We start from the raw sequence: 288358 nt of genomic DNA on the forward strand, positions 1-288358 counted from the left end.
TGTCTAAAGATATGATGGCCAACTTGCAGTTGACGCCGAGAAGACAGCCGTCACATCCCGGTATTCTTCTAGCGCTTGCTGTATTGTCCTCCTTGGGACGGCACACGGCTGATATTGAGTGATGAGGCGGCCAGCAATGGCGAAGCAATACGCTAGCAACTCTCATGCAGTCAGCGTTTGGAGCGATATAGGAGGCATGGTTGTCAGGTCAGTCGTAGATGCACTTTTAGGAACCAACACTATAAGCCTTTCTCAAATTTAACAGGGAATAGTCGCGACCGTATGTAGTTCGTCGAGCACTCCAGTAATCGTACTACCGATTAAATTCCAGAACCTTAGCTAAAACTCCAAGGGCAACCCATCGGGTCCAGGGGATTTGTTCCTCGGGCTTCGTTTCAACGCTTCGTACAATTCTTCTGCAGTGATAGGAGCTTCCAGTTCTGCGTTTTCTGCGTCCGTCACAGTCGGGTCAACGCAGTTTAAAAAGGCCTCAGAAGTGTGATTGTCTCCAGTGTCCCCTTCGGCATACAGTCTCGTTAAATAATCATGGGCAAACGTTTTGATGTCCTGCTGCTTGATAAGTTGGATTTCGTCATCATTTCGGAGAGAACTTACGTACAGCCGGCGTCCTCTTTTGAATTCGGCCAGAAGGTGAAAGAGTACAGTTTTCTCATTCTCAATGCCGCTGTTGTCCCTCGATCTTATTTTAACCCCCTCTAGCTGCTGGCGTTTCACAGAGGTTATTTTGTCCTTTATCCGTTTTATTGTCATGGTATGACGTGATACATTTGTGGTATCAAGTGTACATTTCCCTTAGGCACTGGAATAAAAATTCCACTGTGTGTCTTTCCCACTGTCTCTTTTCAAAAGCGTAGCGTTAGAGTGAAGTTCGTATTTTAGGTTTTGCATGTGTTACCCACCATTCCATTTTAGTTCTGTAGCGCCGTATATTCCTTAAACACATTTCCCAACCTCGCGTTAACTCGTGCTCAAGTCCAGTATCCATCAAGTGTGAGATATTGAATTTCCAGACGCCCCTACCCTGAAGTGTCCTTTGCCCGGGCAAGTTAATCGTAGCCACAACTGCCAAATGGTCAGAAAAACTCAATGGAGAAGTTTCAACGCTGAGAACACCAGTTTTTAGGCCACGAGAGGTGTAGATTCGGTCTATTCTACTCACGAAATGTGTCACTGTCATTACCTACCTTTCCTGTTCCAGTCGCGTATGGTTCGCGGGAAGAGCGACTGCCGGAAAGCCTCCGTGCGCGCTCGAATCTCGGGAGGTATAAGTTGGGGGAAGCAATATATTCGATACCTCATCCAAAAACGCAGCCTCTCGAAAGCTGGACAGCAAGCTACACCGCGATGCAGAGCGCCTCTCATGCAGAGTCTGCCACTTGAGTTTGCTAAGCATCTCCGTAACGCTATCACGCTTACCAAATAACCCTGTGACGAAACGCGACACTCTTCTTTGAATCTTCTCTGTCTCCTCCGTCAACCCGATCTGGGACGGATCCCACACTGATGAGCAATACTCAGTTCTAGGTCGAACGAGTGTTTTGTAAGCCACCTCCTTTGTTGATGGACTACATTTTCTAAGGACTCTCCCAATGAATCTCAACCTGGTACCGCCTTACCTACAATTAATTTTATAATACGATCATTCCTCTTCAAATCGTTCCGCACGCATACTCCCAGATATTTTACAGAAGTAACTGCTACCAGTGTTTGTTCCACTATCGTATAATCATACAATGTAAAAATTTCGGCAGAATTTATCTCTGGTTTCAGCCAACTTTCCGTACCTATAACGATTTCAGCTTCGGTGCTTTCTATCAGCGCTTGAAGTTCCGGTACTTTACCAATGCAGCTTCGACAGTTTACAATTACAATACCGATTGCTGCTTGGTCCCCACATGTCCTGACTTTGCTCCGCACCCTTTGAGGCTGTTGCCCTTTCTGTACTTTTCCGAGGCCATCTAACCTAAAAAACCGCCCAGTCCACGCCACACAACCCCTGCTACCCATGTAGCCGCCTGCTGCGTGTAGTGGATTCCCGACCTATCCAGCGGAACCAGAAACCCCACCACCCTATGGCCAAGTCGAGGAATCTGCAGCCCTCACGGTCGCAGAACCGTCTCAGCCTCTGATTCAGACCCTCCTCTCGGCTCTGTACCAAAAGTCCGCAGTCAGTCCTATCGACGATGCTGCAGATGGCGAGCTCTGCTTTCATCCCACTAGCGAGACTGGCAGTCTTCACCAAATCACATAGCTACCGGAAGCCAGAGAGGATTTCCTCCGACGCATAGCGACACACATCATTGGTGCCGACATGAGCGACCACCTGCAGATGGGTGCACCCTGTACCCTTCATGGCATCCGGAAGGACCCTTTCCACATCTGGAATGACTCCCCCCGGTATGCACACGAACATTTGTTTTCTTCCCCTCTCTCTCAGCCATATCACTAAGGGGCCCCATTACGCCCCTGAAGTTGTAGCTCCCAACTACCAGTAAGCCCACCCTCTTTTTTTTAAACATCAATAAATTCTGAAAAAGTACTGATGACTACGTTTCCTGAAAGAAGGTAGATCGATCCAGTCTGGCTTGCGAACCGGACGGAGAGTAAATATTGATAAGCTGAGCTGCGTCTGTTTGGACAGAAATTCCTCTTCCACTCGCTAACTTTTTAACACCTTTAGGTATAATCCCGTCCTTCAGTAATGTGGCAGTGCCGCTTTCAGGTCCTCTACTGAGTATAGCCTTCTATACTGCGATATGTTCTGTTGTGGACTGGCAAGACAGCCAATCCACAGTGACGGGTAGCCGGAAGGCACGCGTTTAAGCTCACGCAGGCTGGCGTGAGGTCTGGAACAGTTAAAGGAGTTATACTAGCAAGAAAAGTACGTAGCTGCTGGAATACTTAACTTTAATCCATAATTGGTGAACATCGGTCTGACGGTACATGCATCACAAGATAAATAGCAATTGATAATGGCGCCTTGCTAGGTCGTAGCAAATGACGTAGCTGAAGGCTATGCTAACTATCGTCTCGGCAAATGAGAGCGTAATTTGTCAGTGAACCATCGCTAGCAAAGTCGGCTGTACAACTGGGGCGAGTGCTAGGACGTCTCTCTAGACCTGCCGTGTGGCGGCGCTCGGTCTGCAATCACTGATAGTGGCGACACGCGGGTCCGTCGTATACTAGCGGACCGCGGCCGATTTAAAGGCTACCACCTAGCAAGTGTGGTGTCTGGCGGTGACACCACATGTTCGACTCTGTCCGCACACACTTCTTGCAACATGACTACGTCTATATAGGAAGCATATATTAAATTACGTACGCATTCAATTTTTGTCAAACTAGTAATTCAATTAATGTTAACTGTAGCTATGCTATACGATTGCAGATCAGTGCTACTACGTATTTCTGTCAGGCTTCTATTCACATTTGTGTGTTAGTGGAAGTTATCTTCCATGTCTGCATCTGAGGCGCTACGAGTTTTCCCTGAAATTGAGAAAGGGCACGGTTTTTAACTTGAAATGTAGCTCACATACATATTTGGCAGATTTAGCCTCAAATACTATGTTGTTAATGTTGAATCTTCATTTGCTGCAGTGTTCGGAATACCTTGCTTATGTCTTCACAGACAGAATCGGGTCTTCCTTTTTCATGCTGGGTCACCAGCAGATAAATTTGGTTTAGGTTTTTCCCATAACACGGATTAAATCGTACAAGTCTACCAACCACTTTCGCCTAAGAGAACAGGGGTGAAGGGGCATGTAAGTTGGGGTTGGGTTGTTTTGGGGAAGAGACCAAACTGCGAGGTCATCGGTCTCATCGGTTTAGGGAAGGACGGGGAAGGAAGTCGGCCGCGCCCTTTCAAAGGAACCATCCCGGCATTTGCCTGGAGCGATTTAGGGAAATCACGGAAAACCTAAATCAGGATGGCCGGACGCGGGATTGAACCGTCGTCCTCCCGAATGCGAGTCCAGTGTGCTAACCACTGCGCCACCTCGCTCGGTGGCACGGAAGTATTTTCAGTGGAGGCGATGAAGTAAACACTACGGAAATTTTAGTTATTAGGTGAAAAAAAAAGAAAAAATGCATACCAGACCATGACTAACTGGCTGCGTAGATGAGATGACGACTGAAATACTGATTTTCCAATAAAAAGAGAAAGAGCTAATTAGAGGGCAAATTCAGGAGAAAGTTATCTCTGTGTAGAAGGCAAACTTCCAGAAGAAAATGGTACGAACATTCAGAGTTTAATTAGTTTAATCAACAGCTTGAAACAATGAGTAAGCAACTGTGTAATTCCTGGTTCTATTTGCTGCAAATAAGGAATGTCATAAATGTTTTGGGGCGTTTTCCATTTATGTGCTGGAACGAATCGTCTTCAACATACAAGATGATGTGTATGATTTTTATAGGGAAAATGCTAAGCTTCTTGTTGGCAAGAAAATTTGATTGTTTCTTAAGAACCCGAAAAGTTAGTTTGGAAAAAAGTGTATTTTTCGTGGTCCGATACGCCATCCCCTGTTTCCTTCTATGCTTGAACGGAGATGTAGGAAAAAAAAAGTCCCACAGTGGGGTCATTCTGCTCGTGACGTTGATGGATGCGAAATGCAGACGCTGGCGGAATATAGTGGGAGAGCTCGCAGGGCAGGTAATTAGGCACACCCGATAGATTAAGCTAATTAGGTCGCTGAAAGCTTTCTCAGGTGCCCGCTAATCAACGTTGATTGAACACGTTCGCACGTCTCTGACTAGCTGGATAGTTACGGGAGTTAAGCCACCCCGAGCCTCACTAGTCGCCGTGCTGTAACCGGGAGCAGGCAAGCCGCGGCCTCCGACAACGCAGCGGTAATCACATGCGATTCAGGCAAGCGCTCCTCGTCACTTACCTGGAACATCTGATTCACTGTCAGTGCGTCGCTACAGCTGGGCCATCTGCCCTGTTGCCAACACAAAGCCAGAACATATGACCGGAGTCTAAGATACAAGAGTTACGAAACTCCTACAGCTTTTCTGCAGCTTTACTACTGCAGCACTGCCATGCACGAACACACTGCGAAGTTAATGTTTATTGGAGTGGAGAACTACGTTCAAACTGCGAATGAGGTTTTATTTCGATGTTTATTGTTGCGCTATAAATTGTAGCAGCTTCAGTTGGATCTCGCATATGTGAAGAAGTGTTATTGTTGATCAAAGACAGAAAATCACCACAGTACTATTAATTGGTTGTACAGCAGCGGTAGCCTAAATTGAAGAGGAATTGCGTTTTGTGCTAAATGTAATGGAGCATGTGCTGACTATAGTTTAAAATACGCGTATAAAAAGGGAGAAAGCGTCACAGATGGACACACTGGACGGTTGAATGTTACAATCGGCAAAGGGGATCTTGAACAGATGCAAAAAAGCTAGACGTGATAGGTACACGGAAGGCAGAGAAGCAACGAGAAGGCCAAAAGGGTGTTTACAAGAACTACTAGCAGCTAGTCTCCAAGAACGCAAAAATCAGGTTAAAGGATTTTCTAGTACTGTGAACCATATGTATTACATTCCACTGAGACTTTATTATTTTGTGTTGACATTAACTGGAGACGGATTATTATTTTACTTATATATTCCTATCTATATTGGAAAAATCACCACCACGTTTAGTGACAGCGAAATAGGGAACTAACAGTAAATGAAAATCATTAGTTTTCTTTTGTTCTGCAGTATTACTTTTATTGTGTTAACCGTTTTTCGGTTTACAGCTTGTAACTTCTTTGATGTCAATACTAAGTAAATGTCTGAAGATGGCCTTGTAAGCGGAAAACTGTTTAACACATTAAAAGTAATACTGAAGATCAAAAGCAAACTAAAGCTTTTCATTTATTATAAATTTATTTTACCAAGAACTGACGGATGATTATATTACATCATTCGTCCCTGTAAAAGTGACGGCGCTCAGATTTGGCGCGCTATTTAACATAAATTAGTCAAAAATCAACTACAAGAGAGAAAAACATGAACATAGGTTATAGATTAAATAATATCAGACACTTGCTAACTTTACGACAAAATTATCACTTAGTACAGAACAAAGGCAGAGTAGAAATTACTATTGGATACCAAGGACTTACTGTTTACGCTGATTGACCATATAAAACACAAACATCCCAACACATTATCACAAATTCCTCTCTCAAGTTCATTAAAAAAAAAGAAGGATATGCACTTTTGCACACATACAGGCACACATTCAAAGAAGTGAAAGTAAAAACTGGGGAAGTTGGTTACACTTACAAAAGCAAATTACATTCTAGACACCGAAAGTGGAAGTCGAAATGATGAGTTACGAATCTACGGGGTGGAGGCTTTCAACCCTTTTTCCACATGAGGAAAAGCTGCATGGTTTTCACATGAGACGCATTGCTGTAACTACCTGTTCATTTTATTATAAAGAGGAACTTCCAATAACATTTTTAAAATCTAGAACCGATTTTTGACAACAAAAATACAACATTCCAAGGTATCCTCTGAAGATGCCTTGTTAAAAACGCGAAACGCGCCTAGGTAAACAAATAAAATAAACATTAAGGTGCAGCACTCGAAACAGCGTTATACTTGTTAAGTTATGCAACCTTGTATTCACATAAATACGGAATGAACACAGTAAGTTATCTAAACTAGTTAGATTTGTCTTCATAGAGTTGCCGGGATCGTTATTTACAAAAGAAGTTTCTTAATCCACTGTACAGATCGATTTCCGTTATTTCTACGTGACCGGTTTTGGACCAGCTGCCCATCTCCATATCAAATTATATGATGACAGGCAGCTGTCTCAAAACAGGTTATGTAGGAACGAAGGGAAAGAGCTCCGGGGACTGGGTTTGCACACTTTTTTACAGTAGGCTATGGCAGTGGTGGAACTGTGACGTCAGCGTCGCAGCCTGCAACTGTGCACACACCCCGCGATCCCCACCTTGTGTTCTGGCAACTGTGGGACAAGTTGCAGGTGTAGGTCAATTGAGATTGGGCTGTACAGAGGAAGTTTATTCCTTACGTTTAGCACGAAATATGATTAAACTGAAACATCGTTTTTAGAACGCAGCACTTTTCCTTTCACAGATCAGTTCTCGTTTTTTTACAGTTCTTAAAAAACCAAAATGCCGACGCAATAGCAGGAAAAGAGTTTCATATGTTTTTCTAAAAATATGTTCGTGAAACAAGCAAACATACAACATGGCATTCCTCAATTTTTCAAGATGCTCCGTTGCCTCTGAAATCTGGGCGATATTCTTGTTCTAACTCCTTGCAGACAGTCTTTTAGAAGAGCTTGGGTACGTACAGCATGTTCTAGATGATAGCAACAGAAGCTCGGTCGCCGTTGTTTCACTATGTCTGTACGAATTGTCTATACTGTGGTGTCACCGCCAGACACTACACTTGCTAGGTGGTAGCCTTTAAATCGGCCGCGGTCCGTTAGTATACGTCGGACCCGCGTTTCGCCACTATCAGTGATTGCAGACCGAGCGCCGCCACACGGCAGGTCTAGAGAGATTTCCTAGCACTCGCCCAGTTGTACAGCCGACTTTGCTAGCGATGGTTCACTGACAAATTACGCTCTCATTTGCCGAGACGATAGTTAGCATAGCCTTCAGCTACGTCATTTGCTACGACCTAGCAAGGCGCCATTATCATTTGCTATTTATCTTGTGATGCATGTACCGTCAAACCGATGTTCACCAATTATGGATTAAAGTTAAGTATTTCAGAAGCTACGTACCTTCTTTTGCTAGTATAATTACTTTACCTGTTCCAGACCTCACGCCAGCCTGCGTGAGCTTTAACGCGTGCCTTTCGGCTACCCGTCACAGTGGATTGGCTGTCTTGCCAGTCCACAACATATACAGTGGCTTTTGCTCACTCCAAATCCCGTCCTGTGGGGTAACGATTATAGAGCCCCTTTTATTTTGTTCTGGTAGGACACAGGCGACTGCTCCACAGTCTACCAAAAACAATTCGCCTGATTTTTAACTTTTGAAAACAAACGATATTGTACGACCAGTAACAATATTCGTGGCATAACATTCGGCAGCTTTTGTGTCTAACATTTCTCGTTTCCCAGATTTTATCATTCACAAGGTTGAGCACAGTTTTAAGGGCTGCAATCTGCACGAAAACGAAAACAGTAGCGACATTACTTCCACTACTGATTAATGCCTTTATCGGCTCCTCCTCCTGTTACGAGAACGTAGTCGTCTTTGAGTCCTGTTATCGTTCATCTGACTTTCTAGTTCGTCGTTTCGTGCGCGCAACACATGTAATTGCAACATGGAGTCTACAACTGACGCAAATTTCTGTAACGGAATTTACTGAATTAAACACACTGTTTGCATTCGATCTGCCATGAGAGCTGTTTCATCTACACTTTCAGTAATTAAAATGATTTGAATATAGATGGGAAGTATGTCCAAATACGGAGTTATCAACATCATTACGCTCACGTTCTTTCTTCCTTAACTTTACATTTTTCAGAATGATTGATACGGCTTTAGATCGCCTAACTGTTCACTACATAATCCATACTAGCGGGAATAATCGCAACACCAAGAAGGAGTTGTGTGACACAAACTAAAGTTGATAGGCGTGTTTCTACATACTAAAGATGATGTCTATTCAGATTTCGCGCCAGTCGCATAAGAACAGAGTTAGTACCGTCACCATGAGGATGCAAATCATGTTTGTCTTTATGGCGACAAACAACCAATTATAAGTACCTCTCTGAGATTGAACGACGTCACGTAAAAGATGTACGAGAAGCTGGATGTTCCTTCTGCGATACTACAGAAAGTCTTGGCAGGAATGTAGCTGTGGTGTCACCGCCAGACACCACACTTGCTAGGTGGTAGCCTTTAAATCGGCGGCGGTCCACTAGTATACGTCGGACCCGCGTGTCGCCACTGTCAGTGATCGCAGAAAGAGCGCCACCACACGGCAGGTCTAGTCTAGAGAGACTCACTAGCACTCGCCCCAGTTGTACAGCCGACTTTGCTAGGAAAGGTTCACTGACAAATACGCTTTCATTTGCCGAGACGATAGTTAGCATAGCCTTCAGCTAAGTCAATTGCTACGACCTAGCAAGGCGCCATAGCATTTGATAATTAATATTGTGAAGTTTGTATCGTAACGAGAGATGTTCACCAGTTGTGGATTAAAGTTAAGTATTCCAACAGCTACGTACTTTATTTGCTAGACTCAAATCCTTTAACTGTTCCAGACCTCACGCCAATCTGCGTGAGCTTAAAAGCGTGCATTTCGGCCTCCTCTAGCAACACAATGTTGGCTCTTCTGCCAACACTTCAGTAGCCACCTTACGTGACTGCTGGCTCGAGAATGTACGGTCGCAGGGACACTGAGCTCCGGACGGCCAACTGGAACTGCCGGCGTATGGCTCTGGTGCAGCGTACTGCGTATATAGCAGCAATTCAGGCAGCAGTTGGCACCACACAACGAACCGTTACAAATCGGTTACATCAAGGACAACTCGGAGCTTGGCGCCCTGTAGCGTGCATCCCACTGACCCCAAATCACCGCCTTTAGCGACTTTAGGTGTCAGGTCAGAGCTCGTCGGAGGGCGGGATGGAGATCCGTCGTGTTTTCTGATGTACGCTGGCTCTGCCTCGGTGCCAGTGATGGCCATGAATTGGTCTGTAGGAGCCCAGTTGCCGGCCTACAACCAAACTATTTGCATGCTAGACACACTGGCTCTACAACTGAAGTTATGGCCTGGCGTTTGATTTCGTGTGACAGCAGGGGCACCCTCGTGGTTATCCAGCGCACCCTAACTGCCAATTTGACGTCAGTCTGCAGATCCGACCTGTTGTGCTATCATTCATGATCAACGTTCCAGGGGGTGTTTTCCAACAGGATAACGCTGGAACACATACCACTGTTGTAACCCAACATGCTTTACAGAGGGTCGACATGTTGCGTTGGCCTGCTCGATCGCCAGATCTTTCTCCAGTCCAGCACATATGGAACATCATGGAGGACAACTCCAGCAGCAGCCACAAACAGCATTAACCGTCCCTGTACTGAGCGACCAAGTGCGACAGGCATGGAACTCCATCCCACAAGCTGACATCCGGCACCTGTACGACAAAAAGCATATACGTTTGCTTGCATGCGTTCAACATTCTGGTGGTTACGCCGGCTCTTAATGTACCAGCATTTCACATTTTGCAAAGGCTTATCTCGCACTTACCTTACCTCCTAAACCTGCGCTGTTAATCACTTAAATACGGTACCTAGACAAACGTATTCTCGGAATTTCATTACTCAACGTTAATGATTTTTTGGTGCTGCGTCAGTGTATTTATTTGATGCTCTATCTTTTCCGCAAACACATTCAAACACTCTCTTTACTTAAGGAATATTCATTTGGCTAGAAATTGGCGGTCAGCTATCAGATATTTTCATCAGTTCGTGGCACCAGTTGCGCCAATAAATAATACAGTTTTGCCGTAATTTCGCTTCAGCTTGGCATACCAAATATCGGGTTTTTCAACACAGAATGGTAGTAATTTCTCACTGAACTTTCCCACTTCATCTTTTCCTGAAACCTCAACATTTTCGTTGGTGGTGTCAATGGTTATTTATTTTTCTGTTGCAGCTCCTTGATCACATAGGTGTCATCACTTGTGGTAGGTTTTCCCTTGCGTTTCGTACAAAATCTAATTCAACCAAAACACCGTCTTAGATCGCAACACTTTATTTCAGAACTCTCATTTTTTTACAGTCTATCCTCTTGAATAACAAAATGTATACAGTAACAGGCGGAGAGTTTTATATATTATTTTGTTTTGGGTATTTGACTATAACAGCTACAAACTAAACAGGCTTACAGAAGAAAGTGAAACAAGTAAACAAACCTAATAAACGTAGGTTCGGAACTATGGTTTTCCCCTAGGCGGCTTATTTACAAGTGTGGTCAGGCCAAGATCACTGTTAAAGTATGAGGCAACCTCTAGGCGTACAGATTCACTGCTGGCACATCGCCATCGGTTGCGCAGTATTGTTTATGGTTTCAAGAATCTAAGTCTGCTCCAACAGTTCAAAGACAATTTGGGACTAAACACCATAAGCCAACAACTCAAAGACAAACTGTTACTAACCGGTACCATAGTTTCGCCGAAAGTGGCTGTATTACCGCATACGACGCCGGTTCAGAGCAAGACCACTTACACTGAGATGGCATTTGCACTCCCTGCGAACAGCATGATAGGAATACCAAGAGTGGTCATAACAAAAGCAGGCAACTCGTCCTGACTATGGGAATGCGCTATGCTGCACAGTTTAATTGTTTTATAATGTTTTTAACTTGGTTTACGAGATACACAGTGCCAATTTGTGTTAGTGAGAGACGATATTCCGTACAAATATTGTGTGTACGTGTGTAAGGGCAATTATCCTACATGCCCGTAGAAAAATGGAAGCGGGCTATCCCCTTGGAATATATAACAATTAGCAAAACTGCAGCAAGGGTAAGTCATTAAAGTTCCTTCATTATTATACTGTAGTATGAAGTAAATATCATGAGGTATAACCTTAATTTAACCATCCTACACCTTCTTTGTTAATGTTTTGACAGTGTGTTACTGATTTAGAGTATCGCATGTGTGGGATTTATTGCTATGCAAACCGAGCTGCTCTTAGAAATCCGAGAAAGCGTTGTGTTGAGCGTGTTTAGACATTTAGACCTGTTAGCTTTTCAGCATGTTTACCATATAGTTGGCTTCGTCCATTGAAGTTGTACAAGTATGCAGTTATCGTGATTTTAGATATTATAGTGCAACTGATACTGGTCTATAGCTTCTTGTATGTCTGTGTCATCGTTTTGTATCTTGTAAGTGTAACTGTACCCTTAAGGCAGGGAAAATACTGTCATCAATAATTTTATTTACAAGACGGAGCATCGCCATTCTGATTTCCATAATTATATATTTTAGAACGTAATTGTTGAGCCAAAAGCAGTCCCCTGTTGTGGAGCTGTTTAGTTTGTTTACAGAGTAGAGAAGGTCTGTGCAGTAATTCTTCTCAAAGTGTATCTTTTAGTTTTTTAAATCTGTGATTGCAAAAGGAAAGCCTCCCACAATGGATATGTCACGACTTTTTGATACAAGTGAGCTTTCAGAATTCACAAAATATTCGTTGAGAATTTTACAATTAACTGGGATAGCGATTTATGTCATTTCCCATGTTTATATCACTTTTTACTAAATTCTAAGCTGCTTCACATTTATTTTCAGGATTTCTAATGTACTCCCGCTGCTTTAATTGCTGCTTTAATTTCAGATATGCTGTTTCTTTTTTAAGTTTAAAGAGTTAATCGTGTCCTCACACCAGTCAGCAGTTATGTGTTTCAGCGTGAGTAAAGTTGTGTTGTGGTGTGTGCCGATTTTTGTATGTTGCGGTTTGAGACTATTGCCAGTGTTGCATCTCTGAGAAACAAGGAGTTAGTTACTGTGTACTGGTGTATCATGACGGAAAGGAACATGAAGAAGCATTCATTAATTTCCTTTTCACTGGTTAGTATATTGCACAACTCAACTAGTTTACAGTCATTTCTCGTTCTTTCAATGTCCTGTTCATTGAGAACTACGCATGTAGTTAACGTCTTGGAATTATTAGTAGGCAGGTTTCCAGTACTGAGCCATGTGCCATAATGGTCACATATTAATAATTTTATTCTGTCATATTCTACTTAATTTCTACACACATTGCTAACTGTCAAGGTGCACTTCCATCCTGGTTGATTTTTCAATTAAGCAATAGAAAATCTTTGAGCTTAACACATTTAGGAAACAAATCACATTGTTTCTTCTTTAGTATATTTCTGGGTTAATGTCTCGTACTATAAAAATTTTGTAGTGCCTGTATTTGGCAGTCATTAAAATTGAAGTGGAGAACCTTTTTGCCAATATTTCATCATCAGAAGCTGGCATTTAATAAACAAATGCAATAAGAAGTTGCTGAGTGCCACAGCAGATGCTTCAGGAACATAACTTGTATCCAGGGAATAACCAAATGGTACAAACAAGCTTATTTCTCTACTTTTATTCCAGTGTTCATTCTCACATAGAATGCTGCACATAATTTCATCCAGTTGGTATTGGAAATCAGTAACCTTACTACTTAAAGACTGCATATTCATATATACAAAAATTAGCTCATTTCTTCTGCAGGGAAGTACAGTGTTAACAGGGGATGTAGTTTGTTCATTTCTTTCTAGTGAGTATTTAGCGTTGTGTTCCAATGCTTTTTGTCATGACCAAGACCAATCTATCTCTGGCTTGATCAGGCTTGTACATTTCCTTATAAGGTTCTGGATGTTGGTCTTACTTGCTCAATTGCTAGGGCAGGTTAATTTATTATTTTACATGTTAAGCTATATTTTTCTGAGAAAGAGAATGTGATAATCACAGTGCTCAAGATACATCTAGAAAAGGGATAGAGATTTCAATATGCTTTTTGAATAATTTGACTTACGAAAGAACAAATAGCCTAATATTAATGGCTAAACACTGAGATGATTAAGATAACTTAACTAATAGTTCATAAATATCTACCAAATGTAATATTCAGCATTTACAGGTGAAGACTCTACAGAAAAATTGAATATATTCATTTCATTAAAAAATGAGTTGATGGAAAATTTGGATGGGCTGTCATGGTACCACAAGGCAGCTGAATTGACTTTCAAATAATGCAGTAAGGGATCGAGAAACAAAGAGTTTTATTTTTAGTGGTAATGGTAAGTACAATCTAGGTTGGTATTCTCACAGAAAGAATGGGCAAGTCCAAGGTTTGCATCAACTGTTTGCAATACACCAGTCAGATCAGTTGGGTTGCTGCTGTTAACATGATCAGTTGACTTTCTTACTCTGTGTTGTTTTTAACTACAGTAGCTCTTAGTTTGAAGTGTGGTAGTATAGTGGTCCTCTCAGGATTTTCAAAATATGTGGATCATCACAAGATGATGGTGAGATTCTACCTGGTAATCAGTCACCCAGAAAGAGAAAAGTTATGACAGAATGAGTAATGTTTGTAGGGTAATGTCTCACGAGCTAGGCAATGACTGCAAATGCTTATTACTTGCGTGTTTCAAGCAAATCAATCCCACAAAAGATGTCAGCTTATCAATTTGGTATGTGGCTTGATTAACAAATCTTCCTATCCAAGCAGCTTAATTTGGACGATATTAACTTCTAATAGAAGCCCTAGGCATGACGATCCCAATGCTGGAGATTGCTCTTTACGATACATCGTAAAAATCAAACAAAATGATACAGTGGGTGAAATTCTCGACTGCCAAAAGGTCGTCATTGCTTTGCATGCAATTATCGTTTTGCTGCTTCAGCATTCGCCAATTGTGAAATGCTTTATCTTGCATAGTTTATACTTACACTGAAGTTGTAAGGAATAAAGCAGCGAATAAAGTTATTATTTTATGCGCTATTATATGAGTGAAATCCAAAAGTAACAGTTCTTGAAAAATTCTGTGATTCATGCTCAGGATGGAATAAGAACTATAGGGTGTTTGTATATTGTAAGTACCTCGTTCAAACAGATAATACATTAGATAGTGTCAACATAGGATTTACAATAAGAGAACTCTCTAAAACCTAATGTGATAAAAACTTTGGTTCGATAAGCAAGAATTTTATTGCAGACTTACCAAAATGCTACTGAAATCGCTAAAGTGAATTCAGTGACTTACAAAATCATTCCTGTTCAAAATGAAAGTAAACGGGATAGAACGATCTCCTTAAAAGCACGTTACATACCTCTTTCAAGACACACTACTCAGAGAAACTCTGATTTTGGAGGAATAAAAGCTCTTCAAAGACAGATATACCTACAATGGAGCCTAAACACCAGCACATTTGGAACATTTGTTGGTCTACAAGCTGACGTCGGGCCTGAGTATCAACGGCAGACCCTGACAAATCCTCTCAGTTTCATTGAGCATGTAATGGTGTTCTGTAATTGAAACTTTCTGAGAGGCATATCATGACTGTTTCGCAGGTACCTAATTTTGAGGCTGTATTTTCAGAGCTCCTGTCAATATCTTACGAAAAATATGCAGACTTTCAAGAACTTAAACAGTTTTGTGGTCAAGACACAAGAAATTTCTGTTCCACGTTACCACACAACAAAGCAAAATCCAAGACTAACAAATAGAAGTTACTAGTGCTAAACAACACAAGGAAGGGACGAAAGTTTACCAAAAGTGATACACTTATGATGTTCTTTTTTGTGGCGGATATATACATCTTTTGCATATTTTGTGTTTTTTATCACACAGTTTCAGTTGTCATTGTTTCGAATGTACATTCTCTACAGCCATTATATTTGGCATTATAGTAGTGTTTGTTGCTCGTGATTGGAGTGTTTTAGGTATTTTTTGTAATCATGAAAATTTAAATCTCCTCTCCCGAGAAATTTACAAAATGTGACTTACCCCATTCTTTCTGTTGTATCTGCAATTATGACACTTTCTAATATACTATTTTAAACTATTCCTTGAAGAATATTAGTTCTCCTTTACCAAGATCATGGTAATCGGTTCTGCAAACTTTCCATCTGTGTTACTGGTTACAGGTGAGTGAACGCATTTTCGGCCTCTTGAAATTATTAGTATAATAATTATAATTATAATTATACTGGGTGATCAAATGGTCAGTATAAATTTGAAAACTTAATAAACCCTGGAATAATGTAGATAGAGATGTAAAATTGACAAACATGCTTGGAATGACAAGGGGTTTTATTAGAACCAAAAAGAAACAATGTTCACAAAATGTCCGACAGATGGCGCTGGACAGCAAAACTGCTACCGTGACGGATGAGAGGTTCGCCGATATGTTATAGAATCGCATCATCCCCAGCCTGGCTGATAAACACCTGCTGGAACGTACGATGTTTATGCAGGATGGCGCTCCACCCCATATTGCTAGACGCGTGAAAGATCTCTTGCGCGCGTCGTTTGGTGACGATCGTGTGCTCAGCCGCCACTTTCGTCATGCTTGGCCTCCCAGGTCTCCAGACCTCAGTCCGTGCGATTATTGGCTTTGAGGTTACCTGAAGTCGCAAGTGTATCGTGATCGACCAACATCTCTAGGGATGCTGAAAGACAACATCCGACGCCAATGCCTCACCATAACTCCAGACATGCTTTACAGTGCTGTTCACATTATTCCTCGACTACAGCTATTGTTGAAGAACGATGGTGGACATATTGAGCATTTCTTTTAAAGTACATCATCTTTGCTTTGCCTTACTTTGTTGTGCTAATTGTTGCTATTCTGATCAGATGAAGCGCCATCTGTCGGACTTTTTTTTAACTTTTGTATTTTTTTGATTCTAATAAAACCCCATGTCATTCCAAGCATGTGTGTCAATTTGTACCTCTCTATCTTCATTATTCAGTGATTTATTCAGTTTCCAAATTTATACTGACTTTTTGATCACCTGGTATATTGATATTATAAGAATGTCTCACGACACCTAAAGAAATGGTGAAGTTGCTCACTCCCTCACCAGACCCAGCATTTTCATCTGTTTTTCCAAATTGCTCTCACTGTTTGAGCAAACCTGGAAGCTAAAGGGTTGGTCCTGAGGTAAAGAGACAGAAACTTGAAGGGACTATATGAGAAAGGGAAATATATTTAAAAGTTCAGTCCATTGCATGACTGTGTGACTAAAAGGCCAAATTGACAATGTTCAAATTAATTGGTTTTTGTAGTATCATAAGAAAACCCACCTCTGTATTGTTTGCTAATGTTCAAAGAGTTCCTGCTGATGTGATAAAATATTCTGTTCTTGTTAGTGAAACCCTTGATGTATCAGTAGTTGTTTTGAACAAGCAAACAAACAAGTGGGGACGAGATTTAACTAGGGTTTCAAGCATTGTTTAATTAGGTTATCTGTTAGATTGTGTGGAAGAAGTTGATATGTTGTTGTTGTTGTTGTTGTGGTCTTCAGTCCTGAGACTGGTTTGATGCAGCTCTCCATGCTACTCGATCCTGTGCAAGCTGCTTCATCTCCCAGTACTTACTGCAACCTACATCCTTCTGAATCTGCTTAATGTATTCATCTCTTGGTCTCCCTCTACGATTTTTACCCTCCACGCTGCGCTGCCCCCCCCCCCCCCAATACTAAATTGGTGATCCTTTGATGCCTCACAACAAGTCCTACCAACTGATCCCTTCTTCTAGTCAAGTTGTGCCATAAGTTTCTCTAGTTATGTGATCTACCCATCTAATCTTCAGCATCCTTCTGTAACACCACATGTCGAAAGCTTCTATTATCTTCTTGTCCAAACTATTTATCGTCCATGTCTCATTTCCATACATGGCTACACTCCATACAAATACTTTCAGAAACGACTTCCTGACACTTAAATCTATACTCGATGTTAACAAATTTCTCTTCTTGAGAAACGCTTTCCTTGCCATTAGCAAATAATATTGAGTAGGATTTGAGTTTTGTGTGTGACATTCTGCAGACTCTTCAGTTATCTGAGTATGAAAAGGGGGAAACACATACACTTTATCACTGAATAACTGATATTACTATCATCAAAGAAGCCTTCATATACTCTTTCATTCATGATATTTTCTTGTTTATCTTACAGCATTTTTCCATGTGCTTATAGGTTAATAGCGGTTTTGATTTTTTTGTAGATTATCCTCCATTAACTGTTCAAAGAGAGTGTTCAAAAATGGTTCAAATGGCTCTGAGCACTATGGGACTTAACATCTATGGTCATCAGTCCCCTAGAACTTAGAACTACTTAAACGTAACTAACCTAAGGACAGCACACAACACCCAGCCATCACGAGGCAGAGAAAATCCCTGACCCCGCCGGGAATCGAACCCGGGAACCCGGGCGTGGGAAGCGAGAACGCTACCGCACGACCACGAGATGCGGGCAGAGAGTGTTCTGGCATTAACTTTGGTCCCCAGAAGAGCAATGTGAAAATCATTTTCTGTCATGTACAAGAGCCAGATGTAAATTTCTTAAACCACATGCATATCGTGTCATCCTTCTAATAGATGGAATACGCTTTAAAGCGTATTTTGACTATAAAGAAAAAGTTGTTCATATTTTACCAATCAAGAAATTAACAGGTGATAATTTGCATCAATCGATCAAAGGATTTACGTTTGGTCTTGAAGATACAGCATTAAAATCATCGCCTGTAATTTCAGGCAACAATACTGTTTATAGAAAGGCAATGTCATCATTTTTAAACCCCCCTTCAGTCTCTTGTGTATATAACCATCCTTAAGATTCAGCAAGAGCTTTCTTGCACACATTATGTAGTACATCCAACATAACTGATTAAAGCAAAAAAAAAAAAATTATTCCACGTTTCAGGAACAAGGATTCGTACACTCATTTCACCTGCTTTGACACCTTACTGAAGCTGTACATCCTTGAGCGTGAAAAACTGGCAACACATTGTTATTGTCTGTCATCGAAAAGCAATGAGAATGCTTAACTTTGAAAAGAATGCTATACTAGCTCTGCATATTTTCAGTATGTCACAGCTAATGTCCTTCAGACGCCTTACCTCACTATGTAGAAACAGCAAATGATTCAAATGTTTCAAAAGGATATGAGCACTATGGGACAACATCTTAGGTCATCAGTCCCCTAGAACTTGGAATTACTTAAACCTAACTAACCTAAGAAAATGACACACATCAATGCCCGAGGCAGGATTGGAACCTGCGACCGTAAAGGTCGCGCGGTTCCAGACTGAATCACCTAGAACCGCTCGGCAACACCGGCCAGCAAAAAGCAAATAACATTGCTATGTTTGTTGAATGGTGGAAAATAGATAAAGTGGGAACTAGTTAAATAATGAAAGTAGCTAAAGAGAAAGATTAAATGATGAATTCGTGAGCCATTTAAAGCAATGTACAATAGCTAATCCCAAGTATTCATGTATTAATAGAACGTTAAAATGGCTAAGCAGATGGCACAAAATAAACATTTGATATTCTGTGGGCTCACTAGCAAAAGTAGCATGTGCATCTTTAATGCAAGCAACACAAGGTTTTATGAAATTGTCTGAATATTTTATTAATGGGTGCAGTTTTCTTACTTTTGCCTGGAAAGTTACAGCCTGATTTGTTTTTAAGAGAGATTTGGAAAGTATTGGCAATTATGTAGACATCAGTACATCATCAGCATCAGGCAGTTGTACAAGGTAGAAAATAAACTTCACTTGTTGTCTGTAAGTAGGCTAAATTTAAAATATCTGTTTTTGATGACATAAGTATACAATTCATACTGGGTGCTTCTTCTGAGGTACCAAACACTGACAATGAGATTCCTTCCCTGTATTCTAAAATAGTAGTTCATTCATTAGAAATTACTGAAAACTGCATTGAAGATTTGCTCATACTGACGTACATACCAGGTTATTGTTGCTACTCTGTTTTGAAACACACAAAATGTTATTCTTGTACAGATATTGTGATGCTGGATGACATTTTATTGTCTAACACAGAATACGAGTAGAAGAATTCTTGCTCTGTTGCTCTCAAGTTATCACTGTGGGTGTCATTACTTACAGGACAATTACATTATTGTGTGATAAATTAGAAACTGCGTTTCTTAAAATACCTGAAAAACGAGAACTGGTTTCATACTTAACTTGGAATTCAGTTCTAATAAATGAAAGACAATGTTGTAGTCACCGCGCTCAAGATATTTCCAAAAGGATAACACTGATTTCAGCACATGTTTTCTTAACAATTTCACTAGCAAGAAAACTCAAAGCCGTATGAACTTCGCCATTCCTAGAAAGAAAACAGATTTAGCAGCTGTAAGTAAGGCTTGAATTGGGGTTTTCTTCCACAATTTATTTTTTTAAATCGAGTAGCTTCTTTCTCCAAACTGTTTCTAAACGAACGCGCAGTCAGCTTTGGTTCAGGAAGTCAACACTCCATTTTTTTTTACTTTTACTAGAAATGTGAACTTTGTCGTTAAACTGGTCAATCATTTCTGTTTATCATCACAGCCACATATTTTCTGATTTTCACCCATTTCTGCCAGAAAGGAGATTTCACTTAATTTCAATGTAATTATGTTGGCTTTATTCTTGCAGTATTTCTTCGAACTGATGCATTTCTTTATTACTGGAATTTTCCGTATCGCAGCCAAAGAGATGTTCAACAAATGCAAGCTCTCTTCAGCATCCACAAACCCAGGGTCACGAGATGTGCTACAACTCAGTTGTACCTTTCCATATGATTCTTTGCTTTCAGTTATCAGTAGTTCAGGTGTTATTCAATTGAATAAATTCTCTCTACATGAAGTAAAGATTTTCATTATTTCTTCAGTATCCAAGTTCAGGTCAGTTATCCAAGAAGCTACGTACCCAAGCTACTTACACAGCCAGTCTTGGTTTCTTTTTCAGGGATTGCAACAAGATTTTTACCATTTTTAATCCTTGATGTGTGTTCTTAAGAAGTCAAATAAAAATAAATCAAAAGCCTCAAAAAGATAAAAAATAATAAATTCATTAGTTTGAATTACATTAACGACTTAATTACGAAGAGTAAAAAAAGCAATAGTTCTTTTTGAAATATCATTACGCAGACCTAGTAATGCATTGATTTCACATGGAATGACCCTGATGTTTTTATTACTAAACATGTTAATTTGTGTGCGTTTAAAACCAGTTTTGCAGGCCCAATGAAGCTATCAGTCCCCGTGTAAGTTTCGTATTTCAGTTTCAAAACCGGTAAGTTTCATTGTATTACTGTATGAAAGACTAATTTTAGTAAAATATATGCCATTAGAAATAATATATTTAGTCAGGGTCGACCAGCAAACTCTGACGCAGCAACTGAACATTCATTCATAGTCTGGGTAAATGAATGAGACGTTCCAGTTTAGAATCGAATATCCCTAGTGTTAGAGTGTGTCGGGTATTATGGAAACGTCTGTCATTCAAACTATACAGACTGGAACTGCTACAATGTTTAACAGAAACTGATGAAGAAAAACGAGCTGAGTTTTGTGTGGAAATGTTCAACAAAATGCAGACTGAAGATTATTTTCTTAATGAAATTGTGTTCAGTGACGAAGCCAACGTCCATATCTGCGGCAAAAAATCAGCATAATCTTCTGATATGGGGCGGGCAGAAGCCACGCTTATTGCCTTAGGTAAACTCTTCTTACACTTAAGTTGTAACTATACTGAGAGTCCTTTGTTTTTTGCCAAGTAAACTGTAAATAAAACTTGAAAATATACTGTGTTTAGTTTATGTAAGTTATTTAAATTTTTTGTTTTTCAATAAAAGGTAACTTCTGTGTAACTAAGATATGAACACCATGTACGTTACTTTAACTGGTGTGAAGCTAAGAGTGACCTCGAAGGAATCATTACAGCTAAGTTAGCAGTCGTACCGGCTTTATGTGAGGAGTGACGCGACAGAATAGACACCGCCTTATTTTGTGGCAACCAGTTCCAAAGATTAACAGCCAACGCAGTGTGCTCATGTGCCATTTGGAACGGTTGCTATGGCTGACGTATACTTCGTGTACGAGCTTGCTAATGGCGCCGCAAGGGAAGCAGCACGCTTTTTCACGAAACGTATCGCCAGAGAAGTCAACCAGACGGAAGAATGTTGACTGAGCACCATAAGCGCCTTCGCGAGACCGTTTCATTTAAACGCAACGTGCAACAAGAAGACATAAATGTAAGAAGACCGTAATGTCGAGGAGCATATGTTAAGCACGTGTTACAAGTGGATGCAATGTCGGGGACATGTACCAGGACAGCTGCAATAGAAAGCGTTTCGCCCTCCACCTTGTGGGATATATTACATGAGGGAAAGCTGTACCCATATTACGTACAAAATATAGAAGTCCTGGCCACACCTGACTTTCCAGCGTGGGTTGTCTTGTGTCTATGGAACCTTACCCAAGGTGGGAATGATCCACAGTTCGTCTTGCACGTGTTACAAACTAAGCGTGCTTTATCCGAGATAGCCTAAAGATTATTCACAATACACATGTTTTGGCTTATGAGAACCCACATGCTACCCATAACATGGCGAATCCGCAATAGGTGTTTCGTTAACGTTTGGTCATGTACCATTTATTATCGGCTGATAGGGCCACATTTCTCTTCTGCCCGATGTAATGGAACTGTGTACTATAGTGAACTCGTGAAATTATTTTGTGATATCAGATACCACGAAAATTATCAATCAGGTCGCCCTACGTTCGGCGCCGAAAATGTAGTGAACTCGAGAAATTATTTTGTGACATCAGATACCATGAAAATTACCAACCAGGTGGCCCCACGCTGGCGCCACAAATGTAGTGAACTCGAGAAACTTTTCTCTCTGCTGTCGGACATGAAATGATGTGCAGATGACTAATGAGATTCCCCCACGCTGGGCATAAAAAAATGTAGTGATTCCGAGAAATTACATGAAATCAAACACGAAGGGTACAAAATGAAGGAGTTCATTTATGAACGTAAAAGATTGCTTGTACGATAAATACACGAAAGAAGTGTAATTATAAATGTCAGGGCCGATTTGGCTGGCCGTGGACACGACTCACATATTAAGGGGTGGGAGGAGGGGACGAATCGTCTCACCATTATTCGTTATCGTACGTCAGATACTGCTGTCATTAGCAATAGCGGCGTTGCGGCGTGTCCCTGGTACGCTCTCCGCCCTGTTTGACAGTTGTCGGTCGCGCGACCAAAGCTATGCTATCGGACGTTGGAAGGCGGATGTTCGCGCTGGGTGGAAGAGTGCCGATGTCCTCGCGCTTCGGCGATGTCTCCGCGACTCCGCTTCTCCTCCACCTCCGAGCTCAACTCCTCTTCGAAATATTCTTCCTTTCGGCGTTGTCATTGGAGGACGAAATTTTCAATGCAGCCCAATGACAGATCGCCGTTTCATCGCCACTCCTCTCCGTGTGGGGTGGAAATTTTCTATTTGGCGTGGGCTGGCGTGTGGCTCGTGAATCGACATCTTTCACAGTCATAAGATGTTTTCCTGCATTCCGAGGCTGTTTCGAGAGCAGCTACACAACGCATCTTTATAACTGCTCTCTCTGTGTGAGCCCTGGAAGACTCATGTTTGGGTTCCGTCACAAAATTTGCTGGCGTCCGTCATTTGCAAGGGATATCCTCACTGTCGAAAAAAGCATCTTCTTGAGAATGCTGGCTTCATTAACACGCCTCCCTGCGCCAGTTCCCCGCGCTTTTTGTACGCTTTTCTCTATGCCCGCGGGGTGCTGGAACTGTCGGCACATCCCTGCTTTCTAAGGCAGGTAAAGTGACTGCCGCCAGGCCAGAGGAACTCAGATGCTTTCGCGCGTACATTCTTGGCATTCCGTCCTAATGGCTGCAGGTGTCCATCAGCTCCCGGCTAGCTTCTCGTTGTCAGACGGGCCCTTCGCTTCTTGAGCGAGGCGAGGACACCGGCCTGCCTTCCCGAGGTGTGCTTGCAGAGTGACCTCAGTGTCCCTCTTCTTGGGGGCTCGCCCCAGGGGTCTGGCTTCCTCCTCCTTCTCGGCCGCTCGCGGCGCGTTGGTGAAAGTGGCTGCGGTCCGACGTATTACAGTACACTAGTTTCCTACAACATCACTCAAACGACTGTTTGGATGATGTTCCTTGTGGTTGAATATGTAGTACATACATGATGGTGCTCTGGCACAGATTGCTGTAGCTGTTCGGCAACACGTAGCACGAATCTTCGAGAGTAAATATATTAGTCGTCGCTCACCAGTACTACTTGTGGTCTTCAAGGTCCTCAGACTTCATCTATTTTTTGTGTGTGTGTGGGGATTGGAAACTGTTGATGTATTCCCGCTCTGCTGATGGTATCGAAGACCCCCAGGATCACATTGTGGATGGTTGTCAATGCGTAGAGAACATGCTTGAGGTTTTTGAACATGTGTGGACATAGATGAGAAGACTTACTGAAAGCTACACTTACACGAATGGTAGCCATGTAAAATATTTATAGTAATGTGCTTGTCCGGAAATGCAGATCTGCTGATGCTCAGTGGCTGTGTTATATGTGTTCTGGTATCCAGCCGAAATGCGTCATACTGACGCGGCTATTGGTTTCTGACATGTTTATTAGGATTCTAGTTGAATTTATAAGCAGCCAATGTCGCAAGATTCATTTCTTATTTAACTGATGACCAGTTGCGGCTTACTTAAACAAATCATAGAAGCATTCAGACAGACGAAACAGTATTTTCCGAAAAAGCATATAAACCATGTGAAAATCGTAAATATATACATAACAAAGTGAAGTTTGACCATGAACAGGGTCATAACAGACTCTCACCTTTGTTTGTACATACTACAGCCAAACAGTCTGTTAAAACATGCCCACTGTGTATGTAGTATCGTTAAGTTCTAATTATTGTTAATTGGCTCGTCGGTGGAGTGCTCTTTTGCCATGTATGACGAGCTTTTTGCAGCCTGCGACTGTGTCCTCTGAATGTCAAATCGTCTGAAGTCACATACACATTAACTGAATGTAGCCCCGTAGTCTGTCATCAAGAAACAGCGGAACGGAAAATTAACCAACAGACTTCACAACGACCGATCAGGCACTGAACTTTACCAAATACTTCCTTATTTCTTTCTGTTCCTTGCTACATAAGGCTATTGACAAGAAGGGGGGAATGCCATGCTGGGATGCACAATGGGGGAACGTTTACCGAACTAATTTTGGTCTAACTCGACTTTTATTCAAAAACATTTAACGTGTATCAAATCCTGTCACTATGGTTCTGTGAAGAGAAACTGTTGGTTATCATTATTAAGTGAGGAATAAAAGAACGCATAATGACTGCTCATTGATCACACAGAAAGTTTCAGACACCCACAATACAGTCGACGACAAGAGCCAGCGTTTATCCAGTAACGATTGAGTCATCGAATCTGGCTTCCGGCTCTCAGCTAAAAGATAATTGGAGTTTAAGGGTAATAATGCTCGAGGTGAATCATGACCGGACGTAGTGCAAAGTCAACCCCAAGTAAATCCAGTAAAACGAACAACATGATTGTCACTAGCGTGAGGTACGTACTGCTCCTAAAGACTGTCTTTAAAAACACAGGGCATCCTAAAGCGAAAAAACGGCAATATATACCATCCAAATCACAGTCTAAGTGCGCATAAAAGCGGCATATCGTTCTTACCTGACTGCAGAACGGCTACTGACTGCCACTGATTAACTCCGTACAAAATACATCATGCCTTGCTTCCGAACAGAGAGACGGTAAAATGTTGGAGGAGGCGAACTGACGATGTGGCATGACGAATTTTGCAGTGGTACCAGGGGTCTCATCCGATAAGAAGAACGGAAGGACGATGCTTGTTTCCCGTGCTCTAAATTCTCCATCGTTTCAACCACTAAAATTTCAACGAACAAGCGCCTTGTACTCGAGTCTGCAGGAACCAATTACAAAGCCACACCTCAAGAAGGCCCGCGCAGATAATGTTCCACCAGATCAGTGCCTCAAGCCTGCTCCTAAAGATAAACTGTGAGCTGCCGTTCCCATTACTTTACCACTAAACTGGACCAAGAAAGTCTACGTGAATTCGTCCATATACATATGTTTCCAATTACAACCTCACCTATACAATCCAGCAATCATCCATATTTATGGAAGGTGGTTAAACGTATATAGTGTGGTGAATATCTAATGTAATGAAAATGAAACTCTTTTTCGGTTCTGTGCGTGATGGCCTATTAAAATTACAACATAAACTGAGTGAAGACGCCTGGCAGAACTAGAGAAAACTATCAAAATCATATGAAAGGTGGGCTGATTGACACAAAAATTACATGAAAGATGGACTGACTGCCATCTTTCATTGCATATATGTAAACGAATGAACATGCTAATTGACACTACCTATAACAATTTATCTTTTTATAAGAATGTGTAATATATTTTCGGTCGGACATGCATTCGTGTCATTGATTCGCCTCGGGCAGTGAATCAACAACTTTCATTGCGCATGCACATTTACGTTCGACCTCCAACGGGAATCTAAAATTAGCGAGCACCGAGGAGATGGACGGGGACAGCGAATACGTGGCACTAGGTGGCAGTGTAACTCGACCAGAGAGAGTGTCGAGAAAGTCCACGCACGTGTGATGAACAAAGTCTCCGTGTGGTGCAGTGGTTAAAGTACCAGTCAAGTAAGCAGGAGATCGCGGCTTCGGGTCCCCTCCGGCACTCATTGATTCTGAATAAAGTCACGATGCAGCTGATATCATTAGTTCCTTCTCTTTCGTTCCACCGGGTGGGGTAGAGCAGTGGTTAGCACACTGGACTCGCACTCGGGAGGATGACGGTTTAAAGCCACATCTGGCCATCCAGCCTTTTGTAATCCGAGTTTGTGTTCCCTTTCTAATGACCTCGATCTTGATGTTCTCCCCATTCATCCTCAATTTGCATTATGAATAATTTACCTTTTAGTCATTATTTACATTTACTATATATCTTCACAGTGCAAAGTAGGTAAGGGGGGAAGGTTTCCGCGTGTCATAGGGTCCACACACGCGGCCACATGCCGACTAAATATATAAACTTTGTACCATCGCAACAATTATTTTTCAGTATGACACGATACCATACCGAGTTGGTATTGTGGTACAAGATTTCTTCTGCTGAGATACGAAGCGACCGCCCCGCCGCTCGCTCCCAAGTGTCCGCTGCGTCGGCCGCCAGCGCCGGCCGGGATTTATCGGCCCGCGGCCCCGCCCAACTCATCAGTAACCCTCTTAGCGGTCGCACATTCATCTCAGCCCGTCCCGCCGGCCACGCTCCAGCGGCACGCGATGGTATCCAGGGGCCGACGCGTCCCTTTTGTCACGTGTGTCGCCCACCTCCAGCGCCAGCAGAGGCACTGAAGCGTTCCCTGGCCAGTCCAGGACGAGAACACTATGGTGGGTGCTGTCTTCTAGAAAGGGCTTAGCGCACGGTCCGTTTCCTTCTGTCTGTTTTGACCCGTGACTTCATATTTAGAATAGACAGCATAGTTTACACCAGTTACTGAGACAGCTACAATGACGTTTAATAACAGGCCACTTTCGTCCTTCAACACGACGACCGCAATATAGACAATTACGGCCGCAGCAAACACAAAAACACAGAAAATATTTCCCTCACGTAATGAAAAGGAACTAACGGGTCAGGGGTTAGTGCGGGGACAAACTAAAAATACGATAGTAAGGCTAACAACATTCCAGGACAACGACGTAAATGAAAAATAGCACACACGAATTCCTCCAGAATAAATCCTACAATGAAATACAAAACGTCGAATATTTCGCTTGACCTATATATCTCAAACGGCGGCAGCGATACCAAACATCCTGCCCTCCCCCCACCCGAAACAAAACCATTGTAACAATTACCGTAAATTTAGCTTGACAACAACACGCCCCGTAAAAACACTCCATCTTAAACACACCGCACCTGCACGACGTCACACACGAAAAGGCAGCCACATGTTTGTAAGAGTTATGATTATAAACTCGATCATTACTCTTTTCTCTCGCAAGAGTTTAAGATGTGCTCTTAGATTACTACATAGTTTCACCCTCGGAAATCGTGCCACACACGGAAAGAAAGAACCAAAGTATTTGTGAGAACCTACATTATAAATCTGATAACTATTCGTTTCTGTAGCAAAAATTGAAACTAAAGTTTAAATAAATGAGCCCTCGGTCACAATACTTAGTCTTATTACATTTCAACACTTCTAAGAGCGCCTTCATCAGAATTTAAATGTCTAAAGTGGCCTATAACATAATTACAAATTTATGTGAAAAGAAAATTTTTTGTGTAGAAGTGTAAGTAGTGACTAACAAGACAGAAACAGTACTTACATGTCACGTATAAAATAAATAACAGGCCAGAAGGGCTTTAGTCACAATTCTTCTAAAAAAGAATGCATGAAGGCGAGCCATATGGGCTGCTCGCATGTGTCGTGCTTCAGACTGGTACGTCTGCGTTAACAGCTGTGGGCTGGTGAACATTGCACTGAGAGTGCCATCTAGTAGCCGCAAGTACAACTTGGCCACTTAACATTCAAATGTAGACAGTCGAATATTAAGATGAACATTATTCAGTACATGATGTAAAAGGCAACATTTTGTTTAACAGTGACAGATAAAGTTACATTTTGTCTACATCAGAGCTTAAAGTACAGTTTGACGTACAAAAACATCACTATGGAAAATACAAAATAGGCTGAATCACATATGCGAGCATCCTGTAGGGCTGATTAAAGTTCTTTCGTTTTATAGTGTAAGTACTGCTACTTTTGCACTGTTCATCAGTTTTCAGTTTACAAACTGTACTTCCATACTTTTACATAAGCAAAATGTTACCATGTCTGGTGTTGTCATATAAAACTTTTATTTTGAGTTAAAGTACTAAGTACCGTTCATTTTAACATTCAGCTATCTATATTTTAAATTTTAAGTAGCCTCCTTATATTTACGGCTACCAGATGGCACTCTTGTTCACCTGCCCGCACTTCTTAACGCGGGCGCCTCAGTCCGTAGCTATGTACTTTACAGATAGAGCAGCCCATAGTGGCTCGCCTTCATGCATTCTTTTCAAAAAATTTTGTGACTAAAGCCCTTCTGACCGGTTATTTATTTTATACGTGACACGTAAGTACTTTCTCTGTCTTGTATTTTTAGTCAGTACTTACACTTTTACGCAACAAAATTTTCTTTTTCCCGTAAATTTATAATTATGTTATAGGCCACTTTAAACACTTAAATTCTGATAAGGGCACTCTTAGAAGTGTTGAAACGTGGTTAATAAGACTAAAAAATTGTGACCGAGGGCTCATTTGTTTCAACTTTAATTTTTAAGCCTTCACTGAACCAAGCATCCATGTTCAAAACTTTGCGAAAAATTTAAAATGTCCTCTCGGGTTTTAGCCTAACCACACCTACGTAAATCACCACGTATTTGGTTCAAACAGCAAAGTTTACACCAGTTACTATGCGTAAGAGATCCACGGATAACATTTAATAACAGGCCGCTAACGTCCTTCAGATCGTAAATTTCCGACATTACGCACGATGTCACTGGTCAAAGCCGACGAGTGGAATCAGATCCTTCACTTGACCCTCTTGCAGGTTACGTTGTATCTACAACTATACTACACAGATCAGCTTAAGAAGTACATGAAAGAGTATTCGCAATTGCAAATGTAAACAAATATTAGCTGCATAGTGGGATGACGACAATGAAAACTTGTGCCGAACCGGGACTCGGCCCCGCATTTCCCGTTTGTCGCGAGCAGGCGCCTTACCATTGAGCTATCCGAGCGAGACTCGAAGCCAGACACAGACTTCCAAATGTTATCAACCATGTGTCTATAACCTGTACTCGTACATCCCCTACGTATGTTTCCGTACAGAGGAGACAGTTTACTTGAAAGTGTCAGTGGAAAAATACGATATTGCAGTACCTGTGTTATTCCCAGTTACGATGCAATGTCCCCTTGGACGTGCATGCTGGAATAAGAGAGGCATTGCTGTATCATATTTATCCGCCGACCTCGAGCTAACGACAATCAGGTAAAATGTCTCCCCTGTACGGGAATATTCACAATGGATTTAGGAGTACAGGGCATAGACACATGGTTGACGCCATATGGAAGTCTGAATGTAGCCGAGGGTCGCGTTCGGATAGCCTAATGGTAAGGCTCGCGAAAAGCGGGAAAACCGGATTCGAACCACGTTCCGGCACAAATAGTCATTGTCGTCAACCTGTTGTACAGCTGATGGTTGTCCATATTTGCAACTGCGAATACATTTCCTGTATTTCACAACGACTGTACTCGTGGCGCTGCCTGTTTATTTGGACATGCATGCATATCCAAAGCAACATTGCCTCGTAGTTCGGAATAACACAGGCACTTCAAAATCGTACCTTAATAAGTGTCGCGAACGCCACCTCTACTACATCTTCTTCCCCCTTCGCTGTTCCAATCGCGAATGGTGTGTGGGAAGAATAACTTCAGGTAACATCTGAGTGGGCTCTCCGATTTCATCTTCCTGTTGATTTCGCTTTTCGCAATCTGAAACAAGTATTCCCACCCTCATTCTCATCAGTAGTCTGGAGCTTGGGGTACTTTTAAACCAACACCGGTCGTGGTAATGAGAGTCTTATTGAATGTAACTTCCGATTAATTCAGTGCAAAAAAAAAAAAAAAAAAAAAAAAAAAATACGTTTCAGTATTTGTCGGAATTTCTACGAGCTTTCTTGAAGGACTGGTTTCTCCTCTGCACTGAATGAATCAAACTCTCACACAACATAAGCATGTTCTCATGGTACCAGACACGGTATATCATCTCTATCAGCGCAATTTTAGATGCGTAGCTTTTTCGACGTTGCCGACCAGATATTCTCAACATGTCCCGTGTCGGTGAAGTCTAATGGCTACCACACTTTGGAAACTCATTTCATTCAGACATTGCTGTGCAACCGTTTATCGCAGGCAAGTGCCATTTTTATCTTGAAAAATAAATGGGCCAATAATTACACTACTGAATTTGTCCCTGGCTACGTTTATTACTTCCTTTTGTATGATTTTGCAGTACGCAGTACCGTTGACTGTACCTCTACGTATTCAAAAATGGTTCAAATGGCTCTGAGCACTATGGGACTCAACTGCTGTGGTCATAAGTCCCCTAGAACTTAGAACTACTTAAACCTAACTAACCTAAGGACATCACGCACATCCATGCCCGAGGAAGGATTCGAACCTGCGACCGTAGCAGTCGCACGGTTCCGGCCTGCGCGCCTAGAACCGCGAGACCACCGCGGCCGGCCTCTACTTATTTTTATCCTTCCAAACCCTTTGAAACGAACGGCACCGCATATCGTAATACTTGGCGCGAAATTTTTGATTTGAATATCACACTCATTGTTTAGTTTTCTCCTTCCTCAGCCAAGAGTTTCAAGCCCTCATCACTTTGATACACATTCCCAAGTCGGCTAAACACGGTATAGCCAGGGCAAAAGCACCACAGTGGCAAAGATGCGAGCTGGTGCCACTGCCGTGGAGACTCGCCGCTTGCGCTAGTTCAACCAGCGCCACGGGTCGCGTTGAGATCGAAGATATCGACTTCGCCTCGGCCAATTGCCGGCCGAGTACACTCCGCCAATGACTGGACGACAAAGGAGAGCAGCCTTCTCGGAAGGTAGAGGAGCAGCTCTCGCCCACTTGGCTATAGATCATCCTCCGCGCCTTACTTAGACAGGGAACGTTGTTTAGTGAGCTCTTGGAAGTGAACAGACAGTTGTAAATTGCATTTGCTATGTACCGTTACGTTTACCTATGATTATTTGCACTTAGCCATAGAGGGTCATTTTTGTGTTATGTTACATATAGTGTTGCAGACTTCATTATCGAACAAGTCAACTCACTCATGTGATTTTTTTTACTAATTTGTTCGAGTGTTATAGAACCTGCGTTCTCCTACCCTATTACCCGGCCCTGGGGCATAGCTGTGTAATACTAGCGGGGAGGAATTATCTTAGCGGTGTACTGTACCAGAACCCGTTCCACGAACTCGGCCTATCGTAACAATAGTGCCAACTCGCCCTCCACAGGAGTAGCGACAAGGCCTTTACCAAACTGGCGACGACGGTTTACAAGACACATTAAACTTCTTTCCGTCAGAAAAAAGTACACTGCCCCAGCCTTACACGGTCCTGTCGTCATACATGTTCACCAAGTGAATCTCGTCTGTGACTTGTTTTCTTAGTCAGCACAAGTTTCTTCTTGGGAGTTTCCTTCCTAACATTTAGGCCGGCCAGTGTGGCCGTGCGGTTCTAGGCGCTTCAGTCTGGAACCGCGTGACCGCTACGGTCGCAGGTTCGAATCCTGCCTCGGGCATGGATGTGTATGAGTGTCCTTAGGTTAGTTAGGTTTAAGTAGTTCTAAGTTCTAGGGGACTGATGACCACAGATGTTAAGTCCCATAGTGCTCAGAGCCATTTGAACCATTTGAACCTAACATTTATCTCTGAAAGTGGTCTAAACATCGTTTTATGTGAAATACTCTTCTTAAAGTCTTGTTCAATTTTGGAAGTAACCTGGCGCGAGCTGATTTCGCTTTCCCTCATTGCTAGCGTTTTTACTGACCTTCGCAGTGTGGGACTTGCGTCCCTCTTACGACCACCTCTGTGTCGCAATTTTGATATTACAGTACATCTGTGCTTTCTTAAAACGTTTCGCACTGTTCTGTGCTCAACGGACAGATTCCTTGCAGTTTTTCTATTTGGATCTCCTGGATATTTTAGAGCTAACACAGTACCTTGCTCCCTAGATAAAATATCTTTCTGTATATACGAAGATGGTATCTGTTCTTTCGGACATGTCCGAAGGAACAGATACCATCTTAGTATATATATATAGCTAAGGCTCACCGGCCACTTGACCATCTTCTTCTTCTGTGGGGATGCACAAAGAGTGCCCGAACTCTTACGGGAATCGGCAACGCGCCGCGAGTAATGGGCGGGAGCACTACAAATGTAGTGCGGGACAATACGTTGAGAATGAGTGTCTCGCGGGAGGCGTGCCAGAGATAAATCCCTGCAGTCTCACTCTCCTCTGTGTCCCCGGTGGCTCAGATGGATGTAGCGTCTGCCATGTAAGCAGGAGATCCCGGGTTCGACTCCCGGTCGGTGCACACATTTTCATCTCTCCCCGTTGACATATGTCAACGTCTGTAAGCAGCTAAGGGTAGTGATTTCATAGGAAAATATCTTTCTTCCCATAATCTGAAACGAAAATGTTATGTCACATATTCCGCAGCGATCGTCTACAAATATTTAACATCACAGTAACGTCATTGCAATGGTGTTTAACACCACCGAACATACAAATTATCAAGTAGCATATTACTGTGACTTGTTTTCACGCCGGACATTTTCACACTTCAGCAGCTGTCACTAGGCACAAAATATTAGAAGAGGATACTGTTAAGACATATAGTGACACAGTGGTAAGTTATTGTCACACGTGCTCTTTTCAAATGATTTAGTCGTTGAATAGTAAAAAACCCATCAATAAGACTTTGCAGTCGGGTTAAGTCCACTTTATATCTACTTATAACTCTGGAAAATAAAATTCACTTTATGAAAGAACTATTTCAAATTACACGAAGAACGATCTGATTGCCGTAGGGTTCTAAAGACATCAACATTCAAATAAAAACGTGAGCTGAAACAAGAAAATCTGGCGATTCAACAATGTGGCGGTATTTTTCTGGGCCTCAGTGTAGAATATTGTCCCAGGAAGATACGCTCTCAGAATTTCAAAAGTGAACTCCGCGATGTTGAACGTCTCTCTTTTATTGTTTGCCATTGGAATAATTTGGAATATCTTCATAACGATCTGTCGCCTACTAAACGATTTTGTGACGAAACGCACCTTCCTTCGTTGGATCTTCTGTATCCGACTCATGAGCAACACTCAAGAATCAGCCAAACAAGTGTTTTGTAACGAATTTCTTTCATGGGTGGATTACATTTACGTTAGTCTCCTGTTGAATGTCAACCTGGCTTCTGTTTTTCACGCTATTCGTTTTACGTGGTCACTTTCGTTAGGTTGCTCTATTGGTATTTTATAGCAATTTCTGTTTTCAGCGTTCTGTTGCCAATATCATAATCGCACAATAGTGAATCATTCCCTTATTTATGAAGAATAGTTTACATTTCAATAATTTCAAGGTCCTCTGCAGGTCTTTTTGCATTTGGCTACAGTCTTCTCACATTACAACTTTACGTTAGAGCAGACGTTTCGGATCCATGGCTCCCTTCACCTGAGCATAAACACACGCGTCTCCTTTAGGACATGAAATTCGACTCTAAGTGTGGGGTAAATAAATTTAAGTTTCGAAAAAATGAATAATAGCAGTTATTTCTTTGTGAACTACTCACGTAACAAATTTTAATTAACGTTCAATGTCATTTCATATTATTCTTACAACGAAATCAACTGGAAGGATGAGACTGATGCTTCATCATCAGTTCTTCAAATCTCGGCTCGAGATTGGAAATGGCTACTCGCATCTCCTTCTCTACATTCATTCGCAATCTGTACTTCGTGCTGATGACTGCCAGTGTTGAAAAACCAGCCTGACACTTGAAGGATCCTGCAAAAGGTATCAAAACTGGTAGGACGTTGTTACCTGCTTGCGGATATTGCTGCTTCACCAAGCTCCAGAACTCAAGCAGTGATGAGGAAAAGAACTTGTATTTCATGTCCATTATATTTATCCGGGCTGTTATGCCGTGGTCGGTTGATGAATTTTATCTCAATTCCCAACGTTTCGTCTCCGACTGCGGGAGATATCTTCAAAGGGGTCCGTAGGTCGATGGAAGGTCCAACACACCCACTGGCTCGCTAGTCAATAGCAAGCCAGTGGGTGTGTTGGACCTTCCATCGACCTACGGACCTCCTTGAAGATGTCTCCTGCAGTCGGAGACGAAACGTTGGGAATTTAGACAAAATTCATCAACCGACCACGGCATAACAGCCCGGATAATTATAATGGACATGATATTTCCGGCGGTCAAAGTCTACATTTTAGTAACTTCTATTTCATTGTGATGTTGTTGTTGTTGTTGTTGTGGTCTTCAGTCCTGAGACTGGTTTGATGCAGCTCTCCATGCTACTCTATTCTGTGCAAGCTTTTTCATCTCCCAGTACCTACTGCAACCTACATCCGTCTGAATCTGCTTAGTGTATTCATCTCTTGGTCTCCCTCTACAATTTTTACCCTCCACGCTGCCCTCCAATACTAAATTGGTGATCCCTTGATGCCTCAGAACATGTCCTACCAACCGATCCCTTCTTCTGGTCAAGTTGAGCCACAAATTTCTCTTCTCCCCAATCCTATTCAATACTTTCTCATTAGTTATGTGATCTACCCATCTAATCTTCAGCATTCTTCTGTAGCACCACATTTCGAAAGCTTCTATTCTCTTCTTGTCCAAACTATTTATCGTCCATGTTTCACTTCCATACTCCATACACTCCATACAAATACTTTCAGAAACGACTTCCTGACACTTACATCTATACTCGATGTTAACAAATTTCTCTTCTTCAGAAACGCTTTCCTTGCCATTGCCAGTCTACATTTTATATCCTCTCTACTTCGACCATCATCAGTTATTTTGCTCCCCAAATAGCACAACTCCTTTACTACTTTAAGTGTCTCATTTCCTAACCTAATTCCCTCAGCATCACCCGACTTAATTAGATTACATTCCATTGTCCTTGTTTTGCTTTTGTTGATGTTCATCTTATATCCTCCTTTCAAGACACTGCCCATTCCATTCAACTGCTCTTCCAAGTCCTTAGCTGTCTCTGACAGAATTACAATGTCATCGGCGAACCTCAAAGTTTTTATTTATTGTCCGTGAATTTTAATACCTACTCCAAATTTTTCTTTTGTTTCCTTTACTGCTTGCTCAATATACAGATTGAACAACATCGGGGAGAGGCTACAACCCTGTCTTACTCCCTTCCCAACCACTGCTTGCCTTTCATGTCCCTCGACTCTTATAACTGCCATCTGGTTTCTGTACAAATTGTAAATAGCCTTTCGCTCCCTGTATTTTACCCCTGCCACCTTTAGAATTTGAAAGAGAGTATTCCAGTCAACATTGTCAAAGCTTTCTCTAAGTCTACAAATGCTAGAAACGTAGGTTTGCCTTTCCTTAATCTTTCTTCTGAGATCAGTCGTAAGGTGAGTATTGCCTCACGTGTTCCAGTGTTTCTACGGAATCCAAACTGATCTTCCCCGAGATCGGCTTCTACTAGTTTTTCCATTCGTCTGTAAAGAATTCGTGTTAGTATTTTGCAGCTGTGACTTATTAAACTGATAGTTCGGTAATTTTCACATCTGTCAACACCTGCTTTCTTTGGGATTGGAATTATTATATTCTTCTTGAAGTCTGAGGGTATTTCGCCTGTTTCATACATCTTGCTCACCAGATGGTAGAGTTTTGTCAGGACTGGCTCTCCCAAGACCGTCAGTAGTTCCAGTGGAATGTTGTGTACTCCGGGGGCCTTGTTTCGACTCAGGTCTTTCAGTGCTCTGTCAAACTCTTCACGCAGTATCATATCTCCCATTTCATCTTTATCTACATCCTCTTCCATTTCCATAATATTGTCCTCAAGTACATCGCCCTTGTATAGACCCTCTATATACTCCTTCCACCTTTCTGCTTTCCCTTCTTAGCTTAGAACTGGGTTTCCATCTGAGCTCTTGATATTCATACAAGTTGTTCTCTTATCTCCAAAGGTCTCTCTAATTTTCCTGTAGGCAGTATCTATCTTACCCCTAGCGTTATCTGAAGAAATTTAAATAAATTGAAAATTCTGTATTCAAAAGTTATTTCACGCAGTTGTGTTGATCAACTTCTTCTGGCAAGCAATTCAGGAAGCACTCAATGAACTGAATTAAGTAAATGATCCAGAAACATAGACTTCAATTCATGACTCAAGTGAAAGTCTTTGTCTTCTGAAATGGTGAGAAGAGCAGGAATAAAGTAATGTACATCTTTATTATTCAACTCTTCCACAACAACGGTATTTCTGTGATGGCTGAAATTTTGTTGGACAGTTTCGGAACGTTCATCTCATTACCCTGAAGTGAAATAATCAGTGAACTGAGTATTTCAAAGTTGTCACAAAGATACGCCAAGCGGCAAAACAAAGTCATAATCTACTAACTGCTCTGACCTCAGATATTTCTCTTGATCAAGATAACAGTAAAGTTCATTCCTGAGTTCACAGCCCTTTTCAAAACATCCCCTCCTGAAGACCATCGTGATTTAGTGTAATAAATTAGGAAAATATACCCAATCCCCATATAAACGCAGATCTGTTGAAAACATCTCGACTTAAGCAGCCGAATTTCAGTGAAGTTTACCACTTCGACCTTCGATGGAAGAGCCTCGTGAGGAACAGTGCTCACGCTTTTGATGCCAGTGCTTTTCTGTGAATAAAAAAGTACGTCAGTTAGCACGAGGGGACTTTTCACAGATTAGAGCTTGCAGTCCGGCATTAATACCCAGCCATACTACGAACTCCATCTGAGCACGCCACTCCTATAAAATTTTCCAAATTAATTTTTGTTTTTCTGTAAAAGTAGCATTTGTTCCAAGAAATATTTTCCTGCAGAACACGTCATTTTCATGGTATTTTATGTCACTTATAAACTGCACGTAACAAAAAAAATGCGCATCATTGTGGTTGCCTGTGGATTCATCTAACAAAATAACGAAATTCACGATTATCTTTGAGTTTTTCAGTTAACTGATGACCAGTGACGTGATCCACATCGAGTGTTCGGCGACTAACAGTCTGAAGATAGTCATACTTGTCAGCTGCTTGGCAGCTTACTCACGTGTCTTAATAGATAGAGCCTCCAGTGTCTTCCGCAATGGTTTGAAGTTCCTAGTGCTCTGCTACACAGTAGTCAACTTCGTAAGATGAAGGAAGGCCTTTGGAGAAGTGATAGCTTGTTTAGTGAAAGTTTTGTTTGTTCTGCCATTTCTTTCAACTAGTGGCAATGGTTTACGCCTTTGTTATTTACCAGATTACCGTTATTTGACTCCAAATACATTTTCATTTTATCAGGAGGCACGGTTTTAGTAACTAGGACTTTGAAACAAATGATGTGCTGTGATTGTTATGTATTTGCAACAGAAGTACACGTAAAACCAAAATTCAGGTACTTCCAGCATTTTCAACTATTCATGTCGCTAGAACTGCATGACACATTTCAAATATAACTTTTTGTACTGCCATTTAAGAAATTTCCCGTGTTGGCAGGGAAACGCATATCACAGAACACAAACAACGATCAAAAACGGTATGCATTTGACATAATTAACCTTCAAACTGACTGTTACTGAATAAAAATAGAAGACTTGCGTACTACTATTCGACTACCATCTACCAAGCTGCCACAGCAACGACAAATACACACACATACGTCACACAGCTCACACGTTGGTCCTTTACTCAGAAGGCAAATACCCAAGTTTTTATTTTTTATGAAACCACCGCTGCGTCCTTACTGTAAGGCCGTGACGCCGCTAGAATTGCGAAGCACTATTTGTGCTGAGAAAAAGCAGAGGCTGAAACCCGATGCCAGGACATCGCCTACTCCTTTTGAACAGAACCCAGTGGGTCTCCGATGTAACGTTTCCATCTGTCAGACGGATCACCATCAACGTGTCAACGCTTTCGCTTCATGAGTCACTGTGATCATGGAACTTAATCTGAAATACCAGCAGAGAGTCTGCTGCTCGGGAAGATTATGCCACAATCTCTCCTCGTGTTGCTGATAATGAGCTGATGGTGAAATTTCTTACACGGTCAGGATTCGGTTGGGGCGGCATCGCACACACGAGAGTTGGCGACCTCAGCTACGGATGTGATCCCAACCGCCCGCTATGGGTATTAAGACTGACAAGCACTATCCAAAATCTCGTTGAATGATGATTTTGTAAGCTACGTCTTTCGTGGGTGAAATGCATTTCCTGAACTATCTGAAATACGTCTAATTGGAAGATTGGGCTACGCACAGGTTTCTGGTCTTTGTTGATCATTAATTGTCCAACTGTAGTCCTTTAACTGTAAGTTGATATGTTTCTATGTTTTTCCCTGTTATTGGTTTACAATTTCGAAAAACGTTTTGCCTTTGTTTTCAGAATTAATATTATTTCAATATATGAGGGCGTTTTTTTTCTTTTTTTCTTTTTTTTCAACCAGCGCCCTTTCGAAATTCAGTGTCTGACAGAGATAAAACTCTGGTTCAGTACAGACATTATCCATGCAACTAAGATGTTCAAAGTCTTAGTGTCTGCAGTTACGCTCTTTTTCTTGGTGTCGTTATTGATCTGGTTTCTTTTGGAAATGACGGCTGATATTGCGGTCTAAGTATCATGGTGAACATGTCGAATTTAGACACCGCATTGTTTTCAATAAATAATGGAAATTTTCTTCTACTGCAGCAGCATTCGGCTCCAAACAATGCGATTACCTAAACCAGCTAGGATTACGGACTGCTGTAAATGGAAACGCTACAGCTGTTGTTCCCCATACAGTAATTTTCACGACAACAATGTGACACTGCGCGTGATTATCTGAGCGGTCTAAGGCTCTGCAGTCATGGACTGTGCGGCTCGTCCCGGCGGAGGTTCGAGTCCTCCCTCGGGCATGGGTGTGTCCTAAGAATAATTTAAGTTAAGTAGTGTGTAAGCTGAGGGACTGATGACCGTAGCAGTTAAGTCCCATAAGATTTCACACACATGTGACATTCCTGTCTCGGTCTGAATGTTCACTGAAGTTCATGATGGACACGAGGAAACGCGACACTTTATGGACCGTCTCATTCTCGTACCACTTGCATTGATTCCCTTAACCACTAAACAATTTTTGTGCTAACATTGCCAAAATTCCCCAGGCTATTACGCCGTTATCTTCTGGTATCAGTTACAGTATAACCCAACCTATCGTCGAAATCTGCTAAAAACATCTTCTGATTTTGGGGGTTTGGGGGGTGGGGTGGAGGAGGGGCATGGGATGGGGACCACGATTCAAATGTTGGCGGTTGACATTCTTGTCCTTCCATTGCGGGAGACTTGTGCATTTCCCCTACCGGAAGCCAACACAGCAGTCTAAGCCATGATGTGTACCGCCCCCCTCCCCCCCCCCCCCCCCCACCAAAGACGTCTTCTAAAACGGTGCGGAAACGTGGCTTATAACAGCCCGAATAATTTAACCCTTTCTGCCGTGACTTCTGTTCCACACAGTTTTTACAAAGTATTCACACTCTTTCGAACAAGGCTTCTTCATTTCAGATTCCTATTTTTGCCCTCCTCCACCATCCCTATGAGATACATCACTCTCCCGAAAACATCAAGTATGTAGTTATGTGATCCGTGAACGGAAGTTGGAAGGGAAGCCTGTACCCTCTGTACCGGCATTACGTAGTGGCTTGTCCAGTAAGGATATGGATGCTGTGCTAGGGCGACCGTTCTGATTTTTATTTTTATCGATTTCAAGTTTTGCCGACGTAATTAAAAGCTATTATGAAATAGTATCTACAAACAATAAATAGCGTCATAAGATTCGTGGTAATTTTCTTGCTTACGCAGCTAACGGGAAATTTTAACTAGTTTAGTAACCCTGAGGTTCGAGCTGCTCTTTTCTATACCAATGAGCACCAAAACTTGTATAGCTATACCTACGATTATTGAAGTGCGAAAATATAAGAGAGAATACAAAGATACGAAAACTTGCATGGTTTTGGCTACACAATGCTGACATTACACCTTATTTGATCCACAATGTGGGCTTTAACCATAAAGGCACATCCACTGGGTGTAAGATGCCGATCGGTGTATTCATTTCGCATTTGAATTAAATTCACATAGCGATATCATTTTAAATTGTACAAAACAACGAAATGAATAAATATTATATTATTGTTACCTTTAGTGCTGGTAAAACGGCAAATAGATATTTCCATGAATGAGTGATTATACAATACGTAATACACTTTAACATTTGATTAGACCTGGCATAGAGGGCACGTACAATGACAGTTCCTGTAAAATGCCTGTGAGATTTTTTTTTTCTTTTAGTCACAGTTTTCAACTGCTACCTATTAAGAACTGAATGATTTCGTTACTAGAGACGAAATAATTTTTATATTATCATATTTTATAATTGCCATCGAGATATTGGAATATTATTTGACCATTGGACTGTGTAGCTCGTAAACTGTTAGTAATGAAGTGGTATTGCTATTAACGTTGTACTGTTTTATTATTACCGCTAAAGGTAAGCTTGGACATTATAGATATTCTCTTAGATTTGCGTTAAATATCAATGAGTAAATACTTCCAAGAAACCGTTTTTGATTTTGCTCAAGTAACGGTACTGCATTAGAAACTGATAGTGCTCTGAATGTATCACTCACAAGGCTTTGTGATTTCACCAATTCTGAGGAAAAAAAAAAGCGTTCGTCTCCGTGTGGCAAATCTCTCAGCAATTGTTTCCTATTCCAGAGTCGAAAAGCAGTTCAGCATGTTTTATATATAACATTCAGCTTAAAATTTTGTAGCGCATGCGTAACTGTTGAGCACTCTCTGCCTCCTTTCTTCACCAATATTTACTTAGTATGTGCACAATGACATACGAAGGACGAAATTGCAGTGGTCCTCTACCTCTATCGCGCGTTAGAGGTTGTTCGAGAAATGAGACGAAACGCTGCGTCGAAGTTAAGCACTACGTCATTATGCATCTCCCTGTTGTTATCACAGCAAACACGAGTAGGATAAACATTATTATTCAGTGCACCTGTCTGCAGCCCCCGTGGTAGGTAAACATCGACCGTGTGGGTTTACTTGAAGCGAACTAGGCATCACTCATAGGCAACAGGTGGTGAACACCGAGGGAGAGAATCACTTGCCATACTGTAAACTGATTCTTTCAGTCTCATTAAAGGAATTTTCATCGTCAAAATGTTACTTAAATGTTGAAAAGTTATGGACATTTATAATTTCTCAGTAAGATTTCCTCAACTGTCATGACACTACAATAATTATTTAAAAATTCAGTATAGCTAAGAATATACAATATTGTGAGCTTAGAGTTTGTGCAACAGGTAACAAAACTTACATCACGTAAGTTATGACAATTTTAGTAAATGATACCCTGCACCGTCTGGATGTGTACTTATGTTAATTTTTTTAAGTGCAGCTTTCAGCTTTCACTGCAGAAGTACTAGTTTTCGTGACCTTAAATGGAAATAGTTCTAAAAGAGTCATGACATGGCTACTTAAATGAAAAAAAAAATCCGATTAGCAATTTGAGCAGTAATGAAATTCGTTACTGAAATCACATCATCGCAGTAACTTGTACCACTGTGACTCATTAACCTAACTATAAAATTAACTCTGGATTTGTAGCCACACAGCCAGTGTTCTATGGTTGCTGCCGCCTTTAATATCCCAGTGTCCATCGTCTGCAGTCGCTTCAGACTCATTCCTTGAGACCTCTCGCCGGCTTTAATTCTGCGACGTCATCTTTCCAGCGTCTGAGAGATCTAACACGCATTCTTCTTTGATGTGTGGTGCACTGTCATACGTGTTTTAACCATCTTGTATCTGGAATGCGTTTAAGTGGCCATACCAAAGTAGGCGCTTGCTTTCTATGCAGTGTAGAATTGTGCTTTCGACTCTCATCTTCTCTGAATCTGGCGAAGAGTTCTCGGGCTTCCAGCCGGGTGGCGGTGTCTTCAAACAGCCCTTGCTCCAGGGATCGCGAATCTTTACATGGAACACTTTGAGGAAGTGGCACTACAAACTGCTCACCGTAAACCCAGGCACTTCTTCCGCTATGTGGACGACACTTTCGTGATTTGGCAGCATGGCAGGCAGGCACTGGAGGAGTTTATGGACCACCTAAACGGCATACATGAGAATATAACCTTCACGATGGAAGTAGAAGAGAATGGCTGTATTCCATTCCTAGACATACTGATCAGGAAGAAAGCGGATGGCACGCTGGGCCATTCAGTATATAGAAAAAAGACACACACAGACCTGTACCTCCATGCAACCAGCTGCCACCATCCGGCGCAACGCCAGTCAGTACTGACCACCTTGGTGCGTAGGGCGCACGTCATTTGTGACAAAGAAAGCCTCTCAGACGAATTACACCACCTAAGAGAGGTTTTTCGGAAAAACGGGTACAGTGAAACACAGATTGGCAGGGCCTTCAAGAGGAGACAGGCTGACAAAGTTCAGGAAGAGGAAGAGGAAGTTAACAAGAGACTCGCCTTTCTTCCATATTTGGGGCCCACATCAGCCAAAATCGGGAGGCTATTAAGAAAATCTAACATAAATACCGTCTTCCGACCACCGCCGAAGACGAAAGAGCTGCTGGGCTCAGCTAAAGACCCACTCAAACTAAACACACCTGGTATATACAACATTGCCTGCGAATGTGGTGTGCAGTACATTGGTCAAACGCAGCGCTGCATCTCAAAAAGGTGCGAGGAACACATCAGGCATGTTCGACTTGGACAGATAGAGAAATCTGCTATAGCTGAACATAGCATCAAAGAAAACCACACCTTTGACTTCGAAAACACCAGGGTGCTATGCCGAGCCGGGAGCTATTGGGATAGCGTCATTAAAGAATCAATAGAAATACGGGTCCACGAGAACCTTGTGAACAGGGACGAAGGCTATCAACTGAGCGCGGCCTGGAATCCAGCATTAGCCGCAATGCGCCAGGAACGCAACAAGAACCGTCCAGGTCACGAGACGCAATCAGAATGCTCTGACGGAGACACGAACGGCGCACCCGCTTCCCCCTCCACCCCGCCCGCCGGCTCCTCTGGACCCAGCCTCCCGCGGCCAGGTGGTGGGGGGCACACCGCAGGTATAAAGGGACCGGCATCCGCAAAGTCTCGGCACTTCGCCAGAAGATGATGAGTATGTCACTCGTCGAAACGTCGCTGTTTGAAGACACCGCCACCCGGCTGGAAGCCCGAGAACTCTTCGCCAGCTGTATACGCCGGGAAAGCATACACTCACATTTACGACACCTCTACGGGGAGGAGATGCTCTGTAGCTTCAAGCTGCTGCAGAAAGAACGCAACAGGAAAGCCAAATCGCTCAGCTCACTGGCTTTCCTCCAACGTTGCCGAGACAAGAACATCTTGCCACGATTTGCGGAATTAAGACATCCTGTGAAAACGAAGAAAACCGAACGTATTTTACGGCGAGCAGGGATGGCCATTGTCAGGGAACGCATTCACTACACACGGCAAGAACTGGACAAGAATGCACGCATCCTGATCGCATGTCACCTGAAAATGGCAGAAGCATTACCGGCACACACTTGGGAGTGGGTTGACAGCAGCTCTCACGCCGACAGTGAGGTGCAGAAACGACATGTTGCCGCAAAACAGATCAACAAATTCGGCAGACTCTCTGGAGCTCAGTCGACCCAGAAGGTGACAAATAGCACCAGAGCTATTGTAAATTTGACAGATAAGGTGCTAGATGCAGCCACAACTTCTGTCCTCACGAAAGGGTTGAACTTTGCACCTGTACCAAGGACCATACCGAAACGGGACATCATCAGCAGCGTAGAGGAAGCAATCCGGGGCCTACCCAAGGAGGAAGCTGAGCAGATCCGAAGGGAGACCTGCAGGATCATCGACAAGTCACGACTCCCTAAAGCTAACATTACTGCGCAGGAGCGAGAGGCTATCCGCGCACTGAGGGATGATGCTGACATCATGGTCCTCCCAGCAGACAAGGGAAATGCGACGGTGCTGATTCGCACAGTCGACTACCAACAGAAAATCTGCTCTCTGCTGCAAGACCCAGCCTACAGGAAGCTCAACAAGGACCCTACATCGACGATGACCAGGAAAACCGTGGCGCTACTGAAGGACTCAGGTCTACCAGAGGCAGTGCAGAAACGGCTGTATCCCAGAGCGCCAACGACACCGCGCCTGTATGGGTTGCCCAAGATTCACAAAGATGGGGTGCCTCTACGGCCGATTCTGGACACTATCAACTCGCACAGTTATGGACTGGCCAAATACCTGGCGACACTATTGAAACCACTGGTGGGACACTGCAGTCATCACGTGAAAAACTCCGCGGATTTCGTTAGAATACTGAAGGACATCCGAATACAGAGTGATGACCTACTCGTGAGCTTCGACGTCACCTCCTTGTTCACAAAAGTACCGCTACAAGACGCCTTGGCGCTCCTTAATCGGCACTTCGAGCCTGAAACAGTGAAGCTCTTTGAATATGCACTTACGACCACCTACTTCAAGTGCAATGGAGAGCATTATGAACAAGTGGATGGAGTGGCCATGGGATCTCCCCTTGCTCCAGGGATCGCGAATCTTTACATGGAACACTTTGAGGAAGTGGCACTACAAACTGCTCACCGTAAACCCAGGCACTTCTTCCGCTATGTGGACGACACTTTCGTGATTTGGCAGCATGGCAGGCAGGCACTGGAGGAGTTTATGGACCACCTAAACGGCATACATGAGAATATAACCTTCACGATGGAAGTAGAAGAGAATGGCTGTATTCCATTCCTAGACATACTGATCAGGAAGAAAGCGGATGGCACGCTGGGCCATTCAGTATATAGAAAAAAGACACACACAGACCTGTACCTCCATGCAACCAGCTGCCACCATCCGGCGCAACGCCAGTCAGTACTGACCACCTTGGTGCGTAGGGCGCACGTCATTTGTGACAAAGAAAGCCTCTCAGACGAATTACACCACCTAAGAGAGGTTTTTCGGAAAAACGGGTACAGTGAAACACAGATTGGCAGGGCCTTCAAGAGGAGACAGGCTGACAAAGTTCAGGAAGAGGAAGAGGAAGTTAACAAGAGACTCGCCTTTCTTCCATATTTGGGGCCCACATCAGCCAAAATCGGGAGGCTATTAAGAAAATCTAACATAAATACCGTCTTCCGACCACCGCCGAAGACGAAAGAGCTGCTGGGCTCAGCTAAAGACCCACTCAAACTAAACACACCTGGTATATACAACATTGCCTGCGAATGTGGTGTGCAGTACATTGGTCAAACGCAGCGCTGCATCTCAAAAAGGTGCGAGGAACACATCAGGCATGTTCGACTTGGACAGATAGAGAAATCTGCTATAGCTGAACATAGCATCAAAGAAAACCACACCTTTGACTTCGAAAACACCAGGGTGCTATGCCGAGCCGGGAGCTATTGGGATAGCGTCATTAAAGAATCAATAGAAATACGGGTCCACGAGAACCTTGTGAACAGGGACGAAGGCTATCAACTGAGCGCGGCCTGGAATCCAGCATTAGCCGCAATGCGCCAGGAACGCAACAAGAACCGTCCAGGTCACGAGACGCAATCAGAATGCTCTGACGGAGACACGAACGGCGCACCCGCTTCCCCCTCCACCCCGCCCGCCGGCTCCTCTGGACCCAGCCTCCCGCGGCCAGGTGGTGGGGGGCACACCGCAGGTATAAAGGGACCGGCATCCGCAAAGTCTCGGCACTTCGCCAGAAGATGATGAGTATGTCACTCGTCGAAACGTCGCTGTTTGAAGACACCGCCACCCGGCTGGAAGCCCGAGAACTCTTCGCCAGCTGTATACGCCGGGAAAGCATACACTCACATTCTCTGAATCTGTTATTTCTAATATAATCAAGTCCAGAATATTCAGAACCTCGCCTCCAAAAATCGACCTCGATTGCCAACAAGTAGTCTTTTCCCTTTGAGTTAGTTTCCACAACTCTGCACCGTACGTCGTGATACTTTAGACAGTTGGAACAAACTTTTAACAATGACGTGACAGATGATATGTTTTGTTCTGTGCATTATGTCGTTACTACAGAGTGTACCATTTCCAAGTATTATGTTCCACTTGCCCTGAGCAGTTTTACTGTTTATGTCGTAGGTACTTCTACCTTTTGAGACAGAGTCAATCCAAAATATTTGAAGTTAAGACAGCCTTTAACAATGTCAGTACGCGCTCGTATGTCATTAACCGTATTTTCTCGCACCTCTAGATATTCTATTTGAGATACGTTTATGAAGTCTTCCTCTCTTGCGAAACATGTAATTGCCATCTTGGTCATTCTCACTTAGTATCTCGTGGTTGCCGGCAAAAAATGTGGTGAACACGATCTCATTGTCTGTGTGGTACCTACTCGTCCACATTTTCTTTTCCAGGATTTCGTCGCTGTTATGACCTAACGAAACTACATAGGGTGCTGAACTGCTTCTTAAAACTTTTTGTACAGAAGTGAGGCATACATCTTGTCTAAAATGTGTTGCCAGGGCAAGTTGGCATCTTGACTTAGTAGCATGTTAACATAGACCTCTCACTCACATTTTCATCACTTAGGTATCTGCTGGCGGTTTTTAACTACTTTCTGATACATTTCGTTGGAGGTTTACAAAGAGGAATTACAAGAGAAAGACAGAACGAGCAAAGCATACTGCTCGGAACGTATATCATGCCATACGTGCTCACATTATCGACAAAAGAAGTCTAGCCGCCCAGCAGGGGAATTAAACATCCCTGTATGGAGCTTAGCTAGGTATTGCCAAAAAGTCAGAGAATGTGATGCTTCGACTGACGAACTCCTTGACGTTCTAAGTGGATATAAAACTCCTAGGAAGGTATGTTTTAGCATAGTGACATAATTTTTTTTAATTGTTATGTAAACTTTTCCCTGTGAGCCTATTGAACTCTACCTACTTATCATGCCTATCATAATATCAGTTTCGCAACTAACGACATACTTGGTATTATGTGATAAGATTTTCTCTCTTGAACAGGAGTAACAGTTAAGTGAATACCCTAAGGAAGTCTCATATGCTTATTTCGGCTTAAGCCCGAAGGAGGTTAGGAAATTTGCTTTTCAATGCGCCACCAAAAATGAAGTTAGCGTACCACTTTCTTGGGAGGATAATAAAATGGCGGGACCTGACTGGTACAAGTATTTCATGAACAGGCATCAGAGTTTCTCCATCCGAACACCTGAAGCCACAAGCCTAGACAGGGCCACCAGTTTTAATGAAGTAAATGTGAACAATTTCTTCAGTTTGCTTTAAAATATTTAGGATATACTAAAGTTGCAAGCTCAATATATATGGAATATGGATGAAACGGGTAACAGAAACAAGAATAGTAGCACGGAAAGGTTTTAAACAAATTGGAAGGATAACGTCTGCTGAAAGAGGCAGTTTGAAGGTAATGCTATCCCTCCATTCTTCGTATTTCCTAGCGCAAAATACAAACCACATTTTGTTCGAGACGCTCCTGCTGGCTCTGACGGTGACGCCAACAAGTCAGGTTGGATGGTAGAAACAAATTTTATTATGTTCTTCAAGCACTTCATTCACTATTCTACAAGTTAGAAGGATCGACCAACTCTTCTACTGCTTGATAACCACTACTCTCATTTGTCTACTGAAGCACTTGATTTATTGAAAGGAAGTGGGGTGGTTATCCTATCATTTCCCCCACACCGCAGCCATAAATTGCAGCCGCTGGACCGGAGTGTCTTTGGGCGACTTAAAAATTATATCAGTACTGTTTGTGATGCTTGGATGAGTAATTATACTGGCCGAAGGCTTTCAGTTTATGACATATCTAGCATCGTGTACACAGTTTTTCCGCTTGCATCAACCCGATCCAGTATCACCGTAGGGTTTAGAGTATCAAGGACTTGATTTTTTTATCCTGACATCTTTCATGAATTCGACTTTCGGCCATCATCTGTCACCGATCGCCCGCCTCCTCAGTGTAGTCCTTCCTTCTCGTCTTCCAGTGATGCACCTCCTCCAAGCACACCGTCATCGTTCCGAATTATAGCTCCAGAGGAAATTCACCCTTTTGCAAAAGCAGGCCCACGAAAGCTGTCTAACCGTGGCAGCAAAAGGAGACACACTGCTCTCTTGCCAGACACTCCTACCAAAAATGTACTGGAAAAAAGTAAGCAAGTGTCAATTAGTAGACCTATTATAGAGAAGGCAGGAGTAAGGGCTGCAACTCAGAAAAAAAAGGGAAAACGTTCTCAGGGAAATGATTCAGAAATAGCGGAATTTGAAGACGAAACGTCAGATAAATAAGCTACGCTGATTCTGAGGATAGCCTCTATTTCCCACTAAGTACAGACGCTGAAGAGGAATATGAGCCAAAGCCTCCACCATCTCGAGAATGCCCACCAGCACCGACTACTTTAGTAACAGCATGAATGTAGTTGAAGAAGATAATTCAGAGCAGTATCACGTGGAAGACTTCGTGATTGTGAAGTATAGGGCACGTTTGTATCCTGGAAAGATATTTAAAATCGATCGTGATGAAATATTTGTTTCCACAATGGTGAGAGAAAAGAAATTTTGGAGATGGCCTGACGTTCGTGACTCGATCTGATGCAACAGAGGCAAAATTGCGCAAAAACTAAAACCACCAGTTCAAGTCAGCAATCGAACTACTTTCTTGGTGGACATGAAGTTGTGATTCTATATTTTCGGTGCAATTTTTTATTTTATTATAATGTAACTTTTCTATGTTCATTTACTGACTTAATAATGTTTTAATATTGTTGCCATTTTGACAGACACTAACACAAAATGTACTAGCAATTGAGCCGGCCGGAGTGGCCGAGCGGTTCTAGGCGCTACAGTCTGGAACCGCGAGACCGCTACGGTCACAGGTTCGAATCCTGCCTCGGTCATGGATGTTTGTGATGTCCCTAGGCTAGTTAGGTTTAAGTAGTTGTAAGTTCTAGGGGACTGATGACCTCAGCAGTTCAGTCCCATAGTTCTCAGAGCCATTTGAATTTTTTTACTAGCAATTGAAAGATCTAAATGTGAGAAAGTGTCAACACCATTTGTCCTTCATATAGTATTGAAATAAAACTGTCATAGTTACTAACTTGTGTTTATTCCTCAAAACCTGGTAACCATGCCAACTTACCCCAACACACGTGCGATCTTGCCCCACATGTAAGATACAGTGAGTAAACTTTTTTTACGAATCCAGGGAGCAATTATAAGTGACATTTTCATCATTAACTAACAGCCAATGGATACCACTATCTGCAACATATAAGCGGAAATAAGAGAAAAATCGTAAAGTAAAAACTATTACTATTCCAAGGTGCCCCGGTCTCCCCTACATGTGATTTGGAGGACTAGGTTGTGCAAGAGATTGAGATGAACCCTATTACAAGCTCCAGGCAAGTGATCCGGCAACAGGATGCAAGCCGAGGTACTATTGTTGGTGTCCTGCCTGACAACCGCTACTGTCCCTGTCGCCTGCAATCCCATGGAGGCTACTTTGAACATCTGTTGTGACGTGGATGCGAAACAGCTCTGTATTGTATTACGGGACGATCTGTTGCCATTGCTCGCACGCCGTTCATTTCCGAACCTTGTTCACAGAAGCTTCCTACCTCCGTTTCCAGTCACCAAGTCGTCCCTGCAGTTTGTCGGTTTTATTAATGTTCTCCCTGTACAGGGCTATTACAAATGATTGAAGCGATTTCATAAATTCACTGTAGCTCCATTCATTGACATATGGTGACGACACACTACAGATACGTAGAAAAACTCATAAAGTTTTGTTCGGCTGAAGCCGCATTTCAGGTTTCTGCCGTTAGAGCGCTCGAGAGCGCAGTGAGACAAAATGGCGACAGGAGCCGAGAAAGCGTATGTCGTGCTTGAAATGCACTCACATCAGTCAGTCATAACAGTGCAACGACACTTCAGGACGAAGTTCAACAAAGATCCACCAACTGCTAACTCCATTCGGCGATGGTATGCGCAGTTTAAAGCTTCTGGATGCCTCTGTAAGGGGAAATCAACGGGACGCCTGCAGTGAGCGAAGAAACGGTTGAACGCGTGCGGGCAAGTTTCACGCGTAGCCCGCGGAAAATTGGCTCATGCCACAACTGGAGACCGACAGCGCCGACTTCATCTATCAACAGGATGGTGCTCCACCGCACTTCCATGATGATGTTCGGCATTTCTTAAACAGTAGATTGGAAAACCGATGGATCGGTCGTGGTGGCGATCATGATCAGCAATTCATGTCATGGCCTCCACGCTCTCCCGACTTAACCCCATGCGATTTCTTTCTGTGGGGTTATGTGAAAGATTCAGTGTTTAAACCTCCCCTACCAAGAAACGTGCCAGAACTGCGAGCTCGCATCAACGATGCTTTCGAACTTATTGATGGGGACATGCTGTGCCGAGTGTGGGAGGAACTTGATTATCGGCTTGATGTCTGCCGAATCACTAAAGGGGCACATATCGAACATTTGTGAATGGCTAAAAAAACTTTTTGAGTTTTTGTATGTGTGAGCAAAGCATTTTGAAAATATCTCAAATAATAAAGTTATTGTAGAGCTGTGAAATCGCTTCAATCATTTGTAATAACCCTGTGTAATCGTACTGTATACGTGTGCCACAGTATTACAAAGTTAGCAGTCCTAGTGCAAAGTAAAGGGACAGTGAAGGAACGGTTTCACACATTGGACCCTCCCACGCGGAGCAGCTGTTGGTGGTCCCCCGGATTATCCGCCCCCTAGTACCCAGAGCGTTGTCCGTCAGTGGCGACAAGTTTACGGACGGCCCGCCCACCACAAATATTTGACCCCCGCTAACGCAAATTTCACGTCAGGCTCCCGGTGCACCATCATCGCTATGTTATGCCACCCTCTGCGACAGGCTGTTCCAGCCCACACCATGTCGGGCCGGCCACTGTGTTCCGATGAACTGCGGGGAGGAAACCTTCTGCAGTACCAAATAGAGGAGAATTCAACAGTTCTCCGATGTGAACAAGAGATATGTGAAACTGTGAAACAACAAAAGTTACTACATGCAGTTGTCAGTTGTCGCTTGTTTTGTTACTGATAAATGATTTTGTCAACCAACTTACAGCTTTCAAAGTAACGTTCTTGAATTTTGATGTGCATGCCAAGGTATTCACGGCTTGTTTACGTAGTAATTACTCCCGGTGTATGAACCACATCCGCATCATTCCAGGACGGACATTCCCTCCTCCGGTCTTAATACTGTTACGTTCTATATATCATTTTACGCCTTAAAGAGTACATCATTTTTTAAGTGTTACCGAACAGCTTTCCGAAACTTTTGATCTTTTTATAAGGCAAGAAAACGCGCTCGGCATTTATTTAGAAGAGTGGTAAACATGTTTACTTGACGCACACTCCAGTGACAGACATGTATGAGTCATAAGGCGCTGAAACATTCATTACAGTTGACATAAGTAGCAATATGTCATTACTGTTCTTAGACTACAGTTTCCAACTCTTGTTGCTTGAAAAATGGCATTCTTTCTCTTTGCAAAAATCGTTTACTACTATCAGGTGGGGTATCCACTGAGATAAGAGATTGGTTCGACTTTTTTAATAAACTCTCTTTTGTCATCATATATATATAGTTTCATGCGTGCTTCTAAAGAAGTGACCATGTGTGTACAGTGTAGTAGTTATTATTTTTGTGTGCAATGTAATAGTTAACATAAATAATGATTTTGTTTTTCTTGTTGTTATGGTTTACTGGAAGCGAGGTGTAGCAAACGTAATGCAGTGAGTGCTCAGCTACGATCTACTCTCTTCTGCAAGGAGGAAGTCAGTACCAAGACTAAGTTATCTGTGCACCGTTTAATCTTTCGACCAACTTTGCTATATGGGAGGTTGAGGTTACAGATATGAAAGTAGCTAGGATGATTGTAGGTGCTAGTAGATGGGAACAATGGCAGGAGGGTGTCCACAACGAGGAAATCAAAGAAAAACTGGGAATGAACTCTATAGATGTAGCAGTCAGGGCGAACAGGCTTAGATGGTGGGGTCATGTTACACGCATGGGAGAAGCAATGTTAACCAAGAGACTCATGGGTTCAGCAATAGAGGGTAGGAGGAGTAGGGGTAGACCAAGGAGAAGGTACCTGGATTCGGTTAAGAATGATTTTGAAGTAATAGGCTTAACATCGGAAGAGGCACCAATATTAGCACTGAATAGGGAATCATGGAGGAATTTTATAAGGGGGACTATGCTCCAGACTGAACGCTGAAAGGCATAATCAGTCTTAAATGATGATGATGATGCTGTTATGGTCTTCAATCTGAAGTCTGATTTACTGCGCCTCTAGGGGGAAATGTATCCTGCGAAAATCGCTCTTCATCTCGACTTAACTACAGCTCTCTACATCCATTTGAACTTGCTTTATTTACTGAATCTTTGATCTCCCGTACACAGTTTGTACCATTTAAAGTTTCCTCAACGTCGTCGTTAATTATTACTTGATAGCTCAGCACGAATTCTGTCATCCCACCCCCTCTTTTGGTAACATTGTGCCAAAATTTATTTTGCCGTGACTGAAATTCTTTGCTCTAATATGAATATCAGATGTTCAGTATTCTTCTGAAACACCTTTTGTATAAAGCTTCTGCTCTCTTCTTGTGTAGACTTCCTATTATCCGCGTTTCACTACCATTTTAGGCCGCATTTGAGATAAATACTTCCGGAAAAGTCTTTGAAAGACCTAAATTTAAATTGAGTTATACAAATAACTCTCTTCCGGAAGGAAGTCTCTTACTGGTTCCTTTCTAAGTTTTGTATCCGTTCAACTTCCGTCGTCGGTATTTAGCTGCCAATATACCTTTCATGTCTGCAGCGTTCAGCGACTCATGTCCTAATCAAATTCCCTTAGTATCATCTGAATTTATAACAACAGACTCTATTACTGTTGTCTAACTTTTATTGATTTTCATCTTATAGTACCTTTTGAACACTATATAAGTTTCATCTTTTACCCTCATTAACAGTGCCATCAGCAAACCTCACAGTCTTTGTTTCTTAACCCTGCACTTCAACCCATTTACGAAGTTCCCTTCTAGTATCCCTTACTATTTGGTTTATGTGCAGACTATAACGAGGTACTGTGTACACCCCCTTCCCAGCTATTGCCACTATTCCTTGTCGTTCGGCTTTCGAAATTGCTGTCGCTTTTCTCTAGAAGTATCAGATAACCTTTCACTCCCTTTTCTCCTACATCCGATAACACCAGAATTTCTAATAATGGGACTGAGAGTGACATCTCACCTTAAATGGGGATAGAAACAAAATAATGTGCTGGGAAAACATTTCAGGTTTCTGATAATGTTGAGAATTAAAAAGGCCGGTAGCAAGACGTAAATAGCTGCTCGAAGATAAAATAGATTTTTTTTTTATTGCTGTGATGAATCTACGGAAAACTGGTGCATCTGCAAATGAGACCATATACCATATCACTACACTGCCAATTTATTATTTAGGCTCTAGTGTTTCAAATTCTATAGAAATTAGTCTGAAGAAATTCGAAGCATAGTAAAAGTCAGGGGATGTAACTGAAATTCGTGAGGCAGACAAGGCTAAGTTCCCACGAAATGCAGGCTTGGAAATTTAGTAGTATCGGAATTCGGAATTAAGCCTGCTGTCTGTAAACTATCATGTATTACACAGAAAAAGCACATTGAAATGTTAAGTGATATTTCAGCGTCTACGGAGCCATTCATACAAGAAAATGTGATCACACGATGCTATGGAAAATACATTCACATTTCTGGGAATTTTTCTTCCCCATGTGCGAAATGGTCTGAAGGATTCCGCAGAATCGTAATAAATGTTCTGCTAAACATACAGCGCCTTTTCGTATAAATTTCTGCCATGTAGTGAGTGACCTTGCAAGAACCGCATCTGCACTTGTACTGAACTCCCAGAAATGTCACAGTTTAGCTAGCGAATGCGTAGAGGATGTTATGTGAGTCGTGTAGTATGACTGGCTGTGGTTTTCCATCCGAGTTTTGCGGAGATTATAGACAATCCGACCTTGAATTAATGTAGTGAGTCAGCGTGTAGGATTCTTTCTAACTATTTTGCCGAGGGGCTCTCAAAGTTTATGTCCCTCGCAGAAGTAGTGCAGCTCTACTTCCTGTGATTCTAAGTGATTTATGTGATGAAGGGGGAAGCTATATTATTCGATATAACATTCAAACGTGATGCCATAATGATATATTTATTTACTAAACACCATAACTAATGATATCCAAAAAATTGATAGTGATCAACTGAATGTTAATAACTTCCAGGGAGTTTGGTCTTGCAACAGAACTACATCGGAAGGCAACCTATCGGCGGGCAGCCTGTACCTATTATTTACAATCGTGATATTTCGTAGGCGTTCTTATATTTTCATTAGCTTAAACATTATTCATTTATTTACTAACAAGATCGGTTTCTCGTGTTGTAATATTGTTATAAAAAGTTCTTATGAGTTATAGGCTTGTCGAAATATCTCTATTGGAAAAAGATACTTTTTATTTCGAAATATTTACTAAGCAAGATTAGTTGCTTAGCGCCAAAATAACTGTGCTCACCCTACGTACGTCGCTGCTGACATAATGACAGTTCTTATGTCCAGCCACAGCGCCTCACACCACTGTCTGCTTGGCAACTCCATGTGGTCCACCGGAACCTTCAGCCAGCGTGCAACTCAAATCTTTTTGATGACTGTGTTCGTTCTTTACTAACTGAATGCTACACGACGTCTGCAGAAGCGATACGAAATTGTAAATGTGGAAAATAAGGAAATAAAATGTGACTTGAAGGCAAGGAGTACGTTACAACCTGTGAGACTTATAACACGCCGGCAGTTTATATACATTATATCGTACAGTTTAGCACACGAGGACGTGTTTCCATTGGACAGATCACTACGCAGATGTGCCCCTTAGCTCCGTGGTGTTAATGAAGCTTCAAATTGGATTCCTCTCGCAGTTATAGAGGTCTTAAGGAGTAGTAATGTTAGGGTATCACGCAGTACAATTTGTGTTTTGGGAAAGCCTCTGGCCTCCAATTTGGTGTTATAATCATACACAAATATTGATACACCTGCACTCATTTAACAGCGACGCGTAAGTCATTTCTAACTACAGCACGCTCTCACAGGATAATGGCAGCAATTATCGTTTCTGTTGTATTACGATTGGTGCATAACAATGCGCTCGGAGGTAAACCGGTTTCGAAAGTGTCTCTCTGTTCCTCTTTCGCCTCAAGGTGAGGACTCTTGTAAACAGGAGTATTTCTTTTCTAATTTTGAGTAATAGGTATTGTGAAAAGAAATATTTGAAATTAACACCGATATAAATATACTGACGAATAAAATACTCAACACCAACAAGTAATGTTGATGTGGAGTAATGAAATATCGGGAACACGTTTGTCTCGGTAACATATTAACGTTGTAAGCACGAGCAGAGCCAATGGAAATGTAAAATGTTGATAACCGCCAGAATGTCGAATGCGAGCATACAGACGTGCATGTGTTGTGCCATACAGGTGCCAGACGTCAGTGTCTGGGATAGGCGTCGCACTTGTTCGGTCAATACATGGACGGTTAATGGTGGTTGCGGATAATGCAGGAGTTGTCAGATCATGTCCCATACGTGCTCGATTGGAGACACCTGTGGTAATCGAGCATACCAAGGCAACTGTCGACACTCGGCAGAGAGTGTTGGGTTAACGATAGCAGCATGTGGCCGAGAGCAGTTCTGTTGAAAAACCTGTAGTCTGTAATGCTGTTCATAAATGGCAGCACAAGAGGTCGACTCATCAAACTGAAGAACAAATTTGACGGCAGGGTGGGTGTGATAACCACGAAAGTTATCCTGTTGTCATATGAAATCGTACCGCAAACCATAGCTTCAGACGTAGGTTCAGTGGATTAGGCTGCAGACAGGTTGGTTGTACGTGCCCAGCCTCATTCTGACCAACTCACGACCATAATTGGCACCGAGACAGTCCGGCTTGCATCAGAAAACACAACAGACCTCCGCTCCACTGGCCAATGAACTCTTGCTTGACACCACTAACGTAGCAAATGGTGACGTGTTTCGGTGTCTGTGGAATACAACCTGCAGAACGTCTGGCTATCTGTGAAGCAACCGATTTGTAACAGTTCGTTGTGTCACAGTGGGTCCTATTCTTGCTCGAATTAATGCTGCGGATGCTGTACGATCCGCTAGAGCTATACGCCGAACATTGCGGTCATCTCTTTCGTTAGTGCCATCCAGAACCCACTCGTCTTGCAATCGTACATTCTCATGACCACCGCTGCCAGCAGTCATGTAAGGGGGCTACATTCTTGCCAAGTCTTTCTGCGGAAGGAATATCGAGCTTCAAAAATGGTTCAAATGGCTCTGAGCACTATGCGACTTAACTTCTGAGGTCATAAGTCGCCTAGAACTTAGAACTAATTAAACCTAACTAACCTAAGGACATCACACACATCCATGCCCGAGGCAGGATTCGAACCTGCGACCGTAGCGGTCGCTCGGTTCCAGACTGTAGCGCCTAGAACCGCACGGCCACTCTGGCCGGCCGAATATCGAGCTTCTCATAGCCTTATTACACGACCTCCTTCAGACTCAGTGTGCTGTTGTTAACGGCGTCTTTGCCACCTTAAAGGCATTCTTGACTGACACACACAGTGGTTAAGGTTACTTCAAGCCACACCACAAGTTGGGAAACGGGGCCAAATTTCTAGCAGTTTACTGCTGAGTTGAGATTTTCACAAATGTTTTATTCGTATCTTACAGAAACTAGCAGTACGGGAATAAACAGCCTTTTAAACACGCCGCTAGCAGCAATCAAGTAATTTATAGCAATACAACAATTTGAATTTTTATTTAAAAAAATACAAAAGCTAGCAGTATGGCAATAAACTACCTTTTAAAACACACCGCTAACAGCGATCAAAGTAATTTATAGCAATACAACAATTTAAAAAATTTAAAGAACATTAGTAAACAGGCTACTAAAGTAAATACAGAACTTCGTTAATAAGGTACGGTGAGGTCGTGAAGCTACCAACAACGCCATTAAAAAAATTAAACAGGTCTCAGCAAACAGACTATTAATGGCAATAAAATGAATTTACAAACTTGGAGGAATTTAAAAAACTTTTAAACAAAAGTGTCGTGGAATATCATTAGAACATAACAGATATGACGGACCCGTGTAAGGCAGCCACAAATCACCCACTCAGGGATGCTCAGGCTAGACAGAATACTGACCAATTTAAATACGCCCGTAAACACAATTGCCACTCTCAGGCTGGTCACTGCACCGACTTTTAGCCAGCGAAAACTTGTTATAAGATGGCTTAACTTGCTGACTGAATTAGAGCTAACCTCGTGAAAGGAAACATTACACCACACAGTCCTGAATGAGCGACCACATGATCAACCAACAAGAAGCATGAATTTACTCATACCCACGACAGAATGGCGGAAAAATTAAACTGCCAGAACTACACCTCCCATTAGACAGTAACGAGAGGAGGAGGAAAGATCGCTATCTTCAATTACATCGGTGCCAGGGACAGGAAACCCGGTCGCCGGAGGCCACAAGGCAGAAGAGACGCTGGTTACACAAAATTATTACTTAATGATTAAACCTTCCACGAACTTAACTTGCAATTATGCTCGAACAGGCAGTACACGACCTCCGATGGCAAGGATCCACACATCCGACCGCGCACGCGTCGCCAGCGTACCCAACACGCCACGGTCACGCGACAACACGCTCTGTTACCGGAGTTCGTGTCGTCTCTACAGCGTTCACGGGTAGTGACAGCTCCTTCATGTTAGGTGTCTCCTTTTGAACTCCAGTGTTGAAACGGAGGATTTAAAGAAGCTTGTTAACGTCCCACCAAGGCGAAATGAACAGGAACTACTCGTGGGGCGATTCTGTATACAACCAACACGCGGGGAGCTCTTCCGCCAACTCGACCCGCTCGTTACACACAACCGACATACATCACGTGGCGACTCGGTACAACCGACCACGCCTGCTTCGCGCTGGAGAGCCACACTGCCCTCCCGTGTCCACCACACTCTCTGGGCGCAACACACCTACTTCCGTGTCACCACAACCGGTCAAAGATTTCACTTCCCCCATAGCAGTTTCCCTGAAGCTAAAACGCAGATATCGATAGCAGAGGGAAAAGACAACCAAGCAGCCACTTAATGACAGACAACATATCAAACAAACATGTCAGGGGAAGAAAAGGAAAACCAATGCAGTATAAACACAAGGTGTAGCACGAGTCGATACACATCTCATTGACTAAACTCAGCTCATCATGTCCAATATCAGAGGTACCTAACACTCACGATCGTAGCTACGTGTATTTTAAGCAAGCCTGACTTGCATCTCCATAGACGCACTAATAGCCCCAAGTTGTGCAACTGTCGCTAAGTTTGAGCAGAAGATATCTTTCAGATGTAGAAACACCCCTGACAACTTTCTTTGTCTCACAGAACTCCTTCTTGGGATTTTTCTTTCCAGTAGTGTATATTTGAGACACCGTTGCACAAGTATTCCGTGGCGAGGCGTCCATTAGGGCTCTACGGCTGAGCCTACCCTAAACATTTCAAAATAATTGGTCCAAACTGGTTTTAATCCGATGTGATCAAGTACCCTCGTAAATTTCTTCAAATATTTTACGTTTGGTTTTCGTATATCTACCAGCCAGTCTCACTCCTTTCTAGCTTTGCGACCAATAGCAACTGGGAATTCCGTGCTTGTGACGAGCATGAGCAGTAAGCCCGCTTCTTTCGCGTGGTGAACTTGGGTCGCTATCATTCAGCTAACAGATAGCGCTACTTCGCATCGTCTAACAAGCTAGCTGTATGCCAGGCAGAATGAAAAACCATTAAATCTTAATTTGTTTGTTTGAAATACAAAGAGCATGAAGACGTTTATAATTCATAGAAATTAAATGCGTCATTGGACGTTGTTGCAAGATGACAGGAAATAGCCTTTGTATTTTCATTGTTCCCCAGATTAAAATTTAGTAGCCTTATTTATTTCAAATGTTGGCAGTTCCTTAGCTTGTCTATAGATTTTCATACCAATAGTATTAGGCGTGCTTTTGGTGGAACCTGGAACATGAATTTTGTAGTTAAAATGTAGTAAGCAGTGGCAGTGATTAACTGATTAGTAAAGTATATTTCAGTGCGCCCTATCACGTGTGAGGATTCATCGTTCAGTTTGTCTTGTTATTGTGTTGTCGAAAGGCAAACTGCAAGTTGTCTGATATTTAAACACAGGGTTATTACAAAAGATTGAAGCGATTTCACAGCTCTACAATAACTTTATTATTTGAGATATTTTCACAATGCTTTGCACACACATACAAAAACTCAAAAAGTTTTTTTAGGCATTCATAAATGTTCGATATGTGCCCCTTTACTGATTCAGCAGACATCAAGCCGATAATCAAGTTCCTCCCACACTCGGTGCAGCATGTCCCCATCAATGAGTTCGAATGCATCGTTGATGCAAGCTCGCAGTTCTGACACGTTCCTTGGTAGAGGAGGTTTAAACACTGAATCTTTCACATAACACCACAGAAAGAAATCGCATAGGGTTAAGTCGGGAGAGCGTGGAGGCCATGACATGAATTGCTGACCATGATCTCCACCACGACCGATCCATCGGTTTTCCAATATCCTGTTTAAGAAATGCAGAACATTATGATGGAAGTGCGGTGGAGCACCATCCTGTTGAAAGATGAAGTCGGCGCTGTCGGTCTCCAGTTGTGGCATGAGCCAATTTTCCAGCATGTCCAGATACACGTGTCCTGTGACGTTTTTCTCGCAGAAGAAAAAGGGGCCGTAAACTTTAAACTGTGAGATTGCACAAAACACGTTAACTTTTGGTGAACTGCGAATTTGCTGCACGCATGCGTGAGGATTCTCTACCGCCCAGATTCGCACATTGTGTCTGTTCATTTCACCATTAAGAGAAAATGTTGCTTCGTCACTGAAAACAAGTTTCGCACTGAACGCATCCTCTTCCATGAGCTGTTGCAACCGCGCCGAAAATTCAAAGCGTTTGACTTTGTCATCGGGTGTCAGGGCTTGTAGCAATTGTAAACGGTAAGACTTCTGCTTTAGCCTTTTCCGTAAGATTTTCCAAACCGTCGGCTGTGGTACGTTTAGCTCCCTGCTTGCTTTATTCGTCGACTTCCGCGGGCTACGCGTGAAACTTGCCCGCACGCGTTCAACCGTTTCTTCGCTCACTGCAGGCCGACCCGTTGATTTCCCCTTACAGAGGCATCCAGAAGCCTTAAACTGCGCATACCATCGCCGAATGGAGTTAGCAGTTGGTGGATCTTTGTTGAACTTCGTCCTGAAGTGTCTTTGCACTGTTATGACTGACTGATGTGAGTGCATTTCAAGCACGACATACGCTTTCTCGGCTGCTGTCGCCATTTTGTCTCACTGCGCTCTCGAGCGCTCTAACGGCAGAAACCTGAAGTGCGGCTTCAGCCGAACAAAACTTTATGAGTTTTTCTACGTATCTGTAGTGTGTCGTGACCATATGTCAATAAATGGAGCTACAGTGAATTTATGAAATCGCTTCAATCATTTGTAATAGCCCTGTAATTGTCTTGTAACGCATGGTATTGCCGACTGCCTCAAATTGCCAGGGACGCGTTAATTTCATCACAAGATCCACGTAACTTTTAACTGAAAAACATGCAGTCATCTCTCGTCTTTCTTTGGAAGGTAATTTCCTGGTGAAAGAACGAAAGCCGACGCCAAGTCTGTCTGTCTTGTAGAAATTCGTAAGATATTTCCAAACGCAATGGTACAACTGAAAATCGCGCTTTTTTTTTACTATGTATTATTTGCAATGGGTGAAGACGGTTTTGAATGACGTCAGTGGGGAGTAGGCGAAGAGAGTCCTCAAAATATCCTTCCGAAAGCTAAAAAGCATTAAAGTTCCATTTCACATATCACAGCAGCTATTAAATACGGCCAGCTAGGTACAGTAAAAACTGATCATGCTCTTTCAGCAACAGCACGCATGGAAGCTTTGAAACATAACGAGAAGGTTGATTGTAACGGAAGTACAGTGAAGATACTTATTTCGACTACCTGCGTTTTAGCACGGCAAGACTGGGGAAGGGCTCAGACACGGCCAACCGATTCGGCTCAAATCTGGCAGGTCGCTTGTGTACAACCTAAAACGAAGGAATCTAAGACATTTTGGGTCAACACCCCCGCGTTTTTGAGGAAATCACCCCTAAAGGTTATGACGAGCAATCGACTCAAAATTGGCGGGATCGATAGATAACTGTAAATAGAGCATTTTTCATAATCAGGTATGGGGTTCGAAAACGCATACTTTTCCAGAAATCGAGGTAAGAAACTTTTACAGCTGCTCCTTCTGTACCCACACGGTAAACGCTTTTCGCCGACTGCTAGCGGGCACGGTAGCTCAGCGTGTTCGGTCAGAGGGTAGTGTTCCCTCTGAAATAATAATAATAAAAAAAAGAAACTGAGTTAACAGATGAACAACGAACTTAAATGGATGTCTTACGACGTCCGCCCCGAGCAGATGCAACGAACAAAAGCGAACAAAATGAAAAATTAAAAAAAAAAAAAACTGCACCGATAGCGCAACGGCTAAGGTAACTGGCTGGGACTCGAAGAACCCGTGTTCGAATCTCGAGTAAACCTAGCGGATGTTATTGTTTTCGTTTGTATTTTTCCATATCTCAATTGATAGGTATAGGAGGGTTAGTAAGGTAAGTAAATCAATAAGGAATGGTAACAATAAGGTAGGCAAATAAATTTCTCAAACCTCTTGGGATAGTAAACAGTTAAAATGTTGAAACTTCCTGGCAGATTAAAACTGTGTGCCGGACCGAGACTCGAACTTGGGACCTTTGCCTTTCGCGGACAAGTGCTCTGCCAACTGAGCTACCCAAGCACGATTCACGCCCCGTCCTCACATCCCCCAGGCTGAGGCTAAGCCATGTCTCCGCAATATCCTTTATTTCAGGGGTGCTAGTTCTGCAAGGTTCGCAGGAGAGCTTCTGTAAAGTTTGGAAGGTAGGAGGCAAGGTACTGGCAGAAGTAAGAGCTGTGAGGACGGGACGTGAGTCGTGCTTGGGTAGCTCAGTTGATTGCTGTTGGCTCTATATCATTACCGCGCGACTGCTACGGTCGCAGGTTCGAATCCTGCCTCGGGCATGGATGTGTGTGATGTCCTTAGGTTAGTTAGGTTTAAGTAGTTCTAAGTTCTAGGGGACTGATGACCACAGCTGTTAAGTCCCATAGCGCTCAGAGCCATTTGAACCATCCCCCCTCAAAGTTGGAGTGTACCATGCCTACCTGTCACATGATGCAACACCCTTATCCAAGTTCTCATGCATCGACCAAAAACAAACACAATTTTTTTTTTTTTTAGGAAGAAGACAGAATATGTTACATTTTGTTGTATTTAATGTTTTTCTTTTTTAATATTTTTTTTTTGTTTAACTAACAGTCATTTGTATATTTTTAAATGGTACCTTGAAGAACTTTTGCATAGTGAATATATATGTACTTTTAGTTTGTTCAATACACATTTTTAAACAAAAACAAAAACAAAACAAAAAAAAGGAAAACAGGATATGTTCTAATTTGTTGTATTTCATGTTATTCTAATAATTTGTTTACCTAACACTCATTTGTATATGTTTAACTGGTACCTTGAAGAACTTTTGCTTTGTGTATATATATATGTACTCTCCGTTTGTTCAATAATAAAGAATACAAAAACAAAAAAAAAGGGCGCCAGCTTTACCGGCACTCGGTACCCCTGACGAAAAATAAAAAAAAAATAAAAAAAAAGTTGGTAGAGCACTTGCCCGCGAAAGGCAAAGGTCCCGAGTTCGAGTCTCGGTCCAGCACACAGTTTTAATCTGCCAGGAAGTTTCATATTAGCGCACACTCCGCTGTAGAGTGAAAATTTCATTCTAGAAACTAAAATGTTGCTCCAGATCACTTTACAATGGCTCTTCCAGTCACTGTTACGTGTCCTCACTTTTCTTCGAACAACTAGATGATGGTATTTGTCATATAAACATCCGAAACAGATATACTCACGGCACCAAGAACATCTAATGAATGCAATCTTCCGACAGCTACACTGTTCCTTTCGAATAGTCGGAGGAAAACGAACTTGGTTTACATTTAAAAATACACTCCTGGAAATTGAAATAAGAACACCGTGAATTCATTGTCCCAGGAAGGGGAAACTTTATTGACACATTCCTGGGGTCAGATACATCACATGATCACACTGACAGAACCACAGGCACATAGACACAGGCAACAGAGCATGCACAATGTCGGCACTAGTACAGTGTATATCCACCTTTCGCAGCAATGCAGGCTGCTATTCTCCCATGGAGACGATCGTAGAGATGCTGGATGTAGTCCTGTGGAACGGCTTGCCATGCCATTTCCACCTGGCGCCTCAGTTGGACCAGCGTTCGTGCTGGACGTGCAGACCGCGTGAGACGACGCTTCATCCAGTCCCAAACATGCTCAATGGGGGACAGATCCGGAGATCTTGCTGGCCAGGGTAGTTGACTTACACCTTCTAGAGCACGTTGGGTGGCACGGGATACATGCGGACGTGCATTGTCCTGTTGGAACAGCAAGTTCCCTTGCCGGTCTAGGAATGGTAGAATGATGGGTTCGATGACGGTTTGGATGTACCGTGCACTATTCAGTGTCCCCTCGACGATCACCAGTGGTGTACGGCCAGTGTAGGAGATCGCTCCCCACACCATGATGCCGGGTGTTGGCCCTGTGTGCCTCGGTCGTATGCAGTCCTGATTGTGGCGCTCACCTGCACGGCGCCAAACACGCATACGACCATCATTGGCACCAAGGCAGAAGCGACTCTCATCGCTGAAGACGACACGTCTCCATTCGTCCCTCCATTCACGCCTGTCGCGACACCACTGGAGGCGGGCTGCACGATGGTGGGGCGTGAGCGGAAGACGGCCTAACGGTGTGCGGGACCGTAGCCCAGCTTCATGGAGACGGTTGCGCATGGTCCTCGCCGATACCCCAGTAGCAACAGTGTCCCTAATTTGCTGGGAAGTGGCTGTGCGGTCCCCTATGGCACTGCGTAGGATCCTACGGTCTTGGCGTGCATCCGTGCGTCGTTGCGGTCCGGTCCCAGGTCGACGGGCACGTGCACCTTCCGCCGACCACTGGCGACAACATCGATGTACTGTGGAGACCTCGCGCCCCACGTGTTGAGCAATTCGGCGGTACGTCCACCCGGCCTCCCGCATGCCCACTATACGCCCTCGCTCAAAGTCCGTCAACTGGACATACGGTTCACGTCCACGCTTTCGCGGCATGCTACCAGTGTTAAAGACTGCGATGGAGCTCCGTATGCCACGGCAAACTGGCTGACACTGAAGGTGGCGGTGCACAAATGCTGCGCAGCTAGCGCCATTCGACGGCCAACACCGCGGTTCCTGGTGTGTCCGCTGTGCCGTGCGTGTGATCATTGCTTGTACAGCCCTCTCGCAGTGTCCGGAGCAAGTATGGTGAGTCTGACACACCGGTGTCAATGTGTTCTTTTTTCCATTTCCAGGAGTGTATGTCTTTTTCGGGAATTAATTTTGATGCTACCACGCATACGATATCATTGCTTGAAAAATCGGTACTGAAAGTTGGTTATGAACTACACTGTGAATAGTTATTGCATCCGTGAGGTTGTGCAATTCCCGATGGGTTTCCAAAAGCACACTGCAGTTCTGAAGCCTGGAAATAAAGTTTTTAACCTGGCGACAGAAATAAACATCACACGGCTGGCACACAGGTGTACAGCTTGGCGGTATTACTTTTACTGTGCTCGTCGGCTGACCCTCGCCATTTAAAAACATTGTGTCGTACATTGTAGTATTAAATTGTCCACTCCAGGAATCAAATACTACACAAAACTTGTTATCAGAAACGCATATTTTTAAACATTCTCAAGAAATGTTCTGTAAATCGCATTCGTCAGTTTCCCGGATTTTTCAACGAGTCGGTTAAACGATTGACCTCTTCTATAACCCGAGGACCAAATGTAATATTCGTTTCTTGTAAACACAGGAAAACCTTAGGCAACACTTTTCCAGAGGCTGTGATGGCATACTGCGCCGTGTACGAGTTTGTTAGTTTGTTTTTACTACCAACTGCGACAAGGGTTCGTTTTTCTCCCTTGTGCGATAACGTAATTCGAATGTTCACCCGATACTCGCATCCTGTTTGATCGGTGTTGATCGGGTAATCACTTTTAAAACCGGTCATAAGTGACGCCGTTTGCGTGCTGAATATAGCTGCTACTTTCTGTATATCTTCTATATTTTGTACCTCCGTATGAGAGACGTGTTTAGTGAAGTGCAATTGACGAATTTTATACTCCGATTTGAAATTTCTTGCCCAAGGTAACGATGCAGCAAACGTAAAATCCTTGTTGGTCGTATATTGAAGCGCTGCGCCTGCAGCCCACTCCTGAATTATTCTCGTTGTTACATTCTCGTTACGACAACGAGATTCGACAAATCGGTCTATGTCCACTTATTTATCGCCTGGTATTTGTCGTATCTTGTCCCTCCTTTAACTATATCACTTTCCCACAATTTCAAGTCCTTCTTCATTTCAGGGCTGTATTGCTCTATTCTCTTGCAGTGCTTGTAAGTTCCAATTAGGATGATTCCTGGCTACCGCTACCGCGTTTACTTTTATTTCAAGGGGTATAGCGCTGTAATTCAATCGTTTAGTAACCGGTTCGTAACACTCATCGGGAACAGATGAAACACATATTCCCAGTGACGTGGAGATTTCCAAAGTGTTATGACCATTTTGTGATGCACTAGTCGGGATATCTTCCACTGAATCACCTTCTGCTTCGTCTTCATGGTACAGTACTTCAGTACCAACAAAAGTCATTTCGTTCGTCAGCTCCAAAAATCTCTCGACGATAGCCGCTCCTATCAAACTGGAACGCCGAGAAACAGAACTGCCTGCTTCCGGTAGTGCATTGATAATGCATCTGTCTTGCAACACTTTTACAAACCAAATCACAGCGTCGGTAACTTCCCGCTTGCCATTGTCTGTGACAGGCTCCCAACTATATACAACAGCGCTGGTCGAAGGGTGTACATCCTCCATTATTCAGATTATGCACCTGAAAGATATGACACAACAAACAATAGTTACTACGGCATAAACAGACGAGCTAATTACTACAAACAGTACTCGTCATATGTTACTTACGGAAGAACACTGTATTCATTCACAAAACGTATTTCATTCGGCGCATTAACGATGGAAAAATCACTACATGTATCCGCGAGGTTCGCGGCAGCCTAATGACGGAAAACAACTCTTTCCAATTGACTTCTATAAGGCTCGTGCTGAACACATTCACTCTTCCAGGTTCAGAACGATGATATGACGAAGAGGCAACCGGGACAACAGAAGCGGCAGTTGTAAAAGTTTCTTTCCTCGATTTCTGGAAAAGTATGCGTTTTCGGACCCCATAACTGATGATGAAAAATGCTCTATTTACAATTATCTATCGATCCCTCCAATTTTGAGTCGATTGCTCGTCATAACTTTTAGGGGTGATTTTTTCAAAATTGCGGGGGGCCTTGACCCAAAATATCTTAAGAGTCCTTCGTTTTAGGTTGTACACAAGCGACCTGCCAAATTTGAGCCAAATCGGTTGGCTGTGTCTGAGGCCTTCCCCTTGTGAGCTCTTCGAGTTCATGACGAGTCTGAGGTGTCAGTAAATAAAGGAAATTATTTAGAACTTTTGTATTTATTGGCAGAAGGAGAACCATACATAAAAGATCATTTGGCATTCCATGGAGTGTGTAAAGTCACTTCCTCTGATACATAGAATGAATTAACAACTTGTGTTACGAAAGCCGTTAAAGAACAAATTTCAAGTGAAGTCGCTGCGCGGGGTAGCCGCCATGTCACCGTTCGTGCGTCTCCCCCCGTCGGAGGCTCGAGTCCTCCCTCGGGCATGGGTGTTTGTGTTGTCCTTACCGCAAGTTAGTTTAAGCCTAGGGACCGAAGACCTTAGCAGTTTGGTGCCCCATAGGAACTTACTACATCTTTTCAAGTGAAGTTAAAAATGGTCCTTTTATATTAGTACAAGCCGACGAAACAACGTTCGTTTTGCAAATAACGAATCAGGAGGAATACAAGACAGATTCGTAAGGTTTAATGACGTATACAGAGGCATAGCCAGTGTTCTGTTGCAACTGCCAAGCAGTTGGAATACTAATAAAAACGAATCAGTTTCACAAACATAGGACGGCTGCAGTACAATATCAGGGAACAAAAAAATTCAAATGGCTCTGAGCACTATGGGACTTAACATCTGAGGTCATCAGTCCCCTAGAAATTAGAACTACTTAAACCTAACTAACCTAAGGACATCACACACATCCATGCCCGAGGCAGGACTCGGACCTGCGACCGTAGCAGCCTCGCGGTTCCTGACTGAAGCGCCTAGAACCGCACGGCCACCGCGGCCGGCTATCAGGGAACAACTATGCCGTCCATTCTATTGTGAAACAAGCATATGCCCATGCTTTCTTTATCCACTGCTACGCACATCAGCTGAACTTCGTCCTCCTCTGTGTTTCTAAAAAAACTGCGCAAGTAAAAATTTTTGTGCCACATATATCAGGATATCAAGCATTTTTTAGCCGTTTCAGTCAAAGGACTGAACTTCTGAGGGAGGTTTTTGAACCTCCAAGTACTAGTAAACCAAGGTGGAATTTTCTTTCAAGCGCAGTGCAGATCATAATTCTTCACTATTCAGAGCTGAGAGCAGCATTTAATGATGTGATAAAGAATGAAGGGTAGGATGATAGTTCTCTACACGAAGCAACTGGGCTAAATAGTATACTGAATGATCGAACGTTACTTGCCCTACTGCAGTTGTACATTTCGATTTTCCAGCACACGAGTATCTTGTTGGACATCTTGCAAAGTAAAATTTGGGACATAAGATGCTGTAAGATCGAAATGTTAAGAGAGTTGAGAGACTAAGATGTGAGGAAATTATTCGGAAATGCATAGTGGAAGATAAGCGCCATATAAATTCAGCAGGAGTATCTGAAATCAATTATAACGAAACAAAAGCAAGTATTCAGAAACTGAGAAGGATAGCATTCGAAGTACTTGCCACAGTAGTAGTAAACACGGAAACTACATCCCAGGAGTTTCATGAAACAGATTTTACAGAACTTGTAAATGAGAAAAAGTTCTGAGATTATAGTACTCCAAACAATTTCCCGATACATTAGGTTCAATTGCTACTTAAAATACATCCTTCCTTTGACAGCGGAAAACTAAAAGAAGAACTCACGTTGATTTACAACAGTCAAGATAAACGTCTGTAGCCTCGGGACCTCCTTAAATCTTTTATAAACAATGGATTAAAAAAACTTATTCTCTGAATGTGTGACATTACTGTCGCTGGGTCTTGCAATTCCAGCAACCACCCCGTCTTGCGAAAGGAGTAATCGTAGTAGAAATATGTAACTAAGTTGCTTTTGCAGTATTTCTGTTTTACAAGTTTTTGTTTTAAGATTATTTCTTTTCTCGAAATTCGTAACTCTCAGCCAACCGTACAAAAAATGCCACGCTTTGCCACTCCAAGTGTCATGGAAAAGATTCATGGATACAAATGCAGTCGTAATGTCGTAAACTGGGTAGTTTCATGTATTATAGCACTATCATCCATATGTGAATGTTTCTGCATCGCTCGATATGATTCACACATTCGTAGTTTCATGGTTACGTCTTAAAGAGATGTGTCAGTTTGTGTGTACCTACTTTGGGATAGTTTACCAGATAATGTGCTGCATTCCTACAAGACGATGATTTTGTACCATTTATATCCTGTTAAGCAAATGTGTTGAACTGTGTGTATGTCATCCTGCACAGTAAACAGAAAAATGATGTTAGTTATCTAAGAATATTGTACTCGATGACGGTGCGAAATGATTTTATCCTGCTCAGTACACAGCAAAATACGTTGGTGGCCTAAGATCATTGTGCTCGGTAATTGCGTGAAAGCCGAATTGTATATTCTGCACAGTAAACATTCAGAAATAGGCCGTGGAATCGCGGTGTATTTCTTCAAAATAAGCCAATGACTTACGCTCAGCACCACTGAAAATTTTTTATGCATACATGTACAGAATGCAGTAACCCAGCATATACAAATGACAGGCAGTAACCTGGCAATCATCAAACACTGTTTGTATTCTGCGGACAACGTTCTTCGCACCTGTACCATTCTACCATACAGAAGTAATCGAGATTATTTCGCTACAGCTTAAACGCCACTATTGAGCGAAATGTTGCCCGTAAACAAGGCCTAAACTGCAGCTAAGCCTTCCTGCGTTATAACCTTTCTCCCAGGAAACACAGTCCACAGAGACATGCAAGTTAGCTTCTCGCTCGTTTGTAAGTTAGGTTAGAGGAGTGGCAGAACAGAAACCCTGAAGACAGGTGTGTGTGTTAAAACTGTCTGAGATGATTGTGGTTAAAACAGGTGAAACTAAAAATAGAATACAAATTGACTTAAAAATTCAAACACTTACTTAGTGTTTCAATCACTTTCAGTTACACAGTCCTATAGAACCACGCGGAACGTGGAATCGTCAGTTTCATCAATACTGCAATGTGGTATTGAAATCCACTGAAAAGTGCGAAAATATTTTATAGTTTTGTGAACAAAGGGCGTTCTAAACCATGTACTTTCACTTTTTTTAATGACCAGATTCCGTCGAATCAGGACATTTTCTGAACTGCGGGATCACCAGCATCAGCTGGCATGTGTCTTCATTAATTTTCATTGGTGCTGATAAATCGCTGAAAAGTGTAACAATTTTTTTCTATATGGGGGTCTCATAATTGCCTTCGACTGTGTCATTTATGAACGGCTTTTCTAAAAACTGTATGCTATTCTTTTGCTTCTAAATGCTTTTTTTAAGTCTTTAAGAATTCATAGTGTCCTTTTCTAGTGTGCCATTTCTAAAAAGTGAACGCATTGTCACGTTTATAAAGTTTCGTACCGAAAATTATGGTGTACAGCAAGCCAGAGAAAACGGCAATAAAATAATTCGTTAACAGAGGTCATGTCAATAATAATGATGATCTGATGTGGGCGATGTTCAGTTATGAGTGTCTACGCAAGAAACTTGGGTTCCATAATTTGCTCACAAAATATTACTAACAATACATAATAACCATTAAGGAAAAGCCCTGGGAACACTTCCTGCTACGTCTTGGATTACAATCTGTTCTGTGTTAAAATTATTTTAGAAACAAATATCCAAATACATTGAAATGCAATGCGTAAATCAATGGTCTATTTGCAGCAATTCTCGATCCTGGAGACCCCCAGAAAGTCTGTTTAGAGGAATACAACAGATTAATCTGCTTCAGTTACCAGTAGAAACACACCCAGGGACTGGAATTTACCCCTGTTCTAACTGGCCAATTGCTGACGATAAAGCAGTACGTGGGGTGGTATAAAATCAATTTTCAAACAATTCCTCGAAAGTGTGCATCTGTAAGAATTCCAGAAATTGTATTTTTTGCCGGCCGAGGTGGCCGAGCGGTTCTAGGCGCTACAGTCTGGACCCAACCGACCGCTACGGTCGCAGGTTCGAATCCTGCCTCGGGCATGGATGTGTGTGATTCCTTAGGTTAGTTAGGTTTAAGTAGTTCTAAGTCCTAGGGGACTGCTGACCTTAGAAGTTATGTCCCATGGTGCTCAGAGCCATTTGAACCATTTTTTTTTTTTTTTTGTATTTTCCTTAAGTTTGGAAGCAAATTTCATTTAACATACTCTATGAGTCCCACACACAAAATTCTATAAACTTTTTGTTCTTGTTTCCCTTTATCGTGATGTTCTGTACTATTTTCGCTTCTTCTGGCGTAATTTTCGAGCGCTACACTACAATTAAGTGCTAATGTCGACATTAATAGTTGAAGTGGTGGTACTTTTCTGCATAAGACATAGTCTACCACGTCATTTACATACACCATGAATTCTAATGGTTTTAACACTCTCCCTTGAACTGCATTAGACTTTCCTTTGCCTTATCATGGTGGGTACGTTACCGACGCCTTGCTCCAACAGAACAGCAAATGCTTTAGGTATGAAACATTCCTGAAAATTTTTGTCTGCGACTCACAAGTTTTGAATGCCGTCTTGAACAATCTCCTGCATGGTAAACTATCATTTCATTTTCTTAAGGTCTTCGATACCACATCAGTACCGTATGATCGAACTTCAACCTTTCACTGCTCCAACAGTTTAGGACTGGAATATCAGGACGTATTCTGTTCACAAGTATGACATTGTCATTTCTTGCTGATTTTATGACGGATCCAACTTAAATCAGTTATCACGCGCAAGGTTTAGATAAGTTGGATAATGATAACTTTGTAACGAGCAGTTGTTTGTCTTCCTTCTGAATGATTTGCATATTTTCTTTATGCTCTTTAAGATTTACTGTATCTTCATCGTCATTAATAATATCTGTTTTTGTTGTGTTTATACCAACAATTATCATTTATGTAGGTGTGAACACAGGATAGAAACAGTTGCATGTTATTCGGAACCAAGAATGTAATTCGACTGATATACTGTAGATTCTAAAGAACATCGCTTCCCGTTGACGTTTGTATAACAAATTGTCTCCAGCAAGTACAGTTATCTTGCCCCTTGTTTTCTAAGAGAATGAAAAAGGAATTATTCCAGAAGAGTTAATAGCAGAAGGTAATCATCGTGCTGCAGGCGTTGCTGGGTGTTGAAATTATGATGTTATGGGTGGAAATGCACCCTCTAAAGCAGAAGTTATCTGACGGATCAAAGCGCTCTCACTGTTAGTATAACGACTCCTGCCAACGAAGTCAGTGTCCACAACAAGCATCAGGCATTAAGCTGCACGATAATTTTCTTTCATAAATGTTATGTAAATCGCCCTTTACGTGAGTTGAAACGAGAAATCAAGATGAGAAGTAATCGCTTGTGAAAGAGCGCCAGTAAATAGGCTGCGCGACACATCAACATTTATGAGGTGATTGACTGCCCGTGTAAACGCCATTCACTTCGGGAATCTTATGCACCTCTGACCCTGATATCAAGCGAAGAGGCGCAGTATGTTGAGGATCACAGGAAATGCAGGTATTACAAATTACGCTATGACGTGGTTAACCGGATACAGTAGACTGGCCTTCGGGTATTACAATATTTCCGTACCACTTCTCCTGTCGAATCTGTGTAACCTGTTACACAAGTTTGACATTTTTGGCTATGTATAACGCGCTGTACTGTGATTAACATTTCGTACGCTAACGGAATGTGCTTACCGTTGAAATATTCTATCCCATATACGCTGGAAACATTTCTAGCATATTAGCGCGCTTGAGTGTGTGCTAATAATTCAAGGATACTTCCATTAGTGGCGCAGCACACTTGGTTTGTTTCTCGACAATGTGAAAACTAACAAAAGTATCTGTAGTGACAACACTTAGTTCGTGTCTTATAGAAATGTATATGGTTCAGTCAAACGAAAACGGACAGCTGGGCAAAAAGGAAGTAACGTGTTTATTATTTCAAAAGGAATCAACACAGTTGTTAATACATTTACCCCACTGTGAGACAAGACGGTCAATGCCTTCGAATCAACGTAATTGTTAATACATTTACCCCACTGTGAGACAATACGGTCAATGCCTTCATGGAAAAATGTTTGTCGTTGCCTACCAAACCATGATTTTACCCTGGTTTGTACCTCTTCGTCCGAAGCAAATCGGCGACTAAGACAGTCTTCCTTCAGGACATCAAAAATATTTAAATCGCATGGGGAGTGGTCGGGGTTGTGTGGAGGACGTGTAAAGGTTTTGCAGCATACTTGAAACAATCTTGGAACCATGTAGGCCCGCGCACGTGTTGCCATGGTTGTTTCGGCCTTATGAAGATGAGGTATTGGCTGATGACGTAACTGATGAAGAAGTGGGAATCGACATGAAAGAGATAGAGTATCGGTATTAGAGTCAGAGTGTAACACAACGTTGGAAGACTTGCGATCATATAAGGAAAAAGCGGTAGACAGCTTTACTTCGGAACTACTGAAAGCACTGTGGGGAAGGGGCAGTCAGCGTATGAGCCTGGAGACACGCCGAAAGACTTTCGAAAAAAAAAAAAAAAAAAAAAAAAAAATTAAACACAATGTTGAAGATAGCAAGGCGACATAAATGCGAGAACTATCGCAAAGTGACCGAGCGAGATGGCTAAGTAGTTAGCACACTGTACTCACGTTCGGGAGGACGACGGTTCAAACCCGATTCCGGCCGTCCTGCTTTAGGTTTTCCGTGATTTCCCTAAATCGCTTCAGGCAAATGCCGGGATGGTTCCTTTGAAAGGGCACGGCCGATTTCCTTCCTTATCCTTCCCTAATCCGATGAGAACGATGACCTCGCTCTTTGGTCCTCTCCGACAAATCAACCAACCAACCAACCTATCGCAAAGTGAGTCGAAGGGCTCATGTAATCAGCTTCCTGAAAGGAACAATACACAGAAAAATGGGAAATGAAATTGAGGATCTGTTAGTTGATGACCAGCTTGCCGTTCGTTAAGGGCACTATGGAGGCAATTCTGAGGTTGTGATTGATAATGGAAGCAAGAAAAGTAACATCTTCTTATGATTTGACGCCCTGAAAAGACGTTGGTCACCGTACGGTTGCACAAGGTATTATAAATTGTGACTAAAATATGAGAGAGCTACAGAGAAGGACGGATGGTTAACAGTAAGTACAAGAACCAAGGAGTGGAAGACCACTAACAAAATGTTCCGATTAGTAATGGTGCCAGACAGGTATATAGCCTTTCAACCCTACTGTTCAGTGTTTACATCGAAGAAGCAAAGACAGATATATAAGAAAGCTTCAAGAGCGGGATTAAAATTCAGGGTGAAGGAATATAAACGACAAATTTCACCGATAACATACCTACCCTCGGATGAGTCATTACAGTATCATGAACATAGAATAATGACACGTACCGGCATACCGGACCTAGGCGCAAACCCTCCAGGCGGATTCGTGCCTGGGATCGGTACGCCTTCCGACTCGGAAAGCAGCGCGTTGGACCGTGCGGCTAGCCGGGAGGGCTGAAATGAGATAGCTTATAAATTTAACAAACAACTGTGAATTAGACTAAGGAATTTTGCTACCTTGGAAGCAAAACAGCGCATGACAGACGAAGCAAGGAAATGCAGACTAGCACAGGCAAAGACGGCATTTCTGGCCAAAAGAAGTCTGTTTCCGATGTAGACCTTCATTTGAGAAAGCTAGCTCGTCCGGAGATCAGCATTGTATTTATGTGAACCATAAAGTGTGGAAAGACTGGAATAGGAGGTAATCGAAGCAAGTGAGATGCGATGCTGTAAAAGGGTGTTGATTAACAGATTAGCTTCTAAGAAATGAGGCTCTGTACAGAACTGATGTGGAATGCAGTACGTGAGGAACACTGTCAAAATGAAGTTACAGGGTGATAGGTTATGTGTTAACAAATAGAAAGTGGGCTGTAGTTTACAGTACATCTACATTTTTGTCATTTAGGCGTTAACTATGGTCTCGCTTGCTACGTAAAACATTCAGACTTGTACCTGAACACTCTTGTATGAGTGTACTGTGGACCTCTACAGCAACCAGAGCTTCAGTTGGTATTAACTAACGTCAACGGTCTTGTGGAACAGTGGTGAATAAAATATTCCACACTGGCTGTTAAGATACTTTCATTAAAGAGTCACGACCGCTGCTTTGACTGCGGTTTCCCGACCTCAGTATATTCTGGGCCGAGTTAATGGCATTTGTTTTCCTGCATGCCGGGTGGTGTAGATGGTCAGCCGCTGCCACTGCTGCCCGACTCTGCTTTCTCAATACGGTAATGTACATGAAGCTGTTATGCCCGCCTCGATGTCTAGTATTAAACATTGCACTTAGGGCACTGTAATAAAGTTGTGAGTTATTCATTTGAAGGAATATACCGCCATTTGACAGTATATTTCTGTATAGTTCCAGTGCACAGTCCGACTTAGGCTTTCCCACCATTGTCGAGTACAATGATCTTAGACCATTCTCGTAATGGCATACAGTGTTATGTGATGCTGCATTTTTTGTCGAGTCATCGGTCTTTTGACTGGTTTGATGAGGCCCGCCACGAATTCCTCTCCTGTGGCCACCTCTGTATCTCAGAGTAACACTTGAAACCTACGACCTCAATTATTTGCTCGATGTATTCCGGTCTCCTTCTTCCTCTACAGTATTTACCCTCCACAGCTCTGTCTAGTACCATGGAAGCTATTCCCTAATGTCTTATCAGATCTCCTACCATCCTGTCCGTTCTTTTTGTCAGTGTTTCCCATGTATTCCGTTCCTCGCGATACTTTGGAGAACCTCCTTATTCCTTACTTTATCAGTCCACCTAATTTTCAACATTCTTTTGTAACACCACACCTCAAATGTTTCAATTCTCTTCTGTTCCGGTTTTCCCACAATCCATATCTCCACAGCAGTGTGCTCAAAACCTACATTCTCAGGAATTTCTTCTTCAATCTAAGGCTTATCTCTGATACCAGTAGACTTCTTTTGGCCAGGAATGCCCTTTTCACCAGTGGTAATCTGCTTTTTATGCCGCCCCTGTTCCATCCGTAATTAGTTGTTTTGTAACCTATGTAGCAGAATTATTTAACTTCATCTACTTGGTGATCACCAACACTGACACTAAGTTCTCATTTCTTCTCACTACTTTCGTCATTCTTCGATTTACTATCAACCCATTATCTGTACTCATTAGACTGTTCATCCTTCCAGCAGATCCTATACTTCTTCTTTTTTACTTTTTCAGTGAGGGTAGCAATAGCATCAGCGAACATTATCATTGACACCCTTTCACCTTGAAGTCTTAATTCCACGCTTGAACCTTTCTTTTATTTCCGTCATTGCTTCCTTGATGTATAGCTGAACAGTAGGGGTGAAAGGCTATATCCCTATCTTACACCCTCTTTAATCCGAGCACTTCGTTCTTGGTCTTGCATTCTTATGGTTCCCTCTCGACTCTTGGGCATATTTACTTTAAATGTCTTTCTTGTAGTACCAAAAACCAACTGCGGGAACGCCTTGGGCTGCGGATCGGAGCCGCCAGGCGGGGAAGCCGCCGGCGGTGGAGCGCACCGCTGGGTAAACAAAGGAAGAGTCGGACGACAGACCAACGACAACTGACAACAACCGACCACGACCGACTATGACCGACACAACAAGGAAGATATAAATAACGGAGGCTTGTGGGAACCACAACACCAAACACCAACAGTAAATCCACTCGGAACCAGAGCCAGGCAAATGTCAACAACGAGCAACGACCAGAACCAAGTACCGCCGTGATAGAAACGAAATCCAGAGCGAGTACCAGACTGGCTGGACTAGGGCAGAGCGGGTCCCTATACACGAAACCGAAGGGAGCGGCTATTGGCCGCTGTCTGCACGTACATGACTTAGAGGTGGCGCCCTCGCTGCGCGAGAGCCGCTGCCGCGTGTTCGACTTCCGCGGCCGAAGGTACTAGATTTCTCTACAGCTTAACCTTGTTTTTCTTAGAATTTCGAACATCTTGCATCATTTTACATTGTCAAACGCTTTTTTAAAATCGACGGATCCTATGATCATGTATTGCCCATTCGTTAGTTTTGTTGCCATCGTCAACCGCAACGTCAGAGTTGCCTCTTTGGTGCCTTTACCTTTCCTGAAGCCAAAATGATTATTCCTAGCACATCCTAAACTTCCTTTTCCATTCCTCTGTATATTAACTTTTTCAGTAACTTGGATGCATGAGGTGTTAAGCTCCTTGTGGGATAAACCTCGCCCTTTCCGGCTCTTTCATTCTTCAGAATTGTGTGGATGATGTGAATTTCGATGACATATCGCCATATTCATGCATTCTACACATCAACGGGAACAGCCGCCTTGTTGTCACTTCCCCCAGTGGTTTTAGACATTCTGATGCAATGTTATCTATACCTTCTGCCTTATTCGATTTTAAGTCTTCCAAAGTTCTTTTAAATTCTTGTGCTAATACTGGATCTCCTATCTGCTCTAAATCGACTTCTGTTTATTCTTCTATCGCGTCATCAGGAAAGGCTTCTCTTCGTACCTATATTTTTCTTTGCGCATTCTGTGATTGTCCTTTTTTAGAGAGGTCCTTCACTCTTCAGTCGAACTGCCTACTGTGCTACTCCTTATCGCAGTATCTATAGCCTCAAAGAACGTGAAGCACATTTCTTCATTCTTTATTACTTCCACATCCCATTTCTTTGCGCACTGATTCTTCCTGACTGGTGTCTTAAACTTCAGCCTATTTTTCATCACTACTAAATTGAGATCTGGAACTATATCTCCTCAGCGTGCGTCTTAAATCCAGTATCTGATTTTAAAATCTCTGCCTGACCATCACCTAATCTAACTGAAATATTCCCATACCTCCCGGCCCTTGGAAGTATACCTCCTCCTCTTGCGATTTTTCAACAGTGTATTCGTTATTTCTAACTGAAATTTGTTGCAGAACTCAATTAGTCTTTCTCCTCTCCCATTCGTAGTACTAAGCCCATATTCTCCCTTAACCTCTTCCTCTATTTCTGCCCCTACAACCTCATTCCAATCCTCCATGACTATTAGATTTTCATCTGCCTGCACAGTGCTCAGCAAAATACGTTAATGGTCTAAGATCAATGTACTCGATAATGGCTTTGAAGTCGAAATCTAGATTGTACACAGGAAATATACAGAAACATACAGTCAGGCGGCGGTGTATTCCTTCAAAAAATACAGCGCCATCGAAAATTATGATTCATTTCATGACAAATTCCCGTAAGGTGGATACGGCCGATTGAATAACTCGTTCGTTTTCACTCGTAAATACATCATTGCAATTATTATGTGGTGTCAAATTTTCATTCTAAGCACCCACTGACGCAATTTGGTGTATTAAAGAGTGGAGACGTGTTGTGAATTTAATGTATTCCTATTTAAGAGACAGCCAGTTGTTGATGGCTACCTTTATGTTCCGGAAATCTTCATATCATCATTTCAGTTCCCAGCATCTAAATAAATTGAATAATATTACTTTACGAATTTTTTTTTTTTTTGTTGTTGTATCGGTATAGCTCCTTTTTAAACGCTTCCATCGATGTGATTGTAACCGGAAATGTCGTCTTAGCCCTTTAACCACGCATGTTTTTTTAGAAGGGTTGCAATGAAATAGGTTTTAACACGCGCATATATACTCTCTCTCGACTGCTAAACGCCATCTTACGTAAGCAACAGTATGGTTTATTTCAGGTATAGATGCAGGTATTTACGTTCCAGGTGACGATGGAAAGCAGAGCAGGTTTTCCTTTGCACAGGTTACATTTGTATTTCAGTGCCATGAGGATCAATTCGTTTGTGCGTTTTAGGGCCACAGAACACATCTCTACTTCTCTATAACTTTCAACGTAGGAGTTATGCATTAACGCCGAAGGCTTGATGTAAGAAATTTTACCTGCAGAGTCTTAACGGTAGAAAGGCATGTTACGGATTAATAGGTGTCACAGATGATAGTTTCATATTACGAGTTTCAGCTATGAGTTTCACATTAGGAAATCACAGCGCACTAAATTTCACGGTCAGAATTACAGAGTTCAGAATTTCGCATAATGTGTTGAAGCTAGAATCTCTCTGTATCGGGGAACAATTTCAGTGGTTACTTCAGGGAGCCTAGAGGGCAAAAGCCGTAAGAGGAGACAGAGACTGACATACGTCCAACAAATAATTAAAGATACTGGGAGCAAGTGCTACTCTGAAATGAAAAGGTTGGCACAGGACTGGAATTTCTAGTGGGCCACAGCGTAAATATTTCGAAAACAGGTCCCTTCTAGTACTTAATAACTTCTCCAAATCAGTAGCAGATAGCTGACGATCGTAATAATAATTCATAGGACCCAATGGCGGAGCTCTTAATGACTAGAACTCGCCTGCTAAAGAGAAACTGATGCATTTTATGGTTCCGTACCGCAGTTGATATATGTAGAACCTTTATAGAGTTTGTAGTCGGTCTGTCTAGCTGTCCGTCTGTTAAGTAAATATTTATGTCGAATGTTACTGTCTGTGGTCCCTTGATGGGATGAAAAATTTAAACTTCTAAGTCAATACAGACGAAAGGTACGCCCGTTTATGTTACATACGAGAAGCGTTTAAAAAAATGCAACACACGTTTTTCTAGACCAATTTCGGTTAAGAAAACGCCGAATTTGTTTTGGAACAGCGGGGAACATTCTCGCTTGAGCCGCTATAATTTCATGTAATTCCGATTGTTGGCGGGGGTATACATAGTCGTCTCATGGCGTCTGTAACCGAGGTGCGTACCAAGAAGACAGCTGTCATCGAGAGCCTTTCGGTGGAAAACCAGAGCATGGTGGATATTCATAGGAGCCGGCAGAGAGTCTATGGAGACTTGGCAGTGAGCAAAAGCACGGTGAGTCGTTGGGAGAAACGTCTGTCATGATCGCAACAAGGTCACGCAGGGCTGTCGGATCCGCAGCGTGCAGGTCGGACGCACGCTGCTGTATCTCCTGAAATGTCGGGACGAGCCTACATTCTGATTCGATGTGATCGACCGACCGTAGTCAAACATCTGGCTATTCAACTATGGGTCTCGGCTGGTAATGTTGACGCACTCGTCCGCCAGTTGGGAAACTCAAAGGTGTGTGTCAGCTGGGTTCCTTGCGCCTAACAGGAGACCATAAAGAGCACCGAAGGATCAATTGTACTGAGTTGTTTGCGCGGTGCGAGGCTGATGGTTACAATTTTTTGTGGAACGTCTTGACAGCCGATGAAACTTGGGTTCACCACTTTCACCTGTTCGGCCCAGTAAAAGGGTGCACTGCGCGGGAAGCAGTACGCGGATAATGAGGGAGTTATTGATGCAGCAAGTACTTGGCCCTGGCGTCGACCGGTAGAATAGTACCATGCGGGCGTACAGGCCCTACGGGTAAGGGTGCAAGGCCCTCGCGTTGAACTGAGATTATGTTGAAAAATAGATTGTGTAGCCAAGATAATGGGGAATAATGTGATGTACTGCAGTTCTGAATAAAATCAACCTGATTTCAGAAAAGAAGTGTGAGCCGTGGTAAAGTTAGCTGTTTTGAATAGCGCGCCGCAGTGCGTAGTGTAAAGCAGTTGCGTTCCGTTTCTGGCGGTGGCGCCACTGTTTCAGTCGCAGCTTTGATGTCTCCCTCTGGTGGGAAAGGGGAAAAGTTGCCTGTTCACGTGCATTTAAGGAGCGCTGGGACATTCTGAGTCGCTCAGTCGGAGTGAGTCTCGGCGTCAGTCTGTGAGTCTCGGCGAGTCGGGTCAATTGGTCAGCCGGGTCCGTGAAGGGCAGTCAGTGTCTGTCCGTCGTCCCGAGTGCTAGTGTGTGTTAGGCCGCCAGTCTGCTCGAGTTTGTTCAGGCAATGGTCATTGGCGGTTGGATCGATCGGTTGGTCTGTCGCGCACTGGGACACAAGATGACTGGTCCGTCTTCAGCGTTGGCGCATGTGAGGTCGCCACGTCAGGCTAGTGGGTCGCTTCGTATAGGGAGGGGTAGTGGCTTCGTGGCCGAGACGAGAGCAGCAGGAGTCAACCCACGACATCAGTCTGGCCGGCGCGAGCTGCGACGGCGTGAGACGGGAGATCGGCACGCCTTCCTGCGTCCGTTGAAGCGGCTGGCAGAGGACGGTTCTGGAGAGCGTTTTGGGGGTGCTGCGCCAGGTCTTCGCCAGATATCGCAGTTATTAGAAGTTAAGTGATTCGTGATATGTTGTTTCAGTTACTTGTTAAATTCTACTTGTTTTCTTGGTCCCCAGCTTGCTCGTCTGTCTCTCGTCCGCATTTGTTAGGCAGTTAGTTTCTGTCTGTCTGTCTGTCGGTCTGCCGTACGTTAATAGCTGCCTTTGTCATGTTTGTCGGATTCGGTGTTAGCGAATTTATAGAGGTAAGGTGTAAAGGGAATTAAGGTGTAAAGGCCGAATTCCTGAAATATGTTTTTATCTTGCCTATCATCTTGCGAGGCGGCATATGTGTAATGTAGAGCATGTTGAACATTTTATGTAAGTCTGAGTTTCATGGGTTTTATTTAAATAGTCGTTTTAGTTACAAGGTTGCCACCCTTCCACCGTAAGAGTCCTTTTAAACACAAATTGCACTTTCGATGGCAAATAATTTTTTTTATTTTAGTGTTTGTACCATTTCCATCCCTCTTACATTCTGCATAGTTAATGTGTTTGTTAAAATTTTTAGTTTAAGGTAATCTGGTGTGTTGCAGATTTGCATCAGTGTAGTCTTTCAGAGGTTGTTGTGAGTGGTCGTGACTACGGCCGTGTTAAAATGGAGCGGCAAGCTTCTCAGTCCGAAGGCTATTACTGTCAATATTGTTCTTTCTGCCTCTAAATAAAATTGTAACTTGATATTTCGAGGGTGCTTTTCTGCTTATAGATTTTAAATCTGTTTTTTAAAAAGGCTTTTATGAATAAAATTCCCATTTGTTAAAGGTAATTTCATTTTCATCAGTTACTCCCTGGCAACTACTTCCACGCTCACATAGTGTGATTAAATGTGTTAATGTTCTTGATGAATCGCTAGTAAATAAAGTAAATTCTTTAAGAAATGATTTTGAAAGTAAATTCACGGTTCGGGAGATTATGCTGATAAAAGGATTTTGTAGCCGAGATAGTGTGGAATAATGTACTGCAGTTGTGAATAAAACCAGGGAAAAGAAGTGTTACGTGACTGACTGAACACTGCTACTATTTTGACAGTCGCGGACTCACTCATCAAGACATACGGATGAACTGTCTCTCTGCATAATTAACTTTGTACGGTATCCTCATGGCGCGATTCCTACTTGCGATTCTCCAGTTTTCATTGTTATTAATTTTTTTTTCTGACCGATTCTTATATCTCTAGCGTTAATCAGCTGCTACAAAAGGAAACAGAGTATCGTTCGTTTCCAAATTTCGGTTCACGATGCGGAGACGAGGCCGCTGGCTCCTGAGTGGGTAGCGGTCGGCGACAAAGTGAGCCGGGGTGGAGGCGGTGCGGTCTGCGCGGTGCTGGGGCTGCCAAACCGCTCGCAGACGCTGAGCGATGGCGGCCGGGTTATTGCCGGGTAGGCGCTGCGAGGCTCCAGCCAGCCGTAATTAAAGTCGCTTTGTCAGCCACCGGGCCGCTCAGCATTCATTCCTCAGAAAAGGCGAGGGAAGCGGCGGCGTGCAAACGTTGCGGTCGCCCCGTGCCGGCGGGCCGCTCTCATTGCGCGTGGGCGGGCACGTCCGCGGCCATCCCTCACCGCGGACCTCCCCCAGTTCCTCCTGCGCGACTGTCAGCGCTCGTGTCTTCCAGCGCCGCTTACCGCCACGTACAAGCTTCTTACGGTGTCTTATAGAGGCTGGTTTTCCTAAGTGGGGGCACACCGCAGAAAGCGATTCGTGAGAGCATAACGAACAGGAAAGATCATGAAAATATGGCCGTCTATGTGTTCCAAGGGAGGTACACAAACATCTGAAGATGTATACAAAATATCTTTGTCAATACGTGTTTCAATGCTCGAAAACACACAATCAACATACCATTCAATTGGCAGTACACCTGAGCTGTGGCCGGCTCGCGTTGATGCCGTTTGTTCTTTGGCATTTTGTCACAATTGAGTGGCGTCTTATTTGTCACTGAGTTACTATATTACGAGTTGCTGACTTGCCTCCATCAGTAGCTGTAGCAGCGCTTATCGATACTGGTACTGCTGTACCATCTTTGGTGCGACCGCTATACAGGGTGATTCAAAATGAATACCACAACTTTAGGAATTTAAAACTCTGCAACGACAAAAGGCAGAGCTAAGCACTTTCTGTCGGCGAATTAAGGGAGCTATAAAGTTTCATTTAGTTGTACATTTATTAGCTTGAGGCGCTGTTGACTAGGCGTCAGCGTCAGTTGATGCTAAGATGGCGACCGCTCAACAGAAAGCTTTTTGTGTTATTGAGTGCGGCAGAAGTGAATCGACGACAGTTGTTCAGCGTGCATTTCGAACAAAGTATGGTGTTAAACCTCCTGATAGGTGGTGTATTAAACGTTGGTATAAACAGTTTACAGAGAATGGGTGTTTGTGCAAAGGCCGAGAACGAGTGATGAAAATGTAGCACGCATCCAGCAAGCATTTGTTCGCAGCCCAGCAGAGAGCTGCAAATTCCACAATCAACTGTATGGAGAGTCCTACGAAAAAGGTTGGTTATGAAACCTTATCGTCTGAAATTGGTTCAAGCACTGTCTGCAGCTGATAAGATTAAAAGAATCGATTTCTGTGATTTTAGCCTTGCTCAAATGGAAACAGATGAATCTTTCGTTTCAAAGATTGTGTTTAGTGATGAAGCAACTTTCCACACTAACGGGAAAGTCAACCGTCACAATGTCTGTATATGGAGCACTGAGAATCCGCGGGAAACAACTCAGTATGAACGTGACTCGCCTAAGGTGAACGTTTTCTGTGCCATTTCAGCCAATAACGTTTTTGGTCCCTTTATCTTCGAAGGTGCTACTGTAACTGGACTACAGTATCTGGAGATGTTAGAGAATTTGCTGTTCCCTCAGCTCGAACAAGTAGCACAACAATTCATATTTCAGCAGGATGGAGCGCCACCACATTGGCACTTATCTGTCCGTAACTACCTGAACGTCAACTACCCGAGGCGATGGATCGGCCGCCAGGCAGCCCGTGACAGAGCACTTCATCACTGGCCTCCAAGAAGCCCTGATCTTACCCCCTGCGATTTTTTCTTATGGGGGTATGTTAAGGATATGGTGTTTCGGCCACCTCTCCCAGCCACCATTGATGATTTGAAACGAGAAATAACAGCAGCTATCCAAACTGTTACGCCTGGTATGCTACAGAGAGTGTGGAACGAGTTGGAGTATCGGGTTGATATTGCTCGTGTGTCTGGAGGGGGCCATATTGAACATCTCTGAACTTGTTTTTGAGTGAAAAAAAAACCTTTTTAAATACTCTTTGTAATGATGTATAACAGAAGGTTATATTATGTTTCTTTCATTACATACACATTTTTAAAGTTGTGGTATTCTTTTTGAATCACCCTGTATTTCTGTGCAGTGTGGTATGTGGCAGTCAGTCGGTTGGGGCAGATCAGCGAGGAAGTCTCTGCGATGTGAGGTGAGGCCGGGACCGCCGGCGGTGTGTATGCGCAGTCAGATTGTGAGGCACTAGCTGCGAGAGCTACGAAGTTCGTTGCCCACCGAAACTGGACATTGAAGCTGAGTGATCAGTTAACCTGTTATGAAACCTCAACTGCTGTCACATCTCTTCGTTCATTACCGATTGTTGCTTCCTGTGTCGTTCCAGCTAGCAGCAACGTATAGTACGTTGGCGTCGGCTAAATTTTGCAGCCATCTTCCTTTAACTATTAAATTGGTTGTTACTTATCAGTGAAGTGCACCAGCGGTATTTTCTGCCTTGTGGGCGTTAACGCCCGAGTTACCTACCCTGGTCGTTTGCATAGTTTTCCGGCAGTGTGTTTTTCCTCGTCGTGTTGATGCTGCCTGGCATGGCGTGTAGTTCGACAGCCTTTTTAGTTGTATGTTCATGCTTTTTTCATAGAGTGGTTATTGTGCCTTGGCTGTTTTTAGACGCCAATTCTGAAGATGTAGTGCTTCTGGTATCTTCGTCCACGGCTGATACTTTCCGTTGCCGTGCCGTTGGTTGGGCAGAAGGGAATTGATTAGGTTGTTGGTCAGTCCTTCAGCCGTCCCTGAGTCGGGTTGCCATCCAACTGTTTAACCTTACTCTCGGCTGCCTGTCTCACCTCACCTTACGTTAGAGCTACCTCCTCAGGCCGACTCTTGGAACACTTTTGAGAAACACTGTTATGTTCGTTTTAGATTGTCATTTTCATTTTAGTCTGAAGTACTGTGTGGGGCCTTCACCAGTCTATTAATTTAGTTTGTTTTAATTTTAAAATAAGGCCTTCAGCCAACTTAAATTAATATTTGAAGAGTGATTTGTTTAAAAAATAAATTTTGAAACTTTGTTCTATCTGAAATTCTTGTTATCCAGGCCTTAAGCCCTGAGTTGTTCAATGTCCAGTGTGTGGCCTTCAGCCGAGCTTTTACGTTAAATATATATATAAGTACTTCTGCCATCTTAAAATTTGAAGATCCAATTGTTGAAAACGAATTTTTTTTTTAAAAATTGCTCTATCTGAAAATCTTTTTTACCCGGGCCCTAAGCCCTGAGTTGTTCAATGACTCGTGTGTGGCCTTCAGTCAGTTATTTACATGAAATATTTTATAAGTAAAGCCTTTAGCTGCGTGTGTTCTTTAAAGCAATTTTTTATGTGTTTAGGCCTTCAGCCGTTCTTGTTTTTGGTGTGGTTTGTGGCCTTTAGCCCATGAAGTATCTCAAGTTTTCTTAACTAGACTTTCACCCATATGGGTTTTTCTCAATCATTTCAAGGCAATGTGTAATTAAATGGTTCTTAGGAAAATAAAAGTTTGTAGTTTCGTGCAAATGCCCCCTCCACAACCATAACTTGATCCGCTCTATCATGCGAATCCAGATTCTAACATCCACTTTAAGGTGGCGATAAAACATGTTTGACCTGTACCGTAAAACAGGTAAATTTGTAAAACTTTTAGCGCATTTTGGAACACAGCCTAATACAAATATGTACTGCTACATTTAAACAATAGATATATGTAATTTTATAATGTTTATCGATTAATTTTTATAACAACAATGTTTTCATTGTCAATGAGGTATTGGTAATACGGAACATTAACTGTCACAAAGCTACCCCCTCCAGCACAGGACAACATTGTGACACGAAGTCTAAGAAACGGAAAGTAGAATTACTGGTAAAGATGGACTTACCTAGTGTTTATTCATCTCAAACAGCTGTAAATTTGTTATATATTTACCCAGTTGTATGAGGTTTCTTTCAGCCACAAAGAAGAAAACGTTTGTGACAAAGTTTGCCAGTCTGGTAAGACTTATTTTTCTAATTTTCTTAAATACAAATTGTAGTAGACCTTCTCCCACTGTAACAAAATACGAATGGACGATAAAAAAAACTTCCGAAAGTACAGGATGATTCAAAAAGAATACCACAACTTAAAAAATGTATATTTAATGAAAGAAACATAATATAACCTTCTGTTATACATCATTACAAAGAGTATTTAAAAAGGTTTTTTTTCACTCAAAAACAAGTTCAGAGATGTTCAATAAGGCCCCCTCTAGACCCACGAGCAATATCAACCCGATACTCCAACTCGTTCCACACTCTCTGTAGCATATCAGGCGTAACAGTTTGGATAGCTGCTGTTATTTCTCGTTTCAAATCATCAATTGTGGCTGGGAGAGGTGGCCGAAACACCATATCCTTAACATACCCCCATAAGAAAAAATCCCAGGGGGTGAGATCAGGGCTTCTTGGAGGCCAGTGATGACGTGTTCTGTCACGGGCTGCCTGGTGGCCGATCCATCGCCTCGGGTAGTTGACGTTCAGGTAGTTACGGACATATAAGTGCCAATGTGGTGGCGTTCCATCCTGCTGAAATATGAATTGTTGTGCTTCTTGTTCGAGCTGAGGGAACAGCCAATTCTCTAACATCTCCAGATACTGTAGTCCAGTTACAGTAGCACCTTCGAAGAAAAGGGGACCAAAAACGTTATTGGCTGAAATGGCGAACAAATGTACAACTAAATGAAACTTTATAGCTCCCTTAATTCGCCGACAGATAGTGCTTAGCTCTGCCTTTTGTCGTTGCAGAGTTTTAAATTCCTAAAGTTGTGGTATTCTTTTTGAATCACCCTGTATTATAATCAAATACGCACTTACTTACATATCGGTTCAGTGAAACTATAAGAGAGAAAATCGGGTCACAACACCTAAATTTAATACATTATTTCTCATGAAGGTAACTGGATCGAAGTGCTAGACACTTACGTACAAGGTAAGTGAGAAAAACAAAGTCATGACACACTCAGAAATAAAAGTTCTGTCTTTTTTAACTGAACCATTCAGAAATTCCCAACTTAATTAATGAGACTTGTTTGCCGTATTTCCAATTGTTACACCTGTCTCTGCAAGTATTCGTGCTGTGAGAAAGTAACCCCTATAACCTACGGAAATATTTTTTATATCTTCCAATGGATGAGGAAAATTTTTGTAGAATTTAATTCATATACTAAATGTTCTGCACGTATATCTTATTTATATCAACTGAACTTCAGTTAGCACTTCAAAGTTATCGCTAATAGCAGAATATTTCCAAAATATATACAAGCACGTTCTTCCACCTAGGAAAAAAATGGCTTTATGACCGACCCAAGTGTATTGCACGTGTTTGTTGCTTCCATCAGTAATGACAATATTGAGCAGGAACACACTGCAGCAGTGCTATATGTTGAATGTTGACCCGAGTTAGCGTGTGCAAGAATAAAAGGATGGAGCGCGTTGATCTCATAAGGCTATACGTCAAAAAGTTGCCCACTTTTACCGTAGTTTTCAATGGCTGAAAGCACACCTGAGAACGCACCAGTCGAATCTAACACATCCACTTGAAAGTGCAGGCACCCGAAATTTGACAGTGAGGATTTCATCAATTGAAATCATACTTGAAAACCCACTAGGCAAGTGGGGATATCCTGTCTGTGCGAATGGTTTTAACGCCACACTCAAGGACAGTCAGCTGGAGCGCCATAATGCAGTGGACACACAACCTTCGTACGACCAAAGGCACGTCTTCCAGCAGGGGCCTCTTGAGTGCGGATATGCCTCGCCTGTGAAGCGTTGCCGGCCGGGGTGACCGAGCGGTTCTAGGCGCTACAGTCTGGAGCCGCGCGACCGCTACGGTCGCAGGTTCGAATCCTGCCTCCGGCATGGGTGCGTGTGATGTCGTTAGGTTAGTTAGGTTTAAGTAGTTCTAAGTTCTAGGGGGCTGATGACCTCAGAAAATCAATCCCATAGTGCTCAGAGCCATTTGAACCATTTTTTTGTGAAGCGTTGTGTAAAGGATGACTGGTCACACAACATACTCGCCAATATTCCTGAATCGGTGCAGGTGGATCCACTAGTATGATAAAAAAATTATTAGGCTAAATATATTTCAATTCTTTCAAATTAAATCTGTGTTTCATACTAGAATGTCGTGTTCCCAGTTTGGCACAGCTTTGCCACAGAAGATACGAAAGCGGTCGAAGACGTCCGTCTTCTGGTCGGCTCCTGATCGTTGTCAGAAGGAGGCTAGTTTCTGATCACGCAAAGACTTCTATTATTTGGAAAAGAACAACCCGGATTTCTTTACGTAATCAGTATGAATTTTATAATTACCTAAGGGACCTTTAACAATGAACAGTAAAAAAAATTGCATTTGCAAATGAAATCATTAATAAATGGGGCAGCTATGAGTTGTATAGAAGACAAGGGGCGGCCTTCTGTACACGACTAGGATGCCGCAGTATTCTCTGCTGTAGTAAAGGCTGTTTGATATTTACAAAAATAATATGACATGGAGGTAAGAAAAATAAAGTAAAAGAATAGAATAAGAAATCTGGTGAACACTAAATATATTCAAACAATTCTCACTAGCAAATTAGGGCTTATTTATAAACAGTGTAACGTACATAAGTACTTTTCTAACTGTATGGTGCGATCAGACTTCAGCCTGCCCTGTGCTGTATCCATGGTTCACGTTTTTGTCACAAATTACAGTCACTACTTTTCTTCTTCGTTAAAGACAATTCTTGCACTGTTCAACACCTTCATAACAATAACTTGCCGATTTACAGTTTCGAAAATAAATTACTTGAATTTTATCAATTAATAATGTTGTCTGCACGGTGGCAAGACCGCTCACTTTTATAGCTTAAAGTCGACCTTCTTTACGTTTTCACATTACAAGTAGAAGTGGTACATTAAAATCTGAAGATCTACAAAAGTTGTTTTTTTTTACTGTCATCTTTTATTTAGATCGAAGCGGAACGTCAGTTCAGCTTCTGTTAAAATGTCTCTTTGTCTGCGCAATCGATGTATTAGCATCCGTGCTAGATGCTCATCTTTACAGTTACGTAAATTGTATAAAACAAATGTCTTTCAAAGAATAGGTCTCATCTCATAGGTTGATCATTTAATATACAGATAGGTGAATGCCTTTCCAAGGGTACTCACAGCTTTCATACTACGGAAATCCCAGTAATATTACATCGCTTCCCGAGTGAGGAGTAATGATTCTGAAAGATCGTTACGACTCACGCGCAGTCGTAATATTACTGGATTCACGTACTTAGTGGATCAAGTATTTAAGTATCTCTCATTGTAGGGAGCAAAACACAATATAGACTCGACGATCCATTGGGTCATGTCGGGAAACAGGAAAGTTGATGATAGTTCAATGACGAATGAGTCTGTTTGGTGGCTGTCTTAATCTCATTCCAATTCATGTTTCAGCACATGAAAATACAGAAAAGAAAATCTGTATTAGGACGTATATATAGGAATATAGAGTAAGAATTTAAGACAGTAAAAATTACTATATAGACTTTGTACATATACATTATATATTATTCATATTTTGTGTCTAGGTTTTATATTCTTTCGTTAGCAAATATTAGCAAAACATGTTTCGTCTTGTACAGGTCTTTCTTAAGCAATGTATTTAGCAATGTTGCCGTAACAATTTTCATAGTTAAGGAAAAGTCATCATTAGTGTCCTTTTCATGTAAATATAGTAAAATCGTGCGTAGTTTATCAACGTTTTATTATTTTTATGTCCATTTTCATCTCAAATCTGGAGCACGGTCGCGGCCGTTATGGAGAGGAGTGCGTATTGCGCAGTCATTGAATGTTGCCACAGTGCTTCACAGTCACGTGGTAACGAACTGGCGGTTTAACAGCGTTGGCAGTCCGCGACCTGCACGTGGCAGATAGTTCAGTGGCTACCAATAGTTTTATAACTTGTGCACTTCGTTGAATCGTGGGTACTGGAGCAGCTCGTCAAGGCGACATGGTCAACCTGGACGGTAAATTGACTGCACCAGCGACGAAGAACAGTCATCGATGAAAATGACTACTGTCACCTATTGCAGTGAGTACAATTGCTTGTCTATCCTTTTACTGATAGTCACTGTATCGTCGTTACAACGTGAGAATACTTGTAATGCTACTTCATACGCGGAACATCAATCGTGTCCATAAGCTTTTTACAGTTTTGATTCACACTAGATATAACTAGTTTTTCGTGTCCATACATGTGTCAAATTACGATTTTACACACGTGTCCATCATTTTGTCACTGAGTCACACGCATCAATCCATACGTGTCCATTTACATGTCTTTATACTACAGAGTAGTACAGGTAATGCTAAAATTACTTATCATGAAAGGATCATTTACAAAATATACATAGTTTTTTTTTATTACTGTCAAAGATCTAAGGAAAAACGTGTTTGCTTTTCTGAATGGTGCTTCTGAAACACGTTAGATTTTATATATATTTTAAATATTATTCTTTTCCTTTTATTTTTGTTCTACAACAGCCTTTTTTTTTAGTTTCTTTGTTCATTTACTCGGTTACATCAATAATCAGTAAAATATACCCTCTTTGGCGTGCCGAACAGTTCACGTTCAAAGCTTCATCTAACAGGGGAAAATTATTCATATTTCCCAGGATGCTTTTGCTCACAGGAAATCAGACTTACATCACGTTTCGATAAGTAACTGCAGATACGCATTAACCAACGAGCCACGATCGTCAATACACACAACATACACACGTCAAGTCTTTTGAACCAATTTCCAAATTTCTTCCCCTACCGGGTAGGGTAGAAAGGTAAGAATGCTAAAGAAGAAAACTACAATAGGATAGTGCAAGGAAATGAAAGATACGAAGATAGATAATAGGTGAAATAATCAGTTTAGCAAATTCATTCTTCGACTCCACCGTTTTTGGTGTCATCCACGCAGCATAACTTGACTTCAGCATTAAAATGTCGCACAAATCCGCTTCCAAAGCATCTTCAAATACATCTCAGAATCACGGCATGCGGATATAGCAGAAGAATATAAGCAGATTATCTCAGTCCTCAACTGGGTGTCTTAATATCGAAGGTTTCGGTATGATACTCGTGGCATAGGAATAGTCTCTCTAAGTTTCTCCAATACAGGACCTAATTATCATTATAAATGCATATTTATTAACTGGTTGACTCATAGTAATAAATAAATTATAGTCGCTCTCCAGTTGCGAGTACCATTATTCATTTCTTTGTACACTAACTATATGTTGCTGCTTATACTCGGTGTAATCTACATATTAAAATGTATCAGTTTATTTTTATTTATTTATTTATTTATTTTGCATCGTACATGCTTCTAGCGACTTAAAATATCAATCCTTTGAAAGCTTAACTTAGGTTATTACTTCACATATACGGACATTCGAGCACTATGGGAATCAACTTCTGAGGTCATTAGTCTCCTAGAACTTAGAACTAGTTAAACCTAACTAACCTAAGGACAGCACACACATCCATGCCCGAGGCAGGATTCGAACCTGCGACCGTAGTGGTCTCGCGGTTCCAGACTGCAGCGCTTAGAACCGCACGGCCACTTCAGCCGGCGCTGTATCCATGGTTCACGTTTTTGTCACAAATTACAGGCGCTACTTTTCTCTTTCGTTAAAGACAATTCTTGCACTGTTCAACACCTTCATAACAATAACTTGCCGATTTACAGTTTCGAAAGTAAATTACTTGAATTTTATTAATTAATAATGTTGTCTGCACGGTGGCAAGACCGCTCACTTTTATAGCTTAAAGTCGACCTTCTTTACGTTTTCACATTACAAGCAGAAGTAGTACATTAAAATCTGAAGATCTACAAAAGTTGTTTTTTTTACTGCCATCTTTTATTTAGATCGAAGCGGAACGTCAGTTCAGCTTCTGTTAAAATGTCTCTTTGTCTGCGCAATCGATGTATTAGCATCCGCGCTAGATGCGCATCTTTACGGTTACATAAATTATATAAAACAAATGTATTTCAAGGAATAGGTCTCATCTCATAGGTTGATCATTTAATATACAGATAGGTGAATGCCTTTCCAAGGGTACTCACAGCTTTCATACTACGGAAATCCCAATAATATTACAATCCCTGTCGACACATCATCTGGACTTCCACGTTGTCTCGTCTCATTAAGGCTGAAACTGGGGAATACTGGTCAGCAAAGTGTAACTGTACTGAACTTTTCTAAAAGAGATCATTTCAAAGATTAGCGTATACATTGTCACAAAAGACACAAATATGAAAAAAAAAATTCTGCACGAGAAGTGTCTTAGACAAAATCCTTTACAAGAGAAGCTAGAATCATTTGTTTTCACACATTAGTTTTACGTAAGTATTTTGCGAAATTGCGTCGTTCCATCTGTGCAGCGGTCGATTGTCAACCACTGTTTGCAAATCTAGGAGTATGGAATCTGCCTGTTGCTATTCACTCTTGGATCGCTGTATATCCTGCAGGAAAATGAGAAGATGCGTTTCACATAAGTGATACTTCCTAAATCCGTGATGGTCTATGGACCGAAACTTTTCTGTCTGAAGAATGTTATATTCGAAACCAGAATATGCTCAAGAATTCTATAGCAAACCGACGTTAAGGATATTATTGGCCTCTAAGTATGTGGAACGCTCTCTTATCTTTATTGTATACGCTTATACACTACTGGCCATTAAAATTGCTACACCAAGAGAAATGCAGATGATAAACGGGTATTCATTGGACAAATATATTATACTGGAACTGACATGGCCGGTCGTTGTGGCCGAGCGGTTCTAGGCGCTTCAGTCCGGAACCGCGCCACTGCGACGGTCGCAAGTTCGAATCCTGCCTCGGGCCTCGATGTGTGTGATGTCCTTAGGTTAGTTACGTTTAAGTATTTCTAGGTTCTAGGGCACTGATGACCTCCGATGTTAAGTCCCATAGTGCTCAAAGCCATTTGAACCAAGAACTGACATGTGAATAGATTTTCACGCAATTTGGGTGCATAGATCCTGAGAAATCAGCACCCAGAACAACCACCTCTGGCCGTAATAAGGGCCTTGATACGCCTGGCCATTGAGTCAAACGGAGCTTGGATGGCGTGTACAGGTACAGCTGCCCATGCAGCTTCAACACTATATCACAGTTCATCAAGAGTAGTGACTGGCGTATTGTGACAAGCCAGTTGTTCGGCCACCATTGACCACACGTTTTCAATTAGTGAGAGATCTGGAGAAAGTGCTGGCCAGGGCAGCAGTCGAACATTTTCTGTATCTAGAAAGGCCCGTACAGGACCTGCAACATGCGGTCGTGCAGTATCCTGCTGAAATGTAGGGTTTCGCAGGGATCGAATGAAGGATAGAGCCACGGGTCGTAACACATCTGAAATGTAACGTCCACTGTTCAAAGTGCCGTCAATGCGAACAAGAGGTGACCGAGACCAATGGCACCCCATATCATACCCCAGTATGGCGATGACGAATACGCACTTACAATGTGCGTTCACCGCGATGCCGCCAAACACGGATGCAACCGTCATGATGCAGTAAACAGAACCTAGATTCATCCGAAAAAATGACGTTTTGCCATTCGTGCACCCAGGTTCGTCGTTGAGTAGACCATCGCAGGCGCTCCTGTCTGTGACGCAGCGTCAAGGGTAACCGCAGCCATGGTCTCCGAGCTGATAGTCCATGCTGCTGCTGCAAACGTCGTCGAACTGTTCGTGCAGATGGTTTTTGTCTTGAAAACGTCCCCATCTGTTGACTCAGGTATCGAGCCGTGGCAGCACGATTCGTTACAGCCATGCGGATAAGATGCCTGACATCTCGACTGCTAGTGATACGAGGCCGTTGGGATCCAGCACGGCGTTCCGTATTACCGTCCTGAACCCAGCGATTCCATATTCTGCTAACAGTAATTGGATCTCGACCAACGCGAGCAGCAATGCCGCGATACGATAATCTGCAATCGTGACAGGCTACAATCCGACATTTACCAAAGTCGGAAACGTGATGGTACACATTTCTCCTCTTTACACGAGGCATCACAACAATATTTCACCAGGCAACGCCGGTCAACTGCTGTTTGTGTATGAGAAATCGGTTGTAAACTTTCCTCATGTCAGCACGTTGTAGGTGTCGCCACCGGCGCCAACCTTGTGAGAATCCTCTGAAAAGCTAATCATTTGCATATCACAGCATCTTCTTCCTGTCAGCTAAATTTAGCGTCTGTAGCACGTCATCTCCATGGTGTAGCAATTTTAATGGACAGTAGTGTATACTGAGAGAACTGAAGCACTTGATTTATTGAAAGGAAATGGGGTGGTTATCCTATCATTTCCCCCACACCGCAGTCACAAACTGCAGCCACTGGACCGGAGTGTGTTTGGGCGACTTAAAAATTACACTCCTGGAAATTGAAATAAGAACACCGTGAATTCATTGTCCCAGGAAGGGGAAACTTTATTGACACATTCCTGGGGTCAGATACATCACATGATCACACTGACAGAACCACAGGCACATAGACACAGGCAACAGAGCATGCACAATGTCGGCTCTAGTACAGTGTATATCCACCTTTCGCAGCGATGCAGGCTGCTATTCTCCCATGGAGACGATCGTAGAGGTGCTGGATGTAGTCCTGTGGAACGGCTTGCCATGCCATTTCCACCTGGCGCCTCAGTTGGACCAGCGTTCGTGCTGGACGTGCAGACCGCGTGAGACGACTCTTCATCCAGTCCCAAACATGCTCAATGGGAGACAGATCCGGAGATCTTGCTGGCCAGGGTAGTTGACTTACACCTTCTAGAGCACGTTGGGTGGCACGGAATACATGCGGACGTGCATTGTGCTGTTGGAACAGCAAGTTCCCTTGCCGGTCTAGGAATGGTAGAACGATGGGTTCGATGACGGTTTGGATGTACCGTGTACTATTCAGTGTCCCCTCGACGATCACCAGTGGTGTACGGCCAGTGTAGGAGATCGCTCCCCACACCATGATGCCGGGTGTTGGCCCTGTGTGCCTCGGTCGTTTGCAGTCCTGATTGTGGCGCTCACCTGCACGGCGCCAAACACGCATACGACCATCATTGGCACCAAGGCAGAAGCGACTCTCATCGCTGAAGACGACACGTCTCCATTCGTCCCTCCATTCACGCCTGTCGCGACACCACTGGAGGCAGGCTGCACGATGTTGGGGCGTGACCGGAAGACGGCCTAACGGTGTGCGGGTCCGTAGCCCAGCTTCATGGAGACGGTTGCGAGTGGTCCTCGCCGATACCCCAGGAGCAACAGTGTCCCTAATTTGCTCGGAAGTGGCGGTGCGGTCCCCTACGGCACTGCGTAGGATCCTACGGTCTTGGCGTGCATCCGTGCGTCGCTGCGGTCCGGTCCCAGGTCGACGGGCACGTGCACCTTCCGCCGACCACTGGCGACAACATCGATGTACTGTGGAGACCTCACGCCCCACGTGTTGAGCAATTCGGCGGTACGTCCACCCGGCCTCCCGCATGCCCACTATACGCCCTCGCTGAAAGTCCGTCAACTGCACATACGGTTCACGTCCACGCTGTCGCGGCATGCTACCAGTGTTAAAGACTGCGATGGAGCTCCGTATGCCACGGCAAACTGGCTGACACTGACGGCGGCGGTGCACAAATGCTGCGCAGCTAGCGCCATTCGACGGCCAACACCGCGGTTCCTGGTGTGTCCGCTGTGCCGTGCGTGTGATCATTGCTTGTACAGCCCTCTCGCAGTGTCCGGAGCAAGTATGGTGGGTCTGACACACCGGTGTCAATGTGTTCTTTTTTCCATTTCCAGGAGTGTATATGATAAAGTACAGGAATTAAAACTTTGCAACATTCAATGGTAAGAAAACTGCAACACATTCTTTAGAAAAAAGACATTTATGAATATAAATGGAATGCAAGAGACCATCGATTTCTTATGAATTACTTTACAGTAAATACGAATCCCAGACAGCTAATCTAAGATTTCAGAGTCCACAAAGGAAGCGACAGGAACTCAGACTGTAAGAAGACTGTTTAGATATTTATGTTGGTAACTCCACGAAGTGCTCTGTATGAAAATATCTGACTGTGCTGTGTGCAGTCTCTGGCTGGTTGGACTCACTGTTAGAATATTTGCTAGTGTATCGTTGGGCAATTGGATGTGAACAGCGCGTAGCGTTGTGCGGTTGGGGGTGAGTCGCCAGCGGTGGTGGATGTTGGGAGAGAGATGCCAGAGTTTTGAGAGCGGACGATCTGGACGCGTATCCGTCAGAAAAAGGGAATTTGTAAGCCTGGATGTCACGAACTGGTATACATATTATGACTTTTGAACACTATTAAGGTAAATACATCGTTTGTTCTGTATCAAAATCTTTCATTTGCTAACTACGCCTATCAGTAGTTAGTGCCTTCAGTAGTTAGAATCTTTTATTTAGCTGGCAGTATTGGCGCTGTATTGCAGTAAGTGAGGTAAGTGATTCATGGAAGGTATAGGTTATTGTTAGTAGGACTATTCTTTTGTTGGGATTATTGAAAGTAAGATTGCGTTGCGCTAAAAATATTGTGTGTCAGTTTAGTGCTGATCAGATTAAGTTAAGAAAAAACTGAGTACTTACAGTTTTGCTCAGCTGTTTGAAAATCAAATAACGTAAGAGTTTTTCCAGCAATGTTATTCTTTACATACAAAGAGGACGTTTCAAGACCACCATTTTTATAGCAGAGATGAACTTATTGGGTAGTTAGAAGAAACAAATAAATAAATTACACAGCAAAAAAGGAGAAGTACTTAACCTGTATGTTTCTACAGGGCTTTTAATGGTCAAGAATGCGGAAAAGCTATTTTAATTAACATGTCACATGTTCTACAACCATTTTAATGACTCAGTACTTGATTGTACCACTTGTAACGAGCTACAATCTGTTATGATATTTTACAAACGGAAAATAATTGCTAGTACAATGGAAAACAGGCATATCAGTTTGTAGACTCGAGAGCTAGACAAAAAAAGTTTACATAAATGTACTCGTATTTGAATTAGTAGAAAACACTGTAAAACATCTGAACCGACAACTAATCGCACAATACCCACAGAACGAAGTTACACAGAAAAATGTAAACGGAGAATGGATAAACATCAACACCCCCATTAACAGAGCAAAAATGAAAGCTGTAGTGAGTAAAAGAAATTCAGGAACAAGAATGGTCTCATAATATAAAATGAAGAAATAGGTGATGAAGTTAATGATATACAGAAAGCCTTGGTCATAAATGTACGTGACAATACATTAGGGACTTGAACCTGTTATGTAGAAAAGCAGAACTTAGCCAAATAAGTAGTAAGGAAAGCTCATCAAGAATAATGGGACAGATTTGTATCAACTGTAGAAAATTATGTTCAAGGTAGGCAAGAGGTGGTCTGTAAACTCATGAAACAACAAGCAAGAGAGAAATGATGCAAGAAGAAAAGCTATATGTAAAGAAACTGTCATAAAATAATACAAGGAACTAAGGGAAATGACAAAGAATAATAAGTACCAACTTCAGAGGATAAAGTGGACCAACTGGAGTAACATGGAGATTCCATCATACTAGATGAAACACAAGAGGCCCTCAAACATATAAAAACAGGAAAATAGGAGAGCCTGAGTGAGTCAAAGTAGAATTTTTTAAATGTAATTGGAGTTGTAACTACTTCTTTAAGTATGTGAAGCTATGATAGAAGACGAGAGTGGTACCTGCATCGTGGAAGGCAGAAGAGATGGTATCGCTCTACAAAAAGGAAGAAGAAATGTCCATGAGATCTAGAGAGGAATAAGCCTACCAAATTCTTCTTATAAACTCTATAAATGACTGATTAACGAAAGATTGAAGATAGCTGACGCTCTCCTATTGGAGGAACAAAATGAATCCAGAATTGGCGATCTAGTAGTGACAGTGATACTATTACACGCCGGTTAACCTACAATACGCCGAGAATGGAAACTAGAGATTGTCAGTTCTTTCGTAGTTTGTAAAAAAGCTTCGGAGAGAGTGAAAAGAAGCAAGCTTCAGAACATCATAGAAAAAAGGAGAGTATCCGAGACATTTAATAGAAATAATAAAGTTTTTGTAGCAGCACACAGAAATTAAAACAAAATAAGCGTAATAGACGATGAATAAAGATCTACAGAGATCGATAGTTAATTCGAAATTCCGAATCATGTTCTTCAATTCCGGTGCGAAAAGAGAACGTCTCCGTGTTCCTTCAGTGCGTCGATAATCGCGAAGAGCAGCACCACTATTGCTGTCCTTTTGGTAACACAGCTTTAGAAATAAGGCCTTGCTTATCTTGTGCAGACCGATGTTGACTGTCTGCAACTGTAATGCACACTAATGATTGGATTTCAAACATACGTCGTCGTACCAGTACTTGCACGTAATAGCCAGTGACGACACTAGCACGACCTACAACGCAAAACCTGCAGCGCACAGTTTGAACATCATTCCCATACAGCTGGGCACCCATGGGGGTGAACAGCTTTCCGTCTACACCGGCTCAAGTAGCGAAAGTTTAATTACAACCATTCTGAATACGGAAATTAATCTTAGGCATTAACTAAGGAAGACGAAAGAAGGATACAATCCACTGAAATGAATTTTTTCTCGGAAAGTAAAAAGGCCTTGAGGGAAGTCATTTTCCTGTGTAGGCTGTACATTCATGAAGTAACCACTTTATTTCAAGATTTAGCTATGAGCTAATTTGCCCCTCTCGGCAGTATCAGTGTCAGTACCTGTGTTGCTTGCAACAAAGTATAAAAATTATAAAGACATACCATCATATGTGTGTGGGTGAAGCAACAGATGATGGGATCTGCAATCATAACAGTTTTGTACAACCGTGACAGCTGTGGCCTCAACACAATCAGGCGTGAAGTCCATCCCCTTTTGTACTTGAACTTCGCATCTTAGAAATCTGTGACCGTAAGTATTGCACTTATGAGAAACCATTATTAAGGACTCGTCATATGTTGCTCCTCCAGGCAGACGTGTGGAATATATAATGATTTATGCTTAAATGCCACACAGGTGGCTTGATAGTGACCAGGCGGGTTACATTAGATAAATCGTGAAATAAAGTGGTTGTCTCAAAAATAAACAGCCCACACAGGAAAATAACTTCCCTCAAGAAATTCAGACGGGCTGCGGAGCAGTGCATATCGAAGTGAATCAACTAAAACTTGCATCGCAAGTATTTTGGAAGTGCAAAGTCCTATTGATGAGGTTTCCACAGAATGGATTGGTAGTCAGGGCCACGTATTGCTACCCAACAAACAGATCGTAACGATACTTACAGGGGTATACGCTCATTGCACCCCCCTCAGATTTAGTGGTAAAATGGCAAGTGGATAGCCCGTCAAAAACCGAAACGGATCAAGCATGAAAACAAGATAAACGTGTACTAAACTGTTAAAAGAAGCAAACTAGAAACAGTGAACGGTCCAAGTGCAAGATGTGAAACATCGAGCGATCCGCAAGAACCGCAGTGTCGCGGTTTTGGGGTCACAGTGTTGGACTGCAACGCAGGAGATTCAAATGGTTCAAGTGGCTCTAAGCACTATGGGACTTAAATTCTGAGGTCATCAGTCCCCTAGACTTAGAAATGCTTAAACCTAACTAACCTCAGGACATCACACACATCCATGCTCGAAGCAGGATTCGAACTTGCGACCGTAGCAGCAGCCCGGTTCCCAACACATGCGCCTAAAACCGCTCGGCCACAGCGGTCGGCGAGTCCACATAACTAATGCATACATTGTGTTGTTCTCTAGTATGCGTTAGTACAGGTATTGTGCATATGTCGGTGTGGGAACTTTTCAAAATAAGATACCTCTGAATGACTCGCACCAGAATCCTGCAACAAACATCACTGACATTCTAGTTTACCTTACTTTGTTAATGTTAATGGACACTGCTCAATTTAAAAGTGTGTGTTTGCACAAAAGTACTAATTTTCTAAGTATTATTATAATCTGCAGATCGGCTAACAAGTACCGATCCATTCTGTGAAAACCGCACGCTAACAGCACTTCCCATTTCCGTAATATTTGCGGTGCAAGTTTTAGGTGATTTACCCTGAAGGAGACTATTGAACTTTCACGCATATGCCCTCAGTAATCAAATACAAAACAAAAAATTAATATATATGGTACAAATGAGAAATGGAGTAAGGAGGCATGAAATAAACATCTCAACAGAATTACAGAAGAGGGAAGACAGATTGGTTAAACAAGTCATGAACTGTAAACCAATAGGGAAAAAGTGTGGAAGTCGACCGAGAAAAAGTTGGCTTCAGTGAAGACGGAACAGGCTGCAAGCCTACTCCATGAAGAGAGGAAGAAGAAAATTCGTGACTGCAGTATGATGCACGACAAACAGTTCTGGTGCACTACCAGCTTACTGATTTCTCAGAGAGGGAAAGTGTAGATATGATTATTAACTGCACGGCAACATTTCATCATTACAGCAGTGGAAGTCAGCAGCACAAGACGGTGAATAGCCACGGATGTGAATTCTCGAGCATGCCACCCCTGGTGGTAGGGGTGGCTTTATTGGTAAACAAGGCCCGCCCTCCGGGGGAGACCGTCTTGTGAGGCCGGAAGGAGGGAGGAGCCGCTAGAGAGGGGAGTGCTCTGTGCTGGGGCGCCCGCACCGCGCTTCATTAGCCGTTATGGCGTGCGAAGAGGTGGCCGTGATAGCATTAAGGGCGCGCCGTGATGGACTCTGGCCGGCGCACGGCCGTCCCCGGTAGGAAATGGAGTCACCGCCGTGTCAAACAGAGCCGCCCGCTGGCGAGGTGTGGCTCTCCCGGCGAGGTGACGCTGTGTGTGGGTGTCCCTGTACCGTCGCTCTGAAGCCACGGTGTTACACACAAAAGCGAAACGTAGTATAAGGTGACATATGGAATATCTCTCTATACTGTGTCGGCCTCCTTTCGAAACTCCCACCAGAAGCCCATAATTGCCGAATTTTGAGCACGAACTGACCCCTCAGTCACGTCCCATAAATGTTCGATACAATTCATGTCGAACGATAAATTGTCCAGAACGTTTTTCAGACGAAAGTGGAATACCTGTGCCCCTGTGACTTGGCGAATTTCTTGGGAAAATTAAGTCCATGAATGGCTGCAAATGGCCTCCAAGTAGCCGGATATAAACATTTACAGTCAGTGACCAGATCATTTGGAGCGGAGGAGCCAGTACATTCCATGTAAACACAACCCACTCCATTGTGGGGCCACCGACAGCTTGCACATTGCCTTGCTGACAACTTGCGTCCACACTCGAACTCTGCCATCACGTCCTTTTTTCTTTTTTGGTCATCAGTCTACTGACTGGTTTGATGCGGCCCGCCACGAATTCCGTTCCTGTGCTAACCTCTTCATCTCAGAGTAACACTTGCAACTTACGTCCTCAATTATTTGCTTGACGTATTCCAATCTCTGTCTTCCTCTACAGTTTTTGCCCTCTACAGCTCCCTCTAGTACCATGGAAGTCATTCCCTCATGTCTTAGCAGATGTCCTATCATCCTGTCCCTTCTCCTTATCAGTGTTTTCCACATATTCCTTTCCTCTCCGACTCTGCATAGAACCTCCTCATTCCTTACCTTATCAGTCCACCTAATTTTCAACATTCGTCTATAGCACCACATCTCAAATGCTTCGATTCTCTTCTGTTCCGGTTTTCCCACAGTCCATGTTTCACTACCATACAATGCTGTACTCCAGACGTACATCCTCAGAAATTTCTTCCTCAAATTAAGGCCGGTATTTGATATTAGTAGACTTCTCTTGGCCAGAAATGCCTTTTTTGCCATAGCGAGTCTGCTTTTGATGTCCTCCTTGCTCCGTCCGTCTTTGGTTATTTTACTGCCTAGGTAGCAGAATTCCTTAACTTCATTGGCTTCGTGACCATCAATCCTGATGTTAAGTTCCTCGCTGTTCTCATTTCTACTACTTCTCATTACCTTCGTCTTTCTCCGATTTACTCTCAAACCATACTGTGTACTCATTAGACTGTTCATTCCGTTCAGCAGATCATTTAATTCTTCTTCACTTTCACTCAGGATAGCAATGTCATCACCGAATCGTGTCATTGATATCCTTTAACCTTGTATTTTAATTCCATTCCTAAACCTTTCTTTTATTACCATCATTGCTTCCTCGATGTACAGATTGAAGAGTAGGGGCGAAAGGCTACAGCCTTATCTTACACCCTTCTTAATACGAGCACTTCGTTCTTGATCGTCCACTCTTATTATTCCCTCTTGGTTGTTGTACATATTGTATATGACCCGTCTCTCCCTATAGCTTATCCCTACTTTTTTCAGAATCTCGAACATCTTGCACCATTTTATATTGTCGAACGCTTATTCCAGGTCGACAAATCCTATGAAAGTGTCTTGATTTTTCTTTAGCCTTGCTTCCATTATTAGCCGTAACGTGAGAATTGCCTCTCTCGTACCTTTACTTTTCCTAAAGCCAAACTGATCGTCACCTAGCGCATTCTCAATTTTATTTTCCATTCTTCTGTATATTATTCTTGTAAGCAGCGTCGATGCATGAGCTGTTAAGCTGATTGTGCGATAATTCTCGCACTTGTCAGCTCTTGCCGCCTTCGGAATTGTGTGGATGATGCTTTTCGGAAAGTCAGATGGTATGTCGCCAGACTCATATATTCTACACACCAACGTGAATAGTCGTTTTGTTGCCACTTCCCCCAGTGATTTTAGAAATTCTGATGGAATGTTATCTATCCCTTCTGCCTTATTTGACCGTAAGTCCTCCAAAGCTCTTTTAAATTATGATTCTAATACTGGATCCCCTATCTCTTCTAAATCCACTCCTGTTTCTTCTTCCATCACATCAGACAAATCTTCACCCTCATATAGGCTTTCAATGTATTCTTTCCACCCATCTGCTCTCTCCTCTGCGTTTAACAGTGGAATTCCCGTTGCACTCTTAATGTTACCACCGTTGCTTTTAATGTCACCAAAGGTTGTTTTGACTTTCGTGTATGCTGAGTCTGTCCTTCCGACAGTCATATCTTTTTCGATGTCTTCACATTTTTCCTGCAGCCATTTCGTCTTAGCTTCCCTGCACTTCCTATTTATTTCATTCCTCAGCGACTTGTATTCCTGTATTCCTGATTTTCCCGAAACATGTTTGTACTTCCTCCTTTCATCAATCAACTGCAGTAATTCTTCTGTTACCCACGGTTTCTTTGCAGCTACCTTCTTTGTACCTATGTTTTCCTTCCCAACTTCTGTGATGGCCCTTTTTAGAGATGTCCATTCCTCTTCAACTGTACTGCTGTATCTATAGCGTTAGAGAACTTCAAACGTATCTCGTCATTCCTTAGTACTTCCGTATCCCACTTCTTTGCGTATTGATTCTTCCTGACTAATGTCTTGAACTTCAGCCTACTCTTCATCACTACTATATTGTGATCTGAGTCTATATCTGCTCCTGGGTACGCCTTACAGTCCAGTATCTGATTTCGGAATCTCTGTCTGACCATGATGTAATCTAATTGAAATCTTCCCGTATCTCCCGGCCTTTTCCAAGTATACCTCCTCCTCTTGTGATTCTTGAACAGGGTATTCGCTATTACTAGCTGAAACTCGTTACAGAACTAAATTAGTCTTTCTCCCCTTTCGTTCCTTGTCCCAAGCCCATATTCCCCTGTAACCTTTTCTTCTACTCCTTCCCCAACAACTGCATTCCAGTCGCCCATGACTATTAGATTTTCGTCCCCCTTTACATACTGCATTACCCTTTCAATATCCTCATACACTTTCTCTATCTGTTCATCTTCAGCTTGCGACGTCGGCATGTATAAATGAACTATCGTTGTCGGTGTTGGTCTGCTGTCGATTCTGATTAGAACAACCTGGTCACTGAACTGTTCACAGTAACACACCCTCTGCCCTACTTTCCTATTCATAACGAATCCTACACCTGTTATAACATTTCCTGCAGCTGTTGATATTACCCGATACTCATCTGACCAGAAATCCTTGTCTTCCATCCACTTCACTTCACTGACCCCTACTATATCTAGATTGAGCCATTGCATTTCCCTTTTCAGATTTTCTAGTTTCCCTACTACGTTCATGCTTCTGACATCCCACACCCCGACTCGTAGAACGTTATCCCTTCGTTGATTACTCAATATTTTTCTCACGGTAACCTCCCCCTTGGCAGTCCCCTCCCGGAGATCCGAATTTGGGACTATTCCAGAATCTTTTGCCAATGGAGAGATTATCATGACACTTCTTCAATTACAGGCCACATGTCCTGTGGATACACGTTACGTGTCTTTAATGCAGTGGTTTCCATTGGCTTCTGCATCCTCATGTCGTTGATCATTGCTGATTCTTCCGCATTTAGGGTCAATTTCCCACCCCTAGGACAAGAGAGTGCCCTGAACCTCTATCCGCTCCTCCGCCCTCTTTGACAAGGCCGTTGGCAGAATGAGGCTCACTTCTTATACCGGAAGTCTTCGGCCGCCAATGCTGATTATTTATCAAAATTTAGGCAGTGGCGGGGATCGAACGCGGGACCGAAGACTTTTTGATTAGGAAGCAAAGACGCTACCCCTAGACCACGGATACGTCCTATCAACTTAAATCGGGGCTCATCTGACCTGGTCACGGTTTTACTGTCCTCAACATCTACATCTACATATACATCGACATGGATACCCTGCAAATAACACTAAAGTGCCCGCTACTGTCGCAGGTTCGAATCTTGCCTCGGCCATTGATGTGTGTGATGTCCTTTGGTTAGTTAGGTTTAAGTAGTTCCAAGTTCTTGGGGACTGATGACCTCAGAAGTTAAGTCCCATAGTGCTCAGAGCCATTTGAACCATTTGAACTAAAGTGTCCGGCAGAGGGTTCATCGAACTAACTTCATAATAATTCTCCATTATTCCACTCTCGAACAGCCCTGATTGTTTTAATTTTGTTATGATGATCGTTTCTTCCTTTGTAGATCGGCGACAACAAAATATTTTCGCATTCGGAGGAGAAAGTTGGTTATCGAAATTCCGTGAGAACATTCTTACTGCAACGAAAAACGCCCCTGTTTTAATGGTGTCCATTCCAAATCCTATATTATTTCAGTGACACTCTCTCCCCTATTTCTCGATAGTACAAACCTTGTACTTCTTTGAACTTTCTCGATGGACTCCGTTAATTCTTTCTGGTAAGGATCCCACAGCAGTACTCCAAAAGAGGACAGACAAGCGTAGTGGGCATTCTCTCCAATAGATCTGTTACACCCTCTAAATGTTCTGGCAATAAAATGCAGTGTGTAATTCACCTTCACCACAACATTTTCTGTGTGTTCTTTCCAATAAAAGTTGTTCTTGATTATAATAGCAAGGTATTTAGCTGAATTTACGGCCTTTAGATTAGAATGATTTAGAATGTAATGGAAATTTAAAGGATTCCTTTTAGCACTCATGTGGATGATCTCACATTTCTCATTGTTTAGGGTCAATTACCAATTTTCGCACCATTCAGATATCTTTTCTAAATCTTTCTGCAATTTGTTTTGATCGTATGATGACTTTACTAGACGATAAACGATAGCTTCTTCTGCAAACAACCTAATACGGCTGCTCACATTGCCTCCTTAATCGTTTACACAGATAAGAAATAGCAGAGGGCCTATAAACTACGTTGGGGAACGGCAGAAATCAGTTCTGTTTCCTCGTTGGCTGTCAGTTATTACGAACTGTGACCTCTCTGACCAAAATCACGAATCCAGACGTATAATTGAGACGATATTCCATAAGCACGCAATTTGCCTACAAGCCGCTTGTGTGGTACAGTGTTAAAATCCTTCCAGAAATCCAGAAACACGGAACCATTTGGATATAGCTTGTCAATAGCATTCAACACTTCGTGTAAGTAAAGACCTAGTTGTGTTTCACAAGAACAATGGTTTCTAAATACGTGCTGACTTTGTGTCAACAGACGGTTCACTTCCAGGTAATTCATTATGTTCGAGCACAACATATGTTCCTAAATCCTGCTCCATATCGACGTTAATCATATGGGACTAGAATTTAGTGGATTAATCTTACTGCCTTTCTTGAATATTGGTGTGAACTATGCCACTTTCCAGTGTTTACGAACGGATCTTTGGTCGAGCGACAGATTGTGTGTGACTGTTAAGTATGGAGCTATTGCATAAGATACTCTGAAAGGAACCTAATTGGTATAGAGTCTGAACGGGAAGACTTGCTTTTATTAAGTGATTTAGGTTGCTTCACTACTTCGTGGATATCTACTTCTAAGTTACTCATGTTGGAAGCTCTTTTTAATTCGAATATTTACTTCTTCTTCTCTGGTGAAGGAATTTCGCAGCACTGTCGTCGATAGTATTTCCATTGCTATAGCGCAGAGAAGGCATTAACTGTGTCTTGCTACTAACATATTTTACACACGGCCAGAATCTCTTTGGATTTTCTTCCAGTTTTCGAGACAAAGTTTCGCCGTGGAAATATTGTAAGCACGTCACATTGAAGTCCGTGCTCAATTTCCAGCTTCCGTGAAGGTTCACCAGTCTTGAAGATTCTGTGTTCGTTTGCATCTGGTACGCTTTTTTCATTGCGTCTGCAACATTGTTGTGACACGTTTTGTGAACCGAGGGTGATCAGTTCCGTCGTTTGTTAATTTATTTGGTATAAATCTCTCAACTGCTGTCGATAGTGTTTCTTTGAATTCAGGACACATCTTGTCTACAAGCACACTGTTAATTTGGAAGGAGTAGAGACTGTCTCTCAGGAAGGCATCAAGTGAATTTATATCAGCTTTTTTGCATACATAAGTGTTTCGTTAATTTTAGGAATATTTTGGATTTGCATTATTCAGTCTCGGTACGAGAACCGTGTGTTCACTAACCCCTGTATCCTGTACCCGTTTTGATGTTCGTTATTAGCTCAGTATTATTTGTTGCTAATAGGTCAAGTGTGTTTTCGCAACCGTTTACAATTCGAGTGGGGTCATGAACTAATTGCTCAAAATAAAAAGTTTCAGAGAATGCGTTTAGCACAGTTGCGAACTATGTTTTATGCGTTCCTCCGGATTTAAACATGTATTTTCGCCAAAATATCAAGGGTAAATTGAAGCGACGACCATCTATAATTCTTCGAGTCGGCTTCATGTTTGAAATTAGGCTCAAGTTCTCTATGAAACTTTCAGCATTGTATCATTTGCGTTGGGAGATCAGTAAAAGGATCCTATTACTAATTTATTCCGATTGGCAAGAATTACCTATACCCAAACCAACTCACAGAAATTATCAACTTCAACAGCAACAAACACGCCCCCGCCAACTGTGATTGGCGTACCCTTTCTGAATACCGTGAGGCTCTTCACAAAAATTTCTGTTGAACTTCTCTCCGGCTTTAGCCTATAATGACTTGAGCATTAGTGCTTTCTATTAGCGATTGGAGCTCTGGTACTTCCCCAACACGGCTACGACAATTTACAACAGTTATACCGATGGTTCCTGGATCTATGTTCTTCCTGGGTTCGACCTACCCCCTTTAAGACTGAAACCTTTTTGTATTTCCCCGAAACCGTCTAAAAAGCCGTACAATCCACGCCACACAGCCTCTGCTACCCGTGCAGCCGCCTCCTGCATGTAGTTGACTCCTGACCTATTTAGGATCAACCTAAGTGGTCACGAGGCCAGGAGAGGCGCTGCAAGTGATGCTGTGCTTTTAGCAAAGACAGTCGTGTCGGTCGCCTGCTGCCATTACCCATTAACGCCAAATTTCGCCACACTGTCCTGAGGGATACATTGGTAATACGTCCCACATTGATTTCTGCAGTTATTTCACGCAATGGTTCAAATGGCCCTGACCACTAAGGGGCTTAACTTCTGAGGTCATCAGTCCCCTAGAACTACTTAAACCTAACTATCCTAAAGACAACACACACGTCAATGGCCGAGGCGGGATTTGAACCTGCGACCGTAGCGATCGCGCTTCACGCAATGGTGCTTGTCTTTTACCACTGACAGTGAAACGTCCCCTTTTTGAAGAATTATACAAGACTGTGCTTTAACTGACACACAATATTTTTTAGCGGAACGCAATCTGACTTTCAACAATCCCTACAAAAGAATGGCCCTGTCTAATATTAACCTATACGTTTCACAAATCACTTACCTCGTTACTCGAACTACTGCAATACAGCGAGCGCCACTACTGCCAGCTAAATAAAAGATTCAAACTACGGAAGGCACTAACTACTGATAGGGATAGTTAGCAAATGAAAGATTTTAATAGAGAACAAACAATGTATTTACCTTAATATCATCAAAAGTCATAATATATATAGGAGTTCATAACATCGATTTTTACAAATATCAAAACTCCGCCATCTCTCTCTCCACATCCACCACTGCTGGCGGCTCACCTCCAACTGCCCAACGCTACGCGCTGTTAACATCCAGCTGCCGCTGCCCAACACTACAATGCCAGACAACAATGCAAACTAGCCACGGACTGCACACAGCACAGCCAGTGATTTTCATACAGAGCGCTACGTAACATTGCCAATAAGAAAACATAAACAGCCTATTTACAAAACGATGGAAAAAAAGGAGATTCATGCTGTTATTAAACATTTTAATTTGAGGGGTCAGAACGCCGCAGAAATCAAAGAACTTTAGGAATTTCACGCGGATTCTGCACCCTGATTGAAGACAATTTACTTCTGTATTAGGGAATTAAAACGTGGTCGGACGGGCAGCGTAGACGACAGCTCTACACAAACGCAGGTGCTGTCGGTCGTAAGTGAAGGCCGTTGGCCACTACGCTGTCCGTGGTTCCTGACATACGGTATTCTCGGCACACTCTTGACACTGTGGATCTCGGAGTCTTGAATTCCTTAAGGAGCGCAGGAAAGTGCACTGTAATGCCGTCGTCACACCCACCGTGCACTCCAACGTCATTATTCAATGATGTCGAGGAAAAAGCATGCTGCGGAGTCTTTCCGAACGTATAGAGAGGTGTCAGGCGTGTCAGATAGTCTGAAGGCGGATTTTAACGTACAACAACGACATGGAAGAACGCCACCTACCTCAGATGCACTCCACCTCTCCGAACTTATACCCTCTCTTTCCAGTACAGTGTTAGGAGCCGCTATAACTGACTTCGTTTGAAGCCCATGTGTGCTGATTTTTATATTTCATTTCACGTGGAACGGCTGTATGCCGTTTCATAGCACCAGCATATTGAGGATCTCTCAAAAACGCATCGTTAGTGTGCAGTCCTAAAGCATCAAGTGTGCACACCGACCAACGCAGCGACGCGAAACGGCATCGAGGAGGTGCTGACCCGCGCGCCAATGGAAAGAACGGGCAGCGCCAGACCAGGAGGGCAGAGTTTAGCGCCCCTGTGAACCCTGATTGAACCAGCCGCCCGTCGCTGGCCTGTATAGGGAGAGAGTGGCCAAACGGGCGATACGGCGGCCATTTTTCTGCGGGCGGGACTTTTGAATGGCCAGTAGTGGAGTAGTTGAGTGCACACTCACCGAATCAAAAGCACAAGACAATATGGCGAAATCATCCGTTAAATGCCTTTCTTTACAGCTATAATATACTCATAGTAGCCTACTACGTACAGCACAGGAAAATGTGATACAGTGGCTGTAAAAATTATTCGTTACTTGCATTTATCTCCTTTAAAGTTCGTTTACTATACATATTGCAATGAAAGTAACGTAAATAAAAAAATATAGTGTATAGCATTTGTTTTGTATCGGAAGTGCATAATGCTAAAGATTTGAAGTACCTGTATTACGTCAGATGAATGAAAGTCGTAAGCAGTTGTTTATTTCTGACATGCAACAGTGTGAGACGTATTAGTACTTATTGTCACGTCTTCAAACTTTGTGCATGTCACAAGTAAACAACTGCTTACGACTTTCTCAAATATGACAAGAAAACTAGCGTATCCCTTCTACCCCACAGCAAGTAGGCCTATTAAAAACTGTCTTCAAGAGTACCTACAATTATTTACTACGAATAATGTTTCAGCAACCAAGACAACTGCGGGAAACGTTCTTACACCTTGCTTGCGTCAACAGTCAGGCAATAATACTGAAACGAAAATAATGCCTAGTGTTCTGATTCGGAACGAAATAACGTTTGACGCTATGAAGTCGAATGAGCATGGCACAACAAGTACAGTAACTCTCCGTTTCCAGCAAGGACTGTCACATATTGGCTTCAGAAAAGCTTCTGATACTACCAGTATGCACGAACTGTTAAAGAAATAAGAGCTTAAAAATGCAGTAAATTGTAATAGGCCTATCTTTTTTCATTGCGTGGAAATGCTAACATGCGAAATCCACCTTCGGCTCTATTGGAACAACCAAATGCAGCACAACCTGGCATCGTTTACGAACGTCTGCAGAACGAATTACAGATGTCAAAAACAATACTGTACAATTACTAACGTGTTTACTTCAAACATGTAGGCCTACCGACTTCATCACAAAACGCTTAATTATTTCAACTCGTATTTAAGATCGCAAACGCTAATTACGTACCAAAAACGATATACAACTAAATCGAACATGCATGCGCAACGCATAACAAGTCTCTCAATAATTCAAATACCTTTCAATCGTTTCCAAAAGTCTTCTGAACTTCAATTCAACTCAAAATCACGGCGAACATAGGAAGCACGAGAGACATTTGGCAGAAAAATGGCGCGAAGCTAATCAACCAATCACGGCCAACTTCACCTATTGCCACTCTCTCTGTGTACAGGCTCTCCAGCCGGTCCCAGTTCGGTCTCAGCGCTTCTGACAAGGGAACCTCCCCATCGCACCCCCCTCAGATTTAGTTATAAGTTGGCACAGTGGATAGGCCTTGAAAAACTGGACACAGATCAATCGAGAAAACAGGAAGAAGTTGTTTGGAACTACGAAAAAAATAAGCAAAATATACGAACTGAGTAGTCCATGCGCAACATAAGCAACATTAAGGATATTGTGAGCTCAGGAGCGCCGTGGTCCCGTGGTTAGCGTGAGCAGCGCTGGAGGGAGAGGTCCTTGGTTCAAGTCTTCCATCGAGTGAAAATTTTACTTTCTTTATTCTCACAAAGTTATGATCCGTCCGTTCGTTCATTGACGTCTCTGTTCACTGTAATAAGTTTAGTGTCTGTGTTTTGCCACCGCACCGCAAAACCGTGCGATTAGTAGACGAAATGACGTGCCTCTCCAATGGGAGCCGAAAACATTTGCTCGCAAGGTCATACGTCAACCGATTCCTCCACAGGACAACACGTCTTATATATTGTATACGACACTGGTGACGGCATGTGCGTCACATGACAGGAATATGTTGCCGACCAATCTAACTTGTACACTTGGCGAATGGGTAAAAAGATTCTTCTACCTTGCCGATTTAGGTTTTCTTGTGGATGTGATAATCACTCCCAAAAAAGTGAAGAAAACATAGGAGTTTGTCACATGAACTGCAACAAATGACTGCAACAGTTTCACAGTCGCACAGTTTTCCCTGTGCTCTGTCAAAACATATGTTTCTAACGTTTTCCAATTTTTCCGTGTGTAGACCGTCAAATCCTGCATGTGTCCAAGCAAATCGGAACATGTCCTGGAATTTTGGAGAGTGAAGTTGATTATGTTTGAGTGCCTTAACTTTGATAATAGTCTGAAAATAAAAAAGTTTCCACACGAGGAAGGCTTGAACCAAAGACCTTTCGTTTCGCAGCTGCTCACGCTAACCACGGGACCACGGCGTTTCAGAGTTTATAGTGCTCTTGATGCTGCCTATCTTGCACATGGACTACTCAGTTTGTATATTTTGCTTATTTTTCCATAGTTCCACACAACTTCTTCCTGTTTTCTCGATTGATCTGTGTTCAGTTTTTCAAGGCCTATCCACTGTGCCAACTTGTAATTAAATCTGAGGGGGGTGCGATGGGGAGCTTCCCTTGTGAGTAATATGAAGACGACATTTAGCCTGCTTTCTGCGATTACTAGTAATGAAAAGTACTTGCACGTAAGAGGCACAGGAAAATAAGTTTCATTTGATGCTGAAGTGCTTTGTACAGTTGATTTTGGATTCTTGCCACCCATCATCGCAACTTCTATTCTCTTTGTTTGTGTCGCTGCTGTCCTCCACAGTAACTGACACAACATGTATTGGTGAAATTTGTTGTAATTAAATGTTATTTAATAAAATACGGATCAGTAAACTGTTCTTGAACCGGTAACATACAAGACATAGTCGACACTTCATCAGTGCAGCGGAGTGTTACTAATAAATGCCCGCAGTTAAGAAGCAGTGTGAGGGTTGTGTATTGGTTTCGTGTCTCACTTAATGAAAAATTCATTATTTATCTTCACGTTTTCTAAGAGCGTGACACTCTTGATACTGTGGATCGCGGAATACTAAATTGACTATCTATTTTCAAAATTGCGTCTAGCTCCAAGTATTATTCCGCGTTCAAAACCTTTTAATTCCCGACGTGCTGTCATAATCCCGTTGGAAGACTTCTCGTGTCCATCACATGAGGAAAAATGACAGCTTCAGCAGTGCACTGCCCTTTCATACCTTGTGTACCCCATAATACCGCCATCTGAAGTTTAATTAAGCCTGTAGTCGACTTATGGTTAAGTAGATTCGTCCCGGCCCCTTCCTTCAGTCTGGCATCACACTCGATCTTCTCCACCATGATTGTAAAGACAGGGTCGAATCACAACTGTACTAGGAGATGAATTTAATGCTTTAGGCACAGTAAGGCAGGGAGTAGGAAAGTGGGTACTCGCTTACTAGCCACACAGCCGGGAAAGCAGTTTTACTTTTTCACAATTTCTTAAAAGCAGAGTTCGGTACTGCTGTCATAAATCCATTGACTGTACACTCTCATTATAAAGGAACACGGTCAGTTTCAGAAATATTGCCTACACGCGTTCCCATTGTGCGACAGGCATTGACAGCCCATATTTTGCATTTCGGGTAAATCGCTTCTTTAATCACGATTGGAGTGAAGACTGATACTAGTACAGTGTGCAGCACGTGCTACACGTCTTCCTCGGTGAGCCCACGTGGCCAAGTGGTCTGTCTGTATTGAGAGCCGCGGCGCCGGAAAGTCGCGGCGCCGCCCCTGGTGTTAGAGGCCGAGGTGGGATCCCGCGCCGGCTTTATGGCTGCCTTTACTGCTCCTGCAACTGCTGCGTCACGGCGTTGACGTCAGCAGCGTGGTGCCAGCGGTAGCTGCCGATAGCTGTCACCATTTCTGCCACTGGAACTAACAGTCCACCTCCTCTGTCACAACGAACCTGATGCAGTGCTTCATTTATGGCAGGCAAATATAGTTACATTGTTTCTGAACAAGAATGGCATATAGCAAGTATCAAATTCTCTTTAAACATTTGTGGAATTCATGGCGGCATATTCCGTCTTTGTAAAAAACCGAAAATAAGTTCTTTTTGCCATACGCGTTTCGCTTTTTTTATTTATAAATCATCGTTTATGGGCTGTAATACATGTTTGTTTCTACAGGGTGAAAAGTACTTAAACCGACAAACTCTGGGAGGTTGTAGGGGCATCAAAACAAATATTTTTCCCTAATGTCATTTTTCCTATGACGATTATTTAAACCGGTGGAGGCTGTATTACGCTCTTCAGTTGTTAGAGGCCGTATTACGATCTTCAGTTGTTAGAGGGTGTATTATGCTCTTCAGTTGTTAGCAACTGCTGTCCACAAGTGTAGCAGTGCATCGTCTCTGTTCACTAATGGAGCGATACACCTGGACGAGATGCACAGCGGGTACATCATCAAAAATGGTTCCAATGGCTCTGAGCACTATGGGAATTAACATCTGAGGTCATCAGTACCCTAGAACGTAGAACTACTTAAACCTAACTAACCTAAGGACATCACACACATCCATGCCCGAGGCAGGATTTGAACCTGCGACCGGAGCGGTCGCGCGGTTCCAGACTGAAGTGCGTAGAACCGCTCGGCCACACCGGCCGGCAGTGTATCATCAACAATATCCTAATCGCCGTACCCCGCATCATACGACCTTTGCTGCTGTGTACCAACGTCTGCGCGAGACCGGGTCATTTAGCAGATTACCTGGAGAGGGGCGTCGTCGCACGGTAAGAATGCTGCAATTTGAGGAAGTTGTCTTGTAGCATGTGGAGCGGGATCCTTCAATCAGCACTCGTGCAATTGCACGTAACATGGCGACGAATCAGACGAATGTAAGAACAGTCCTTCGAGAGCAATTGTTACGTCCATTTCACTTACAGCGTGTCGCCAACCTCGAAGCAGTTGATTATCCACTCAGAGCACAGTTTTCGCAGTGGTACTGTAACCTCCCCCTCACCTATCGACCTTAATGACAGTGAAAAATTAAACCGCGTGTACCTAATGGAAATTTGGGAAAAGCAATCGTCACCGAAGTTAATCTGTCGGTAAAGAGGGAGGAAAGGGTTACATCTAAATGAAAGGAAAAATGCAAATGAAACTGGTGGAAATTAATTTTGAAAAGGGGTAAAGTTAATAAAGAAAGTAAATGTGCGGCCGTTACGTTAACAATTAACTACCGGTAATTAGATATTTGAGATTTGGGGGAAATTACGGTCGCCAGTCCTGTGGACAATTACTATGGTAACTGAAAAAGAAAGGTTATTACACATATAATTAGCACTAGAAGCGTGGCAACTGAAGGCTGACACGTGTAGTGTGAAAACTGAAAGTTTGTCAGAAGTAATTAATTTCGCTACACTCTGACTTCATTAAGCAAAAGAATTAATAAAACCGGAAAATTGAAAGTTAATTTAGTGACTGAGATTAATAGTGAACTTTGTTTCTGAAGCATATCGAAATTCAGTAAAATACAGTTAGTCTTGGGCCACCCCAACAATCATTTCAAAAGCTACTTGAATCTACGCAATTTAGAAGTAAGAGATTTAACTTCGAACTTGAATTAAATAATTCTGAACAATTAACAATAGTAAAATTTAGTACGTACCAAGCTAGGCTGCAGTCAATAGGTAAGCCAAAATATGCTAACAAAACTCGCACTCTTAATTTGTGCTCGTGAAATCTAAATATTGTAGCCAGCTACGAACACTTTAACTGGACTTTGAAATTAAAGCAGTGAAATCGAATTATATTATTTTAATGCTGGCGTTTGAATTTCAACGACACTCGGGTTCATTTCGGAAAAGGAAGGGACCCTGCTTGGCAATGTAGTTGGGACAATGAGCAACAAAGGTTCATGCTAAGTTGCTGTAATTTTGTGATGCAACAATTCTAAAAGTTTGACAAGCTGAGGTCTGCCATACAGTTCTAAAACTTTACGTGCTTCCAGTCTTCCTTGTTAGCTGATTGAAGGTTTGAAGCCGTCGATCGAGGAGGTGGCGACAGTCACTCATTGTCGGCCGTCGCTGTTGCAGAAGCTGGATGTTGGAGCGCCTTCTTCTCGACACGGTCACCACACGAAACGGGCTCTTGATGTGCGCCAGCTAATGCTTCCCCTCCGCGACACCATGTCAGAAACTATCATCGCAAGTCGAGCGCAATTACATGCTGCCAAACCCCCAAAGCGCGGCAACTCACGGGAGCGTCACACAACACACCTGCTCCACTGCACCACCCCAGCCAGACTCCCTGCTCAGCCCGCGCTCCACGCGGCAGAGTTAACACTACCAAAGATCCTAAACACTTTCGTTCTCCACACGACCTATCGATGTATTCGTTCGATAGTATAGTTCTCCCTAGGCCAGACCCAACGTATAAATACAAATAATATTCACAAAACAAACCAATTATACATCGACATAAATGCATATATATACAAATAGCAAAACCATTACAATATACAAAGACACTGAAATGTTATATCTTCAGGTAACAAAATAAGGAAAAAAATTGCAGTGCAATAGATGGAAATAGGAGGATATGCATTTCCGGCGTTACAGTACCTGGAACAGTGTGAAATGGATCCTACATTTCCATCCTTTGTGTTGTTTACCGATGAAGCATCGTTCGGGCGTGATGGAGTTTTCAACATGCACAATTCGCATCTTTGATATGAGGATAACCCAAATGCCGCAGTTACTAGCGCTCATCATGTGCAGTTCTTCGTTAATGTGTGGGTCGGTGTTGCTTGTTTAATTGGGCCGTACCTGCTACCTAGGCCATTAAATGGCAGGCAGTATTATAAGGTTCTCGCCAGAGCACTGCCAGAATTGCTGGAAGACCTCCCGCTCCCTACAAGACAACGCATGTGGTTCCAACATGACGGGGCGCTGGCACATTTCAGACGTCGTGGACCGACGGTTCCCATAAACGTGGATTGGCAGAGATAGTCCTGTACCATGGCCTGCTCGATCCCCAGATATGTCCCCTCTGGACTTTTTGTGTAGGGAGAGATGCGCAACGTTGTTCACGCAACTATCTGGTTGCCCACATAGTAGCAACAGCAGGAACAATTCAGTTTACTCTTGGGGTTTTTGACCGTGTCAGACAGAACTTGATCCGATGGTGTAATCTTTGTTTACGTGTCAATGGAGGCATTTTTGAAAATCTACTGTAACTGAAATTGGTTTGTGTTAATGTGTTGTCTCTTGGTCATAAAAAAGTGGAAAAGTGTTGTTGGTTTAATTAATTTGTCGCCAGAGAAATCTTCCTCTACCTGTTTAAATACTCCTTATAGGAAAAAATGACTTTAGAGAAAAATATTTGTTTTGTTGTCACCTACAACCTCCCAGAGTTTGTCGGTTTAAATACTTTTCACCCTGTACATACACAGAGTGAACATTAATAAAAACGACAAACTGCAGGGACGGATTCCTGACTGCATATGGAGGAAAAAGAGGTCCTACGAACATGTGTCTGGAAATCCATCGTTGCCACGGTAGATGGCGCTGCAGAATGACAGTTCCTCTGAGCATGTGAAGTGTGTTCCTTGTGTGTTGCGGGCTGTGTGACTGACGCAGCGTACTGTGAGCAGCAGAATGGTCCGGTATTCATATCGGGAACAGGCCGAGAAGGTATTTGTGTACGGACAGGCAGATGGAAACAGTAGAGAGGCAGCGCGGCTGTGACAAAACAAGTACCCTGAGACACCGGCCACACCACATAACATCCCAAGCCCTTTTTGGGCGTTAGTGTGATCATGTGTCCTTTCAGACAGACGAATGTGGAGAGGGAAGCGGTGGATTCTGCGTATGCCAGATTTGGAGGACCGGATTCTACAAATTATTGAGACGAAGTACAAGCTCCAGGCAAGTAGCCCGGCAATATTTTGTAAGCAAAACTACGATTATACGTGTCCTGCATCATAATTGCTTCTATACAAACACATTCCATCGTACCGCTTTTCTATGGCCACGGCCGTCTCAGACAGAATTGCTAAGTCATTTGCAAACCTCAAAATTGTTATTTCTTATCCCTGAATTCTATTTCCCTTTCAATTTTTTCCTTCGTTTCCTTCACAGCTTTCTACACCTAGGATAAGTTGTAACACTGTTTCACTCATTGCTCAGCTACTACTCGTCTTTGATGCAGTCCTGTTTGTCTACAAATTGTAGGGAATCTTTCGTCATCTGTATTTTATCCTTACTACATTCAGAGCTTGAAAGAGTTTAGTCTAGTTAACATTATCTAACTGTTCATTAATGTTATAAACATAGGTTTAATTTTCTTCATTGCCAGGTAAGCCGTGGGGTCAGTGTTGCCTCCCATGCTCCTACATTTCTCAGGAACGCAAAATGATATTCCCCGTAGTCACTTCTACCAGTCTATACATTCGAGGGTGGTATTATAAGACCGGTAAATTTGCGTAAAAGAATGGAACATGTTTATTCCACCTTCACGGTTGTTATGCTTGATTTTTCCAAGGATCATATAAGGAATTTCAACAATGTACAATGTACACTCGACAGCACAAAAAGTGGGTCACGTGTAGGCTGCACCTGAATGTATGCAACCAACATAGCATATCTGTGTTGCACATAGTCGCAACCCTCCTCAGTACAGTCGTCGTTAGATACACAATGGATACCGCTGGAGACTACTAGGGAACACCAGTCTTTATGACAGTCCGTCCAGATGTAAAGTAACACCACATAGTACAGAAGAGATCAGACAGTCCTTAACGTTTATAAACTAAACTTAATTACAATAAGTGACATTTCAAATGTTATGGGACATTTAGTTTTGTCACATAAATCGTTCAGTAACCCTTAAGAACAATTAAATATTTGAGACAGTATATGGATTTATAAAGTTGTATGGCACTTGGAAACAAGTTATCTGCTGTCTAAAAGGTTTACCCAACACATGCTGAACGTCGTTCAACGCTCAACGGGGAGTGGTTTCGCATCAACTTTATGTAATACTAAGCAGTTAAAAGAAAACGTGATTAACGGCGGCAAGCACTCTACGGAAATCCCAACATTAACAGCGAATCACAAGTAATATCATTGTTCACATTACTCATCAACAGTTACTTGTACACGAAGTTGTACTTTAAATGACATGACCAACGTCTTCGTTCTGCATCCGGATGCAAACCCAGAACGTAAAGCCATTGTTAACCAAGCAAAGCTTTGTGCGTTATCGAGACTCGATCACTAGGCAGAAAGAGACGTCAAATATTGACGTTTGCACCAGTATCAGTTATCAATTCTCAACTTGAACGTAAATGACGATAATGTTTGTACGAAAGCAGGAACCCTAACATGACAATTACCTTCTTGGTAATTAACCTCGAAAGACGTTGTATAGTGTTGCATTGTCAAGGAATAAAGGATGCACATGTTCAATACTGAAATGCAATCATGTAATGCTGAGGACAAGGATGCGAACCCAGCACCTAATCGGATTGTTGAATAAGTACATAAGATCAGAATTTAGATATCACAGTTTGTCACCAATAGTGGGGTTGGAACCTTAAATGACGACTGAAGTTGTATTGCCTGACCGGGATTCGAACCCTGCGCCTACCGCCGTCGCTGTCTAACCAGGAATAGACGAGAAATGTCCAATGCTGGTCCACCATCAGCGAGATGTGCACACGTTTAACTTGAAATAAGGTGACGAAAACGTCTGTGCTGACTAAAAGACGAACGCCGCACACATGGTTATGAAGACACGTTAATAATCAACTTCATATTCTGTAGTAGCTAGGAGTAGCATGTTTAGTAGCAAACCTTAAGGCCTCACTGATCCCTAGTAACGTGTTGCCTAATATCTGCGATATCACGATGTTAATTTACAAGTGGATTGAATGCCGTAAAGAACAATGTTCTCTAGTAGTCGTGTACCATTGAGATGTAAATGAAGTGCCTCAGCAGAAAGTAATTTCCGTCGTGCAGCACGTATTGTTTCAGAGACACTGAGTACATGTTATAAGTGCACAAAACGTGTATCATATGCTAAGTATATACCATTTTTTGGAGAAGCTGCCGCCAAACCTGTTTACTTTTACATTCCGCTTAGTTGTCGTGGTTGAATACAGGTTTTCTTATGGCTACATCTAATGCACAGCGCTTACAAGAAAGTACAGTTTCCTGCGTCATGCTATTGCTAGCTATGTGAAATATTTTGTGGTAGCTATGTTTAAAATGAATGCATTTTTGAAAGTATTGTTCATCAAATATTTGAATAAATCGTCAACTGTAGGTGTGCCTGCACATGTTATAGTATAACAGCTGTAGCTGCGTTAGTTTGTACTACAGACTTGGGTAGGCTAGGTGTAACTTTTGATCCTTCAAGGGGTGATCATGGCCATGCGGCCCGGGTCTGTAGTAGCCGCGGCTCGCGAGCTACGGGCCAGCCAGGCTGGCCGAGGCGAGACGCAAGTGAGAGAGCTGGCGGTGGCGTTGGTGGGCCAACAGCCCGGGACGAGCCAGCACGGCTGCGCCGCATGCCTCTGCCTCTACCGCTCCGTTTGACGTAAATATCTTTACCTCCTCTCCTGGAATCAGTATAAGAGCGGCAAGCAGAAATACACATCAGACTTCTGCCGTAATGGCTCACTGGGAGAGGTCTATTCGAGGTAGTCAAAAAATGGTTCAAATGGCTCTGAGCACTATGGGACTTAACATCTGAGGTCAACAGTCCCCTAGAACTTAGAACTACTTAAACCTAACTAACCTAAGGACATCAGACACATCCATGCCCGAGGCAGGATTGGAACGTGCGACCCTAGCGGTCACGCGGTTCCAGACTGAAGCGCCTAGAACCGCTCGGCCACTCCGGCCGGCCGAGGTAGAGTCGTCGCTCTCATTGAAGAAGGAGGATGTTCCAACAGAGAAGCTGGCAGACGGTATGGCGTACCACATACCACTGCAACGAGATGGTGGAGGATCTGCCTTGAAAGAGGCACCACCAACAGGGTTCTTGGCTCAGGCAGGAAGAGAGTGATCTCACAGCAGGAAGACAGGGACCTAGTGTCTAGGAGCAGAGAAAATCCCTTTCTGAACGCGATGCAGTTGCGGCGGGAGACCAGCTTCCCCGGCTCCAGTGACACGATTCGCCGAAGGCTGAGGGACGCTGCACTGCATGCACGACGATCTACCGTGAAACATGAGCTCAGCGAAGACAACGTTTTATACCGGCTAGCATTTGCGGAGCTCCATCTGAGGGCGTCGTGGGACAACATCATTTTCACTGATGAGAAGGTGTCTTCCACCAATAACGACGGTCCACGAATCGTTTACAGGCCGCAAGGAACTCGCCATCGACGCGAATATGTAACCACGACGAGAAGAAGTGGCCGGCTATCTGTTACCTCCTGGGGTTGGAATTCTGCGAGAGGGGCGGGAATTCTTCACAGGATAGAAGGAACTCTGGACATATTGGAAAATGTGATGCTTCCGTCAGTGCGAATGCTGTACGCAGAAGGGGACATCACATTGGAAGAGGACCATTCTCCCATTCACAAGTCTGCATTTTTTCAGCAGCGGCTATCCACGATTGGCGTCAACGTCATGGACTGGCCGCCAAGGGCGGCTGATATGAACTCCATGGAAATCATGTGGGCTGAGGTCGCCAGAACATTAACCGACAACTGGCTACGAAACCAACCAACTAATGCGGACGCTCTTTGGGACTGCGTCCTGGAAGCCTGAGGGGAAGTTGCTTCTTCAGGCTGTTACGTCCGACGGCTTATACATTCTATGCCAAGACACGTGATAGAAGTACAAAATAATCAAGAATTCTGGATAAAATATTAGAGTTCTTAAAATGTTTTGTTATGTCTTCTTTTTTGTCATTTTTCCTCATTGGAAGCTAGTGGAAGATCGCGTGGCAACAGAAAAGATACAATATGGGTTAGCTTTCCTTTTAGTTGCCCTTTTAATTCAAGTGGGTTTCTTTTGAATATACAGTTTGTTAAGTATTGTATTTTGATTTCATTTATACCCTGTCTACAGACTTACAAACTAATCAGCGTAGATGGACTTTGTCACAGTAGTTTTTGTTATTTCAAATACGTCTCTCTCTTCCCCTCCATCCATGAATACACCCTCCGTCCTCCACACAATACGCCAACGATTTCATATTATGTTTACTCGCCGCGCGTGACTAGCCGAGCTGTCTAGGGTGCTGCAGTCATGGACTGTGAGGCTGGTCCCGGCGGAGGTTCGAGACCTCCCTCGGGCATGGGTGTGTATGTTTGTCCTTAAGATTATTTAGGTTAAGTAGTGTATAAGATTAGGGACTGATGACCTTAGCAGTTAATTCCCATAAGATTTGACACACATATGAACATTTATGTTTACTGTCCGTCCCCGGTAGCTGAGTGGTCAGCGTGACAGACTGTAAATCCTAAGGGTCCGGGTTCGATTCCCGGCTGGATTGGAGATTTTCTCCGTTCAGGGACTGGGTGTTGTGTTGTCCTAATCATCGTCATTTCATCCCCATCGACGCGCAGGTCGCCGAAGTGGCGTCAAATCGAAAGACCTGCACCAGGCGAACGGTCTACCCGACGGGAGGCCCTAGCCACACGACATTTCATTTCATTTATGTTTACTCGTTGTTAATATCTCTTCTATTCTCTGCCACACACTCTCTCTCTCTCTGACACTATCGCTGCAAGTGCCCTTCTATTACACTCCCCCAAAACTTTGTAAACAAATCTAGTGGTTTCCAATGACGCTACATTTTCTCTTTTAATTGCTGCTGTCTTTACTCTCTATCATTCCTCTCACCACCTATGAAACCGTATTCTTTGATCTCTCCTTCCCTATAACCCATTCTTCGTTCTCAGAACAGTCCTTCCTTATCTCTCGGTCCTAAGATAAAACGAACTGTCGCACACATCTAAGTAAGCAATACTTTGCAAGCATTTCACGCTTATATTTTGCTCTTCTGCACTTCTATCCATTCCCAGATCCCGCCCTCATTCCTGTTACGCGTCCCTTGACATCTGCATCTACATATAAATGAATACTCTGCAATTCATAGTTATGTGCTTGGCAGGGGGTTCTGTGGTCTGGTGGATTAATCTTGTATTGATGTACAAGACGTGTAGGTTCACATCTCACGTAGGCGTAGATTTTTAACACACACAAGTAGCTCTCCTTCACTTCTAGTAACGTCAAGTGCAGAGCGCCAGTAAGCTCCGTAGTTCAATATCCGCAGTAACGATAACATCCCTTCGCTGCCGACTGTGCATTCGTTTGAGCTGTGACAGATGGAGAAACCCCGTAAGGCAGAGACTCTGTCACCAGCAAGCCGTCGTAAACTAGAAAACGTATTTCATTTAATGAACCAATGGTCATGTAAGTTCACAAGGCTCTTACTTTATTTGAAACTGAGACGTTGAAAATTATGGTGCTGGACTGGGATTAGAATTCGATTTCACTGTGTTCCCGAAGATTGCAAACTCTTCTAGGCGTCCTCGAAAGGCACCTATCTGGTTTCGAATCCTGATCAGCACAAAATATTCATAATTTCATTTCAAGCCCTATGACGTGCACACCGGCCTGCTAGTGGGAATTAACCTGTATTTTTAATGTCTGTTCATGTGTTGCCAACAATTTCTGGTCAAACACTCACACATCTTACTGTTGGTGAGTAAGCAATTGATACTTAAGCTGTATTCGTGGACGATAAAGAAGAACGATAGGAGTGCGGTTCGATTGTCGCTCAGGCACAAAAATTTGTATCCTTACTTTAGATTCAAACACCTAGCAGCTGGTAAGAAAAACCGATACGTAACGTTTGATTTTACTAACAGTCCGATTACGTGTTGGGTTCGTATCTCTGTCACACAACTTTACATCATGAGCTTCATCTTAAAATGCATACACACTTTGTTACTTCTGAACTGAGTTATATCAGACATCTTTCATGGTTAGTTAACAGGGATGAAAGGGTCTTGATAGGAGTCCCGGTTTATTACAAAAACTGTCGTCTTTTATTTTCAAGTTTAGATTTGGTTACTCATATGGGCGAATATTTCGGTACTTCATGACTCTTCATGGATAGTCACTAATATGATATGATTAGATTAGATTAGATTAATACTTGTTCCATAGATCATGAATACCACATTTCGTAATGATGTGGAACAAGTCATTTTAATGAAAGGATTCTTTACATACCAGTATTCAATTTCTTTACAACAATTCTGCACCCTCTCTCTCTCCCTCTCTCTCTCTCTCTCTCTCTCTCTCTCTCTCTCTCTCATACACACACACACACACACACACACACACACACACGCACACATACACACACACACACACATTCTCTTTTTATTTTTATTTGTTTGTTATGCTCGACTATCGGCGAGGCACGAAAACGTCCGTGAATGACTTTCTTAGTTTTGAGTACAATTACAAAATAAATATAAAAACATCTATGAGAGTTACTGATTTATGATGCTTAGTAGCAATCAGTTGTGAGTATTATTAGTAACTAAGCTCCAGTCCATAAACCTGGTTACGAAAATACGAATCAGACGCATTACGTACTCCAGGCCGTAGCAGCCGCGTCTTTGAGGCGCCAGCTATGGTCACTTCCCAGCCCGCTGTAGGATCATATCGGTTCGTCTTCTTCCTGCTGGTAATGTAGCTGAAATTTGGCAACAACGCAAGGTATGTTTGGCAACTCTGTTATCGACGATTTACTTCCTGGAGTGCACGGAATTAAGCCTCAAAGTTCACTTGATTTCTCGTGTCATTTAACGTGACAATCGCAACTAATCTAGTCCTGTAAATAGCGGTTTACGAGTTCTAGCCACTATTGGCCTGGTAAGAGGTTGGCGCGAACCATATATATCCGTTAGCTCTGTGTTGACGTGCTGACCTGTGGAAACGCGAATGTTATGGTTCGTGATTGCAGCCACGCTGAATGTAGCCTTTTTATCCCTTCTATGTAAGAGCTGCGAGCGGTCAGATCAAACATCAATAGGCAAATCGTAAGAAAATACTTTCAGCTCATAGTGCAATGGTGAAAAACTTACAATGCTGCACAACAGGTAACACCTCTTTCCGCTGTTGACAAGCAAATTTTGGGTTTCTAAGAATACGCAAGTTTATTTATGAAATGCTACGTTTGCATACCTGTTGAGTATGACACAGCATACCATTTAAACACAGACCCAATCGAAATCTAAGTGAGTAGTATTTTACAAATTCGTGCCGATAGAAGCACGCTTGTGTACAGATACTCAGGTTTATTAAAACAGACTTTCGTCGTAAGGTTATCGTTGGTAGTTTTATTTCATTTCTTACAATACAGTGCACAGTTTTCGTAAGGTTTCTTTTAGTGTTGTTAAAACAATACTGCTGGCCGGAGTGGCCGTACGGTTCTAGGCGCTACAGTCTGGAGCCGAGCGGCCGCTACGGTCGCAGGTTCGAATCCTGCCTCGGGCATGGATGTGTGTGATGTCCGTAGGTTAGTTAGATTTAATTAGTTCTAAGTTCTAGGCGACTGATGACCTCAGAAGTTAGGTCGCATAGTGCTCAGAGCCATTTGAACCAAAACAATACTAAACATGAGAGAGAAATTAATCATCAACGATATATGCGAATTCTATGATGTTATCTATAACAGTCTGACAATGCACATGCAGTTTATTAATTACATGCATGTAGAAAACTTGTTCTGAGTTAAAGCTGTCAAACAAGGTTTGAAGAAAAATAAAATGACACTACCAGACGACAGCTAATGTAGAAAATACTTTTCTGACTATTTTGGCTTGATGCACTCTCCTCATACATAATACAAAAGCTTCGAGACGCATCTGCTGCCTGGCCGTCTATTAAACCTGAAAAGAACAAAATGACGCAGATGTTAGGCTTTTTTCCCCATGTGACTATTTTGGGTTGAGATGTGAAGACAATTATGTTCAAAGTTCCATTAAAATGATAACTTCAGCAGACAGCAGAATTGCGTTTAAAAAAAATGTAGTAGCGAATGTAATAGAACACGCCACGTCTTATCAACAGTGCGCGATGCTTACCGTTACGCTATTAGCTGTGACGTAACTATAGCACCTGTGGAAGTGAACAACAGTTCCTCCAGAACTTCAGCATTCCACAGTGCTGTGAGATAATGCATATGGCCGGATGTAGACCTCTGAGAGACAGACAGTTACAGCATTTCTTTTGCACTGCACGATGGTTTCAACAAACAGATAGCGCAATAGAGTAGCTCAAATGGAAAGGAACACTTCCTATTTAAATTTCTGCATTCTGCAGTGTTGGCAGTTCTGTGTAGGTGGCAGTTACGTTATTTTATTTCAGTGATTACAAATAGAGTCGAACGTATGCACTGGGTAGCCAAGGCAGCTAGTTCATGGCGATTCTGTCAACCAAGTAAATGAATGTACTGAACATCCTGCAAACCACTACAGGGAGCCTGTGTGTCAGAATTCTCATCTTGTGTTCCGCAACGCTGTTATGATAGAGAAATGCGTCGTAGAAAAGAGGGTTTGGTGGTCTGTTGGACTGATGATAGTTTCATATGATGTTGGTCTCGGTTCGATTCCAACTTTTGCCAATATTTTTTGATAGCGAGAGGCAGATTCTATTCTCTTCTGGCTACGCCAAGTGAAGAAGGTATAATGACATTGTTGTCTGAAAATCACATTAAACACGATATTCCTTCTCTACCAAGTAGACGTTAAGTGGAACCACAATAAAGTAAGGAGTGGCGACATGTAGAAACTCTATCACCAGTGACCTTTCTTATACTAGTTATTTATTTCTAGTGACGAAACAAAACCTGTGTATGGTCACAGGATACGTATTCCATCTTTTATTTGAGCTTCTGTATGTCGATAAAATTGGTTCTGAACTGGGAATGCAACTCAGACCGCCCTTAACGCGGAATTTGATCCCTTCGTGACAATACAGCTCGACTACAACTTGTTGTTTGTTCAAAACTGCAGATTCCTCAACATCTCCACATATTGCGCATGAATGGATTGGAATCCTGGCCCAGCACTAAACTTTTCACTATGTATTATCAAGCTCTAGCATGAGAACACCTATCTGCTGGTGGATAATAATTTTTATTTTTAATGCATTTTCATTCGTTGTCAACACTAACGATATCTGACGTTTTTGACTCCCAGTTAGACACAGAACTATTTGCGAGATCACTGTAAGTTCAAGGATGTTACTCCGAGCTGCTGGTGGAGAAAAATTCGGTAGCTGACCCGTCTTTGTGTGTAGTCAACAGCGATATGTATGGGGTTCGATTCCTAGTCAGCACTGAACTCTTTGTCATATTATTTCTAGTTCAAACATGCTCACATGTCGCTGCTGGTGTAACAAACCCATACTTAACGTTCCTTTTCTCTAGAATATAACAGCTATATGTGCCGGGTTGGAGTCCTGGGAGAGAAAAAATTAATTTTTCGTCTCGACGTTTCAGTTAATACGTCTAGCTACTGCCGATAAAATCCGATATGTCAAAGTTGATCGTGCTTCAATAACAATCCGATTAGGTTCTGGGTTCGAATCCCTGTCCAACACAAAGCTTTACCTCACTGCATTTCAAGTAAGTTACTTGTGAAGTAGCAGTATTTAACATCACTCGTAGTTCGTTAACAGGGACAATAGATGCTGGGTAGAATTTCGCGACCGTTAAAAATGTTTTCGTTATGTAATTTAAAGTTGATATTTGTTAACTGATACTGTCTAAAATCGAGGTATATCACTCTCTTTATGCCGAGTCAGGAATGACTGTTAATTTCCGTCAGTCACGAAATCTTAGTTTCCATGACCTGGGGTTGAATCCGTATGCAGAACGAGGCGGTTCGTCGTGTCATTTGCAGTTCATACATATTCTCAACTAGCTGCTCGTGAATAACGTAAATTTTTAATGACATTTTGTGATAAATAACAAGTATGGTATGTTACTTTGAAGAGGAAATCATGAATACGACGAACTTACTACGTGCATTACCTATCTGACGTAATAATGAGAGTGATAACATTTCTGGTATGTCACTTATTGCAATAAATGCGAGCTCACAATCCTTAAGGACAGTCTTATCTGTGATGAGGTGTTCCCTGATATTTTTAGTATCGTGGTCTTACTTTACATCCTGAGTTATTGAGATACAGAGCAGTGTTTTCTAGTGGTGACTTGTTGGAACCATTTTCAATAGTGAAACGACTGTATCAAGGAGCGATTAGAGAACCTGCTAGACAGTTGAGTTATGTGGGTTGCATAGGAATCAGGCGAAATGCAATCCAGGTCATTCGGATACTTTTGAGCATGACTGTACTTCGTTAATAATCCGATTAGGTGCTGGGTTTGCATCCCTGTCACAAGCTTTATATGATGGCATTTCAATTTTAAACATGAGCATATCTTGTTCCTTGTGAATGACACCATATTAAACGTCGTTGGGGGTAGTTCCCAGGACGGTAACTGTTATGACAGGATTCCCAGTTCAGTACAAACATTTTCGCCATCTATTTTCAGGATCAGAACTGATATTTGATACTGGTGTAAACGTCTATACATCACGTCTCTTTATGCCTAGTGATCCTGTCTCAATAAGGCACAAACAAAGCTTAGCTTGGTTAGCAATGGCTATAGGTGCTGGGTTTGAATCCAGGTCCAGAACGACAACATTGGTCATGTCATTTAAAGATCAAATTTGTGTACACGTAGCTGTTGATGCGTTACGAGAACAATTATAACACTGGTGATTCGCTGTTAATGTTGAGATTTCCTTAGAGTGCTTGTTGCCGTTAATCGCGTTTTTCTACTGGTTCGTCCAATATCCAGTTTCTAGAGCCACTCGCCGTTGAGCGACCTTCAGCACGTGGATGGAAAACCTTTTAGAGAGTGAAAACCTTTTTTCCAGTTGCTGTACAGCTTTGTAAGTCCATATATTGTCTCAAGTATTTAATTTTGACTAAGGATTACTGTACGATATATGTAAAATAATCCGTTTTCTCATAACTTTTGGAATGTCACTTGTTGTAATTAAGATTAGTTTATGAGTGTTATGGGGTGTCTCATCGCTAAGAACGTGTTTTCTAATATGTTTTGTATGACGATATTAGTTGACGCTTAGACTGACTGCCATAAAGACCTTTGGTCTCTTAGTAGTCTCTTGCGGTACCCAGTGTGTGTAGTCAAACGACTGTACCCCACAGGGTTTTGGTGTTTAGAGGACCTGCAACACAGCTGCGTTATGTTGGTTGTATTCAGCAGTGACCCACTTTTTTTGCTGTCAAGTGTACAGTTCCATGTTTGCAGCCATCGGGATTGGTTAGTGTGTCGACTGCGACTGAAAATGGAGAAAAGCCAGTTTTCAGCTGTTACTAAACATTTTAATTTGAAAGGTTAGACAGCCGCACAGATAAAAAAGAATTGTATGAACTTCACGCGGATTCTGCACCATCATTAAAGAAAATTTACTTTTGGGTTAATGAATTTCAATGTGGTCGGACAAGCACTGAATTTAAAGCGCGCTCCAGTCGTCCAATGCAGGTTATCACAAAAGAAACCATTGACAAAATTCATGATATGTTTATGCAGGACAGCCCAATTAAAAATTCGTGAGGTTGCTGAGGCTGTAGGCATCTCAATTGAAAGATTGCGAAATATCCTGCACGAAGAATTGGCTATGAAAACACTGTGTGCGAGTTGGGTGACTTCATTTCTCACAGTCGAGCAAAATCATATCTGACACAACTTTTCAACATAATGTCTGGTGACGTTTAATTGCAATCCACAAGACTTTTTGCGCCAGTCTTGACTGCCGATGAAACCTTGATTTATAATTACACTCCAGAGTCGAAATGGCAGTCAAAACAGTGGACAAAGACTGGTTAAAAGTGCACCGAAGAAGGCAAAGATCATTTTGTCACATGGTAAGGCTGTTTTGGAATTCCCAAGGAATAGTCCTCATAGATTACTCGGAAAAAGGCAGAATCCTAACTACATCTGCATTCATTGTTGGATATTTTGGGACGTGCATTGGCTAAAAGAGACCAAGGCTGGTAGAAAAAAGTGCTCTCTCACCAGGAAAATGAACCATCGCACACGTCAGCGATAACAATGGTGTAAGTACATGAACTGAGCTTTTGAGTTAGCTCCTAATACACCAGAATTAGTCCCAAGTGACTTCTTCCCGTTCTCTAACGTGAAACTTGGGCTGGCAGGAAAGAAGTTTTCATCAGATGAGGGAGTAACAGCTGCAGCCCGCGAGTGTTACGTAGAGTGTGAGAAAACAAATTTCTCCGATTGGATGAAAATACTGGAGGGTCGCTTGTTCAAGGGTATATCCCTCGAAGGAGACTACATCTAGGAGAAAGGCGAGTTGTTTACGAAACAAACATTTCTTCTTGCTTTTTTTTGCCAGACATATCAAATCATCCAAGTTATTATTATCAGTATTTTGCAGCAAAGAGTTATTAAACTTATAATCCGGTAATATTAACACCTTTCACTACCTGCCTTCTTTGGAAATGGACTTAATAGCTACATTCCTTTTGAAGCCTGAGGGTATTACACCTATCTCGCATATTTTACGCTCCAGGTGGAATAGTTTGGTAGTGGTTGGCTCTTCCAAGGATCTCAGTAATAGTGACGGAATGTTGACTACTCCATGGAACTTGTTTCGATTTATGTCTCTCCCTGCTCTGTCTAATTCATCTCGGAGCATCGTACCTCCCACAGCAAGCTTGTATACACACGCTAAATGCTAAAAAAGACAAAAACATGTGAAGGATTCAAATAATTTAGCCATCTGAATAAGACATCGTAGGGACGTCTCTGGCTGCAGAAACACGTCCTAGGTGCTGCTTCGTGCGTTTTTCTTACCGGAAGAGCGGTCTACCGTGTCGTGCTTTCTGTCATTATCCCGGCACAAGAGGCGCTGGTTCACCAAGTTTCCTCGCTGAATTCTCAGGCCCGATCAATGATCGATACTGTCCGATAGTGTAGAAGAAGAACTTTGAAACTCCAGGATGGCTTCGAGGCGGTTGCCGTCACGAACGACGCCGCTCACCGGAGCAGAAAAATAGCCAAAGTTTAAGCCTGTCGTGTTTTGAGAAACTAAGAGGATTGTGCACTTTCGAAACAATCGGTTGAAGCTGTTCCGCTCAAGTTTAACAGCCTGTCTTATTTTCAACATTTATCACGTTGCATCATTCAGACATTTCAGCAAGGCGCACATGATACTCTTCTTTAGGTATCTACTTCAGACTAGTAAAAGGTACAATTTGTCACCAATAACGGTGACTGCGAAAAGTGAAACATATTATGAATTTTTATCGTTCTGAAGTTAGAATGGTTTCATTGACTAGATTTATATCATTACCCCATACAGGGCTTTTATCTAATAATTTCATAGTAATAATATTTTGACTGCAATATACCGTTTGAAAGTCTGATGGCTGCAAGTACAAAATATAGGGAGCGAAAGGTTATCTAAAACTTGAACAGAAGGGAGACTGCAGTTACACAATACTTGAAAACATGAAACGAAAGCAACAGCTGAGAACGGAGTGACAAAGTGGCTTAGGCTATTCCACCGAAGTGTTCACTGAGCACTCACTAATGGAAGGAAACTGAGAAATTTAGAAACTGAATTAAAGCACAATGTGAAGTAGTTAAATCTTCGAGGTTAGCCAAGAGCATATTAATTCCGTCACAAACGACAAAAGATTTAGAAGAGTGACTGAATGAAATTGACCGTTTAAAAGATGATGTAAGGTGCACGTTAACAAAGGTAAAAAAAGGACAAAAGAATGTTGTAGAATTACATCAGTTAATTACGAAAGAATTGTATTTTAAACTGAGACATCAGGACGCTATTACAAGGTCGAAATACTGAATACTTACGCGTGCCCAATGGCCACAATTACTCAACTCTCTATTACAAACAGTTGGAACAGAAACACGAAGTTTCTGAAACTGTGCTGTATCCGAAGAATAAAACAACTTGTTTTTCGTTTGGATAACCCGAGAAACTGTATTTAACTAAAGTAATGTATAAACGTATACTCATTGTAACGACTGTTTCATACGACCGCTAGAGATCAAGGTGGCTTAGGAATGGTGATATTTGATCTGTATTCTGTAGGAGGTCTGATTACCCATATGTAGTTATTCTGTGGCTCCTTAACTGACCTCAGGTGTAAGCTGAGATAAATCTTCCGCACAAACCAGAGCAGACTCCCTGTCCGTATATATGTCGATCGTCTCTAATGACTTCTAGGACCACTGGAGGTTATATGTGATACTGAGTTTTACTTCTTACTTGGCGTTACTGGAAGGATTACCTGTTAACATTGATGGTTTCTAGTAAAGCACTTTCGAAATCACCGTGACGCTTGTAATATATTGATTATTCCTTGCTACTGTAGTGTTATCTTGAAGCTGTGAGAAAGGAGGAAAGGCGCTCCAAGGTGCTCAAGTAGAGACGATGCTTAGGGCAGACGAAACTAGGAGAGATATTGTTACATTAAGAAAACCGTAAGGGGACAGCCTTGCGAAAATGCAGACACCCCTAGACGCGGTCCCAGGGCGCTAGTTACTTCTCGAGTAATTAACATGTAACTTCATATGTTGTCTAGACGCTGTGGTAGGTTGCCACCGTAGAACTTTGTAACCAACAGGCACGTACTAGCGTATAAAACCAGCTTGATACCAGCCCTGAGAACAGCAACGTCAGTAGGCTCACAAGGGTCAGAAAGAGAGCGACAACGACAAAAAACTGTTCACCTAGCAGTCCCTACTCCGGGGAGCCCTAGGGGCGGTGCTAAATGACGTATAACAATAATGTTGCAAGCCTTATTTGGCAGAGCAGTTACGTTTAGCTTTCAGCTGAACAAAGTTGATACCAAATACAGACTTAGTTAGTGCAACTGCATTAACATCCCCGCCTTAGGAGCAGTAGAGGGAACCTAACTAAACCGTGATTGGCAGGCACCTGCAAGAGACCTACGGGACTGGCTGGGTGGCTTTAAGTGGGAAAAACAGTGCCCCCACGCGACTCTTTAAAACCCCTAGATTCCGCATTTAGGCGGAGTTCTCAGTCAGACAATCTGGGCGCCGAATCCGTCGACTCCAGCCTCAGTCCAGCTCCACGTAAGTTTGCTGTCTCTCTCTTGAAGTGCCTCAGTGAACAGTGTCACATTCAGTGTGTTTTGATTTGCAACTATGTTGTTGCCTTAAGATGCTGCTAGTGTTTGCTACTGTGGTTAGTACCCACTCCTGGGACTTCTGCAGTGGCTTCTGTTGTAACAATGTTATTCATGCTTTTTCTAGCCCTAGAACTAGCCTCCAGTGTATTAGTCAGTCCTGTCTGGAATAAACAACTATTTCAAAACCATGTTTGTCCAAGAGTCTCCACAGCGAGTTCCCTACCAAGTCTCACAACCTGCATTTCTAGTAAATGCCTGTACCAGTGTTGGCTCAGATAGAAGAAAACAATCAAATGCCTTCACTGTGTATTGTCCTTATGCCTTCTCCTCTGTACCGCTCGGGAGCGCAGACTGACCAGTAACACCTTTTCTCCGTGTGCCACCCGTGTCGGGACACGACACGCTGTTAAAGATGTTTAAAAGCGAGCTTCCTCATTTTATTGTTGATAAACTGTGGTGTCACCGCCAGACACCACACTTGCTAGGTGGAAGCGGTCCGTTAGTATACGTCGGACCCGCGTGTCGCCACTATCAGTGATTGCAGACCGAGCGCCGCCACACGGCAGGTCTAGAGAGACTTCCTAGCACTCGCCCCAGTTGTACAGCCGACTTTGCTAGCGATGGTTCACTGACAAATTACGCTCTCATTTGCCGAGACGATAGTTAGCATAGCCTTCAGCTACGTCATTTGCTACGACCTAGCAAGGCGCCATTATCAATTGATATTTATCTTGTGATGCATGTACCGTCAGACCGATGTTCACCAATTATGGATTAAAGTTAAGTATTCCAGAAGTTACGTACTTTTTTTGCTACTATAAAGACCTTGTCATTTTCCAGACCTCACGCCAGCCTGCGTGAGCTTAAACGCGTGCCTTTCGGCTATCTCATAGTGGCTTGGCTGTCTTGCCAAGTCACAACATAAACCGTAATCTACATGCACTGTGATTATTTCCGTACATATTCACAGTCCTGAAAATCACACACCCCACCCATTACCACAATGACGACTCCTTGATGCCCTTATTTTAGGTAAGTGGTAGTGTAAGTTTCTTTCTCCAGATTGGAGTAAGTAGTTTTTCATTAATTATGCCGTGTACCATTCTAATCTTCAGCATTCTTCTGCAGTGTCTCATTAACAAAGCTGTTATTGTGTCGTGTGAACTGCGTATCGTCAACGTTTCCCGTCGTACAAAACAATAGTAGGTAAGTTCAGCTTTGAGGGAAGCAAAAGAAGTGACTACGTCCCCGATAAAGACGAAATAAAACGCAGTGCAGCAATAGCAAGATAAACATTCCCGAAAAAATGAAAAAAGAAATTTAGTACCATCTGTCTATACATATAAAGAGGAGTGTCCGTTTGTTTTTTGTCCATACAAATCTACAATTTCATTCAGATCTGTTGTGGTAAACTGACTGTAATTCCTATCACAACAATAAATTATAGTGGCGACTCCAGTCTTGCAGTCTTGGAGTTACTTCCAGGAGGTGTCACTAGTTTGCGGGACGAGTGGAAGCTCGAGAATTTGACAGAATATGGTCGCAAACTCTTATTTACTGATTATCTACTGTTGTTACATATGAAACGGAACATGACTGGCCGTGAAGAAGCTACTGCCCAACATAATAGAGGCCACCATGCCCACGGGGTACGCCGCAGGCGAAGACGTATTCATTCCTCGCATTCCGCTGATTCCTAATGTTTTAAATATGCCTGTCTATCTAAAGCTATTGCAGTTTCCCATACGGCTTGCCTTTGCTACATATATCAGCAGAGCACAGGGCCAGTCTCTGTGAATGGGGGATGTTAAAGGTGCCGGGCAACACCGGGCACTGCAGTTAGTCGAATATAAATTTAAAGTTTTCGAAGTATTTTCCGACAGTATTTTTCTGGAATGTAGCGTCGTATGGAACTGAAACTTACATGATGAACTATACAAGTGAAAATGGATAGGAGTTTTTTAAATATGTTACTACAGAAAAATGCGGAAGTTTATTAAATGAGCTTATCGGAAAGTCAATAAGGATAAACTGAGTCGAACTGTGGAAGAAGAAACTTAAGTTATGCAGAGATAACGAGACTTACGCATTGTGGACTGATACGGAGACCTGTATCAAAACAGTCTAAGGACCGAAGACAACAACCAAAACAATTATTATTCAGAGACACATGATAATTTTCTTTAAATAACAAACAACATCCATGGTGGACATATTTCAGGTACGGATGTTTTCCTTTGTAACTATAGTATTAGGCAGGGTGAGATGCCTACTCTGTTTATCTAAACCAGATTTCCAGAATTTTTCAGGAAAGAAGTGTTCCACAGCAACAGATAGTTTTTTTTTCTTTTTTGAGGATGTGATCTGACTCCTGCACGTTACAACTAAAGCAGAAGCAGCTTATGGTTTGGTTTTTGGCTTCAGGTAGCATAGGTAATTTAGGTTATTACTGATTATACATGCAAGACCTGTAGCAATTAAGAATAATACTTAAAATGAAAATGCAACAACGTTACACAAAGGGTACTAGCAGTTTTACAGTTTTCTTTTTTTTTTTTAAAAAAAAAAAAAAAAAGCGGCCCGCCACGAATTCTTCTCCTCTGCTGACCTCTTCAGCTGAGAGTAGCACCTGCAACCTACGTCCTCAATTACTTGCTGGATGTATTCAAATCTCAGTCTTCCTCTACAGTTTTTCCCTTCTACAGCTCCTTCTACTACCATGGATTTCATTCCCTGATGTCTAAACAGATGTCCTATCATACTATACCTTCACTTTGTCAGTGTTTCCCACATACTCCTTTCCTCTCCGGTTCTACTCAGAACCTCCTCCTTCCTCACCCTTACCAGTCCACCTACTTTTCAACATTCGTCTGCAGCATAATATTTCAACTCTTCAGTTCCAGTTTTCCCACAGTCCATCTTTTACTACCATACCACACCATATAATGCCAGTAAAAGAGCTTATTTGTAGTTGCTTTCAAGTCACATAAGAGCCTCGGGACGCGGTCAACTCGATCAAGATATCGGCATGAGCAGACCCATGTCAGGCATTATGGCCACGGCCTTGCAAAAATGCAAAATCCCCAGGGAAGACTTACACAAATTGGGGCCATCAACTTATTCAGCCTCACAGGAAAATGTGAGGAACCAGTAGACCTTATGCAAAGGAGAAAATTATTGATACTTTCGATGAGTTAAACAAAATGGAAAGGGAAGGGCATGAAGAAACTAAGGAAACAGTATACATTGTACTGGCATGGAAACAATAATGAGATGATGAATTGTGTCAGTTTCATCATAAATAAAGATCTATAATGAGTCACTGACATTCAGTACATTACCGAGAGAATAATAAATATGACTGTACATTTAGGGAAAGGAAAACTAACTGTAGCACAGGTGTATGCGCCTCAAACTTAATGTTGTCAAGAGGATAAGAACCAGTTTCTTGAAGATTTGGAAAAAGTCATTAGTAAAGAGACAGTAATCGTCATAGGAGACCTAAATGCACAGATTGGGGCAGATATAACAGGGTATGAGAATGTAATGGGACCCCATGGATATGGTAGAAGAAATACAGAAGTGAGCATCTCCTTTACTTCTGCATGAGGTGGTTAAAAACTGTTGGTTTAAGATAACACGATACAGCTGGGATAGATTTCAAAAGACTGTAATTGATTACGTCATCAGAGATGAAGAGAGGAGTAGAATGGTCACTGATGTCAGAGTAATCCCTAGCGAGAGCCTGGACCGTGATCACTGTCTATTAGTAGCGGACCTGAGGAACTTCCATGTGCCAAAAGTACAGAACAAGAAAATGCAAAAATCAAAGTATGAGAACTCCAGAAAACAGACAACTAAATATCAGAACCGGATAAAATCCCTGTTACCAAGAGTTGAAAGGAAAAATGGAGAGGCAGAATGGATTAGACTAAGGGACACATTGGTAAAAGAAGCCACCAAAGTTTCAGGAAAGACAAGCATGATGACAAGAGAGTAGGAATGAAAGTGTGAGAGCAGTAATCAGGGAAAGACAGGGATCGAGAGAAAAATAAACTGGAACTCTTTAGAGTTGAGGCAAAGATCAGAAACCTTGAACAAATGTACCGAATGAAGAAACTGGAAGTTAAAACAACAGTCACAGAACTAAACATCAAGGCTTGGAAGATACTCACTCAGAAATTGAAGAAGTACATTAGAGCAAATAATAACCTGTTTACAAGGTTTTCAGTGGTAAAAGGAAACTAATGATTACCATAAAAGCATCTGGTTAGGACAGAAAGTGACATGAGAGAAGTCCTGTAAAACCATTTTGCCCACCTATTAAATAGAACAGTTGAAGAACCAAATACAGAACTGGAAATCCACACTTACAATGAGGAACCTCCCATCACCTGGACAGAAACAGAGGCAGCCTTAAAATCTATGCCTAAAGGAAAATTTTGAGGTGCAGATCAAGTGAACGCAGCTACGATAAAGGCAGCAGGTATCCAAGGTATACAGTGGTTGCACTGAGTACTCAATGCCACGTGGGCAGATAACATAATACCTGCGGATTGGAGGAAGGGTGTAATAATTCCCCTGTTTAAGAAAGGCAGCAGGTGGAAACCTACCAACTACGGAGGAATAACCCTATTGTCTTATGGGGTGAAAATGCTTGAGAAGATCATAGGAAAGAGACTGAGAACTATCATAGAACCACAGCTGGATTAGGAACGATATGGCTTCAGAAGTAACAGAACAACAATACATCTGATTTTTAGCAGCCACATGTTGATGGAAAAGTATTGGGAGAAAGGTAATAACTTGGTCATTGTATTTCTGGATTTAGGAAACGGCTATGATAGTGTTATAAGAGATAAGATCTGGTAGTGCCTGAGGAAAAAGAATGTCAATGAGAAGTCAGATGATGACATCATGATTTGCGGTGAAACTGAAGAGGAAGTACAGATCAGACATGATGAATGGAAATCTCAATTCCAGAAGTATAACCTCAACATCAGCAAGACCAAGACAGTGGTGATGGCAGTCAACAGAGATGGGCAACTAGCAAGTGTAAAAGTAGGAGACCAGCAACCAGAGTGTGTGGACAGTTTTATTTATCTTGGAAGTGTAATTTACGGGAATAATTTGGTCAGAAGTGAAATCACCAACAGAGTGAAAAGGATCTGAATTTTACCAACAAGTAAGACCACTTTTATGGGATGACTTGATCCTAAAACCAGTCAAACTGTTGATGTTTAATCAATATTGACCTAATGTATTGAAATATGCACCCTCATAAAAAGAGAATCATCAAGGCTGCAAGCACCAGAGATGAAATTCCTTAGATCCAATCCAGAAGACCAATACGGACAAGTTGTGGAATGTGGAAATGGTGAAAGAAGTCAGACTAAAGACATCCCAATTACATCGAATTGGCGCAGCTAGACTTCTATGGTCCTGACATGAGATGAGAATGGAGTCAACTAGAACAGCAAAAATAAATTTGGAAAGGCAGGTGGAGAGGAAAAGACCTCAAGGAAGATCTCGGACAAGATGAATGGACTTGATGAAGGCTGATCTAGTGACCAGAGGATGGCTAGCGGATGATGTCCTCAGTAAACAGGTGTACGTGGACAGGACGAAGTGGAAGAGGCTCATTACCGGTACCCAGGAAACTGGAACTGTTGAATGATGATGATGATGATAATGCTGTGATACCAACGTACATTCTCAGAAGTTTCTGTCCCTAATTAAGGCCTACGTTTGATACTAGCAGACTTCTCTTGGCCAGGAATGCCCTTTTCGCCAGTGCTAGTCTGCTTTTTGTTCCGTCCGTCACTGATTATTTTGCTCCGTAGGTAGCAGATTTCCTTAACTTCATCTACTTCATGACCATCAATCATGATGTTAAGTTCCTCGGTGTTCTCATTTCTGATACTCCTCATTACTTTCCTCTTTCGTCGATTTGCTCTCAGTTCGTATTCTGCACTCAGACTGTTCATTCCGTCAGCAGATCATGTAATTCTTCTTCATTTTGACTAAGAATACCAATGTCATCAGCGAATCTTATCATTGATATCCTTTCACCTTGAATTTTAATTCCTCACCTGAACCTTTCTTTTACTTCCATCATTACTTCTTCGATGTACAGTCTTACGTTAAATCAGTAAGTAGCTCGAAACAGCAGACCCAGGCACTCCGGGATGATGATGGCATTGAAACAGAGGATGACACGCGTAAAGCTGAAATACTAAACACCTTCTTCCAAAGCTGTTTCACAGAGGAAGACTGCACTGCAGTTCCTTCTCTAAATCCTCGCACAAACGAAAAATTGGCTGACATCGAAATATGTCTCCAGGGAATAGAAAAGCAACTTAAATCACTCAATAGAGGAAAGTCCACTGGACCTGACGGGATACCAATTCGTTTCTACACAGTGTACGCGAAAGAACTTGCCCCCTTCTGACAGCCGTGTACCGCAAGTCTCTAGAGCAACGGAAGGTTCCAAATGATTGGAAAAGAGGACAGGTAGTCCCAGTCTTCAACAACGGTCGTAGAGCAGATGCGCAAAACTATAGACCTGGCGTCGATCTGTTGTAGAATTTCAGAACATGCTTTTTGCTCGAGTATCATGTCGTTTTCGGAAACCCAAAATCTACTCTGTAGGAATCAACATGGATTCCGGAAACAGCGATCGTGTGAGACTCAACTCGCTTTATTTGTTCATGAGACCCAGAAAATATTAGATACAGGTGCCCAGGTAGATGCTATTTTCCTTGACTTCCGGAAGGCATTCGATACAGTTCCGCACTGTCGCCTGATAAATAAAGTAAGAGCCTACGGAACATCAGACCAGCTGTGTGGCTGGATTGAAGAGTTTTTAGCAAACAGAACACAGCATGTTGTTATCAATGGAGAGACGTCTACAGACGTTAAAGTAACCTCTGGCGTGCCACAGGGGAGTGTTATGGGACCATTGCTTTTCACAATATATATAAATGACCTAGTAGACAGTGTCGGAAGTTCCATGCGGCTTTTCGCGGATGATGCTGTAGTATACAGAGAAGTTGCAGCATTAGAAAATTGTAGCGAAATGCAGGAAGATCTGCAGCGGATAGGCACTTGGTGCAGGGAGTGGCAACTGACCCTTAACATAGACAAATGTAATGTATTGCGAATACATAGAAAGAAGGATCCTTTATTGTATGATTATATGATAGCGGAACAAACACTGGTAGCAGTCACTTCTGTAAAATATCTGGGAGTATGCGTGCGGAATGATTTGAAGTGGAATGATCATATAAAATTAATTGTTGGTAAGGCGGGTACCAGGTTGAGATTCATTGGAAGAGTCCTTCGAAAATGCAGTCCATCAACAAAGCAAGTGGCTTACAAAACACTCGTTCGACCTATAGTTGAGTATTGCTCATCAGTGTGGGATCCGTATCAGATCGGGTTGACGGAGGAGATAGAGAAGATCCAAAGAAGAGCGGCGCGTTTCGTCACAGGGTTATTTGGTAACCGTGATAGCGTTACGGAGATGTTTAGCAGAATCCGTAAGAGAGGCGCTCTGCATCGCGGTGTAGCTTGCTCGCCAGGTTTCGAGAGGGTGCGTTTGTGGATGAGGTATCGAATATACTGCTTCCCCCTACTTATACCTCCCGAGGAGATCACGAATGTAAAATTAGAAAGATTCGAGCGCGCACGGAGGCTTTCAGACAGTCGTTCTTCCCGCGAACCATACGCGACTGGAACAGAAAAGGGAGGTAATGACAGTGGCACGTAATGCGCCGTCCGCCACACACCGATGGGTGGCTTGCGGAGTATAAATGTAGACGTAGATGTAGATGTAGATGTAGGGACTACATGGGACTACATGCCTGTATTACACCCTTCCGAGTACTTCGATCTTGGTCGTCCACTCTTATTATTGCCTCTTGACTCTTGTACATATTGTATATTACCCGTGTCTCCCTAAAGCTTACCCCTATTTTCTCAGAATTTCGAACATCTTGCACCATTTTACATGGTCGAACGCTTTTTCTAGGTCCACAAATCCTATCCTACGAACGTGTCTTGGTTTTTCTTTAGTCTCGCTTCCAGTATCAACCGCACTCTCGGGATTGCCTCCCTGATCATCATCAAACACATGCTCAGTTTTCTTTTACAACTTCTGCATATTTTTCTTGTAAGTAACTTTGATGTATGAGCTATGAAGTTGACGCACTTCTCGGCTCTTACAGTCTTCGGAATTGTGTGGATGTTTTAGAAAATCAGCTGTTATGTCACCAGACACATACGTTCTAAGCACTAACTTGAACAGCCGTTTTGTTGCCACTTACCCACAGTGATTTCAGAAATTCTGATGAAATGTTGTCTACCCCTTCTGCCTTATTTGATCTTAAGTCTTCCAAAGCTCTCTTGATTCTGATTCTAATTCTGGATCCCCTGTATCTTCAATATCGACTCACATCAGTCAAATCTTCTCCCTCTGAGAGGTCTTCAGTGTATTCTTTACACCTTTCTGCCCTCTCCTCGGCATTTACCAGTGGAAGTCCCCTTGCACTCTTGATGTTGCCATCCTTGCTTTTAGTTTCATCGAAGATTATTTTGGCTTCCCTATATACTGCTTCAGTCCTTCCAACAATAATTTCTTTTTCGATTTCTTCACATTTTTACTGCAATCATTTCGTCTTAGCTTCTCTGTACTTCTTGTTTGTTTATTTCATTCCTCAGCGACTTGTATTTCTGTATTCCTGAATTTCTCTGAATATTTTTTTACTTTTTTCTTTTATGGACTGAAGCATTTCTTCTGTTACCCATGGCTCCTTCGCAATTACGTTCTTTGTACCTATGATTTTCTTTCCAACTTCTGTGATTGCCCTTTTTAGAGATGTCCAATACTCTTCAACAGTAGAGCCTATTGAACTATTCCATATTGCCGTGTCTTTTGCCTTAGAGCACTTGAAGCGTATTTCGTCGTTCCTTAGTACTTCCATATACCACTTCGTTGCGTATAGATTCTTACTGAGCAATCTCTTACACTTCAGCCTTCTCTTCATCACTACTACATTGTGATCTGAGTCTGTATCTGCTCCTGAGTACGCCTTGCAGTTCAGTATCTAATTTCGGAATCTCTATCATACCATGATGTAATTCAACTGAAATCTTTCCTTATCACCCAGCCTTTACCAAGTATAGAAATTTGTTGCAGAGCTCAGTTAGTCTTTCCCCTTTCTCATTCCTCGTTCCAAGACCAAATTCTGCTGTAATATTCTCTTCTACTCCTTTCCCTACACCTACATTCAATTTCCCCATGTCTATTAGACTTTCACCTCCCTTTACGTACTGCATTACCCTTTCAGTATCCTTATATATTTTCTCTATCTCTTCTTCTTCAGTTCACGACGTCGGCATGGATTATAGTTGTCGGTGTTGTTGGTGTCGATTCTCTTAAGAACAGTTCTATCACCGAACTGTTCACAGCAACACTCTCTCTGCTCTACCTTCGTATTCATAACGAATCCTACTCCACTTATACCACTTTTTGTTGCTGCTCACATTACCCAATAGTGACCAGAACTACTACTTTTCTCTTCACTTCACTAACTCCTACCATAACTAAATTGAGCCTTTCTATTTCCCTTTTCATATTTTCTAGCTTCCATACTATGTTCAGGCTTCTGAAATTCCACGCCCCGACTCGTAGAACGATATCCTTTAGTTGATTATTCAAACTTTTCAATATGAGCACCTTCCTCAAGGCACTCCCCTCTCAGAGATCTGAATGGGGGACTGTTCCGGAATATTCTTCTGCCAGTGGAGAGATCATCATTATACTTCTTCAATTACAGGCCACATGTCCTGTGGATACACGTTATGTGCCTTCAGTACAGTGGTTTCCATTGCTTTCCGCATTGTCATGCCCTTGATAATTGCGGATTCTCCCTCCTTTACCGTCATTTTCCCATCTCAGGGGTAAGAGAATGCCCTGAATCTCTGTCTGCTCCTCCGCCCTTTTCACAAGGCCGTTTTCACAAAGCGGTGGCGGATTTCGAATCCGAGATCGAGGACATTTTCATTACTAATGAAAGACGCTTCCCCTAGACCACGGGTTTTGCAATACAGCTGTATTTATTTAATTTTTTCGAAGTAATTTCCGCCACATTGAATGCACCTATCCGCCTTCGAAACCATTTCCTATGCCAGTTCTCCCATGAGTAAGGCACACTCGTTGACCGCCCTCAGGAGGTCCTCATCACTTGAAAACTGCACGTCTTTCCGTTTCATTCTCTCATGCGAGAACAGTGCAAAGTCACAAGGGGAAGGTTTGGGCTATAAGGAGGGTGCTCAAAAAGTTTCAATCCTTCAGTCCTGTACTCCGCAAATATTCAGTGCATGCTTTGGTGCGGTGTGCTGGAGCGCTATCGTGATGGAGGAGTCGAGTGTCCATTCTAGATTTCGGTCTCAGGTTCTTTGGATGACTTTCAGCAGGTACTGCTCAATGTACCATTCATCTGTGACTTTCTTCTGTGTGTGCAAAACAACACACTCCACGGTTCCAATCGATCTGAAAAAATCAGCTATCACTTTCTTCTTCACTGATCGGAATTTTCTGATAGCTACGGCTATGTCGCCATCTTCAAAGACCAAAAATTTGTTTTGAGTCTTAATCGGCCCGTCATGACAGTGCAGCCTATCTCGTCACCTGTCGCGATTTGATTCATATACTGAGATTGTCCCTTAGAAAACTGCCAGCGCCAAGTCCCACGTCGTGTCATCTGCTCTTCCGTCAATCTATGTGGCACCCGGAGGCAACAATGTTTCTTTACTTGCAAATGATCATGCAGAATCGAATGAATTGCTGATGCGTTTAGCCCTAAGGTATCCTATACTTGCTTATGGGTCACTCGCCAGTCTTCGTCTAGAATTTTCCTCACAGCATCAATGTTGTCCCCGTAATTGTTGATTGTGGCCTTCCAGTCCTCTCAGTGTCCTCCAGAGTGAAATTTCCTCTTTGGAATTCTGTGCAACAACTGAATATAATTGTACGATGTGAACACAAATCACCAAGCGCAAGAGTCATTTCTTCAAGGCACTGGTCTATGTGTAAATCACGCGCGAAATTGTACCGCAGAACTGTCCGAATCTCACTTCGTGACCACGATGCCACAAGCACTTCAAACTAACCCTGCTAGTGAATGAGTTAGCCCACGGACTTTGCACAGAGGCCATAGTGTAAATATGAGGTATTCTTAGAACACAGGTACAATCAGCCTGCTGCGACTTACTGTTGTACCGTACTGCAAAACTTTCCTAGTTCCCTTGTACACTACAGTGCAATTCTCACGTAAGAGGGTCTAAGCTGGCGTGTCTTCATAACTGAAGCTGTAAATAAATCGAAAATACTGTCCTTCAAGGAAAAAGCGAGTATACATAGTCGTATTTGGTGGCCGTATTTGCAGAAAGTGAGTAGGCTTTCATTCAAAACATAGCTGAAGCATAGCACTGCTGGGATGTCGTCTATCAACGACAGCACCTCACGAGCATCTGTAATCTCCACACTCTGTACCATACATCGTAGATGATATTACCGCGCCTGACGTCAGCTGACAGGTGGTGGCATAAATTTCCTCTTATATTTGTCTCTGTCTTAATTACAGTATCTTCATTAAATGTTTCTATATTACAATGGTGAAATCCTGTGCAGCAAAAGATACGTGAAAGGATATACACCGAAGAATCAAAGGAACTGGTACATTTGCCTAATATCATGCAGGGCGCCCGCGAGCACGCTGAAGTGCTGCGACACGAGGTAGCACAGACTCGACTAATGTCTGCAGTAGTGCTGCAGGGAAATGTTCACGTCTTGTGTGTTTGGTGGTAAGCGAAAGTGTTTAAATTCCGAAGAATGTTCCTAGAGTCACTCTGTTGCCATTCCGGACGTGTGGGGTGCCGCATTGTCCCGCTGGAACTGCCGAAGTCCGTCGGAATGCACAGTGGACATGAATGGATGCACGTGATCAGACAGTATGCTTATTTACGGGTGAGCTGTCAGAGTCGTATCTAGAAGTATCGGGGGCCCCATATTACTCCACCTGCACACGCCTCACACCATTACAGACCCTCCACCAGCTTGAACAGTCCCGTGCTGACACGCAGAGTCAATGGATTCATGAGATTGCCTCCATGCCCGTACCAGTCTATTCACTTGACACAACTTGAAAAGAGACTCGTCCGACCAGGCAACATGTCTCCAGTCATCAACAATCCAATGTCGGTGTTGACGGGACCAGCCGAGGCGTAAAGCTTTGTGTCGTGCAGTCATCAAGGGTACACGAGCCGGCCTCGGATCCGAAAGCCCGTATTGATGATGTTTCGTTGAATGGTTCGCACGCTGACACTTGTTAATTGCCCAGCACGGAAATCTGCACCAATTTGCTGAAGAATTGCAGTTCTGCCACGTTCATCGATTCTCTTCAGTCGTCGTTGGTCCCGTTCTTGCAGGATCTTTTTCCGCCCACAGCAATGTCGAAGGTTTGATATTTAACAGGGTTCCTGATATTCACGATACACTCGTGAAGTGGTCGTACGGGAAACCCCCCATTTCAGCCCTACCTCGCATATGATGTGTCCCATCGCTCGTGTGCCGACTACGTTCAAAGTCACTTAAATCTTGATAACCTGCCGTTGTACGAGCAGTAACCGATCTAACAACTGGCCAGACACTTGTTGTCTTATAGGCGTTGCCGACTGCAGCGCCGTATTCTGCCTGTTTACATATCTCTTTATTTGAATGCGCGTGGCTATACCGGTTTCTTTGGCGCTTCAGTATAATATTCAATTCGACAGTTAACTGTTTTTGAAATACGAAAACACTAGGAAACACATACTTCGAGTTTAACTCAGTGAATTTATAGGCTGAAGCTAAAGAGTGAAACTGTATCCAATGAGCTGTGAATGGACGACTGGTTAAGAGCGTTTCTATCGAAGTATTACGAATTGAATGAAGATGGTCATATTATACATTTTTTGTAAAACCACGCTCGTAAATTTATGAAATTAAGTAGCCGTATCTTTCTTCCTTCTATTCAGTTTGGAAACTTGCTTTTAGGCAAACCCAAGATTGGTTAAAGTTTTTCCTTTGATGGTTCGCAAAGTAATGTTTCGATCAATCCTTCGAAAACCGAGAACTTTAAAGCAAAAGAAAAGACAAACCTATGTAGCAAGCATATTTCCAGAGTTTTTTTGACGTATTTCCGTGACTTGGAAGTTAGGCCGTATTTTTATACTGAGATATAAATCTCGGGGTTTGACGAATGTTTGGAGACGGTAGAGTGATAACATCTAACTCGTTACAAGGGTTTTAGGCAAACCCAAGATTGGTTAAAGTTTTTCCTTTGATGGTTCGCAAAGTAATGTTTCGATCAATCCTTCGAAAACCGAGAACTTTAAAGCAAAAGAAAAGACAAAGCTATGTAGCAAGCATATTTCAAGAGTTTTTTTGACGTATTTCCGTGACTTGGAAGTTAGACCGTATTTTTATACTGAGATATAAATCTCGGCGTTTGACGAATGTTTGGAGACGGTAGAGTGATAACATCTAACTCGTTACAAGGGTTTTCTCTCCAGCCACCGTTTTTGAATATAGGTTATTGTGCTTCAGTACCTATACGTGGTTAAGCAATAGTCTTAGAACAAGAACGCTTACTTTGTAAAACATTGACAGAACTGAATTTCGGCCGGAACGCGCTGGGCCGACATTTCGGCACCTCCTAATTCACTTTTTTTCTTTTTTTAACTCATTTTTTTCTTTTTTTTTAACTCACTGGTATCAGACGGCATCGGAGATTTAAAGGAGTGCATTCCTATTAAATTCGTATCTAAAGTTTTCTGTTGCCCCGGAACCAATAATACGTGACGCGATAGGTGAGATGCATTGTGTGTGTGTGTGTGTGTGTGTGTGTGTGTGTGTGTGCGTATGCGTGTGTGTGTGTGTGTGTGTGTGTGTGTGTGTGTGTGTGTGTGTGTTTGTGGGTGTGTATATATCACACCGAAGATAAGCTAAACCTCTTTCAGAAGTTTTGGTAAGGACACACCCGGGTAAAATGACATAGCAAGGCTATGGACGAAACCAGTTGAATAGTGCCACCTCCAATAAGCTGCAGAGAAACATCGAAATGCAGCCTTGCTACTACGTATATCGCGACGAGCTGCCAGTTTTCGTCTTGGTGCTGTGAACGAGAAACGTACAGGTAAGCCTCCAACTTTTTGCTTTTATTCACATATATTCATTCGTTAGTACAGCAGGTAATTATACGTTTGAGAAAAGCATACTTTTTGCTATGATGTGAGAGGTAAAATATTCTGCCAGAGCACACAGTAGTTGAACGTTTCTCGAACGAATGAAAAAAGGTGTTTCAGTCTACAAAGACATACCAAGTGTCAGAGTAAAATGACACGGAATGTCATTTTACCCCGATGTGGACTGTAGTTCTATTCTGTGTGGTCTTTGATATTAATTAAGTCATTTATTGCTCGTATTTGTTCAAATTTTACAAAAATAACAATAGGCCACTCCATGATAAAATAACTTAAACGAAACATTAAACATGAATTGATAAATGTGCGATGATACACAAATGCAATGAATTTACACAGGCAGTATATAAGAACATGAATTTCCCCTTTCCGTTGGCAGGAAATAAAGTAAGGAAATAGAAAAGCACTGTCTTTCAATGCGGTGCTGATGTAGCAGGTTATAATGCTGCTTCCAGCGGCGAGACAAGGTGACTGCAGGTTTCGAAAGTATTTGGTGTTCCCGATGCTACGCTTAGAAGACGAACTAGGAATACGAACAAAATCTTCAGTGGTGTTCAGAAAGGATTTTGTAGATTCCAGCCAACTTTCAACATTGTACTGGAGCTTGAAAGGGTACAACACCTGAAACTATTGGAGTCACGCCTGTTTGGTATGACTATGATGGAGGTGGGACAGTTTGCATTCCAAGCAACCAAGAAAAGCAAAGAGGTAACTTAGTTTTGGGAAAGAAATGTCGTACTAAAAAGACCTTTTCTGGGGACAATAGTTATACTTCCGAAGATTGTCACTGTTTGTACTGCTTGTAACTTTACTCGCATTCAAAACCCGGAGAACACTGGTTAAGGGGTCAGCAGTGTAATTCGTAATTCTACTTTCAGTCCACTCTATGTGCGGTGGAACTGAGAAACCTTGACTGATACTAATGGAGAATTGTTTCGGAAGTAGTCATTTATTTGTTAACTACAAATCCATTACATATATCAAATAGCTAATATTTATCTGAATTTGTTACTTTTTCTTACTCCAATGTCGTTTTACCCTGACATCGGTCTAAAGTGACAGATTATGCACATGTTACAAGAATGTCAGAAAGGTGTGGTTTATATTACTTTAAAGACACGGCACTCAGATGGCGAAATCTATAAGTGAATGAGGCATGGACCTGACACAAATTTTATTTAATAGCATAGCTTATGAAGCAATAATGTTATGAAAACAAAATGGTATACCATTTTAGCTGGACTTCCCCTACATACCCGTAATCTTCTTGTGGACTGTCTTGCTTATTTGTAGTAATGAATATGAACTTAAATCAGTCAGTTGTAATGTAGCTCAATGAGTAGAAGGGAAATGACGTTTAAAGAATTTACCAGACACACTTCTCCGACAGGTTATGAATGCCACACACACAAAAAAAAAAAAAAAAAAAAAAAGACAGCTCTTCTTTTGAAGCGAACCAGTCAGCGAGAAATTTTTGTACATTTTCATATGTACTGAAGCGTTGTTCAGCGAGATCGTGTGCCAGAGATGCAAACAGATGATAATCGGACGGAGCCAAGCTGGAGAAGCCGCATGCCCTGGTATTTCCGAACTGAACGCTTCGATCGTTTCCCTGACCCGTTTTGCTGTGTGTGATGGGACGTTATCATGGAGCAATATGACTTTGTTTTGCCTTCTTCCATATTCCGGTCCTTTATCACGTAATGCTCGAGTTCAATCGATCATTTGCTATTGGTAGCGATCAGTGTTAACGGTTTCAAGCTCAAAATAGATGACACCCTTCTGATCCCAACAAACACAGAGCATTGTCTTCTTTCCAAAGCGATTTGGCCTTCCAGTGGATGCCGATGGATTGCCTGGATTCACGACGCTTGGGATTCTGAAAATATATACATGGATTCGATGGAGAAACGACATTCTTCTGTATCTGGCGAGCAGCATTTCACAAGTGGTATTTCGATTTGCTTGCTGTCTTTCATTCAGTTCATGCGGAACCCATTTTCCCACTTTCTGCACCTTTTCCATAGCTTCCAACCTAAGAGGAACGGCGTTCTGCATCACATTCAGCTGTTCCGCGACTTCCTGTTGAGTATCATTTTCATCCAACAAGGCCTGCAATTCGTTGTCTTCAAACTTTTTCGGTGGTTTCTAGTGCTCGTCTTTTCTGTTTTCAAAATTACTACTTTTGAATCTATGACCCACTCCAAACACTGTGTTTTCCCAAGAGCATGTTCGCCGAAAGCTTCGACAAGCGTTCGATGCGACTCTGCCACAGCTTTCATGAAATGGTAACAGAAAACCAATGTCGTCCGCAAATCGTAGTTCTTAGTCACAAAACTCGACATGCTTACGGGTTTGAAACAGATACCGATGTATGGAACTTGGGTTTATGTGTGTCGACATTCGTCGTCAGCCGTTACAGGAAGCAGATGGCGTTGCAGACGCGGTCTGACGGGCCCTACACTGACGGCTAGCATCATCTATAGGGGATTTCCGGTTTCATACTTCTACACGTGGTAACTCCGTGTGTCGTGTCACATCATCTTTTGTTTTTCCTAACTCTTCGGGAAATCTGAATCGTAAGTGACCCCGACAGCCCAGGAATATCTTCATCGTCGATCATCGCTAAATGCTTTGTTAATTAGTTCTGGACACGTTGACCGAGCTGCTACAACGCAACTGCTTAACTTTGCAGCTGGAAACTGTTGGAAACATGACGTCATGTTCACGAATACTACCGGCTTTGTGCTGTATGTGTCGAGCAGATCTAGACAGTAACGTGACACTTCTAGGGAGACAGACGGTAGCATCTGTTGTTTCAATTAAATCTTGTGGTTCTGTTGTTTCGGTTATAAGAAATTATGTTTTCAAAACCTGCATATTAAGGTGCACTATTTTCTAAATAATGATTTCTCATCGTAAGTTTTATCACAAGTTTTCATAAACTTGTATTTTTTATGGTTGGGGGGGGGGGGGGGGGTTGTATGGTTGCGGTCCGGCACCTAAAATTTTAGAAATTAAACATGAACACGGACATCATGAACAAAATGGATGTAATTTCTTATAACAACAGAATAAAACATCTCACGTCTATTGTTGATGATCGGTCAGAAATCAGAAAGCTTCCTGCCAAACTGATATTTCCCTTCAACTACGTGACTCACAATAAAACAACGACAACAACAGGAATTCTCTGAACTCCAGTTGAGTCGATTGTATAAAAAAAAGTTAAAAAAGCTACCATTACAGTGTCTGAAATTGTTTCTTACCCTTCCACTTGACCAATTGTGAAACAATGACCATCGCGATAATATAGGGCACTTCAGGGAAATCAGGTTAACTGTTTTTCCACACGATGTGGCAAAACATAACTGGCGCGTGAAATATTTACAATAAGACTTTGCGCGGGATTGAACGAGCATCACAGAATTTGCTGGAAATGGTCAGCGTAAATGTCGTTCAGTGCTATGCTCGATTAATCAAAGTATGATACGAGCGTAGCAGCTGCCCTAAAGCATAACAGCAGTTGCGTTTTCAGTGCCCTACTGCAGCTCTTCCAGTGTGTCAGGATTATTTGACTACACCTGACCCTTCAGTTTGCCCCACAAGTAGAAATCAAGGGCAGAGAGATCGGGCGATCGATGTAGCCACAGACTGACTGCCTCTGCTGATTGCCTTCACCGAACACCTCACGCACTCATGTCAACGTTGTTTTTGTTCAGAATTATGAACAAGGAGAAAGTAATTTGTCTAATGGTTTAAATGCCATGCTGCTGTAGTTGAAACTGACTGTGAGAAAATAAATGAGACCGCACATTTTCACAACACATTGTTTCCTTACTCGCTGTTATTTTTCAAAGAAAACAGTTCAACGTTGTTTAAAACGATATATAGCGTCTTTCCGTTTGAATATTTATTAGGGTATCGTGTAAAAATTTCAAGTAAATCGGTCTAGAACGTTTCGAGCACATCGGCAACAATGTTTAGCGTCGTGTAAAAAAATTACGTTACCTACGTGAGTGTATAAGCTTACTAGAGAATGGTGTAATAATTTGAAGTAAATAACTCAAGAATTTTTCGAGGTTATTGTTGACAACATTTGCCCGCTATACAGTAGAAACATGTGCGTGTATTTATATACAACATATACTCTGGCGGAAGAAATTGCAGCACCGAGAAAGAGTTGTGAGACAGAAACGAAAGCTAGTAGGCATATTTTTACATCTGCAAGAACGTGTCTATCCAAATTTCGCGTCAGTCGCGTAAGAGTGTAGCTAGTTGCTCCACTATGAGAATTCAAATCGCATTTGCTTTGACTATCCGCTACAACTGTCGTGACCGTTAGTTACCTTTGAGACTACGCGTGATGAGTTGATTTTAGTCAAGAATGCCTTTAAGGCGACAAAGACGACAAAACTGAGCTTGGACGAGGTCCTGTAATAGAGCTATGAAAAGTTGGATGTTAGATATTGCAGAAAGACTTGGCAGGAATGTATCCACTTATATGACTGTTGGCAGCGGTGGTCACGACGATGTACGGTCTCAAGAAGAATGGTCTCCGGACGGCCACGTGGCACTACCGTGGGGGAAGACCATACAAGTTTGATCTATGGCTCTGGTACATCGTACTGCTTCAGCAGCAATTCTAGCAGCGGTTGACACCATAGTGATGTAACAAACTGTTTGAAATCGGTAGTGTACATAGGGGGTCCGTCTCTCGTGACACTCAGGTCCACGTTAGCTAAAAGTATCTGGATTCTTTTAATCAGATGTGTAATTGGCTCAGTGACTGCGAAGTGGTATAGTCTCATATGTGTTAGTTTATTCTTTCACATTTTTTACTATTACTTTTTCGTTTCGTCGGGCCCAGTTGATATGTGGTTCTCTACATGCACAGTCATTCGCAGTGCGTAATTCCCAGGAACCTGGCCGGCTGTTCTCGCGCGACGTTTGTGTTTCCAACCCCAATTAATACCGGAGTGGGTAAGGGCTGCAGCCGAGACGCCCGCCCCCTGCTCAGGCCGGGGTGCTGGTAATGGCTCTCAGCGGCGGCCGCACAGCCATTCGTCAGACTGGCCGGCGGGCCTCGCCGCTGCCCGCTGCCCACTGTGTCCGAGGCTCAGGGCGAGATGGACGCAGCGGTGGACGGAAGAGGCGCAGCCCCTCCCGCCCCCGACGAGTCACTGGTCGCTACAGTGGCGGATCAGGGCTCCCACTGGGCGTGAACTCCGTACTCACTGCTGCGGAATCTAGGAAGTCATGTCTCAGTGTCTAGCCGAGCACCGGCAAGGAAATGCAAATTACTTGTTGCCTTTACATAGGGTAATTACAAAGCTATCAGCAGTAAATGATTGACAATCTTCAACATTTCCGACGATCATCAACTGCATTCAAGCTTCAATGAAGGATAGGAACAGCTAACCGGTTTCAAAAATTTTGTTGAATCGAACTTGTTTCGGTATCGACTATGGGTAACTTTATTAGGATAAGTTACACACTGGTGAAAAAAAAAATCGTAGCACTCAAAAATATTTAATGTGGAGTAACGAAATTTCGGGAATACGTCTGCCTGGGTTACATATTTAAATGATAAACGTTGCAAGATCACAAATTAATGTAAGCGCGAGGTAAGCCGTTGTGAATGTGAGATACTGATACATTAAAAACCGGTGTAACCGCCAGAATGTTGAATGCAAACTTAGATGCTTTGTATTGTAGAGGCGCCGTATGATGAGGCTAGGGTGGAATTTCATGCATGTTGCATTTGGTCGATCAAATCACGGATGATTAATGCTGTTTATGGACGACGCTGGAGTTGTGGTCCGATTTTGTCACATATGTGCTCGTTTGGTGACAGATCTCTGAGCAGGTCCAGGCAACATCTCGACGCTCTGTACAGCATGTTGGTTTACAACAGCGGTACGTGGGAGAGCTTTCTTCTGTTGGGAAACACTCCTGGAAGGCTCTTCGTTAGTCGCAGCAGAGCGGGTCGAATTACCAGATTGACGAACAAATTTGCAGTCAGTGTGCTTGACAGCTACTTCCTGGTGTTGCGATTTTTTTCCCGTCAGTGCATTTATATAGGTTCACATTGATTGGACAGATATGGTTTTATTCACTCCCCATGTGAACGTATGTACCTCTACAACAAATTCTGATGAAGATATCCTTAGGCGATATGGAAACGAGGTCGATGCATTATAATTTGTGCAACAGGTTGGCTGCTTTTATAATAAAATAAATAAGCCATTCATTTCCAAAGCTGAGTATTATCCTAAGCATTACATGTAAAAATATGGTTTGTGCATAGATAGAACCGTATACTCACCAAGTTTTTATTTTGCAGTCTACGAATGTTCACTGATTGTTCCTTTGGCCACCTAAGTCCAAGTGGTTATCAACTTCGTTGCCTACATTATGTAGCAACATCTTTTGAGCGGTCGTCACATCGATTTTGATGGGTTCCCTGAGCAGTACCTGTGTTCTTGCCAGTGTCGTAACTAAAGACATTCCTTACCTTCACCCCAAAGAAACAAGTGACAAGGCGTTAGGTCAGGCGACCTGGTGGCCGAAGAGAACAGAAACACATCGTCTTCACCTCTACACCCCATCCAGCGATGATGAAGTTCGTCGTTTAGGCAACGACGATCATGATCCTCCACTTACAGGATGCTCCATCTTGTTGGAAGGCGAAATTCTCGAGATATGAAGGCAGTTGCCCAAAAGACCATAACTACAAAATATCAAGGTGCGAGGTAGCTGTAACAGTTTTACAATAGCTTCGTCTGCCACGATTCCACAGAAAACATTAACCTTCGGAGGAACTCATTCACGTGCCTCAATTTCATTAAGATTCTCACTCCCGCATACTCTCGCATTGCGGCGATTCACATTTCCAGATAAACAGAAGGTTGTTTCTTCGCTGAGTATCTGCTTGGGGGCGAAATGTTCATCCTCATGTGCTTACTCCATTGTGATACAAAAGGCACTGGAACCGGCCATAATTGTTGCACTAGCGGCAGACAGTACGGTATGAAATCCAACCGCCACAGAAAAATTAGACGATTTGCCGCGGTATTCCAAGTTCGTGGACTAAGCGAAGCTTTGATTCTTGTGGCTGGGTACGAGACTTTCCCTCTCCGTCTCCACAGTAGCATCTGGTAAATTTGGTTGACAGGCGCTCTTCTGTTTACAGAGGCAACTAGTGTCTCTAAATAGACGATTACAATCAACGCTGCTCTGTTTATGCGCGGTTTCGTTTCCATAGTTCATTCTGATTGCACGCTGCTCCGCTGTAACTGATAAGAATTTCGCATATTCTAACACATGAAAACTCTTTTCTTGCTTTGTCTCCATTTTATCAGAGCAGCGTATTCATAACGCCAACTGGAGGGCGTAACGCAGTTTACGGTTTGTATTCATGTATCAGCTACCTGTCTACGTGTAACCCTTTGGAAAATATAGAACACTTAAAACGAATGAGTCATTAATACACGGTACTTTCACAGGAATGTGGCCATCGCCTATGTGTGACGTCTACATCTACATCTATATTTATACTCCACAAGCCAATCAACGGTGTGTGGCGGAGGGCACTTTACATGCCACTGTCATTACCTCCCTTTCCAGTTCCAGTCGCGTATGGTTCGCGGGAAGAACGACTTCCGGAAAGCCTCCGTACGCGCTCGAATCTTTTTAATTTTACATTCGTGATTCCTCGGGAGGTATAAGTAGGGGAAAGCAATATATTCGATACCTCATCCACAAACGCACCCTCTTGAAACCTGGCGAGCAAGCTACTCCGCGATGCAGAGCGCCTCTCTTGCAGAGTCTGACACTTGAGTTCGTTAAACATCTCCGTAACGCTATCACGCTTACCCAATAACCCTGTGACGAAACGCGCCGCTCTTCTTTGGATCTTCTCTATCTCCTCTGTCAACACGACCTGGTACGGATCCCACATTGATGAGCAATACTCCAGTATAGGTCGAACGAGTGTTTTGTAAGCCACCTCCTTTGTTGATGGACTACATTTTCGAAGGACTCTCCCAATGAATCTCAACCTGGCACCCGCCTTACCAACAATTAATTTTATATGATCATTCCACTTCCAATCGTTCCGTACGCGTACTCCCAGATATTTTATAGAAGTAACTGCTACCAGTGTTTGTTCCGCTATCATATAGTCATACAATGAAGGATCCTTCTTTCTATGTATTCGCAATACATTACATTTGTCTACGTTCAGGGTCACTTTCCACTCCCTGCACTAAGTGCCTATCCGCTGCAGATCTCCCTGCATTTCGCTGCAATTTTCTAATGCTGCAACTTCTCTGTATACTACAGCATCATCCGCGAAAAGCCACATGGAACTTCCGACACTACCTACTAGGTCATTTATATACATTGTGAAAAGCAATGGTCCCATAACACTACCCTGTGGCACGCCAGAAGTTACTTTAGCGTCGTCGCAGGTTCGAATCCTGCCTCGGGCATGGATGTGTGTGATGTCCTTAGGTTAGTTAGATTTAAGTAGTTCTAAGTTCTAGGGGACTGATGACCTTAGAAGTTAAGTCCCATAGTGCTCAGAGCCGTTTTTGAACTTTAACGACTGTAGACGTCTCTCCATTGAGAACAACATGCGGTGTTCTGTTTGCTAAAAACTCTTCAATCCAGCCACACAGCTGGCCTGATATTCCGTAGGCTCTTACTTTGTTTATCAGGCGACTGTGCGGAACTGTATGGCACGCCTTCCGGAAGTCAAGGAAAATGGCATCTACCTGGGAGCCTTTATCTAATGTATTCTGGGTCGCATGAACAAATAAAGTGAGTTGGGTCTCACACGATCGCTGTTTCCGGAATCCATGTTGATTCCTACAGAGTAGATTCTGGGTTTCCAGAAAAGACATGATACGCGAGCAAAAAACATGTTCTAAAGTTCTACAGCAGATCGGTCAGAGATGTAGGCCCATAGTTTTTCGCATCTGCTCGACGACCCTTCTGGATAACTGGAACTATCTGTGCTCTTTTCTAATCATTTTGAACCTTCCGTTCCTCTAGAGACTTGCGGTACACCGCTGTTAGAAGGGGGGCAAGTACTTTCACGTACTCTGTGTAGAATCGAATTGGTATCTCCTCAGGTCCAATGGACTTTCCTCTATTGAGTGATTTAAGTTGCTTATCTATTCCTTGGACACTTACTTCGATGTCAGCCATTTTTTCGTTCGTGCGAGGATTTAGAGAAGGAACTGCAGTGCGGTCTTCCTCTGTGAAACTGCTTTGGAAAAAGGTGTTTAGTATTTCGGCTTTACGCGTGTCATCCTCTGTTTCAATGCCATTATCATCACAGAGTGTCTGGATATGCTCTTTCGATCTACTTACTGATTTAACGTAAGACCAGAACTTCCTAAGATTTTCTGTCAAGTCGGTACATGGAATTTTACTTTCGAATACACTGAACGCTTCACGCATAGCTCTCCTTACGCTAACTTTGACATCTTTTAGCTTCTGTTTGACTGAGAGGTTTTGGCTGCGTTTAAATTTGCAGTGAAGCTCTCTTTGATTTCGCAGTAGTTTCATAACTTTGTTGTTGAACCACGGTGGGTTTTTCCCTTCCCTCACAGTTTTACTCGGCACGTACCTGTCTAAAACGCATTTTACGATTGCCTTGAACTTTTTCCATAAATACCCAACATTGTCAGTGTCGGAACAGAAATTTTCGTTTTGATCTGTTTGGTAGTCTGAAATCTGCCTCCTATTACTCTTGCTAAACAGATAAACCTCCCTCCCTTTTTTTATATCACTATTTACTTCAATACTGCTGCAACGGCCTTGTGATCACTGATTTCCTGTTCTACGCTTACAGAGTCGAAATGTTGGGGTCTGTTTGTTATCAGTAGGTCCAAGATGTTATCTCCACGAGTCAGTTCTCTGTTTAATTGCTCGAGGTAATTTTCGGATAGTGCACTCAGTATAATGTCACTCGATGCTCTGTCCCTATCATCCGTCCTAAACATCTGAGTGCCCCAGTCTGTATCTGGTAAATTGAAATCTCCACCTAAGACTAAAACATACTGAGGAAATTTATGTGAAATGTATTCCAGATTTTCTCTCAGTTGTTCTGCCACTAATGCTGCTGAGTCGGGAGGTCGGTAAAAGGAGCCAATTATTAACATAGCTCGGTTGTAGAGTATAACCTCCACCCATAATAATTCACAGGAACTATCCACTTCTATTTCACTACAGGATAAACTACTACTAACAGCGACAAACACGCCACCACCGATCGCATGCAATCTATCCTTTCTAAACACCGTCTGTGCCTTTGTAAAAATTTCGGCAGAATTTATCTCTGGCTTCAGCCAGCTTTCTGTACCTATAACGATTTCAGCCTCGGTGCTTTCTATCAGCGCTTGGAGTTTCGGTGCTTTACCAACGCAGCTTCGACAGTTTACAATTACAATACCGATTGCTGCTTGGTCCCCGCATGTCCTGACTTTGCCCCGCGATCTTTGAGGCTGTTGCCCTTTCTGCACTTGCCTGAGGCCATAAAACCTAAAAAACCTCCCAGTCCACGCCACACAACCCCTGCTACACGTGTAGCCACCTGCTGTGTGTAGTGGACTCCTATCCAGCGGAACCCGAAACCCCACCACTCTACGGCGCAAGTCGAGGAACCTGCAGCTCACACGGTCGCAGAACCGCCTCAGCCTGATTCAGACCCTCCACTCGGCTCAGTACCAAATATCCGCAGTCAGTCCTCTCGACGATGCTGCAGATGGTGAGCTCTGCTTTCATCCCGCTAGCGATACTGGCAGTCTCCACCAAATCAGATAGCCACCGGAAGCCAGATCCATAGCGACAATCATTGGTTAGATGGCCTCAGGCAAGTGCAGAAAGGGCAACAGCCTCAAAGATTGCGGGGCAAAGTCAGGACCTGCAGATGGGTGCATCCTGTACCCTTCATGGCATCCGGAAGGACCGTTTCCACATCTGGAATGACTCCCCCCGGTATCCACACGTAGTGCACATTGGTTTTATTCCCCTCCCTGGCAGCCATATCCCTAAGGGGCGCCATTACGCTCGTGACGCTGGAGCTCCCAACTACCAGTAAGCCCACCCTCTGCGACCGCCCGGATCTTGCCGACTGATGGGCAACCTCTGTAACAGGACAAGCAGGCATGTCCGGCCGAAGATCAGTATCAGCCGGAGACAGAGTCTGAAACCGGTTCGTCAGACAAAGTGGAGAGACCTTCCGTTCAGCCCTCCGGAATGTCTTTCGCCCCCTGCCACACCTCGAGACGTCATCACACTCAACGTGCAAGAACCATTCACAGACAGCCGGTGGCATTAGAGGATACATAAAGCGTGTCGGGAAGAGGGGGGAGGGGCAACCGGACGCTGACAAAATGCTGTCATTACGATAATGCAGAACAGAATCATTTTATCTGACGTACAAAAGGGAATGATCATCCAAGGGTGGAAGCATTTCCGAAACGGCTAAATTCGTAGAACTGTTCGCGGGCCTCTGTGGTTGAAGTATACCGTGCATGGCAAAATGACACTGTTCAAACCTGGCGCCGAGGTAACTGTTGTGCAACACGGGCCGTAAATGACGGGTGTGAACAACGCAGATGTGTATGACCGAATAGACGTGCAAGATTTGAGCAATTTTCGCTCCAAGATGAACCAAGAGGCTATCAACAGTGTCTCCACCACAACCCAGCGAACATTTCTGTGTACGGGCGTCCGCAACAGTTGCCTGTTTCATGCACCACTCTGTCTGCTGTCTATAGACGACGAAGGGTGAACTTTGCACGCCAGTACCGCATCCGTCCAATGACTGGCGACAGATTGCCTTTACGGACGAATCACAGTTTGTGCCCCATCTGACTGGTCGCTGTTGGAAAATTTCTGAAAGCAACAGCCTGCGAACAGGAGGGGGCGTTACGGTCTGGGGAATGTTTTCGTGGCATTCCCTGGTGCCTGGATGGCACAATGGATGAACACAGGTACTTGGGGACCATGTCCGGCTCATTATGCAGTCTGTTTGTCCTCGGTACGATGGTATCCATCAGGAGGAAAATGCAATGTCTCACACATCCCGTAGTATACGTGCCTGGTTCGAACAGCAATACTATAAGTTTAGCGTACTACCCTGGAAACCAGAGATTTATACCCCATCGAGTATACGCTGTCAGAGCCAAATAAAAACTCACAACCCTCCTATTATTTTCATTGTGTCTCACAGAAGCGCTATCGGAAAAATGAAAAAATGAAAAACAGCCTGTGACGAATACTTCTGCAACAAATTACCATACAGAACTAAATGGACAGTAAAAATGCTTGAAGCACAATATGAATTTGATACGTACGCTAGTTAAAAGAAAAAATCGGTAATATCGTTATACGAACAAGTGAGTAAATTATACGAAAATCATTTACCAAAAATAAGAAGTAGAAAGAGAGAACGTGAATGAATCTACAAATGAGTGCTGATTGATTCGCCAGCAGGCAAGGACCAACATAGAATGAAAATAGGCCACGTCCCTTTCAAAGGAATAGTCTCAAAAAACCACGGAAAGCTAAATCTGAAAGTATGTATGTGGATTTGAACCGCTGTCCTTCCGAATACGAGTCCACCTCGCTAGGTAATGGAATGGAAGGCAATATGCGTAGAGATTTCTATCCTGTCGCGCTCATTTAGCCTGTCGCGCTCATTTAGGAGGAACACTACATTCGTTCGAGGATGATGCGGGAAAAGCATCATTCTTGCTTTGCCCTAAAGTCATCAAGGAAAACCACGGGAAACCTAAATCTGAATAATTCAGTATTGCAGCGCCTGTGTTATTCCGAATTACGACGCAATGTTCCTTTGGACATGCATTCCCTTGGACATGCATTCATGTCCATAGAAACACTGCATAGTAATTCGGAATTACACAAGCACTGCAATATCGTACTCATCTGTCGACACCGGGCAAGCGATTTTGAAGTAAAATGTCTAGCCTGTACGGGAATGTACATAATGGATGTAGGACTACACGTTGCGGACACATGATTGATGATGTACTGAAGTTTGGGGCTACCTGCGATTCGTGCTGCTAATGGTTGAGCGGTACTGGAGCAAAATGATCGATATCAGGACTTCAAGCATTCCACCAAAAACAAAAATATTTGCTGGCCTGCTTCCTGGAAATGCCAGTCCAGGAGACTTGAGAAAGTTATTTGAGCAAAAATAAATAAATAAATAAATAAAATAACAATAAAAAATTAAAAAATAGAATAATGAAATGATCGTGTGACACTGTTGGCCGGGAGGCCTCATTCGGGCAAGTTCGGCCACCGAGTGCGGGTCTTATTTCAGTCGACGACCAATTGGGTGACTTTCGTGCCGGTGACGAGGATGAAACGATGTTTAGGACAACACAACACCCAGTGCACAAGCGGAGAAAGTCTTCAAGCCGGCCGGGAATCGAATCCGGGCCCGCTGCATGGGAGGCAAGCACGTTACCACTCCGCTAAGTAGGCAGACAGGCAAGCACGTTACCACTCCCCTACTCCCCTAAGTAGGCAGACGTTTAAGCAATATGGTGTTGTCACAGAGCGTGATATTATTAATCGTTGTTTTCTGCACGTGAATACGGAACAGATGCCGCCAGAAGTTATAAAAGCTCTAAATAATGCAGAATTTACAGCTGTCCTGATCAGTGGTTAGCAATCGACAGGAAAGAAGAGTGGCAGAGACAGTTCCTTCAGAAGTGGATTTCGTCCTGCCCGTGGGAGAGGAGGGTTCAGGGGAGATGGAAGAGCTGCCCATGTATGAGAAAAAGCAGACCTGATACTGAAAGACGACCAGGGCAGCCACAACCACCTGGTATGAGAAATGTATTTCATGATGGAACTGATCGTGACTATGATTCATATTATCCATCATGAGGGCCTCCACAGCCAGTGATGGCACCTGGAGATAGGTGGAAAGGGGTTCTGCCTATCCAGAACCTCGCATGTCACCAAGTGAACGTCGGTCTGTCTCAAGTGTTGACTGTTGCCCGTACGAACGACCAACTTTGCCCCGTGTTGCTTCTTTTGGGTGTCACACTATGGTGCAGCTAGACTTGGCTCTGATATTTACCGCAGGAGAGCACCACCCCCTCCCTCAAGATTGGGTACCTCAGTGTATGAACGTGTGCCTCTGGACATGATGGTCCACCCACCCGAGGTTATGAAGGCTCGGATCCTTAAGGAGCGTCAGCCAGGCGTTATCCATCTGCAAATGGCTCTGAGCACTACGGGACTTAACATCTATGGTCATCAGTCCCCTAGAACTTTAGAACTACTTAAACCTAACTAACCTAAGGGCATCACACAACACCCAGTCATCACGAGGCAGAGAAAATCCCTGACCCCGCCGGAAATCGAACCCGGGAACCCGGGCGCTGGAAGCGAGAACGCTACCGCACGACCACGAGCTGCGGACTATCCATCTGCAGCTCCACTTGACCACGAGTTGCCGCCACACCAGTACGAAACATTTCTTACTCCAGGAAACTACTTCAGAGAATTGTAATATTTTTCTAATGAAATTTCATGGTCGTCATTAATGTGATATGGTTCAGAGATATTTGCCTCATATCCAGCTTCAATTTGTGAAACTGAAAATAAGTTATGCAACTAATTACATAAGTGGCTGGTACAGTTGTGCTTATAATATGGAAAATGACGATTGAACTGCATGCATTGGGTATAGCATTGTGACACGATATTATACAGTATTCTGTGATGCAAATCTCGTACTTTCTCTTTTTTTATTGAAAGTAGACGTTTAGTATTCCGTTGCTTGTACAAGGACTTTACCACAAGAACAGAAAACAAATAAATATGCCTCTTTTGGAAAAAAAAGTGGTAAGGCGACCGCTCGCACTGAGCGGGAAATACGAGTTCGAAGCTCGGCATGTCAAATTTCCTCTGTCGGCATTCCGTTCTATATCTGATGGTAAATTTAATGTACCTAAATCCGAATGTTGGCCGTCTTGCGCGCCATCTTTATCGGTAAGGTGGGAAGTTAACTAATGCACCATTTCTGTATTTTAAAACTCTTCTATCTGCGAAATACGACGTATTTCTTTTCACACTTGTACAAACATGTTTCGGCACCTGTGTGTAGTCTTCTATGGTTTCTATTTATTTCTGTAAACATATTACACCAATTTAATGGTTTTTATTTCTTTTAGGACTAAAACTATAACATGTGCGTTTTCTATTGTGTTTTGATTTCTCACTCGAAGCAATATTGTGAAAGTGGATTTGCAAACTCGTTTCACTTTTACGCCATTTTATGGCTTGTTAGTCTGTTATCTTTAGCACTTATTTCTGAAATCCTTTTTCCGAGAATGGTAACTATAACCAGACATGGAAACGCAGCAAAGTTATACAAGGTGTGCAAATAGAAATGGTTGGGAGGACAGAGTTCCAAAGTACAAAGGAAACACAGCAGAGGGAAGGAAATACAGTATTTACATGACTACAGCAGATGTTGAACATGACATCCACTCATTTCTTGGCACTTTTGGCCCCTGGTCAGCAAGTTGCTGAAGGCTTATAGAAGCTGGACTGCTGGAATTGCTTTCAACCGAAATGTTCTGCTGCTGTTCTTGAAGATTATGAGGGTTGCTGTGATGCACCTTAGACATGAAGACTGCAGGATTCTCTGGTGAACTGCAGCCACATTTTCTGGTGTGCGGGCACGTTTCAGCATGGTTTTTGACTTGTTCAAAATAGATCTTGTTTGACGCATTTTAGGACTAAGCGTTGCATGGCACTTATTTCTAACACTTCGACACTATTAAACTGCTCAGAAAACAGCTGACCATACCGTTTCCACGACTTTGTTGTCACGTTCCACGACGAACACGCGTCGTCCCTTTGCACTGCTCTACTTACATTGATACTGCCCACAGTATGCACTGAGCCGGTGTGGATCACGTGGCGAGCGTACACGTGGTGTGCGCCTCACGAGGTGCGTTTATATGCATACATTCACGTACAATCGTATCCACTCGTTTGGGCCACTTTTATTTGCCTCACCCTCTACAATGAGACTGGAGACTTAAGTACAGTACATACACCACTACTACGTCCCTAAAAGTATTTCTTAGTTACTAAATCTTCATCTAAATTCTTCCTCTTACTTTGCAGATGACACACTGCCAAGCCTAAAAAGGTTTAAGCGCAAGCCGACCAGTACAAATACTAGGGCTATCCAGAAAGTAAGTTCCGATTGATCGTGAAATGGAAACTACTTTGAAAATCAGAAATATTTTATCTACAACAATTAGCTACAGCTTCCAGCCACTGCTCTACATAGTCACCACTCCGACCTAGACATCTGTCATAACGTTGTACCAACTTTCCAATACCAAAGTCATAGAAGGCAGCCGCCTATGCTTCCCGCTAAGTCTCTACGCTCATCTGTAGGTCGTTGCCTGTGCGAAAATGTTGTCTTCATAGCCAGTAGTTAATAATAGCAGAGATGAAACACAGAGGGAGCCAATTACACACACACACACACACACACACACACACACACACACACACACACAAAGCATTTTCATTGCCCCTGCAAATTGCGACCGGGAATTGTCACAAGGTAGGAACCGTATGACAGTTCTGTAATGTGGGCTACATAACATCAGGCGAAATCTCTCACCAGAACCTCATACTTGGCAGGAGACACTATTTTCTACGCATCTTTATGAGCTCACCATGCGCTCAGAACTGAAAAGAGTGAAGTGATGTAACCGACAGGCATACTAGGGACACTGTCGAATACATATGTGCAAAGCTTTATTAGATTTTTACAATGGTTTCCATTTCTTGGCCGATCGGAACTTACTTTCCGAATATCCCTTGCACAATGGGTTCAGTCGCCTGTGGGAAACGATGTTCTTCCTCCCCGAGCACCTGCCGCCTTCCTTGCGGATACGCGCCGTGTGAAGTGTGTGTTTTTGTAATGTGCATATTAGTGTAAAGGATGCATGTACACTGAAGCGTTGGGTTTGCGTTATGGATGAAACCAAGGGAAAGGGTGAATGTCAGTGTGGATACAAAGCCTATTCCTGTCGAATAGCAGCAAGGAGACTGCCAATGTTAATGTCCCCATGCGACAGACGGATCGCTGTCAACAGTGTCTCATGTCATCATCTGACGAGACTTACGGAAAAGTTTGCAATTGAAACTAGGACTTCATTGAGAAGGATGGTAATCAGCATCTTTATGTTACCGCATCTGCTCGTCTTGCCGGCCGAACGCTGGCAGTGAAAATTCTACACTACGAAGTTTCCAACCGGCTTATCTCTGTGTCGAGTGCCAACGCACAATTGTGCTGCATCAACCTCTTTTGAGCTACTAATTGTTCTAGTTTTACTCAATACGATGCTCTGACAGGTACTTGAATATCAGCCCCCCCCCCCCCCCCCCCCATACACACACACAAAGGCAAAACATTGCCTGTTGTTGTAACCCACTTGCCAAACAACTTCAGGAAAGAAATCCATATGTACAAGTGCAAATACGTTATTTCAGTGAAAATGTGGTAGCTGCATTTCCCAACTGAAAAGAGAGGGTAATGCACCATACACAAAAATGTGAGACGCAGCAATTTCCAGCTTGTTTGCCAATCAGTTCCTTGAAAGCCACTATGTGCCAGCATTGTTCTTTTCTTTGCCATCGATGGACAAAGACATCGATATCAGAGGCCGCGACATAGTACGTTTACCGGCTCTCCGCCACAATGGAACGCAACAACGCCACGTCGCCATCGTCCATGCAAGTCATACACCTGGGAAACTACGGAGGTAGCAACATAACAAGCCAGAGAGCGGGCGGAGGACATTTTTCTCTTCGGGCAACAACCTGAAGAGGATCAGCGCCAGCTACATCACGCCACCGCCTTTCTAACGCCGCTGGCATTGGATGCTGCTTACGGCATCACCCCAATCCACTATGCCGAATACGTCTCGCCCTGTTGTACTGCCACGTAAGTGTCAGCAGAGCTCGGCTAATTTCATTGTTTTTTGTTTTCATTTCTTTTATTTCGTATTTAGAAACCAGTGGCCTAGTATTTTAAAAATAGGTCGTACATTTTAAGATTTTTCAATTGACAATGTAAACTTGGGACGTATCTCAAGGGAATATTGTTTTCAACAATAGAACTCTAAGTAGTAATGATGAATCGGAGTAGTAATAATAATGAGGGCTCGACTACAGACGGCGAAATCATTTCCTTGTGAAATTTGTGCTACCACGGCCTCTGCCATGTGGCTAGTTCTGAATTTGCTTACGCTATTATCAGGTGCTACAGACTGTTTTCGGTGATGTACGCTGAACATCTTGAGCTGCAACTGACAGTTCAATCTGTGCTACTTATTTTATTGCAGGTAGCCATTCTCTACGGCTACAAGAATCCAACGACTTAAGATGTATGAATGTTTGATGGCTAGTAAACACGGACAACAATAGAACAGTTACACATGGCAACGCCACAAGCAGAGGATGAATTATAGACAGAAGACGAAGTGTCGAAGTATAAACAGAAGGCGAAGAGTCAGAGTGTGTGAGTACACTGAACGGGCGATTCAGAATATAAAAGAAAATGAAACACTAATAGTTATTGGTCTGCGAAATGAATAGAAGACATAATTGCGGGAGAATAACGGCTCAGTAGTAGGCATGAGAAGGGACAAAGACTATTTGAGTTCTGCAGTAAATTTCATCTAGTAATAGCAAATACACTGCTAAAAAATAACAGGACGAGGAAGAGTACTTGCAAAGGGCCTCCAGATATGAGAAAATTCCAACAAAGCTACACCACCGTCATATGGACATTTCAAATGAAGATGCTGGATTTTCAGGTTTACGCAGGAATAGATAAGCAGGTCACAATTTAACAGTGACGAAGAGTAGACTGTAGTTAAAGAGAGTCATCATGAAGAATTAGTGTGGAAAAAAGTGAGATGCTGACGTACAGAGCAATGATAAGATACATTTGGAAATCTCTAAAGCTGTAGATATTGAATAACGAATACCACAATAGGCAGTTCTTTTGAAAAGGAATAGACATCTAAAAAAAAAGCAATCATATACGTTGAACAGATAAATACAACATGTTAATAAATTTCCGTGCTCCAGCCGTTTCTAAACATGTTTACTAGGTACGTTTGCAACAGTACAGTAGTGGTGGGTGGGTGCTTACACCGGATTGGCTGATGTAATTTGACATCTGTCCTACCTCTCTGACCTGGTTCGAGTCCCATTCCCGTTCATGTGAGTGTTACAGCAAGATTGCTGAGAACCGTTTGCAGAATACATCGACATAATCCCTCTCTATGGCGAAGCTCATGGTAATGGAAGAGCTGCTTGCCGTCTTGATCAAGATATTTATGCACATTGTTCGACTACGTCGGATATCCTTTTCGCCGCAATTACCCATCGGCTTCAAGAATTGGGTGCCATAATCGTTCGTAGGCGTGACTATGGTGCTTCCGAATTGAAAGAGGCCGTACAGAACCACGATGAAGAGAATCTATCAACCAGTGCACGAGTAATTAAGCGTGCAATGGATGTTGCTCCGAGCATCACATTTACAGCTATATCCATACCACCTCCAACACTCCACAGCACTTCCAACAGTCACAGACACGTCAATGAGGCTCGAACCAGGTCAAAGAGGCAAGGCAGACGTCAAATGCCATCAGCCTACCTTAGGCAGCCCCCACCATGACTACCCGATTGCAAACCTACCTATCAAACACGTTTTCAAATGGCTGTAGCACGGAAACGGTAATTCCCGGGAATGGGTTCCAATTAAAAGTATTATATACTCGCTCTGCTCTGTAAGTCCTAGAAGTCTGTAAAGGGAATTTCCGAACACCCTATAGAGTCACGAAGAATGTAATGGCGAAGAAACGTTAGGTGACGGAAGAAGTAATTCAACTGATCCACAAAAATGGTAGTACCAAATCGTTCCGGAAAATACAGAAATACAGCAATGTAGGTCACTTGGGAATGAAATAAATTTTAAGTGCAGGGAAGCCAATGTGAAATGACTGCAAGAAAGATGTGAAGAAATAGGGAAAGAAATGATCATCAGAAGGACAAAGTTGTACAATCTGAATACTGTTCAAAATGGTTCAAATGGCTCTGAGCACTATGGGACTTAACACCTGAGGCCATCAGTCCCCTAGAACTTAGAACTGCTTAAACCTAACTAACCTATGGACATCACACACATCCATGCCCGAGGCAGGATTCGAACCTGGGACCGTAGCGGTCGCTCTGCTCCAGACTGTAGCGCCTAGAACCACTCCGCCGGCCGGCCTGAATACTGTCTTCTGCACATTCAGGTGAGGTGTGAACTGATGGGCACTGTGCGTCAGTCTGTCTCGGTTCAGTGAAAACACGAGTAAACTCTTCTGTACCTGTTACTCTGTGGTTAGTCTCTACAAGCAGGAGCGGAATTTCCATTACAATATCTCTACCCAAACAGGTACAGTTAACAATTGCGAATAGAAGAGGTACTCTTAAACGATACAGTAGAATTGGCCAACAAATAACATTTACAGATGATAAATTGAATTAAGAAAGCTTTAGCAAAACTACTGAACTTGAACTACGAAACAAAAATCGCGATCGATAAATGAAATCCGGGCGCTGTGGCCGAACGGTTCTAGGCGCTTCAGTCTCGAACCGCGCAACCGCTTCGATCGTAGGTTCACATCCTGCCGCGGGCATGGATGTGTGTGATGTCCTTAGGTTAGACACATGACGTCTGGGGTCATCACTCCCCTAGAACTTAGAACTACTTAAACCTAACCAACCTAAAGACATTACACACATCCATGCCCGAGGCAGGATTCGAACCTGCGACCGTAGCGGTCGCGCGGTTCCAGACTGAAGCGCCTAGAACCGCTCGGCCACATCGGCCAGCTGAAGAACGACTTGAATGGAAGTTGATTTCAACCGAGCAAGGAAGTGGGTGCGGTTGTGGATCCCTCAGGGAGCAACCGCTTTCTGTGAACAGGAAATGATCGTCAACTCTCGTATTGGCACCAATGTCTCAATGCGTGCGTTGAATGCTGTTGAATGAACCGTTCCATAGTCCCATTGTGGCAAGTGTTAGACTATCCCTCATCTAACGTTTCACTCGAACTGGGCTGTACTACCACCTCCTAAAATATTTACTGTTCCTCCTGTAACGGTATGTACAAAAGCTGCTACACCATTTGAGTGTCCTGTTGTTTAATGATCAAAGGCCGTGACTGGTGAGGCAGGCAAGAAGCAGGAAGTGGCAACGGTGTATTCGGCCGTGTCCCGTATCAGCTGCCCGCATCGTTTCATGGCGATCGTGTCCGGGCGCTGATTTTCCGATGTTATTGGCCGTTGCCAGTAGTGGATGCCGCGTCGCCGCGGCTGGCGCCAGAACCCCCGCCAACACCGCGCGTATACCATAGGGCAGGCGCCAGAGGAAGCGTCCGGCCTGCGGAAGGGACGGAGGGAGGGCTGTGTTTATTCTTTCCCGGCGCGTCGGGCAGACTACAGGAGAGGAGTGGCGGGGAGGGGAGGGGGTGTCTGCAGAGGCGCCACCGAGAGCCGAAGGGGATGCCCCTCCGGGCAGGGTTTTTCCCTCAGGCAGACATCCAGCACCGCCGGACAGCCACTTTATCTCCAGCTGTAAGGGGACGCCTTCGAGTGGTCTCGGATAACTCGGTTTTATGTCCTCGCCTTGCCCTGGGGTGGACCCTCGCACCTTTGGTGGTGACATTTGTTACAGTAACGAAGCGACATTTTTTTTCCTCTTTATTGAAAAGAGGAGAGCTGCCAAGAGAAAATACACTATAGTTTCATCTGCAAAGTGATTTTTTTGTGTGTGCACGGAATTTCCGAGTTGCTGTTTCTGTGTAAACTTCGTAAATTTATGTGTGTTCTTACTGGGACGCTATATGTGCAAAATTTCTTCAGAATATGGTTTCCTGAGGGAGGATCTGTGAAACGCTCTACTGTTATACGTACATCTTTAATACTGTTCAGTTGTCAGTCTTCAGTTGCTATCAATATTGTAAAGATTTTAAATAAAAAGAGGCTATGATGACATAAAATATAAAATACACTACTGGCTATTAAAATTGCTACACCAAGAAGAAATTCAGATGATAAAAGGGTATTCATTGGACAAATATATTATACTAGAACAGACATGTGATTGCATTTTCACGCAATTTGGGTGCATAGATCCTGAGAAATCAGTACCCAGAACAACCACCTCTGGCCGTAATAACGGCCTTGATACGCCTGGGCATTGAGTCAAACAGAGCTCGAAAGGCGTGTACAGGTATCAAGAGTAGTGACTGGCGTATTGTGACGAGCCAGTTGCTCGGCTACCATTGACCAGACGTTTTCAATTGGTGAGAGATCTGGAGAATGTGCTGGCCAGGGCAGCTGTTAAACATTTTCTGTATCCAGAAACGCCCGTGCAGGACTTGCAACATGCGGTCGTGCATTATCCTGCTGAAATGTAGGGTTTCGCAGGGATCGAACGAAGGGTAGAGCCACGTTTCGTAACACATCTGAAATGTAACTTCCACTGTTCAAAGTGCCGTCATTGAAAGCAAGAGGTAACCGAGACGTGTAACCAATGGCACCCCATGCCATCATGCCGGGCGATGACGAATACACGTTTCCAATGTGCGTTCACCGCGATGTCGCCAAACACGGATGCGACCATCATGATGCTGTAAACACAACCCAGATTCATCCAAAAAAATGACGTTTTGCCATTCGTGCACCCAGGTTCGTCGTTGAGTACACCACCGCAGGCGGTCCTGTCTCTGATGCAGTATCAAGGGTAACCGCAGGCATGCTCTCTGAGCTGATCGAGCTGATAGTCCATCCTGCTGCAAACGTAATCGAACTCTTCGGGCAGATGGTTGTTGTCTTGCTAACGTCCCCATCTGTTGACTCAGGGATCGAGACGTGGTTGCACGATCCGTTACAGGCATGCGGATAAGATGCCTGTCATCTCGACTGCTAGTGATACGAGGCCGTTGGGGTCCAGCACGGCGTTCCGTATTACCCTCCTGAACCCACCGATTCCATATTCTGCTAACAGTCATTGGATCTCAACCAACGCAAGCAGCAATGTCGCGATACGATGAACCGCAATCGCGATTGACTACAATCCGAACTTTATCAAAGTCGGAAACGTGATGGTACGCATTCCTTCTCCTTACACGAGGGATCACAACTATTTTTCACCAGGCAATGCCGGTCAACTGCTGTTCGTGTATGAGAAATCGCTTGGAAAGTTTCCTCATGTCAGCACGTTGTAGGTGTCACCACCGGCGCCAACCTCGTGTGAATGCTCTGAAAAGGTAATCATTTGCATATCACAGCATCTTCTTCCTGTCGGTTAAATTTCGAGTCTATAGCACGTCATTTTCGTGGTGTAGCATTTTAATGGCCAGTAGTGTATGTATTAGGTGACCGGCGTCGGTTGTGGTACAATCATCATCGGAGCGTTAATAGTCTTTAGAAATAGTAATAAAAAGTTTCATGGGACAAGACTTCAGTATAAACTGATTTAAGTGATGACGAGAAGGTAGCGAGGAGCAGGCTGCTACGTGGAGCCAGCGGACGTTGCTGGCCGTCACATGGGCGGCTGCAGTTTAGTAGTGGAGGCTCCTCCCACGGTCTGCCGCATAAAGTCGTCTACAGCCAATGGCTATAGAGTATTTCACAATAATAATACTGCACTATAGTGTTTTGATCATATGTGTAATAGGAAAAAACGTTACTGAGAGACGTTATAAGAATTATACAATTACAGGAATTTTTATTTACGATATGGAATCGAAACGGAGAAATATCCGGTAGTACACGGCACTTCAGTGTGCCCAGTCCCCTGTATAAGGTTGCAATAGCTACGCGCTAACACAACGCCAAATGCTTAACTTGGAGACGAAATCTGAATGAGTAAATACTGTAGTCGATCCGCGGTGTTATGGAATCAGTGATAGCTTGATGGAAACCAAAATAAACAGGAAATGCTTCGCCATCGTATATGAGGGCATCCCATTACCAGTAACAACGTTAAGCTTAAGTCGTGCGTCAAAACACGTCACACATCGTAAAATGAGAATGAAGTTTCGTGAGATAAAATGTAATCTGTAACATTATGTGCAGAAGTGCAGGTTACATGATCATGTGTTAGTTTAATAAACCACGTCTAATGAAGCATAAATGTTTATTTGACTTTTACAATTATAAAAAGTGGCAATAATAAAATGTGCGTCAAAATACGTGATATACTGTAAAATGAAACAAAATTGCGGTAGCTAAAATGTAATCTCTAACGATAAAAGCAGAAGTGCAAGTTGCGTATTCATCTGTCAATTTAATAAAATGTGTGTAGTGAAGTATACATGTGTATTTGACATTTTATAATTATATGAAGTGGTAACATCAGAAATCATCAAGACAACAGTTATTTAGGAAATGGATGTACTGCTTCTTGTCGATTGACGAAGCATGTGGAATGAAATAGACGTAACCACGCGTACGAATGTGCGAAGCATGACTTCATGTAAACGTCATTTGGTTGTGTAGTTAATGAGGCATCAACATTAGCAACTCATCATAGGTATTTGTACAAATATACAGAACCTGGCATCCCAGAACTAGGCACCAAGGCGTTATCGAACTCAGTTTCTCTCAACGAAGTTGAACACCTATCACAGAAACGAATCAGCATTTTTGGCCCTCTACGGCTCCTTCTAGTGTGTTTGAAACTATGCTGTGATGTCTTAGCAGCCTTTTCCATGTATTCCTTTCCTCGTCGATTCTCAGGAGAATCGCCTCATTCCTTCCCATGTCAGACCAACATTCTTCGGTAGCACCACATCGCAAACGCTTCGATTCCCTCCTTTTCCGGTTTTCCCACAGGCCATGTTTCACTACGGCACAACGCTGTGGTCCAAACATACATTCTCAGAAATTTCTTCCTGAAAGTAGTGCTTATGTTTGATACTAGGAGACCTCTTATGGTCAATAATGTCCTTTTTCCAGTGCTAGCCTGTTTTTGATGTCATCCTTGCTCCATCCGTCATTGGTTATCTTATGCCTAGGTAGCAGAATTCCTTAAATTCATCTACTTTGTGACCATCAATCCTGATGTTAAGTTTCTCGCTGTTCTCATTTCAGCTACTTCCCATTACTTTCGTCTTTCTTCCATTTACTCTCAATCCATATTCTGTACTCATTAGACTGTTCATTCCATTCAGCGGATCCTGTAACACATCTTCACTTTCATTCAGGATAGTAAGCTCATCAGCGAATCATATCATTGATATCCTTTCACCTTGAATTTTAATTCCACAGTTGAACATTTGTTTCCATCACTGCTTCCTCGATGTACAGATTGAACAGTAGGAGCGAAGGACTACATCACTGTCTCACACTCTTTTTAATCCGAGCACTTCGTTCTTGGTCATCCACTCCTATTATTCCCTTTTGGCTGGTGTACCCGACTCTCCCTATAGCTTACCCCTATTTTTCTCAGAATTTCGAACATCTTGCACCATTTTACTTTATCGAACGCTTTTCCCAGGTCGAAAAATTCTGTTAACATGTCTTGATTTTTCTTTTGTCTTGCTTCCGTTACCAGCCGCATAGTCAGAATTGCCTCTCTCGTGCGAATAACTTTGCTAAAGCCAAACTGATCGTCATTTAACACATTCTCAATTTTCTTTTCCTTCATTCTATTATTGTTGCCAGAAACTTTTATGCGTGACCTGTTAAACTGATTGCCGGCCGCGGTGGTCTCGCGGTTCTAGGCGCGCAGTCCGGAACCGCGCGACTGCTACGGTCGCAGGTTCGAATCCTGCCTCGGGCATGGATGTGTGTGATGTCCTTAGGTTAGTTAGGTTTAAGTAGTTCTAAGTTCTAGGGGACTGATGACCACAGCTGTTAAGTCCCATAGTGCTCAGAGCCATTTGAACCATTTTTGTTAAACTGATTCTGTGATGTTTCTCTCACTTGTCAGCTCTTGCTGTCTTCGGAATTGTGTGGATGATATTTTTCCGAAAGTCAGGAGGCATGTCGCGAGACTCATACATTCTAGGCACCAACGTGAATAGTCGTTTTATTCCCACTTCTCCCAATGATTTTAGAAATCATGATGGAATATTATCTATCCCTTTTGCTTTATTTGATCTCAATTTCCCCAACGCTCTTTTAAATTCTGATTCTGATACTAGATCCCCTATCGGTTCTAAATCGCCCCCTCTTTTTTCCAGTTTTTTCTTGTATCACGTCAGACACATATTACCCCTCATAGAGGCTTTCAACGTATTCTTCTCACCTATCCGTTCTCATCCCTGCATTTAATAGTGGAATTTCCGTTGGTCTCTTAATGTTACTACCCTTGTTTTAATGTCACCGAAGGTTGTTTTGGCTTTCCTCTATGCTGAGACTGTGAAAGGGTCCTGTAGCCACCTTTCATTGCCAACTCTCGTAGTGGTCAAGTCGGCAAAGAGGTTTCCGCTACTTGTGAGAAATCCACCTGCGTTAGGTTGGTGGCGGAAATGGCGTCCTGGGGTTTTCCGGTCCACGCAGAGCGTGGAAGAGGCTGGAGAAGCGGGAGGCAGTCTGCCGCCGGTACGGGAAGCGTACACAGCTGTGCTCCAGTTGAAGAAGGGTGAGTTGGACTGACCGCGTGGCGCGTTGTCACATAGAGAGGGGAGCTTTTAGCTTTTGGTCTCGAATTTCGTCTTATAAAGATTTACTTGCTGGGTTGCAGCAGGGAATGCAAGGCTTTTGTAGACTTTCAGTTTGATTCCCAATGCAGTCTTGACTTTGATCCGTGAGAGGAACACAGCACAAAGGAGTTGCATATGTTGAAGTGCCCTCGGTTCAGTGTGAATGTTTATGTGCCTACAACTGTGTGTGTATGCTTCTAATCTTTTCCGGATCTTGGTAATTTTTGTGTATTTGTGAATTTTCTTTGTCTCATGTGATTAAAATTGGGCCACGGTCCATAGAAATTGTCTCCGCGGACCGAGTGGGCAAGCGAGTCTGTTATGAAACGTATAGTATTTCACAAGCAATTGTACATAGTTAGCATGCAACAGCAGTCTATAGATGCACTACATCAATGTTTTAAGTAATAAAAATTTTGCCTTCAATCTTATCTTGTGTACCGATGTTACGTCGCCGTTACCTTCGCCATTTACCTTGTAGTTTTCCTTGTTGGCCCACCTATAGCGTTTCCATGTGCACAGGTGTAGTGATTAGTGTCCCTTTTTTTATCTGAAACAAATGCTCTGGAATAGATCGTGTTTTCACGAATCTTGCTGCAGGCTGCACTTACGCATGGTGTTCACGACCTATTTACTTTACTCAATATTTGATTCACGGGAAGAATGCCTGGATCATATTAATAACTACATCCCATTCTCTATCAATGACTTTACAATGAATGTTCTGTTGTGAGTTTTTCTTATTAATAAATTAAGTAATTTTCCGACTCAGTGCTACTTCTTCTTTGTCGTGTGGCTAGAGTTGGTGGCGACCCTATCTTTTATATTGATTTCAGTGTCAAGTAGCATTTTCTTATTCTAAGTGCGCGTGGCTCTTTTAGCTATCAGGATACATTCAAAGGGCGCTTCATGCTTCTTGCACATAGCGTCCTTTTATCCACGCTACTTACAACTGTACTTCCGACAGTCATTTCTTTTTCGATTTCTTCACATTCTTCATGGAGCCATTATGTCTTAGTTTCCTTTCACTTCCTATTTATTTTAATCCTCAGCAATTTGTATCTGTATTCCTGAGTTTGCAGGAACATATTTGTACGTCCTCCTTTCATCGATCATCTGAAGTAATATTTCTGTTCCCCATGGTTTCTTCACATTTACCGTCTTTGTACCTATGTTTTGTTTTCCAGCTTCTGTGATAACGCATTTTAGAGATGTCATCCCACTTCTTTGCGTGTAGATTCTTCCTGATTCATGTCGTAAATTTCAGCCTACTCTTCATCACTGCTTTTCCAAGTATACCTCCTCCTCTTGTGATTCTTGAATAGAGTATTCGCTGTTACTAGATGAAATTTATTATAGAACTTAATTTCCCCTCTCTTATTCCTTGCCCAAGGCCCATATTCTCCTGTAACCTTTTCTTCTCCTCCTTCTCCTACAACTGCATTGCAGTCCCCCACGAATATTCGATTTTGATCTTCCTTTATGTACTGTGCCACCCTTTCAATATTCTCGTATACTTTCTCTATCTCTTCATCTTCAGCTTGCGACGTCGGCATGTGTTCCTGGGCCATCGTTGTCGGTGTTGGTTTGCTGTCGATTCTGGTACGAACAACCCTGTCACTGAACTGTTCACAGTAACACAATCTTTGCCCTATATTCCTGTTCATAACGAATCCTACTTCTGTTACACCGTTTTTTGCTGCTGTTGATATTACCCTACACTCATCTAACCAGAAATCCTCCTCTTCTTTTCATTTCACTTCATTGACCCCTACTACGTCTACATTGAGCTTTAACATTTACCTTTTCAGATTTTCTAGTTTCCATATCACATTCATGCTTCTGATATTCCACGCCCCGCCTCGTAGAACGTTGATTATTCAGTCTTTTTCTCATAGCCACTTCCCATTTGGCAGTCCCCTCTAGGAACTATGAATAGTAGATTATTCCGGAATCTTTTGCCAATGGAGAGATCATCATGACACTTTTCAATTACAGGCCATATGTCCTGTGGATACATGTTACCTATTTTTAATGCAGTGGTTTCCATAGCCTTCTGCAGTCTCATGCTGACTCTTCCGCCTTTATGGGGAGTTTCCTACCCCTAGGACAAAAGAGTGCCCTAAACCTCTGTCCGCTCCTCTTACAAGGCCTTTGGCACAATGAGGGTGATTTCTTATGCTGGAAATCTTCGGCCGCCAATGCTGATTAATAATTAAAATTTAAGCAGTGACGCGATTCGAATCCGCACCGAGGACGTTTTGATTTTTCATCAAAGACGCTAGCCCTTTTTATTTTTTATTTATTTATTTTTTGTTCTTTGTTGATCGTTGTGTTTGGTCGTTGCGGACGTCACATGACATCCGTTCAAGTTCGTTTGTTGATCCTTCCATTCAGTTTTTTTATTACAGATGCCAATCCCTAGACCACGCGTGTGCTCCGCTGTCAGTGGTGGAATAACCTACTACGTAGGTGAAGACGTACCTGGACGATCAAGAGTAATTAGAGCAGCGGTGCATCCTCCTGCATCGTTCTACGAAGCACATTTTCCGTTTCCCGTATATATCGCTTTCGCGTAAGAAAGTCCCGAAATAATTCGATTTGGTTACGTAGTGCAGGATGCGGCGCTCGTTGCACGTATTATAGACGTGATAAAAGCATAATAAAATAAAAAAATAAAAAAAAGGTTTCATTACCGATTTCTCCCACTACTGCTGTTCCTTGACAACTCGGCCAGGCCTCGGGCTACGACCTCTGCCCACTCTAACCTTCCCGCCTTCCCTTCCAAGCTCTTCTTCCTGAAAAAAGAAATGAGCAGGACACCTGGGTTCGAATACCAGCGAGAAAAATTTTAAAAAATTGTCGAGCGACCGCTCACTTCAATTGGGGAATTCGGGTTTCAGTCCCGTCCGGCACAAATTTTCGGTGTCGTGGTTCTAATACACAGCCGAATGCGGTTCATCTTCGCAACTAAGAATACATTTCCTGCAAATGACTTACAGTAGACTTAAGAATGACTATAGCAGCTACTTGCGGGCACCGGTAACGCTAAGCCACAACTGCTTTCACAAACTGACTTGTAAGAGCCACACGAAGATTTCAGATTAACATTAGAACCTTCACATTCTAAACTCAACTACGCTTATTAGCTATCGCACACTCAATGTGCATCTCCTATAAATAGTAAGCGCATGTGTGATTCTTTCTTTATTTAGTTCCTGCATTCTGTATTAATAACTGGCAATCATTGTGTAACTTCCATGAAATTAGGTGTTTCCCCAAATATTGTGTTGACTTTAGCGTATTCACCTCAGAATCATCGTGTCATCGTTACCAAACTGATTGTGTTTTAATTGAGTTGTAACCAGTTTTACTATTTCACTAATGTAACATTCATCTCATCATCACTTAAAACTTTCGGGCTATTAGGCCGTGGTCAATGTATAAGACTTTCTCCGAACGTTTCCTCTACGATTGCTGGAGACATCTTCAGAGGTAAAATGGCTAACTGCAACCGGAATCGAGGGAGCGCCTATTATACCGGGTGGTCTATTGATAGTGATTGGGCCAAATATCTCACGATATAAGCATCAAACGAAAAAACTACAAAGAAAGAAACTCGTATAGCTTGAATGGGGAAACCAGATGGTACAATGGTTGGCCCGCTAGATGGCGCTGCCATAGGTCAACCGGATATCAACTGCATTTTTTGAAATAGAAGCCACCATTTTTTATTACATATTATGTGTGTGAAATCTTATGGGACTTAACTGCTAAGGTCATCAGTCCCTATGCTTACACACTACTTAACCTAAATAGTCCTAAGGACAAACACACACACCCATGCCTGAGTGAGAACTCAAACCTCCGCCGGGATCAGCCGCACAGTCCATGACTGCAGCGCCTTAGACCGCTCTATTAATATTCGTGTAGTACGTAAAGAAATATGGATGTTTTACTTGGACCACTTTTTTCGCTTTGTGATAGATGGCGCTTAATAGTCACAAACGTATAAGTACGTGGTCTCACGTAACATTCTGCCAGTGTGGACGGTATTTGCTTCGTGATACATTACCCATGTTAAAATGGATCATTTACCAATTGCGGAAAAGGTCGATATCGTGTTGATGTATGGCTTTTGTGCTGTGTATGCTGCTCGGTATCCTGGACGACATTATCCAAGTGTCCGGACCGTTCGCCGGATCGTTACGTTATTTAAGGAAACAAGAAGTGTTCAGCCACATGTGAAACGTCAGCCACGACCTGCGACAAATGATGATGCCCAAGTAGGTGTTCTAGCTGCTGTCGCGGCTAATCCGCACATCAGTAGCAGACAAATTGTGCGAGAATCGGGAATCTCAAAAACGTCTCAGTGAATTTTATTTCGAGATCATCTTTTGGTAAAGATGTTCCGCTACATCAGATTTATCCGTATCTCAACGAGACGGGCGTAAACACTTCTTCTTGTGGTACCAATGTAAACCAGTCCACAGCTACAATGGATTTTATATACGCCCGGTTAACCAAAGGAAGTAGTAGATCTTTTGCCGATCTTAAACATTGTTAAATCTTCCTGGTGTGACTGAAAGTATTTCCCGTATCGTACTTTCTCAACTCTTTCCCACTGCTATCTGTAATCGTACTGACGAACGGAAGCAAAACATTTCCCTTGGCCGGTCGTCGTTCCTCATTGGTCCTCATTCTCCTCTTAGGGCAAAGTGCTCTATCTCCTTGTTAGAAGAACATTCTTCTTGAGTGTCGACCGTAGATGTTCAAGCTTATCTTTCAAGCAAGTCGGCTACCTCTGAAGATGTTTCCCGCTGCCGGAGAGGAAACCTTAGGAAAAACGTTTTGTACATCGACCACGGCCTCATAGCCCGAAAGTTTTATGTAATGCTAGTGCCAGCCGTGGAAGCTTACATTGTATGATTCCTCTTATCATTTGTCCTCTTCATGTTTAATTTGAAGTCTATAGGTTCTTACGATATGTAGGGCTTTATAGCGACCATTACTCATTCTGCACTTTGATGAATTGTTATTCATGTCACCTTTGTGACTCACAGAATTCATGTTTCATGTATGTTTTTGGGCCACCCGTGCATAATTAAGTCAGTTTATTTATTTAACCGCTGTGCGAAGCATGTAATTAAAGTAATGCTGTTGCGAGAGATCTCTCCGTCGGCAAGGTTGAAACGTCCCCTTAGAACAATTATACGTGACTGTGCTTAAACTGACACACAATATTTTTAGCGCAACGCAATCTGACTTTCAATAATCCCTACAAAAGAAAGGCCCTGACTAAGATTAACCTATACCTTTCACAAATAACTTACCTCACCAAAAATCTCCTTTACTCGAACTACTGCAATACAGCGGGCGCCACTACTGCCAGCTAAATAATAGATTGAAACTACTGAAGGCACTAACTACTGATAGGCATAGTTAGCAAATGAAAGATTTTAATAGAGAACAAACAATGTGTGGTCTCACCGCCAGACACCACACTTGCTAGGTGGTAGCCTTTAAATTGGCCGCGGTCCATTAGTATACGTCGGACCCGCGTGTCGCCACTGTCAGTAATTGCAGACCGAGCGCCACCACACGGCAGGTCTAGAGAGACTTACTAGCACTCGCCCCAGTTGTACAGCGGACTTTGCTAGCGATGCTACACTGACGAAGACTCTCTCATTTGCCGAGAAGATAGTTAGCATAGCCTTCAGCTAAGTCAATTGCTACGACCTAGCAAGGGGCCATCACCAAGTTATATTGAGATGATAATACTGTATCAACAAGACCAATGTTCACCAATTGTGGATTAAAGTTAAGTATTTCAGAAGCTACGTACTTTTCTTTATAGCATTCATTACGTATCTTGTTTCAGACCTCACGCCAGCCTGCGTGAGTTTAAGCACGTGCCTTTCGGCTTCCTCTCATTGTGTCTAGGCTGTCTTGTCTAGACACAACACAATGTATTTACGTTAATAGTGTTCAAAAGTCATAATGTACACTCATGGAAATTGAAATAAGAAAGCCGTGAATTCATTGTCCCAGGAAGGGGAAACTTTATTGACACATTCCTGGGGTCAGATACATCACATGATCACACCGACAGAACCACAGGCACATAGACACAGGCAACAGAGCATGCACAATGTCGGCACTAGTACAGTGTATATCCACCTTTCGCAGCAATGCAGGCTACTATTCTCCCATGGAGACGATCGTAGAGATGCTGGATGTAGTCCTGTGGAACGGCTTGCCATGCCATTTCCACCTGGCGCCTCAGTTGGACCAGCGTTCGTGCTGGACGTGCAGTCCGCGTGAGACGACGCTTCATCTAGTCCCAAACATGCTCAATGGGGGACAGATCCGGAGATCTTGCTGGCCAGGGTAGTTGACTTACACCTTCTAGAGCACGTTGGGTGGCACGGGATACATGCGGACGTGCATTGTCCTGTTGGAACAGCAAATTCCCTTGCCGGTCTAGGAATGGTAGAACGATGGGTTCGATGACGGTTTGGATGTACCGTGCACTATTCAGTGTCCCCTCGACGATCACCAGTGGCGTACGGCCAATGTAGGAGATCGCTCCCCATGATGCCGGGTGTTGGCCCTGTGTGCCTCGGTCGTATGCAGTCCTGATTGTGGCGCTCACCTGCACGGCGCCAAACACGCATACGACCATCATTGGCACCAAGGCAGAAGCGACTCTCATCGCTGAAGACGACACGTCTCCATTCGTCCCTCCATTCACGCCTGTCGCGACACCACTGGAGGCGGGCTGCACGATGTTGGGGCGTGAGCGGAAGACGGCCTAACGGTGTGCGGGACCGTAGCCCAGCTTCATGGAGATGTTTGCGAATGGTCCTCGCCGATACCCCAGGAGCAACAGTGTCACTAATTTGCTGGGAAGTGGCGGTGCGGTCCCCTACGGCACTGCGTAGGATCCTACGGTCTTGGCATGCATCCGTGCGTCGCTATGGTCCGGTCCCAGGTCGAGGGGCACGTGCACCTTCCGCCGACCACTGGCGACAAAATCGATGTACTGTGGAGACCTCACGCCCCACGTGTTGAGCAATTCGGCGGTACGTCCACCCGGCCTCCCGCATGCCCACTATACGCCCTCGCTCAAAGTCCGTCAACTGCACATACAGTTCACGTCCACGCTGTCGCGGCATGCTACCAGTGTTAAAGACTGCGATGGAGCTCCGTATGCCACGGCAAACTGGCTGACACTGACGGCGGCGGTGCACAAATGCTGCGCAGCTAGCGCCATTCGGCGGCCAACACCGCGGTTCCTGGTGTGTCCGCTGTGCCGTGCGTGTGATCATTGCTTGTACAGCCCTCTCGCAGTGTCCGGAGCAAGTATGGTGGGTCTGACACACCGGTGTCAATGTGTTCTTTTTTCCATTTCCAGGAGTGTATATAGCAGTTCATGACATCCAGTCTTACAAATTTCAAAACTCCGCCATCTCTCTCCCCACATCCACCACTGCTGGCGGCTCACCTCCAACTGCGCAACTCTACGCGCTGTTCACATCCAGCTGCCCAACACTACAATGGCAGACAACAATGCAAACCAGCCACAGACTGCACACAGCACAGCCAGTGATTTTCATACAGAGCGCTACGTGGCGTTACCAATAAGAAAACCTAAACAGCCTACTTACAAGGTCATCCAGTACAGATCAGTTTCACATTTACATGGATACGTCGACTCCTCAACCGTACCTTCACGCCCACGAGAGACAGCCGATGCAGGAGTGAAAGTGATTCATCCAACATCTCATCCTCCAGTATTACTGACACGTTGGCGAGTAATTCAGAAGTGCCAGTGAGGTCGAGTCGACTATCGCTTCTTGCTACAGCGGATGGGGCAGGCAGGCGACGCCGTGCCCACAGCTCTGCTGTGACGTCACGGCAGGTAGGCGAGTTGCAAACGATCCGCACGAGTCGCCTTTGTCGCCGCCTCTGGCGCTTAACGACCCGCTAATTCGCGCCGCGCCTGCCGCTGTTTCCCCACACCCTGGCCGTCGCTTTCTGGGCCTCTATTACGGCAGCCAATTTCGCTCACCTGTCGCTGCAGGTGGCGCCGGCGACGCGACGGCGTGAAGACTGTAATCGAAAGCTGTTCGCTACGTACTTCCTCAAGGGAGCCTTCTGTGAACTTCAGAGGCGAGCTGACTTTGCTACTTGAGCAGCGACAACAGTTGCGCGCCGTAACACTCGTTGCGCCTCTGCCTGTGTTACATTCATTACAGAGAAAGTTACTGCAAGAATTACGTTTTGTTGCAACAGGATACGTCAGGAGAAATGACTTCATGACAATTAGGCATTTACGGAGTGTTACAGGACGTCTAGTAAGTATTTGAGGCGGCGGTAGTCTAGATTAGTGCTTCCCCTAATTTTCTACGTGGTGGGACACTTTGCAACCCCAGAATGTATCAAGCCACCCTATGTTTATTTTATTTACTTATTTGTGTATTTGTTCCTTCTTTCGAAAAACTTCGTCTTACAATGGTATGCAGTCCACACTTTAATAAATTAGGGTTATCAAATGTAGAGTAATACCAAATTATAACGTTTCAAAGGACTTAGTAGCATGTGTCTCCTTCTTCCATGCTGTCTGCGCCCTCCCCCTGTGAAACTGTCACACACCACCCCCAAAGGGTAGCGCCCCACGGGATGGGAATAGCTGGTCTAGACTAATTTGAAAAACAATCTAATCAATACAAATTTTTCTTGGGTATACAGTTCAGGAGCCTCAAAAATTGTATGAAGTGCACAAACAGCAGTAGTCTAGAATGAGATTTTCGCTCTGCAGCGGAGTGTGCGCTGATATGAAACTTCCTGGCAGATTAAAACTGTGTGCTGGACCGAGACTCGAACTCGGGACCTTTGTTTTTCGCGGGCAAATGCTCTACCAACTGAGCTACCCAAACACGATTCACGCCCCGTCCTCACAGCTCTTACTTCTGCCAGTATCTCGTCTCCTACCTTCGAAACTTTTCAGAAGCTCTCCTGCGAACCCTGCAGACTTGCACTCCTGAAAGAAAGGCTATTGCGGAGACATGGCTTAGCCACAGCCAGGGGGATGTTTCCAGAATGAAGCTGTGAGGACGGGGCGTGAGACGTTCTTGGGTAGCTCAGTTGGTAGAGCACTTACCGCGAAAGGCAAAGGCCCCGATTTCGAGTCTCGGTCCGGCACAGAGTTTTAATCTGCAAGGACGTTTCATATCATCACACATTCCGCTGCAGAGTGAAAAACTCATTCTGGAAACATCCCCCAGTCTGTGGCTAATCCATGTCTCTGCAATATCCTTTCTTTCAGGAGTGCTAGTTCTGCAGGGTTCACAGGAGAACTTCTGTAAAGTCTGGAAGGTAGCAGGCGAGGTACTGGCAGAAGTGAAGCAGCAGTAGTCTAACTGGTATTGGTTAGAGAGATACAGATTGCTAGAATGTAGTTAAAAGCAATATTCACAGAAGGTATTAAGCGAAGGCAAATGATCAAGCTCAAGGTTGGTTTTAAAAAATTCATCTTTTGGCATCACTGCACTTTCGAATTCTCTGCACAGCACTACGTGTAGCTCTTCAGGGGTCATGTTGGTGATCTTTACTGAGGCCAGAACAGCTCATAACCCAAACAGTCAATTCGTCTCCCGTGTTTACTTTATGCTTACATATTTCCCCTTTTAACCACTACGACAAGCAAAAATCTGAAGATACCTTCGTGCCCGTGAGACGTAACTATCCTGACTGATCCATTATCTGTGCAATGTTACATTTGTATTATGTGTCACCAGGTGACTAGAATGTGCAGGTTTCGTGTCATGCTGGAAGAACATCCCTCTTCTTGTAGCCAAAGAAACCTATCCCAAGAATGCTGGAAAGTCGTTTTCAAGTACATCTACATAAGAAGACCCTGCAGCAGCACAAGAAGCCCAGTCAACTGAACGTGTACTACAACACAGCACACATTTACAGAAAAGAGTTCATTAAAATGGGTTCCCACAAATTTATATGCGTTCTCGGCAGACCACCATTTTGAGTTACTAGTGTTATTGATACCATCACGAGTGAAAGTACGTACATCAGTCAGCAATGTTAATCGGATTGCTCGGCGATTTGTGATTATTCAAGACGAAATTTCCAATGTCTAACTTCATCTCCGTCTGCAGGGTGCTGAATTCCCTGTAAGTGCTAAGGACAGAGGCCTTTCATACGTAATGTTCGCCACATTCTTGTACGTCGAACACCTACAAAACAGAAATTCTGCGTGTGCTTGTTGAAGTACTGCGTTCCACTTATTCAATATTGTCTCCTACACCAGCCATTCTCTTTTCATTTGCCATTTCCTATGAAACACCGGACTCACGTGGTTTAGTGAAAACAAAAGCTAATGTGGTACTATGCAGTTAGGAAATTGTCTACTACGGATGTGTTTGCACTTCAAAACCTCCACACGGAGTCCATATCGGCATACTCCGATTCAGTAAATACGTATTACGCTTTAGCGACACAGTACCGTTGCCTAACAAATCAAAATCACAGAAAAAATACATTTATGTAGAGTCAAGCACGACTTCACAACGTGAATTTTAAAATAAAAATTGCACTGCACTTATGTAACAAGAAAGAAAATGTAACAAGAAAAAAAATGTAGCCAGCTGAATTTCCCTAACCAATAAAATTTGAACCCATCTTACATAGTGAAGAAAAATATCCGCTACCAGTCACAATAAAAGATTATTTATTTGTCACAGTACCGGTTTCGGACTTGCGCCCATCCTCAGGTGTTTATACATTCATTTACTTGTTTATACTGTTGGAGATCACTGTATAAATATAAAAAAAATTCACGTCTATAATTTCAGTTTTACCAAGAATAGCTTCATATTTCAGTATTTCACGAGTGCACATCATAATACTGAAATATGAAGCTATTGTTGGTAAAACTGAAATTATGGACGTGAAAATGATAATAGGCGTGTAACTAAGTGGCAAAACCGTCATCACAGTATAACTGTAATAATGGTGCTTCATCTTTATGTAAGTACAGATACATTTTCGTCAAATGCTGCCTTGCCACTTACTATTGTCCCACTTGTATCTGCGTAGTCACCAGCAAATATTTTTTTATATTTATACAGTGATCTCCAACAGCATAAACATGTAAATGAATGTATAAACACCTGAGGATGGGCGCAAGCCCGAAATCGGTCGTGTGACAAATAAATAACCCTTTATTGTGACTGGTAGCGGATATTTTTCTACACCCTATAAAGGAACAGTCACGGGGTTCGACAGCATCCACTATGGATAAAATTCATTCCCTCTTAAATGGAACCGTGCCTCAGAAAACACACTCTAAGATAAAAAAAGAAAAAAATGGTACAAAAAGCGACGCGCCACGAACGAATCATCCAAATGCGACGGAAATTGGTACTGTACATGTGACGAACTTCTACAGACAAACATACTACATACAATTTCAGACAAACTGAATGATTTATTCAAGAGAAAAAGCTTCACAAACCGTGCAAGTCAGTAATGCCTTAGTCCACCTCTCTCTCGCCCTTATGAAAGCACTTATTTGGTTTGGCATTGACGGAGTTATCTGATGTCCTCATGAGGGATATTGTGCCAGATTTTGTCCAACTAGCGCGTTAAATCGTCATAATCCAGAGCACGTTAGAGGACCCTGGCCATAATGTTCCAAACTTTCTCAACTGGGGACAGATCTGGGAACGCTGCTGGCCGAAGTACGCTTTGGCAAACACGAAGACCATTAGCAGAAACTCTCACTGTGGAAAGGCACTATCTTGCTGAAATGCGAACCCGTGATGCTGCAAGGGTGCCGCTCATGACAACCAAAATAGTCCTGCTGCGGAAACAAATGGCACCTTCCATTCGAACCGCAATGATCAGCGAAGGCGTGTCTGGAGGCGCCCCAGACAGTGACGGTAGACCTACCCGAGTGCCGGCCGCCCTGCGTCCCGACTGCTGGGAGTGATGCTGGAGTGTGTCATTTCATGTCATTCCTTTTCGTCGTCATCCGTGGCACCCTTGCAGCACAACGGTGTGTTAACGATATTCTATGCCCCTTTTCGTTGCCCTTCATGGCAAACTATCTCTGCCTTGCATTTCGGCAATGTAATGCCCTCCCAGATACGGCGGGGGTTTCTACTGCTCGTCTCCGTGCTTGTCAAACTGTATCTAGGCGAGCAAGTTTACCAGATCTCTCCCCAGGTGAGAAAGTTTGGAGCACTGTGGGCAGGGCACACCAGCCAGTTTGGGTTTTTGACAATTTAACGTGCCAATAAGACAGAACTTCGCACGATATCCCTCAGGGCGTTACCAACCAAGTGTATCAGACAATACCAAGCCGAATAATTGCTTGCTTAAGGGTCAGAGGTGGAACACAGCGTTATCAAGTTGCTCAGTTTATAAGTCCTTTTCCTGAATAAATGTTCCAAATGGCTCTGAGCACTATGGGACTCAACAGCGGAGGTCATCAGTCTCCTAGAACTTAGAACTACTTAAACCTAACCAACCTAAGGACATCACACACATCAATGCCCGAGGCAGGATTCGAACCTGCGCCCGTAGCGGTCGCGCGGTTCCAGACTGCAGCGCCTAGAACCGCTCGACCACTCCGGCCGGCTCCTGATAAATCTTCTGAAATTGTGATCATTTGTTTGTCTGAGCGCGTATGTAACACCTACAGACTCCCGTCCTATTCGGATAATTCCTTGGTGGTGCTTCATTTTTGTTTTATTCCATTTTTTTGTGTGTATGAAAGTGAACAGGTGCAGAATTACAAATGGGATACAAATCTTGGGCAGCTAATCTTGATGTGACTGTTATTAATAACATTCATACGAATGTAGTCTACAATGGCAGTTGTCTGTTTCAGAAAAGATGTGTGGAAGCACTCCAAAGATTCTGTCACCATAGCAACTCACATATACGGGAGACATAATGTAATGTATTATGGTCCAGGCACTACGACAGATGGGTACGTGTCCCTGGGGTGCTGAAGGTTACTTTCAGTTGTGATTGATGCGTTAAAAAGTTTTATTTCACACGGTTAACACTTTTATTAAAACTGTGCTATCTTATTTTACAATTATCCTTTCAATAGGAAAGTGATATTCGTCGTTCGTGGCATCATACAATATGAAATAAATCTCTTCGGTGTTAGTGTGTCGTCCAAGCTAGTATTCACGGCACTACTAGGGTAAAATCCATTTATACAACTTTTAAGAGGCTCTACAGGATCATGACCAAGTTCTAATTAATTAGGCAGCCGTATAAAGCTACCTTCAAATGATAAGTTAAAATTTTTAAAAATGGTTCAAATGTCTCTGAGCACTGTAGGATTTAACATCTGAGGTCATCAGTCCTCTAGAAATTAGAACAACTTAAACCTAACTAACCTAAGGACGTCACACACATCCATGCCCGAGGCAGGATTCGAACCTGCGACCGTAGCGGTTTCGCGGTTCCAGACTGAAGCGCCTAGAGCATCTCGATCACACCAACCGGCTAAAATTTTCAGCCAGCACAGTTTTTGCGATTATAAACGCTAATTTTACACCACAATTGATGGGTGATGTGTAAATGTATTCAGGGTATTAAATGATGCCATTTGTTTCCACTAGGTGAATCTTTCTCATTGAGATCTGAAGCGTAGCAACAGGTAATGGCTAGCTGACATCTACACTCCCGCTCATCAATTCCCTTCCCCTCCCCCCCTCCTCTCTGCCCTCTCGCTACACCCAACCATCACAGTTCTTTACCATACCCATTACGTCACCATCGTCTGCAGTGATCACATGCAACCCACGCAACCTATATTTTATTCAAAGGAATAGCGTCGACTACCCGCTCTATAGTTCCTATCTGTGTCATTCCTTCATTTATCTGGTAGCGTTTAATGACAATCACAATATTACAAAATGCTTGACTTGTTGATGTTCAAATGTTCAAATGCGTGTGATATCTTAGGGGACTTAACTCCTAAGGTCATCAGTCCCTAAACTTACACACTACTTGATCTAAATTATCCTAAGGACAAACACACACACCCATGCCCGAGGGAGGACTCGAACCTCCGCCGGGATCAGCCGCACAGTCCATGACAGCAGCGCCTCAGAGCGCTCGACTAATCCCGCGCAGCGACTTGTTGATGTATCTTTCAAACAGTGTAGCACGTATCCATTTTTTTCTTTTTTGTTCACTGGTTTCAGCCAAACACTGACATGAGGCTACGCTGTATTACCCAAAGTCGACCTAATGTAGACACTCATATCGAAGTTGCACTGTCTTCCGTAGCTCTTTGGCCTAGCTGGACGTGTGACGTTTGTCGCCGAAAGCCAATCAAATGCTTGCCATGAGGATTCGCCTTGAATTTAGCGTTGCTAGCCCCAGTTATCCTTGCATCCTGTTTTGACTGGCGAGATCGTTGTATGCTATTGGGTTAAGCAACAGATGCTTTCATGAAGAACAACCTTATTTTTCTCCTACTTTTGATTGAAAACAGAACTTAGTTGATTCTGGCTGAAGTTGAGCCGTGTACACACATGGACCGGAATATTCGTGCATTCTTATGCATCATACTCGATGTTGAATCCGCTTCAGATGCGGTAATAGGTCAGCTGAATTATTTGACATCATTATTTTGCGTACGCAGCAATGTAATCTACAGCTTTAGCATTTGCTTTAGATTTCGAGGTAAATTATGACTCAGTGCTTGTTCTGTAAAGGGAGGGATTTTCCAGCAGAGCAAGTTTTTAGCAAATGTGATATGTACAGCTACATCTACGGTGCCCAAACAACGGTGAACTGCATGACAGAGAAGATATGCATGTTCTTCAAACTCTTCTTTGCTTTTTTTTTCCAACCACATGCTTATGAAAGCACAAGTTGTACCGCCCTTCGCAAATATCTTACACGATCCACATCACCACAAGTATTATTATACACTGAAGAGCCGAGGAACCTGGTACATCTGCCTAATATCGTGTAGGGCCCCCGCGACCACGCAGAAGTGTCCCAACAGGACGTGGCATGGACACGACTAATGTCTGAAGTAGTGCAGGCAGGAACTGACACCATGAATCCTGCAGGACTGTCCATAAATCCTTAAGAGTACGACGGAGGGAAGATCTCTTCTGAGCAGCACGTTGCAAGGCATCCCATGTTCATTTTCTGGGGAGTTTGGTGACCAGCGGAACTGTTTAAGCTCAGAAGATATAAAAAATGGTTCAAATGGCTCTGAGCACTATGGAACTTAACTTCTGAGGTCATCAGTCCCCTACAACTTAGAACTACTTAAACCTAACTAACCTAAGGACATCACACACTTCCATGCCCGAGGCAGGATTCCAACCTGCGACCGTAGCGATCGCGCGGTTCCAGACTGTAGCTCCTAGAACCGCTCGGCCACTCCGGTCGGCTCAGAAGAGTGTTTCTGGAGACCATCTGTAACACTTCTAGACGTGTGGGGTGTCACATTGTCCTCCGGAATCGCCCTAGCTCGTTGGAATGCACAGTGGACATGAATGGATGCAGGTGATCAGACAGGATGCTTACGTGCGTGTCACATCTAAGACTCGTACCTACACGTGTCAGGGGTCTTAACTGCACACGCCCCACACCATTACAGTCCACCACCTTGAACAGTCCCCTGCTGACACGCAGGGTCCATGGATTCATGAGGCTGTCTCCATAACCATAGACATCCATCGTCTCGATACAATTTGAAACGAGACTCGCCCGACCAGGCAACATGTTTTCAGTCATCAACAGTCCAATGTCGGCGTTGACGGGCTAGGGGGAGACGTAAATCTTTGTGTCATGCAGTCATCAAGCGTACACAAGTGGACCTTCGGAACCGTAGAATGGTTCACACGCTGACACTTCTTGATGGTCCGGCATTGACATCTGCAGCAATTTGCGGAAGGGTTGCAGTTCTGTCAGTGGAACGATTTTCTTCAGTCGTCGTTGATCATGTTCTTGCAGGATATTTTTTCGGTAGCAGCGATGTCGGATATTTGATGTTTTACCGCATTGCTGATATTAACGGTTGTTGTCGTTGTGGTCTTCAGTCCTGAGACTGGTTTTATGCAGCTCTCCATGCTACTCTATCCCGTGCAAGCTTCTTCATCTCCCAGTACTTACTGCAACTCACATCCTTCTGAATCTGCTTAGTGTATTCATCTCTTGGTCTCCCTCTACGATTTTTACCCTCCGTGCTGCCGTCCAATGCTAAATTTGTGATCCCTTGATGCCTCAAAATATGCCCTGCCAACCGATCCTTTTTTTTTTTTGTCAAGTTGTGCCACAAATTTCTCTTCTCCCCAATTCTATTCAATACTTCCTCATTAGTTATTGATCTAACCATCTAATCTTCAGCATTCTTCTGTAGCACCACATTTCTAAAGCTTCTATTCTCGTCTTGTCCAAACTATTTATCGTCCATGTTTCACTTCCATACATGGCTACACTTCATACAAATACTTTCAGAAATGACTACCTGACACTTAAATCTATACTCGATGTTAACTAATTTCTCTTCTTCAGAAACGCTTTCCTTACCATTGCCATTCTACATTTTATATCCTCTCTACTTCGACCATCATCAGTTATTTTGTTCCCCAAATAGCAAAACTCCTTTACTACTTTATGTGTCTCATTTCCTAATCTAATTCCCTCAGCATCACCCGACTTAATTCGACTACATTCCCTTAATCTGGTTTTGCTTTTGTTGATGTTCATCTTATACCCTCCTTTCAAGACACTGTCCATTCCGTTCAACTGCTCTTCCAGGAGGACATTAACGGTACACTCGTGAAACAGTCGTACGGGAAAATCCCCACTTCATCGCTACCTCGGAGGTGCTGTGTCCCATCGCTCATGCGCCGTCTGTAATACCACGTTCAAACTCAGTTAAATCTTGGTAACCTGGCATTGTAGTAGCAGTAACCAATCTAAGAACTGCGTCAGATACTTGTTGTCTCATATTGGCGTAGCCAACCGCAACGCCATATTCTGTCTGTTTACACATCTCTGTATTTGAATACGCATGCCTATGCCACTTTCTTTGGCGCTTCAGTGTATCTTAGCTATTTTTCAGCACTTTTAGGTAAGTAATCCTACATTATACCGTTGATAAATGCATTAGCGTAGCTAGCACACCTCACAAATCACCTGTCACCAAATGCTCAGATAAAAGCTCGTGTTGTGTCTAGCAATTAGTGTTTATAAAATATTGTATCCATTATGGATGATCAATACTGCGACTGTGATGAATAAAGTTTCTTGAAATTTCTGCAACCAGTCGCCTTTTGATTTTGTTCTTCTATTCTTTTATTGTCCCAATGCCCGTTTCGAATCGCCTAGAGAATCATCATTAGATAGTACATATTTATTGTTTGTGGCAAGATGTATAAACGAAACATGTTAGCACTGAGTGTGGCGAGAATTATTCACATTATGCGATAGATTTTGTCGCTTTATTTACAGTTATTCGTATGCCTTGGTTGAATGTTGGTGTACACATTACCCTGGCACACATAATGTATGTTTACCAGCGACGTTATTGTACTGCTCTTTACACACATAGCCACAGATAAAACGTTGCATATGCCTTAAGAAACGTAAGTAAACCGAAGTACGGCTAAACTTACGTCAAAGAGTCTCTTTCTTCAGCTCTTGTAATATAAGTTGGCGTCAGTTTGTATGTACCTATTTCCCTGCTGTAAAAAAAGAGTAGTAATATGACGAAATTGACACGTGCTATTTAGATAACCTATTAAACAAAGAGGATGGAAGATAATACAACTACAATTTTAGCGCTGCGATTCGATTGACATTTCATTTGTCTTTTGTTTAATTAATATTCATCAACACTTATGAAATTAAGATTAACAATAGACATCGCAGCATTACTTTTTTGTATTATTATGCTGGGTGGTGTGTGTGTGTGTGTGTGTGTGTGTGTGTGTGTGTGTGTGTGTGCGTGCGTGCGTGTGTGACACTATGGGAGAAAGAGAAGAGAGAGAGAGAGAGAGAGAGAGAGAGAGAGAGAGAGAGACGGAGACTGGAGGTGGGAGATTTCTTCTTTTTTGTGAGTTATTTAGTTTTTCACGAGTAATGTAATGTATCTTTGAAATTTTGGAAGAATGGTTTATTTGATAAATCTGTTTGTTCATTTAAGATGGTGTGGGGAGGCTTAAATTTATGAGCGAAAATCTCTAGTTGTTCCAGGAGATCCAATATTATTCTTTTGTCTGCAATGTGTAGGATATGGGGACTTTTTTTGCTGTCTCCAACTGAATGACTGTCTTGTGCTAAGTGAGCTGCAAAACTAGATTTACTTAAATTTTGTAAACGTTGTGTATCTGTGTGTTCTTGTATCGGATTTGCATGTTTTGTCCTGTTTGGCCTACATAGTAGCAGGAGCACCTGTCACTGGTTAATTTATATATACCAGGAATTTTAAAAACTGGCTTGCCTGTTTTGGTGTTATGAACCATTCTGTTTTGTATTTTGTTAGTTGTTTGGTAACTAATTTTGACTCTGTGTGGTTTAAACAATTTTGCAACTTGGTGTAAGTTGTTACCGAGATATGGCATAGAGATATATTTAGTTTCTTCTGCTATTGAGTTCTGTGTTGTTGATGCTGTTTGTTTGATTTTTATATTTTCATCTAATTTATCTACTATGGATGGGTCATAAGCATTTTTGTGGGCTAATTCTTTCGTTTTTACATCAGGTGCAGCGTGAATTTTGTTTACACGGTTGAGTGCTGATCTAAAAAATGCTAATTTTTGTTTATTTTGGTGACATGTGTTACTTATAATGACATGTGATGTGATGGGTTTTCTATAAATTTGGAATTTAAGTTTGTTGTTGTGACAGGTTATGTTTATATCCAGAAAATTATGTAAGTAAGTAAGGTTCAGTGTGGTTTCAGATTATACAATCCGCACAAACATGTACTCGTACATTACACGGACGATGTCTTACGACGTAGTCTCCAATACACTTATAGTCAATAATCTGTGCAGACCCTACTCCACTCATCTTCTTTAGAGTACTATTCAGAATCGAGAGTCTGATTTCCGTTCCTCTTGCAGACATTAACTGTCATCGCGACGTAAATTGTTGTGAGATTCGGCTAGGCCTCACAGGAAAAACAGTTGTAAATCATTATAAACGGTTAAAATTACTTGTCCGAGTGCGTAAATAAAAGAAAGCGATAGCGATGGTTATCTTCCATCAACCACGACAATAAGACAATAAGGATAAGTCAGCAAACAGTAAAATTACAACGCGAGAGGAAAAGGTGGACAGAAAATAACAGTCATGTGCGCCCATCTTTGTATCTCGACAACGAATGTCAACGAACTAGGGATCGTGGCATTGAACATTTCCGACGATGTTGTAGCGTTTTTCCAAACTTATAACGAGCCGTTTGTTACACAGGCGTCTTGAATCTCATTAGAAATAAGTACCCCACTCATACAGCTATAATTGGTGCAGCCTTCAATCTACCCTCGATTTGTTAGCGAAAATACACGTTCAAAGCCGGTGGTAAACGGAAAACATCTTCTGAAGTTGTAGTAAATGCTTTCTGAGAATTACTTTTAACAATTAGTTCATGAGCCCTACACGAATTGTAAATGGTTGCGAAAACACACTTGACCTCCTACCCACAAATAATCCTGATCTAATGGAGAGTGACATGACGGATACAAGTATTAGGGAACACAAGGTCGTTGTAGCGAGGCTGAAAACCATATCACTAAAACCACTAAAAATAAACGCAAGATATGTTTATTTAAAACAGCAGATAAAAATTCGCTTGATGCCTTCCTAAGAGAGAGTCTCCATTCCCTCCAAGCTAACTATGTAAGTGTAGACCAGATATGGCTCAAATTCAAAGATACAGTGTCGACAGCAATAGATAGATTCATACCGCATAAGTTAATAAGATACGGGACTGATCCACCATGGAACACAGAACACGTCAGAACACTGTTGCAGGAGCAACGAAAAAAGCATACCAAATTCAGAAGAACGCAAAATCCCCTAGACTGGCCAAGTTTCACGGAAGCTCGAATTTAGTGGATACGTCAATGCGAGATGCTTTTAATAGTTTCCACAATGAAATATTGTCTCAAAATATGGTAGAAAACCCTAAGAGATTCTGGTCGTATGCAAAGTACACCAGTGGCAAAAAACATTCAATATCGTCACTGTGCCATAGCGATGGAAATGTTACCGATGATGGTGCCACTAAAGCGGAGTTACTGAATACAGTGTTCCGTAATTCCTTCACGAAAGAACATGAAGTAAATATTCCAGAATTCTAAACCAGAACAGTTGTTACCATGAGTGACATAAAAGTAGATATCTTAGGTGTTGCGAAACAACTCAAATCACTTAAGAAAGGCAAGTCTTCCGGTCCAGATGGTATACCAGTCAGGTTCGTTTCAGAGTATGCAGACACTTAGCGATCATATACAATAGCTCACTTGACGAAAGCTCTGTTCCTAAAGACTGGAAAGTAGCACAGGTCACACCAATATTCAAGAAAGAAGTAACCCACTGAATTACAGGCCCATGTCACTGACCTCAATCTGCAGTAGGATTTCGGAGCATATACTGTACTCGAACATTATGAATGACCTTGAAGAAAATGACTTATTGAAAAATAACCAACGTGGAATTAGAAAATATCGTTCCTGTGCAACACAGCTAGCTCTTTATTCCCATCAAGTAACAAGTGTTGTCGACAAGGGATCTCAGATCGACTCCATATTCCTATATTTCTAGAAGGCTTTTGATACCGATCCTCACAAGCGACTATTAATCAATCTGCGTGCATATGGAGTATCGTTTCAGTTGTTTGACTTGATTCGTGATTTCCTCTCAGAGAGCTCACAGTTCGTAGTGCTAGGCGGTAAATCATTGAGTAGAACAGAGGTGATATCTGGCGTTCCGCATGGTAGTGTCATAAGCCCTGATTTACATAAATGATGTAGGTGATAGTGTGAGGAGCCCCCTTACATTGTTTGCAGATGACGCTGTAATTTACCGTCTAGTAAAATTATTAGACGGTCAATTCCAATTACAAAATGATATAGAGAGAATTTCGGTATGGTGCGAAAAGTGGCAGTTGGCACTAAACAAAGAAAAGTGCGAGGTCATCAACATGGGTACTAAAAGAAATCCGATAAATTTTGGGTATGCGATAAATCGCGCAAATATAAGGGCTTTCAATTCGACTAAATACCTAAGAATTACAATTACGAGCAACTTAAATTGGAAAGACCGCATAGATAATATTGTGGGGAAGGCAAAACAAAGACTGCGCTTTGTTGGCAGAACTCTTCGAAGTTGCGACAAACCCAGTAAAGAGACAACCTACCTTATACTGGTCCGTCCTCTGCTGGAATATTGCTGCGCGGTGTGGGATCCTTACCGGGTAGGATTGGCGGAGAACATCGAAAAAGTGCAAAGAAGGGCAGCTCGTTTCACGTTATCGCGGTATAGGGGTGAGAGTGTCACTGATATGATACCCGAGATGGGATGGCAGTCACTGAAACAAAGGCGGTTTTCCTTGCGGCGAGATCTACACTCCTGGAAATGGAAAAAAGAACACATTGACACCGGTGTGTCAGACCCACCATACTTGCTCCGGACACTGCGAGAGGGCTGTACAAGCAATGATCACACGCACGGCACAGCGGACACACCAGGAACCGCGGTGTTGGCCGTCGAATGGCGCTAGCTGCGCAGCATTTGTGCACCGCCGCCGTCAGTGTCAGCCAGTTTGCCGTGGCATACGGAGCTCCATCGCAGTCTTTAACACTGGTAGCATGCCGCGACAGCGTGGACGTGAACCTATGTGCAGTTGACGGACTTTGAGCGAGGGCGTATAGTGGGCATGCGGGAGGGCGGGTGGACGTACCACCGAATTGCTCAACACGTGGGGCGTGAGGTCTCCACAGTACATCGATGTTGTCGCCAGTGGTCGGCGGAAGGTGCACGTGCCCGTCGACCTGGGACCGGACCGCAGGGACGCACGGATGCACGCCAAGACCGTAGGATCCTACGCAGTGCCGTAGGGGACCGCACCGCCACTTCCCAGCAAATTAGGGACACTGTTGCTCCTGGGGTATCGGCGAGGACCATACGCAACCGTCTCCATGAAGCTGGGCTACGGTCCCGCACACCGTTAGGCCGTCTTCCGCTCACGCCCCAACATCGTGCAGCCCGCCTCCAGTGGTGTGTTGACAGGCGTGAATGGAGGGACGAATGGAGACGTGTCGTCTTCAGCGATAAGAGTCGCTTCTGCCTTGGTGCCAATGATGGTCGTATGCGTGTTTGGCGCCGTGCAGGTGAGCGCCACAATCAGGACTGCATACGACCGAGGCACACAGGGCCAACACCCGGCATCATGGTGTGGGGAGCGATCTCCTACACTGGCCGTACACCACTGGTGATCGTCGAGGGGACACTGAATAGTGCACGGTACATCCAAACCGTCATCGAACCCATCGTTCTACCATTCCTAGACCGGCAAGGGAACTTGCTGTTCCAACAGGACAATGCACGTCCGCATGTATCCCGTGCCACCCAACGTGCTCTAGAAGGTGTAAGTCAACTACCCTGGCCAGCAAGATCTCCGGATCTGTCCCCCATTGACCATGTTTGGGACTGGATGAAGCGTCGTCTCACGCGGTCTGCACGTCCAGCACGGACGCTGGTCCAACTGAGGTGCCAGGTGGAAATGGCATGGCAAGCCGTTCCACAGGACTACATCCAGCATCTCTACGATCGTCTCCATGGGAGAATAGCAGCCTGCATTGCTGCGAAAGGTGGATATACACTGTACTAGTGCCGACATTGTGCATGCTCTGTTGCCTGTGTCTATGTGCCTGTGGTTCTGTCAGTGTGATCATGTGATGTATCTGACCCCAGGAATGTGTCAATAAAGTTTCCCCTTCCTGGGACAATGAATTCACGGTGTTCTTATTTCAATTTCCAGGAGTGTATTTACGAAATTTTAAATCACCTACATTCTCTTCCGAATACGAAAATATTTTGTTGACACTCACCTACGTAGGGAGAAATGATCATCATAATAAAATAAGAGAAATCAGAACTCGAACGGAAGGGTTTAGGTGTTCCTTTTTTCCCACGCGCCATTCGAGAGTGTAATAGTAGAGAAGCAGTATCAAAATGGTTCGATGAACCCTCAGCCAGGCACTTAAGTGTGAATTGCAGAGTAACCATGCTGATTAGATGTTGAAACTTCTTTGTTACAGATGGTTAATGGTAATAATAATAAAAATAATAATAATAATAATAATTATTATTATTATTATTGCTATTACTACTTCTACTAATAGTTTGGCCCATTAGAAAGTACGTGCCTCAAAATTCATCATTTAGTCGCTATTGCTCGGTGACATTCATATATCTATGCTCTATTTTGTTTCAGGTTTCGTTCTGTTAGCTCTTTGGCGATTAGTATACTAGAGTGATATTCTGTCTGGATATATTACGTGCACTTGTCAGTGGGTCAACAGGGACGTTCTTGAATTTCATTTGAGTGTCATTTGTTTTAATTTCCCCTAAAGTATAGCGAGCTTGAACAAAGTCTTATGCTGACGATTATATCAACAACTATAAAGCAAAAAAAATGCTGATGAAGAAAAGAAAAATGCAATTTCATTTTTAGGATTCCGTACTTCGCTCGGTAAAAACGGAATCTTGGCTGTTTGTCTGTCTATCCGATTGTTAATAAACCCTTTTTCTCCGGAATGGGTAGATTTTCAAGTTGACACTAACGCACCATACTGTCCTTCGGCGGTGTAAAAAACTGACCCTTCTACGTAAATTTAATCAGAAGACACTTCAATTGTGTCACTTATTTTTAGACTCGCAAACTAACTCATGAAAAAGTTGAGGCGGTGTCATAAAATTTGACAAGAAGCAAAGTTTTACAGAATAGCAAAATGAAAAAGTTCGAAAATTGTTAATTTGTAATTACATCACACGAAAAAAAAATGTGGTATCTTGTCTGACAGTGTGACCGTCTGTTAAGACCTCTTTTTCTCATGAACTGGTAGACTTATCAAGTTGCAAATGTATCTCAGGTGCTGTGGTCTATGGTCTCTTGGTGGTGCAAAAAATTTATGCTTCAGAGTCAGTGCCTTCAAAAGACACAGGTAATTATGTCACATATTTCGGTACACGCAAAGTCACTCCTATAGGGTTGTTCCCGTTGACATAGAACAGGGGTCTCCAGACTACGATCCGCGGGCGAACAGCGTCCAGCGTACACCGTCAACCTGGCCCACAGTAACGGGTCAGATCTATGTGGTATCCGGCCCACCGTATCTTTTTTCTTTTATTACAGTCGATCCTTGCTTATCGCGCACGTCCCATAACGAGTGATTAGCACAGCGAGTAGAAGATAATGTAAGAAACTGCCTCGCCTAACAAACGATGTTTCGCATAAAGAGTCAGTTTAGTGTTATTTTCTTCCGTCCTTGATAACCACTTCAGAAAGCTCCTTCAGGGCTAGACGAGTTTCTTTGGTCGCTATAAATGAACACTGAGTCACACGTTAGCCTTTAAACTACCGCTCCGTACAGTAGAATCTACGACAGTGCTGTATGCATTCAGCCCTACCGATAGCAGTGCGTCTCTCACCACAATATTGCTTTCACCCGTAACTACTTCTCGGGCTTCCCCGAATATGTCGAAAATTCTCTGCGACAATGCTGGAAGATATTGTCTTTGCCGGCGCATGATGACCTTCTCCGTTGCAATATCCGTTTATGAATTCCAATTCCGATTTGTCACCGTTAACTAATAGTAATTCATTAAAGATGGCCATAAGGCAGTGACTACGCAAGCTACGAATTTAATCAAGGATAATGCCATGTCTCTTTCTCGACAAATTTTGAAGCGCAGACTCAAAAATATATCTTTAGACAACTTTCTTCTAAAATATACTGTACTACAAATAATAAATTACAATACTGTATTGTAAATCGGTTTGAATAACTGTTTTTTCGTAATACAACGCATTGATCTAGTCTAAATGCATTGCCACGGAAAAAAGTGTTTCAGATAACGAGTGTTAATTACGAGTAAGTTATATAAGTTTTCCTGAATATTTACTGTATTTAAGCATTGTAATTATGGATAAAGAGATTTATGAAACTGTAATTTCCCAATTACAATAGTCTACAACTGTGGATAGAGTTTGCTAGTGGAAATTATCAGGAGCGACTTCAAATGCTCATCAGTTACTTTATACCTGTAAATATTTCCTCTGTATTTCATTTTGGTGAAAGTTTTTTCCACAGAGACATGTACTGCCGAAATCGGAGAAAAGCCACGAGTAACATTATACCACTCATTACAATGTGTGAGTGAAAGACTCGTATAAAATTCCAGCAATGATGAATTTAAATAGTTATCTTTATAAAAATCGCCAGATTGCTAATCAACCACTTCCATTAGAAGCTATGTGGCAAGAGTTTCAGTATTGGTGTTAAAAGCATTTTGAAAAATGTTGACATTGTTTTTAATTGCATCAAAATCTCAAAACCGATAGCCAACATTTTTTTAAAGCATTATAAGTTTCAATTGAGAAATCCTTCGAAAATGGAATTTCTGTATGCTGACTGAATGTTTAGCTTGCGTTAAAATCTGTGAACCATTTTTTGTTCAGTTGAGATTTTTTCCTTATAATTTTAAATTAAGATCATTCGTATGTGTAATTTATATAAAATAATGCCTTCCATAACCACTAACTTGTTTTGTAGCTCATCCAGAGGCCGATGGCGTTCATTCCTGAAAATTTCAATTATTGTTCTGAGCTCAAGAAATCGCGTGAGAGCTTTTCCACAGCCAAGCCAGTGTACTGGTGTATAACATGGTAAGTCATTTTCTTGAGTCTCTTCAGTAAACTCGCAGATGTTTGAAAGTATATGATCTTATATAATTAACAGCTGACATGACTGGCTTTAAATCTTCTGCCATTACTAAACATTTTCCCCCCAGGCGCTGTTGATGAGTGGTGCAATCTACGATTAGTGATCCACCGTTATTTCTTACCGCCATTGACCAGATAGCAACGATAACTTTATTTCTTCCACACATGTTTTTGACACCATGATATGTGATAAACCTTAAGGTTTTCCACTTAAGACTGGTTTTTGAACAGCTTTTTCTACTTGTTTATAAACGTCGCCTACCCAGGACGTGTCATGAATGCTACGAACGTCAAGATGTTCTTCATACACTTCATAATTTTTATTTATCGTTCAAATAAAAACTAACTCCTGTGCACTATCTGCAACATCCAAAGCTAAAGAGAACCACTCTGTGTGTCGAGTTTCGTCACACAACTGAGTTACCGTATTTTCAGCAATATCATTTACTCTTCGACGCAAAGTGTTTGCTGACAGACTGGTGTTTTTAAATAAATGAGCTTTAAGTGGACACATTTCTCCAACTATGCACTCATGTCATCCTTTTTTAATTTGCCGTCAGTAAACGACGCACTGAAGTGACAAGGTATCATGACAGAGCGTCACGAATGGCATTTATTTGTAGTAATATACAGGGTGGGCGAGAAGTTCCCGTACTCCTGTAACCCCTGTTAAGTATCAAATACTGTTACGCAGATGGGTAGCTATCTCACTTCTTATCAGTTGCTAGAATCAATTGTTGTAATTCATGTTTACGTAATTGCAGTCTCAGTGTCATTCATGTTCACATGTTTATGCAAATGCAGTCGCAGTTGGGTTTTAATTTGTAGCCAAGGCAGATGAGAGCGGTCATAATTACCTTATCGAAGAGCACTTAATGACAAGTGTGTGGATGCACGAACGGCAACACACAAGGCAGACAAATGAGACAGACTGTGAGAGCTCTCCAGAATAGATTTAATAAGACTCCACAGCGAAAAGGAAAGCTTCTGAACTGGGAAAGATATCTGTTGCTTGTGGCAGTGTTGAAGACAGGCCGTGGAGTGGAAGGAAGAAGACACGAAGAGAAGCGAGTATCGGAGTCTCTGCTTAGTTGCACCAGCCTCCTATAAAGTCGACGCGTAACTGTTCTTCAGGGCTCGGTATACGAAATAAAAAAAAGACCTTCAGGTCAGACCTTTCCGGCCGACGATCGTAAATGTGTTATCGGATTGAGAGCGTTTTAGAGTATTGTACTTTGTTAACTCAGTTTACAAATGTAGTGAAACGTGCCAAAGTTGCATGGTGGACGTGCCATTTATCGTAGCTCACGTGCTAGATACATTGTCGTTTGTGCCAAAGAGAATCCTCATTACACAGTAGAGTCAGAAACGAACTCGCCTCATGTAATGATATTGGCAGCGACTACATCGCAAAATCTGCTTGGACCATACTTCTTTGAAGGCACTGTAAATGGCAAAGACTATTTACACATATTACAAACACGGCTAACACTTCATCTTCAGGAAAGGTCCGTCATAGAACGCATATGGTTGCAGCAAGTCAGAGCGCCTTATCATTATGCTCTTGCACTGTGCGATTTCCCAAGTGAACACTTACCATGACAATGGATTGATCGTGGTTCATAAGCAACACCAGCTCCCTTGAAATGGGCACCAAGAAGTCGTGACCTCACCACATCCGACAGCTCGTTATGTGGAGTCATTAAGGCCCACGTATCTGGACGTCGTTATGCTACAAACAAACAGTGCGCAATGCTGTTAAGGATGCGTTTCGCACTTTAATTACAGACATGTTAAAAATATGGGTCAAGAAGGTTCAAATGGCTCTGAGCACTATGATGGGTCAAGGAGGAAATGGGCGCTAATGGAAATACGTTTGCTGTACGTTGGAAAAATTACCGATATATTGGGCACTTAAATACATAAGTAAGTACTTATGCTATAAAAAGTAAAATCAACTAGCATTCCATACTGCGGGATACGTGGACTTCTCGCCCACCCTGTGTATGTGACGCTGTTAAGTGTAACTGCCCTACACACTGATCCGAAATTTTGTTACTTTGCTTGAATGCCTAATAACAAACTTTGGATTTTATTTGCGTCACTGCTACTCTTGTTGTTGGCAGTAAGAGTCCCGAACTATAGACGTATACAATGTTTCTTGTACTCTCTTTCGCTTGTAATACCGCTGATCTCATGTAATTCCATTTGTTGGAAATGTATATGTATTTGTAGAGGGAAAAATATACTTTATTGATGTAATGCATCAACAGACGTCACCTACAGAATCACATTTCTGTTTGACGTTTTTGGTATTATAGGTTCCTGCTTATGAGTTGGAAAGTTATTACACTGTGCAGTTCCGATATTTTTCACTCCTTTTCAGAAGTGCCCAAAATGCGACCGTTGTTTTCGACGCAGAATTAGAATCCTTAGTTCGGTGGAGTAAATTTCCATAAGAACGTTGCATAAGTTTATGTGCCCTGTTTCGGAAAGTTGTTCAAAATTAATTAGCGGATTATGAAGAATATTCTGCCAAGATTTTGTTTCATGATCTCAATGACAAAGTTGAGGGCAGCATTTTCTAGATAAATGTGACGCGTGTGCGTGCAGCACTTTTCATTCAATTTAATGTAGCCACTGCTGAAATACAAAGTACTGAAAACCAAAGTACTGAAAAACCTGAAACTATCAACAGTGGCATTTAATCGAGTGAAGCCAGAAAAAGAAAAGGATGTCCGGAATTTATTTAAGAACATGGATGATAAAGGTAGTTCGTAGTCAGATAATATGGTTGAAGATAGTCACCAGCAACCAGACGTTATTTAGAAAACAGACTCCATGCAGGACAAGAAGAACAAAAAGATCAACAAGAAGAAGGGAAACAGAAGGTTCTTCGGTAACTAACAACAGTGCTAGAAAAACTGCCCATCATAATGTACGGCCCACAGGACAACACAAGAGATATTTTATTTGTATAGCTTTATTATGTTATCAGTTAGCTTCCTGAGATTTATATTATTTTTGTACCCCTTTGAGCGATCCCTGAAGAAAAGTATTACTGTTATCTTTCAGTGTCTTCTGAGGGTTAAAGTAACATTTGATTACAGAAATGTTTGCTCATTATAACTTACGGACACTGATTCAAGGGAACTACTACTGCTACTACGTGATCAGGCCCAGTGGACCGTACGCATCTACAAGTTTCCTCCTCCACCGTATTCTGTCCATTGCTGTTATCCGCCATTCGTCCACATCTATTGACATTTGTTTTAAATCTTCATGGAGTCCATCCCTCCAACGCTTCTTGGGTCTCCCAGGCGGTCTCTTTCCTGTAGGTGTGAAATCCAGGAGCTTCCGAGGCCATCTGTGATCCTCCATGCGGGCCACATGGCCGGTCCACTGCATTCGTTTGGCTTTGACAGCTCCTGCTATGTTGGGCTGCTGGTATAGTTCCTCAAGCTCTTGGTTGTATCTGATCCTCCATTCCCCTGTATCTGCATCCAGGACCGGACCGAAGATCTTCCGAAGTACTTTTCTCTCAAATATGAGGAGCTTATGGAAGTCCTGTTTCCGGATACTCCGTGTCTCACAGCCATATAGAACAACAGGCTGGATCAGGGTTTTGTACAGTCAAATCTTGATTCAAGGGAAAACCACCTACTAATGTTTATAAGAAATATTATTTGTCACATCGAAAAAATAGTTTAAAATGCCTAGTATTGTGGAAAGATGTGCTTAATTGTAGTATACAGCATTCTCAAATATACTTGTATGTTACTCAGGCTGTTGTTCAAATATATTCAAAGTAAGTATCTAAACAGTCGTATGTCAAATAACCGTCTTGTCCTACGAGCCTTTCTTCCGGAAAGTGCCCCAATTAACTGTGAGCGATCGCGGGAAGGCACAGAATAGGAGGCATGCGTATTCATGAGTACACCTCACAAACTTTCTAATATAGAAACGATGATACTGAAATACCTACACTAGAGGAGAAATCTCGTGTACTTTTTATTAGTAAATTCCAAATACCAACATTCACTCTAGCCGACATATGAGCTACATATATCCACCAACAGCGCCACTTTGTACGCTAGTCCACAGCAGTCGCAGCGTGTGTTCTGTAACTGACATCCGAACTGGAAACACGAGGGCGTAACACGGTACGGTACCAGGAGCAGTAGGCGTGGTCGATAGAGCTACCTGTGATAGCGCTTCCTGTCGTATTTCACTGTCACATTACCCAGCTGCGGAGCCCGTATATCGTCAGACAAGCACCGGTGTCACGAAATACACTTCGGTAAAACTGGAGAGTTCCGCTTCCATAGATTAACAACACGGGAAACGCATATTGCCTGAGTACAATGCATGGAGACGGTGCCTTAATGTGAGAGCTTTAAGTCAAGACGGTAATAAAAAACCTACAGCATAAAAGTTAAAAGGGATCACTACTAATGCTACTGTTCACAGATGACATATCCCTTCTGGCCGAAAGTAAGGAAGACTTACATCTTTTGAAAGCATACGTCCACGTACGTACTCAGTAGCACTCAGTACGGCTGAAGGATGACAAGAACAGAGATTAACAGCCAACATCAGACTTGGGAATGACACAGTAGACGAAGAAGGGAAAGTTCAGTCGTGGATGCTGGAGTACCGTCTTCACTCCTTAGCTTAACTTTTATCAATGAAAAGATTATATTGCTCGTCAATGCATAGCTCTTGGGAAAAACATATAAAATTTAAAAAATATCAGTGTACAAAATATGTAGGTATTTTCAAAGCCTGTACGTGTACTATTTATGCTGTAAAATATCTCAAATTTGTGTAATATTCAGAAGATTCAGTGTTAAACACCTAATCATGCCACTGGAATGTAAAAGTATTGGTAGTTGCCGAATGTAAAGCTAGTGGTACATCGAAAGGAAAAACGCTGTGTTGTTTTCATAACATGAACAACAGCTTATTCGATAGTGTAGAGTATATTACCATATCATAGCTTATTCTAAGCACATTGTAGACAACAATTACTCGAAACAAACGGAAAGTATCATTATTTCTTAAAGACGTTCTATCTCCTTGACATGTAGATGCTGTTACCAGCTGGAAAAATGCATAAACGAAAAGAAGTGAAACACGGGGAGAACGTGGTGTATAGCATCAGGCACAGGGAGCTAAGGAAAAAACAGTTGATTGTAATGTATGCAGGGTATTCTGAAATTCCCGTTACAGACTTCTAGGACTTGTACAGGCGAATGAGTACATAGTATCTTAAATAGGAACTCATGGGTGAAAACCTACCGTTTCGGGGCTACAAATATTCGAAAACATGTTGGTAACGCGACACTTTTGCAAACAATTTGTTAGGCGTGACTCAGTACATCACTGCTTTTACAATTCCACTCATTAACAACCAAAGAACATGTTCATGTCTCGTTGACGGGTTCTCTTCAACGTGGTGTTGTACGGCCTCGTCCACTTCAGATGTTCGGCGTATACTTGGAGTACCGCAGTCACGCCTGCCAACGGTGGAGGTGCCCCTTCATCGAAGCAGTTGCGTATATGTGGAGAAAAGGGTGTGCGATGGAGGCATACGTAGTGGATAACGATCTTGATAAAGGCGACGAGGAGCTCTCCCGTTAACGTAAACTTCGCCGTACAGCAGGATTATGCCGGTGTATTCTGCAAACGTGTCCTCAACGAGGTTGTTCTAACAGACACATGAATGAGGCTCGAACCAAGTCACACACACGACATCACCCAATCCGGCGTAAGCCCCCCTTCCCCACCCCCTGGCCCAACGACTACAATATAGCATACCTACCTAGTAAACATGCTTTCAAACTACTGTAACACGGAATGGGTATGTTTCCTGAGATGGTTTCCAAGTCAGAATATTGTCTACTCAGTCCCCTGTACAAGTCCTAGACGTTTGTAACAAGAATTTACACCCAGCATGGTACGTATAGATTATCCAGTATAGCCGCAGCAAGGAATATAACAGAACTGCCACGGGCAAAGAACGCTTCATTCAACAAAAGTGCTCCACCGCATCAGATACAGAATTACGTTGAAGAGCCAAAGAAATTGGCACACCCGCATAATATCTTGTAGGGACCCCGCGAGCACGCAGAAGTACCGCAACACGACATGGTATGGACTCGACTAATGTCTGAAGTAGTGCTGGAGGGCATTGACACCATGAATGCTGCCGGACTTTCCATTAACTCATAAGAGATGTGGAGGAAGAGTAAGAGGGGGTGGAGATCTCTTCCGAACAGCACGTTGCAAAGCATCCCAGATATACTCAATAATGTTCACGTCTGGGGAGTTTGGTGGCCAGCTGAAGTGTTTGAATTCAGAAGATTGTTCCTGGAATCACTCTGTAGCAAGCCTAGACGTGTGGGGTGTCGCATAGTCCTGCTGAGTTACCAGAGTCCGTCGGAATGCACAGTGGACATGAATGGAGGCAGGTGATCAGACAGGATGCTTATGTACGTGTCACCTGTCAGAGTCGTATCTAGACGTATCAGGGGTCCCATATCTCTTCAACTGCACATGACCGACATAACTACAGAGCTTCCACCAGCTTGAACAGTCCCCTGTTGACATGCAGGATCCGTAGATTCATGAGCTTGTCTCCATACCGTCACACGGCCATCCGCTCGATACAATTTGAAATGAGACTTGCCCGACAGGTCGACATGGACTCAGAACACTTAGTGCCACTGCCTTCGACACTGGCACCATGTAAGAGTCGTGAGCACGAGCCGTTGGTGCAATCACTGAGTCGAGGTGGACGCAAAGGCAGTTAATTTACATCTGGGTTTGAATGTGTAATTTTAATGTTGCAGTTGCTACCGTTATGTATTCTGCCGATGTTGTTCGTCTTCGTAATTACTTTTTCGGGTTCCTTCTTCAACTCACTAAACATTTACCTAGTCAATGGCATTATCTGTGATGCTGTTGCTGTGGTCTTCAGTCCTGAGACTGGTTTGATGCAGCTCTCCGTGCTATCCTATCCTGTGCAAGCTTCTAAATCTCCCAGTACTTACTGCAATCATACCCTTCTGAATCTGCTTAGTGTATTCATCTCTTGGTCCCCGATTTTTACGCTCCACGCTGCCCCCCCATGCTAAATTTGTGATCCCTTGATGCCTCAGAACATGTACTACTAACCGGTCCCTTCCTCTTGTCAAGTTGTGCGACAAACTCCTCTTCTCCCCAATTCTATTCAATACCTTCTCATCAGTTATGTGATCTACCCATCTAATCTTCAGCATTCTTCTGTAGCACCACATTTCGAAAGCTTCTCTTCTCTTCTTGTCCAAACTATTTATCGTCCACGTTTCACTTCAATACATAGCTACACTCCGTACAAATACTTTCAGAAACGACTTTGACACTTACATCTATACTCGATGTTAACAAATTTCTCTTCTTCAGAAACGCTTTACTTGGCATTGCCACTCTACATTTTATATATTCTCTACTTCAACCAACAACAGTTATTTTGCTCCCCAAATAGCAAAACTCCTTTACTACTTTAAGTGTCTCATTTCCTAATCTAATTCCCTCAGCATCACCCGACTTAATTAGACTACATTCCATTATCCTCGTTTTGCTTTGGTTGATATTCATCTTATACCCTTCTTTCAAGACACTGTCCACTCCGTTCAACTGATCTTCCAAGTCGTTTGCTGTCTGTGACAGAATTACAATGTCATTGGCGAGCCTCAAAGTTTTTATTTCTTCTCCATGGATTTTAATACCTACTCCGAATTTTTCTGTTGTTTCCTTTACTGCTTTCTCAATATACAGATTGAATTACATCGGGGAGAGGCTACATCCCTGTTTCACTCCCTTCCTAACCACTGCTTCCCTTTCATGCCCCTCGACTCTTATAACTGCCATCTGGTTTCTGTACAAATTGCAAATAGCCTTTAGCTGCCTGTATTTTACCCCTGCGACCTTTAGAATTTGAAAGAGAGTATTCCAGTCAACATTGTCAAAAGCTTTCTGTAAGTCTACAAATGCTAGGAATGTAGGTTTGCCTTTCCTTAATCTTTCTTCTAAGATAAGTCGTAAGGTCAGTATTGCCTTACGTGTTCCAATATTTCTACGGAATCCAAACTCATCTTCCCCAAGGTCGGCTTCTACCAATTTTTCCATTCGTCCTTAAAGAATTCGTGTTAGTATTTTGCAGCTGTGACTTATTAAACTGATTGTTCGGTAATTTTCACATCTGTCAACACCTGCTTTCTTCTTGAAGTCTGAGGGTATTCCGCTTGTCTCATACATCTTGCTCACCAGATGGTAGAGTTTTGACAGGACTGGCTCTCCCAAGGCCGTCAGTAGTTCTAATGGAATGTTGTTTCGACTCAGGTCTTTCAATGCTCTGTCAAACTCTCCCATTTCATCTTCATCCTCTTCTATTTCCATAATATTGTCCTCAAGTACATCACCCTTGTATAGACCCTCTATATAGTCCTTCCACCTTTCTGCTTTCCCGTCTTTGCTTAGAAGTGGGTTTCCATCTGAGCTCTTGATATTCATACAAGTGGTTCTCTTTTCTCCAAAGGTCTCTTTAATTTTCCTGTAGGCTGTATGTATCTTACCCATAGTGAGATAAGCATCTACAACCTTCCATTTGTCGTCTAGCCATCCCTGCTTAACCATTTTGCACTTCCTGGCGATCTCATTTTTGAGACGTTTGTATTCCTTTTTGCCTGCTTTATTTACTGCATTTTTATATTTTCTCCTTTCATGTATTAAATTCAATATTTCTTCTGTTACCCAAGGATTTCTACTAGCCCTCGTCTTTTTACCTACTTTATCCTCTGCTGCCTTCACTACTTCATCCATCAATGCTACCCATTCTTCTATACTGTACTTCTTTCCCCCATTCCTGTCAATTGTTCCCTTAAGCTCTTCCTGAAACTCTGTACAACCTCTGATTTAGTCAGTTTATCCAGGTCCCATCTCCTGAAATTCGCACCTTTTTGCAGTTTCTCCAGTTTTAATCTACAGTTCATAACTAACAGAATGTAGTCAGAGTCCCCATCTGCCCTGGAAATGTCTTACAATTTAAAACATGGTTCCTAAATCTGTGTCTTACCATTATATAATCTATCTGATTCCTTCTAGTATCTACAGGATTCTTCCATGTATGCAACGCTCTTTCATGATTCTTGAACCAAGTGTTAGCTATGATTAAGTTCTGCTCTGTGAAAAACTCTACCAGGCGGCTTCCTCTTTCATTTCTTAGCCCCAATCCATATTCAGCCACTATGTTTCCTTCTCTCCATTTTCCTACTGTTTAATTCCAGTCACCCATGACTATTACATTTTCGTCTCCCTTCAGTACCTGAATAATTTCTTTTATCTCATCATACATTTCAACAATTTCTTCATCATCTGCAGAGCTAGTTGGCATATAAACTTGTACTACTGTAGTAGGCGTGGGCTTCGTGTCAATTTTGGCCACAATAATGGGTTCACTATGCTGTTTGTAGTAGCTTACCCGCACTCCTATTTTTTTTATTCATTATTAAACCTACTCCTGCATTACCCTTATTTGATTTTGTATTTATAACCCTGTTTCACCTGACCAAAAGCCTTGTTCCTCCTGCCACCGAACTTCACTAATTCCCACTATATCAAACTTTAACCTATCCATTTCCCTTTTTAAATTTTCTAACCTACCTGCCCGATTAAGGGATCTTACATTCCACGCTCCGATCCGTAGGACGCCAGTTTTCTTTCTCCTGATAACGTCCCCCCCCCCCCCCCCCGGAGATCCGAATGGGGGAATATTTTACCCAAGAGGACGCCATCATCATTTAACCATACAATAAAGCTTCATGCCCTCGGGAAAAATTACGGCTGTAGTTTCCCCTTGCTTTCAGCCGCTCGCAGTACCAGCACAGCAAGGCCGTTTTGGTTAGTGTCAATCATCTAGACTGTTGCCCCTGCAACTACTGAAAAGGCTGCTGCCCCTGTTGAGGAACCACACGTTGGTGTGGCCTCTCAACAGATACCCCTCCGTTGTGGTTGCACCTACAGTACGGCCATCTGTATCGCTGAGGCACGCAAGCCTCCCCACCAACGGCATGGTGGGGGGGGGGGGGGGAGTGGGGTATCTGTGATTTAGCACCATATTATGTTTCCATGTGTCCACTCAGCTGCGCCAAGTCATTCTCCGAGTGATAATTTTTCATGTGTTTGATTCAGTGGATATATCATTTGTGTGATTCCTTTTGGTCTTAAGTATGACATAAGCTAAACTGTTATAGTGACCATTCACTGCCTCTTCTAATTAGACGAAGACGCTCATCAATACTAAGTGGACAGATTAAGCGCGAAATGAAGCACTAATCCGAATAAGCGAGGAACTGTGTGAAAGATCCTATCCAGATGAAGAGACAAGTTAATGGGATATGAGCTAGGATCAGTTAACTATGTACTGTAAAGAGCACTAGACATTGGATATGGTTCAGGCAGACACTGTGGACATCAGCGCAGCAGTTTAACATTTCCCTTGGTGCGGTGTACGATACTGTTCATGACACGTTGAAATTTTGTAAAGTTATTGGTCGCTGGGTGCCTGCTCACAGACAGCAACAAGGGCCAGCGGATGGTGACAAGCTTGGATCACTTAACGCGTTACGACGCAGCTGGGTATGACTTTCTGAAAGGAGTCGTCTCTGGTGAAAGGTCGTGGGCGTAACACTAAACGCCTGAAACCAAGCACAGTAAATTCAGAGTGACTCAGTCCACTAGGAAAGTGCTTGTGACAGTGTTCTGGCATGTGCATGGTCTGTTGCTGGTGCACTTTGCTGAACAAGGGACCACTGTGAATGCTGCATCCTGCATTAAAACATTGGTTAAGTTGCGTCGTTCTCTTCGTGAGAAACGCCACAACATTAATGTTGCTGGTGTCAGATTTCTTCATCTCAATGCTAGCTCCCATGTTGCTGCTGTTTTTCGTGAGAAAACTGACAGATTTTGGTGGGGAGTGCTCCAACAGTCCAAACTTTGCACCGTCGCACATTGATCTGTTTGTTCCCATAATGACAATCTTGGTCAGCCAGCGCTTTACGAAAGACGCGGAAGTGAAAACAGCAGTCCGTGGGTGACTATACCCCAGCCAAAGGGAGTTCCCAGAACAGGGCATACTGAAACCGGTCGGTGCCACGATGGGAGAAATGTGTCGAGAACATAGGTGAGTATGTAGAAACGTACGCAAAGGATGTAAGTTCACTTGTGAATTTTTTGTTTTCTTTTATTTTTGTTATGTTAGCTACTTAACCTTTGGTAATAAAATTATTGTACGTTACTTTCATATCTTTCGTAGATCTAGATGTTTATTCTGTTGTGGATTGGCAAGAGAGCCAACCCACTATGAGAGGAAGCCGACAGGCACGCGTTTTAGCTCACGCAGGCTGGCGTGAGGTCTGGAACAGGACAAGGAAGTCAGACTTTAGCAAAAAAGGACGTAGCCGTTGGAATACTTAACTTTAATCCGTAAATGGTGAACATTGCTCTTGACGGTACATGTTTTACAGCATCAATAGTAACTGGTAATGGCGCTTTGCTAGGTCGTAGCAAATGACGTAGGTGAAGGCTATGCTAACTATCGTCTCGGCAAATGAGAGCGAAATTTGTCAGTGAACCATCGCTAGCAAAGTCGGCTGTAGAACTGGGGCGAGTGCTAGGAAGTCTCTCTAGACCTGCCGTGTGGCGGCGCTCGGTCTGCAATCACTGATAGTGACGACACGCGGGTCCGACGTATACTAACGGACCGCGGCCGATTTAAAGGCTACCACCTAGCAAGTGTGGTGTCTGGCGGTGACACCTCATATTCCATCGCAACAATGCGGCGGTATATTTGTTCCTATGGAGCACTTCCATTACCTTTAGGTGTTTGCTGCTGACGTTTCTACGTATTGCGCATATTTCAGTTATTTTCTGACTGAACTGTATTTACTCTAATTACGTTCTAAATTTTCCATAAATCACACGAATATTTTAAATTTACTAATTTAATTTTGAACCTGAACAATGCATTCATATCCAGTATAAACTTTTCACCTATAAAGTCTAAGTTTTGGAATGAAGAGGATAATGTAAGGAGAGGAGATATATGTTCAACCTTCGACATGTGCCGTGCTGGTGACCTACGTTGCAATACAGTGCTGGGAGGTTTTACGTTATCATATGACTGCCGTATCAGATGGGAGCAATGAGTGTTTCACGACATAAGTTGACTTTAAAATTACCAAATATGCGGCAACCAGTCGCAAAATTATGTTTTATTTATTCACTTTTGCAAATCGATTTCAACTGATTAACAGCCATCATCGGTGCTTTCAACCAATATGTGCCCTGAGTAGTAACATTCTCTTAAGCAGACCTCCAACATAAACTACTCAGGGCACTCATTGGTTGAAAGCACCGATGATGGCTGTTAATCAGTTGAAATCGATTTGCAAAAGTGAATAAATAAAACATGATTTTGCGACTGGTTGCTGCATATTTGGTAATTTTATGGTTTACGGTCGCTGCACGATTTGGGAACAACATGGAGCCCACCATTCATAAGTTGACTTTATCAGAGGGAGGTGTACCAGAACACTAGGAACATGATGATGGAAGGAAATGATCGTTCATTGTTTAAAGAATAAGCCCGGTAATAGCCTGAATAACTTGAAATGGAACGAATATCTTCAATTGGAACGATCACATAGATAATGTGATCTACCATTTATTGGCAGAACATTCAGAAAATGTAACAGGCTTGCTAAAGAGACTGCTTACACTACGCTCATCTGCTCTCTTCTGCAGTATCACTGTGCAGATACGATAGACGGAGGACACCGAAAAGTGCAAAGAAGGGCGGCTCTTTTTGTATTATCGCGAAATAGGGGAGAGAGTGCCACGGATATGATACACGATTTGGGTTGGCAGTTAGTAAAACAACGGCGTTTTTTGCTCCGCTAGAACTTTCCAATGAAATTTCAGTCGCGAACTTTCCCCGCAGAATGCGAAAAAAATCTTGTTGGTGCCCATCTACAAAGGGAGCAATGACCATCATCATAAAATAAGAGAAATAAGAGTTAGCACGGAAAGATTTGTGTTCGTTTTTCACGCCTGCTGTTCGAGAGTGGAATGGTAGAGAAATAGATTGCATTTGCTTCGATAGACCCTCTACCAGGCACTTAATTCTAAATTGCAGGGTACTCATGCAGAATTAGATGTAGACATAGAAGCAGGTTAGCGAAAAAGTGGAAAATGATTGAATATGGTGAGACTGGATACTGAAACCTACTGCTCTTTGATACGAAATCACATTTATGGTAATAGTACTTTGTTAGTAGATAACATTTATTCCATTCGCGATAGCTGTTAGCATTTAGATTCGGTACCAGTGCATGAAACTATGATAACATAACTGTTGGACCCGTCGGTCACAATGGTTTAACTCGTCACCGAAGAAAGCTAAATGATGAGAAAATAACATGGAGAGAACATAAAGCTATTGTTTGTGAAATTTGAGAATGTTGAGTACAGGATGAACTGCTTCCACTGCGAAACTCGCAGAGGTATTTCATTTAATTGACTAAAGACAAACATTTGGGATTAAAATCAATCTCTTACAGTGATATCCGGCAGTCGTAAAATCTGTGAGTGTATTTCTTTGGGGAAAGTTTTTTACCGATACCATAATTTCACTCGTGCTTTGGATACGTGTATCGAATCGGAAGCTCCCAGGATCGGAGACGGGCTTATTGGTATTCACGGTAGGCCCCCTCCTATAAATATCATTTTGGCCGTCGGCTGCTTCCCCAGAGCCTACAGCCGCCCGAGTCGGTGTTTCTTGCGCCGGACACCCTCCTGACTCCAGCTCCCCAGAGCTCCCTCACCCCATCACGGAAATCCAGCAGTGAGCCACTGCATCAAAGAGTGATATTGAATTCTACTATGCCGCAGTTCTCTTATTCATCGCCACCCTTACTCCAAAGGGGATGTGGGGAACACCGCAAACGCCGGCGCAACGACTTGCATCGAAACGATACACTTACTCCGAGATCCCCGGAAGGTTCGTGTTCACGCTGTGATTGCGGAGCTTTCGCGACAAAAGTGAATTCCGTGTGGTCCTTCCCTCTCAACTGTCGGTTACTGCTACCTTTACCCATCTGTATTAATAGTTTTACATTTTTCTGTTGCTTGTTGTCTGTACTTCAGTACTTTATCTTAAAACGAAATGCCCAGAAATAAAGTCTCCTTTCAGGCTATGAGTTACGAGGGGCGTTCAGCAAGTAAAGACCAGTTTATTCCCGCTTCAACTGGATGCAGTTACAGCCACTGAATATCTTGGAGTGTGCCTTTGGAGTAGTTTAAAGTGGATCCGTCATATAATGCTAACTGTAGCAGACGTAGTTTCTGGATTGATATTCTAAAGGGAAATTCTCAGGAAGTGTAGTCCACTTACGCAGGAGGTTTGACTGACACTGGGACCTGACCGAGAAATGACTGGTAAGACAAATATAGGCGTTCCACAGAAGAACAGCGTATTTCGACACAGGTTCGTTTGGTGAAAGTGAAAGCGTTGTTGACGTGCACACGTAACTGTTTACTGCTGGGACCCCATGGGCGTACTTTCCAAGAAGAGTCAACTACTGTATTGCTTGTGTGTAGCTGCCTAAAGCATCACGAATGTACAATTTTGGAGAGTCCGGCTCACTCGAATTTATACCAAGAATGGTTCCATCCACACACCGTTGGAGAACAGAACATAAAAGGGATGATGTGACAGTGGTATATTAAGAGCCCTCGGCCATATATGCTCGCAGCATATGGATGTAAATGTAGTGTACTTCATCACGCCCTAAAAGGAGGTCAGTATCACTAACTTGCGATCACATGAACAGGCTTTGGCCGCTTTGCAACTTAAATAGGACCTAGAGTATTTTAACTTGCCGAGAACGATGAGGATAAGACACACGGAGGTGAGACAAGTTCCTCTGTAACACGCTTATGAAATTAAAGATCACAATGTGTGGCGTTAAAAGATTTTTCACGTCGATTTAGTTAACTGCTTGGACATTTATTGCTGTCTGCGTCACATATGTGAAGTACAGCACATGCAATGAAGAAAAGGAGAAAGATACATGTTGAAAGTGCGCCAGAGATACAGAGCTCCTTCTTGAAATCCCTAAAACTACCACCAAACATAAATAAATATGCACAGTTTTCTAGGTGCAATAACAATTACTGAAAAGATTAGAAGATAACTTACTCAACTATGCAGTGCATTCTCCAATCTCACAGGTAAGCCACGTACACCAGGCATGAGGACATAATACTCTCGTAGATGCAATTCCATACAAGAAGAGCAAATTGTCCATAGTACCGTGGAGATCCATTGTTATCAGCCGCTTGAGTTTCACATGCCGAGTGCTTGACCAATCTTTCGTATAGAAAGAAACACCAGTTATATTCTACCTTGAGAACTACCAGTGTGAACTGGGAAATTATCTTTGTCAAAAAAGTGCTATCATTAATTAATGTTTGTATCTGCAATAAATGAACTAAAGTTAACAGTTGTCTTTGACAAACATGGAAGAGGCGTGGGTGACTGCATATTAAGAAGAGGAAGGATAAGGAAACGTATTAATTTTCATTTGTTACCACAATCATAGCAGCTATTTTATTATAAGGAGTACTGTCATTTGCTGGAAGATATGCAACATTTTTTTTTTTTTTTTTTTTTTTTTTTACTGCGACCGTGACTGTCAGACGTGTAACTTACAAAAAAGTACTTTACAGTACCAGAATCCTATATTTCCTGAACCCTTATCGCTGCTTTCTTCAAATCATGCAGAACGTTTCTGCTTACCGGCCTTATAATCTAAGAACATTATTTCTGTCGAAGACAGAGAGATTTCTTACATGGACACAAAGGAATGCGGCACGATCCTACAAGAAATCTGTTACGAGCCCCATTCGTTACTCGAAAACTGGATGATAAACATGCTGGCTTTGCGATCCGATGTAAGAGCATAGAACAGCCGATTGCCCATTCGAGGTGCTGATTATAATTTTTCTATAGTGGCAAACAACATTTTATTTCTTTTAAGTGATAAAAAGTTTGAGTTACGATTCTTAACGACAGTTGTACTTCAGAATCACTAAATTCCCCATACCACGCCAAAATATTCCTTACTTTTATACTTATGAAAGAGTCTGAAATCATGTGGACTGAAAACTGCTATGGGTGTATTCGACGTTTTAACTATGGACAATTTGCTCTACTTGTGTGTGCAGATTCACCTGTATGGAATTGCATCTACGTGAGTATTATGTCCTCATGCCTGGTGTACGTGGCTTATCTGTGAGATTGGAGAATGCACTGCATAGTTGAGTAAGTTATCTCCTAGTCGTATCAGATTTACGGATGATTATCAAATTCGGCGGAGGTTCGAGTCTTCCCTCGGGCATGGGTGTGTGTGTTTGTCCTTAGGATAATTTAGGTTAAGTAGTGTGTAAGTTTAGGGACTAATGACCTCAGCAGTTAAGTCCCATACGATTTCACACACATCTAAACATTTTTGACTATCAAAATTTAGAAAGCCCATCATCGAACATGTTCGGAGGCCTTGGACGGTCCTCAATGTCTGAGTGGAGGACGGAAACGGGTGCATGCATCCCGTTAAATGTTTTCAAAATGGCTCTGTGCACTATGGGACTTAACATCTGAGGTCATCAGTCCCCTAGAACTTAGAACTACTTAAACCTAACTAACCTAAGGAGATCACACACATCCATGCCCGAGGCAGGATTCGAACCTGCGACCGTAGCGGTCGTGTGGTTCCAGACTGTAGCGCCTAGAACCGCTCGGCCGCTCCGGCCGGCATTAAATGTTTTCAGATGAAACTTTGAGATTACAGCTTTCTTCCATGATCGTATTTAGGAATTTGATGCAGACTGTATACATTCAGTAAGGGCAGTGATCGTAAAGACCGAAGAGGAGTTACAGCTAATCCATATGATTGTGAAATGAAACTTGGGCAGAGTCGGCACAGTAAACTCAGGCATTGGCATCTTGTTTTCCTGACGAGATACTCAATTGTTTTATTAATTTGTTTATCAGATTAATACATTTGCACTATCGGCATTCGACGCAGTCTAACATTTTGGACTAACAAGTAATATATGACGATACCTTGTAATGTGGCTCTGGTGAAGAATGTTTTACTGGACAGCGAAGTTTCAACAGAAACGAAGGTACAACAAAGACATAAACGACCGAAAAATCTGTGAATGAATATGTGCCAAAGTACTTAACGAATGCGTTATTGGCACCTCAGTTCCTAGAAACATGATAAAAAATGAGCTAATAATATTAATAGACATATGACCGTGAGGAGTGCGTGATCGGACCAAATGCTTGTGTTGAAGAGCACAATTGGACACAGTGCCCATGATTTTCACTCGTCGACACTGATTCCGCACAAAGCCCCGATGCAGCTGATACCATCAGTTCCTTCCATTTCCTATCCTTTCTTCCCTCTCAACTTTTAGTTACATGATATGCATTCCGCGTTGTGTCTGTTCCTTCGCACATGTACGAATGAACAAAGTCCTCGTATTCATATAAATTAAGTCAAATCTCGTCAGAGCTGTCACTTTCTTCAAACACTTTAACGGCAACCAGTAACTTGCCCCGAGTTCGCAGCGGGTGGCACTATATATAAGCGTCCGGACGACATGTCTGGGGTATCGATAAAAAGTTATACACACAAACCTTCCTATTGAATTGGTCAGTCTATTAGCGAAAACGTTATCAGAATCCTTACAGTAATTGATAAGATAAGCATTTGCATACAGAAACGAAAACGTGCTGCGTGACTGTAATTTTGTAATTTGTATAGATGGTAGCGTCGTCGTGGTAGGCATTATCCTATCTGTAACAAGTCGTAGATCTAGTAAGTCTGGCCATTCCACAACAGCACGTCGAAGCGGCGTATGTGGTCCGCAGTAGCTACTGAGCTTGTCTTCTGACCGAAGATGTGATCACGTATGAGCTTAGTGTGTCCAGTGGCGCCAATGTGACACATTCTCCACACGAGATAACATACTGTGTTCTCGTAAACAAGAAATCCTCAGTCCAGTCACAAGTGTCTCTTGATACGTCATGCATTCGTACTTTCAATAATAAGCGTATATTGGAACGGTGTTAAACACCAATCGGAAGTCAAATTGCTACCCTTCTCGTATAAGGATGTGATACGTGCTTTCTTTCGAACACAGGACACAGGTCTCTCTGTTCGAAACACCTTCCGTTAATTAAGGTTAAAAGACGTGCTAACTCAGCTGGAAATACGATAACTGAATGTGATAGCCATTTCTTTAATTCTGAACTATTTCAGTGAACGCCACTGACAATAATATCTGTTTCACTCTTCTTTGCAGTAGTACGGGAAGTACATTGGAGCAATGCTCCTCGTGTTTCCTTTATAAACGAACATTTGAATGCAGAGTTAAGCATTTCTGCTTATGCTTTTCTGCGCTTAAGTTCATTCGGTATCTAATCCACTAGTGTCTAACTTCGGTTCCGCTAACAGCTTTCACATACGACCAGAATTTTTTCGGGCTTTGTGAGAGATTTTTTGACAGTTTTCTGCTACACTAATCGTTGAACGACTCACCCACTGAAACTTCCTGGCAGATTAAAACTGTGTGCCCGACCGAGACTCGAACTCGGGCACACAGTTTTAATCTGCCAGGAAGTTTCATATCAGCGCACACTCTGCTGCAGAGTGAAAATCTCATTCTGACTCACCCACTGCCCTCTTCACAGCAAAAGGAGTTCCATTGTGTATCTGTTTGTAGGTCTATCCTTTGTTCACATGTATCATGCATTAGTCTCCTTTTCTTTAAAAGCAAGCTTACTTACAGTGACTATATTATATCATGGAAGGTCCTTCCTATCATAAACTGCTAATTAGTTACATATCCAACCAGTGCGTGGTCAAACATTCTTTTAATCTTGAGTCTGACAGTTTCAAATTCCTTATTTATGTACGACAATTTTTTTTTTCACTCATTCGTGCTGAATTGTAATTTAAAGGTAAAACATGAATCAGAATAATTTACTGGCTCCTCCTTTTAAGTACAAAGACAAGCCTGCAAACATAAGATAGTGAAAGCTCGTAAAACTAGACTACGCTTGTGATGACTTTCCATCAGTCACGACGGAGGCAAATCGAAACCTGAGAACTTCTATTTAACAGCATGAGGCCGCTTTCCATACCTAATAGAGATTGCTATCACTAACACAAAAATGAAGAACAACAACTCGGAAAAAAGAAAGGAAATTGATACTAGGTACCTTCACAAAACGAGGTGTTTCTCTGTCATAGTTAAATTTCAGAAAAAATTTTCCTCTTACTTTCCACGTATGTTTACAAAGTTGCTTGACTACAGTACATCGGATTGAATTACCGTTTCTCAGAAGAGTTCCGACTTTGCATAACTGTGATATGGCAGCCTTACAACAAGAAAAAAGACCTTTAAAAGTACATAGAGGTCAGTTATAGATTAGAAACGATGTGTTCAATCGACGTACGCCTTTCAAGTGAGATCGGGTTGGTAGAATTAAGTAATTACAGATAGGAAGAAATTATACTCTTGACCACTTCGGTGAGGTTTATGGATACAGGTCGGTAACTAATGGCGATAAAACTTCACTTTAAGTCCGCAGTAAAACCAGTTTACTTTAATCGGGCGAGACGTAGGAAAACGTCTCCAGACAGTTTCTAAAATAAACCCGTCCCTCTGGCGTTTAATAGTTCCGGTGATGACGAGAAGAATCCTTTGATGATCGCCGGCTGGTGGTTCAGATCTCCAGAGTTAAATTTTGTTTTGTTTTGTTTCCTTCCTGACATAGGTATCTGGCCGATACTGCTGGAGCAGCGCATTCTGTGATGCTCGTAAAGACGTCCGCTTTCTAATCTTAAATTACAGAGATAATCTCACCGAGCCTACCAAAGATTTTACACCGTTACACGATAAATATGTGGCCGGTGAACGTCACATCAAAGTATGTGAAGCAGTGTTTACGCATCTGAGGCCCTCTTGTCTAATATTTTGTCGTCAACCACTTAATCCGCTTCCTCTTACCATTTACTCGTGCACCGCACACCTCATAATATTTTATACAGTTTAGTGTGTCACTGGAAAGAGACGGATGCATAAAAAACAGAAAGTAATTGTTTTTAGCACAGAGTTGGATTTTGGTACCGTATTCACTACGAAGAACGGACTCTACTGTCCGTATTTCATGTCCTTAGAACTCACTGCGACTTTTGCTGATAGCATCATTGATGCTACATGGTTACAGATTCGTACTTCCGTCGGATGTTTATAGGTCACATATCACCTCTGCGCGACGAAATGTGCAAACTGGACTTCGTTCTTTCCCGTTCATGGGAAGTATCTGTATTTGCATAGTACACCGTACTCTTCATCAAAGCTGCGGCTCTACACTCACAGAGACTGTTTTTCTTTCGACTCATCAAGAGGACTTCTAAGCCACATGTGCAGTTACAACAGTAGGAAGGACGCCACCTGACCAGTTACACCAAAAAACAAAGTCAAATTGAGCTTCATCAATAACACATACTCTAAGTAGCCTGTTTGTATGTTGGCAGCGCTATAGACTGTCTTAACATCGCTGACAGCACGCTCTGCGCCCTCGGCAAGAGATTCTGTGGTCGGACGGACTAGCAGTTAGCGAGTGGATATTGAAGTGCATGGATATGTTTTTTCTTAGTGGAGACTCTGTGTTGGTAAGACATGCATTGTAAAGTGAGACGCAAGGAGATGTATGATGACGTATGTATGATTGGTAATGTTTGGCCAGTGGAATTATTGACGACTATATAATTTTTGGAACTGAATGTCACATGAATAAGGTAAAATTTTCTATATAAATTGTTTGCTCTTCGACAAAATCTTCTTCTTCTTCTTTTTTTTTTTTTTTTTTTTTAAATCATATGCCTCCTAGTAGCTAGAATCTATAGTAGAATCTTTTTATTTAGCTGCTTGCTGTAATCGCTGTAGTTCGTGTTATGAAGATTTTCTGTGAGTAAGAGACGGAAAAAAATAAAAATGGAGTTTCCACTATCGGGATTCGCAACTGAAATGAGTTTAGGCAGTTAACAAAGTTGGAGTTAGTTTCATATTGTTTTGCATTTTTATTATTGTTAGGATTTCTTGCAATTCAGGGTCAGTCTTTTTGTTAGTTACTGGAAGTCATGTTGTCCCTGCATAGCAGTCAGATTGCGTTGGGCTTGTGTATTGTGGGTAATAAATGAATAGGTTAAGTTTGAGTTGTCTTTGTCAGGGTCGCGCTGGAATAGCCGAGCGGTCTTAGGCGCTGCAGTCATGGACTTTGCGGCTGGTCCTGGTGGAGGTTCGAGTCCTCCCTCGGGCATGGGTGTGTGTGTTTGTCCTTAGGATAATTTAGGTTAAGTTGTGTGTAAGCTTTGGGGCTGAGGACCTTAGAAGTTATGTCCCATAAGATTTCACACAGATTTGGACATTTTTTTGTCTTTGTCAGGAAAATTCTGTAGGTCAGTGTTCCAATGTTAAAAGTAATTAAAGCCTTAGTTTCAATACAGTTTGTATGAAAATGATGCATTGCAGGGAAAGCTTTTCCACGTCACTCCTCTCCCAAACCATTACCATTGTTCCTTAAGACGTAAGTAGAGTGCAATAGTCATTTGCAGCACCTACATGTGTAGCTGACGCTTTTCGCCAAACAGCCCACCAATTCCAGCCAGTTTTACGCTGTATATTTAAGGATTTATTACAGGCAGATTGGTTTAATTTTGCTGTCTGTACACATCCGGTTGTTGCTACTATGTTAATATGTTGATAAACAAGTCCTTCACTTAGTATTGCATTTGCAGTAATTCGGTTATTTATAACATGGTTTGGTATTCTGAGTTTTAAATCGTGAAAATAAATGATACAATGAATTTACATTAAATTTTACTTTAAAATGTAACGAAGTGGAACAATTTACTGGAAACGATGACTGTTGCTTTATCAAAACGTCTTTTACAAATGCGATATTGCAGTGTATATGTTGCTAAGAGGAAAGACGGATGTTCTTTCTGACAGACTTGCATGTTATGTGAGCAATCCAGTACTTTGCTCCAATGGAAGTGATAGGAGTCCAAGAGAGCACACTTTAATACTCTTTGTTGGCATTCAATGCACTTAGAAAGTCTTCAACAGGGTCCAGAGTACCATTCTCTAGTTGTAAATCGTAGCTTCCGATTTTGGTAACAGGATGTTATTTTGCACAAGAAAGATGTAAAACTTTCTCGTAGATACATAACAGGAACACTTTATCAAATCTAACGTAGTCATCGATATCACCGCCCACTATTAGGATCGTCATTTGAAATACATAAGTGCTATTATACACTCCTGGAAATTGAAATAAGAACACCGTGAATTCATTGTCCCAGGAAGGGGAAACTTTATTGACACATTCCTGGGGTCAGATACATCACATGATCACACTGACAGAACCACAGGCACATAGACACAGGCAATAGAGCATGCACAATGTCGGCACTAGTGCAGTGTATATCCACCTTTCGCAGCAATGCAGGCTGCTATTCTCCCATGGAGACGATCGTAGAGATGCTGGATGTAGTCCTGTGGAACGGCTTGCCATGCCATTTCCACCTGGCGCCTCAGTTGGATCAGCGTCGTGCTGGACGTGCAGACCGCGTGAGACGACGCTTCATCCAGTCCCAAACATGCTCAATGGGGGACAGATACGGAGATCTTGCTGGCCAGGGTAGTTGACTTACAACTTCTAGAGCACGTTGGGTGGCACGGGATACATGCGGACGTGCATTGTCCTGTTGGAACAGCAAGTTCCCTTGCCGGTCTAGGAATGGTAGAACGATGGGTTCGATGACGGTTTGGATGTACCGTGCACTATTCAGTGTCCCCTCGACGATCACCAGTGGTGTACGGCCAGTGTAGGAGATCGCTCCCCACACCATGATGCCGGGTGTTGGCCCTGTGTGCCTCGGTCGTATGCAGTCCTGATTGTGGCGCTCACCTGCACGGCGCCAAACACGCATACGACTATCATTGGCACCAAGACAGAAGCGACTCTCATCGCTGAACACGACACGTCTCCATTCGTCCCTCCATTCACGCCTGTCGCGACACCACTGGAGGCGGGCTGCACGATGTTGGGGCGTGAGCGGAAGACGGCCTAACGGTGTGCGGGACCGTAGGCCGGCTTCATGGAGACGGTTGCGAATGGTCCTCGCCGATACCCCAGGAGCAACAGTGTCCCAAATTTGCTGGGAAGTGGCGGTGCGGTCCCCTACGGCACTGCGTAGGATCCTACGGTCTTGGCGTGCATCCGTGCGTCGCTGCGGTCCGGTCCCAGGTCGACGGGCACGTGCACCTTCCGCCGACCACTGGCGATAACATCGATGTACTGTGGAGACCTCACGCCCCACGTGTTGAGCAATTCGGCGGTACGTCCACCCGGCCTCCCGCATGCCCACTATACGCCCTCGCTCAAAGTCCGTCAACTGCACATACGGTTCACGTCCACGCTGTCGCGGCATGCTACCAGTGTTAAAGACTGCGATGGAGCTCCGTATGCCACGGCAAACTGGCTGACACTGACGGCGGCGGTGCACAATGCTGCGCAGCTAGCGCCATTCGACGGCCAACACCGCGGTTCCTGGTGTGTCCGCTGTGCCGTGCGTGTGATCATTGCTTGTACAGCCCTCTCGCAGTGTCCGGAGCAAGTATGGTGGGTCTGACACACCGGTGTCAATGTGTTCATTTTTCCATTTCCAGGAGTGTATTTATTCTGTAGTTGCAGCTCATCCACATTAAACTGTTTACTCCAACTGTATTACCGTTGTTCTCAATCGTATTGGTATTTCCTTGGCAGTCTTCTTGCACATAGCAGACATGGTTTAAAATCAGGTAATTACAAATCTCCATTTTGCTGAAATCCCAGCATAATCTTGTGTTATATCCAGTTCCACTTACAGCCCCACAGGTGCTCCACCTAGTTGTGGACCACATAGTCAGAGCACTGCGTTGCATAGTCCAGACGCCACATCATGCTAACTCAACTAAGGCGTGGGTCGCACATGACGGGATTTGTCTTCCTGTTACATTGTCGATTCTGTGTTGGAGAAATGGTACTTTCTCTTTGAGGGCTTGGCATATATGAACTTGCACATTTTGCAATGTTGATAAGGGTTACATACACCACATACGTCCTTTAACTTACAGACTGTCTAATTGTTCTTATCAGACCATTAGTACATAGCTGCCCCTTCTGGCAGCAGTCTTTTACACGTGCGGCCCGCATCTCTGTAACATCAGAAATAAGACACAAGCAAGTTTGAACACAACAAGAATTCCCGACTTATTTGAGACTTCTTTGCACAGTTCAGCCCTGCTGACGTCTCACACACGCGGTATGGAGGGAGGGGTGAAGTGGGTTGGGATGGACGTTGCAAATCTTTGATGCTAGGAGCGATAAGTCGTGTGAATAAGTGAGTCACTTGTACTTAGTACTCTTATAACACACACAGTTTTGGTGTGGAAATAACATTAAAAGACATTTTGAAGACGTGCACCTCAGCTGTTTGGGATAAGGGTTGACTTTACTACATCTTGCAAGAATGGTCAACTATTGCCTTACAAGAGATTTTCAAGCGCAGCAGGCACCAAAGCATGTCACAATATACTGACACATACCACACTTGAAAATGCCCTGTAAGGCCAAAATGGTGTAATCGGCAAGACGTAATGAAGTCAATACTTGTCAAAAACAGCAAAGTTGGCAAGCTTCAAAATGTCTTTTATCAAATACACTCTGTGTTGGAAAGTATCCAGACACTCCCAAAAACATACGTTTTTCATATTAGGTGCATTGTGTTGCCTCCTACTGCCAGGTGCTCCATATCAGAGACCACACTAGTCATTGGACATCGTGAGGGAGCAGAATGGGGCGCTCCGCGGAACTCACGGACTTCGAACGTGGTCAGGTGATTGGGTGTCACTTGTGTCATACGTCTGTACGCGAGATTTCCACACTCCTAAACATCTGTAGGTCCACTGTTACCGATGTGATAGTGACGTAGAAACGTGGACACGCACAGCACAAAAGCGTACAGGCCGACATCGCCTCTTTGACTGACGGAGAACGCCGACAGTTGAAGAGAGTCGTAATGTGTAATAAGCAGACATCTATCCAGACCATCACACAGGAATTCCAAACGGCATTAGGATCCACTGCAAGTACTATGACTGAGGCGGGAAGTGAGGAAACTTGGATTTCATGGTTGGGCGCCTGCTTATAAGCCACACATCATGCCGGTAAATGCCGAAAGACGCCTCGCTTGGTGTAAAGAGCGTAAACACTGGACGATTGAACAGTGGAAAAGCGTTGTGTGGAGTGACGAATCACGGTATACTATGTGGCGATCCGACGGCAGGGTGCGGGTATGCGAAAGCACGGTGGACCTCATCTGCCAGCGTGTGTAGTGATAACAGTAAAATTTGGACCGGTGGTATTATGGTGTGGCCGACCGCTGTGGCCTAGCGGTTATAGACGTTTCAGTCCGGAATCGCGCTGCTGATACTGTAGCAGGTTCGAATCCTGCCTCGGGCATGGATGAGTGGGATGTCCTTAGGTTAGGTTTAAGTAATTCTAGGTCTAGGGGACTGATGACCTCAGATTTTAAGTCCCATAGTGCCTAGAGGCATTTGAACCATTTTGTTATGGTGTGGTCGTGATTTTCATGGAGGGGGCTTGCACCCCTTTTTGTTTTGCGTGGCACTATCACAGCACAGGCCTACACCGACGTTTGAGCACCTTTTTGCTTCCCACTCTTGAAGAGGAATTCGGGGATGGCGACTGCACCTTTCAAAACGAACGAGCACCTGCTCGTAGTGCACGGCCTGTGATGAAGCGGTTACACGGTAATAAATCATGGACTGGCCTGCACAGAGTCCTGACTTGAATCATACGGGACACCTCTGGGGTGTTATGGAACGCCGACTTCGTGCCAGGCCTCACCTACCGACGTTGATACCTCCCTGTAGCGCTCCGTGAAGAATGGGCTGCCATTCTCCAAAAAACCTTCCAGCACCTGAATAAACGTACGCCTGCGATAGTGCAAGCTTTCATCAAGGCTAAGGGTGGGCCAATACCATATTGAATTCCAGCATTGCCGATGGAGGGCCCCACGAACTTGTAAGTCGTTTTCAGCTAGGTGTCCAGATACTTTTGATCACATAGTGTATGAGGCTGTGGAACCCCACATAAAGAAAATAATGGAAAAATAATTGTGGTGTCACCGTGAGACACCACACTTGCTAGGTGGTAGCCTTTAAATCGGCCGCGGTCCGGTAGTATACGTCGGACCCGCGTGTCGCCACTGTCAGTGATCGCAGACCGAGCGCCGCCACACGGCAGGTCTAGAGAGACGTACTAGCACTCGCCCCAGTTGTACAGCCGACTTTGCTAGCGATGCTATACTGACAAACTACGCTCTCATTTGCCGAGACGATAGTTAGCATAGCCTTCAGCTACGTCATTTGCTACGACCTAGCAAGGCGCCATTACCAGTTTATATTGAGATTGTAATTATGTATCATCAAGAGCGATGTTCTCCAATTATGGATGAAAGTTAAGTATTCCAGAAGCTATGTACTATTTTTGGCTACTATAATTCCTTGTCATTTTCCAGACCTCACGCCAGCCTGTGTGAGCTTAAACGCGTGCCTTTCGGCTTCCTCCAAACTCCGTGAATTGTGATACTTTGTTTCACAGTCAGTTGTGCCTTGCACGAAGTGGGAGTACAAAGATCGAACTGTAGTCATAGTTGACACCGAAGTAGGATACAGAAAACAACATGACCGACTTTGAGGTACTTACTGTGGCCAAGTGTGCCTTCACATACCTGTGGCCAAGTGTGCCTTCACGTGAAAGTTAGCCCAGCAGTGTGAGCCACGTGTCCTTGTGTTCTTAGAGAACAGTAACAGAGGCAATTTTGACGAAGATATAACTTTGTGATGTTTAATTTGAGTAGTGATTGTGTGTTTAACCAAGTTGGTGCTGAGGTCGAACTATAGTCGTTACCAAGTGTGGTAAAGAGCACAAAACGGCTGACTCTGGATACATAGTGATTGGCTGTTTCGTTTTAATTGCTAGTAAAACACTGGGTAATGACTGCGAGAGGAAACTATGTATGTATTGGCTTAGAAGTTTTCTGATTGGACTAACTGGTGATATAGTGATTGGACTATAGTTGTCACCTAGTGCACCTTAACCTATAAGTAAGTTTAGTAGTGCCAATAAGTGAACCCGCATGTGTTATGTATCACTACACGACAATAATAAAGACAGTTTAGACATGGAAATAACATTCTGATGTTTGTTTAATTGGAGAGTCGATTGTCCGTTGCAACAAGTGTGGTATAAAGATTCCACGATAGTTACATTTGTGGATCAAATACTGTACAGGTACAAACAACACGATGGTCGACTCTGGGGTGCAAAGTGATCAGCTGCTTCATTTTATTGGCTGACAATGTACTGGTCTGTGACTGGGAGAGAAAATGTTTGTATGTCGGCTTACAAGTTCCTTCCTGGCCATTTTCCAAGAAAGTCTCATCGCTCGGGAGATGGCAATGGGACTGGGGAAGGGAGGGTGGGTCAGGGGACGTGGTGTCGTCCTGCGCTTGCCCCTGCCCCGTGTGTAGCTAACACAAGTTATTTACATGTAGAATCAACATTGCATTCCAGCAGATATGCTTAGCGAACACCAGCTGAACTAAGCACTGCAGGTAATGAAAAATGTTAGGAATTAAGATTCATATAGAACAACGAAACGAAAGAAAAATGAATAAATGTTCATAAACGGATCGATTCGTTCTCAGTTGCTAACGCTTTTTTATGCTCAATACATGTTAATAATTCGTATTTGAAATGCCAACAGTTGAATTCTCTTCCGAATCCCAGGTAAAATCCTGATGATTTTCAGCGCTATATCTCCCATTCTCCAGAGCTGCTCTAGGGGCTGGCAATGGTCCTAATGAGAGACAAAACCTCCCGCATGAATACGAAGTTGGAGAGTTTTTATGGTTAAATGTATTACTTTCTTCTTATGTAATTTGAAGGTGTAGGAGTAGAAACAAAAGGAAAGGAATTAAATGTATCAGTTGATTCGAGACTTTATGCGAAATCGCGGGAAACGAGTGAAAATGTGTGTTAGACACAGGAATCGAACGCGCGATCTCCTGCTTCCTATGCAGCTGCGACAACTACTGCGCCACACGAGCACGTTGCTAATCGTCAGTGGACTATCTTGGCACGCTCCTCGGTTGACTCGCACTCCGAACTACCAGGAACTACCGGCCATCCTATGGTAAACACCCTCGCGTTGGCAGACCACCCAGTCGGCCCAGACGACCACCTGTTAGGCTGATTAAGAGAAGCCCACACTTATGTCCAGACTGGAAATAGCTGCAATCTCACAGACACCGTGCTCGTTAATTTTAGATCCCAGTTGGAGGTTGAATATAAAAGTACACCCGCACTGATGGTTTAGAGCCACAGGCCATCACGAATTACATGAAGAAACAACTAGTAGAGAAAGCATAAAAACTTAACCAGACACCTCCCGAACAGGCCATGACGGCCCAATGGGACCGACTGGCGGCCGTGTCATCCTCAGCTATAGGCGTCACTGGATGCGGATATGGAGGGGCATGTGGTCAGCACACCGCTCTCCCGGCCGTATGTCAGTTTCTGAGACCAGTGCTGGTACTTCTCAATCAAGTAGCGTCTCAGTTTGCCTCACAAGATCTGAGTGCACCCTGGTTACCAACAGAACTCGGCAGACCGGATGGTAGCGCATCCAAGAGCTAGCCCAGCCCGATAGCTCTTACCTTCGTTGATCAGACGGGAACCGGTGTGACCATTGCGGCATGGCCGTTGGCAGAGAAAGCATGAACTATGAAAATAAACAATCTGATAAATGTTACGGTGCACACTTGTGCAAACGATTACAAACTGTAAAAATGATATAAAAGAACTCAGACAGAAGAATACAGATCTACAGGACCATCTCACTCGGTATTATGCTGAGCTACTTAAACATTTTCGAGAGGTGGTCGCGAGTTAATTTTCTTCCTGTAAACAACAAATGGATGATAGCAGAATGAGTTTTTCACTCTGCAGCAGAGTGTGCGCTGATATGAAACTTCCTGGAGGATTAAATCTCCGTGCCGAGTTCGAGTCTCGGTCTGGAACACAGTTTCAATCCTCCAGGAAGGTTCATATTAGCGCACATTCCGCTGCAGAGTGAAAAACTCATTCTGGAAACATCCTCCAGGCTGTGGCAAAACCATGTCAACGCAATATCCTTTCTTCCAGCGGTTCCAGTTCTGCAAGTTTCGCAGGAGAGCTTCTGTGAAGTTTGGAAGGTGAGAGACGAGGTACTGGCGGAAGTACAGCCGTAAGGACGGGGTGTGAGTCGTATTTGGGTAGCTCAGTTCATAGAGCACTTTCCAGCGAAAGACAAAGGTCCTAAGTTGGAGTCTCGGTCCGGCACACAGTTTCAGTCCTCCCGCAAGTTTCATATATGTGGATGATAGTATACTAATTAGTCATCGGAAAATAGCCCAGAGGCCGTGACTTCACGTTGCGTGTCTTCAGAAAGCGTTAAGGTTTGTCAAGGATGTAATGCAACAACGTCATCGTAGTGCAGTCACTATACAAAGAAGACTGAGACAGTTTAGCGTCCCACCAGGGTTTGTTGATTAAAGCTATAATATCATGGAAACGAAGCAGCTAACTAATTTTGGAAAAGACACAGTTCTTAGCTGTCATGAAATGATACTGCTAAAACATAGTTATGTACGGCAAAAGTTTAAATAGAGGAAAATTTATTTGTTTAATTCATTATTTAATAAGTTAATAAGAATAGTAATACACAGCAACATGAAAAATCCCAGTTGTATTTACAACTGCGAATGAGTAAGTCATGGGTGTGCAGTGCGTCTAATAGCTACAATGCAGCGCAGTGACGTTACCAGAACATGTGCACATGATACCTCCAGCAAGTTGTGGTAACCATGCTAAGAACCTTTGACATGTTTTTTACCTCTTTCTTCAGCCTATAATTTTCCATTGCAAAGAAATTAGGTTAGTGAAGATGGTGTCCTAGATTTTCATCTATGTGTATATCAAATGGTTCAAATGGCTCTGAGCACTATGGGACTTAACATCTTACGTCATCAGTCCCCTAGAACTTAGAACGACTTAAACCTAACTAACCTAAAGACATCACACATATCCATGCCCGAGGCAGGATTCGAACCTGCGACCGTAGCAGTCCCGTGGTTTCGGACTGCAGCGCCTAGAACCGCACGGTCACCGCGCCCGGCTATGTATATATCGATTAATGCTCAGGCGGTGGTGATATCGCGAAGATAGAAACAAAGTTATCATTGAACCAGGAGCGGGTGCACAAGAATTCTTTCAAGAGGAAGTAACAATTCTATCGGAACTCTTACACGGGCAAGAGAAATTTTAAATTCAGTCTCGGGCCTAGGGGTGAGTGAGTTTGAAAAATAATTTTCACTGGAGAAAAAACTCTCATTAATTGAGAAAACGCTAGTGACCTTAGAGCCATTAACTTTTATTGCCTCTAGAGTATGTTAAGATAAGCTTTGCTAAACGGTCCTAAGGCATCACAAACATTCAAGTGCTTTGTCTTGTAAAGGTCGTTTCTTCCTCATTACAACACGGTTTTAATGCACCATGAAGGTCTTATCTATAGAATGAACTTTATGTGAAGGCTATCCTTACCGGCGCAAAATAGTAACATGAATGTGCACGCTACATTCATGACGTATACGTCTGATCGTGTGTTGCATGCCAGTACAGACGAACAGGATATCTGATCAGCTGAGAGTTTTGTGGCTGCAGTAACATGCTGAAACCATCTCGTGAAAATATCTGTCTGCCTAGCTAGGTGGACGTCACGAGGCGATGGTCCCTGATGGAACACACATTACAAGTTATTGATCCATATTGTTTCTTGGAAAACTCATAACAATAGACCCAAAATCACGACCTGTACCGACATAGGAATTGAAGATCGCTTCCAAGGTGCTCAGCTTGTTTCGTTTCTTTCTGGTCAACTACATATCCGACTTTATGTAGCACTATTGATAAACCAGTTTCATCTGGATAGCAGGACAGTTGCGCTTTTAGAAAACATTATCTAAACCTTCTCTTCAAATCCACTAGCTCTTGCAAACTAAGTGCCCATGGGCTTCTGAATGGACAATGTGGGATCCCCTTTTATGGAAGCATAAAAGCAGTCGCTATTGACCGTTTCAATCTTCCCGAAACGTAATGAACATTACAAATTGTAAGTAAATATAGTAGAATGCAGATGTTCTTCATTGTGAGCCACAGCATGTGGCTTACATTTGAGTCAGGTAATTCTGCAACTGTTCCTCTTGAGCCAAGCTCCAGATCTCAGCTGATTTGCGACTACAGTGTGGCAAGTTAAATGTTTATTTTTTTCTCTATTTTTTCGTCGTAGTATATGTATTACATTTTGTGCCTGATTTTCCATTTAAGAGGTTTAATTTCCATTTTTTGTAAGCTTAAATTCATTCAGTCTGTAGCGTAGTAGCTGCTCACTGAATAGCCAGCTACATAGCTCATTAACGCCTCTGCGTCCATTTTTCTTTCTCAGTTAGTCTTGCTAGTACGGCAAGGATGTGTGCATGCTCTGGGCGGTCGCAGAGGGAGCTGGCCATGGTTCGTAAACAGATGAATTCGCTTTTGGCTAAGGTCAGGCACCTTCATGCTGCTGGCTCGGGGTGTAGCGACTGTGGCGAATCTGGTGAGTCGCATGCAACAGCTCAGGCGTCGCTTGTTTCGTCCACAGGCTCTGCTTTCGAGGGACCTCCTAGTGCACCCGACGCGGTGGATCCGCTCTCACAGCAGGGTGAGTGGCGGGTGATAACTCGTTCGTGTCGCTCGAGGCGGAGGGCCAAGGTTGACCATCTGGCCTCGATCATTAAACCTGTGGGTGGACAGGTTGGCGCCCCTTCAGCAGAGTCCGAGCAGGCACACAGGGGGAGGGGTTTAATAGTTATTGGGAGCTGCCATGTTAGGTATGTTATGGAGCCTCTCAGGCAGATAACATTCAGGGCTGGAAAGAAAGCCTCATCGGAGATGTGGAGGTGGCCTTGCCTGCGGCTATCTAGCGTGCAGGCTGCAGTCGTCCGTATCTTGTGGCTCACGTCGGCAGCAACGATGGCTGTCGGTGCCGCGCGGCATTAGCCGAGCGGTCCGGGGCGCTGCAGTCATGGACTGTGCAGCTGGTCCCAGCGGAGGTTGGAGTCCTCCCAGGGGCATGGGTGTGTTTGTGTGTTTGCCCTTAGGACAATTTAGGTTAGGTAGTGTGTAAGCTTAGGGACTGATGCCCTTACCAGTTGAGTCCCATAGGATTTCACACACATTCGAACATTTTTCATGCCTGTCGCATGGACTCTGAGGCGATCCTCAGTTCGTACAGGCGGCTGGCGGAGGTGGTTAACACTGCTGGACTCGTGTGCAGGGTGTAAGCAGAGCTCACAATCTGTAGCGTCGTTCCCAGAGTTGGTCTGGGTCCTTTGGTTTGGAGCCGAGTGGAGCATCTCAACCAGATGCTTCGTCGACTCTATGACGGTCTTGGCTCAGATTTCTAGACCTGCGTTATCGTGTGGGGATTTGTAGGACTCTCCTTGCTAGATCAGGTGTGCACTACACAAAGAAAGCAGCTACTCGGGTAGGAGAGTACTTGTGGAGTGCATATTAGGGTTTTTTAGGCTAGGCGGTAGTTTGAGGTGCTCTGTCGAACTCTCACCAGTCGATTGACAGCAAGGGAAGCCAAACGGCGTTCAGAATAAAGACACTTCGACTGTCACAACTTTATCAGTAAACTGTCGAAGTATTCATAATAAAGGCTCCGACGTTTCTGCCATCCAGGAAAGTTATCGCACTCAAATTATTCTTGGGTGGCCTGGAGCTGGCTGAAACCCGAAGTGGAAAGCTCGGAGATATGTAGTGAGTCGTGGAACGTACACAGGAATGGCAGATTAGACGCCATAGGAGGGGGAGTGTTCACTGCAGTTGACAAAAATATTGTCCCTAGTGAAGTCGGGGTTGAGTGTGACAGTGAAGTTATCTGTTCGCGTATAACAAGCGTACGTGAAACCAAGTTAATTGTTGGATGTTTTAACCGACCGCACGATTCTGCTGTGACAGTTGTAGAACCATTCAAAGAAAGCCCAGTCAATAGCTCATAAATACCTAGATCATGCAATAGTAGATGGAGGCGAATTTAACCTACTGGAATGTCTATGGATTTATTGCTGCGGGTGCAGACAAAATGTCGTGCAAAATACTTATGAACACGTTTTCTGAAAACTGTCTTGAACAGCTAGCTAGACAGCTCACACACAATGGAAATATCTTAGACTTTGCACCTACAAACTTGACCTTATCGACTACATCAGTACGGAAACTGGAATTAGTGATCATGATGTCATAGCAACTATGATTAAGAAAGTTAATAAATCAGTCAATAAAGCTATCAGTGTGTTTCTGCTAGATAGAACAGATAAACAAATATGAGCAGCCGGTCACTGTGGCCGAGCGGCTCTAGGCGCTTCAGTCTGGAACCGAGCGACCGCTACGGTCGTGGGTTCGAATCCTGCCTCAGGCGTGGATGTGTGTGATGTTCTTAGGTTGGTTACGTTTAAGTAGTTCTATGTTATAGGTGACTGGTGACCTCAGATGTTAAGTACCATAGTGCTCAGAGCCATTTCAACCATAGCATCTCACTTAGACAGCTAATTGCACGACGTAGTCCCACTAAGGTGGATATAAAAGAATTATGGACAAAGTTTAAGGGGACTGTAAATCGTGGCCTGGAGACTTATGTGCTAGTAAGTGGATAAAGGATGGAAGAGATTCACCATGCTTTAATAACGGAATTGAGGGAGCAGAGGCTATTGCGCTTCGGATCAAAAGGTAGGGCACAAATGTAAGGTTAGTAGAGATTCAGGAGTCTGTGAAAAGATCTATGCGCGAAGCATACAACTACGACCGTCACACCTTAGCAAATGATATGACAGAGAACCCGAGGATGTTCCGGTCTTATGTAAAATCGCTAAGCGGGTCTAAGGCTTCCATTCAGTCCCTTGTTGACAAATCTGGTGTGGCAGTTGAAGTTGTCAAAAGGAAAGCCGAAGTTTTAAATTTCACTTCAAGGAAGTCTTTCCACAGGAGAATCGTACAAACATACCATCTTTTGACCATCGGATAGACTCCCGTGTGGACTATATAGTAATAATCATCCCTGGCGTAGTGAAACTACACAAATATTTGGAAGTAAATAAATCACCAGGTCGGGATTCCAATCCAAGTTCGATTTTACAAAGTGTAAGTTATTGGCTCCTTCCCAGTCTTCCATTTATCGTGAATCTGTCGCCCTGCACAAAGTTCCAAGCAACTGGAAAAAAGATTAGGTGGCTCCAGAATACAAGAAGGGTGAAGGCATGGACCCGCAAACTTACAGGCCAACATTCCTAACTTCCATTTTCTAAGGAATCCTTGAACGCAGTCTAAGTTCCAATATACCAAACTTTCTTGAGACTGTGAAGCTTATGTCTACGAATGAGCATCGTATTAGAAAGCATCGCTTGTGTGAAACTCAGTTTGCCCTTTTCTCACATGATATACTGCGAACGTTGAATGAAGGGCAACAGGCATTTGCATTTCTAGATTTCTGGAAAGCATTTGACACAGTGTCCCACTGCAGCCTGTTTACGAAGGTTGAAAGGTGGCTACACTGAGTCACAGCGCCAGAGATTGCGCCAAAGAGTTTTATTCCGCCGCCTCCACTGGCAGTGCTTGTTCAGAAGTTGTGGTGGTTCGTGCTTTGTTGAGAGGATGTTGATAGCTGTACTATTTGAGGCCACGTCGTGTGCAGTTGTTTTGATGGGCTAGACAGCAGATGTTGTTCGAATGGAGATGTTGTAATGATCAGAGTGTATTTTTAGTCAATATATATGAAGGTAAAAAACATTTTTATTTTTATTTTTTTTTAACTTTCTTAAGTAGCAATGTCTCTTGGTCACAGGTTCAGTCAACAAAGCATCTGGCTTGTGTTCATGTATTAGAGTGTAATTCTGGTTTCTATGTGCAATCATATTATTTCTGGTTTATTTAAATTACTTCATTGAAAATGGCGTTTAAAGCATCTTGTCGTATTGAGGAAGAACCGTGCCAGATGTGTACGTTGAATCACACTTCTACACACAGAACAGTTACACTTGTGCTTTGTTGTTTCGTAGCTTTTATAGTTGCTGGGGACTTAATTAATTAATTAATTGTGTTAACGGAAATTTCCTTTCATTCCTTGTTGTTATTCTATGCAGTCAGATTGCGTACTAATATTAGTCGGGGCCAACCGGTTACGAGACTTCGTAGCCGGACATACAGCGACTAAAATTAAAAATATCTGCATTATATTTAATTAAGCCCCCATGCAAGTGGAGACCGCTGCTTCGGATCGTCCCTTGGAATTCTTTTGAGAGTAAAAATAGCAGACAGTATTGCTGTAGTAATTTGTAGTTTAGTAATTGTAGTCTATATTGCATGTGTAGTTTTGGTAATTGAACATTTGTAGTTATCTTGTCTTTCTTCTAATGGTATTTTTGCAGAATTTAATTTTTGATGTCTTGTGTACGGGTTTGCCAATTTTGTGCAATTGTGAAGGTTTTAATTGTTCGATAATCGTGTTTGTCGGGGAACATTTCGTGTGAATGGTATTGTTGGAGATAAAGTGTCATCGTGTGTAATTTTCGTATAGTGACGAGTTTTGTATGTTTTGTAAATGATTATCCGATCGATGAAAATGGAAAAAATGATGGATAGGGAGAATGACGAAAATGTTAACATGGCGAACTCGCCAACACAGGAGAACAGTATGATGGATAATGAAGTAGAAAACAATTTAGTAAGTCGGGAAAATACTCCAGAACCAGTACAAAACTTTTCACAATCAAAAAATTTTCAGAATACGAGATTAACGGCAGAAGATTCTGGAATAGTATCGAACACAGATAGCTTTACAGCTATGGCAAAGGAAGCTGGTTTTGCGGGAAATGTTAGGGGCGAAAATAATTTCGAACCAGTTAATATGGAGCACTTGATGAGTGCAATATTAAATTTGGGATCTGAATTAAAAACAGTGGGATCACAAATAGGAACATTTAAAACAGATATGGCAACATTGGCAACACGGTCAGAAACTGATATGGGAACAATGGAATCACGGTTAGACTCACTGGGATCACAGTTAGGATCTGAGTTAAAAACAGTGGCAACACGGTTAGAAACTGATATGGGAACAATGGAAACACGGTTAGACTCACGAATAGGGACATGCTTTAAAAACATGAAAGATGAATTAAAGAGAGAAATTAGAGAAGAAGTACAACCGATTCTGAATTCTCACAATAATAGATTAATTTCAGTAGAAATTAGACAAAAGGAACAGGATACAGAACAGGAAGAAAGAGATTGCGTGATAGTACAAAAATTCTCAGAGTTAAATTTACAACATGCACACAATAAGGAAGAAATATTTGAAAGAATCGAGGAATCCGTACCAAATGACAGAATAAATAACCTAACACAACAGTATGAACAGTTAACTACTAAATGTGTCAATACCGAAACCCGAGTCGCGACACTTACGGAAGACGTAAATAAACAGAAAGAACAGATAGGTGACTTATCGGAAAGAGTTGAGGAGATTTCAGATAAACTGACAAGTCTTAGTTTAAATGGGGACAGAGATTCAGATGATACAGCTCCATTGCCATTTGCAGAAACCGAAGAGTACCAGAACATAAATGAACTTCTTGAAAACCAGGGAAAATTTAATGAACGCGTTAAAAGGGAATTTGAGGCGTTACGAAAGCAAGTCAAACAAGTTGAAAGCGAAATCATGGGAAAAGACGGTAGAAGAGATTTAGAATCACAGATAGCAGAGGGCTTTGAAGAAATTAATTTATTTCATTTACGAGATGCAAGAAGAGAGCGCCAGGCGCGCGAACTTGACAATAATCGACATTCGGACTGGGACAGACGCGGTAGGTCTTTGTCGCCACGAGGCGAAAACTTTGACTATAAACGCTTTTTAACTGTTCGGAAATTTAAGATCTTTCACAGTTCTAAGAATGACATACATCCATGTTCATGGTTAGATCAATTTATGTACGCACTTCCACCAAATTGGCCACTAAGTCAAACTGGAATTTATGTGCGGCTATTTAAGTCCTCAGGGGATTCGCTACGCTAAGTGAATATGTGCCGTAGTGTGCACAGGGCCCCGAGCTGTAGTGGTGTTATTTCCCTTTTAGTTTTCTGCACCGCTGCCTACTCTTTTACTATTCTTTGTATCTATCAAAACAACTCTTCAACTATCAATCAATCTAGAGAGTCGTTAAAGAATAACCGGATATGACAATTTTACCCAGAAGTGATTTCGGAAATTACCGTTTGGACTTACTGTATCTTCAGCAGCATTCATTCGTAGTTTAAACGAAATTTTACCTGTTTATCTTCGTGACAATATTACTTCATATGTTGACGATATTCTTATTGCTAAATGTTCTTGGAGTGAGCACAACAAAATTTTGGATTCATTATTACGTATTTTTGCAAGAGTTGGCATTACAATGAACTTGGAAAAATCTGAATTTGGTCGTTCTCAGGTGAAATTTCTTGGTCATATTATTTCTACAGAAGGTATTCTTCCTGATCCAGAGAAACCAGACGCTATTCGTAATTATGCTGTTCCTACTACAAAACGTGATGTCCGTAGTTTCCTTGGTGTCTGTAATTTTCTTAGACGCTTTGCTAAATTGGACGATTTGACCACACCTCGTTTATGTGAACTATCTGGAAAGAATTCTAATTGGTGTTGGGATGAGGAAGCTCAGCCAGAATGTGAACAACTTCGTGATGCTTTAGTTGCTGCTCCACTTCCTTCACATCCGGATTTATCTAAAGATTTTTGTTTGGCGACGGACTCATCATACAAAGCCCTAGGTGCACACTAATTTCAAGAGATAGAAGAAAACAGGGTTGTAGTACAGAAAACTATTGCATTTGGAAGTCATGTTCTCTCTAAATCAGAAAAGAATTATTCGATTACGGAACTTGAAGCCTTTGCTGTTGTTTGGGCTTTCACAAAATTTCGGACATTTTTGTATGGGCGACATACTAAGGTTTACACCGATCATCGAGCTCTGGAATTTCTTATGTCAACAAAATTAACACATGGAAGTTTGTCACCATGGGCGTTGTATCTACAGGAATTTGATTTTAGTATTGTTTACATACAAGGTTCTTCAAATATTATCGCTGATGCTTTATCACTTGCACCTATGGGTTTGAAACAAAATGCTGAAGAGGACTGCAAAGAAAACCATTATTGTTTGATGTATATTCAAGGCGTTGCGTTTGAAAATTTTATTTCGTCTTCGCTCCAGGACATCGCTAAGGAGCAAAATAAGGATCCAATCTGGAAGGACATTAAGGAGAAGTGGAGGAGAAAGGAAAGCGTAGCGATTAGACAGTATTATTTAGTTCGCAATAACATTCTTTTTAACGAAAATCGGTCGACAACTCTGGTTAGTTTGTATTCCTGATGAGTGGGTTAATTAATTGATTTGGTATACACATTTCAGTTATGCACACTTTGGACCCAGAAAATGCTTTCATAAATTATGAGAAAATTGATACTTCAGTAATATGGAAAAACGTATTCGATCTGTTCTTGCCAAATGCAAATTATGTCAAAAGGCTAAGCCGCCAACTATTTCTCACAGAGCACCCTTGTTTCCTATCATTCCAGCGAAATTAAAGGAGATGGCTGCAGTCGATTTGTTCGGTCCAGTGGTTCATTCTACTAATGTTTTGCGTACATTTTGGTAGCAGTGGAATTGACATCAAAATATGTGTGTTTTACACCTTTACGCAAAGCAACAGCTCGTTCAGTATCTAACGCTTTCATCAAACATTTTCTTAAAGAAGTGGTTCATGTTGATAAGCTTATATCAGATAATGCATCACAGTTTCGCTCTAAAATTTGGCGTCGTAAGATTAAACCAATTTTCATTTCACTTTTTCACCCTCAATCTAACGCTTCAGACAGATGGATGAAGGAAATCAATAAATTGTGTCGACTTTATTGTCATCAGAATCACAGAACTTGGGATCAGTATCTTCATACTTTACAAAACATTCTGAATGAACTCCGTAATGATTCAACTTCTTTACCGCCTATATTGATATTAAAAAATAAAGTACCTACAAATCGTATTTCTGAAATCGTTCCTTTTCCGTCTACACGGAAACTGCGGCATTATGAAGTTGTGAACATGGCTCTGCAAAATATTGCATCTGCGGCCGCTAGAAGAGAGAAATCAGCTAAACGTCCTGGTCGTTTAAAAACCTTGTCAGTTGGTCAAAAGGTGTTAATTAAGTCTCACCGTATGTCTCACAAAGGAAAAGGCTTGTGTCGCAAATTTTTTCTGCTTTGTAACGGTCCATATAGGGTTCGCAAAATCACTCATGATAACACTGTCGAGGTAGAAACTCTTAAATCTCGGCGCTCTAAGGGAATACATCATATATCGAACGTTAAAATTTTTGTGGAATGACATACTTTTCAGAAACTAACAGTTATACGTAAACACACGGAGAGTACAAGGATACCGCGCCGTGTTCCGGCGGCGGCACATACTCAAAGCAACAGTCAAGTCTGTGTGACGCACAAGGCAGTCGTTGACCGCAAACAATCACTTCCTACGTCACGCGCCTACAGCTGATCGAGCACTCAGTGCGAATGCACTGACAGCCGTAAACAAATACACAGTCTAATTTCTCCGATTAAACTCAGTATAAAGCTATAGTGACTTGATAAATCATGTTATTAACGTTCAGTATTTGTCAGGATACGGTTGTATAAAATATTTAAGAACTTCAGGTAAATTTTGTGTGTGTCCGACGTTAAGAGGACTTGCAATCGAGAAAATTTCAGGAAGAAAGTAATTTCGAAGAAGAAAGTAATAAACTAAAAAGGTAACTATTAATTGAGTTTATTTTTCAGGTAACAGATTTCCACTTAGGTATGTACTTTATACGTAATTTGCTGCTCGCGATTACGTGATTTATACTTTGTGTTTACTGATTTTGACAATTATTGATTAATGAACAGGGTTGTTACTTGTGTATATTATGCATCGCTTGGCTGCTATGCTTTTTCACTGATGTCATATTTTTTTATTATGTGCCTGCTGTGCTTATTTATTTAAATTATAATTGTAATCTGATTAGTTGTGCTGATATGGTTATGTATGTAGGTTATACTTTGTGATGTATCTGCTTGCGCCTTCATGTTTACTTATTAGGATTACATATGAACATTTGTTTGCTTATGCTGATATGATGCTAATGACCTGTTTATTATGTGAGATATATATTTGCTACTTTGCGTATGGATTGCATATTTACACATTTCTGTTTTGTTGTCATAAATATAAATGCTGATATAAGGTGTACGAACATGGAGTTTAGGCCACAGTATGGTGTTAATTATAGATTGTTCGCTTGACAGAGACTCGTTATAGGGATTGTGCTGCATCCACTTGTTGACATTCTGTTCTCTACTGGTATATTTACTCGCTGTTGCATGTTTTGCTTACGCTTAGTGCCTTATATTTTAAGATAAGAAAATGAACTGCTGTAATTCTTTGAACGACATTGGTACAAGAAACTTCATTGAAGTCACATCAGCTGGAGGTTTTATGGAAGCTGTATAAATTTATGCTAATAGGAAGGAAGCTAACGACATGACATACCAACACTAGGTTTAGACCATTGACAGTTATTACACTGCATTCTTCGTGAGCAATTGAAATAGCAAGTAACACAAGAAATACTCCACATGTTTGGTTCGGTTTTGCCATGATTCTTGAAGTGGTATACACACCGTGAAATATTACGATCATTCACACTCCGTACTCGTACTTACTTACTGAGAGTTATTCAAACTAAAGGCTGTTGGAGGTCATGTATGCATTTCTTTTATTTAATGATGGACAAAGTAACCAAAATATATTTTATAATTCATAATGAGTAGAAGATTTGGGTCAGATGGATTACACAGAGGTTGGGTGTCGACATTGGGTCTTCAGGTTGTATGGGATGAGGAATTGAAGTTTGCACTAGGATTTTATCTGTACTTGTTCGAGGAGACTGACTGGAGGAAAGAGTTGTTGTGGAAGTGAAATGATATTGGCGGTAAAGTTTATATGTAACGACGTATTGAAGAGGTATTATTGATGTATTGAGATTGTGCGAAGTTGATGATTATTGGAGTTTTGGTGAGCAAGAGGTAAGGTAAATGGTATTGATGATAAGGTTCATATGTATTGACGTAAGAGTTATTACTGAAGTATCAAGATTATGTGATGCTGATGATTATTGGAGCTTTGGTGGATAAGAGGTAAAGTAAATGAGGAGTATATATATTTTTTTGTTGGTTTATATGGAACAAGGAGGATGAAGATGGCAGACTAGAACACTCAAGTAGAAGGAAGATTGTCAACACACACGCTTTTTTTAAATCAATACGCAGTATATACTTTTTTTTGGAGAGAGGAAGTATTTGCATATCTTGGCACACTGACAGTTGTTCAGCAACCGTACATTTGATTTGGCTTGGCAAACATTGGTCTTGACATGATGACTATGACGTTGACTAACTATTATTGACTGTTATACACTGTTGCCACTACTACTTGATACTCATGTCGAACATCAAATCTTTGACGGAATTGCATTTACACAATTAACACTATTCAACTACACAGTAGTACTTAATGTGGATGAAAGATGAGTGAGTGTGTTTTGTGTGTTTTCCTTTCCTAATCCCAAATAATTGGTACCGAGCTATCTCCTAAATATTATTTTACTTGTTTGTTGTGGCTTGCACTGACACCCATAAATATTATAGGTTTACTGATATTTGTGTATTTGTAATAGTTAATATGACAATTATCTGGTATCATTTGTGTGTACATTATTATTTTTATGTTTAGTGTAAGAGCATTGATGATAATTTTGGAAAAGCAATTGTGTGTGCATTGAAACTGTTGTTCGTGCTTGCACCTGTTGAACATTTATGGCTGCCACTTACAATAATTAATTTATGCTAATGAACTCTGATGAACTGTCTAATTAGTGATAGTGAATATTATGGACTGTTACCTGCACCTTTTCAACATTGCTGGGTGCCACTGGTGGAACTGCTTCTACTGAAATGATGTAACTTGTTGGTGTCTGCACCTGTTCAACATTACTGGGTGCCACTGATGGAACTGCTTCTACTGACATAATGTCACTTGTTGCTGTCTGCACCTGTTCAAAATTGCTGGGTGCCACTGATGGAACTGCTTCTATTGAAATGATGTCACTTGTTGGTGTCTGCACCTGCTCAACATTGCTGGGTGCCACTGATGGAACTGTTTCTACTGACATAATGTCACTTGTTGGTGTCTGCACCTGTTCAACATTGCTGGGTGCCACTGATGGAACTGCTTCTACTGACATAATGTCACTTGTTGGTGTCTGCACCTGTTCAACATTGCTGGCCCCAACGATGGAACTGCTTTTACTGACATAATGTCACTTGTTGGTGTCTGCACCTGTTCAACATTGCTGGGTGCCACTGATGGAACTGCTTCTACTGACATAATGTCACTTGTTGGTGTCTGCACCTATTCAACATTGCTGGGTGCCGCTGATGGAACTGCTTCTACTGACATAATGTCACTTGTTGGTGTCTGCAGCTGCTCAACATTGCTGGGTGCCACTGATGGAGCTGCTTCTATTGAAATGATGTCACTTGGTGGTGTCTGCAACTGTTCAACATTGCTGGGTGCCACTGATGGAACTGTTTCTACTGACATAATGTCACTTGTTGGTGTCTGCACCTGTTCAACATTGCTGGGTGCCACTGTTGGAACTGCTTCTACTGAAATGATGTCACTTGTTGCTGTCTGCACCTGTTCAACGTTGCTGGGTGCCACTGATGGAACTGCTTCTACTGACATAATGTCACTTGTTGGTGTCTGCACCTGTTCAACATTGCTGGCCCCAACGATGGAACTGCTTCTACTGACATAATGTCACTTGTTGGTGTCTGCACCTGTTCAACGTTGCTGGGTGCCACTGATGGAACTGCTTCTACTGACATAATGTCACTTGTTGGTATCTGCACCTGTTCAACATTGCTGGGTGCCACTGATGAAACTGCTTCTACTGAAATAAGGTCACTTGTTGGTGTCTGCACCTGCTCGCCATTTCTGGGTGCCACTGTTGGAGCTGTTTCAATACTGCTGATGAAATGTTATGAGACTGCTATTTGCACCTGTTGACCATTGCTGGGTGCTACTGTTGGAACTGTGAACTATTCTGAGGACTACTACTTGTTTATTGAACTATTGACAAGATTTTATGTGAATATTTGTATAAACTGATTTTTTGTGTATTTACTGTTTATGAAATGTTATGAGACTCTTACCTGCACCTATTCGTCATTGCTGGCGATATTGATTGAATTGTTTAACCACATGATACTTGTGTAAACTATTATGCAAAATCACATGTATGCAAGCATTTGTATTCCTTACTGTATTTTATATATTAGGTTATTGAAGGGTCAGTGCAAAGCCAAAATTTGTCTAGTTATGTGATATTTACTTATTAATATTATCTTTTATTTTTGTCTGTATTTTTTTGGACGAATTTGGTGGTATTTTCACCACGAATGCTGGCAAAAATACCATCAAATTCTAGCCCGTGTAGGAGGGGCATATGAAAGGTGGCTACACTGAGTCACAGCGCCAGAGATTGCGCCAAAGAGTTTTATTCCGCCGCCTCCACTGGCAGTGCTTGTTCAGAAGTTGTGGTGGTTAGTGCTTTGCTGAGAGGATGTTGATAGCTGTACTATTTGAGGCCATGTCGTGTGCAGTTGTTTTGATGGGCTAGACAGCAGATGTTGTTCGAATGGAGATGTTGTAATGATCAGAGTGTATTTTTAGTCAATATATATGAAGGTAAAAAACATTTTTATTTTTATTTTTTTTTAACTTTCTTAAGTAGCAATGTCTCTTGGTCACAGGTTCAGTCAACAAAGCATCTGGCTTGTGTTCATGTATTAGAGTGTAATTCTGGTTTCTATGTGCAATCATATTATTTCTGGTTTATTTAAATTACTTCATTGAAAATGGCGTTTAAAGCATCTTGTCGTATTGAGGAAGAACCGTGCCAGATGTGTACGTTGAATCACACTTCTACACACAGAACAGTTACACTTGTGCTTTGTTGTTTCGTAGCTTTTATAGTTGCTGGGGACTTAATTAATTAATTAATTGTGTTAACGGAAATTTCCTTTCAATCCTTGTTGTTGTTCTATGCAGTCAGATTGCGTACTAATACTAGTCAGGGCCAACCGGTTACGAGACTTTGTAGCCGGACATACAGCGACTAAAATTAAAAATATTTGCATTATATTTAATTAAGCCCCCATGCAAGGTAGGAGCATATGGAATAACTTCATAGATATGTACCATTAATAACTGGTGCACCAAACTGGTGCACCAGATATAGCATTGCCACGAATAAATAATATAAGTAGGTGGCTCGAAGACTTTTTAAGTAATAGAGCCTCGTGTGTTGACCTCGACGGCGAGTGTTCATCAGAAACAAGGCTATCGTCAAGAGTGCCCCAGGGAAGTCTGATAGAGCCGCTGTTCTTGTCTATATACATAAATGATTTGACTGACAGGGTGGGCAGCAATCTGCGGTTGTTTGCTGATGATGCTGCGGTGTACGGTAAAGTGTCGAAGTTGAGTGACTGTATGAAGATACGACTTAGACAAATTTCCAGTTGGTGTGATGAATGGCAGCTAGCCCTAAATGTGGAAAAATTTAAGTTAAAGCGAATAAATAGTAAGATCAAACTGGTAAAGGAGGTATACACTTTTACTACTCTCTTGCTTGAAACGGTGAAGTCGTTTCCATATCTGGGAGAAATGTATAGGATGGAACAAGCATGTGAAAAGTGTGGTAGGGAAGGCAAATGGTCGACTTCTTTTTATCGGATAAATTTTAGGAAAGAATGGTTCGCCTGTAAAGCAGACCGCTTATAGGATGCTGGTGCGACCTACTCTTGAGTACCGCTCGAGTTTTTGGATCCTTGCCAGGTCAGATTGAAGAAGGCATCGGAGCAATCCAGAAGCGGGCTGTTAGGCTTGTTATCAGTCGGTTCGAAAAACAAATAAATATTACGGAGGTACTTCGTTAACTCAAATGGGAATACCTGGAGGGAAGGCGACGCTCTTTTCGAGAAACACTATTCAGAAAATTTTGAAAACTGACATTTGAAGTGGACTGCCCAACGATTCTATTGACGGCAACGTACACTGCGCTGAAGGACCACGAAAATATGATACTAGGAATGAGGGCTCATGCGGTGGCATACAGACAGTCGTTTTTCCCTCGGTCTGTTTCCGACTACTAGTGGTGTAGGATAACCTCCGCCATGCACCGTACACTGGCTTGGGGAGTATCTATGTGGATGTAGACTTGGCGGTTTACACCCAAATTATCATTCAACCTTTGATAATATAATATGCACATTCCTTTAACACAGCATGAAAACTGCAGACAATGTTCATCACCGCTAAAGCTAAATACTTGTTCGTTTCCTTTCCTTTTATTGCAGTGAGGGATCCTGTAATTGTCTGCAGCTTTGTGACATCTGTTTATCTGGATCAGGACCGGGAATTTGATTTAAAAGGACCAGAGTGTCATTAATTTGTTCAACACTGAAAGCAGCCCCAACCAGATAAAGGGCAGGTGTCTCTGACCTAGAGCAGAGTTCGTAGAGCTGGACTTGGAACTCTCAGCTGTTACTACTAACATCTTCTCCACACTCACACTATTGAAGAGACGTAAGCATGAGTTGGTGATGCAGTCACTGATTCGAGGGTGACGTGAAGCTAATTAATTTATATCATGACTTAGTTGTGGAGTTTTAACATCGCAGCCAGCTGGTTTGCTACCATCGAGCACTTCGGCGAAACTGTTGGTGTTCGTACTTACTTTTCTGGGATTCTTTCTTCAAATCACTAACCATTTGCCTAGACATTGGCCGTAGTTATATGGTATCATATTAAACTACCGTGTATCCACTCAGTTGTGCCGCCGACCGATGTGGCCGAGCGATTCTAGGCGCTACAGTCTGGAATCACGCGACTGCTACGGTCGCAGGTTCGAATCCTGCCTCAGGCATGGGTGTGTGTAGGTTAATTAGATTTAAGTAGTTCTAAGCTCTAGGGGACTGATGACCTCAGAATTTAAGTCCCATAGTGCTCAGAGCCACTTGAACCATTTTTTTCAGTTGTGCCAAGTCTACAATTCGTATTTACATCATGGTTTAATTGCGCAGTGTTAATGTCGGAGACAGCTAGTTGGTACCATCATGCACTTTGGTGAAACTATTGGTGTTGATACGTACTTTTCTGGGATTCTTTCTTCATATCACTATTTACTTAGTCATTCGCTATGTCTGTGACATACCGTACTCTCATGTTATGCTTACGTGTAGCAAGTGCTAAGTGCATGGTTCATATTTACAAACCTTCTCCCACTTGTTAATTGCTGACATGTTTGATTCAGAGCATAAATCATTTGCTGATGTCTTATGGTAGTAAATCAAATTGTTATAGTATAGTTAGATGAGAGCATTAACAGAACGAGTGAAGCGTGCTACCTAGACTCTCATGCTTAACTGGGCCACTCCAACCAATTTTCATTCAATAAGACCTTTTCCATTAGATGTCATTCTTTCTCTTAAATTGGCATGACTTTATGGATTGCCTCCCTTCTCTGTAGGTCATCGGGGATAGGATTACTGACAATTCGAGGACAGCTCAACTAACATGATTCTTGAAGTTTTCACGGCGTACTGAATATTCTACCGATTTCAGGATTGCAGCTGGATGATGTTGACCTCTTGCCACAATATTTCGGTTGTCAACCATCCAATCATCTGTAGGTGACTATCCACCACTAGAGACTGCTAGTTTACGGTGTCGGCTTTATAGCAAAAATTGGCGCGGAAATGACACGTCTGGCGACAACTGACGTTTATTTTTAGCGACATGAGCGAGCTTTCCGATAGAAGGCGGACATGTAGTTTCACCTTAGTGCATGCACTTGCGCGCCACATATTGAACAGTATTTGCAGTGGGCGCGGATTTCGATACAGGACGCACCTGTGACTGCAGGCAATGCGCACGTGTTGGTGAACTAGCAGTTTTCAGTGGCGGACACACGCAAGAAGATGGTTGGACGGTTGCCAGCCGGAATATTGTGACAAGAAGTCAACATGATCCGGCTGCAATCCCGGAACCTCAAAGGTTAAAGCTCAACTGACATCTCACATGGGAATTTGATGACTCCTGTCCACGATTAATTTCCGAAATCCCGCCATCTTTTGAAATTCGTTGTCAGAATTTTAGATCAAAAAATCTTACTACTCTGAGGTGACCAACGTTGTTTTATAAAAGGGCAGTGCATTGGAGGAGCTGTTATTTTCACGTAGGTGATTCATGTGACAAATTTTCCGAAATGATTGTGTGACTCTGAACGTCGAATGCTAGTTGGAGCTAGGCGCATGGGACAAATGGCTCTGAGCACTGTGGGACTTAACATCTGAGATCATCAGTCCCCTAGAACATAGAACTACTTAAACCTAACTAACCTAAGGACAGCACACACATCCATGCTCGAGGCAGGATTCGAACCTGCGACCGTAGCAGTCCCGCGGTTCCGGACTGAGCGCCTAGAACCGCTAGACCACCGCGGCCGGCCGCGCATGGGACATTCCATTTCGGAGATCGTGAGGGAATTCAATATTCCGAGATTCACAGTGTCAAGAGTGTACCAAGAATATCAAATTTCAGGCCATATCTCTCACCATGGACAACACAGTGGCCGATGGACTTCACTTAACGACCGAGTGCAATGGCGTTTGCGCATAGTTGTCAGTGCTAACATACAAGCAGGGCTGATTGAAATAACAGCAACAGTCAATGTGGTAGATATGACGAACGTGTCCTTTGGAGCAGTCCGGCGAAATTTGGCGTTAATACGCTGTGGCAGCAGATGATCAAAGCGAGTGCCTTTGCTAACTGCACGACATATCCTGGACCAGTGATGCTATCGCTGGATTTTATAGGAATGGAAAACCGTGGCATGGTCAGATGAGTCCCGGTTTCAGTTCATAAGAGATAATGGTATGGTTCAAGTGTGATACAGACCCTACGAAGGCATCGACCCAGATCGACAGTAAGTAATTGTGCAAGCTGGTGGTGGCTCCATAATGGTGTGGACTGTGTTTGCATGGTATGCACTGTGTCCTATGGTCTACATGCAAAGGTAACTGACAGGGAATGGTTACGTTCGGGTACTTGGAGGCCATTTGCAGCAAACGATGAATGAATTTTTGTGGATGGCAGTACGCCCCGCCACCAGGCCACAATTGTTCGCGACTGGGTTGAAGAACATTTTCGACAGTTCGAACGAATGTTGGTCACCCGGATCACCCGACATAATCCCATCGGACATCTACGGGACATAACCGAAAGGTCAGTTCGTGCATAAAATCCCGCACCGGCAACAATCACGCGATTATGGACGGTTCCAGAGGCAGCCTGGCTCTATATTCCTACAGGGGCGTCCAACGACTTGTTTAGTCCATTCCACGTCGAGTTGCTGCACGATCTTAGGAGACATCCCGGGAGATTTGTCAGCTGAGTGTATTTGAACCATATGCTTGTTGAACAGGTTTTTAGTGGATAGGTTGAGATAAACACCAGAATAAAGAACTAAGAGAACCTGAAGTAAACAGAAGTGCTTTTCTTACAGCTAATTTTGATGAGCAGCTTCCGTCATTGTCCTGCACATTGCACTTTCGGGGGAAATACTTTAACGTTATCTTGCTTTGGCAGGATTTCACTGTGTTTCATGATGCGTCTAGGTTAGGAATTTGGTTATCGCTGGGTGGTGTTTCTTTTATGCCAGCGTTGGGTACGCCAGTGTTAACCAGTGTTCAAGCACGTGGCGTGGATAAGCTATATACAAGTGATACGAAAGCAGCAAGTTCATCAGTAACTGAGCTTAACATGGAAGTCGAATGAGGCAGTTCGCAGAGTACTGAGACTAGAGAAAGACTTGAGAGTAATTTGGAAGGACCAGCAGGCAGTTCAGAAGAGATCGATCCGAAGTTCAGTCGTTCTGTGTGGAGACTACGACAGTGGCACAAAGTGTTACCTATCGCGTACTGACTCCTTCTTCGTCGCATATCTTTGATCTCTAGTGATCCTTAATTGAAATCGCGTTAAAAAACAAGGAACATCATAAAACAGCCGAAGAATATTACAAATAGGGACCTGTGCACCCCAAGATTCTGGAAGAGGGTAGTAAAATTTCTAATCAGCTTTGGAAATGCGCTGAAGAATTTTTCAATATGATTGAAGAGAATTTTGTGGCACTCGAGGTAATTAACAAATTCTTAGACAGTGGCCGATGTGGCCGAGCGGTTCTAGGCGCTTCAGTCTGGAACCACGCGACCGCTACGGTCGCAGTTTCGAATCCTGGCACGGGCATGGATGTGTGTTATGTTCCTAGGTTAGTTAGGTTTAGGCAGTTCTAGGGGACTGATGACCTCAGATGTTAAGTCCCATAGTGCTCAGAGCCATTTGAACCATTTTTTGAACTCTTAGACGAAAAGAATGATGTACGATTCAAAAACGTTGGCGATCAATTCAAGGAGTACAGGGAGCATTTCAAGAAATTAGAGCAGCAGTTATTGCGTGTGACGAAACGATGGTACTACTGGATAAAGAAATTGTGAATTCCGAAGAAACAGATAACTGAGTAACGAATCAGTATTAGTAAATTGGGCACGTTATCTCAGGATGTGAAAGGCACAGCAGATGAATTACACAAGAACGTTGATGTCATTAAGGAGTGGAAAGACGAAGTCACAGATGAATGACGTAGTCAGGAAGCAAATGGAGCAGTTATCGTTATGTAGTGATGTAGATTTGGATAATACCGTTCCTGTACACCTGAAAGAGCTGGAGGAAATAAGAACGCGGTTCTAAATTAAAGAAAAAGAGGTGTATATCAACTGTCAAAACCGTGAGTTGCTGGTAGAACTGTTTAGATATAGTGATTCAGCAAGTACACGCATAGGAAATGGGTTAATGAAAGAGGAAGATACGCGGAATAAAGGGGAGGAACTATGTTAGTTAACTGACAGGCCCTGCCATATACGTGGCAATACTGTACCGTCACCTGTGAACGTACAGTCAGCTGTGTTGGTAGGAATATGTTGTCAGAAATTAGAAAACATGTTGTGTCTGTATAGATGTATATGCTGCTCCCAGACAGATCGAACGGTTTTCATTCCAGAATTTGGATCGAACAGTTGAAGGATGGACCAGTGAGACTGAGCCGTGGCGACTAATCGGGCGATATCGACTATGGTACTCGTCCCTCATCTTTGACCACAAGGTTTTGAAACAAGTCTGTTTCGTTCTGGGGTGACCGTGGCGAAGCGGGTGTTTGGCTGTCTTTGGTCGTAGCAATATGGGCTGTGGAGTGAAATCAAAAACAAGTTTTCTGGTAGCGTCCGGCCTGTCGGTGCAATAGGGGGAAATAGCTCTCAGCGTCTTGGGCTGAAGAAACTTTGTGTTCATCGTTTGGCGTCTTTAAGGAGCCTGGAGTTGGTTAGAGGCATGGCGAATGGGCGTTTTCCCATTGTGTTCTATTCGGGGCTTTCCCGTCTCCGTGCAGGTAGATTACAGTGAAGAGACCGAGTTGATATTAAGGTCCATTAAATTTTATGTCTGTGACACTTTCAATTTTTATACTACACTCCTGGAAATTGAAATAAGAACACCGTGAATTCATTGTCCCAGGGAGGGGAAACTTTATTGACACATTCCTGGGGTCAGATACATCACATGATCACACTGACAGAACCACATGCACATAGACACAGGCAACAGAGCATGCACAATGTCGGCACTAGTACAGTGTATATCCACCTTTCGCAGCAATGCAGGCTGCTGTTCTCGCATGGAGACGATCGTAGAGATGCTGGATGTAGTCCTGTGGAACGGCTTGCCATGCCATTTCCACCTGGCGCCTCAGTTGGACCAGCGTTCGTGCTGGACGTGCAGACCGCGTGAGACGACGCTTCATCCAGTCCCAAACATGCTCAATGGGGGTCAGATCCGGAGATCTTGTTGGCCAGGGTAGTTGACTTACACCTTCTAGAGCACGTTGGGTGGCACGGGATACATGCGGACGTGCATTGTCCTGTTGGAACAGCAAGTTCCCTTGCCGGTCTAGGAATGGTAGAACGATGGGTTCGATGACGGTTTGGAAGTACCGTGCACTATTCAGTGTCCCCTCGACGATCACCAGTGGTGTACGGCCAGTGTAGGAGATCGCTCCCCACACCATGATGCCGGGTGTTGGCCCTGTGTGCCTCGGTCGTATGCAGTCCTGATTGTGGCGCTCACCTGCACGGCGCCAAACACGCATACGACCATCATTGGCACCAAGGCAGAAGCGACTCTCATCGCTGAAGACGAGACGTCTCCATTCGTCCCTCCATTCACGCCTGTCGCGACACCACTGGAGGCGGGCTGCACGATGTTGGGGCGTGAGCGGAAGACGGCCTAACGGTGTGCGGGACCGTAGCCCAGCTTCATGGAGACGGTTGCGAATGGTCCTCGCCGATACCCCAGGAGCAACAGTGTCCCTAATTCGCTGGGAAGTGGCGGTGCGGTCCCCTACGGCACTGCGTAGGATCCTACGGTCTTGGCGTGCATCCGTGCGTCGCTGCGGTCCGGTCCCAGGTCGACGGGCACGTGCACCTTCCGCCGACCACTGGCGACAACATCGATGTACTGTGGAGACCTCACGCCCCATGTGTTGAGCAATTCGGCGGTACGTCCACCCGGCCTCCCGCATGCCCACTATACGCCCTCGCTCAAAGTCCGTCAACTGCACATACGGTTCACGTCCACGCTGTCGCGGCATGCTACCAGTGTTAAAGACTGCGATGGAGCTCCGTATGCCACGGCAAACTGGCTGACACTGACGGCGGCGGTGCACAAATGCTGCGCAGCTAGCGCCATTCGACGGCCAACACCGCGGTTCCTGGTGTGTCCGCTGTGCCGTGCGTGTGATCATTGCTTGTACAGCCCTCTCGCAGTGTCCGGAGCAAGTATGGTGGGTCTGACACACCGGTGTCAATGTGTTCTTTTTTCCATTTCCAGGAGTGTATAATTTTGTTCTGATATGTCGTGTGTATGAATTTTTATTATCTTATTGGATTATTTTACTGGCTTGTAATTGATGTTAAGTGTTATTGAAAGGAGGAGGCCTCTGTGCTAATAAGGCCTGGCTGGCTTTTACGGAGTTCTTACATGCGCCATCTTTTACCCTCACGGCATTGTGGTAACTCAGCTCGATGTTTAAAGGAACTTCAAATCATAATTGTCGTGTATGTCTGAGGCATGACTTGCGAATAATGTCGTAAGTTCTACGCTCTGCCCAATTATTTTAATGGGATGAATTTTCAATTTGAGCTGGCTTTGGTTTGCCATCTCGGCACTAAATTATGTAGCCCGATTAATGTAGCCTTAATCATTAATGCATGTTTAATGAGTGATTAGTCATGGTTTACTATTTCTCTTACATATCATCCTTAAATAAGAATTAATCAATGTTGTGTTTTTGTTGCAGTGGATGAATTACACGTACTTATTCTAATACAGTGGCTCTGTTAGTAATCAGTCTGTTCCAGCAAGTATTATATACCGGCGTCTCAAGATTTCTCCACAGAGCTGACTTCATCATGAGGCACAGAGCCTATTCTAGAAGCGTTTCTACGCCTCCACCAAATACCTTGTCAGATAAAAATTTACTATTTTAGTTGTAATTTTATTTTAATCCTTTAGAAAAACTTAATATGTTCTATTTAAAAGAGACCATTCTTGTCCTGTCACAGTGTCTGACGTTAGAACATATATTTGGAAGTGGGCATCTGGTTAGTTTTTTTATTATAGCCCATATCTTAAGGTAACCATTTCATACCGCAGAAGCGTGTAGCTGAGACTTCTCTGTAGGGATCATCAGTGACGGGATTAATATGGAAGCGGCCCACTCAACTTGAGGCTGTCGGCCGAGCTGGTTCCACTAGCTAGCTGTCCTGGTGCTTGCTTAATCATGGCCACTGTGTCTGCTCCCTTGCCGCCACACACACGCAGCATTCTGCGTTGGCCGAGGTGGGGTGCCAGGCACAGTTTGGTTCTCCGATATTGTGGAAAAGTTAATTATCGGGATATGGAGATGTCGGTTTTGTAGGCACTCAATGAGTATCATCTTTCATGGCTTCTTGAGGTCGCTGACGACTAACCTGTTTAAGTGGGTCCCCACCCATTCTTATTGCCGTTCCACCAACGATAAGTCCATTTTTAGTAAATTAATATTTATGTGAAAGTATATCTGGTTATTTTCTCTAAGGTAGGCGAATTTAAGTTCATTCCGTGTTGATTTAAAACTGCAATGTAAGTCATTATCTATTTAAATTAAACCGGAACTTTCTATTTTAAAGGCTTTGTTAAAGGACGGCTCATGTCCATTGTTATTTGAAGATAAGTTTGAAACCTGTACTATACATCACAGCGTATTGTGTGTTTATGTCATCCAGGAGCATTTGCATATTGGTAATTCATCAGTTCTAAGTTACTGCTCCTGTTAAAATTACTAATCATTTATATTATAAAAGCTTACAATTTTTAAAAATTAGCCTGTTACTTGGGTTAATTGCTCGTTTTGTTACAGTGTAAATCTTACCTTATATTAAATTGTAATTTGTAACGAAGATTGGTTAATAAATTATGTGTATGTATCACACCAGAGATTGAAGCATTTGAAATCGCCTGCGACCAGTTCTTCCGATAAGGTCTTTTGGCCACTTAAGAGGCCGTAATTTCCCACTACAGAAGTCATGGTCTGCTGGTTTTAAAAGCACTTTCATTTGTGTACGTCTTCAGTAATAGACAGCTGCCATGATGCAACTGATCATGACAAAGTGCAGGAATTACAAGAAATGATAAACAGGCATTTATCCAGGAATTTTGGATGCAGGAGGAACAGGGGACAATCAGACTAAGCGCTTCGTTGAAGGTGCCTTGTGCGAGATCACAGTTTCGTAGTCTGACTTGGTATTTTAAGGAAATGGTTAATACAAACCAGTTCTTGGTTTCACTATTTGAGAAGAAAGAGCTGATCTGGATCTGCTAAAAGAATTTACTAACAGAATTCAAAAAGATATTATTTAACCAATCAGGGGATGAACAATGCAGGAGCATTATTACATTTATTTGAAAAGCTCCGTTATGATCATAAAGCTGATATCAGAGATCCAGCTGGTCAACACAACTTCAACACCAAGTGCGAACTTGTGAATGAGGCATCCGCTCTACAAAAACGGCAACTGATAGGATAGGAACAATCCTCGTTGTTCATGGGTTCAAATGGCTCTGAGCACTATGCGACTTAACTTCTGAGGTCATCAGTTGCCTAGAACTTAGAACTAATTAAACCTAACTAACCTAAGGACACCACACACATCCATGCCCGAGGCAGGATTTAAACCTGCGACCGTAGCGGTCGCTCGGCTCCAGACTGTAGCGCTTAGAACCGCACGGCCACTCCGGCCGGCGTTGTTCATGGGCGCCACTGCATAGGGCAGATGAGAGATGGCGGAATGGTGGGTGCCACGATCGGAGACAAGAAACTGTAGACGCAGAGCGGATCCTCAAAGGAATCAATGAGGAAATGACAAAGAGAGGAACATGTATCGAGAGTGACTGGCGGCTGAGGCTGTAACTTCGCCATTAGATGGAATTTACCTTTCAGGAGCCTTACTTCTCAATTATGAAGAAATAAATAAGCAAATATCAGAAAGTGTCATTAATTTAAGAACTGAACAGAAGATGTTGCTTACCCAGAGATGTGACATTAGGAGAAATAACAGTACCGTATATTTTGGTTTCAAGCAAGTCGTAGTAGCTGATATGTGTACGATATGTGTGATTGAAATGGGAAATACTCTACGTTTAGGTCGCAGGGAATGGGAGTGTGTGGTGCTATACATGGAAAGTGTGTGGAGGTAAAGGAGCAAGTTAGAGCAACATCGTGTTTCAATCACACATGCTTACTGCCAACTTTTTGATCTTGTGGAACCTGACTGCGAAGGTGTTCTTGGTCTTGTCTTTCTCAAGTATTAAAAGGTCGTGGTGTACTTGAAACAGTGGTATGCACCAGTTCTTTTTGATGGGAATGAATTCAGAGTGCCGGCCGATGTGGCCGAGTGGTTCTAGGCTCTGAAGTTTGGAACGGCGCGACCGCTACGGTCGCAGGTTCGAATCCTGCCTCGGGCATGGATGTGTGTGATGTCCTTAGACTAGTTAGGTTTAAGTAGTTATAAGTTCTAGGGGACTGATGACCTCAGATGTTAAGTCCCATAGTGCTCAGAGCCATTTGCACCATTTCAATTCAGAGTATTCTTCAACGACAGTGTGACCTGTGAGATGTAGGCATTATATAGGATAGTGGAGTGTGTATATTACCATGAAGAGATAGTGTATGATTAATGGCAAAAATGGAAACAGATGAAGAAGAATTAGGAATAGCAGGACGAGATACTGAACTACATGTCTCAGCAGGAGTTCCAAAGACAGAGGTGATGACTGACGTAGTTATGGAAGATGATGAGCAAAGTCTATAGAGTCTTGTGAGGATGATGACGAATGGGAAGTCGTTTGGTCTAGTGATTCAAAGAATTAAGAAATTAAATATAGATACTTAGGCCGCAGTATGTTACCTGAATCTGGGAAAACTTTTGCAAGTTTCTGCATGCAAAGGAGTGGGTAAACACGATGTTAGTTTTACCAGAGGAAGATGATGATTGCAGTGGAGATGTTTTTGAATATGTGAATAGGGAAATAAGAATAAAACCAAGAAATGATAGCTGTATTCCTAGAACAGGAAGTCCAGCTGTACTGTTGATAGAAACAGAGAGTACGGGACAGTAGATATATTAAACATAAGTGACGAAGAAGAGCAATATTTCACGTTATTTGACTCAAAGATGGTTCAAATGGTTCAAATGGCTCTAGGCACTATAGGATTTAACATCCGAGGTCATCAGACCTGAATGCTGTACAACACCTTTGGTATATTTTGGAACGCCGTATTCGTGTCAGGCCTCACCGATCGACATAGATACCTCTCCTCAGTGCAGCACTACGTGAAGAATGGGCTGCCATTCCCCAAGAAACCTTCCAGCACCTCACTGAACGTATGCCTGCGAGAGTGGAAGCTTTCTTCAAGGCTAAGGGTGGGCCAACACCATATTCAATTCCAGCATTACCGATGTAGGGCGCCACGAACTTGTAAGTCATTTTTAGCCAGGTGTCCGGATACTTTTGATTACGCCCTGCAGATAGTGTGCCCAGGCGGCTACGGACGTACATGTCCGCCCGGCAGTTAAATAAGTGCAGCAAGACGGCTTCGGACAACCGTATACCTCGTACACCAGGCATGTAGGAGGGACTGCTGGCAAAGCGCTTTCATGTACGCCTGGGTGTGTGAGTAGGTAATCGTGCACAATACAGAATGCGACGCGCTCTTGTCCGCTTTTCAACATTCCGGCGAACGCCGTCATAACCTGCTCTTCTTCGTAACATAGGAAAGCGATACGGCTTTCACCTGCTCCTGGTTCCTCTCTGCTCACGAATCGATCAAATAGATGCAAAATTTGATTTTGTAACTTAAGAACAAAATTGACGCAAATATATATAATCTGAAGGGCATGAACTGACGTATCATTTGTTACAAAGAGAGAATCATTTAGCAGATACGTGCAGTATCACAGCAACACTCGGGAGTCGCTTGGATCGGAAAAAGACCCGTGCGGCCACGTGAATTTAGTTCCATTTCTTAATCTACAAAGAATACATGATACAAACATGTATAGCGTGTTATCCTTTAGAACTGGCGGATCAGATGTTTCAAAAGGCGAACAGCGTAGCGAAATATTTGCAGCTTCTCTGCAACACTCTCTGTTACGAGGAACAGAACACGGTCTGTGTTTTGGCCGTCTTCGCTAGGAACTTTTCGCTTTAAAACTATATCTCTTGAAAACTACTTCTGCGATCGTTAATGATTTTTTAAATATGTTATAAGCATACAATCCAACCACAAATAAAAAATTTCTTCTCGTTTTTCTGTGTATACATTCTAAGCCTAGTATAAACTTGTAACATTAAGTCTAGATAAGGTATTGGATTTTAGAAAGAGTGTCACTGAAGAGTAGTTCTGTGCACTCTGAATCATCCGATTAGCTGACAGCGGCCGACGGTCCATACTTTGGCCCCCTTAGCCATATGGGCAAGCAGGATGCTTGGCCCTAGTAGCCGTGAACTGGTTAAAAATGATCATCTGTAAAGTCATGCTTGAACATGAATTATTAATTTGTTGGTTCATCTGACAAAGATGCAGGTGCTTCAGCTTGGTCTTCATACTTTTTATAGGCAGTGGAGCCCAGGGAGATTTGTAACCTACTGAGCTTATCTCAATAATATTTTCCAGCTTTTGAAAACCAAAGAGTTGAAGTATTTTATTACTTGTACACTATTTAAGGTCAGAGAGTCATTACATTTGATGACAGGTGTGCTATTAGCAGTTTTATTAAGCAAAGACATCGAACGCCATGGTTATAACGTAAATTTTGTTCCTGTACATCTAATATTCCCTTGTAACACTGTTTGAAGGCAATACAATCCACACGAGCGATACGACCTGCACGAGATGGCGAGGCGGACTGCCGACGGAAGACCAGCTGTCTGGAGAGAGCTGTGAATCCTTGACACCTTAGAGTACGCGGGAATACATGTCCTGGTGGGCGACTTCTGTCGAGGGGACACCACGCTCTCCATAGACCGGAGTGACCTCGAACACGAACTGAGGACTCCGACACAGGAGATTACAGCCTGCTCTTAGGCTTAAACCGAACGTGACGCCCGGTGGCAGTCTAACAACGAAATAATGATGCAAAGAACATCAAAACTACCACCACAACATTGTCAGAGAGGCTGAGTCATCAGTGGAGCTGCTTGCATGGCTGCACGTCTACGAACGGACTATTGTGTTGCCCATAAGATCATGCCAAACATATGAACAACACTCATCTGACAATTTCTGTGAACTAAAGCTTGGTTACCCAGTTAAACTCTGAGTTATGTGATACACATACATTCATGATGAGTTGTTGACGACGTTACATTTCTTCATTGCTTGTGTGTGATAACGAACATTATTATGACACTATGCACAACATCATATTATTTGTGAGTCCAAGATACGAAGTCTAGCAGTTTCTCACTAACTACACTCCTGGAAATGGAAAAAAGAACACATTGACACCGGTGTGTCAGACCCACCATACTTGCTCCGGACACTGCTAGAGGGCTGTACAAGCAATGATCACACGCACGGCACAGCGGACACACCAGGAACCGCGGTGTTGGCCGTCGAATGGCGCTAGCTGCGCAGCATTTGTGCACCGCCGCCGTCAGTGTCAGCCAGTTTGCCGTGGCATACGGAGCTCCATCGCAGTCTTTAACACTGGTAGCATGCCGCGACAGCGTGGACGTGAACCGTATGTGCAGTTGACGGACTTTGAGCGAGGGCGTATAGTGGGCATGCGGGAGGCCGGGTGGACGTACCGCCGAATTGCTCAACACGTGGGGCGTGAGGTCTCCACAGTACATCGATGTTGTCGCCAGTGGTCGGCGGAAGGTGCACGTGCCCGTCGACCTGGGACCGGACCGCAGCGACGCACGGATGCACGCCAAGACCGTAGGATCCTAAGCAGTGCCGTAGGGGACCGCACCGCCACTTCCCAGCAAATTAGGGACACTGTTGCTCCTGGGGTATCGGCGAGGACTATTCGCAACCGTCTCCATGAAGCTGGGCTACGGTCCCGCACAATGTTAGGCCGTCTTCCGTTCACGACCCAACATCGTGCAGCCCGCCTCCAGTGGTGTCGCGACAGGCGTGAATGGAGGGACGAATGGAGACGTGTCGTCTTCAGCGATGAGAGTCGCTTCTGCCTTGGTGCCAATGATGGTCGTATGCGTGTTTGGCGCCGTGCAGGTGAGCGCCACAATCAGGACTGCATACGACCGAGGCACACAGGGCCAACACCCGGCATCATGGTGTGGGGAGCGATCTCCTACACTGGCCGAACACCACTGGTGATCGTCGAGGGGACACTGAATAGTGCACGGTACATCCAAACCGTCATCGAACCCATCGTTCTACCATTCCTAGACCGGCAAGGGAACTTGCTGTTCCAACAGGACAATGCACGTCCGCATGTATCCCGTGCCACCCAACGTGCTCTAGAAGGTGTAAGTCAACTACCCTGGCCAGCAAGATCTCCGGATCTGTCCCCCATTGAGCATGTTTGGGACTGGATGAAGCGTCGTCTCACGCGGTCTGCACGTCCAGCACGAACGCTGGTCCAACTGAGGCGCCAGGTGGAAATGGCATGGCAAGCCGTTCCACAGGACTACATCCAGCATCTCTACGATCGTCTCCATGGGAGAATAGCAGCCTGCATTGCTGCGAAAGGTGGATATACACTGTACTAGTGCCGACATTGTGCATGCTCTGTTGCCTGTGTCTATGTGCCTGTAGTTCTGTCAGTGTGATCATGTGATGTATCTGACCCCAGGAATGTGTCAATAAAGTTTCCCCTTCCTGGGACAATGAATTCACGGTGTTCTTATTTCAATTTCCAGGAGTGTATTTACAGATACTCGTAGATCAGACGTTAGAGGAGGCAAATCGTGAATTTCATTCCGAAAACACTGTATGTAGTGTGAGAAGGAACAAGCTATTGTCATAACCAGGCTAGAGACATGAACATTTGTGTTAGCTAGCCCATTAATTACTTCAGAGGTGTGCCATTAAATATTTGGACGAACTACTAACTGGAACTTACGAGTTGTGTCACGGTTCGGGGAGACACGAACTACTATAATAATAAACATTAACTCGTTTTCGTCTCATTTCATGTGTCAAAGTGTTCATAAGAACAATTAATGTGATGAACAGTGTGTTCGCCGGAGGACACTGAAGTATATAAGTCTTTTGTATTTTTATACGTATGCTTCAGGGACAGTGTCAATGACTGATCTTCGGGCTCGACCTAATTTTGACTCGCACCATCGACGGTGCTGTAATTTCTTTCCGTTTGTAACTTGAAGTAAGTTTTTTAATCACAGACCATACTTATGCAGTAATTCTGACGCACACCATCAGCGGTGTAATCTTCTGATATTTGGTTATGAGCCGGCCGGAGTAGCCGTGAGGTTCTAGGCGCTACAGTCTGGAACCGAGCGACCGCTACGGTCGCAGGTTCGAATCCTGCCTCGGGCATGGATGTGTGTGATGTCCTTAGGTTAGTTAGGTTTAATTAGTTCCAAGTTCTAGGCGACTGATGACCTCACATGTTAAGTCGCATAGTGCTCAGAGCCATTTAAACCATATTTGGTTATGAAGATATGGCGCATTTGCGCTACTAATTCCTCTGATACCGTCAACATTTAATGTCGCATTACGACATCTGTTTGCTTAGTTGATGTAGTGACCTGTGTTTGTATTCAGAGAGCCGGCCGCTGTTGCCGAGCGGTTCTAGGTGCTTCAGTTCGGAACCGCGCTGCTGCTACGGTCGCAGGTTCGAATCCTGTCTATGGCATGGATGTGTGTGATGTCCTTAGGTTAGTTACGTTTAAGTAGTTCTAAGTCTTCGGGGACTGATGACCTCAGATGTGAAATCTCATAGTGCTCAACGCCATTTGAACCATTTGTACTGAGAGTATGTCTATTCTTTATCATACTATTTATATTTTACCTGTATTTACACATTATTTATGTTGTACTGACTACTTTCTTCAGAATTTACAAATTTGTACCTCCAGATGAGCATACATCACCACAATTTGCTTTTATTGCGTTCTTTTTTGTCATGTGCATGTGCTTCCATAATGTCAATGTATTTTCATGAACCTTGTTAATCAGGAATGTTTTTAACTGTGAATAAGTATGTTTATATAGTTTCATGATGTCCCCTAGGCACCCAGTTAACCATTTTCACCCATGGCATGAAACTCACCAATCAATGAGCATGAAAATAAAAATAAAAATTGTACCCACATCGAAACAAAAATCTTTTATATGTTATATGAATTATATCCCTTCAATTTACAAAAATGTATTTGATGCACTCCTGCTACAAATTAACTCCGGTAGAAGGGCGGCACCTATTTTGAAATTGACATGCCGATTTATCCCCAAATTGTCAAGCAGCCTATTTTATAACGTAATATGCACATCCCAGTAGCTACCATAATCGATTCTTAAACAATAGATGAAAATTGCAGATAATGTTCAACACTGAACTGTTGCATTGCTAATTAGTTCCTATTCTCCCTTCCTTTCATTATGTTGGTGGAGAACTTTGATTTTCTGCAGCTCTAGCAGTTTTCTTTAGGTGGCTCGTGTCACGGAAGTTGACTTAAGGGAACCAGAGGGCCGTTATCTTGTTCAGGGCCGAAACCAGCCCCTGAACAGGCATAGGACAGGGAAGTTCCAACGTTAAATCTCCGCACAGCATGAGCACAGGAGTTGGGCCTGCGTGAAATGCAGATTGCAATGTAAGTGACGATAGAAGGAATCCAGAATGAGATTTTCACTCTGCAGCGGAATGTGCCCTGATATGAAACTCCCTGTCAGATTAAAACTGTGTGCCGGGCTGAGACTCGAACTCGGGACCTCTGCCTTTCTCGGGCAAGGTTCGCAGGAGAGCTTCTGTAAAGTTTGGAAGGTAGGAGACGAGGTACTGGCAGAAGTGAAGCTGTGAGGACGGGGGTGAATCGTACTTGGGTAGCTCAGTGGTAGAGCACTTGCCCGCGAAAGGCAAAGGCCCCGAGTTCAAGTCTCGGCCCGGCACACAGTTTTAATCTGCCAGGAAGTTTCATGATAGAAGGAATCGTTTGGGCGGGATAAGACCTGAAAGGCAGGTGAAGCAATCAGAACTTGAGGCTGTGGGAGTGGCCATTGTCAGCAGCCCTGTCACAAAGGAATGTCTCTTTAAATCCTAGTAACAGGGACTATGATTAGCCCTCAATAATGCCAGCCGGGGTAGCCGAGTGGTTCTAGGCGCTACAGTCTGGAACCGCGCGATCGCTACGGTCGCAGGTTCGAATCCTGCTTCGGGCGTGAATGTGGATTATGACCTTAGGTTAGTTAGGTTTAAGTAGTTCTAAGTTCTAGGGGACTGATGACCTCAGAAGTTAAGTCCCATAGTGCTCAGAGCCATTTGAACCATTTTGAACCAGTCTGCGTTCGGTAGGGCAGTAGTGCGCACCGCGCTCGGCTGTCCACGCCGCTGCGAGCGCGGAGTGTTTTGTTTACTTCCTCGTCACCGCGCTTCTCAGTCGAACAAGCTGTAATGGCCAACTCTTACAGGAAGAACACTCTTAAGTTCACCTTCTCAAACGAATACGCACAACCCAAGGCACTGGCCGTCGAACGCTTCCTACGCGAAGACGTGAAGATCCCCCGTGACGAACTCATCGGCGTCGTTTATGTTGAGATGACTTCCGACGCTGCCTGCAACGAGATTATTCAAAGGACGTGACATGGACTAAAATTTCGGCACTCCGACGGAAACGTCGGGCCTGTGGATGTCGACCACGCAGGACTTGGCCCTCGGACGATCCGTGTATTCGAACTGCCTTTCGAGGTGAATGAAGATGAAGTCATCGCGGCGCTAAGCCCGTACGGAAAAGTCCAGAGCCACGTAGCCGAGACATGGGCACAGTTTACGACGTATCCGGTGCTTAATGGTGTGAGACAAGTCCGAATCGATCTCAAACGGCACGTTCCATCGTACATTTCTGTCGGCGGCTGCCGTGCGGTGGTCATTTACGACGGACAATCTCGAACATGTTCCGGTTGTGGCAAAGAAGGCCACGTACGTAATGAATGCCTGCAACGCCGCATCACACAACTAAGGTCCGACGATACGAACACCGGCAGAGCCACGACCACCCTTCCAGTCACCTATGCGGCGACACTGCACGTCCAGCCCTCACAAGGCGCCGTTCATGAACGTCTCTCTGGTCCGTTACACCCGGAGGCGTCCCAGCACCTTGACACCGGCGATGCTGCCCGTGAACATGTCCAACAGCCGGACACACCCACGCTAGAAGATCACAAGGATACCAATGAGAGTGTTCTGGAGAATGAAGACCGCATCATAGCACCCGCGGCTTTTGTACCGGAACGACGTGAATCTCTTCCTCCCTCAGACACCGAAACTCATTGCCGAAAGCAGAAGTCGCCCAAACGACGAAAAAAACGCCGCAAGACATCAGAATCGACCACTGAGCCCCCTCCGCAGGACGAAGAGATGCCACATTACTCCGACGGAGAACACGATCACACTTTCTCCTCTGCCACGGAGACGCGTCATCCACAAGACGGTGCACCGTCCAACAGAGATCGTGCGCAAGCCCCGCGCCCGGAAGCCATGGAACATAGCACGCCTGTTGTCCCCGACGCAATTGAGCCGACTCGGCCAGCGCTGCCACCTCTCGCCGATATCAAACTTGTCGGACACCTATCATGGGCGGATGACGCGGATTTCCCACCTCCATCTGATGCGGAAATGAGATCTGTTTCTCCGTTAGACCAACACTAGAATGGGGGAAGTTTCTACGGCGACTCCTGCGACTTCTATGGACTTCCAGCATCCACCAAAACAATCTTCACCAGCTACGAACCTATCGGCAGCGCGGATCTCCCATCAGGCATACCGAATAGCTACTATCAATACTAATAATATCGGCTCCCACGCTAAACTTCAACTGCTCCGTGACCCGCTAAGAGCATCGGACATCGACATCGCTCTGTTTCAAGAACTGAGGACAGCGACTTGGACTGGATGTTATGGATATGGGACGTACGCCGCCCCTGCAGCTATGGAACACACAGGCGCAGCCATCCTCCTCCGAAAAGCAGTTTCCGATGTCGCATACCTCCCAACAGCGCGAGGGGTGACCATAACAGTTGAAGGACTCAAAATCATAAATCTCTACGCCCCATCGGGCACTGATAAACGGAGGGATCGCTCCCAGTTCTACGCAGAAGATATCACGCCTTTATTCCTCGGCCGATACGATCATCGCATCGTAGGAGGAGATTTCAACTGTGTTCTCGAGCGCACAGACCAATACCCCCATTTCACCACATGTCCCGAACTTCGCTTCCTCGTCCGCCGCCTTCGTCTCCTCGACACTTGGCGAGTGGTATACGGCGACCGCCCGGGGTATACACACATCACGAGCCACTCCGCCAGCCGACTTGATAGCATATACATCTCTAATGCTCTAAAATCAGTTCTCCTCGACGCGGAACGTTGGCCGTCTGCATTTTTGGATCATGACATCTACATCTGTACCATGAACCTACATCGACAATCTATATGGCCCAGTGCAGGACCCTGGAAACTCAATGTCGCGCTACTGCGGGACCCTGAATGTCGACAACAGGTCACCGACACGTGGCACACCTGTGTTCAACGCATTATGCGTTACGAGACCACACTGCAGTGGTGGTTGCTGTGCGCCAAACCGGCCATCCGACGCACATTGACACATTATGGCAGAGCCAAAGCCAGGTGGAATCACCATACAACTGATTTCTACTATAGCGCTCTACGTGAACTCATGGATCATCCTCCATCCGCGGATGGCATCAAGGCAAGGATTTTATCCTTGACCAGATGCCGTCTAGAGAGAGCCATTGTACGAGCACGCAGCCAAGATAGGATTAACGGTGAAGAACCTTCTATGCATCATACTGTTCAAAATGTTCGTTGACGCCGACAGCCTTTAATGACAACTTTAGACTTACCTGATGGACGACGGCTGACTTCGCAAGCTACCATTGCGAATGCATTCACAACGCACTATAGACTTTTCTATCAAGAGGTACCTGCCGGTGCAGAGGCCATTGCTGAGGTTGCCCATGAGACACTTGGTACTCTAAACGCAGCAGCTGCAACCCTCCTGACTGCTGAAGTGTCCACCGACGACGTCCAAGGTGCTGTGGCCAAAGGGTCTCTGAATCGATCTCCCGGCCCGGATGGTTTACCTCTCGAATTTTACAGAACCTTCCAAGATTTGATGATGCTACGATGGAGGGACATGTACTGGGAACTTTTGTCCGGCGCGGCGAACCCGCCACCAATGTTCATGGAAGGCTTACTTGTACCAGTCCCGAAACCCGCAGGAGGAACACGACTCGACAGTTATCGGCCGATCACGTTACTCATTTCCGACATCAAGATTTTCACACGCCTTCTAGCAATGCGACTCAAACGTGTCTTACGGGACATTGTTTCCCACGAACAAACATCCTTAGGCGGCGATCATAATATACAGACAGCCCTCAGTGAATATCGAGATGTGATTGCTGTGGCAACACACTCGCGACTGCCAGGCGCTTTAATCTCCATCGACTTCAAACAAGCGTTTGACCGCGTCAATCATGCATTCCTCAACGCAGTGATGGACCGAATGGCAATTCCCCCGACTTTCACGCAAGTGATTATGCGGCTCCTTCGTGGAGCATCGTCCAGACTTCTCGTCAACGGCAGACTTACAGAACCTATACGGATTGAACGCTCAGTACGGCAGGGTTGCCCTTTGTCGACGGTGCTTTATACCATTGCGATGGAACCACTCATTTGCGGATTACGGCGACGTTTGACAGGTATTCCACTCCAGGATCATATGTTCCGCTGCCGAGCTTACGCGGACGACTTGGCCTTCGTCGTACGTTCAGCGGCTGACGTACAAGCTGCGATGCAGTGGATTACCCATTCCAGTGCAGGGGCAGGGAGCGCTATGAACCTGGCAAAATCATGCGCCATGAAGATCGGCCGCGGCCTTCCCGCAGACAGCGTAGTCCCATTTCAACTGGTGGACACCCTTCGTTGTTTCGGATTAGTGTACACCCGAGACATTCGCCACACCTCGGCGATCTATTTTCGGGAGCTGCTGCAGCGCATCCGGGCCAACATACAAAATAACATACTACGCCCGCTGAATATGTGCCAGAGAGTCACCTTCGTCAATACCCATCTGGCAGCCCGGATACCCCATATAGCGCAGATTCTGTCCATCACTGCGACAGTGGCGGCCAGATTACAGGCGGCTTTCGGTTATTTCATTTGTTCTGGACACATCTTCAGAGTCCAGTATGAAGCTCTTGAGAGGTGGCATGAGCCCCCTCTCATATTTCTATCTTACGATTCTCCTCTCTAATTGCATGCGGTGGAAAGTTGTTATTCCTTCACATGCGGACTTCCCACGCAGCGTCTCTCGTCACCCAGGTGGTCCAGTGACAGGCGGGCACCACTGATCTCGAGAGGGTTAAGCCGACGGGTGGGAGGCAGTCGAGTGAATGCTTTCCAGACGCCGACATTGTCAAGAGACACGCCCGCCGGGGCCTGAAGTAGCGGCTGGGCTAGAGGTTCCGTTACTTCGCAGAAACTTAGCGAAAACACTTTCTGGCGGGCTACCAGCGAGGCGTGGGAATGACTTGTGTACCCAGGCAGTTGTGGTGGGAAAATTCCCGCGCTTTCTGCAAAATAGTAACTGTGATTGGCTTGCTCAGGGCATAGCCCCGTGACGTAGCAAAATCAGCGCAGAAATTGGCGTCAGGAATCTCCATTGGTGGAATGGTAGTGGTCCGGCAATGGAGTGGAATTTTCCGCCGGTTTTCGAGATGCTGATTGGAACGTTTACCACGGCCACTGTCGTGGGGGCGGGAATGTTCTGTGTTCGGCATGTACGGGTGCTCTGGGGTAGTCGGCTCTCGCCTTTTGGTCGAGGACGTCGAAGCAACCAGCCATCGCGTACGGTACGCCAGATCGTGTTCCGGCAGTTAAGAAGGCAGTTTGGTAATGCATGTCCGCAGCACCGGCAGATAGGGATTTTCCTAGGTGATAATCAGAGCTCAGCAGAGCGCGCCTCTTCGACTTTTTCTAACTTTGTTCTGTCTTGAGTAGCAGCAATTAATGTTGGGTTAGCTGTGTGTCTCTCTTAAGATCTGAGTGGCAAGGAATTGGCTCCACATACCACTTCGTCATAAACCTCACAATCTAGCTTAGGGACAACTTCACCTTCACAGCGTTTGTTTGAGTATTCAATTTGAGCCAATTTGATGTATTATAAATGTTTCATGTGTTTTTGTTTATTATTTTGTGTTTAGTCTTAATAAATCATTCTGTTAATCGGTAGAGCAACCCATCATTTCTCACTACGTTAATGAAACCTTCCTTTATTTAACTTATTTATCAAATTAAATTATTGCAGGTGCCAAACTCTTTTCTACTCCACTTGCAGGGTTGATTACAGTCAGTTCGCGTGTATTTTTTTATCCTTGTGCAACAGCAAAAGTCGGAGTTAGAACAGGGGGGGCTTAGAGCATCATTTACAGATGTAGATTCTAGAATTTAGTTTTAAATACACTGCTAGCCCCGGCACCTCGCACTCTCACCTTACCGAAGCGGGATGGTGGCATCGATCTGGTTAATGCGAGAGCCAGGACTACGGCATTTTACACCAATACTATGCTCCGGTTATGGAAAAGCCAAAATGCAAGTTTTACTGGAATGTTGATCACCGAGCTCGCACCTGTTTCGAGACGCCCACCGACAACTTTGGCACACATCCCACCTCCGATGTCACATATCGGCAGTTTCTTTTTGGAGTACAGCTACATATGCACCGAGCTCCCCAGGACCAGGAAGACGACCACCTGCGACATCTACCGCCTTCTCCGAAAGTCTCCACCCCGCAACCCCGTCGAAACACGTCACCCCCAGGTTTCATGGCCTACAGTTTGGAAAACGATCCACCAACCATATCACGCCACTGACACCACCTCTATGTGGTACCTTCACGTCAACGGCAAGTATACTACAAGACAGAAACTGCATCGCGTCGCACTGGTGGACTCACCCCTGTGCCTCAAGTGCAATGTCTAAGATACAGATTTACATCGTTTTGAGTGTGGGCCAGCAGCAGCTGTCTGGACCCTCGTACAGAAGATTGTGGCTTTCTACCTCCGAGTACCACCACATCACGTTTCTCCCACCGTGATGATATATCCCGACACGACCTACTTTCCATCGGCTAAGTGGCACGCCATCACATGGATCAGTGGCATGGCTGTCAACTACCTCTTCCGGATCGACATCGTCGATCCGGCGGACTTTTGGACACGCCTCCAAGTACATCACCACACTCTTCGCCGGCATCGACACTATTGGGCCACTTTCGCGAACTATATACAGAGTATTTTCACCAACCCGCCTCAAAGCTGGAATCTCAACGAACCGTGCCAGCCAAGACTGGACGATCCCACATTCCCCTTCAATGGTCAATGATAGAATGCATTTTGTTCTGATAACGCGCCAAAGTGGAGCATGGCGCGGAAAGCATTCCTATTTTATTACACTTCTCTTTTCTCCTCCTCTTCTAAGTTTTTTTTTCTCCTTACACATGTTTATCCTTTTCACACATAGCTCTCAGCTTATTTGTTTTCTTTCTCCTGCACTCCAAAAAAAATAAAATAAAATAAAATAAAATAAAAATGCTGCTGATGGTGAGACTGTATACTCATTTATGGTAACAAAAAAAAATAAAAAAAGAAGAATAAAAAAGAAGGCCGTTGCGGAAATATAGCTACCTTTTATGTTTTACGTTTTCAAAGCATATTGTGTTATTTTATAAAGAACGTCGTCTTTTATTTTCATACACAAGAGGTTTTTTTAGAGTAAAAAAAGTTGGTAGAGCAACAAAAAATAACAAAAACAACAAAAAATAAAAAAAGTCGGTAGAGCATATAAAAAAAGTGGTCAGCGCGACGGAACGCCGCGCCAAAAAAAAATAAGAAAGAAAGAAAAGTGGTAGACCACTTGCCCGCGAAAGGCAAAGGCCCCGAGTTCGAGTCTCGCCCCGACATACAGTTTTAATCTGCCAGGAAGTTTCATGATAGAAGGAATCGTTTTGGCGGGATAAAACCTGAAAAACAGGTGAAGCACTCAGAACTTGAGGCTGTGGGAGTGGCCATTGTCAGCACCCCTGTCACAAAGGAATGTCTCTTTAAATCCTAGTAACAGGGACTATGATTAGCCCCTAATAATGCCAGCCGATTGGTTCTAGGCGCTACAGTCTGGAACCACGCGACCGCTACGGTCGCAGGTTCGAATCCTGCCTCGGGCATGAATGTGGATGATGTCCTTAGGTTAATTAGGTTTAAGTAGTTCTAAGTCTAGGGGACTGATGATCTCAGAAGTTAAGTCCCATAGTGCTCAGAGCCATTTGAACCATTTTGAACCCTCAATAATCATTTTAGTAGAAGGTGAGTTTTCCTGTCCATGTCTGTCTGGAAGACTTTTTTTTTTTTTTTTTTTTTTTTTTTTTTTTTTATATAGTCAGACAGACGACTAGTTCATATGTTTATACACTGAAGAGCCAAAGAAACTGGTATACCTGCCTAACACCCGCGAACATGCAGCAGTGCTGCAACACGACTTGGCATGGACTCGAATAGTGTCTCAGGTAGTGCTAGAGGGAACTGAAACCATGAATCCTGCACGGCTGTCCATATATCCGTAACAGTACGAAGAGATGGAAATCTCTTCTGAACAGCACGTTGCAAGGCATCCCAGAGAGGCTCAATAATGATCATATCTGGGGAGTTTGGTGGCCAGGCGGAAGTTTTTAAACTCAGAAGGGTGTTCCTGAAGCCACTCTGTAGCAATTCTGGTCGTGTTGCATGTGTTGTTGTCCTGCTGGAATTACCCAAGTCCGTTGGATGCAGAATGGACATTACAATGGACGTGGATGCATGTGATCAGACGGTCGTATCTACACGTATCACTCATACTACACACATCCCACACCATTACAGAGCCTCCACCAGCTTGAACAGTTCTCTGCTGACACGCAAGGTCCGTGGATTCATGAGGTTGTCTCCATACCCTTACACGTCCGTCAGCTATCCGCAATTTGAAACGAGATTCATCCGGCCAGGCAACATGTTTTCAGTCATCAACAATCCGATGTCGGTGTTGACGAGCCCAGGCGACGCGTAAAGCTTTGTGTCGTGTAGTCATCAAAGGTACACGAGTCGGCCCTCGGTGCCGAAAGCTGATATCGATGATGTTTCATTTTACGGTTCGCAAGCTGTACGACATCATTACCAGAAGTAATGAGGATAATCAGCAGGGGCACTACACCAGTAGTGTGCAGTACAAGTTGAGAAATTGGTAAAAACCATTGAAAAGCCTAGATGGCACAAAATATTTATTATTCCAGACACCGGTTTCAACGGTCTTAGCTTTCATCTTCAGGTCTTAAACATTTTTGTAGGAAAACATGTTTATTTTATGCTGAACCTCAAGCACAAGATGTCAAGTGGATATTTTGCTACAAAAATGTTTAAGACCTGAAGATGACAGCTAAGACTGTTGAAACCGGTTGGCTAAATTTGTTTTCGCAGACTTGGCTTTCAGATGGTTTTTAACAATTAAAACAGATCGCCCTTCAACACTCTAATAATGAGAAAATTAAATTGAGAGTTTGGGAGGCATACTGGGGTAGTCCTTGTGGCTGTGGTGACCACTGGCGTAATAGTCAGCACATCTGCGTAGTAAGCTGGAGACCTGCATTCGAATCGCAGTGAGGCACAATTTTTCAGCCTGCATCATTGACCTAAATCAATGCCCACGGGCAGTTAATGTCATTAATTTGTTTATATATTGATTCATAATGGTTGCAGGATCAAACACACCATATAGTTGCGTCAGCAACCCTTTATGTCAGTATCGGAATAAAGTATTCTGTAGTTCCGATACAGAAAAGACTGGTTGGTTGGCTGGTTTATTTGGAGGGGGGGGGGGGGGGAGGGACCAAACAGCGAGGTCATCGGTTCCATCGAATTTGGAAAGGATGGTGAAAGAAGTCGATAGTGCAGTTCCAAAGGAACCATCCCGGAATTTGCCTGATGCGATTTAGGGAAATCACGAAAAAGCTAAATCAAGATAACCGGAAGCGGGTTTGAACCGTCGTCCTCCCCAAAGCGAGTCCAGTGTGCGAACCACTACGCCACCTCGCTCGGTAAGACTGGTTAGAGACGCAACTACATAGATCTGAAGATGATCCAGGGAGATCACAATTTGTCACACCATAAAAATATTTGCAACTTGAATTGCAAAATAAATGATATACAATAGTTTTTAAAATATCGACACAGTTCTTGAATTCTCTCGCAACTAATACGTCGGCTTTAATGACATTTCAGACTGTCGGCGTTTGTGATTGTATATGGTTCATGAATAGACCCAATCCATTGCTACGCGAATAAACCGCATTACAGGGTTGGCCGCTTACATATACTACCTAACTTACGCATTTTGCGACTGTGTTGCGCTGTCGTTTGAACGAGGCGGTGGTGATGATGAATGCCCATAGTACCATCAGCAAACCGCTATGGCTTAGGTTTTTCGTAATATGAATCCTAGTTTCCTAGGTCACACAAGGTGAACGCTCAAATGATTCATTTCAAAGCCGGTTTCCTTTTTGTGCATATGTGACAGGAAACTAACAGTCATTCTTACCTTCGTAGTGACCGTTGTTAAGGCGACCACGTGGTAATGTGAAAGCTTGTTGCGCTGCGCTACAAACCTTCTGGTGCTATTTTAAACAACACACCATAACTACTTATTCATAATACCGGTGGCACCTTTACTGAATATCAAATATATTTTCCTCGTTTGCTTACTCTCGAGGGAAGTTCGTGACCTCCAACGCTCAGAACTGCACCAAAATGTGCTCAAAATATAAAGCTCCCATCCCAGAAATAGTGGTATGACACACTCGCACGCATAACTGCACGTCTTACCACAGGACACATTAGAATGATCACCTCTTCAAAGTCTAAAAGACGAACTTTGGTAATGGGAAGAAACAAAACGTCTGTATAATACAACCAAAAACATAACGATGACAACAAAACAGTGCGTATCTCCTGCCTCCTGATGCGCAACTTTTTAGCCAATTAACATTCTAAGTGAGAAGGATCGTTGATTTTGTAAGACTACAATGTGAATGACCACAGTAAGGCTACATCATTGTGGTTTGATCATCAGAATTTGTGCTGTACAAATTTTTTGCTGTAAACTGTATACCTGTGTAACAATATACTTGTTAAAAGGCAGGTTATATCACTGACACAGCAATACTGTCATTGGAAAATGTAATTAGTGTGACCTTCCACATTGGACTGCTTGAATGCAGAAGTGTGTTGAATGTCAAAAATAGCTTTACCGAGCTGTGCATATTGTTCTGTTCTTCTAGGACTTTGCGACGTCACTGAAATCCCACACCTGCACTTTGAAGACTCAGCAGCTGCGTAGCACAGTCACATCAGTAGAAAAAAATTGTTGTTCAGGTAGCAAAATTATTTTAAGCAGAGGGAAATACAGGCAGAAGTCCCGACACTGAAATCTGTGTGTTTTTCGTTCTAGTATATCGATACTTTGTTTCTTCGCCATTCCGAAGTTCGTCTGCTAGACCCTGAATGTTGCTCCTGGTAAGATGCACAATTTTGCGTGCGAATGAATCATACCACTTTTCCTGAAATGAGCGATTTCTGTTCTGAGCACATTTCCGCACGGTTCTGAGCGTTCGAGGTCATGCGTTTCCCTTGTCAGTGTATCCACACATCAGACAAAGTGCGACGTTAGGCCACATTAAAGCAAAATTTGAGAGTTGTCATGTTGCATGGAATGCCTCCTGGTGATTCATCAGCCTAAGGCACAAATGATCTCTACATTTACGGCTAGTGGGCAAACTTTATTTAGGATTTAGTGAAAGTATGGGTGTGTACAATGTACGGTCGCATATGTTCTGTTCTCTGTGCTGAACGACAGAAAGCGTCAATTAAAACACAGTGAGAGCACATAACCCACCCCTCTTGAAGCCGGGCTCAACTTAACCAAACACTGGGAAAAATCAGTGTTTTGTTACACAACCCAGACGTTGATAGTCGTGTGCTCAGGCATGTTACACCACCTTTCTGTGTCCATATTCAAGGCTATCAAACTTTCTTTCGTTACCAGCATTCGAAACAGATGCCTCTCCACTAGTAAGCAATAACGACCTCAGGTACGTTGCCGTGTTCGATAGCGGTATCGACTGTGCTACCTCGTTAACGAACTGAGGTCGTAAGAACGCTACAGACACTTATTTGCTCACATAATAAACGTTTGTCATCCGTTTGAAGTCAAGAGGGCCATACCGTTCTTTGACATGGCGTTAAAAAATAGGTGTAGCCTGACAGAAATTCGTTCACTGTATTACTTTTATCCAGCGTTCACAATGGTTGCAATTTTTCAGTCTTGAGTTATCTTCTGCGTCTGTTATTTTCATGAAGCACGCTGGAAATAGTTTCTATCAGAAGCTAATTTCTTGAAATTGTTTACTTTCTGCATTATAATATGGAAACCATAGGAAAAAACAATGGGAGCAGGGAGGGGTTGGAAGTGAGAAGTAAACATTCAGAGAGGCCACTCACTGAGTAAGATTAGGGACCGATGACCTCAGCAGTTTGGTCACATAAGAGCTTACCACAAATTAAAAAAAAAAAAAAAGAAATATGCCACTCACTACTTCCTCTCTGTCATTACCTGAACTCCAGAACTGTTCTAATCTCCATCCTCTCCTTCTAGAAAAAACACTGAAATACAAACTCCACAATAATGCAGGTGAAATTAGACAACGCATTTCCATATTCTCTCTGTGTTTCTCACAGAAGAAAATTTCAATTTCAAGCGTGTTAAGCCATTACACATTCCCTTTGCGTAAGTAATTAAATTCTTACTTCATCTCGGAACTCTACCACCACCTCTACCACCACCAGAGCGAGCAAACCTTCGTCATCTGGCAGAACAATGACGATCAATGTTCTCGGCCATGAGTTTGTTTTGTCCAGAACCGGTGATACAATAAACGAAAAGCAGCTGTTCAGGGAGGATTCCATTCTCTTCGTTCTGTTTGTATATCCACAGGCTATGACAAATGTATTATGTTACGTGACTGAATAACTAAAAAGGTAAAGATGATCATAGCTGTGAATACATTCAAAATGCTATGCTATTTGCAACCTTCTATATGAGATGCCAAAAAAGTGGTAGTTGGCTACAATTATTCTACTGCACAGTAAGGACAGTAACAGAAATTGTAGCCGGCCACTGTGACCCATCGGTTCTAGACGCTTCAGTCTGGAACCGCGCGACCGCTAGGTCTCAGCTTCGAATCCTGAGTCAGGCATGGATGTGTGTGATGTCCTTCGGTTAGTTAGGTTTAAGTAGTTCTAAGTTCTAGGGGACTGAGGACCTCAGATGTTATGACCCATAGTGCTCAGAGCCATTTGAACCATATGAACAGAAACTGTAGCAACTACAGAGGTATATCTCTGCTTACTGCAGCATGCACAGTCATACCGTCAATAATTCATCAACACCTGAAGTTATTTGCTAAAGATATTGTTGGGGAGTAGTTATCAGGTTGTCGGGCAGGATAATCAACCGTGGATAAAATTTTCACCATGAAGTGAATCTGGGAGAGTCGCTAGGAATTCTATCAGCTTTTTCTGGTAACATCTGTATCTTTGTCAAAGGATAGTGCTGGTATAAATAGATTAACTATGCGTAACGTCCTGAGGGACTTGGGATACTAAGGAAGTTACGAACTTGCTGAAGGTGTGTACGGAGGAGACAAAAGCCAAGGTGAAATACCAACGAGAGCTGGCCGAAGAATTCAGAATCAGAGGAGGAGCGAGTGGAGGTGACGTCAGTTCACCGTTGCTAAAGAATAAAATTCGGTAAATGAACAGAGCAAAGGTGTGAAGTTGATTAACGCAGTTGTAGGAATACATAGACGACATTGCAGCCATAGCAGAGAAAGAGGAAGATATGGCAGGAACTGTGGGGATATAATAGAGAATGTGAGTAAGATTGGTCTGCGGGCTAACGCGGAGATGACTGCAATGATAAAAGTGTCCATGCCCAGGTAGGAATATGGCACATAGCCAATGAGCAAATTTTAAATACTCAGTTTGTTAGTCAATTAAACCCAAACGTACATCCTATAATTTGATGTAGTACTGGTCATACTGTATGGGGAAAACGAATTAAGTATTACAGAAAAGTTGAAGAGAACTTGGATGTAATCTATCTTCATCATTGCTTCCTGAGCACAAAATACACTCGGTCTATATCTACCTGTATGTGTATACAAGGTAAAGCTGCTTTATGTTAGCTATTAAAATTTTGTTACATGATGCTGACAGGATACGTGGTCGGACTACGGACCTATAGGCTATTACGTTCTTAAGATTGCGTACCTGAATCGGTAAAAGCGGAACCCATATCATACAGAATCACTTTGTTGTATGTCTGTTTCTTCGTCTGTTCAGACACCTTCCCCTCAGTAACGGAGAGAGGTATCATGTTGAAATTGATGTCAAATACTATGGTCTACAGTCCCTCGGCGACTTATAATATTAAAGCTTGTAAGTCAATGAACGTTTGATTATTATTCAAAGACGTTACCCTTGAAACACGGGTACCCTACGTAAGAAAGTATCAAGGATGGGTTTAACATCCATTCTGACAGGATACCAGTAATAAGATTTGCTGATGACATTGCCATCCTCAGTAAAAGTGACAGTGAAGAAGAATTACAGGATGTACTGAATGGAATTAACAGTCTAACGAGTGCAGAATATGGACTGAGAGTAAATCGAAGAAAGACGACAGTAATGGGAAATAGCAGAAATGAGAAGAGCGAGAAACTTAACATTGGAATTGACCACGAAGTGTATGAAGTTAAGAAATTCTGGTAACTCGACAGTAAAATATTCCACGCTGGATGGAACAAGAACGACATCAAAAGGCCTTAATATGAGGATGAAATTTATGAAAATGTACGTTTGGTGCACAGAATTGTGTGGTTGTGAGATATGGGCTGTGAGGAAACCGGAACAGAAGAGAATCGAAGCATTTGAGATTTGGTGCTAAGGAGAAATGAAAACTAGGTGGACAGATAAGGTAATAAATGTTCTTCGCACAATCGGTGATGAAAGGAATATATGGAAAACACTGACAGGAAGAAGGAACAGGATCGTAGGACACATGTTATCAGAGAACAACTTCTATGGTACCAGAGGGAACTGTGGAGGTTAAAAACTGTAGAGGAAGACGAAGGCTAGAAAACATGTAGGAAATAAGTGATGACGTAGGCTGTAAGAACTACTCTGAGATGAAAAGGTTGGCACAGGAGAGGAATTTCTGGCGGATGGCATCAAACAAGTCAGAAAACTGGCGATTAAAAAAAAAAATGCAATCGAAATACGCTGCCATTCATGTCACGCATTTCGATTTTCGCAAACTAAGTTACCTACATACATTATTAAGTTTTGTAAGGTGGCTACAATTTCGCACCTTACAAGCACTCTTCCACATACTTTGCCGTGATATACAACCACATTAGGTATTATTTGATAGGTAGTACATCGTACATATGAATATTTGAAGGAGGCTGACGTTGTCACGTGCGCCTTGTGAATAATTGCTAACGCTTATTGTATGAAAGGTGACGGAGTGTCTTTATTATCATACTGGTAGAGGTTGGAACGACAGTGGAAATGAAACGGCAGACGGAACTCAAGCCCTGGGCGGAAGGCCCATACAGGTGTGTTGGTCCTGTTTAAACACAGGAAGTACCACCTAAGCGCAGGAGCACAATTGAGTCGCGACCGGCCCGTGTTGTAGCCGAACCGGAAGGATTATGCTTCAGAAATTACGGAAATCTTGGACGCAGCTGAGAGGAACGAGGAAGCGTCACCTCGGAAACTACACAGGCCGGGTTATTTCCAAGAAATTTTGCTCAGAAGCGTACCATTGTACGAGTATAGGTTTTTCGTCGCAAACTTTCCGCGCTGGACGACAAAAGACTAAAATATGGCTGGTCGGCGTTCGGTAGAATCTGTAAAGAGGGAGAATATTCCGTGGTTTCGGGAATATCATTCGTTTTCGGAATTAGGAGGGTGGGGAGCCAAACCTTGCTGGGAATCCACCGATGGAGAAACGTGGTCTTCTGTTGTGAGCGCCCGTACGTGACAGTCGCTCAATATCAGCTTTGTTGGTACAGACGGACTTGCTGTCTTTGCTCCCAGGAGAGTTTATAGTTGAACAGTTAGCCACTGCACTGTTGTGAACATATACGATTCTGGACTTCACCTCCGGTTTGGAAGCCGTCGTTGAGTACGCAGCGTTCAGTAATTGAGAGCATCTCTTCTGCCTATATTTACGTTGAAACGTTACTTGAACTCCGTCCTTGTGGCTGGGAGTTCGCGTTTCTCGATGTAGAACATAGAGAGGAGAAGACAGTATCAGAGTATGTTAGTCTGAGGACTGCTTTCTGCCGACCTAGAGTTTGAAAGAGTTTATTGTGGCTGGAGTTCTTCCATCGTCGCAGACATGTACGAGAACCATGACTTCGAGGCGCCGGTTGCAGTACATTCTATGATATCGCAAAGTCGGCGTATTAGGGCTACAAAAGCCCAACAGCTGCGATCACATTAGTTTGTTTCCACTGAGGTTCCACACCACCGTAGATCATCATTGAAAGTACTGTCTTCTAGTGTTTGGTGCGTAGATGATGTCAGTCATTCCGCGTTATTGATATTAGATCGCGCAGACATAATAAGGGCGAGAGTTGGGCAACTGATTAGTAATTTTACTTAGGAAGTGTAAACTTTGTAATATAAAGTTTTTTTTTTAAATGTACAATAAATATATAAGCAGGAACAACGTTTATTATTTAGTAGGATTAGTTGCCTTCATCATTCACTTTTGTTTAGATTGTAATCTATAAAACTAAGGGATCCTAAGATCTGTTTCAGGGGGTAGTCAGACAGGGCCAAATCTTCATTTTAGCCTCTATTGTTTTCCTTTGCGCACATTCATTTTATACCCGCCTGGAGTACGATCTTGGAGTTTGTAGAAAACATTCAGAGGGCGAGTCTTACAGGTACTTGTCCCGCTTTTTTCTTCTTTTCCTGTAACTATGTGATCGTTTTCTTTTAATTAATCCAGTTCGGATAATGCACAAACCATTTTTGTCCGGCTGTGTGTCCCGTGCTCTTGTTATGTGTCTTGTTGTATTATCTGCAACCGCTGCTTAATAACTATACCCTAAGTAGTTATTAATGAGCCTTGCACCCATTTGCTCTTGTCCCAGGGCCTCCATCTACTTACAAGATATTTAGCCCCGTTTTGTGATGATGACGACCCATACTCCGAGGAGCGTAGGAGAAGATGCGGGAGACCCGCAACGCCATACTAGGCAAGGTCCTAGCGGAGGTGGTTTGCCATTGCCTTCCTCCGACCGTAATGGGGATGAATGATGATGAGGAGGACGACACAGCAACACCCAGTGATCTCGAGGCAGCAAAAATCCCTGACTCCACCGGAAATCGAACCCCGGATATGGTGCGCGGGAAGCGAGAACGCTACCGCAAGACTACGGGCGGCGAAATGATGTGGCTTAGACGTAAGTGTACAGCTAGGGTAAGAGGCATAAGACGCGATTTCTTTCCTCTTTCATCGTTTTGTCGAGGTATATGAAAACAAGGTAGTAAGTAAATCACGGAAGGTTAGCAGTAGCGCGAATATTAATGTTAAGAGCACAACAGGAAAAAAAAACAAAACACATATCAGTACATTCGACATGCACAAACACGAGCGCGCACTTACACACACATACACACACACAGGTTGTGACAAAAGACCCACATCACTGATTGAGAGTCGGCCTAAGTGATGGCTGCCCATTCGCCGAGGAAGTAAAGGACGCTCGTCCATTTGCATAGCCCCGCTGTTACAGAACTGACAGAAACGTACAGTTTCGCCCTCGTGACGTGCGAGCGCGCATCTGCTGCCGGACAAACAAATGTCGCCGGGAGCGAAGAGCGATTGGACGCGGAGCGGCAGTCCCTGTGCGCGCCGTCGGGTCGGCGCCCTGGACGCTGCGAGTAATTTGTATCCGCGCTACGCTGCGCGGCGCAGCCGGACAGGACAACTCGCGCTGCCCCCCGCGGCTCCGTGACAGATATTTCAATAAGGCCCGCACCTGGCGGTCCTGGCCTCTGTGGAGGGGCGGCTTGCCGCCGGTCAGCGGCGTCGAGGCGTTCCTCTGCCGGGCAAGTGCTCGTGATGGGAGAAGCGTAACACGAAATTCTTAACTCCTGCTGGTGTTCCAACATGGGACGATACGAAAGGAACTTTGTTCTACCGGCAGGGCCCGCTCTATCGGCGGCCAACCCGGACATTTGCTCGGAGCGCTCTTTTCGCTGTAAGTGCGAGAAAAATATTGACGTCCTAAATATTCAATAATAGAAAAACATTACTCCGTGCAAACATAAAACGTAAGCTGTAATCATGTGAGTGGTTCCGTTGGCTTCGGTCACCTAAATTTTCATTATTATGATGACGCCTCTAGCCTGTTGGCGCGCGATCCAGAGCGCCTGATTTTCGCTACTCTCTGCGCTTGCGAACCTTCTCCGATCGCTCCGAGACACCATTGTCGCGGATGTGTGACCTGTGTGTTACGTGGCTCGAGGTAAGACGAGCGGCAGCAGTGCGCCATTCCCGTAAGAATTCGCAATAAGAAGAAAAAGTCCTCACACGAAGCACGAGATGAACCCATGAAAAATCCAAAAGAACAACATGAAATCCTTCTTTTAAAAATTTTGCAATCGATCAAGCATTAAATGTTCCAGATGGTAGATCTGAAAAACTTAGCTATCATAGCGACTATTTTTAGTACTTATACTCTGGAAAGCCAAAGAAACTGTTATAGGCCTTCCTGTTCAAGTACAGAAATATGTAAAAAGGCACAATACGGTGCTGCGGTGAGTAATGCCTATATCAGACAACAAGTGTCTGCCGCAGTTGTTAGATTGGTTACTACTGCTACAATGGCAGGGTATCAACATTTCAATGAGTTTGAACACGGTATTAGAGTTGGCGCACGAGCGATGGGCCACAGAATTTCCGAGGTAGCAGTGATCTGGGGATTTTACCGTACGACCATTTCACGAGTGTACCGTGACTATCAGGAATCTGGTAAAACAATCTTCTCCGATATCGCTGCGGCTGGAAAAAGATTCTGCAATAACGGGACCAACGACAACTTTAGAGAATCGTTCAACGTGACAGAAGTGGAACCTTTCAGCAAATTGCTGCTGATTTCAGTGCTGGACGGTCAACAACTACGAGGGTGAGTCAAATGAAAACTTTAAATATTTATTAAATATTATATATTGTGCAGAAGTGGTACAAAGCTGTATCACTTTTCAACATAATCTCCCCCCACGCTCAATGCAAGGCCTCCACCGCTTACAAAGTGTGGTGTCACCGCCAGACACCACACTTGCTAGGTGGTAGCCTTTAAATCGGCCGCGGTCCGTTGGTATATGTCGGACCCGCGTGTCGCCACTGTCAGTGATTGCAGACCGAGTGCCGCCACACGGCAGGTCTAGAGAGACTTCCTAGCACTCGCCCAGTTGTACAGCCGACTTTGCTAGCGGTGGTTCACTGACAAATTACGCTCTCCTTTACCGAGACGACAGTTAGCATAGCCTTCAGCTACGACATTTGCTACGACCTAGTAAGGCGCCAATATCTTTTGCCATTTATCTTGTGATGCATGTACCGTCAGACCGATGTTCACCAATTATGGATTAAAGTTAAGTATTCCAGCAGCTATGTACCTTCTTTGCTAGACTCAATTCCTTTAACTGTTCCAGGCCTCACGCCAGCCTGCGTGAGCTTAAACGCGTGTCTTTCGGCTACCCGTCATTGTGGATTGGCTGTCTTGCCAGTCCACAACAGTTTGGCGCCGAGGATTGGCGACGAGCTAAATCGCGTTTGTCCCAATTCTGCCATGATTTACTTGTGTAATGGCTTCGCCACAATCTCCAGATGTACTGTTCGAGTTTTATTGCTTGCAGAATCAGCAGACGCAGGCCTTATTGGATGCGCTTGGACAGCTCGTCCAGGGTCAACGTGCAATGCAAAACGATGTGGCAGCCGCCGCTCCACCGCTCCCGCAGCCACAACACGCAGTTGCACCACCTTTCCATCCTTTTGATGCGGCACTGGAAAACTGGATGGAGTGGTCACGCCAATTTGGATTCCATCTCGCCGCCTACAGAATTCAAGGTAACGAGCAGCAGCCTTTCTTATTATCGTGCGTCGGCGTGTCCACGTACCGTATGATAGTCAAATTGTTTCCCCGACGCGAAGTAGCAACCCCGTCCTACGAAGAAATTTTGTCTGCATTAGATGCTTATTTCAAAGAATCAGTCAATGTAGTTGCCAAATGGTATACGTTCTTTCGTACAAAACGTACGGCAGGTCAGACTAATCAGGAGTGGGTTGCAACCTTGCAAGGCCTTACTAGGGATTGTGCTTTTGAGTGTCAATGTGGACTCCCTTATTCAGATACTATGGTGTGTGATGCAATTGCACAGAACGTTTCTGATGTTCGTATACGGGAACAGATTTTGAAACTAGTCAATCCCTCCCTTCAACAATTGATAGACATATTGGATTGGCAGGACACACTTGACTTTGCTCAGGAATCATTTGAAACTTCGCCACCTGTGTTTCAGGTAAACCGGCCCGCCGGGCGAGCTGCACAGAACAGTAAACAGCCCTTGCGCCCGTCCGCGCAGCTGCCGCCAAGCTCTCTGCCACGTGTGCCACGCAAGCAAGCAAATGCAGTGCTAAAATCATCCCCGCGGTGTGCTACTAGACATTCGCATGAGAATTGCCCGTCATGGCAGGCTATTTGCTTTTTCTGTAATAAAAGAGGACATGTTCAAAGTGTTTGCCAGAAAAAGCTCAGATCGAACACTCACAACCATTCCAGGCCCTTTGCTTCGCGCCGGAATCGGAATCGAACCCAGAATACTCAGGCTCGTGAATCGTCGCCCATGGAAATTCATGTAGTTCATTCCACTCCGCCCAGTGCCACTAACAGTGATTGTGTTCGTCCCACACATAGTGCGCGTCGACATCGCCGGAAATCCCATCAAGTCGCAAGTGATTCTGTACCAGTGTCAGTTCACGTTGCACGAGACAGTCGTTCTTGTCGTCAACAGGACAATAAACTTTTTGTAGACTTGGACATTACTGGCAACGTGATACCGTTCCAGCTCTATACCGGAGCTGCAGTTTCCTTGATCAATCACGACATGTACAAACAGCTGGGCACACCTCCGGTGCGTGCCGCAAATGTTAAGTTACGTAGTTATTCAGGACAAGCAGTCCCTGTGTTAGGACAGTGCAGCCTTCTTGCAACATACAAGGGACAAACAAAACTTGTGTCATTTTACGTCCTTCGTTCTTCTTCTGGAGTGAACTTGTTTGGTTTCGATTTCTTTCAGTTGTTTAACTTGTCTATAGTCAATCAGGTCCTATCAGTGAACTAGACTGTGCCTTCAGACAGTGTTTCTCGTCTATGTGAAGAATTTGCAGACATTCTTGCACCGGGCCTCGGTTGCGCTAAGAACTATGAAGCACATTTGGAACTGAAAGTCAACGCGCAACCGAAATTTTTCAGAGCGCGCAATGTTCCCCACGCATTGCGTGATGAGGTCGCAAGAACATTAAACGATTTGGAATCACAAGGTGTAATTGAACGTGTGCAGGCTTCTCTCTGGGCATCACCCTTAGTAATTTTGCAACTACCTTCCGGAAAATTGAGACTTTGCGTGGACTTCAAGGCAACAGTGAATCCCGAACTAGTGACTGCAACTTTTCCTTTACCCCAACCGGAAGATCTTTTTGACGAACTGTGCCCGGGTAAATATTTTTCGAAGTTGGACCTAGCAGATGCGTACTTGCAAATACCGGTGGACAACGAATCCCAGCACGTCTTGGTGGTTAACACGCATCTTGGTTTGTACCGATTCAACGACTGCCATTCGGGTGTGCATCCGCCCCTGCATTGTTTCAGCAATATCTACAAACTGTTTGTGCGTCGGTCCCTACTGCAGCAAACTATCTGGACGATATTGTGATCTCCGGAAAGACGGAAGAAGAATATTTAGCCAATCTCAGAACATTATTTCAGGTCTTGCGCCAAAGTGGTCTTCGCTTGCGGAAGGACAAATGTGTGTTTTTTGCTCGGGACTTACCATATCTGGGACATGTACTCAATGCCCAAGGCATACATCCTAGTCCCGAGCACCTCCGTGCCATACAAGACTTGCCTTCGCCGCAGAATTTGAAGCAGCTACAGAGTGTGCTGGGAAAACTCATTTATTATCATCGCTATGTGCGCCACGCCTCTTCCATTTCTGCTCCACTACATCGCTTACGCCGTAAAGGTGTTCCGTTCGTCTGGACGACGGAATGCGAGCCGGCCGAAGTGGCCGTGCGGTTAAAGGCGCTGCAGTCGCAGGTTCGAATCCTGCCTCGGGCATGGATGTTTGTGATGTCCTTAGGTTAGATAGGTTTAACTAGTTCTAAGTTCTAGGGGACTAATGACCCAGCAGTTGAGTCCCATAGTGCTCAGAGCCATTTGAACCATTTTGAACGGAATGCGAACGCGCCTTTCGCCAGTTGAAATTGGCGTTGCTTTCCCATACTTGCCTTACGCCATTCGATCCCCAGAAACCCCTTTTGTTGATGGTAGATGCATCGGATTTCGGGATCGGTACTGTGCTTGCGCAAAAAGATGGATCGCACGATCGCCCTATTGCCTTTGCGTCCAAATTGCTCTCGTCTGCACAAAGACATTATTCACAGATCGAGAAAGAAGCATTGGTTCTCGTATTTGGTGTTACTAAGTTTCATGATTTCTTGTACGGTCGTCACTTTACTATCATCACAGACCACAAACCTTTGACATCGCTTTTTCATCCGAACAAGCCTGTACCTCCACGTACAGCGCAGAAATTCATTCGCTGGTCTATTTTCCTCTCACAGTACCACTACGATATCTTGTATCGGTCCACTGCTAAGCTCGGAAGCGCCGATGTGTTGTCCCGTTTGCCTATTGCTGAGGACAGAGCATTCGATTCTTCTGAACTTGCTCGCATGTTCATTGATGCGGATACCGATGACGTGGTCGAATCGTTTCCGATTGATTTTCGTCGTGTAGCTACAGCCACAGCTGCTGACCCTGTCCTTGCTACCGTTCTGCGTTTTGTTGCTACGCAATGGCCCTTGTCAAAATCACGGATCGAGGATCCGTTGGTTTGCCGATTTTTTGCTCACAAGGAGAGACTTTTTGTTCGACGTGGTGTTTTGCTGTTGCGTTCTGATAATGATCAGTCCAGGGTCGTGGTCCCACGTTCGTTACAGTCCTCTGTCTTACGGCTTCTCCACCAAGGACATTGGGGTATAGTGCGAACGAAACAACTTGCTCGTCAGCACTGTACTTGGTTCGGAATCGATGCTGCGATTACGAATATGTGCTCTTCTTGCATGGCGTGTGCCGAACAACAATTCGCACCGCCGCGGAATTTCTTTGCATGGCCGAAAGCCACTACCCCTTGGCAACGCTTACACATCGATTTTGCTGGTCCGTTCTGGAATGCTCGATAGTTGGTTGTTGTCGATTCCTTCAGTAATTTTCCTTTTGTTGTCCGGATGTCTTCCACGACGTCCTCTGCCACCATCCAAGCGTTATCCGCTATCTTTCGCATTGAAGGTCTTCCACAGACTATTGTTTCCGACAATGGCCCACAATTCATGTCCGCAGAATTTCAGTCATTCTGCAAGGCCAATGGTATTCAACATCTGACATCCGCGCCGTTCTCGCCGCAGTCAAACGGTGCCGCTGAACGATTGGTCAGGACTTTCAAGTCACAGATGTTGAAGTTGAAAGAGTCGCATTCTCGGGAGGACCGCGTTGTTGCTCTTTTTGTCATCGTATGGCTCTCAGCCCCGAGATGGTCGCTCGCCGGCTGAGTTGTTGCACGGTCGCCCTCATCGGACCTTGATGTCTTTGCTACATCCGCCGCATCAGGTTCCTGTGCAGCGGCAGACACCTGCTTTTGCCCCAGGCGACGTTGTATACTATCGCAACTATCGAGGTTCACGGCGTTGGCTCGCAGGGCGCATTCTTCGCTGCCTCGGCCATGCTAAGTATCTGGTTTTGGGGGCCTCTGGTGAGGTGCGTCGGCATCTCAATCAGCTGCGCCTCTGTCGTCGCACGGTTTCTGCCGCTCCCCATCTGCTTGCAGCGACCGCCCCAATATGGCCATCAGAATGTTTGAATTTAAGATCATCCGCATGTGCGCGCACGATTCTGTTGCACACCTCGTCACTTACTAGCTTGACGTAGACAACACTGCTCGTGATAGAGAGATGGATACCAATTATGTCTCGCGGTTCAATTTTAGCGTCGTCCACTTCAAAGCTCGCGGTAGTGCATGATCGGGTTGAAAACATTGATGGTGGTTTGTCTGTATGAATGTGCCATGTTGAGTCGGTAGTAATGGAGTCTAAACTAGCGACAACGCAGAAGTGAACAACTAGCGGCACTCACGACCGCGCGGACGGGACGTAAACAAGACGTGCTCGCCGCAGCGCTGCGGAAAGCAGACTGTCCGCTCTGCTAATCCCTCGCGGCACACACGACCTCACGAGAGAGGTTAACGTGCTTTGCGCTGTCAGCGCTCTCCAGCGGTCGTTGTCGGCTTTATTTGGATCGCAATCCACATAGTTTATTTACGAAGATGGACATGAGGAAAACAGCTGCGTTAACCCTGTTACCGACTATCGAAGAGGAGGAGGAGGAGATTAGTGTTTAACGTCCCGTCGACAACGAGGTCATTAGAGATGGAGCGCAAGCTCGGGTGAGGGAAGGATGGGGAAGGAAATCGGCCGTGCCCTTTCAAAGGAACCATCCCGGCATTTGCCTGAAGCGATTTAGGGAAATCACGGAAAACCTAAATCAGGATGGCCGGAGACGGGATTGAACCGTCGTCCTCCCGAATGCGAGTCCAGTGTGCTAACCACTGCGCCACCTCGCTCGGTCTGAAGAAGAGAGGAGAAATTCTCGAAGACGATTCTGGACTCTTCGATGGTTTGAACAGTGAATTTCTTGTAGACGGACACTAGGTAACGCTGTACAACGATCTGATATACATACTAGCAGAAGTTACTCGTAACCTGCCTTTTCATTCCATTTTTCGGTTTTAAGAAGAATACAGAGAAGTTTATGTATCAAATGTCAGTTTGCACATCCGTAACATCCGTATTTTCGATATTGCATTGGCTACCGACACTCTGAAATCACGTACTTCATACACCGATTTAAATATCGAGCTTCGCTTCGTAATTTCATTCGAAACGAGCAGGAGATTTTATCATAGCTGCTCGCCAATCTTTGTAAAAGATATTTGCCAGCAGGATAAAAATATGAGCCAGTTTTATGGAGTGAGCTGGGTATACGTATTTTACAAAAAATTTCATAAGAGCAAAAACTTCCAGTGTGTAACTTGCGTTTACATTCTGATGTAGACATTAAGGTTCCTGTCTACCTGTAAAACATTCCAATCGTTAGTCTTTGCAATAAAAATGCAGCAAATACATCATTTGTAACATATAACATCGGCGTTTGAGATAATAATTCAGTTAAAGAGTAAGAAACACCCAGAATGTTTTAGAGAACAAAAGGTGGAAACAAATTGGAAAGAGATGGAGGCGAACTCGCTAATTTCATTTACTTGGCTCGCAGCCGTCCCCGTATATGAGATACACTGCCTACAAACTGTATTGTACGACTGCGAGCGTTTGAAATTTAATATCCAGGTTGTACCAAAAAGACGCGCTTTTGATATACCATTATTGAGTCACAGCGTTTAACGCTATACTTTTGTAGCACACGAACTATAGTACTATAAACATCAATCACAGCAAACTTTTACCCTCCGGTATGAGGTTTCCCGCTTTTTTATTA

At 43.3% G+C, this 288358-nt stretch overlaps 1 pseudogene; it reads left to right on the plus strand.

Annotated features, from left to right (window-relative positions):
• The first annotated feature begins 48915 nt into the window (after positions 1–48915).
• LOC124613259 lies at positions 48916–182863 on the plus strand (annotated as a pseudogene).
• Positions 182864–288358: the final 105495 nt, after the last annotated feature.

This window comes from Schistocerca americana, chromosome 4 (genome assembly GCF_021461395.2).
Source record: "Schistocerca americana isolate TAMUIC-IGC-003095 chromosome 4, iqSchAmer2.1, whole genome shotgun sequence".
NCBI classification, from domain to species: Eukaryota; Metazoa; Arthropoda; class Insecta; order Orthoptera; family Acrididae; genus Schistocerca; species Schistocerca americana.